This window comes from Acipenser ruthenus, chromosome 1, assembly GCF_902713425.1.
Source record: "Acipenser ruthenus chromosome 1, fAciRut3.2 maternal haplotype, whole genome shotgun sequence".
Lineage (NCBI taxonomy): Eukaryota > Metazoa > Chordata > Actinopteri > Acipenseriformes > Acipenseridae > Acipenser > Acipenser ruthenus.
In genome coordinates this window covers 67,341,295-67,579,735 of record NC_081189.1, presented here as the reverse complement: position 1 = coordinate 67,579,735, position 238,441 = coordinate 67,341,295, and the positions used below count along the sequence as shown (strand labels likewise).

The 238,441-nt window shown below is 37.9% G+C and overlaps 11 protein-coding genes and 1 long non-coding RNA gene across 30 annotated transcripts; 2 read left to right on the top strand and 10 right to left on the bottom strand.

Annotated features, from left to right (window-relative positions):
* Positions 1-10,518: 10,518 nt before the first annotated feature.
* Positions 10,519-30,945, bottom strand: LOC117421052 (ras GTPase-activating protein-binding protein 2-like). Of its 3 annotated transcripts, none has more exons than XM_034034928.3 (12): positions 30,826-30,945; positions 28,845-28,961; positions 27,867-27,948; positions 25,291-25,464; positions 24,284-24,374; positions 22,302-22,404; positions 20,618-20,804; positions 18,997-19,098; positions 18,310-18,412; positions 17,935-18,063; positions 11,773-11,900; positions 10,519-10,858 (listed from the first exon to the last, which is right to left on the bottom strand). In XM_034034928.3, exons 2-12 carry the CDS (start codon positions 28,937-28,939, stop codon positions 10,583-10,585), a joined length of 1,470 nt encoding a protein of 489 aa, XP_033890819.2. In that variant the 5' UTR covers positions 28,940-28,961; positions 30,826-30,945; the 3' UTR covers positions 10,519-10,582. The 3 variants fall into 3 exon arrangements, with proteins under 3 accessions (XP_033890819.2, XP_033890822.2, XP_058884013.1); XM_034034931.3 differs by having other exon boundaries at positions 11,782-11,900; XM_059028030.1 differs by lacking the exon at positions 30,826-30,945 and adding an exon at positions 30,695-30,814.
* Positions 30,946-41,755: 10,810 nt separating this feature from the next.
* LOC117421049 (general vesicular transport factor p115-like) lies at positions 41,756-80,426 on the top strand. 5 transcript variants are annotated; one of them, XM_034034921.3, is made up of 26 exons: positions 41,756-42,028; positions 45,267-45,353; positions 47,577-47,641; positions 49,859-49,935; positions 51,141-51,188; positions 51,741-51,841; positions 52,717-52,819; positions 53,225-53,280; positions 53,446-53,566; positions 53,968-54,146; positions 54,494-54,634; positions 56,119-56,207; positions 56,641-56,795; positions 57,183-57,388; positions 58,804-58,824; positions 65,357-65,467; positions 65,670-65,788; positions 66,085-66,266; positions 66,489-66,610; positions 67,235-67,373; positions 67,661-67,824; positions 68,163-68,231; positions 69,108-69,206; positions 71,419-71,526; positions 72,014-72,229; positions 79,465-80,426. In XM_034034921.3, exons 1-26 carry the CDS (start codon positions 41,963-41,965, stop codon positions 79,531-79,533), a joined length of 2,913 nt encoding a protein of 970 aa, XP_033890812.3. In that variant the 5' UTR covers positions 41,756-41,962; the 3' UTR covers positions 79,534-80,426. The 5 variants fall into 5 exon arrangements, with proteins under 5 accessions (XP_033890812.3, XP_033890814.3, XP_033890815.3 ...); XM_034034923.3 differs by lacking the exon at positions 51,141-51,188 and adding an exon at positions 50,399-50,410; XM_034034924.3 differs by lacking the exon at positions 51,141-51,188.
* Positions 80,427-89,680: 9,254 nt separating this feature from the next.
* LOC131736863 (endoglucanase A-like) lies at positions 89,681-100,518 on the bottom strand. Its single transcript, XM_059022528.1, has 8 exons — positions 100,408-100,518; positions 99,819-99,894; positions 99,662-99,718; positions 99,287-99,343; positions 98,754-98,807; positions 97,616-97,654; positions 94,102-94,152; positions 89,681-89,913 (listed from the first exon to the last, which is right to left on the bottom strand). Exons 2-8 carry the CDS (start codon positions 99,870-99,872, stop codon positions 89,740-89,742), a joined length of 486 nt encoding a protein of 161 aa, XP_058878511.1. The 5' UTR covers positions 99,873-99,894; positions 100,408-100,518; the 3' UTR covers positions 89,681-89,739.
* Positions 100,519-102,807: 2,289 nt separating this feature from the next.
* Positions 102,808-108,934, bottom strand: LOC131732948 (uncharacterized). Its single transcript, XM_059021987.1, has 7 exons — positions 108,839-108,934; positions 108,182-108,246; positions 107,833-107,880; positions 106,326-106,376; positions 106,073-106,120; positions 105,571-105,600; positions 102,808-104,685 (listed from the first exon to the last, which is right to left on the bottom strand). Exons 2-7 carry the CDS (start codon positions 108,236-108,238, stop codon positions 104,344-104,346), a joined length of 576 nt encoding a protein of 191 aa, XP_058877970.1. The 5' UTR covers positions 108,239-108,246; positions 108,839-108,934; the 3' UTR covers positions 102,808-104,343.
* A 1,149-nt stretch (positions 108,935-110,083) lies between these two features.
* On the bottom strand, positions 110,084-116,326 carry LOC131737670 (uncharacterized). Its single transcript, XM_059027990.1, has 12 exons — positions 116,226-116,326; positions 115,658-115,721; positions 115,445-115,555; positions 115,101-115,151; positions 114,510-114,776; positions 114,332-114,385; positions 113,599-113,742; positions 113,174-113,242; positions 112,480-112,557; positions 112,327-112,371; positions 111,919-111,957; positions 110,084-111,671 (listed from the first exon to the last, which is right to left on the bottom strand). Exons 2-12 carry the CDS (start codon positions 115,709-115,711, stop codon positions 111,291-111,293), a joined length of 1,293 nt encoding a protein of 430 aa, XP_058883973.1. The 5' UTR covers positions 115,712-115,721; positions 116,226-116,326; the 3' UTR covers positions 110,084-111,290.
* Positions 116,327-117,129: 803 nt separating this feature from the next.
* LOC131725467 (uncharacterized) lies at positions 117,130-121,378 on the top strand. The gene is made up of 3 exons (XR_009323373.1): positions 117,130-117,245; positions 119,688-119,821; positions 120,675-121,378. It is a non-coding gene; the product is annotated as an uncharacterized LOC131725467 (long non-coding RNA).
* A 10,129-nt stretch (positions 121,379-131,507) lies between these two features.
* LOC131718615 (uncharacterized) lies at positions 131,508-134,708 on the bottom strand. The gene is made up of 3 exons (XM_059014539.1): positions 134,619-134,708; positions 133,616-133,666; positions 131,508-132,745 (listed from the first exon to the last, which is right to left on the bottom strand). Exons 1-3 carry the CDS (start codon positions 134,667-134,669, stop codon positions 132,212-132,214), a joined length of 636 nt encoding a protein of 211 aa, XP_058870522.1. The 5' UTR covers positions 134,670-134,708; the 3' UTR covers positions 131,508-132,211.
* A 19,157-nt stretch (positions 134,709-153,865) lies between these two features.
* On the bottom strand, positions 153,866-156,987 carry LOC117972333 (basic salivary proline-rich protein 1-like). Of its 3 annotated transcripts, none has more exons than XM_059003803.1 (9): positions 156,921-156,987; positions 156,581-156,649; positions 156,433-156,477; positions 156,184-156,237; positions 155,638-156,006; positions 155,425-155,550; positions 154,852-154,953; positions 154,442-154,518; positions 153,866-154,188 (listed from the first exon to the last, which is right to left on the bottom strand). In XM_059003803.1, the coding sequence occupies exons 2-8, from the start codon at positions 156,638-156,640 to the stop codon at positions 154,483-154,485; spliced, it is 792 nt and encodes a 263-aa protein (XP_058859786.1). In that variant the 5' UTR covers positions 156,641-156,649; positions 156,921-156,987; the 3' UTR covers positions 153,866-154,188; positions 154,442-154,482. The 3 variants fall into 3 exon arrangements, with proteins under 3 accessions (XP_058859786.1, XP_058868156.1, XP_058863774.1); XM_059012173.1 differs by having other exon boundaries at positions 155,716-156,006; XM_059007791.1 differs by having other exon boundaries at positions 156,859-156,976.
* A 5,114-nt stretch (positions 156,988-162,101) lies between these two features.
* LOC131737665 (uncharacterized) lies at positions 162,102-166,647 on the bottom strand. Of its 3 annotated transcripts, XM_059027979.1 has the most exons (9): positions 166,581-166,647; positions 165,957-166,020; positions 165,731-165,766; positions 165,559-165,609; positions 165,304-165,372; positions 164,995-165,123; positions 164,876-164,899; positions 164,536-164,661; positions 162,102-164,170 (listed from the first exon to the last, which is right to left on the bottom strand). In XM_059027979.1, the coding sequence occupies exons 2-9, from the start codon at positions 166,008-166,010 to the stop codon at positions 164,069-164,071; spliced, it is 591 nt and encodes a 196-aa protein (XP_058883962.1). In that variant the 5' UTR covers positions 166,011-166,020; positions 166,581-166,647; the 3' UTR covers positions 162,102-164,068. The 3 variants fall into 3 exon arrangements, with proteins under 3 accessions (XP_058883962.1, XP_058883953.1, XP_058883944.1); XM_059027961.1 differs by having other exon boundaries at positions 162,115-164,170; positions 164,995-165,372; XM_059027970.1 differs by lacking the exon at positions 164,876-164,899 and having other exon boundaries at positions 162,114-164,170; positions 164,995-165,372.
* Positions 166,648-170,798: 4,151 nt separating this feature from the next.
* Positions 170,799-176,545, bottom strand: LOC117420486 (uncharacterized). Of its 2 annotated transcripts, none has more exons than XM_034033940.3 (11): positions 176,227-176,545; positions 175,616-175,688; positions 175,446-175,478; positions 174,431-174,505; positions 173,908-174,075; positions 173,752-173,790; positions 173,251-173,340; positions 172,904-173,005; positions 172,507-172,542; positions 171,431-171,591; positions 170,799-171,109 (listed from the first exon to the last, which is right to left on the bottom strand). In XM_034033940.3, the coding sequence occupies exons 2-10, from the start codon at positions 175,667-175,669 to the stop codon at positions 171,475-171,477; spliced, it is 714 nt and encodes a 237-aa protein (XP_033889831.1). In that variant the 5' UTR covers positions 175,670-175,688; positions 176,227-176,545; the 3' UTR covers positions 170,799-171,109; positions 171,431-171,474. The 2 variants fall into 2 exon arrangements, with proteins under 2 accessions (XP_033889831.1, XP_058883935.1); XM_059027952.1 differs by having other exon boundaries at positions 176,213-176,542.
* A 1,747-nt stretch (positions 176,546-178,292) lies between these two features.
* On the bottom strand, positions 178,293-194,828 carry LOC131737661 (TBC1 domain family member 2A-like). Of its 5 annotated transcripts, none has more exons than XM_059027936.1 (6): positions 194,448-194,825; positions 192,577-193,072; positions 189,203-189,347; positions 187,243-187,376; positions 184,500-184,660; positions 178,293-182,127 (listed from the first exon to the last, which is right to left on the bottom strand). In XM_059027936.1, the coding sequence occupies exons 2-5, from the start codon at positions 193,021-193,023 to the stop codon at positions 184,544-184,546; spliced, it is 843 nt and encodes a 280-aa protein (XP_058883919.1). In that variant the 5' UTR covers positions 193,024-193,072; positions 194,448-194,825; the 3' UTR covers positions 178,293-182,127; positions 184,500-184,543. The 5 variants fall into 5 exon arrangements, with proteins under 5 accessions (XP_058883919.1, XP_058883924.1, XP_058883913.1 ...); XM_059027941.1 differs by having other exon boundaries at positions 178,293-182,080; XM_059027930.1 differs by lacking the exons at positions 178,293-182,127; positions 184,500-184,660 and having other exon boundaries at positions 184,925-187,376; positions 192,577-193,028; positions 194,448-194,828.
* A 37,073-nt stretch (positions 194,829-231,901) lies between these two features.
* On the bottom strand, positions 231,902-237,815 carry LOC117420482 (uncharacterized). 4 transcript variants are annotated; one of them, XM_059027872.1, is made up of 5 exons: positions 237,260-237,815; positions 236,450-236,546; positions 234,383-234,487; positions 233,936-234,111; positions 231,902-233,152 (listed from the first exon to the last, which is right to left on the bottom strand). In XM_059027872.1, exons 2-5 carry the CDS (start codon positions 236,537-236,539, stop codon positions 232,270-232,272), a joined length of 1,254 nt encoding a protein of 417 aa, XP_058883855.1. In that variant the 5' UTR covers positions 236,540-236,546; positions 237,260-237,815; the 3' UTR covers positions 231,902-232,269. The 4 variants fall into 4 exon arrangements, with proteins under 4 accessions (XP_058883855.1, XP_058883852.1, XP_058883848.1 ...); XM_059027869.1 differs by lacking the exon at positions 236,450-236,546 and having other exon boundaries at positions 234,383-234,504; positions 237,260-237,489; positions 237,581-237,813; XM_059027865.1 differs by lacking the exon at positions 236,450-236,546 and having other exon boundaries at positions 234,383-234,504; positions 237,260-237,813.
* Positions 237,816-238,441: the final 626 nt, after the last annotated feature.

The following is a 238,441-nucleotide window of genomic DNA, read 5'->3' as shown; positions in this document are numbered from 1 at the left end:
AAATGTATCTTGCCCACGTGCATATTTGAGTAATTTATGATAATGTTCATATTTGTGAAGCTTTCTTGGGACATTTCTAATATTTAGCTATACAGTTTTCTTATACTTAATAAACCTGCATTGTATTTCTTTATTTGTGACTATTAAGCATACCCGAATCCTTTTTGGTCGTCCTGTGAAATTGAAATCGCCCTCTCTGCACATTTTAGCAGATTTGCTCTTATATTTTTATTATACCAGTACTTTTACCATTTTAGAGTTTAGAGTACAATGTTGAACCCTACAGTAAATTTTGTCAAATGTGACCCCTAATCTAATTTGGCATTTAATCACTTCATCAGTTTATAGTGATCCCTTTTCAGGTGGAGAACTGAAATGATTGAATGGGTACATCCTCGGAGTTACTGTTTAAATAAACAAAGCTCTGAAATGATTTTGCCAGATATTTTATTTTATGGTTTATTTAATTTATACATTGCAGCTGATTTATATTTTGTAGCTGTTGTCCCCTTAGAGTACCCTTGGGAAAAAAACGGTACGACTCAATGACCAGATTCAGTGAACGTTTTCTCTAGTGTTGTGTTTGCACCGTTTTGTTTCTGTATTAAAAAACTAACTGGCAATGTTCAACACTTGAAATGAATAACTGATCGTGGTAATTCTGGGAGCCCTATGTGTAGGCCTAACTGTAGCGTTCGTTTTTTTTGTGTCAGTGTAACATTACCATTTGGATTTTCCCTGTTAGGAAACATTGTAATTGATAACATTGTAACATTGATAATAGGAACATATATTCAAAGCATATATGTTGCTGTGTGTGATTTTATTTTTATTTTTTAAATAATCGATGCTCAGTAGTCGGATTCCGATAAGCAGTTAATGGAAAAATAACGCAGAAGACAATTTTTATTTTCTTAAAAAAAAAACGTTTGCACAGTGAACTGGCTCAGTGAGAATGGAAATACCAAAAATGGCAATGAACCAGAATTTTGCTGTCTGGTCCGTGGTTCTGACCGTACACAGTACAAATTCCCTTAAAACCGGACAGTTGGCAACCCTAGGAGGATCCTTTGTTTTGCAGATGTGTCCAGTTTATTTAGCGGATTATTCAAAATTGGCTGTGCATTATTTCCACTGGGTGGGGCTGCTTGACAAAGTATTTGTGTTACAGTATTGTTCTGCTGAAAGGTTTGACCAGAGAACCATGTAATCATATTGTAATAGGGTGAGATAATCTTTCCATGTACAAAGTAGTGACATCATGAGGTAATGTTATGCAAAATAACTAAACTATGTAACCATGTAATTAGTTGATTGTGAAATGGGTAGAAGCAAAGATTTATCAGAGGAGGATAACAGCGGACACTCAAAGTCAGTGCCCCTTGTGACCCTCAGACCAAATCAGCAACTCTCCCCAAAAGGGATTTATACCAAGCTTGTATAACTCTCTTAAAGTAACAGTGGTTTTACTTGGTGCTCAAGTACTTCTAGGTGCTCAAAACAGGCAAAACGGTAGTACTAAGTGAGCGAATCTTGAGCCAGTAGACATATTCACAAAGCCGAAACCAGAATTATAAAATGTAACACATTTGGAACATGGGATTCTGGGGAATGGCCTGCCCAACTCACAGGATAATTTGGTTTGTATCTTCAAGATACGTGACTGAACTCGCTACCGAAGGGGGCGTGACTGAGGGTATATCAGGGGAGGTGGCAAAGCAATCTGTTCCTTTGTTATGGTTAGGAAAGGACCTGTAAAGGAGTGCAGTGAAAATATAACCGTGAGTGTTTTGTGTTGTTTTATATGTCTGCTAAACTGTTACGTTTGTCATTTGCAGACGGCTAACTAATGCGGGAGCTGTCGCTAAAAGCCAGCACCCTCCCATGACCACTCTACACCATTGTTGTCACCACTTACACTAAGCACTCACTGTTGGACGTGATCGTGTGTGTGTAACAAGTGTGTGTGATCGTTATTATTATTTCTGGACTGAACCTCGTAGTTTACCTGCGTGATACACATTGTTGTGTAGAGCCAGGTATTATTATTTCTGGCTGCAAAACAAGCAACCCAGCTGAATAAAGAGCTGTTTTGACCGTGAACTGTATTTGTGTCTCATTCCTGAGCACGGCCTCACCACGACACCTGCAAACCACTTTGCTACAGTCCCCCATACTACTGATGAGTTGTTCGTTTTTGACACTAGTTCCATTGTTACCCAAATGTTTTTCAAAACTTGATTAATTGAAATGTTCTTTGCTAAGTACTGGTACATCAATTTACAGTACATCCATTTAGTTATCACTAACAAATAAAAAAAAAAAAAAGTATATATATATATATATATATATATATATATATATATATATATTTAGCTTAATAAATAATTAATTTCCATCTTACAAAATAATAACAGCTGTGTTTTGTGTACGATTGTGACACTAACAGAGAGAGAAAAAAAAGGTTTTCACATACACCAATCCTGTTTCCTGTTGTATGCCTTGTGACTTTTGAAGATTTTTTACTTTGGTTTTTGTTTGTTTTGGGTTCACACTAGGATTCTGTGTTTCTTTGTGTCACAGATGGGTGAGTGGTGACCTCACCACACCAGGAAATACACAAAGGCACAGTACTGCAGGGTGTCCTCAATGCGCTTGTTCAATATTAAGTAAGCAAACTGAACATAAACAAAACTTGCCAAAATAAACAAACACAATAATCCAACAAACACCGTGCTGGTCTAAATCCAGCACGAGTAGCAGTTGTTATTGTAATGTTTTTATTTACGTGTCCATCTGCAAATTGGTAATCACTTAATCAATTTGCTGATGGCCACATTACGCACAAGTATAGATGAACGGGGAATTTAACCCCATCCACACTGAAAAACAAAAATAAAAACATTGTTTTTAACAAACACAAAACAATACATTTAAATAATAATAATAATAATAATAATAATAATAAACATAAGGTGTACCCCGTCACATAACCCCTTGCCCTCATGTGCATAGCATAAATGGCCTTAATGGCCACCTCCCCCTTAAAGTTCCAAAAGTCCTTGTCTTTGTCCTGGCACAAGAACGGAGACAATAATGAGGCCACGGATGGCGGCAACAACAAATCCCTTGGGGTCAGCAGCAAAGTATCCCCAGGTGATGGGAACAGGCTTCTTGGCTGCGGAGGCATGCTGGTGACAAATAGACAACCCTGGGTGGTACAGGCTTGGCATTCCTGGGCAGTGCAGGCTGGCATACTCAGGTGTTGCCTGCTTGGCATCCCCAGGCGGTGGAGGCAGAGGCAGCTCCTGCTCCTCTCTGGTGGTGGAGGCAGAGGCAGCTCCTGCTCCTCTCCCTCTGGTGCTGGAGGCAGGCAGCTCCTGCTCCTCTCTCTCTGGCACTGGAAATGGCAGCAACTGCTCCTCCCTCTCTGACTGGAGAAGGAAGTGGCTCCTCCTGGACCTGTGCTGGTCGCCAGATGCCTGGCTTTTGCCACGTTCCCCTCAGCAGCATGTGTAATGGCTGCGGAGGTTTGCAAGGCAGGTTGCACTCTGGTGATGAAGGCAGGAGCAGCAGGTAGTCTCCCTCTGGCAGTGGAGGCGGGAACAGTGGGTAGTCTCCCTCACTGGAGACTGGTGTGGCTCTCCCTCGGTCGCTGGAGACTGGTGCGGCGCTCCCTCAGGAGTCTGTGGATGCTCGGCCTCCCCCCTCTTGGGCTCTGGAGATGCGGGCTCCCCCCTCTTGGGCACTGGAGGCGCGGGCTCCCCCTTCTTGGTCAATGGAGGCTTGGGCTCCCCCCTCTGGGGTGCTGGAGACATGGTCTCCCTCCTCTTGGCCGCTGGAGATGGCAGGGCTTCTCCCAGCGGCGCTGGAGACAGCAGGGCTTCTCTCAGTGGTGCTGAAGACAGTGGGGCTTCTCTCAGTGGTGCTGAAGACAGTGGGGCTTCTCCTAGTGGGGCTGGATACAAAGGGGCTTATCCATCTCGCCGCCGGGGAGGACCGCTCCTCCCCTTATTCCTCTTTTGGGCAGCTGGCTGAAGGGGTGCATGAAAGGAGCAGGACATGGTGGTGCCTGGGCCTGGCACAGGCGAGGCACCATGGAAGAACTTGGAGACAGCGTTTGGAGAGCCTTCAGGCGGAGCCCAAGCGTTCAACGTGTGTGTGCACATACTGTTCAAACTGATGTGCGATGAGACGTCCAAGTCAGAGATTAATATAGAAACTATGGCCTCGCGGAACGGACGAAAATACCAAACATAAGAGGCAACTCTTAAATGAATGCTTTTAACGGTGCATTTGAAGATATGTATGGAGCCTTTGGAAAAGAAAGTACAATGAAATTAGTCATTTAAACATAGGTCATTGTTTACAAGTCATGCACAAAAACACGCCTGCTCTGGCCACAACATCGCATTTAATTTTGAATTTACCGACTTTCCTTGATACCAACTCTGAAGACATGTGGTTTTTAGTACCGTCTGAATCATGCTTTAAACAGAGGTTGTAAAACCAAGATCTAAGTACTAGACAGGTTTTCAATGAAAAACAAGAGGATGGACTTTGATTTTATTGATAGCCCTAACTATTATCCATCTGCAAAAACCTCCCCCTCGAAACAAAATCCCAGCTAAGCCACTGCTAAACAACACATTTCAATATTGAAAAAAAGATGTCATTAAATCTTATATAATATATCCTATTTGCAATTTACACACTGTAGTGTTTAATCCATTAACGACCAAGATAGCTGGCATTTAAAATATTTGACTTTGGTAGACAGAAGTGTCAGATGTCTTATTATACAGTGCCCATAGTAAGTATTCACCCACCTTGGACGTTTTCAGTTTGTTGTGTTACAACCTGAAATCTTGATGCATTTAAATTTGATTTTTTTTCCTTTGATTTACACAACCTACTCAACACTTTCAATATGTGAAAAAATGGGGGGCTGAAAAAACAAATCAAATAAAAATAAAAACCTGAAAAATCTTCATTAGATAAGTATTCACCCCCTTTGCTATGACACTCCTAAATAAGCTCAGGTGCAACCAATTGCCTTCAGAATTCACACAATAAGTTAAATGGAGTCCATCTGTGTGCAATAAAAGTGGTTCACATGATTTCAGATTAAATACATCTGTCTCTGTAAGGTCCCACAGTTGGGTAGTGCATTCAAAGTAAAGATACTACCATGAAGACCAAGGAGCTTTCAAAACAACTCCGAGATAAAGTTGTGGAAAGGCACCGATCAGGGGGGGGGAATAAAAAGATTTCAAAGGCATTGAATATCCCTTGGAGCACAGTCAAGTCGATCATTAAGAAGTGGAAGGTATACGGCACCACCCAGAATCTGCTTAGATCCTAACTGAGCAGCCGGGTAAGAAGGGCATTGGTCAGAGAAGCCACCACGAGGCCAATAACAACACTGAAAGACCTACAGCGTTCCATGGCTGAGATGGAAGAAACTGTCCATGTGTCAACAATATGGAAGAGTATGTATGGAAGAGTGACAAGAAGAAAGCTTATTTCTGAAAAAAGCCCATCTAAAATCCTGCTTGGAATTTGCAAAAAGGCATGTGGGAGATTGAAAAGATGTGGCAAAAGATTCTGTGGTCCGATGAAACAAAAATTGAACTACTTGGCCTAAATGCAAAGTATTATGTCTGGTGCAAACCCCACACAGCACATCACCCAGGTAACACCATCCCTACTGTGAAGCATGGTGGTGGCAGTACCATGCTATGGGGATGCTTTTTATGGGCAGGGACTGGGAAGCTTGTCAGGGTAGAGGGCAAAATGGATGGAGCTAAATACAGGCAAATCCTTGAGGAAAACCTGCTTCAGTCTGCAAAAGACCTAAGACTGGGGCGGAGATTCACCTTTCAGCAGGACAATGACCCCAAGCACACAGCCAAAGCGACGCTGGAGTGGTTTGTGGCCCAGTCAAAGCCTAGACTTGAATCCGATTGAGAATCTGTGGCAAGACTTAAGATTGCTATCCACCAATGATCCCCATCCAACTTGACAGAGCTTGAATAATTAATTGTGCCAAGAAGAATGGGCGAATATTGCACAATCCAGATGTGCAAACCTGGTAGAGACTACCCCAAAAGACTCACAGCTGTAATTGCGGTCAAAGGTGGTTCTACCAAATATTGACTCAGGGGGGTGAAGACTTCTCTAAGCAAGACATTTCAGTTTTATTTTTCATTAACTGTTTCACAATAAAAATGCTCTTGCCTCTGAATAGGTTGGGTTAAATCAAAGGAAAAAAATATTATTTAAATGCATCAAGATTTCAGGTTGTAACACAACAAACTGTGAAAACATCCAAGGGGAGTGAATACTTACTATAGACACTATATGTATTTTATAATATAGCCTATATATTGCCGTTTGAAAACATGCAACTAGTTAAAATAGTCCTTAAAAAAAAAAAAAAAAAAAAAAAAAAAAAAAAGCAAGCTTGAAAATTGCAGCAACTCATGATGACCAGTTGGAAATTGGAAGAAATACTCCCTCGTCTCTTACTGGGCTCCGAGCAGGTATGTAAAATCCCAGACATGGGTACGCAGTAAAATATAACCCAGAACAAGTGGAATGAAAAGTATACAATTGTAAATTGTTCCATACTTGAATATCTTGAGTTGAGCCCCCCTCATGTTGGCAGAGGGATTACATTCTTGTAAACTTGTCTGTCTTCAGCATTTCATTGGATTTGACTAAAATGCACATTTTATCTTTGGTTTAGGGACAGCAGGGTAAGCCATTTAGTCACATTTTATTAGAGTGAAATAATTCTCCACAATAATTGCAGATTTTTTTTGTTGCTCAGAAATGTACAATTCAGAAATCTGCAGATATGCAGAATCCCCCTTCTGCCTAAAAAACAAATTTGCTTGAAGGAATGGAATGTTTAATGTAAACTGTAACTCTCAAACTTCAGACTTTGGTGGGGCAGGGGAGGAGGTCACCATCATTCAGGGTGGAGAGAAAACCAATACTGTATTTTTCATAGTTAACAAAAGCTAAAAAGGAAATTAATACTACAGTAAGCAATCTTCGGACATTAAAAATTGGGCTGAACATACCCAACATATATATGTTGGTGGTGTTTGTAAACCCAAACAGGTTTACTACTTCCTTACCACTGCACTCAAGCATTTATACAATTGTTTAAAAAGGGTTACACCAATAAATCTGAAATGGAAGGGGAATCAGTTGGATAAGTGGTTCTTGTAATACTGTAGGGGGAATTAACTTGTTCTACAAGTTTCAGCTTTGCAGCACCCCATTGTATTCAAAATTAACATTCCCCTAAAGATTTTACATGAGAACACATAACCAGCACATATTTATATTTGTAAACAGCCAAGAGTGGTGTCTAACATGAGAGACTGCAACTTTGGAAGAGAACAGGACAGTGAATTTTGCAGACATCAGTAGTTTATTGTATGTTAAGTCCAACACATTCAAAATGGAAAAAAACAAAATAAAAAATACTCTCCACCTGCAACACGTTAAACTAGTTTCCTACTAGATGCTTTAACACAGAAAAAATAAGATGGCAAACCACGGTTTACCATACCTGCTAAAGCCAAGAAGGTAAGTCCAATTCCCTTAAACAAAATAAAGACTGGAATGATACACATATTGCTCTCTTATAACTTTCGTACAAACCACCTACTGCACTCGCCATAGTGGGAAAGTTTACTGGCTTTGCTTTAGGAGGTACCTTAAAACACAAAGGGGGGAAAAACAGTAGTGCACAGTAAATAAAGAGAATAAACAGAACACCAGGGTAATGTCTTTGATGCAGAGCTTTGTTCATAGCATTCATTTTGGAAGCAAGCCAGAGCTTGAACACTTTAGGTTTTTTTTTTTTTTTTTTTAAAAATGGGTCTCCCCCTCTATTTCAGTTCTTTGTTAGGTCTTTAGTCCCAGGATGATTTGCCATAAATGAGTTTACAAAAAAAAAAAAAAAAAAAAAACACTGGTGAGCTGAGCCAAAGCATGGGAAGAGTTTGATAAACCAGAGGAAAAAAAATCTGGTCAAACTGACTAGCTATCTGAAAAATAAAATAAGTGATGCCCAGTATAACCTTCAAATATTGTGGGGAGGAAACGCCCACTTTACTCCCTTCGTTCCTTCCTTGCCTGATGGAAACTTCAAGTATGTTTACCTCCAGGCCACAACAGTACCGAAAACTTAGGGAGGGAAAAGTTTCTGTGATGAAAAAGCATGTATGCGTGTCCCAGAAACACTGGAAATAGTGCAAGTCTACCAAACAAGGAAGACCTCAAAAGTTGTTTACAAAGGCGCTATAGAAAATCTGAGTAGACTTCCCTGTAAAGTTTACGACCGGTTGGTATGCAACGGCTGCAGTTCAGGGTGTAAACAAATTACTACTTGTGCATTTTTCATCCCATATGGAGCTGCAGGTTACTGGAAGTCTTCCGTTATCAAGACCATATCCTTCCATGCCAATTGGCAGACCACTAGAATAATCTTTTCAATTGACAGTTGCCTCAAAACTAGAAGGAGATAATGCAGTTAAGCACACTGAATATCAGCATGACAACATATGGATGGGGAAAGGAAAAATAAAACGGGTGGGGGTCACAAAGGCCATAACCTTCTGCAAAACTGTACATATAACTACAAAAGGACTGCCAAAAGGCATTTGAACATTTAAAACTTGATGGCAAAAAGTCAAAAGTACTTTAACGGTTCTGAAGTGTTCAGAGAAAAAACCCACAGCACCTTTCATTCTTGGAATCAGAAATAAAAGTACTCCAGTTCGTAACATGAAGTGCTGGGATGATATTCAGTCTCTGTGACTTAAGGGATTGACAAAGTCTGGTTTCTTTAGCCGTTTGACTTGTTCATCATAGAACTGTTCAGCTTACATTCTACTGGGTCACTCCATGACTGGAGACAATGATTGGATTTCCTGTATCCATGCCGTCAGAAACAAAGTCTTTACATACAGTGCAATTTTTTCCTCTGCCCAACCATTTTGTCTTAAGTGCCGATTTATAACACTGTTATATTTAGGACTAGATAACCACATATGCGGCAATTAGGCATTTCAGTAAAATCATCTAATTTAAACCGCTATTCCTTGCATTAAAAAAAGGTGCAGTATCCATGCCAGGTTGTGATGCCACAAACAAAATTAAGAACCACCCCCCCCCCCCAAAAAAAAAAAAAAAATTGTACTTTAACATATTAAAACATCAAAACAAATTTAATATAAAACTTTTAGGCACCTTTTATTGAGCTAGATGCTTGCCTTTCAAAGCAAAAACCCAATTCATGGATGCTGGATCCAACTACACTTATTTATGCAACTCTCCCTGAATGGATCAAAAAGGTGGAAATGAATCTTAAAATAGAAATTTAAAAGAAATGTAAACCCTTCCTCCTAAGGACACTGCAACTTACATTTACAAAACTACAGAGCAATCACTTTGCAGCCTTTTTGGCGTTCACAACGCAATAGTGCATCACACTGCAGAGACACTGGAGACTGGAATGATGTAATAGAAGGCACCGTCATGCTTTTTGAAAAAAGAAAAAAAAAAAAACACCCACACACCTGAACAAGAACATACAGCAAGCTATGGTTTTGCGTTGACCAGTACTTTCACTAGAAGGGCTGAGAGGAGGACCAATCCCGATATTGCAGTTGGGCAAAAAATGTAATAAAAAAGTACAAAAGATGAGCCACCAAACTCCTAGTGTTGAGGTTGGTATTTGCTTTTCCTTTTTCTTTGAAGTCCAGGATTGCACTTTATTCGTTTACAAGAAAATAGAAACTCTTCTTGTTATCAAACAGTAATTAAAACAGTTAATTTAGGTTTAAAGATATGGGGAGGGAACAAAAAAAAAAAAAAAAAAAAAGTATATTGGTCACAGCAAGCAGGATTTAAGACCTGCCATTGTGTAATTTGACTAGCTACAGAATAGACAACTGTGGGGTTTTCTCCAGCCTCATCCCACAAATATCTATGTAAAACTATAAGAGTACCCATTAGTGCATATTGATGAGTGCATAAATACAAGTTTTTGTTTTAGCAAAGTGTTATTTAAAAAAAAAAAAAAAAAAAAACACATTTCGAACAGTAATGGGCAGATCACTTTGACAAAATGTGCAGTAGAGGGTTTAGAAGACAAGCCCCTCCCTTTAACTTGAGGCAATTTTGTTTTTTAATTTCTTCTCCAAATGATGATGGGCTGTACTATTGAAGTGATGTCTTTCAGTCCCTTTCACGTTGCAGATTTTTTTTTTTTTGTAACTATAAATTATGTTTTTTAACCCTGTTGAGAACACAGGCAAGGATGTTCAGCTCGTAAAGTTCGTAAACGAATGCAGTTTTTCACATCAAAGAAATAGCCGACAGGCTGTGTCACATTCCAAAGCCAAACAAAAAGAAAAAAAAAGTATATTTATTTATTATATATATATATATATATATATATATATATATATATATATATATATATATAGTGTGTAGATTTCGTTGACGAGAACGCAAAGATGAACATGGTACTACTTCCAAACTGCAGGCTGCGCTCTCAACGGCGCGGTGCTGTAAAGCGGCTCTCTCCCTGGCCAGCTCCTCTTCCTGAGCCAAGCCCTGGTTTCTGAACCAAGCCTCCCCTGGGTGGAGGTCCTCTTCCATCCCGATCCCGCATCATGCTGCCTCCCACGATGCCGCGGGGTCCCCCAGGGCCTCTGTCATTGCGCCGCATGTCTCTGCGGTCATCTCCACCTCGTGTCTCCCTCTCCCTGAACGCACGTGTTTTCTTTTCTTCCACATTCAGCCGTACCTCTCCACGGAACATTATGGGCTAAAGAAAGTGAAAGGAATTATATTTATTAATTCCATTTCTATTTTTTAAAGTTAAACAATTTCTTTCTGCAGTTTCATTGGTGTCCAAATACACAGAAACACTGTCAATGGTTCCTACTAAGCAATAGACCCCAGAGGGCTTTACCTCATGCTGTTAACATAACGAGAAGAGCCTTACCAGATTTTAAAGCCCTCTAGGGTGTTATTGTCATCACAAAACTGCTGCATTGTGAGTTATGTGATTTTGTCAATTGTATGTGTGGTCTGGTAGCCTTCAGGCTTCATTCTCAGTTGAAATGTTCAATTCTGAGGCTTGTACAATATTAAAATTGAGTTCCTCTTTTTTCTATATCACTTTCGAGATGCGTGTGTGCTGTATCTTTAAAAATTGCAGCGGTGGATGGGTCGATGTCACAGAGTACTTCCAAGAGCCTAAATAACAACTAATAATAAATGATAAATAAATACACTTCAGGCACCCTGTACAAAGGTGAACATGTTTTGTGATCTGTCCTTTTTTTTTTTTTAACCTTTATTTGCTATACTTAATTTAAACAGATAGATTGAACGTACAGGACAGCGAGGAAGCATTGCCTGCATTGAGACAACATTAAGAGGACATGTACTACAACAGATTTTCTTTCATCAAGCAAAAAAAAAAAGGTAAAATTGCATAAACGATTATAATATGTATGCATTTTCCAGCAGATTGATTTGGAACAGTGATTAAACAGTTTGAAAGATAACATTTGGCAAAGATTAGGGACATCATATGGACCAATCAGGCTAAAAGGAAATCTAATCCCATTTTCTAGTTGTGCATTATTTAAGTCATCAACATATTACCAGTGAATGAGGGAGAAAAAAAAAAAAAAAAAAAAAAAAAAAAAAACACACACATTAAATACTTGCCCCCCCTACCTTTGCACCCAAGATTCTCTGTACAGGATCAGAGTCATCAAAAACCACAAACCCAAAGTTGGGTAGTTTGCCTCCAACTCCCTTGGTGTTGATGCGCAGTTCAACCACATTGCCAAACGCTAAAATGGAGAAAATATATAGTATTTAATTCCTACAAGCTAGTATTCTTTAAAAATTATTTGAACTTAGATATATATTATTTATCGATCAACCGATCAAGGTATAAACCACTTTGGACCGTGCGGTCTGAATTGGTTTATACCGCTTATAACACGGCTACCTGTCATTTCACAGAATTCAAATAACCAAAACATTTTAAATTACGACAAAAGCAGAAACTTAGATTGTGTATACATCTGCAGTGTAATACAGTCCCACATTTAAATTTAATTTATTGTTCACTTTTTTAAAATAAATTGCACGTTTATTGTGAATTTATGCATCTAAAGTGGCATCTAAACCTAGAGGACTGAGCACAAGCTAATGATGTCGATGATCCGAGAAGAGTTTCAAATAACACCGAGGAAGGCAGGACAGCAACTGCGATGGATGCTGAAGCCAGGTCTTGATGAGTTTATGTCCTGGTTATATGCGAGGCACACATATTCAAGTCCGTTTTCATTCTTTCAGATCTCAAAAGATGTTTTTGTTAGTTGTCCAAACAACCCCGTCCACGTCGTGCCAGATTAAGTTTAAGATCGAACCAGACTTTACACACCAATCAAACCGCAGTGTCAGGGTACAGTGACTTGGTTTCCCCCAGACACTTCGAATCCAGGCCGGTAATTCACGGGGGTAGTGGTGGTGGTGGTGGTGTTTGGCCTTGTCTTCCTTTTCTATAAGTTTTCATGACTGACATGAGTACATTATTGCTGGTTTTAAACACTTCTACTTAAAATATCTATTTAGTCCCGCTCTCAGCATTATAAAACTGGAGACTGAATAATGGTCGCCAGTTGAACTTCTTGCACTGGCATAAAATACCCTTTAATATTGTTGAGAATTTTTTGGACTTATTTCCTTAAAATGAATATCCATATTTTTTTTCTTTAAGCCCCGCTTAATCTTAGTTTTCTTCTGTTTCATTTAGCTGTTCCTCATCTACGGTTACATGTGTACCCTTGACAGTTGCTGGTGCACATTTATTTATTTATTTTTTTCAGGTGGACTGCGGTCTTCACTCAGCAAGTTGGTGCTGTACCAGTTATCCGTTTTCATCGCCAAATACATTAAAGGAAATAGGTGGAATGTGACTCATTTTTGGCAGTGGTTTTGTAACTAATAAATAAAATGGCAGTTTGTCATGGAATTTAGAAAATAGTGGTGTGTGTAGTGATTTATTCAGTGTGAAGCGGCTCATTAGTATGCAAGCCATGGTATACACTATATACACACGCACGGTCATGTGATGCTGTTTAATTAGAGGTTGTTATTTTTTCAAGCTTTTTTATTTATTATATATATCTCTCTCACATATACAGTGCCTTGCAAAAGTATTCAGACCCCTGACCAATTATCTCATATTACTGAATTACAAATGGTACATTGAAATTTTGTTGTGTTTGATATTTTATTTTAAAACAGTGAAACTCAAAATCAATTATTGTAAGGTGACATTGGTTTTATGTTGGGAAATATTTAAGAAAAATAAAACTGAAATATCTTGCTTGCATAAGTATTCAACCCCCACACATTAATATTTGGTAGAGCCACCTTTCGCTGCAATAACAGCTTTAAGTCTTTTGGGGTAAGTATGTACCAGCTTTGCACACAGTGTCGGAGTGATTTTGGCCCATTCTTCTTGGCAGATTTGCTTCAGGTTGTTCAGGTTGGTTGGACAACGCTTGTGGACTGCAATTTTCAAATAGTGCCACAGATCCTCAATGGGATTGAGATCAGGACTTTGACTGGGCCACTGTAGGACATTCACCTTTTTGTTCTTGAGCCACTCCAATGTTGCTTTGGCCTTGTGCTTGGGATCATTGTCCTGCTGAAAGGTGAATTTCCTCCCAAGCTTCAGTTTTTTAGCGGACTGAAGCAGGTTCTCTTGCAGTATTTCCCTGTATTTTGCTCCATCCATTCTTCCTTCAATTTTAACAAGATGCCCAGTCCCTGCTGATGAGAAGCATCCCCACAGCATGATGCTGCCACCACCATACTTCACTGTAGGGATGGTGTGTCTTGAGGCATGGGCAGTGTTAGGTTTGCGCCACACATAGCGCTTTGAGTTTTGACCAAAAAGCTCTATCTATCTTGGTCTCATCTGACCACAAAACCTTTTCCCACATTGCAGCTGGGTCACTCTCATGCTTTCTGGCAAACTTCAGACGTGCTTTCAGATGGTACTTCTTGAGTAACGGCTTCTTTCTTGCCACCCTCCCATACAGGCCAGTGTTATGCAGAGCTCTTGATATGGTTGACTGGTGCACCATTACTCCACTCCCAGCCACTGAACTCTGTAGCTCCTTCAAAGTGATTGTTGGCCTCTCTGTGGCTTCTCTCACAAGTCTCCTTCTTGTTAGAGCGCTGAGTTTTGAGGGACAGCCTTTTCTTGGCAGTGCCTGGGTGGTGTGATGTAGCTTCCACTTCTTGATTATTGATCCAACTGTGCTCACTGGGATATCCAAACACTTGGATATTATTTTGTACCCTTTCCCTAATCTATGCATTTGTATTACTTTATCTCTAACTTCTGTAAAATGCTCTTTGGTCTTCATTTTCCTTCAGATTCACAGCCTGACCAATGATCCTTCAACAGTGGGGTTTTTATCCAGAAAATGTGACGGCAACTTTAATGGTTCACAGGTGGAGGCCAATGGAAAGGTAACTGTGTCCTCGTTACGGCAATTTCTTTCATCAGTGTAAACTGGGAGCTTCCACAGCATAGGGGTTGAATACTTATGCAAGCAAGATATTTCAGTTTTTTACTTTTCTTAAATATTTCCCAACATAAAACCAATGTCACCTTACAATAATTGATTTTGAGTTTCAGTGTTTTAAAATAAAATATCAAAACAGAACAAAATTTCAATGTACCATTTGAAATTCAGTAATATGAGAGAATTGGTCAGGGGTCTGAATATTTTTGCAAGGCACTGTGTGTGTATGTATATATATTATATATTATACACACACAGTGGTCGAAATGGGCCGGTATACAACGGTATACCATACCGGCACTTCTCAAAAAATACCAAACGCACGTTGACAAATTATATAATAATAATAAAAATAAAAAATAAAAATTTGTTGTAAAACAAATGAGAAAGGTTCTAGTAGTTATGGTGTGGCACTTCCTATTGCAGTGCTATGTTTCCATGGCAACGCCACCCCATCCATAACCCGCCCTTTCTTCCTGCGCATACACGTACATGCATTGAAAAAAAACGGTACAGATTGAGATTGCAAGTGTCAGTAAAAGAAATAAAGTAATGGATCGATTTCTGATTAAACGTCCAAAATTAATGATAGATACATGGAAGGTTCCTGCTTCTGTGGAGGACGAAGATTGTGTAAAAACAGGGACAGAATTAAAAACAAATGAACTTGGTCAATGTGAACCATCTTCGAGGGAGGGAACAACAAGCGATGACATTGCGACACTCATTCATGTAAGAGATTCTTGCTGTGGCTATTTTCCTAGTTACTGGAAGAAGGAACAGTGGTTGGAGAAAATCAAAGCACATGAGTGGTTAGTAGTGGGAAAAGGTGACATTGGCTGCCGAGCATGCAAATCTGCGGGTACATTGGGCCCTTTAAAAGCACAAGGCCTAAAACTGTCTAGAGAGTGGACAGAGTGCAGAGTGTCTTGCTTCGGTGACACAGACGAAAAGAAACGTCAGTTTATAAGGAAAACGATATTTGACCACAAAACCAGCATAGCGCACAAAAGAAGCTTAGAGATATGTGAAGCAGCTGAATAGGAACAAATTGAAAAAGCAACTGCCCGTCAAGAGTCTGCATATCAGGAAAATACATGCCGTGTATTTCGCACAGTATACACACTAGCGAAACTAAACAGACCATTTACTGATTTGCCAGTGCTTCTAAATTTACAATCAGAAAACGGGTTAGATGTTGGACAAGTACTGCAGTCTGATCATTCTTGCGCCGACATCACATCGCAAAATCTATGAGAAGAAAGTTAGTTTAATCAATTATCAGCGAGGATCTGAAAATTGGTTTCATGATTGACGAATCAACTACAGTAAGCAAAAAAGCATCCTTAGGTCATTTGCATGAAAGTTGTTTTTCCAAAATCCGACGAGGCTAGTAGCATGTTTTTTGTCTTTGTCCAATTGGCTGATACTACTACCAGTACAATCCTAGATACATTTCTACAAGCTTTGTATGACAATGGATTTACTCGAGAGTTTCTTTCAAGGAATTTTGTTTCTTTTGCAACGGATGGAGCCTCTAATATGTTGGGACGAAAATGGGGTGTAGCCACCTTATTGCAAGAAATGTTTCCTGATATCATAGTGTGGCACTGCAGTAACCACGGCTCGAATTAGCAGTTGCAGATGTCGTGGAAGTAGTAAGTGCAGCAGATGAGATGACATCATTCTTTGACAAACTGTACAGTTTGTACTCATCTTCACCAAAAAACCAAGCAGAACTTCAAGAATGTGCCAGAGCACTGAGTATACGATTAAATGCTGTTGGACGCATACTAGGAACACGCTGGGTATCCGCTAGCGCTAGATCAGTATGTGCTGTATGGCAAAATTATGCAGCTTTAGTACAGCATTTTGAAAATGCGTCGAAAGACACTAGCCGTGATTCCAAACAACGGGCGACATACAAGGGGCTCAAAGACAGTCTCAATGACACGTCATTTGTCTTGAACATGGGTTTACTTTTTGATGCATTAGTGGAATTAGAGGAGCTTTCTTTGGAGCTACAGAAGTGATCTATTACACTGATGCGTGCTCACAATTTAATTGAAGAAAAGTGTCTGATTTTTGAATCAACATCCTGGAGAACACTTTTCAATTTCTCAGCAAGCAGTTCGGAGTGGAGAGTTCAAAGGAGTAGCTTTGCACAAAGGGAGAATGACAGCCATTGACCACACTCGATTTTTCAACGGTCTTTCAATCAAAATGGAACAGTGAATGCTCACAACTCGCTCCTCACATCGCGCATTGGGTCAGTCCAAACAAGATGAAGATAAAACAAAGTATCAAGACCTCTTAAAACACATGTAAGTGTTTGATAAATCTAAGTGGCCATGCGATCCAGATATTTGTTTCGGAGACGAGTCAATCAAGCACCTTTGTGCTTTCTTTAGGATTTCTCAAGCCCAGGGAGCAGTAAGTGGATTTCAAGAATATGTCCGTGACATGTCAGATGAGGAAGACAAAGTACCTGAGAGACTCAAACAGTTACTGGATGTGTTAAAGACGCTAATAATATCCACTGCAGAATGTGAGCGGTCGTTCAGCGCAATGAACGACATTCTAACCAATGTCAGAAACTCGTTGTCACTGGAAAATACATCCAAGCTGATTTTTTAAAAAACTGTTAGTCCCCCACTTGAACGTTTCAAACCGGAAAGCTATGTTCGATCTTGGTTGGGAAAGGGCCGGCGTCATGCAGGCTTCACCGCTTGTCGCTCAAAGCAGACTGAGAAACAAATCAACTGTCACGGCAGGCAAGAAATCTGTCTGGGACCTGCTGGGATGATTTAAGGCAAGCGCAATTTAACATATTTTTTTACACTTAAACCAAGTTAAAATATAAAATGAAAAACGTTATTCTTTCTCAGAGGTGAAACGGTTAACATGGGCTGCAGGACTACAGCAACAGGGTTTCATACCGGGACTTTTAAATTTCCATTTCGACCACGGTATATGTATAATTTTATATATATATATATATATATATATATATATATATATATTCTGAATACAGCAAAAACTGTACTCTTGTGTACTGCACCGCTAATTGAGACGTTGCTCCTCACTGCTTGAGTGAGGTAGTGTCTTCAGATGATCTTCAGGAGCGGCTTAAGTGAATTTTCTGCATCGTGATGGGGTCATTCGCAAGACCACCCCATCCTGAACAAAGACTTTGGGGTTCTACATTTTTATTAATCCTAACCCGATGGTATTACCAAATAAAAAAATAAAAAAAAGAAATGAAACAACTTACTCATGAAAAAGTCTTTGAGCTCATTCTCATCAATATCATGAGGCAGATTGCCAACAAAGAGCTGGTGGCTATCCGGATAGCGCACGGTTCTACGATTATCCATGTCGCTCGACTCAGACTCTCCTCGTCCTACAAATTAAAAGTGTAAGAGAGTCAAGAGAATCACTAGTTTAATTATGACCTTACTAGAGAGCTTGTTATGCCAAAGGGTCCTAATAACAACTTAAAACAAGAGAAAAAACAAACAAACCAAAACATATTTAGTGTTTCCACTGTCCAATAAAGCCTGAAAACTACGAGTTACACAGCCAGACCAAAATAAATAAATAAAATGACCTGGTGGGTTTGAGATCTCGTTATGTGGAGGTAACTTACCAGGCCTGGGTCCTCTGGGAACAAATCCTGGTCTCTCCCTGGTGCGCTGATCACGGACTCTGGGGGGTGGAGCCTGTACCTCCAATTTGTTCTCCATTCTGGTCTGAAATAGCATAGTGGAAGAATGTTAACACAAAGAGCACAGGAAAATCTGATAATGCAGACCTGAACCAAGTATTTCTTACAGCTTTTCAACTAAACATATAAATATAAAAATAAGGTTACATTTAAAAAGTTTGAGAATGTGAAAAAAAACAAAACACAAAAAAAGGAAAAAGAAAAAAACACACGATAGCAAACTAGGCTATCTTTGGCATCCTTAGCAGTAGGCATATGCACCTTAACCAGTAGATGGTGCAGTAGTCAGTTAAGACTAAAAGGGGAGGCTAATTGATGACAGATTATGGCCATTTAGAAAATCAACTACCTTAAGACAGTAGACCTCTTTTTTTTTGTTTATACAGCATTTTGATTAATAAATCATCACTACTGTGCCCTTAACTAAGAAACACTATAAAGAATAAAGTGAGCCATCCAGAGGCAGTCCACAAGTTCCAACTAAAAGGCTGTCCTGGATGAGAATGTATACTGCTAAAGACCAAGATTCTACAAAACAAACTAACAATTACTGTTTACTCAACTATTTGTGGTGATAGAGAAAGGCCAATCCGTTCACAGATTGATTACCTGTGAGGCTGGTGCTTTAACAACATGGGGTGGAATTCCAGAGGAAGGGACAGTACCACTAGGAGGCAAGTTTTTACTGGTCACCGAGGCCCAGGAGAAAGCCTGCAGGAAATGCAACAAACTCTGCTACAGATCAAGACATTTCACTTCCCGCCTCAATATAGATCATGCCGTTCACATATAAAATTTAAAATAGTTCCGATTTTGTTGTTTTATGGGTAGAACTGAAACACCATATCTAATAAAAGCAATACTGTATTAAGTGCAGTAGCACAATTATCCTTAAACATTTTTACTGCAGTAATGAGTAGGCCGTAACCTTTTTGAAAATTAAGGCAAAAGTTGGCACAACACAGGTCTTCCTTAATGCATGCCTCAAATACCAAGGAACAAAGTCCTTTAACCCTTTGCAGTCCATTTATTAAGTGCGCGTCAGGTCCAATTTATGTTCACACGCATAGTTAATTTTAGACGCGCTGTTTAAAAGTATTTTTTTTTCCCCCACAGTCAAACAGGTTTAAAAGGCCCTACATATCAACAAAGCACTCACTAGGCATCTCCAGCCCTGCCCCACCCTTTCGATCGTACATACCGATCGATCATCTCCTGATCACTCGTTTTATCACCAAACTCCTCAATAATGCAATCCAAGTCATTATTTTATTACTATAACATCTCAAAAAAGCTCTGCAAATGTCTGCGATAGTCTCTGTGCGCTGATGCAGTATCAGACAGCTTGTTTCCTTATGACCACCCATATGGGATGCCAGGGGCAGGTATTCATGAGATACGCGCTTTTTTTTTTTTTTTTTAATCTGCTTGTCTCAGCTCCTGTCGCTCCCACTCTACCATTGAATGGTTCTTTCCAGAGAAAAAACGGCTTTTTTCCGGAGAAAAAACGACTAGAAACCCGTTTTTTGCGTTTTTTTGATGATGTCGGACAGGGTCCGACAATGGACCGGATAGGAATAATTGCAATGTCGGACCAGGTCCGACAATGGACCGCAAAGAGTTAAAACAGAATTTTATAATATATATACACACACACACACACATACACACACAGACACACACTTTCTTCTACAGTAGATCACTCAATACATGGCTGTTAATCCAAATAGCACACATACACTGTATGCATAATCTTGTACTGCATTCGAGACATACCGTATTCCTTCGAATTTAAGACGCCCTCAAATTTAAGACAGTCCAAATTTACCACCCTTGTTTTGAGAAAAGAATAAACTAAATAAATATGCATTTACAAAGACACAACCTCAATTATGCTGTTGTATCGTACAAAACTGACACAAAACAGTGTTGTTGTAGATTAACCACAGAGCTTGTTTATTGTGCTGCGCACTGTATAATACTTAAGATAGCGTCTCTGTCGTACACACACCACCACTCACTTACGACATCACACATCCTGGCAACAGCAAGCATGACACAACACTCCACGGCATCAGGCAACATGTAAATGGATCAAGAGAATGTCCATCTTTTATACACATCTAACTGCATTTAAAATAGTTTCACATAGAGTTGCCATGTACAGCACCATTACAAAATGAATGCCTATATGCCCCTGTATAATGATTTACAAAAGCAGATGGCAGACCTTTGGTGGTTCCTGGGTGTTGGATGCTGGCTCGACGGGAACTGGGGAGAGAGCCTGCTCCTCCAGCTCGTCAAGGACCTTCTCTTCGATCTCTGGCTTCAGCTCCTCGCTCTTCTGCTCTGGTTCTGGCTCAGGCTCAGGCTCAGGCTCTGGCTCTGGCTCCTCCAGGGGCTCTTCCAAACCATTGCTGCATTTTCAAACAGATTATTATCATTCATTTTGTGAGAAAGTAGCTTTAAAACACAGCACATGCTACAGCCAGTGGCAGAGGAATATCCATTGCACCCAGTGCAACTACAGGGGTCAACACACTCAAAAGGGTCCCGGAAGACCCCTTACTGTATGGGGGGGGGGGGGGGGGGGGGGGGGGGAATTATAATATATTCAGTTTCTCACTGTCTTCATGGAAAGTTCTCGGGTACTGCCGAGTAGTGTTTTGCAGTTATATTCAGGGTGCAGCCCAATTCATCCTGTAGTTTAGGTGGAAGCGGTTTTAACCCTTTGCAGTCCATTTAATAAGTGCGCGTCAGGTCCAATTTATTTTCACACGCGCAGTTAATTTTAGATGCGTTGTTTAAAATGTATTTTTTTCCAGTCAAACAGGTTTAAATGGCCCTGCATATCAACAAAGCACTCACTAGGCTTCTCCAGCCCCGCCACACCCTTTCTTTCGCCATCGCTTTCATCTATGTAAGAAATAAATAATAATAAAAATAATAGTCGTACATACCGATCAATCATCTCCGGATCACTCGTTTTATCACCAAACTCCTCAATATTGCGATCAAAGTCATTATTTTATTACTATAACATCTGAAAAAAGCTCTGCAAATGTCCATGATAGTCTCTGTGCGCTGACGCACTCAGCCAGCTTGTTTACTATGACCGCTCCGTTATCTGATACCAGGGCCATATATGACTATTCATGTGATACGCCTTCCCCCCCCCCCCCCCCCCCCCCCCGACTTGTTTCGGCTCCTGTCGCTCCCACTCGGCAATTGAATGGTTTTCCCGGCTTTTTCCGGAGAAAAAACGACTAGAAACCCGTTTTTTGCGTTGCTATAATGATGTCGGACCCAGTCCGACAAAGGACCTGAGAGGAATAATTGCAATGTCGGACCCAGTCCGACAATGGACCGCAAAGGGTTAATGGATTCTGCTGGGTACCAAAATAAAACTAAAGCAAATGAACATGCCTGTATTTGTTTTTAAAAAATAATTTAATTATGAGAATTTCTGCAGAATTTTTCACCCTTATGAAAAATCCTGGAAGAACGGGCGATTAAACTTGTTAGCTTGTGATTAAAAGTAAGTGTAGTGTTGGATTTAAAGATGCATGGAAAATGCAATTCAAGTAGGCGAGTAGAAAACATTCACATTACGAGAAGTCGTATACAGTTTCAGACTTGCTAACATTCTCAGAATTAAATATTGAAGACTTTGCAGGTTTTAGGTTTATAAAAACATGTCTCGCATCAAAGTCTGGGGGGACCCACAATAACATCCTGCACTGGCACCCATCTTTTTCTTCTGCCACTGGCTACAGCTATGTGCTACTTCCCCAGCTAAATTGTTTCTTGCTTGAAAGAGTACTTTCTTCATTGACCAAGGAGTACATGGCCTCTTAAGCTAGGTTAGATGGAGCTGGAAGCAATCCAAGGATGGATTACTTCAAGGTACTCACGTTACAGGATGTGGCTCGTAGTAAGTGCTACTGGGACTCTCTTGTGCAGGTTCAGGGGAGGGCTGCCTTTCTTCCTGTTCCTCCTCCACTTCCTCTTCAGATTCTTAAAGAAATTAAAAAATGTAAACACTACTTCATGCTTAAAACAGAATCTAGATTGGGAGTTTATGAACAAGAAAACACCTCTGAACAAATAATTTGTTAAAGTGTATCTTGCAGGTCAAAACACACCAATACATTTCTGTATAGATTTCATCAATAGAAATAAAATTGTTTTTATAAGGTTAAATATCAATAAAACAAAGATATGATGGATTTTGTGTGGTGTACAGCCACACCGACTCAAATCATGGAATAAAACCGGAAGCTACATACGAAAAGGTAAACACGCATGGCGACTGCTGCTGAAAACAGACGAAGTCGAAGATCCAATTTTAGGGAACAGGAGGCTGTGTGGTCCAGTGGTTAAAAAAAATGGCTTGTAACCAGGAGGTCCCTGGTTCAAATCCCACCTCAGCCACTGACTCATTGTGTGACCCTGAGCAAGTCACTTAACCTCTGTGCTCCGTCTTTCGGGTGAGAAGTAATTGTAAGTGACTCTGCAGCTGGTGCATAGTTCACACACCCTAGTCTCTGTAAGTTGCCTTGGAAAAAGGAGTCTGCTAAATAAACAAATAATAATAAAAATAAACAGGGGCCACAACCCTAGATTATTGAACTGCCAAAATCTGTGGCGGATCAGCAACACTGCATGGTGTAATGTGTTTGATTACCAATAATATACATTCAGCATCTATACTCTAATTAGTTTATATTAGTTTAGCGATTGTCTGTTATGTCCTATAATACCCATTTTTGTCATTTTGTCTGTGATCACAGGCCACAGACTGTCACAGAACAACAGACCACTGACAGTGACACAAATCTTTTCAAAGACGATAAATTACAAACAATACAATGTACAGTAGACATGAGGATTGATAAGATGGCATTATATAAAGCAGAAAAGACAACTTCATCGCCATTACGTAAGTAGTACATTTTCTGATGTAGTAAAGTTCGGATAGTTGTCTAATCCAGAAAAACAGGTTTATATTCCAATATGGTAATGCCATAACTATTTACATGTTTTGTATCCCGATGATGCACACACAAGAATTAAAGTCTTTATATAATTTTATAAAGCGAGTACCGATATTAAGACCGTAGGTTTGTCAAAAATAGTAATGCAACTGAAATACTGTAACTTACTTGTTAGGTAAGCAAGGACATTAAGAAATGGACAACCCAGTCCACAAAACTATTTCCTCCGAGTGGGCGTTCAATAGCAGTCGTTTTGTCCCCACCTGTGTTTTTTGGTGACAAATTTTTCAGCAGCACGATAATTGCTGGATGAAATCAGCTTTTCTGATAACCACGATCTTAACTGCATCATAACTTAGAAATCCCTTTGATACTGGACCCCTTTTCAATTCACACTGTTCCACACGATTTAATAAACACTGCTGCATCCATTTCAGTGCTAAAAAAAACCTGCAAGATACTTTAAGCAATATAAAATATCAATAAAAAAAACTCTGCATCTTTCATATAGAGTTTAAAACAAAACAGTGAAAAGGTACATGGTTTTACTGGGAACGGAACTTGAGTCATAGAAAACAGCTGTGCACCAACTGTAAAGACACAAAGAGTGTGATCTTTCACCGATGAAGGCTAAAATATATAAATGCTCAACTTAAATTTTACTGGACAAGTTAAATCATAGCAAACCAGCGGTGTACCAAATATAATGACAATAATTCAGTACCAGTCTCTAAAAAGAAGCATCTGACCTTGATATGGCAGACAAGTCAAGGTCAAAAGATTAGATAGTTTTACAGCTGGTTTCTCAGACTAGCATTCAGTCTTTGATGATCTTGCCTAATGTAACAGCTACTCGAAGATAAAAACTAAATCAGGGCCTGTGAAACCAGCCGTCTTACCTTCATCAAGCTCAGCTTCAGAATCTCCAAAAACTTCATCTTCATAACGGAAGATATCATTGTGGACATAGAATTTGTTTGCCACCGAGCCCTACAAGTAAAGAAAAGTGTTAGGCATTTTTTGTGCACCCCAAAATAAAATTTCAGGGTTCTCTATGGGAATTTTCTGTAGCTGGGCAGTAGGACTGTTTTTTCATACGACCACCATCAGAAATGTTTTGGTTTGTATGGGGAAAAAAATATTCTTTTTATTATTTTACAAAGCACCAGCCCAGTAATCTTATCTTAAAATTGTGAACTACTAATAAATGACACACATACTACAGTATAGAACCGTTACTAAAATTAAAAGGATAGTTTTGATATTAAATCTGAGAAAATTTATCGGATTCAAAATAACCACCACATACCCACACCCGATGATTTTATTTTAAGTTTCAAACATGACTCTCTCATTTCAAATTGTGCTTGCTCGTGTAAACTCCCCTCCAGGGCTGAAAGGCGTTTGTGCTGTGGTTACTAGGAAATCTTGGGATTTATAGTTTCTCAAGTTGTGGGATGTCCTGCTGCTATGGGACGGTGAATGTAATGCATAATCAATGCATAATCATTTAAATGAACGCTGCTCTCTATACCAGCTACATGAATGCCTGTGTTTTTCGTTTTTTTTGTCTTGACACTAATTTAATGTTCCTGAATTTTTTTCCACCAAATGAATCCTTTTCAGTTGCCATTTAAGGTACTAACCAGTGCACTGCTTAACACAAACCCCACCTGCGGCGCTAACTAATTAGTAGCAGAAATAAACCTCCTGTAAACGATTGGCATATACCACATAACTGTCACTCAATGTGATTTCTGTGATTTTTTTTTTTTTTTTGCACAAGCCTGCTTTACAGTAGCAAATTGCAAATAGCCAATGGCCTACTCTGCTGAAAATACCTTTGCTGCTACAATGGCCACAATTTGGGATGCCCATTTATATCCATGAACCAGAAGGGACTTACTTCAGGAGCGAGTACAAAGGTCTGCATAAACTTCCTCATTGGCTGGCCATTGTTGGAAAGCTCACCCATCACCTGCACCACAACCCCATCAGTCAAGGTGGCATGAGCATCCACATGGCGGATCTTGGTATGGCATTCGCTGAACTGCAAGGACATTACTTTCTTGTGGATTTCCTACAAAATAAAAGGAAGTTGAACGTTAAATATATATGTATGAGATATAGATTACATAATATATCTAGCTATCTATATACACACACACACACATTAGCTCAAAGAGCCAGGTGCCCAACATTGATATGTTGTACATATCTCACTCAAGGGAGCATGTGTTTGAATCAGAACATTGGAGGTATTTATAGGTTTTTGACAGCTACTTATTATTGTTTATATTCCAATCCAAGGATCAGTCTTACATAATGTAATGGTGTTCTATATATTGACATCATTTTTACTTGGATCTTTTAAATTTAGTCGTTGTCAATTATTTTTTTTATTATTTTCTCCCAATTTGGAATGGCCAATTATTTTATTACGGTCGGCTCACCGCTACCACCCCTGCGCTGACTCGGGAGGGCGAAGATGAACACACGCTGTCCTCCGAAGCGTTTGCCTATAAGCCGACCGCTTTTTTTCACACTGCAGACTCACCATGCAGCCACCCAAGAGCTACAGCGTCGGAGGACAACGCAGCTCTCGGGCAGCTTACAGGAAAGCCCGCAGGCGCCCGGACAGACTACAGGGGTCGCTGGTGCGCGGTGAGCCGAGGACACCCTGACCGACCTAACCCTCCCTCCCCCCGGGCGACGCTCGGCCAATTGTGCGCCGCCCCTTGGAAGCTCCCGTCCTCGATCGGCAAAGGAATAGCCTGGATTCGAACTCGCGACTTGCAGGCTATAGAGTGCATCCTGCACTCACATGGAGCGCCTTTCCTGGATGCGCCACTCGGGAGCCCCCGAAATCTGTATTAATTCTAATTAACATTAGTTTATAAACTTATATTTATATTATCATGCAATGCTGGCTTTGAGGATCAGCCTTGATTTGGCCTCCCCAGTGCATCAACACACACAACTTCTGAATGAATTTTGTTAATTAAATGTTATATAATTTATTGGAGTTAATTAGTTAATTCTTTTCTGTTGAGTCCCGCTGGCATAATTGTGTTCAGTCTATCCATGTACTTTTTTATTCTTCTAGATGTCGCACTGTTTAATTTTAGCTGTTCTAATACTACAAACTTAACATCATTTATGTCATGTCCTTGACTGGTGAAGTGCTGTACTATTGGTTCATTCATTTTATTTTCTTATTTCTAATTAATGAAAGGTGGTTCTGAATGATTTTATATAAAGTTGTTCCAGTCTCTCCAACACACTTTATTTCATCAAGTTCTTCACAGGCTATTCCATAAACATTTCTATTTTTACAGTAGGTTTTAGTTTTCAGTGGATGTGTTGATCTTATGTTTAATTATTTTTACTTTTGTCCATGTATTTACACATTTCACATGTACTAGTGCAAGTATTTGTAGAACCTATTCTGTCAATTATTTTATATTTACTGTGATCTAAAATATTACCTAAACTAGCTTCTCTTTTGAATGCTACAACTGGGGCCTTAAATACATTTCAATTTTTTTCTGAATTGTTTCCAAACTATCTTGGAAATATTAGGCAAAAGTTTAGAGCAAGTCATTATTAATAGGATGCTTTTGACCTTTTATCTATCTTTATAATCTAGTAGATCTCTTTAGTTTATCCACTTCTCTTAACTGTCTCAAATTCTTTCTTTGTATCCTTTTTTTTCCTAAGATTTGTTTTTAATACATCTTTGTTTGACATAATCACTTTCTTTTGAGTATATTCTTCATATTCTTATTCCTAGACCCTTTGGGATTGCCCTGTGTGTAGAGGACGTGCAAATACTGATGCATGTCAGTAGGTCAGTCTCAATTCAAGTTTTACTATGGTATCTAAAGTCTATTTATTTTCTTGTCCATCGAAGGTCCACCTTAATAATTGCTGTGTATTTCATTTGCCATTGTATGAAACTGGAAGAGAGATTATTCTCCATGTGTCCAAACCCCCAAAACATAAGCTACAATCCAAATGTACGATCATTTGGTTTGTAATTCTTATCAACAAATGTAAAATAACTTCTCTAAAACTACGTTGATCACGTCCAGCACTTATGCTGTTGGTATTGATTTATCTAATCTATCATCTAGTGCAGGGGTGTCAAACTCAGCCCCTAGAGGGCTGCAGTGTCTTCTGGCTTTTGTTCCACCCGAGCTCTCAATTACTTAATTGGTCTAATGATTTGATTAACTGGACACATTTAACACTTCTCTTCAGGCCTCAAAATGTTTCATAGGTAGTGTACCTTGAATCAAGTGCATTTTTAAAACTGTAAAAGACCTTAAAAATAATAAATGTCAAATTCAACAAATAATTAGATCAAGCATCCTAATTTCAGTAAACCTATATCTTATCTAGTTAAGCCATGGACATTATACTGCCACTGCAGATATTCAATCTTGTGTGAGAACAAGTATGTAAAGTTCTGATACTTACAGCTTGACCATACACAGCCTCCACTGGTTTTCCACTTGCGTCTAATCCTCCATGAACATAAGAGGAGTTTCTGCCATAAAACCTGAGGGACAACCACATGTAGAAGTTATAAGGGAACATCAGAGGTTCGTTACTTATAAAATAGGCAAATACATGGACAAAAAACCAATCTGAACTGCCCAGACAACTTGGAATGTTTGTTATCCAAATCAGAATGCTGGATTCCCTTGCTCCACAACATACAAGCTTAGCCAGCCAAAATATAATCTCATGCAGATTTATGTCTAGTACCCACTGAGGTTTTAATAATGCCTTACATTTATCAGGTTTCCAGTACTGAAAAAAAGCTTATAGTGGCTTTCTCTAAAGTAAAAAGTGTAAAGAGTTAAAAAAAAAAAATAAAGAAATGGAGCACTGGTTTAAAAGAAAAGCACCTTTCTTTTGCAACATGCAAAAACTTAACGTTATGCAATGGAGAGTGCTCTGTCTCACAGTGATGAACAGCTGTTAGGTCTCCTGAAAGCAGCTTATTTTAAAGCAACACCAGTGTGAATGATGATGCAGTAAAATATATACAGTATATAGTTTTTTATATGTAAAAGTGCCTTTTCTTTTGCCATTCCCCACCCTAAAATTTTGGAATCCCCCCCATTGACTGCAGCATAGGGAGGAAATCCCCCCAGCACACAAAAATGAAATTCAAGCCCTGTGTGTATAGAGGTTCCAAAGAGACAAATTTGAAAATGAATTCACATTATTTTTGCTTCCTGGCTGCATTTGTCCCATAGCAGTGATTTATCCCACACATTGTGATATCTTCCATGTCTGGTGTTAAACTCTCAGGGGCCACAGCGCCCCAATAGTAAACTGATGAAGTGGAGCACACTACTGGAGACCAGTCTACACTTCAAGATCTGAACATATAAACGCCAACCTTGGTTCAGGATTTTATTATTAGAATGGAGGTTTGGTCATTACCTGTGCAAGTAGTCTGGTGCCTTGTTTAACAGGGTGTAATACTGCCTCACAAACTCCCGCCCTACAAGCAGGGAACTTGGCTTCTCCATCACCATTTCTTTGGTAAACAATTAAGTGCTGAAACACATACAAAAAACTTAGCAAACATGCTTTACCAAGAAAACAAATGAACAAGCTACTTATTGCTGGGACAATGATAATTTATGGTGAACTGAATTTAACAGTTCTATAAATTACCAACCAACCCCAACACATTACGGATTTCATAATTGGTAGGAGTTTTTATGGTCTGCCATCAAAACAGACGGTTAATTCTGCAGAATGCTTTCTTGGGTGAAATTTTCAAATACTATTACAGAAAATGATTAGGTTCCCCACACATGGAATAGGGTGCACTTAACATCACTGTGTACAGTAATTAGGTTTCACTTTTAAAATTATGTATCTTACATATTCAAATGTTTGCTGCAAGTGCGCACAATTGCATCAGTTTTTCTAGTTAACCGATTGTAAAATCTCCCAATACGTATCATTTGCGGAGATCAACTCCTCCTACAAAAAAAAGGAACTTGTGTCAACATATTGTGTCAGTATGACAACGCAAACGCCTTTGTCTTTTTGTATACAAATTTCGCTCAAATTAACGCTTGTCTGCTAAATACTGCAATTCAGTCAATCGAAATAAATCGACTACGTTTAAAGCATTTTTGAATAAGCCAAACAATTTTCTGCACGTCTGGGGAGAACAAAAAAAAACAAAACAAAAAAACACGCGTACTGCACAGCACGTACGACTACTTGCAACTGCGCAATGTGAATGCATGCATAGAAGCGAAACAAACTAAATGCAGCGCATATACGTTCTGAACAGTTAATATTTGGTACATTTAAGACATTTTGAAGTTTTTTTTAACCATTGTTAGTTTGGTAATAAAGAAATAACCCACACTACATAACTGCACATAACTCCAAGCAAGGCTTTGTGACAACGGAAGGCCTTTCCACAGTACCAACGCACTCCATTTCGTTTATCAATTACATCATTAACTTGCACATAAAGCACGACCTTTAAGAGACAGCTGTGTATGTAAAGTTTTTTTTTTTTGTTTTTTGTTTTAAAGATAAGATGCAACAACGGGGTACTTTACTTAATGCGAGGCCCAAAGACAAATACGACAAGTACGCAATGGGATTTTCTTCCCCCCGAAAAACATGACAATAACCACGTATTTCAAATAAACTAGTCCGGGTTTATTTAACCAGTTTCTAATTTACTACACGCTTTTCAATAAAAAAAAGAACCGGATTTTTATAACGCACACACACACACATATATAATTTAGATAAACTCAAACCATAGTGAAACTAACAAGGTGCTGAGGGCGACGAGTTCCTGTGGCGTCGTTACTTTTTAATGCATTTATTTTTATTAACAAGATAAACGTCGTAACTATAATTTTTAAAACTGGAATTGAACCAGATTACACCGTATAATAACAAATATAACAGAAATTGTTCGATTTTCTTTTTATCACAACACCAGTCAATGTCAGAGGCCTTTTCAAACCCAGCACCACCAAAAAAAATCCAGTAGGAAACGTGCTTTTAAACAACACAACATAGCCGTGACAATTAACAAAGTTCCACATTTTCTGTAATCTTTTAACTTGAAAACTTCATAAAACAATAATGTCAACATGCTAAACAATACAATGCAATGCTTATCGAAACCACGCGCAGGCCTACCGTATACCTTGCAGCCAAATAAATACAAAACAGTATCTGACAGCAACAACAAATGATCAGAACTGAAAACAATGCATGCAACTCACACCGTTTAACATACCGACCTTGATTCAAACACAGTTCTAAAGGGAGACATCAATGTATTTATAAATTACAATGGTTTAATTATTTTACGTTTATGATAATCTTCACAAAGACGTAACTTCTGGGGTTTTTTTTTTTTTTTTTTTCCTACCTTGCACTGTGACTCTATGATCGCTGCTTTATCAGAAATTAGAATTTAAAGCGATAGTCTATTTTATTGTTTCACCCCTGCTCTCCGGGGCAGGGAACCCCCATCACACCACAAAAACCAATCACAACCCGAGATTGGACAATACCTATTGTGACGTCAAGGCTACGCCTTTCCCGCCCGCCTCCCGCGCCGATTCTCCCGTTTCCACAGCGATTTATGACATCACAAAGAAACGTATCAAAAATATAAATTTAGAATCATTGCACGTATTCTTGGAAGTTGTTTTCCTGAGATCCTCTCACTACCAATTCAAATCACACTGCACGGCCGCAACAGGGCAAAGGTGTACTCTAATTTATAAAATTATCCAATATATTTATTATGTGGCGAAGGTGGACTTATGTACACATTGCAGATAATTCTAACCAAAATGTCTGGACTTTGCAAAGTATAATTATATTTAAATATATATATTAATAATGTTAACACAACTACTGCTACTAATTTTTTTTTGTGTGTGGTTGTGCTGGATGACAGGATGACTATAATGGCCAATATGCCACCAGCTAATAGTTTTTATTAATTGCACTTTGCAGTATTCTGTTTCATAAGTCCCAGAGCAGCGGGGTCAGACATCTAACACAAGTGTGTGTCACCCATCAATTTGTTCAATACTGCAATGGCTTACCAGTGTGTGGATTCACACGGCAGATCTGTCAATGTGATTCCACAGTGAAACTAGAATTAAATGAGATTTGTATGGGTTTTATTATAGCATATATGATGTCGTAATAGACGTCATCATATATGCTATAGCCCGATCACATGATAAGGGTGATGAATTTAGGTTATTGTTATTTCATAACAATAACCTAACCCTAAACCTAAAGCTTGTGGGGTATTGGCCGTGGATCACCAATTAATTTTCACAGGGTAATCATCACACCCTGTTTATGGTCACATGGTAGGGGTGTTGAGGGTGAATGAAGCACGACATAAATTACGAGTTGCGCACGCAGCACTACCCTGTATGAGCTCCCTGCTAGAGCTACGCTGTGCAAGCCTTCGTTCTGCAGCTGTACTCTGTTTGCCTGTTCACATATGGTGTCAGAACCGGGACAATAGCACCTCCAAAACTCAGGCCTGGGAAAGTACCTTGAACATGTGCCCTGTCTGCGGGGAGTGGGGCCACTTCGTCGTCAACTGCCCCCTCCTCCAGGAAGAAGAGAAGGAGCACCAGTTCCTGGCGCAAGAGGGAGAAGCTCCGCTGTCTTCAGTGACTGAGGGACAGTTGCACCAGTCTCCAGTGACTGAGGGAGAGTCACACTAGTCTCCTACTGGAGACTACCTGCTGCTCCCGCCTCCAACACAAGAGGGAGACTATCTGCAGCACCCACCTCCAACACAAGAGGGAGACCACTTGATGCTCTCACCTGCACCACCTAGGGCTGCCGAGCCTGCTCCGCCTAGGGCTGTCGAGTCTGCAATGACCAGGGATGCCTGCTCGCCGTCGCCTGGGGAGGCCAGTTCGCCGTTGCAGTTGCCCGGAAGGGCCAGTTCACTGCCTCCTGTGGATGCCTGAACATCACCGCCCAGGGATGCCTGCTCATCATCACCCGGGGCTTTGTTGTATCCAGCAGCAGCGTTTGCGCTGCTGGAAATTCTGGGGCCGGAGCCCAAGAAAAGGGAACCACCGGCTACAAAGAAGGGGGAGAGGTGAGGAGACCACCTCCACCCATAGCAGTTTCACTGTCGGAGTGTCCCGCGCTGAGAGCAGCATGGCCACTGCCACCGCCATCACCCGGGGAAGCCTGTTCGTCACTGCCTGGGGGTTGTTTGCTGCTGACACCTGGGGATTTCCTGGTGCCGCTGGTGGAGTATGCCACTCCGCTGTCTGCCTTTCTGCTGCCGGCACTGCCACTGGCAGCATGTCCATTGCCCCACCTGCCTTTGCTGAAAGAGCCAGCCTTGGGCTGTAGGCAAGACTGGGGATTTTAAGGGGGGAGGTGGTGTGCTACGCTCAAGGGGGGAGAAGTGTGACAGGGTACCCCCCCCGCCCCTGTGTGTATTATGTATCATTTTGTATTTGTGTTATTATTATTTAAAACGTACTGTTTAATTTTTATAAAAGACGATGTTTTGTTATTGTTGTTTTTGCAGCATGGATGGGGTTAAAATTCCCCATCCATGCTAAACTCGTGCAGAATGTGACTGTCTCCAGATTGATTAATGTATTACTAATTTGGAGACGGTTACATGTATATAAACCCGCAGCTTTGGCTGATCGGGGTCGGTTGTCCAGAGGATGAAAGAGACAAGTAAGAACAGATACTGAAAGGAAACAATTGCAACTCATGCTGACTTTAAACCAGTATGATACTTGTTTGATTTAGTGTTCACTTTGTTTTGTGTTTTGTCTGTTTGGTTTGGCCAACAAGCCATGTTGTTTTGTAAAGTGTTTTGTTTTTGTTTAAATATTTCATTTAATAAAGAAACTAGAGCATTTGCGTCTTGCCCTGTATTACTTGCCTATTGTGTATTCCATTAATTTCTGGCCTGACGTCACCACCAGCCAGTCTGTTCACACAGCTATATTGTACTTTTTCTTCAGGTAACTAAAATAAAATAGTACTCAATAAATTACATTTCTCTTTAGCTAGCCTAAATAAAATAGCACACTGCAAGTTCCCTTTGTTAGTCTGAAACTTGAAAGCTTACGGTATACCAAAACAAAAATTAAAAACTAAGTTAATATTTTAAATGACTCCCTTTGGCTAACTTCCAATTACATGTTAGCAAATATTTTCAAACTGTCAGATTGCATGGATGTAGCTCACCTGGTTAAAGCATAGTCGTGTGGTGTGCAGGGTGAGTCATACAGCACATTTTCATGTCCAGGCTGTGCGAAGTAGTTGGTCTTCACTGGGGATTCTGAAGGAAGCGTTGCATTGGCTCTGCCGCTCCCGTGGGTTAGGGATGAAAAACCAACAGGGACTGCTTCCCTTCACTGCGTTACAGCAAACCCTGCTGGTCAGGCGCCCAGTGAGCTCAAAGTGGACACCTGCAGAGGTGGCCTTTGTCCACCAGGCCGGTATCTCGCTGACATTTGTTCTTGAGCTCCTGGGTGTAAAAGAGGAAGCTGGCAATAGTTTAAAACCCCTAATATCTATATCTAATATATATATATATATATATATATATATATATATATATATATATATATATATATATATATATATCAGTGATTGGAAATCCTTCCCTGTGGTTGGTTAAAACCTCATCATAGGAGAAAAAATAGATTTAACTATTGCCCTCACATCCTTACAACACTGGGCAATAGTCTCCATCTGCATTGTGATTGGTTCACATCACTGTCAGTCCGGCCCCTTCACCTCCACTCCAAACAACAAGATAAAATGGCTGAATGAAAAAACTACTGAACGGTGATTCTGTGATTTAACAGAAAATGAATTACAAAACGTGCTACAAAAGAAAGAAAAAACTTGCGGTATGAACTTCAAAAACATTTTCTGTTACTTATGTTATTTAGTTATTTACTTACACTGTATCAGCTATATTTAAACAAGATACTGTAAAGCCATAAATATTTGCGACCAAAATATTTGGCGAATCACACCCATAAAACCTATTTTGCTCCAGAAATGTTGGTGACCTGTTGCACTGGTAGTAGTATATTACTTCATTATATGTACAGGACTAAGATATTCGTGCCAAAAATGTTTACGTTATTTTTCATACACGAAAAATGCATAATAAAAGGCTTGCACATATTTTTGGCTTTACAGTACAGTATATAAAGTCATATTTACTATCCAACCTTGCCTCTCATTATTTTGAGTAAGTCATATATCAAATATGTACTGGAGACATAGCTCATAGTGGAAACTAAAATGCCCCTCTGGAAGACTATTGCTACCTCCAGGAAGCCTGTCGCTTCAGGCACTATAGCCCCGTCGGTGACAATAGTCTACCCTCGGGTCAATAATCTTCCACTATAGCCCTCCTCTCCAGTCCATATTTACTATATACAGTGCCTTGCAAAAGTATTCAGACCCCTGACCAATTCTCTCATATTACTGAATTACAAATGGTACATTGAAATTTCGTTCTGTTTGATATTTTATTTTAAAACACTGAAACTCAAAATCAGTTATTGTAAGGTGACATTGGTTTTATGTTGGGAAATATTTTTAAGAAAAATAAAAAACTGAAATATCTTGCTTGCATAAGTATTCAACCCCTGTGCTGTGGAAGCTCCCAGTTTACACCGATGAAAGAAATTGCCGTAACGAGGACACAATTACCTTTCCATTGGCCTCCACCTGTGAACCATTAAAGTTGCCGTCACATTTTCTGAATAAAAACCCCACTATTGAAGGATCATTGGTCAGGCTGTGAATCTGAAGGAAAATGAAGACCAAAGAGCATTCTACAGAAGTTAGAGATAAAGTAATACAAATGCATAGATTAGGGAAAGGGTACAAAATAATATCCAAGTGTTTGGATATCCCAGTGAGCACAGTTGGATCAATAATCAGGAAGTGGAAGCTGCATCACACCACCCAGGCACTGCCAAGAAAAGGCCGTCCCTCAAAACTCAGCGCTCAAACAAGAAGGAGACTTGTGAGAGAAGCCACAGAGAGGCCAACAATCACTTTGAAGGAGCTACAGAGTTCAGTGGCTGGGAGTGGAGTAATGGTGCACCAGTCAACCATATCAAGAGCTCTGCATAACACTGGCCTGTATGGGAGGGTGGCAAGAAAGAAGCCGTTACTCAAAAAGTACCATCTGAAAGCACGTCTGGAGTTTGCCAGAAAGCATGAGAGTGACCCAGCTGCAATGTGGGAAAAGGTTTTGTGGTCAGATGAGACCAAGATAGGTAGAGCTTTTTGGTCAAAACTCAAAGCGCTATGTGTGGTGCAAACCTAACACTGCCCATGCCTCAAGACACACCATCCCTACAGTGAAGTATGGTGGTGGCAGCATCATGCTGTGGGGATGCTTCTCATCAGCAGGGACTGGGCATCTTGTTAAAATTGAAGGAAGAATGGATGGAGCAAAATACAGGGAAATACTGCAAGAGAACCTGCTTCAGTCCGTTAAAAAACTGAAGCTTGGGAGGAAATTCACCTTTCAGCAGGACAATGATCCCAAGCACAAGGCCAAAGCAACATTGGAGTGGCTCAAGAACAAAAAGGTGAATGTCCTACAGTGGCCCAGTCAAAGTCCTGATCTCAATCCCATTGAGAATCTGTGGCACTATTTGAAAATTGCAGTCCACAAGCGTCGCCCAACCAACCTGAACAACCTGGAGCAAATCTGCCAAGAAGAATGGGCCAAAATCACTCCGACACTGTGTGCAAAGCTGGTACATACTTACCCCAAAAGACTTAAAGCTGTTATTGCAGCGAAAGGTGGCTCTACCAAATATTAATGTGTGGGGGTTGAATACTTATGCAAGCAAGATATTTCAGTTTTTTATTTTTCTTAAAAATGTTTCCCAACATAAAACCAATGTCACCTTACAATAATTGATTTTGAGTTTCACTGTTTTAAAATAAAATATCAAACAGAACGAAATTTCAATGTACCATTTGTAATTCAGTAATATGAGAGAATTCGTCAGGGGTCTGAATACTTTTGCAAGGCACTGTATATATATATATATATATATATATATATATATATATATATATATATATATATATATACATATTTATTTTAGCTCAAAGAGCCAGCTGCCCAACGTTTTGATATGTTGTACATATCTTTCTCAAGGGAGCCTGTGTTTGAATCCAAACATTGGAGGTATTTATAGGTTTTTGACGGCATGACAACTACTTGTTATTGTTTACATTCAAATTCATGATTTATTCTTACATGATGTAATGGTGTTCTATATATTGTGACATTATTTTTACTTCTATCTTTGAATCTGTATTAATTCTAATTAACACTACTTTATATAAACTTATATTTTTATTATATCATGCAATGCTGGCTCTGAGGATCAGTCTAGATTTGGCCTCCCCAGCGCATCAGCATGCACAACTTTTGAATGAATTTTGTTTATTTATTTAAATGTTATATATTTATTGAAGTTAATTAGTTCATTCTTTTCTGTTGAGTCCCGCTGGCATAATCGTGTTCAGTCTATTTATCCATTTACTTTCTTTTATTCTTCTATATGTCGCATTGTCTAATTTGAACTGTTCTAATACTACAAACTTTACATAATTTATGTCATGTCCTTGACTGGTGAAGTGCTGTACTACTGGTTCATTCTTTTTTTTTTATTTCTAATTAATGAAAGGTGGTTCTGAATTATTTTATATAAAGTAGTTCCAGTCTCTCCAACATATTTGATTTCATCACATTTTTCACAGGCTATTCCATAAACAACATTGCTATTTTTACAGTAGGTGTTAGTTTTTAGTGGATATGTGGTGTTCTTATGTTTAATTATATTTTTACTTTTGTCTATGTATTTACACACTTTACATTTACTGGTGCACATGTTCGTAGAACCAATTTTGTCAATTATTCTTTTATGTTTACTGTGAACTAAAATATCACTTAAATTAGCTTCTCTTTTGAATGCTACAACTGGGGCCTTAAGAAATACTTTTTTTAATTTTTCTGAATTATGTAGAATCCGCAAGTGTTTCCAAACTATCTTAGAAATATTGGGCAAAAGTTTAGAGTAAGTCATTATTAATGGGACTCTTTTGACCTTTTTATCTCTATTTCTATAATCTAGTAGATCATCTCTTTTTAGTTTATCCACTTTTCTTAACTCCATCTCTATAATTCTTTCTTTATATCCTCTTTTTTTAAGATTTGTTTTTAATACATTTCTTTGTTTAACATAGTCACTTTCTTTAGAGCATATTCTTCGTATTCTTATTCCTAGACCCTTAGTGTGTATCGGATGTGCAGAGGACATGTGTAAATACTGGTGCATGTCAGTAGGTTTACAGAAGAGGTCAGTCTCAATTGAACCTTCTTCAAGTTTTACTATGGTATCTAAAAATTCTATTTCTTTCCTTGTCCATCGAAGGTCCACCTTAATATTACTGTGTGTGTGTGTGTGTGTATATATATATATATATATATATATATATATTATATATATATATATATATATATATATATATATATATATATATATATATATATATGTTATTTCTGGTAGAAACTAGACCAAGAATGTATAATTAACCCAAAGTTGCCTACCCCCAGCTAAAAATTCTAATTGAAATGGGCCCAAAGTGTATCATAGTATATTATAGCATTATTTCATCATACTTTAAGGATTTTGTCACATCAACTTTCTCTATAAGTCTCCCCAGGGCTGTAAAATGCTCGTATACATACCAGGCAGGGCATGTGTTGATCAACATTTAGAAGATGTTCTTGTCATACACAACCTGTATTAGGGCAGTACTGAAGTTATTGTTGTTTTTGAATGAGCAGTCTGGCTGGAGAGTTGGATTCCCCCTAGCATCAGCAGGTTATCCTGGATCACATATGATGTGCATCCTCCAGTTTTAACAGTGCTCTTGTGTAGAGTTGAATTATCAGAAAGAGATAGGAGGGAGAGGCAGATAATGAGTATTATGATGAGAAAGGGCAGAAAGGCTCATGAAAGAGCTCATAACATTACAATTAGGATACAATTAAATAAAAAAGAAGAAACAGATGCTGACACATGAATAGAGCACCACCATGTTATGCGTATGCAATAGGGAAATCTAATTTCTCATACAACGTGTCATCCAACATTGTCAGGGAAGCAGACAGGATTAATGGCTGATGTCTGGATCGGTTCAATGCGGTGATATAAAGAAAACATCACTTTCCCTTTAAAGTAAGACTCTTGAACTTGACAGACATTTTTAGTGTAGTAGCACATTCTACAATATCTATGCAGGATATTTACCAGAAACAAGGTGTATGGTTCCCCAAGGTTTAAGCATTTTTTTTTTCATTACATATGGTTGGTATTTAATAAGTTTATGTTGAAAATGTCAGCTATAGATTCCTGTGAAATGTGATAAGAACATAAGAAAGTTTACAAACGAGAGGAGGCCATTCAGCCCATCTTGCTCGTTTGGTTGTTAGTAGCTTATTGATCCCAGAATCTCATCAAGCAGCTTCTTGAAGGATCCCAGGGTGTCAGCTTCAACAACAACAGGGGAGTTGGTTCCAGACCATCACAATTCTCTGTGTAAAAAAAGTGCCTCCTATTTTCTGTTATGAATGCCCCTTTATCTAATCTCCATTTGTGACCCCTGGTACTTGTTTATTTTTTCAGGTTGAAAAAGTCCCGTGGGTCGACATTGTCAATACCTTTTAGAATTTTGAATGCTTGAATCAGATCGCTGCGTACCTTGTTTTATTTCTGTTTTTCTTTCTGAACAGAGCTTGAAGGTGCCACAGGAACGTGCCTATTTGGCGCATGACGCTGTACCATAGTGGAGGAGTCGGAGTGCTTTATTTAAGTAAGTGAGCAGCTCAGAGCGCTGCAGAGCAGGTTTCATCGGTGATCCGAATGAGCGGAAAAAGTATTGCTCTGAGTCAGTTACTTCACGCACCCTGTATTTACATATATGTCCCGCTGTTAGCTAAGAGAATGTTCTTCCAATTGTGATGAAATGTAAGGTGTCACATCATTCTAACTCAGTGATCCTCAAATTTGTGCCCACAAAGCCAGGTCATCGTGCCCGCGGCAGCTGTTCTTAAATTATGGGTCGTGAACACATTTCAGGCGGGTCGTGGCGTGGGAGTCCCAGCAGTCTGTTGACAGTGCTGCTCACTTACACGTATTTTTTGTTTCCGGAAGGACCTCTGCGATACAATCAACCAATTGAATATCTGTGTTTTCACTGCGGTAGCCCAAACATAAGTAAGCTGGGTGGGGCATAAATGTGTCTGTTTCAGTTGCAGGTACTGACAGTAAGTTTATAGGAGAGTCAAATATCTGCCAAGTTTACGCAACTGTCCAATCATAAGCAAGCAGAGGCCGTTTACGGTATTCTGCATGGAAATTGAAGGCGAGTGAGTAGCCAATGGGAAAGTGAAAGATCTGACAGCTGTCCAATCATTCGTGAGCAGAGGCGGGGTTAATATGCCGTGTAAGTGCTGAATTTTGCTGACTGTTATTGAGAAAAATAATGCATTTCAGTATTTAGAATTTAATTTTCTCTCTCTCTATTTTTTAATTTCACCAGGCAAGGGAAACACCGTAGATTTAGTTACGAATCCACTTTCTCTGAATAATTGTACTGGAGATGAGCGATCTTTAAAACAGTAGTGTTGACAAATTTGCCAAATTGAAACAAAGCGAGACGTTATCTATCCTCTTTTATTTTAGTTTATTCATGGTTATCTATGTAAACATGGTATTTAAAAATATTTGCATTGCGTATTTTATAGAAATTACTTAAAGAATAAGCGCAGCACGCAGAATTACTGCCTGAGACCACATGAATCTGAACCTAACCCCTACCCCTAAACCTAATGCCACTATTAAACTGTTACTATTATTTCAACGCCGTTTGTTTTGCGCCCTCTAGTGGCTACTAAATCCGACCTTCACCGCCTGAACTGAAAGATAATACGCATACGATAATATTTCATAAATAAATTCATAATTTCTGTATTTCCTTCACTTTATTTTTTGTTAAAATTACCTATTAAAGCTTAACGACAAAAACGTTTGCAGAATGTTCTATTTTTGAGTGTGAGTTACGTGTACCGTAAAAGCATATGGCAGTCATTGTTCTAAGCATTTTGTGCCAGTTCTTCTGTTTTGTTAATGGCCACCAAGTTCCTGTCGAAACTTATTGTCGCCACCTACTGTTCAGATTTGGCTATTAAAACTGCTGTGAACACCTAAACTTAAAATGCAAAATATTCTTGAATCTATTTTTTTTACCCATCTGTAAAAATCTTACAATAATTTTCCCAATCATTATTTAGCCATCTCAATGGCCGTTTACAAAATTAACTTCTGTCCTTCACCTTCTCTTTTTCTTTCAACAAAGGTAAATCAATCAGAGGAGTTTTAAAACACCACAGACTAATATTAGATTGTACTCTTTTTAATCTCACCCTTCCCAAACAATATCTCAGTGTTTCATGATCCTCAATATCTTTTTGAATTCTCACCTCAATAGTTTTATCACACACATTACTTTTTCTCTTCATTACCTCACATTGCCAACAAGGTTCAAAAATACTTTGCACAGGATTTCCATCTCCTCCATTCATTGCCTTAACCCAATACCGAATTCTCAGCATTTTCCTTCTTAAATAGAGTGGCATTTCCCCAGTAACTACTTGCAATGCTGCAACCGATGAACACAGTGCTCCACTACATTTCCTAAGAGCCATAGCTTGCACCACATCCAGTTTTCCCAAATCCTTACTGACCGCCTCCTCATACGTCATACATCCATAACCCAGTATAGGCCTAGTCAGTGCTCTATAAACCATTATCAACGTTTTCATACTTGCTCCCCATACATTCCCCGATATACTCCTCAACAAATTCACCCTTCCTTTACAACACTATTCTATCTATCTGCTGTGTCCGTTTCAATTTCTCAACCAACAAACCCCCCAGAAATTCAAACACTTTCACTATCGTTAACTGTTGTCCATCAAAAAAAAATACTAATATCTCCCTTTTTCTTCTTACGAGAAAAATAACTCCCGCTGTTTTTAAAGGTGAAAATCTCACCCCCCATTTCTTTGCACACACATTTATTTCCTTCAATCTACCATTCAATTTCGTGATCCCACTATTCACATTTCTATGTCTATTGCAGCACAATCATCTGCACACATATCCCACGTGCCACTTATTTGTTATGTACTGTCACTTTAAACAGTCCTCTCGCTCTTTGAGCAGCCACGTTGCGCCACGTTTCTGCGCATGTGCAGAATCATTGTAAGCGCTGTTCCGGGGTCGATGCAGGAGTATGCAGACAGCTCAATAACAAACTCGGACCGGGGGAAAGGCATAACACATTATAACAACAACGACATAACTAATTGCAAATAATAATCACAATTACATTCAATTCACTAAAAGAAACCTCAAAGCAAGATGAATTTCCTACGAGGAGTAATGGGAGGGCAGCCCACGGGGCCACAACCCTCTGGAGCAGAGACGGTGAGTTTTCATTTCACAGCAAGACTGAGCTGGCGAATCTGGTGGGATCTCGCTGAAAATAGATCTGACAGATTCAATATTTGCAAGCAGTCTAGTTACTTCGACATGTTTACAGTATTTAAAAGCACCCCCCAACTTATATATCTGGTGATTTATCAGTAGATTCGATGTCATTAATGTAGCTGGTGACCTGCGTATGAAAACGAGATGAAGCCTGTAGGGGAGGGTTTTTTTTTTTTTTATTAAATACAATCACTGAGTACCCTGACACAGAGCCGTGAAGGGGGTTTGTAAATTAATATTGGGATGGGAGTGCATCCCGACCAGCTAGCGCTTATATGTTACGACATACTGTGACAGGTTTATTTAACAATCAGCTGACCTTTGCTTTAAATTCATTCTTAAAATTACGTGTTCTTCTCTTTGCAGCTTGTTGGCTTGGCAACATGCAGATTATATATATACACACACACACACACACACACACACACACACACACACACACACAGTGCTCACTGGTTATAACGCGCCCCCTTATAGTGCGGAATCAGTTATAACACAGTAGAGTCGTGGCTCCCATTTGCTCCATAATGCCATTACAGTAGCCCTTTTATACTCGTTATAAGGCAGAACACAGATATCATGGCCTTGTAACTATGGCTCCCCACTACAACGTTATGAAGAGTGAGCACTATATGTATACATCCCTTTGCATTTATTAGATATAACATGTTGAGCTTGCACCTAACATTAAAAGAAAGGGGATGGTGTTACATTTTTTTCCTACAGCCTCTCTGTCATGACGTGACACTGACAGATGCACCAAACCAAGAAAACAAGACCTTAATCAAGTGCATGAAGGGATTGTAATTGTCTTTTCTTCTGCTGCCCCATATGATCTTCACATATCTGAACTACTGGCATTTGAATTATTCTGATCTGTATTGGGCAAATCTGTTTAGATTGGGTAGTGTGAGCCAAACTAAAGTAAGTGTAAGTAAATATATCAACAGGAATTCATGACCTGTTAAAAGACAGTAGCTGTGTTTGCAGCTGCTGGCCAATACATGCCATAAAAGAGCTGGCAGCAGGTAGAAAACAGACTGGATGATGAATATATTGCATTTGTTGCAGGATCAGTTTACGGGACAATCAATTGGTTGCTAGTCTTGTGCATTTAATTTTAGTCTTGTGTACATTATCTGAAAAAACATATTGGGTCTCCATAATTTAGACCTCTTTCTCCCTCTTTTGTATGGGCAGCAGTGTGGAATTGTGGTTAGGGCTCTGGACTGTTGACCGTCGTGGGTTCAATCCCAGGTGGGGAACACTGCTGCTGTACCCTTGAGCAAGGTACTTTACCTAGATTGCTCCAGTAAAAACCCAACTGTATAAATGGGTAATTGTATGTAAAAATAATGTGATATCTTGTAACAATTGTAAGTCGCCCTCGATAAGGGCGTCTGCTAATAAATAAATAATAATAATAATATTTACAGCTTCAAATCGTCGGAAATTCTGGTATAAACTTTCTCATTTCTGATGCACAACTCCAGATCTTGCTGAACAGTTCTATGTGCCCACAGAGAAGCTAGAGCCTGCACTTCCTCAGCATCCCAAGGCTGTACTTTTCTGTCCTCACACTCGCTGCCTGCCATGTTTGTTGTTTTTCTTTCTGGAGTGTACTGACTGATGCAACATACCGACGAAAATCCTTAACCCCAACCCTGGCTCGGCTCGCAGCCAGATTCAGATGTCTTGTGAGGCCAGAGTTGCACGGTTTGGTTCTTGTGAGGTTTGACAAAAATAGCCAGTGGAGAACCACTCGTACCCGTATTGTACCAAGCGCTCATGGGTCGGTTGTGCCGGTGGAGAAGGGGTAATATATGTTATTTAGAAGTCTTGCTCTGTCAGGAATAAACAACGAGTTTTTTTTATTTATTTGTGTTAAAAGTTTTATTAGTTATTGGAAAGGAACACAAAATATTTTTAATTTCTGGCAAAGGTCAGGACCTGCATACAGTATTGCTTTACTTCATGGTTTGCGTTATCCTTGATTAACTTCAGCCAAAAAATAAATCCTACAATTATAATTTATTGCAGCCCTGCAAACTAGCCGTTGGGTTGCTAACATAGCTATCAAAAGTTTAAATGAACAATAAATAAGATTATTTTTCATGATAGCTCCATGCTGTTCATATCAAGGCGGTAAATCTAGGTAATAAATTAGATTCATTTTTTTCTGTTATCTTTTAAAATCTCTTATCATATTTTTAACAAAACTAGACTTGACTTTGAGAACTTACTTTTGTATATATTCAATTTTTTTGTTGTTGCACATTACAGTATTTAGTTACAGGACATTTTTAATTAAATAATAACTGAAATACTATGCTGGAAGTTTTTACTTTCATTTACTGTGTGTTTACACGTCTACATTATATTTGGGGCTTCTGTTTTTTGGTTTTTATTAATTTGATTTTTCGGTGCTTATTTTTTTAGCTATGTTTGAGTTATGTAAATTGTGTTTTTTCAGGGCTTTTGCTTTTATATACTGTATGAAATTATTGTTTTTGGTTACTTTTCAAAATTTTGAGCATTTTTTTCTGTCACAATATGTACTTGCACACTTCATGTACCTTCTTTGCTTTATTTCACAACTAAATCCTTATGATCACGGGCATATTCTTCTGGGGTTGTTTTCTGTGTGTTTAGGCATTTTTTTTTACATTTCGCCACAATTTGCAATTCTGTTAAGTTCCACGAGCATGTAAATACTACCACTGGAACTGTACTAGCTTTAAATCTCGCATGAAAGAACAATCCTCCACTCTAGTAACTCTTGCATGCGTGTTACAGTCCTCCAATAGAAATGTAGGAATTTGCTGTCACTCAGTAGTTGGGGTGGGTTTAAAGTGTTCAGAACGAATCAGTGCGAGGTGCAAGTCAGGAAGGTGGGACTGCCATTTTTTTTGTAGGCTACTGTATTTTATTTATTATTTTCACAGGAAAAGGGGTCAAGTTAACAAATTAGTAACCATTTCCAGTATTTTCCCGGTGTTTGTTGGATGTGCACCAATATAAATTTTATTTTGTATTGGGGGAGGGTTTATCGGTTTTTATCGGTTAAAATTAAAAACTGCTGCTGTTTTTAAATAAAGGTTTCAAGGGGAGGGGTAAGATACCTAAAAGGGGCATTTTCAATCCACTTCTTTTTTTTTCTACCTTGAATTGACAGATTCAGAAGCTATGTGACAGAGTAGCTTCCTCGACCTTACTGGAAGACCGGAGGGATGCAGTCCGGGCCCTTAAGGCTTTATCCAAGGTATGTTGTTTTTAATTAGTACTGTAGCGCAGCCCTGAATTTACTTGTGTGTTTTTAGGAAACGCCCCAAAAACAATTAGTTTGTTAGAGTTTTCTCCCTAATTAATTGTAGCACTTCACAGGGTAATATTGCATTTCCTTTGCAGTTTTAGTAAAGGTAATGCAATATTTAATGTAATTACTAAAACTGGAAGAACAGGAACAACATCTTGCAGTACTATAGGAACATTCCCAGTGTATTTTAACATTTTTCATTTATGACAACGTGGCAAGAAAAGATTTTGAGAAGAACAGTATGCCTTTTTTTTGTAATTAACCTTCATGACTCTGCTAACTACTAGACATTAATTCCTTACAATCAGAATTCAATTCCTTAAGATTACCGAATGAATGAGAAAACCATGTGTATCTGAAGGAATCCATTTGCTACTGGCATTGCACTAGTAAAGTGGGATCCAAGCTGATAAGGTGCCAGTGCTGGCTGACAACAGACGCTGCTTTGTTAATTGAATGAACCCTTTATTTATTTATTTATTTTTTAAAAACCTGAAACTCCAAGGATTGCGAATGTGTCAGTCAGTATGGGGAAGTTAAGAATGTAGTTTTCTCAGTAGTTGCATGTCAGGTATGTAAGCAATCTTAATAACCTCTTAGTAACCCTTTGCAGACCTATATTTGTTCTTCTAAATACCTGGAGCCTTTCGTATCTACATTTCAGTGGTTCAGCAGTACTGTTGTGGAAGCAGCTGTAATAACTTTCTAATAAGGCAGCTCACTAGACCTCATTTGCACATTCATATTTAGAAGTTACTTTTAGAGCAGCAATTCAGAATAAGATTGCTGTCTAAGTGACAGCAGTGTCTTCATGTCTGACCATTTCTCAATTTTTCCAATGTTTTGTCTTTTTTTTGTTGCATGTTTAAGTTTTCTTGCATTTGTGAATGTATGAATTTTATATGATGCTATAATAGAATGCCTGGAATTTTAGTTAGCTGCTTCTAAACAGCTGAGAAGCACCACTCCTCCATTGCTATGGAAGTTTTAGAAATACTTTTTTGAGCCTGTTGGATTTAATCTCTTATATACTTAGGTTGTCCAGAATAAACACAACTACTTTATTGCTGTGTTACTTATCTATCAAAAAGATATTTGCTGATTATTAATAATACCAATAATAATACTAATAATTTCTTTGGAGGGCAATAAATGCCACATTAGCCAATTTAGGATACTCTCAAATGTACAGATCGCAAATATACAGATCTTCATGGTTTAAAAATGCAAAGACTGCTTACCAATTTTACAGAATGAATTGTGCGCAACTTCAAATGCCTTTAACCCTTTGCAGTCCATTTATTAAGTGCGTGTCAGGCGCATCAGGTCCAATTTATTTTCACACGCGCAGTTAATTTTAGACGCACTGTTTAAAAGTATTTTTTTTCCCACAGTCAAACGGGTTTAAAAGGCCCTGCATATCAACAAAGCACTCACTAGGCATCTCCAGCCCCGCCCCACCCTTTAGTTCGCTATAGCTTTCATATATGCTAAGAAAGAAATAATAATAATAGTCGTACATACCGATCAATCATCTCCTGATCACTCGTTTTATCACCAAACGCCTCAATAATGCGATCCAAGTCATTATTTTATTACTGTAACATCTGAAAAAAGCTCTGCAAATGTCCATGATATTCTCTGAGCACTGATGCAGTAACAGCCAGCTTGTTTCCTTATGGCCGCCGTTATCTGATGCCAGGGGCAAGTATGACTATTCATGAGATACGCCTTTTTTTATTTATTTGTTTTTTCGGCTTGTCTCGGCTCCTGTCGCTCCCACTCGGCCATTGAATGGTTTTCTCGGCTTTTTCCGGAGAGAAAAGGACTAGAAACCCGTTTTTTGCGTTTTTTTGATGATGTTGGACAGGGTCCGGCATTGGACCGGATAGGAATAATTGCAGTGTCGGACCAGGTCCGACATAGGACCGCAAAGGGTTAAGCAAGCAAAGTTCATTTCGTTTTCATGAAGGCAATCTTTATATCCTGGCAGTCCACAGATCCACGTTTTTTTCATGATGAACCCATCTCCTTTCTACCATGTCAAATTGGAATACCTTTCTCCCAAACTAGCATGAAATGCTCAGTCTCTTAGACTTCCTAAAGTTGATAAAACTTGTTTTACAAAATGTTATTATTATTTAATTAATACAATTATATTTTCTGCAGAAATATCGTTCGGAAGTTGCCAGTCAGGCCATGAGTCATCTAATTCATATACTGCAGACAGACAGGTAAGGAAAAAAGTCAGCTATTGCAACAGTTTTTGCATAGAGCGGGGTTTCACAACCCTGGTCCTGGGGATCCCGTGTGCCTTCTGGTTTTCATTCCAACTGAGCTCTCAATTACTTAACTAGACCCTTAATTGAACTAGTAATTTGCTTAATTAGACCTTTTTAATTGTTCTCAGCTCCTAAAAAATTGCAGAGTTCAAGTTACTTGAAATCTGCAATTGTTTAAGAGCTGAAAACAAGTAAAAAGCTGTAATTAATTAAATTATTAGTTCAATTAATGGTTAAGTTAAGTAATTGAGAGCTCAGTTAGAATGAAAACCAAAAGACACATGGGTTGGGAAGCCCTGTCATAGAGGATGGATTCTAGCCAAACACAATCCAAAATATCTGTAATAATAATAATAATAAAATCAAATCTTGTATTTGAGGTTTATACATGAAAATGAAAGGCACAGAACTTGAGAGTGTGCAATCATTTCTATTTTAAGTTTATTTTATTTTTTTATTATAATTAGGGCCCTCTGATTCTATTATGAAAAAAAACGCACCTGAATACAGTGCAATACAGTATTCACTTTGATTTAAGTCCATTCTAAACCAAGACCTTGCTCCAACCAGGTTACTTATTTGAACACCTTGGTTTAATTAAACTAATTAAAGACCAGGTTGGAACAAGGCACTGGGCTGCTCAATTTAGTAATTAAGTACCTAATTGAAACAAGGTCCTGGTCTGGAATGGATTTCAAAAAAACATAAGTAAAGCCCAGCATACATGAAGTAACATGCTTCCAGGGTTCTACTTAGAAAAACATTTTTGCATTTAGCCAATCAGGAAAGACTCTGTGAGCATGAGTCATTGATCATGTGACTGTGCAAGATCGTGACTTCTGCAGAAGATGACATGGTTTAGAATCCTGCTACAATCGATCGTTTTATTGATATGTACGCTGACGCATTGTAGTGTCATTTTGGGTTATTGGTGGTCCTACAAGCCTCAGCAGCTCCTCAAAAGTGTCTGGATCCATACAAACAAAATTGCGTTAAATTAAGTGCAGCTCATTTAAAAGATTGTGGTCCGCTCCTCTCTCCTCACGATTTAGGATCCACTTCCTTGTCCACACGACTGTGTTCCTGTGCTTCCCCTTCTTTTACAAAGTGTTAGTGCAATTATAAGTGCAGCACTACTTCGTAGGGGTCTACCTAATTCGCGATTTTGTGGAAATCGGGAAATTGAGGAGTCAACGCGAAATTCACCTCTTTTAGGGGCCAATACTGGAATAGTACGGAGAGAAAACAAAAGAAACCTAATTTAAATGAATTACTGCACACTGCAAGTGACTCAAACTACGTATCTTAATTCTGTAGATAGGCTTTTTTTTATTTCTTCGCAATCCTGTGTGCGTTGCACTTGGGCAACAAACAAAAAAAAAACCATTTAAAAAAATACTCACTTACTGTTCACATGACTACAATGTTTTAATCCGCCTATCAGTGCGTCTGTACTGGCATTTCTGTGACCTGTACTGTACAGTAGTAGGTGGGACAAAGTCAATGTTGCGTTGTTATTTTGATTTAGATTGCTAAAATCTAGTTTTCAGCATTGGAGGTAAAATACCTAAAATGGACGACAAAGCAAAAAAAAAAAAAAAAGCAAACTATATTTTGGCTGAGGATTGTGTCAACAAATTTCCCCAAATATCTTGTAGCGTGACTTTGGAGAAAATACGATTGATCACTATTTGGCTTCAGAATCTTCTTCGGTTTATTTAATGTTTAAACAGGTCAGCGAAATCCTAATTTTATTCCATAATCTACCCACGAAAAATATGTAAATTCTCTGTGATTTAAGTAGACCCCTACTTATAAGACATTCCTCCATTTTGGAGCGTGCAGCTGGAATGATCACTTGCTGCTTGAAAAAGTGTCCCGATTTTTGACGGAACATGTTTCCTCATGTATGCTGGGCTTTAGGACCACTGGGTTAGATCCTTAAAATACACAAAGCTTTACTTCAAATAACTCATTCAGGACTGATGCACATTGTTCTATGTAATTAAAAAAAAAAAAAAGCGTTTGATACTTGTAATGTGAAGTCCGTCATTTTCTGCAGGTCAGTCAACCACTTTTGTGTTTTTTCAGCAGTGTAGATTTACTGCAGTTGGTTTATAATAATGTCGAAAGAAGACAATGAATATTTTTTCTGTCCCTCAACTGTAGCTCAGACTCTGAAATAATTGGCTATGCCTTGGACACTCTGTATAACATCTTCTCTAATGATGAAGAAGAGGAACAAGGTATTTGCATTTCTCTGTTTTGTACATTAAATCACTTAAATTGTTGCAACAATAGTATTGATTATTGGTTGACTGAAATGTAATTTGTAAAAGTATACATTTTCAATAGTGATCAGAAACAGGAAAATATTAATTGTTTAAAAAAGGATATATTTATTTTATGATGCTAACGAATCCATCTTGTATCCGGTATGGTACATCTAACGCATGTCATTAAAATTACCTAAGAATCGCAAGAAAACTTTTACAAATGACTTTTTCCAAATGAAAAAAACATTTTGATCTTTTGAGGGATTTAAAATCTTGAAGTTACAATATATAATAATTTGCTCCTAATTTTTAAAAATGATGTGCTGCAAGCTAAGCTACTAAATCTGTTAACCCATTTAATTTGGTTTATTTAGTTGATCTTTATGACCAATTAAGCTCTGCTCTTTCTTCTCTTCCATGTATAATTTTGCAGATGAATCTGAAGGTAAAACATTTACTTGTGCATGATTCTTTATAACCACAGTTTCTTGCCTAGTTGTAATTTTTAAAATACAAATACTTGTCATATATTGTACACAATGGGGAGAGTACTTATGACAAGACTTTATTTTAATGCTTTTCAATTTTTTAATTTTTTTGGCCAAGCATGTTTTCCTTTTATCTGTTGTTAGTCTATGTTATGGGCACTCTTACATATTACTATTTCTTAGAATTGTAAGTGTCCTCTTTTGTTGTGAATAGAATTACTTGTTTTTACCGAAAGCATTTACTTATTCAATAAGTCATAGCAAGCCTATAACGATAATTCAGATATTAGGCTCTTTAAAATGCTTTTAAGGAAGATTTGCCGGTTATCTGATTGGGAGTGCAGTAGCGTGGTAATGTATGCTTGAAAAAGCATAAAATAACACGTATGCATGCAAGTACACACTTTACCTATTCCAGTAGATTAAGGTAGCACAAGTTTAGCTTTCTAAAGTAATATTATTTCAAATTAGATTTAAAATGTCCTTTATTTGGACTGACGTTGAGGGGTATTTGGAAGACTGAACTCTCTTCTTTAGTGTTTAAAGTCCCAGTTTCATTGTGACTGGGTTTAGCAGTTTCAGCTTGATTTAGGTGTCACCCACACAGAGTCCAGTTGTTTTTATGCAAAGTCAGTCTTGGATCAGAAGAGATCCATCCTGGACTGAACTTTCCTCTCATCTTGACAGATGGTGGACCTTCCAGCTCTGGAAAGCAAAGCAGTAAACCTGCACATGGTCAGTAGATTGAAAGAGGGTTTCAGTCTCTAGTCCTCTCCGTCCTTTAACTCTTCAAAAAAAACAAATTTAACACTACTTTTTAAATTTGATATTGGCTGGCAGATTAAAAATTAAGGACATTTGCACTGAATGATTTGGTTGTTATTTTGCCTCAGCTGGTTTGAAAACATTAAACAAACTTTGAAAATATTAACAATCTGGGTTTAAAATAAAATAAAATAAAAAAAAAGAAATCTAACAGATTTGTTGGTTGCTTTAAAACAAATTTATACAAATGGTGAAGAGTTACTGTCAGTTATGTCAGGCACACTCTAAATTGTTTATTTTAACCACTCCACATTAAATCATGCGTGTGTACAATTCAAAAGTAACCACCCTTTATGATACAGTGCAGAATATTTTCAGCTGTTGTTCCTTCTTACAAACTAACTCTTTCTGTGTTTGATTTCTGTTCTGTGGTCTTCCTTTAAGTGTTTCAAACACGTTTTTTGGGTATAATTATTTACTTCAGGTTTGTAATGACTTTTTGCTGTTTTTTTTTTTCCCCAGACGAGAACGGACAGAAGCAAGCTGATGACCTGGGTTGTCAGTTTACAGAGATTTTTATTAAAGAACAAGAAAATGTGACCCTCCTGTTGAGTCTATTAGAGGTGAGTCTTAATACCATTCATTTTTATGCACATATGTCAGAACCCACAGATGATTTGAATCTTCATATACATTTTACAAATCACACCACTAGCAGGCACTTCAATTTTCGGGGTCACACTAAACATTTAAAACTGGGAGTTGGAATTTTTTTTGTTGTGGCATACCAATGACACAGAAAGTATAAATCTAAATTTTAACATGATTCTTTACGTTTTTTTTTCCTGATGGGCATACTGATTAATTTCTTCTTTTATAGCTGTTGAATAATTTTTCATCAAAGGAATAGAACTTCCATGCGCTAATTAACTGAGATTTCCTTAAAACAAAACATAATTTTAGACATTTTAGACAGCAGTGTGGAGTAGTGGTTAGGGCTCTGGACTCTTGACCGGAGGGTTGTGGGTTCAATCCCAGGTGGGGGACACCGCTGCTGTACCCTTGAGCAAGGTATTTTACCTAGATTGCTCCAGTAAAGAACTGTATAAATGGGTAACTGTATGTAAAAATAATGTGAAATAATGTGATATCTTCTAACAATTGTAAGTCACCCTGGATAAGGGTGTCTGCTAAGAAATAAATAATAAAATAATAGAGAAACAAACACTACAGGCGGGTGCTGCTGTTTTTTTTTATTATTTTATTTTTTAGTAGTAGTCGCACAAATGCTTTTGGTGGTGCCATTTAAGGTGAAGTTCAGCACACACTTGATTCATTAAAAGGGAACTGATTCTGTAGCAAAGAAACTAATGTGAGGGGCCATGGCATTGCATCCATTATTTTAAAACAGGCTATCACCTCATCCTAAATAATTTAGAGATTTACTTCCACCCTGAAGTAAGAATAAACATTCACAAAGTTAATATTTTTATTTCAGGAGTTTGATTTCCATGTGCGTTGGCCAGGAGTGAAACTTCTCACAGCCCTCTTAAAGAACCAATGTTCTCAGGTCCAGGCAGTCATTCTTGTAAGCCCAATGGGTAAGTAATATACCTAATTTTAAAACGGTGCATTTGATATGCAATCATTTGTTTTACCTCAATTCTGTTATTGTTTTTACGCATTGAAATTGTTTATTTTGTTTTTCACTGTTCGTGTTAATCATTGAGGCACTACGAAAGTGCAAAGATTACAAAATGCTATTTTTTACGTCTGTTATATAACCAACCAAGTATGATATGCTTTGGGGGAAAAAAAAACAACAAAACATTGGAATCCTCTGAATTTTAAGATACCTTCTCTTTAACTTGGAGTTTTTTTTAGTATGTAAATAACAAGATATTCTTGCATTCCATAGTCACTTAAACATAGCAACAAATGCCTTTATTAGATACCATTGTTGCAGCTGGAACTTTACCCATTAATGGATATACTTTCTCCTACAGGTGTGTCGAGGTTGATGGATTTGTTAGCAGACTCCCGAGAAGTTATCCGTAATGATGTGAGTGTTTATAAAACAGTGGTGGGACACATTGTGCCAACAGTTAAAAGTGCTGAAAAAATATGAATGAAGTTTAGTAAATACCGAATTCAAGTTCTAGTAGCATTCTTTGACATTAAAGAAACAATAAATAATTGCATTACTACTGTTTTCTTCTCCCCCTAGGGACTGCTGTTGTTGCAGCATCTGACTAAATGCAATGCAGCCATTCAGAAAATAGTAGCTTTTGAAAATGCATTTGAGCGACTGCTGGATGTCATTACGGAAGAGGGGAATAGTGATGGAGGTAAGCAGTCCCTGATGGTGCGAGAGAGGGACAGGTGTTTACCTAGAGTGGGGCCATTTTCACAAATTATTTTTTTCCCCAGTGATAAGAAAATAAAACTGTGAAGCTCCAAACTGAATTCATGAGGTTATTAAAATCTCCTTCACGTACACATGTTGTTTCTTGCTACTCTGGCTTTCACTTTTACAAAAGGGAAAAGGCTCTCCCTCTCTGTTGCAGGACTTAGATCCAACCATTTCCTTAAATGTTTAAATGGCCATGCTGAATATAAATTCAAACTAATGGCCTAGCTTGATCAAAACGAGCCAAGGTTGCCTACTCCTGCCATAGGAGTAAACAGTAGACCAATGTCGAGTTAATATTGTATGTTAAGTTCTAAGCTTTTTGTCTTTTATCTATAGGCATTGTCGTTGAGGACTGTCTTCTTCTGTTATTGAATCTACTGAAGAACAACAATTCTAATCAGAACTTCTTCAAGGAGGGCTCCTACATACAGCGTATGAAGCCCTGGTTTGAAGTAGGAGATGAAAACTTGGGTTGGTCGGCACAGAAAGTGACCAATCTCCATCTGATGTTGCAGGTAAATGATTGATTGATTATTGTAACATAATCTGGTTCAAATTGTAATATAGAACAGAATTGGTTTACTTTGTAAATTTAACCTAGATTTTATTTATTTATTTATTTATTTATTTATTTATTTATTTATTTATTTTAAAGGCTGCATTGCCAACTAGTGGATGATACATAACACTGCATATTTTTGCCTCTGTGCATTGTGAAGAAAAAAAGTAAAACAAAGGAAAGTATGAATTGAACAATGTAAACAAATAAAAAAAAAACATTAATAATACAAATATATAGGCAGGAAACATTGTGTGTGAGGATAAAGATACACAACAACTTGCATCGCTGTGCCTTTTTTAGCTTGTTCGAGTGATGGTTTCTCCGGTTAACCCGCCTGGTGCTACAAGCAGCTGTCAAAAGTCGATGTATCATTGCGGCCTTTTGCAGCAGCTCTGTACCATTCTGATGGCCACCGGTGTACCAGCTGACATTCTTACTGAGGTAGGAGAGGTTTTTATTATTATCTGCAGATAGATGTTTACATTAATTTCAGGTCCCAAACCTAATGCAGTCAACATGTCCTTGCTTTGGTTTTGGAATGTGAACTAAAAACTTCACTGCGCCAGTCCTTCATTGCTTCGGTCACGGAACGCTGACAGATTGATTGGTGAATAATGATATCTGGAGTAGAAACATGGAAAATACGAACGCTGATTAAATGAGTAATTTGTGATTGAGTGTATTGGCTGGACTAATCATGCACGTATTCTTTTAGGTACTATTTAATTATTTTATTAGTAGTATTTTATTTTTAACTCATTCAGTCCTGGCAACATGGATTTAAAATGTTATGGTTGCTGACGATCCCATTTCAGTGGGCTTCCTGGTAAATAATTGTAATAGTGTAGTGAGATGCAGAATACATCCTATTTACCTCAGTATATGCAAAGAAACATTTATATAAACCATGAACAGAAAAGTTGCTGAGCACAGATGGTGCTTTCCAGGGCTGCCTGAAGTGGATATATTCACGACTAACTTTTAAGGTAAACCTGAAAATATTATTTTTAAAATAATATTAAAAATAGCTGTGCACACATGATCATCCCTCATTTATCATTGAAACCTTTAGAAATACAAGAGACACCAGTGGGGAAGTGGCTCAGCTTAAAAATATATCCTCAGTTTTTTTTAAACAACTGTGTAGTTTTCTTTCAATTTGAAACCAAAGTTAACAGAGAATGAAGCAGAATCATTGACCCTGGGAACACTTGTTGTGCAGATCCACTCGTGAACATCTAAATATATCAAATTATACAATCTAGGTAAAAAGCAACCAGATTCTTTGTACATTGGTTTTGTTTTATTAAGGGCATAACAAATAAAATAGTCCATGGATAAAAGATGTTGAAAAAGCAAATCCACAGCATAATAATAATACATTGAGACTGCACGTTCTGCATCCACTGAATTGGTTGGAAGTGTAAGACAAAGCTTTGCCAAGTTATACAGATGTGAAAATTGCTTAAGCAGTCCAAAAACTACCCAAGGGCATTGTTATCATGTTGTTTGTCCCATCCAGGAAAAGGAGGTGAATTTCGCAGTGACCCTACTATTTCCAGATTTTCGTGAAATCGCGAGTTTGGTAGATTCCCATTTATTAGCTCCTGTTTGGACGGCTTTACCCGTCGTGGGCCGGATCGGAAAGAATACTGTATTTATGTATTTCTCAGGTTAAATACAGCTATACGTCTTACATGCCTTAAGAGACTCAAGGTTGGGGAGGCAAAAACTGCCCCTGTGGTTCTGCCTCCAGTAATTATGTTTGTGCTACACTTACTAGCAAATATTATCTGTAGTTAAAGGGAATCTTTAACAAACAACATTTTTCCACTAGATCATTAAAAACTGTGCTCGCAAATTTTTTTTAAGAAAGTATTTCTTTAATGTGGTTTGTATATTTATTTTTGTTTTTTCCCTTGCAGACAATTAACACTGTGTCTGAGGTCATCCGAGGCTCCCAGGTGAACCAGGACTACTTTGCTTCAGTAAACGCCCCTTCCAACCCCCCACGGTGAGGCTTTGCTTTCTGTATTTGGAAATAAAACCCTGCTGTGTGTGATTCATTTACAAACAAATGCATATTCGCAACCTCATGTGCACCAGATAGAAGCTACAATTTGAAACACTATATTAATCCAGTGTTTCATATCCATAATGTCAGGTATGACTAGAGTGATTTGCTTATTCTTTTTTAAAAAAATCATTGTATCCTGTAATGCTTTAGCGCCTTTCTTTTTTAAAGTCCTTATTTTAATGAGGCCTCAGTCTCAATGGGTCGATTCCCAGTTAGAGAATGAATACAAAATGTTCTGACCCATTTTAACTATTGTTTCTGTAAAACAACCAATTGCTATCCCAGTAATTGACAACATTTACCAATACATTTTCTGAACTCTTGTATAACTTGCTGTTTTTTTTTGGGGGGGGGGTGTGTGCGGAAACAGACCTGCTATAGTAGTTCTGTTAATGTCCATGGTGAATGAAAGACAACCGTTTGTTCTGCGCTGTGCTGTTCTCTACTGCTTCCAGTGCTTCCTGTACAAGAATCAAAAGGGACAGGGAGAGATTGTTGCAACTCTACTGCCATCAACTATAGATGGTAGGTAACTGCTTTGAAAAATGTTAAACAGTTATTTATTTGAAAAGTCTTGTCCATCTCCTACTATCAGTTTATATAAAGTAGTTTCTTAAGCAATATTTATTTTTTTTGTAGCATAAGGTATTACTACTAATTATTAATTTGAATTAATAATTAGTTTAGACTCATGTGGGTCCAGTGCCCTTCACCTTAACTCCATAGTAAGATAACCTACCTAATATCACAGAAAGCATCTGTACCAGACTCTTGCCACATGTTTAAAGCCCATTATTGGATTTTAATCTTTCAACTTTAAACTGAGGCAGTTAAATAAACTTATTTTAAAATCTTAAAGTATTCTATCAAATTAAAACTGAGCTTTTACCTTTTTGAATTCTTGTTTTAAAGCCAACTCCATATCTGCGGGGCAGCTGCTGTGTGGTGGTCTCTTTTCCACCGATTCAGTATCTAACTGGTGTGCGGCTGTGGCTCTGGCCCATGCTCTGCAGGACAACCTGACACAGAAAGAACAACTGCTGAGAGTACAGCTAGCAACAAGCCTGGGCAACCCTCCAGTCTCCCTGCTGCAGCAGTGCACCAACATTCTCTCGCAGGTATGTGGCTGAGAAAGCATAATAGTTACCTGAATATACATAAATACAGACATACAAACAGTACTCTTTCAATGAAATTAAATTAATTATATTTGCAGATAGTTAACATGCAGTTAAGTTGCATTTCTGCCATTACACGGCTTGCTGGGTTAAAACCTGTATTTCATACTTTTTTTTTTTGTCCAACCGCTATATACTGAAAGAAAAACTTGCATGTTTGGATGGATGGGGATGGACATTTTATCCACACAACATGTGTAACCCCATCAAAAGCTGAATGATCTAAAAAGTGTGTCAAATAAAGACTGGAGAAAGTTGGTTAACAAAAATAATTCTCTATAGTGAGTTAATTATTGGCATACTGCAAACTGAAGAGCCAGCAGCATTTTGTTAAATTAACATTGTTAAAACTTGCATTCAGATCCTGATGTCTGCCCTTCTGCCTCAAGACTGAATACTGCTTTTAATTCAAACCACCCTAGGGCTCCCGAGTGGCACATCCGGTAAAGGCACTCCATGTGGAGTGCAAGATGTGCCCTATAGCCTGGATGTTGTCGGTTCGAGTCTAGGCTGTTCCACTGCCGACTGTGGACTGGAGCTCCCAAGGGGCGGTGCACAATTGGCCGAGCGCCGCACGGGGTGGGGAGGGATTAGGTCAGCCAGGGTGTCTTTGGCTCACCACGCACCAGCGACCCCTGTAGTCTGGCCAGGCGTCTGCGGGCTTGCCTGTAAGCTGCCTGAGAGCTGCATTGTCCTCCGACGCTGTAGCTCTGAGGTGGCTGCATGGTGAGTCTGCAGTGTGAAAAAAAGCGGTCGGCTGACGGCACACGCTTCGAAGGACAGCGTGTGTTCGTCTTCGCCCTCCCGAGTCAGCACGGGGTGGTAGCGGCAATAAGAACCATATTAAAGCTTTACAGATGCAATAAGAAAAAAGGTGTTTACAAGACTTTTACCCTCAAACATGTATATTGTGTATAAAGGAGGGTTCAGAGCAGACTGCAGTATTCCCTAGATCCAGAATATGACTACAGCACAGTTGAGTTGTATATTGTTCAACATGTTTCATGGAAACTTCACATCTGCCATTTTCAAACTAAGTCATGGCTGTACATCAGTATTGAAGCATCAGTAGTAGATTGTCCCATGCAGTACACCAAACTGGATATGAATACAAATGAAACAAAATTTTTATTACAAATGAAACAAATATTTATATATATATATATATATATATATATATATATATATATATATATATATATATATATATATATATATACTTGCCGTCTTTGCATTAGCTTAAATTAGTTGACAGATAGCAATGAATAAATCCATTTAAATTAAAATAAATACATACAATGCAATGGTTTTGTACACCATGGTGAATTTCAAACTTTTTGCTATATAATTTACAGGGAGATAAGATCGACCGGAGGGTAAGTAATTGTATGAACAGCACAGTGAGCGATTGCTTTCCATCAGCAGACTGCTCTCTTTGTTTTGGTTCTGGCTTCTTTGTGGTTTTGTGTCCACTGATTGCATTCATGTTTATATATTTTTTTAATTTTTACTCACCGGTCAGTTTCAACTCTAACCTGCTCTGTGGGCTTATCTTCAAGGGGATAACAAGGCAAACTGGGTTCATTCCTTACACACTGGGCAGTGGGAGAGGAATCTGAATACTCCTGCTTGCCATCGGGTGGCACTGTGTTATTGTAAAATGTTTTGACAGGGCATAAAGTTAAGGTCATGAAGGGCAAGGCAGTGTTGCCTTCGTTGGGCGTGAAGATTCAGGGGCACCAAGTCAGTTCTAGGGAGCAAAAAAGCAAAACATAAATCCAACCCAAGGGCACCAAGGCGATTTCATACTCATTAAAACAACAACAAAGAAATACAGAAAGCCTAGTATGTTGATGAAATTAATTAAAACAAACACAAATCAATGTTTTCTGAGTGATTCACACACTAATTGTTACAAAAATAAAATATAGGATACTTTTCCATTGTAGAAATAAAATGGTATAAAAAAAATCCAATTTAAAAACAACAAACTTTCATAATGAAAAAATACAAAGGGTAATTTGGCAAAAAAAAAGAGTATTTAGGGTATTTTTTTTTACTAAACTCGGTCACGCACCACTGACTAATACATAGATTAGACTGGAGGCTTAGATACAGCATTAGTGATACAACAGCACAAATAAACAATGTCAGTGAAGGGAAAGTTAAAGATAGATTTTCAGGCAAACCGGCTGAAGATTTACTGATGGCTGGAGTTTAATAACAATAGTGGTCAAATGAGTTATTCGGTCTGCAGTGTCTGTGCAACTGTAGCTTGTTAAACGCTGTTACAAAACCTGTACAAACAACAATTCAAAATAAAAACTCTGTAAGGCAATGGAGAGTGCTCTGCATCACAATGGTATACAGATGGATGTACATAATGTTAGATGTTTACAGTTGAGAGACTATATAGTTTCACAGTTTTTGAAATTTACAGTTGCGAAGGACTTACAGTTTTGTTATGGTGCATATTTTACTAGTTAAGAAGCAGAACCATGTAAGGTAGTGAGAATGTATTATACACAAATAAATGAAAACAGAAATTGATGCACTTCTCAAGATTGTGTTTTGTTCACTATTTCGTTTCATAACGCAGAGCGCTGCTACCTGAACCATGTCATATTAGCAACTTCCTCAGTTTTTCTTTTTTGGTGTAAGAATTTGAGCAAAACTATTAATTATCTACCTGTTGTGTGTTCATTTTTAGTTTTGTTCTTTTAGGGGGAATAGCACCGAATTACAAAACAGCAACGGCCATTGAAACGTCTAATATAAATTAGCAATTTATATACACTGAAGACATGAAAGGAGTTAGAATATGTATTTCATTCTAATTGCATTTTAAATAAGACTGAGGTGATGCATCGTATCGTTTGACTATCGATAGTCAAGCTTGTGCATTGTTTTTGTGTAAACGGTTTAAGCAAAGGAAATCTTTTATTTTTTTATTGAATTTGGAATCAGCAATTATTGTTTGCATTAAGCGCAGAGCTTCTCTGCTCCCCTCAGTTCCGACTCGCTGCATCTGCATGCGATTGAGCTCACCTTCTCTCCCCTGCCCCGCCCCCTGTGAGTGTTTACTGATGGGATTGGGTCTGTGCAGGAGTCTTCAAAGTAACAGAGCAAGTTAAGAGCATTGTGCTAGAATTACAAATACTGTATCGACCGAGCTACAATGCCTTCCGATGTTTGACAATTATTTTCTAAAGTAAGATGGCAAGAAAGAAAAGTAAAGAAAGTAATATTTGGGATACTCGGTAACACAACTAATTTGTGTGACCATTTAATGAGATGCAGAGGTCGCGCTAGCTTTTAAAAATGTGCATTTGTAAAAATGCGTTTCAACCATAACATCTGTGTTTTTACATGTTGCATCAACAGTTATATTATTTATATATTAGTGCAACTATTTCAGATTAATGTAGTTAACATGCAAAACAGTATACAGTATAAATAATGGTAGTAGAAATAGACATAAAGACAAGCTTACCATGAAAGGTTTTCTTATGAAAATCCCCCAATCCAGAAGTAAAAATCAGTGTTGTAGAACATGTACCAATGTCTCTGCGGGTAGCTGTCAACATCAGAACTATTTACAGTTTTGCAGTTTTAAAAGTTCTATACATTTTCCTTTTAGCACCCAAGTCAAAAATTACTGATGCTCTTTCCAAATCAGTCTTAATAATTCTCAGGAGCGTCAATTGAAATTGTCATAGGTTTTAGATGATCCTCACTAAATGAGAGCATTTGCTGGTCTTCACTCTGTTTTGACAGCTAAAACCCTGCTCTGCTGAAATGTGAGTTAGAAGTAGGATCGGGGATGAACAATTCACGTAATTTGTCAGCTCTGTTTGAAATAAAATTAAAGTGACCGGAATTAGGCTCAGGCAAGAAATGAAGGTAAAAGCAAAGATTGTTTTGTAATTAACAGATTTGTAATTAACAGAGTTTACTTATGAAACAGAATCAGCTAAATTTCACCTGATTAAAAATAAAAACCCCAAAACTCGCATTTACTTTTTCCAAAATACTTGTTTTATTTCTTAGCAATATGGACCTATGGGGCATAACACATTATTTTAAAATAAAATACAGTGCATGGTCGGATACTATCATATTAATTTCCACTGTTCATTGCGCTGCTAGGATCTGTGACCAAGCTATTTTAATAGTATTAATAATAGTGTGTGGATGCATTACGCCCTATTAAACATGAAACGGTACATCAGGGTGGACGCTTTGAGCTGGATTAATTAAACTGTTTCTGAATACGGTTCTTGATATCGGATATGTAGTGTGGACAGGGCCTACAAGTAAATATACTTAATATTGCTGATAATAAGCCAAATATGAGGCTCATTGCTGCCACCTACAGGACTGGAGTGTACCTTAATCAATGTTATATTGTAGAACAGTTTTTTTTTAAGCAAGTATTTTACTGTAATTTTGCTGCAGTGTAATAGATTACCGCGAATGTGCATGTCTGCATCCCATGAACGCAAGACAAAATATTTTTCCGTCCAATGGATTTATTTTGCGCCTAGGACGCAGAATGTTGTGTTAACGCGACCTCTGATATATGTTAGGGGTGGGCACCAATATTGAATTCACGTACTCTCTCAGAGACATACTTTGTAATGCTAATACTGCGACAAACGCAGTATACGATACAACAAACCCTGCGCATAGCAATCATTGTCAGTCTCGTAGGCAAACACCTAAAGTATTATTTAACCATTTGTTTCCATTGATTGGCGTTTAGGTACCAAACGCTATCTGCAAGCTGCATTAAGCACCATTGGCTGTCTGTTTTGCATTATTTTGAGATATGCGCATGCGTCAGCGGTTCATTACTTGCGCTATTATTTTCAAATATGTAAACTTTCAGTATTATAAATGAGGTACTTTTTAAACATCAAAACACACCTCAAAATAATGCAAAATTTGGCATGACACTGTACTTAATACAGCTGCTGAAGATTAAATTACATCCGGATTGGATAGAAAGTCTGTGCGCAGTGAAGTATAGAAGTATTTTGGTTTTGAGGTGGCTGATGATGGAATAATAAAACAATATAGCAAGACCTTGTTTTTCTCCATGGATATTGTGAAGCAAAGCACCACTAAGTTAAAGTAAGTTATTGCTTTTCATGTGTAAATATCTGTTAACATCTGTATATGTATATACTGCAATTGTGTTATTATATTTTTCTGTGTTTTGCAAGACTTCAATATTATCTATCGAAGTACGTGCACGATATTGATATACAATTTTCATATCGTTGCCCGCCACTAATATATAGATATGTACACACAGTAGTTCTCGTGTATAGGAACACCTCCTAAGAGAACAGATTTTTCCCATTGTAAATGCTTTGCCTAAAGAAACAGGAACTTTGCTTAAAAGAATACCTTTTTGTCACCGATAACGATTCATTCACAACTGATAAAGTACTGTTTTGTAACCTGATAACTCATCGTCATCAAACATAAATTCAAGTGGTTTATTCAGTCATGAGGCACACTGAATGGTTTATTCAGTCTTTCCAGAAATTATTCTGATTTCCACGAGTGCACCTCATCGCTATTTCTACAAAATGGCATGTAAAAAAACGCCAAAACGCGCCGCTGTTTCTTTACTAAGTTGGAAATTATTTGTGCTCTTGAAAAATGTCTGATTCAGGTTTAAGTCGCCGAGCAAATTGCTTCACCATGCTTTTAAATAATTGTGGGCATGTCTTAAATATTGCTCCATGTATTCATAATTAATCTAGAGCTGCTGCTGTGTTTAACATGTGTATGGGTGCTGTGTTTAATGTAGTTTGACAGTTTAATAACATTAGTTTTTCTGTTACTTTGTTATTATAGGTTATTAAATTACACATTCCTACTTCGTTTCATGACATGAAACACATATTTATTGATTTATTTATTGCTTCATATTGTGTAGTGCTGGAACAAATATCAGAATATTTGAACACATTTTTTTTTTACATGTATTTGGATACAAAAATCAAAAGTTCGTATTAGCTACAAATGTCAAAAATACCTTGCGCTTCTTTACCGTCTCCATAATTTGCACAACAGTTTCAAAAAATGGCAAATGAAAAAAGATCTCTGTGTGATATGTGAGATTAATATATAAAAAAACACAGGATCAACACAGCAGCTCTTGAGCCTCTATTTAAAAGTTTTACACAGCAAAAAGTAAACAAACCTGATTATGCGCATGCACACATAGTGATCTCTATGGAAAGCCATCTGGGACAAAAATGCGTTGTGCTGCTTTAGAGCGAGCCAGAATCTCATGGGACAGAAAAAAGGCAAGCATGTCATTCTGAAGTGCCTTGCTTAAACAGTACCCAACTTCCAGAAAATGTTGTGTAGTGATTTTTATATAGAATATATATTTTGTTGCGACTTTCTATTATGTGAAATGTAATAAATGAGAACCAAAACGGTGAGTTTTTTTCCCCTTCACTTTTTACAACGCCATTTCCATGTTTTTTTGTTTTATTTAAAGTGTTTAATTTAGTTAAATTTCAGTTTTCGTTTGCTTGTTCAAAAACCCAGTTAATTCACTGGGGTAAAGCAAGTCCTACACAACTTATTCTTTACTCCTGGGATATTTTTCTATTTTAACGTGCTACACATTGTAAGGGCTTGCTGTAAAATAAAGGCACACACACACAGGGGCCACGGCCACGCCCCCTGCAACTGCTGCTCTGCTGTCTCTGCCTGCGTTCAGAAAAAAAAACAACAAATATTTAAATTATGAGCGAATATCCGAACATGAAAATCCCGTGTTCGTCCCAGCACTAATATTGTGTCTGATGGTCAACTCTGTCTAAGAGAACACTTCGGCAAAGAGAACGCTTTGCTTGCTTCCTGAGCTGTGTTCTCTTAGCTGTAGACGACTGTATGTGTATATATAAATTAATATAATATCAATTAGAATGTTACTGAAGTTTGACCTTAATCTAACTTTCTGATTTCAACCTGGGCTGTTGAAGGAGCATTAATAAGGGATTTATATGCTTCTTCCCTTACTAATTGAATGTTATTGTTTGAATGCTTGTGCTTTTAGGTATTTGGACATTTTTTTGTACTGGGACACGCATCCGAATATTCTAACAAACTTTTCTTGACATGTTATTTGAAGTCAAAAATGTCTACTAGAAATTACATAATTGATAGAAATTAAAAACATGTGTAACATGCGTAACGGCAATGGCAGGGAATCAAAAAAATAAATAAAAAATAAAACGCACAAGAAAAACATATTTAACTTCAAGTACTATGTCATCCCTTGTTTTGTTGTTAATTCGGTGGGGTAAAGTAAGACCTTCATAACCTATTCTTACTTCTGAGATGCTTTAATAAAGTTTTACGGATAGCCGAACATGAACACCATGTTTGTCACACTAATGAATTTACAGTGTTAACTACTAAGTTTTGTTCTAAAATAACTGTCATCATGATAGGGTGTTCATGAGCTGCTTTCACTATGAGAACCAGATTTCTCTTTTAAATTATATACTATTTCAGCAAAAATATAATTCATGCACAACACACTGTATAGATGATTATTGAATGTGCATGTGATTTATGTTTATTTAAGTGAAAGGCAAACTAAAAGTACTGCAGTATGCTAAATCAGTGCTCTTGTGTATTTGTTTAATGCATACTTCATTAGCTATTGATTTAATAAAAACAAAAAAAATAGTCATTTCGAAGCAAAATCGAGGAACTATTCTGGTGCAGTGGATTGGGTTGCATGCAATTCAGAAATGGAATAGAAGATGAATACACAATACCTTTTCAAATACTGTATCTCCAGAAATTCAGAATGTTGGTCACACAACAAAAAGATTGATATTGTATTTTTTCTTTTTTTTTTTGTAGGGCAGCAAGGTTCAGACAAGAGTCGGTTTGCTTATGCTGCTTTGCACCTGGATAAATAACTGTCCAATTGCCGTCACTCACTTCTTGCACAACCAAGCCAATATTCCTTTTGTATCCTTTATTGACACACACTGTAATTGTTGTACAGTAAGCCTTTTCAAATTAAGTAAGCATTTTTATATCGATTTATACCAAGTATAAAAATCATACTCTACCATGGTGACATTACAAAGTGATTGATGTAGAAAAATGTTGCTTCTCATTTGAAGTAATCTTTGACTATTTTAAGTGTCTCCTTAACAGCATTTCTCAGCTAACAGGTCAGATTTCAGAGAACCTTGAGGAAGATGAACAGCTAGTCCAGGGCTTGTGTGCTCTCTTGCTGGGCATCTGCATCTACTACAATGACAACTCATTGGAAAACTATACCAAGTATGTGCTTCCTTATTCTATAACCAATGTTAGGAAACTGATATGATGTGAAAACCTAAAATATGAGCCCTGGAATTATGCCTGCCATTGTATTATTATAATCTTTTTTGTGAAACTTGACAAAATATGGAAATGCTCTGCAATATAAGTACTGTGAAAATTGGCTAATGTAACCCAGTGTGACAGTTGTAAAGCTGAAAAGGTTTTTAAATTTGAGTAACTTCAGAGTTTAACACCTAATACCAATATGTTTGGGTGATAATTGATTGGCATGTGCCTTTTATGAACCCCAACAGAGAAAAACTGAAACAGCTGATTGAGAAAAGGATCGGGAAGGAGAACTTTGTTGAGAAGTTGGGATCTATCTGCAAGCATGAACTGTATTCACGAGCAGCTCAGAAACCACAGCCAGTCTTTTCCAGTCCAGAGCAAATGCTGTTTGACCATGAATTTACCAAACTAGTAAAAGAACTAGAAGGTGAGCTTTTCAAAAATAAGGACAAAGATAACATTGTTGTAATCGCTTTTATATTTGTCCGCCCTCAATGTACATCTTGTTGTAGATGCTTTCCTTTATACATCGGCATATAAACCCTTATTTTAGCATACATCCATTAGATCTTGTACTACACATCAGAGTGTGTATTTTCTTGTGGGTTATCTGGTTATATTAACATCTTTGTGAGTAATTTGCTTGCAGCTGTTCTAACAAAAACTGTACATAAGTCCAGCGAGGAGGAGAAGAAAGAGGAAGAAGTAAAGAAGACATTGGAACAGCATGACAGTATAGTGACACAATACAAGGAACTCATTAGAGAACAGGTACTGTAACATAAATTGTTGTATTGTGATTACCATGTGCTTTATGGTCTATTTTGAAGTACAATGCACATCTATAAATTTATTTTTGTCTACCAATATGAATAGAATATAAAATGTAATGTGAAATCCCAAGTGTCTCTCACCAAATGAAATACATGTACAGATCTAGCCAAACATTTTGTATCACCCTATAGAATGAACTAATTTTGCTTCATAAAGTCAAATGAAACCTGCTGAATAATGTTATGTTAACATATATTCATTTACATACCGCTTTGTAGTTTTCCATATACTTAGCGAAAAACTGACCAACAAAGTGTGACATTTTGAAATCTAACATGAAATAATGTACTACTGTTATGGCTTCCGGTAGACTTTTGTGATATCATTTTTATAGTTTCTTTGATTTACGTAAATAAAATATCTAAATTTTGTTCATAGTTTTTTTTTTATGATGTCTCAGTCCCAAGATTCTAGATGATATGATATACTGTATTACATGGCACAGAAAATAAATAATGTGCAAAAAGTGTGTCTCTAATTCCAACATTCTTTTACAATGATTAGGATACCAACATTTATTTTACAATGAATAGTAATTGAGCACCTCTCTTTCTCCCGCAGGATACACAAATAAATGAACTGAAGACACAGGTCTCTTCTATGAAAACCCAGAACGAACAGCTGCAAGCTTCACTGACACAGCAGTTATCACAGCTACAACAGCATAAGGATCAATACAATGTTCTAAAACTAAAGCTAGGTACAGTACATACACTTTTTTCTTCTAAAAACTGGTCTCAAGTCTTAAATAAAAATGATTTACTAATTTTACTTTTAACCTAAACCCTACCATCTCCTTAGAAAATTACACAAAACAGGCCAAAATGAATGTCATTGATTAATAATTTAAATAATTCTTGTTCATCATATTTATGGCTTAATGGTTTTTAAATAGAAGTATGGATTTAAGGTTGTGCTTATATGAATTAAAGACTAGTATTCAGGTTTATAATTTTTTTTTTTTTTTTTTTTTTGCGTGATCTCCAGGCAAGGATAGCCAACAACACAATGCCCATGGCAAGGGAGCTCAGGTGAATGGAGTTCAGTCAGAGGAGTTGAGCAGGTTGTGGGAAGAGTTAGAAGAGCTGAAGAAGCAACATGGAGTGTTACAAAGCCAGCTGGCAGAGAAGGACTCTCTGATTGAGAAAATGGTAAGTGTTAAAACAGTATGTTACTGGATAAGCCACCACTGCATTTTACAGCAACTTGGAACCCTATTTCATAGGGGTAATCCCAGGATAACCACAGATGGGTTAGTCAAGTAGACCTCTTAAGTCTATATTTTAGTCCAAACACTGGAAATAAGTTTCTTAGCATGCATTCATCTTGAGGAAACTCCTAGTAATAAATTTAACAAGTAAAGAAAGAGACCTTCTATAATATATACCAATTAAAGTATCAAGCATTGACAGTAAAGTATCAAACATTCTTTCATACCTGTTTTAACAGTTTTGGATTTTAATCATCAAAATCCATTGTTTTATTGTAGAAGTCAGAAGGAGCACACGCTGTGGAGGGAACAGCTGGGAGTTCTGAGAACAATTCAGAGCTACAGAAGGTACTGAACTCCTTAGATTGTGAACTATGTTGTGTTTCCTGAGGTTGGACGAATGTTTAAACCAAAGCTGAAAGTTTCATTAGTTAATAGTCAGTTTCTTCTAAGATACAAAGTATTATTTGAGAACACCGTATACTGGAGGAACAAAGTAATTGTCAACTTTTACCGGAAGTACTAAAATTAGTAAAAATGTTTTGACGGGAAGTCTTTGTTTCATGCTTATGGTGCTTAGAACACACAGACTTTAGGTGTCATTTTTTGTCAGCAGACTGACAATAAATCCGCTTTCATACTTAATTTGTAGAGCTGTTTGTATATGTTTTAAGGTTTTTCTTTATTATTTTAAAGTGATTGTAGCTAACAGTTCCTTAAATCGTACACGATACCCTTCATTAGTTACATATCTCTCTTATGGGTAGTCTTGAAACACAAACTTTAATATCTGGTACTACACAGTTAAAGTTAAAGAAAGTTCTCAGTTTTTATGCCTGACTCGTAGGGAATCTGTTACACTTGCACTTCCTGGGCCATTGCAGTGTCTTCTGGGTCAAAGCATGTTAATGGCTGAAAGCACGGTTGGTTAATTACAGGAAAGAAACTGTTGAAGGGGTCTGGGGTGCTGACCAAGGACATGCTTTTTTCAGTCTCTGTACACTTTGCAGTTTAACTTGAAATACCTTTCCAAGTGTGTTTATAAACATTTTCTTAGGTTAAACATTGCTTTTAAACTCCAAACCCATTCCAACACAGTTACAGTGGTTTCATAAACTGTAAACTAATTTAAGTAATCAAAAAGTGGGAGCATATTTAAATAAATTCCAGTTTTAACTTGTTTTTAAATTGATGTATATACTGAAATCTCCCCCCCCTCCCCAGGAACTGGAAACGTTGAGGGCCCAAGTGCAGTCCCAGTCTGCAGAGATTAGTCAGCTGCAAGCTGAGAGACAGGAGCTTTTGAACAAAGCAGAAACATTGGTAAGCCACTTTTTAGTAGCAGTTTGAAAGGCTGGGGCGATGCCTAATCTTTCACTATCGATATATCGTTCTCCAAAAAAGCCGACGCATCGATTCATCAACGTTATGAAAGGTTAAAAAAAATTCACATACATGTGAAGCTGTGGATTACTGTGTAACATTGCTAGTAACGCTTTAAAAACTGTTATGCATATTACATTGATTACATCAGTTTATGCACTTCCTATATATATATATATATATATATATATATATATATATATATATATATATAATTTTTATTTTGGGGGTCAAAGCAAAATCCCCCCAAAAAACATTGTTTAAATCCATAACAAGTCAAAGTAACAACCAATCAAGAGAAAAAAAAAAACTAATTAAAAAAAAGTTATCACTGTCCACAGCAGTTTAGTAACAAGAGTGTTGTCCATGGCTTATATTTTAATTGTGTTAAGGAACATGATAGTGTCCACATTTTGTTTTAATTTAAGCGATGACTGGCACTTGCTTACAGTCTGCCCAGCATTACTGAATACCTGGGGACTGATGTTGCCTGGATGCTTAATACTTCTGACCAAAAACACAATTTTTGGAACGATCTTGGTTGTTTTTCTTAATTTTTACTCAGGGGTAGTTCAAATGAATAAATGCAGATTTTGTTTTAAGTTTTATAGGGTGTCATCTCCAGAGGTCGCGTTTATGCAGAATTCTGCGTTATATATGCAGGACATTTTAATAAAATGCAAAACAATAACAGCAGTGTGTTTCTAAAACGCAGATGTAAAAGACAACATTTCCCCTTTTCAACCCCATCCAATAATTTTGTTTATATTATGAAGTAGTTTTATGCACTGCAACGTGTAAAAATGGTTCCACTGCTACCTGCATCTGTAAAGTAAAACACATGCTCAAAAATCATGGTTTTAAGATCATGGATGAGGCCTTCAGGGTTTTTATTGAGAACTATTCCAACATCTTTCCTGCTTTCGCAAAACTTGCAGCAATTGCAATTACAATACCTGTATCTTGTGTACCATCAGAACGGGGTTTTAGCTGTCAGAACAGTGTGCAGACCAGCAAACACTCTTGTTTACGTGAGGATCATCTAAAACATGACAATTTCAATGGAAGCTCCTGGGAATTAAGACTTTGATTGGAAAGAGCACCAGTCATTTTGGACTTGGGTGCTAAAAGGAATATTTAAAGAACCTTTAAACAGTAAAACTGTAAAGAGTTATAATGTTGACAGCTACCCGCAGAGACATTGGTACATGGTCTACAGCACTGATTTTTACATTGTGAATGGGGCCTTTTCAAAAGAAAATGTTTCATGTTAAGCTTGTCTTTGTCTATTTCTACTACTATTATTTATACTGTGTACTGTTTTGCATGTTAACTTCGTTAATCTGAAATAGTTACACTGGAAAATAATATAACTATGTTGATGCAATATGTAAAAAAGCAGATTTTGAGATGGTATGCTTTTTACAAATGCATGTTTTTAAAGGCTAGCGCGACCTCTACATCTCATTAAATGGTCATGTAAACTTAGTTCTGTTACCAGAGTATCCCAAAGATTACTTTCTTTACTTTTCTTTCTGTCTTTAGAAAATAATTGTCAAACATCGGAAGGCATTGTAGCACGGTCGATACAGTATTTGTAATTCTAGCACAACGCTCTTAACTTGCTCTGTTACTTTGAAGACTCCGGCACAGACCCAATCCCATCAGTAAACACTCACAGGGGGCGGGGCAGGGGGGAGAAGGTGAGCTCAATCGCATGCAGATGCAGCGAGTCGGAACTGATGGGAGCAGAGAAGCTCCGCGCTTAATGCAAAAAATAATTGCCGATTCCAAATGTAATAAATAAAAGATTTCCTTTGCTTAAACCCTTTACACAAAAACGATGCACAGGCTTGACTATCGATAGTTGTCAAGTGATACGATGCATCGATAAATTGATGCATCGCCTCAGCCTTAGCAGTTTGTGTGGGCAGTGGTTAATAACTGGTACACTTTCCCTTCAGAGGCATACAATTCAAGCAATATGTGACCTGACTAAAACAATCTTATTTGTATGCAATGTAAAATACTGGAAGCAAGATTGCTCTCTGTTGCTTCATCCGCTATTATGTATTGTTATCTAATGACTAATTAGACTAATTATTTCTGCACCAAAGGTTTAATTGTTTTGTTGCTACAATATTTTCTTCAGGCTATGGTATCAGCACCAGGAAACACAGACAGTTCTGCAGCAGCAGCCAAAATTACAGAACTGGAGAAAAGACTCTCGGAAGTCACAGGAGAGACAGAAAAAATAAAGGTGAGTTCACAATAATTCACAGAAAACGGTCTGAGTAAACTTTCTTGCAGAGAGGTCCTAGTGAAATCACATGTGCTTTGTTTTAGAACTAATTAAAGGATTGATAAAGAACACATTTAAATAGGGGACCTTTTCACAAAGCGCTAATGCAGGTTTTGCGGGTAAATATATTATGATAAGAATCCAACTTTTTTGTTCATCATAATGAAAAACGTTTTGTCTCGATCATCTGAGAAAGTGTTTATTTAAAAAAATATTTTTAGGATATTTTCCCAGATTTAAAATCATTAAATATATTTTTAGCTTATGAAAGCAGAGTTTGTTGCTTTGGAGGTTCATCATTTAATTTCATTGGGAATTCTTACTTTTTTGTTGCTAACTAAATTTGGTTGTGAATAATGGTCAACATTTCCTCTACATCTATTATGTTTCGAGTTTAAGCTTTTTATTTCATAGCTCATTTATACTGTCATGCCTTTTCATTTAGGAGGAAGGAAAGATCTGGTCCGACTCAAAAGCAGCTTTGGAGCAGCAAGTAGCCACAGCAAACAGTTCAGTAGCTATTCTACAGAATGAGAAGAGCAAACTTCAACAAGAAGTAGCAGAATCTAAAAAGGAACAAGATGACCTTCTTATGCTGCTCGCAGACCAAGACCAGAAAATTAAATCACTGAAGGACAAGTTAAAAGAATTGGGAGAGCCGGTATGATGCTATATTATTGTTCTTTTTTTTTTTTTTTTTAACCCTTAGCGGTCCATTTATTCAGCACGTCTCAGGCGCGTCAGGTCCAATTTATTTTCATCGATAAATCATCTCTTGATCACTCGTTTTATCACCAAACTCCTCAATAATGCGATCCAAGTAGTTATTTTATTACTATAACATCTAAGAAAAGCTCTGCAAATGTCTGTGATATTCTTTGAGCGTTGGATGCGGAAGCAGCTATCTTGTTTGTTTATGTCCGTGTTATCTATGTGGTGTCGGGTCTATCAGTATTCATGAGATATGCCCTTTTTTTTCGGCTTCTCTCGGCTCCTATCAGTCTCACTTGGCCATATTCCTTTTGTTATGAGATATTTGGGGAAGTTATGTCATGTATAGAGGCTGTCACCTTTAAGAAGAAAGGCATGCTGGGATTTAGGCTGATCCCTTGTCAGCTGACGGCAGAAGACGAAAGGGAGGGGGAGATCTGAGGAAGAGAGTTTGGAGAGACAGTGCTCCAAACTTTAAAAATAAATTTGGGTTAGGCTACAATACTTGGTACCAATAGACACTGTAACATTTGTTCAAGTTGATCTTTGTTATGAAAAGTTATTTTATTGAGGTATTTTAAAACAAATATATGGTACGTTATATACACACAAACATAAATGCTTTATTTTTACTTTAAGTATATTTAGAAATCTTGACAAAAACCATGCACATGTTATGGTATTTGTGACATGTACCTTCAATTAAGATGTGTAAAGGTGTATTGCTGTGCTCTCATTAAGTAGAATGTATTTATTTCCAAAATAACATTTTAATTAACTACTCACTGCTCGCGTGAATGTCAGAATATGATACGTCCGTACCACAGCTTGGGTTAAACATGTCCATACTTTTCATTAATACCGTAATCCAGTTTTTTACGACAATCACCAGTTTTTTATTTTTATTTTTTTTATTTGTAATACTGTCTTGATGCGGGAATCTGTTTAACTCTGCATATACCACATTGGTGTCCAACAGTAGGTTTGTTACGCCGAGTCCACAAAAAAGATGGAGAAATTGATAATAGTATTTTCAAAGTCTATTGTCTTCATTAAATTCACAAATTGTTATAAATATTGCTTTTGATTTATTATTACGAAAGACAAGATACCTTTGACACCAACCGATACTGGAGTCTTTTCTAAGGTCGGGACAGGGTTCTCAATTTTTATTTGATGCAAGTCAAACATTTGCATTATTAAACCACAATTTGTTTTGCTGTTAACAGTAGTGCTGGGACAAATATCCGAATATTCAAATGAATATTTTTGGACATATTCAGATGTTCATATTCGCTAGAAATGACAAAAATGTACCATCTCACCAGAATTTGCGCGACCAGTTTAAAAAATGGCAAATGAAAAAGAGCTCTGTGTGATATGTGCTATTTTAATATATTTAAAAAAACAAAACCACAGGATCAACACAGCAGCTCTTGAGCCTCTATTTAAAAGTTTTTACACAGCAATAGTGTAAAGAAACCAGATTATGCGCACGCACGCATGCATAATGATCTCTATGGAAGGCCACCTGGGGCCAAAAAACGTTCTGCTGCGAGCGAGTCAGAATCTCATGGGACATAAAAAATGCAAACAGTCATTCTGAAATGCCTCGCTTAAACCGTGCCCAACTTGCTGGAAATGTGTAGTGATTTTTGTATAGATTGTATATATTTTATTTTTTTGTTGCGACTTTGTTATGTGAAATGAAATAAACGAGAACCACAACGGTTTGTTTTTTTCCCTTCATTTTACATTTCCACATTTGTTTTATTTGAAGATAAATTTCAGTCTTTGGGCCAGACCAAATCAAACCCTGATCGCTCTTATGAAATATAGTGTTTATACGATAATATCGCTAATTTCCATATCGCGTTTTCTTTATCCCGAAACCAAAACTAGCCATTTCCAATCCGCGAAAGGGGTGGAGAGAAGTTTTGCAGGAGTAGGAGGGACCACCGAAAGCAACATGAAAACAGCTGTTAACCATTCCCCAGCCGGTATTTGTGACATTTTGAAGGGGCGGAAACAAGGCGGTAATATGCGAAAAGGCAGGCGAAGACAGCCAGGGCAGAAAAAAAATAAAATACAAATCTGTGTTGTACTACTGTTTCGTTTGAATATCAGTGAATGCTATTACATACAACAACTACTACTAGTTGTAGTAATAATAATTAATAACACTATGTAACACAATTTTTGTTCCTGGGTAGTAAGTGTTATTTCCCAATTGCTTATGCCTCAAAAGTATAGAAAATGGCTATTATTCCCCACAAACTTTGCTTTTGTGACCAGGACAGTTGTGCCGTATTGAATTCAGCACTGGCCTCTTTGGCTGTCAATCATTTTAAAATTGTATAAAGACGTCGGGTGGAGGAAGAGAGAGTGTGATTGTAGGAAGTGATGTAATAGTTGTCGCAGAGAGAGAGAGAATGAGAGAATGCAGTATGGCAATAAGTTGTAATAGTTTTTTTTTGTTTGTTTGTTTTTTTTTGGTGTCTAAGCTTACCGTTAATTAATATATGAAATATAGCTTTGACACCACGGATGTTTTTTGTGTATGGGGAAACTCGTTGGGACAGGAATGATGTCAAGTCAACGATTGAGGAATAAAGTGGCGAGTGATTTGAAACGTGCAGGACCAGTGAAGACGCCGACACGGTTTGCAATTTTGAATACACCAATGGTTATTTAATGCGTGGAGAACAATCCATATTGATTTAAACTAGCGAGACTGAAACCTGGAGTTTTTATACTGCTGTATTACTAGCAGGACGAACCTGGAGTTTTCTGCATATTGCTGTATTATTAACGAGATTGAAACCTGGAGTTTTTATACTGCTGTATTACTAGCCGGATAAACCTGGAGTTTTCTGCATATTGCTGTATTATTAGCGAGACTGAAACCTGGAGTTTTTATACTGCTGTATTACTAGCCGGATAAACCTGGAGTTTTCTGCATATTGCTGTATTATTAACGAGACTGAAACCTGGAGTTTTTATACTGCTGTATTACTAGCCGGATAAACCTGGAGTTTTCTGCATATTGCTCTATTACTGGCGAGACTGAAACCTGGAGTTTTTTTTGTTTTGTTTTTTTTTGTTTTTGTTTTTGTTGCCTACTGGATTGTTATGGAGTGGTCCTGCACGTGTATTTGAGGAGGACGGCTGACAACTGTAGCGGGACTTAACCAATATTATGGAAGTTCCCGTCGTTTCTCTTTTGGGAAAATGACTGTTTAGATCTATGTCACGTCCTTTCTTACTTTGCTTGACTTTATTATAGCCTCCCGGTCATTATTACTGTTACTTACCTTGATGCAAACTGCTTGTTTATTATCTGTATGTTGGTGTAATGACTTGGAAAATATTGTCTGTTTGAAACCAGATATATTTATGATCAGATTTAAAGAAAGTGTTTGATTATTTTCTTACTAATGGTTTTTTTCCCTTCTTTCTTTCTCTCTCTCCATTTTAAAACTGTATTAACTGAGTTTCTTTGCATATGAATCAGCTAAACTGAATTGCTATTTGTATAACCTGTGATATGAATAGTTTATGAATGTTTGTTGTATTAAGGGTATAAAATTGATTCTTTGTATAAATCAGTTAAACTGAATTGATACTTGTACAACCTGTGATATTGATAGTTTCTTTGCATATGAATCAGTTAAACTGAATTGCCATTTTCTCAATATGTGATATAGATGGTTTGTGAATGTTTGCTGTGTGTAAAGAACTGCATCCGAGGAATAACCATAGTTAATCCGTTAGGAGGGCTCAATATGAGTAATGGAATTACCATTTAACTATAAAAAAATCTTATTGGCTATTCAGTTTAATTGCTTGTGCTATGCTTAGGATAATGCGGAGACCATGTAAATTGAGAAATATACTATTGTATGTTTCTTAATAGATATGGTTTCAGTGATTGGGAACTAATTGAGTACTAAAGGTGTCAAGGAAGAATGCTCTTAAATGTGTGTTGTGTGGTGTAAAACGAAAATGAGTGACAGTACTGGTTATGGAATAAATGTTAATGGTTGTTTATTTAAAACCCTATTCTTAAGTTATCAAGAGTCATTTGCAATTTTTACATTGTAGGGTCGCGTAGGTAGAAACTTGGTTTTGCTACAAGGTCCGAGTAACGAGTTGTGTTTTTATTGGGAAGTTTATATATACTTTCCTGGCGCCCGAACTTTATTAGGCCAATTTCGTTACACAGTGATATTTTGAAATTTACCTATTTCCAATGAGAAAACGGGCGAATTTGTGTCTTTTCGTTGACATAAAGTCAGAAAAAAACAACATATGAATCCAAATTAACATGTATTTATACTAAAGTAATACAAAAATGACTACAAAAGATTTAGAAGTGAGTAGTTTTTCGAGATTTACGATTATACTGTAAATCACTTTCACGAATCAGCCCCCAAATGTAGTCTCCCATCATGTTCTCGTTATACTGTCCTTGGTAGCGGCGTTCAAAGTCCAGTATATCCTGGTGGAAGCGCTCGCCTTGCTCCTCCGAGTACGCTCCCATGTTCTCCTTGAATTTATCAAGATGAGCATCAAGGATATGGACTTTGAGGGACATCCTACAGCCCATTGTGCTGTAGTTCTTCACCAGAGTCTCAACCAGCTCCACATAGTTTTCGGCCTTGTGATTGCCCAGGAAGCCCCGAACCACTGCGACAAAGCTGTTCCAGGCCGCTTTCTCCTTACTAGTGAGCTTCTTGGGGAATTCATTGCACTCCAGGATCTTCTTTATCTGTGGTCCAACGAAGACACCGGCTTTGACCTTTGCCTCAGACAGCTTAGGGAAGAAGTCTTGAAGGTACTTGAAGGCTGCCGACTCCTTATCTAGAGCTCTGACAAATTGTTTCATAAGGCCCAATTTGATGTGCAGTGGTGGCATCAGCACCTTCCGGGGGTCCACCAGTGGCTCCCACTTGACGTTGTTCCTCCCCACAGAGAACTCGGTCCGCTGTGGCCAGTCCCGCCTGTGGTAGTGCGCCTTGGTGTCCCTGCTGTCCCAAAGGCCATATCCTTGATGCTCATCTTGTTAAATTCAAGGAGAACATGGGAGCGTACTCGGAGGAGCAAGGCGAGCGCTTCCACCAGGATATACTGGACTTTGAACGCCGCTACCAAGGACAGTATAACGAGAACATGATGGGAAACTACATTTGGGGGCTGATTCGTGAAAGTGATTTTTACAGTATAATCGTAAATCTCGAAAAACTACTCACTTCTAAATCTTTTGTAGTCATTTTTGTATTACTTTAGTATAAATACATGTTAATTTGGATTCATATGTTGTTTTTTTCTGACTTTATGTGAACGAAAAGACACAAATTCGCCCGTTTTCTCATTGGAAATAGGTAAATTTCAAAATATCACTGTCCTGGTCACAAAAGCAAAGTTTGTGGGGAATAATAGCCATTTTCTATACTTTTGAGGCATAAGCAATTAGGAAATAACACTTACTACCCAGGAACCAAAAAAAAAAAAAAAAATTTGTTACACGGTGTAATAATAATAATAATAAATAATAATAATAATAATCTGCTTTTATTTTTATTGTGTAAAATATTGGAAAATACGGACGTGAGTTTGAAAGAAAAACACACACGTCTGCAGCATCGTGCTGCATTGTTCTGTCACTTAAGAAAGCGTGCCACATTGTTTTCATGATTTTTGTAAAAATCCATTCCGTGCCCTGGCTTGTGTCAGCACCATGCAATACCAGCATCCTCATACCCGACTGGCACGGTGCTGCCCAGAGCCCTGTTGTGCACAAGGCTGTATAGTAACTGTATAGTAGTGAGTAGAACGTCCAAAAACCAACGTAACACTGTCACCAGAATCAGTACCGGTACATATTCTACAATAAGAAGTCAAATGAAATGAAATGCTATCCAATGCAGTGAAAAAAAAAAAAAAAAGTTTATTGCAGATTTAATTTTCTTAAACGGACAGAGTCGGGTAGTTGTATTGTATTATTATTATTATTATTATTATTATTATTATTATTACTGACTGAATGAACAGCTGATCAGTTTTTTTTTCAAAATAAATAATAATCAGTAATCAAATAAATGGATAAAGGCAGCAGCTAAATAAATGTCAAGTTACCCATTACAGTATGCGACAAGAGAGTATCACAAGATAATAAATTAACTAGAAAGGATAATCTCTGAAAGATAATATTTAAACTGTTGTTGATTTATATATGGATGTTTACTGCATTCTTATATTTCAGCTATCTGTGCACGCAACTTCTTTAGAATGCAGACTTTGCTTACAATACAGTTTGTTTGTAGCTTCCAAAGGTAATTTTTAGTGGGGTGGTCCCATCATTTTGCTCACTACTTTTGTATAAAGTGTGTGATTTAAAGCAGTAGGGGTATATTTAAGTTGAGTGAAAGAATATTTTGATTCAGAGCTCCTTCGTTAAACTAATGGAGTACTTTGTCAGAGACTACAAGTAGACCATTACTAGTCTAGCACCTGCAGAAACTAGGCAGAAATGTGCCAGAATGCACCATTTTTATCCCTTTTTCAAGTCCCCCCCCCTCGCCGCAATGCGCATTTATGACATTGGTGCCCCCTACTACCTTGTAAGGGCCACATACTTCAAAACTAATTAAAACCCTGGCATTATAAAGGTGACATTAATTTACTTTTAGCTGGAGCTTTGACATAAAACTCGTTTCCATTATTACAAAATTCTGGTCCCGGGATCAATTCCAATACAGGGTAAAATGCAAACAAATTACAAATAATTCACAGCATTTATAATGCAGATGATTAACATGTTACATTCAAAATTTACCTCAGTAAATGTGGACAGATATTTTGGAGTTTATCATACTTAACATGATTTTTACAGTGCTTTACCATACCTTTCTGTGATTGGGCATATCATTCTTGTCTGTGCTTTTGTTACACACTTCTATGCATTTATCACGTTTTATAAGGGTGCTTACCTGTGACAGTTTGATAAACTTGTTTCTGTCCAGAGATGTTTTGCAAATAATTTGTTATGCTTTGTCAGTATTAAGAGGCAAATTTCAGATTGACCTTCTGGAATGGTCCAAAAAAAAAAAAAAAAAGTGTCCTATATTGAAGAGTATTTATTTGGCGTGATTTGTACCTGAATGTTGTTTTTATTGTACACAGATTGAGGAGGATGACGACCTAGACACTAGAGACCAATATGATGATGAAGATGACGAAGATGACGATTAATTTTTCATACTAAGAAAAGGGCATCTGTGAGAAGAAGAAATGCATTCTTAAAAAATGTACAACTGCATCACAGTGAAGAGGAGGAAAATCAGGGGGTGGTTCTTGAGCTGAAGTTGTTGAATGGTTGCAAAAATACACAAGTTATCCACTTCATTAATACATTATTTTAATTGTAGATGTTATTTTAAGTTAGACAACTTTGCAAAATAGAAATAAATGATCTAACCATTTATAGAATGCACACAATATTTATTTTTTCCATTGCCCTCCATGTAAAACATTCATTTTAGCAGATTGTTTACAGATCTCATTTGATGTTTCAATTTCATGTTTATCTGGAAAAAAATAGGTCTCTTTTTTTGGCATATATCACAGGTATTAAAGTGCATTTTTATATGCAGCAATAAAGAATGACTTTGATTACCTGAAGGCAAATCTGGATGCAAATAATGAAAAGAGTATTTAAAGCTTGTAAGCGGCTGTTCTTTATTTGTAACTGTGGCTATACCAGATCCTTGAATTGACAGTCTCATTGAAAATAAAGAGTGCTGCCTGTTCTTGGGAGAATATGTTCAATGAAGTGTGCCTTCTTTTAAAAAGCTGCATTATACAGTTGGCTGTACAACGCGTAACTCACAATGTCAGAACATACACACTGTATACACACACACACACACACGTCTCTGTAACTACCTGCTGAACTTTGATATACCTCCATTTGAAATTCTATAAACAAGCTATTGTAGCAGCTCAGATGTATCCCTAAGTATGAAATATGTATCGTTTATGTAATTTATCGGCTTGTATGCCAAGGGGAATTAAACATGAGAGAATATACTTGTACTAAAACAGTTGTGAATATTAAGACATTGATTAAAGGTTTTAGAAATAAATACTGACATGTTTTATTCGGTTGAATATTCAGGTTTTTCTTTATTGATGGTTGTTTAACATCTGGCTTCACATACCCTGATTTAGCACTAATCTTGGACTACCAGTTGCTGGTTAGGTTAAAGGATTTAGGAAGTTCAATAAAAACACAGTTCTTCATTAGTTCGTTCAGGAGGAATATGGCATATGGAGCTGTCCTACAAGTTTTGGTTCACTGCTAAAAGAGTAAACAACATTTTTTGAAAACCATTAAATACAGGATTTTTATTATTTCATTTGTTTATTTGAATATTCTTATGGTGGTTCATTATGTGTAACAGATTCTTGTGTGCTATATATGGATTATAACAAAATGTTCAGTCCCTGTAGCAGTATAAGAAGTACTTTTTATTGGCCATTGGAGCCAACACCATGTAACACCAAAATAATGTAGCAGGTGGAAGTTTTGACTGCTGTAAGCAAGACTTCTATGCTTTTATTCAGTGACAAATATTCTGGATAACCAGCTGATATTCTTAATCGTCTCCACTTTGGTATAATGCTGCAAAAGTTCTTATTTTGAGGCAAGCCATTTCAACTTGATGTGCCTCAGTCCTATCTAACTGTAAACCTCACAATGTGTAGGACATGGAAACAAGGTATATCATTTGCAGCATGCAAGGTACAGTAGATTTATAATGATACACATTACTGTTATTGGCTGGTGTACTACATTAGAACATACAAATCATACTACCCCCTTTCCCTCTTTGCTTTAAAAGCTAAATTTAATACCTAAACAACTTATACGTTAAAGTACAAAATCAAAGCCGTTCGTTTACAAAATGATAACGGTACTGTAAATGTACTCAAAAGAATCCCATTTTGAAAATATGCCTGATTTTGATATAGTTTAAATAGAACCTAGCAACAGTATGAAAAGTTGCAGTGGGAATTATTTACACTTCAAGAATGTTGCTATAGATATAACAAACTTTCCTCATCCTTTAAAATAGACATTTGACAAACAATCTTCGCCAGCTGATACACCGGACTGGCGGAAGGTGCTTCCTCCTGACTACATTAGTTAACAAACCTTTGTCTAGACGCAAGCACGTTGCTTTTGTTTTCAAACCACAAGTAGGTTCTACTGTCTGGTCTGTGTTGAAGCTGTGTGATAAAGGTATTATTTGTTATAAATGTTGAAATATGCCCTTGATTATGTAATTCTCTCCACAGTCATAACAAATGCTTAATTAAACCCCTCAAGTCCAGGAAGCAAATCACAGGTCTTTAATTAAAGTCTAGGTACAGCTTTAAGAGGGTGTTTCTAATATGTGTCATCCTAGTGTCTGCCATTTAAAATGATGAGCTGTTATTTTCTATAAACAGATGATGAGAGTCTGAAATGAAACCAGAAATGAGCCAATAACAAAACATACAATTATTTTACATGTGGCACTCCATTTGACTAGACCAGGTATGTGTAAAGATATTAACAGCTAATAATTTATAAACTAGTAATTGTACCTGTCAGACTAAAGTATACAGACACTAGCCTATTTTCCAACTTTTTTGCAATATTGTTGCCAAAATAAACAATTATATATTAGAGCTGATAAATATCCAAAACACAAGCTAGTGAATTTTAGGAGACACAGCCCTCTGAATCTTGAGTTGATATTAATAGAAGATAAGGAAGGAATGCACACATTATTACTGCTAACGTGTTTACATCTTTGTCTGCCAGGCAATACCCATTGTATATTTGTCTTGGTGTAGAATCAGGGCTGTATAGAAATTGGTCCAATATAAAGTAATCTAAAAATTTAAATAGCATACAAGGCTGGTGTTTTACCTATGGGTATGCTGAATAAACTCCCTTGCACAGTCAGATACTGGCTTTTCATAACATACAAGGAAGAGCCCATTTTAATTATTTATGGTGGCAGTGTTTACATCCACCATCCATTTAGATACTGATGTGTGCTAATTTAATATGACTGGTCTGTAAAGTTTTGTTTATTGTTTCAGATGGTTTGGTGACCAATCCTTAATCATTTCTCAAAGTTGTGGCTGAAACTGACAACTGACTCACAACACTGAGGTGCAGCTTGATTACATTTTATGCAAATAATATGCCTTACATTATTCAGTCATGTGAGTGACCAAGCATTTACACATTAATAAAGTTAATAAACAGTTCACAAACGACTCGATAGAAAGGAAAGATTTGTAGGTATTTATGAACATTTCAAACCAGATATTGTACAGCATAATACAATACTACAGATTATTTTGTTAAATAATTTGTAAATTAAAGGCATCTGTTTTTTAGAACGTGAAATAAAATACAAAACATCAACACTACATGACAGGTTTTTAATGAAAAAAAACCAGTATGAAGTGCAGTTCCATGTTTGATACAGCATAGCAGTACGCTATATTGCAGCTGGCTGAATTGGGCAGTCCATGTGCTTTAAAATATGAAAAGCAAGTTGCATAAAATGCAAAACAGTTAAACAAGACACTTTTAAATCCAAAATATGCAATGCTCCCCAGACTCACCTGGTAAAGATAGTACTGCAGTGAGTGCAGGGTGCGTCATGCGACAGGGAGCTCTCTAGTTAAAATCCTGATGTTAAAATTGCCGATGTTGGCTGGCAGTCCACATGCAGTGTTGTATTAGGTTGGACGCTCTAGTGGGTTAGGAAAGACCATCGCTAAACTTAGCACCCTTCGGTCACCCCTAATTGAAGGTTCCCAATAAGGCCATCCCAGATATTTTTTTTTAATAGGTAGCAAAAACTGAATAACTGCAATTCAGTTATAAAAAAAACCCAAAAAAAACATCTATTTGTCTTCTGGGTTAGTATCTATTTATTTTCCATTAATGTTGAGTTACTGGTACACACATTGATTTTTCTTTCTCAATTTAGGGCAAAAAACCTGAGTAAATATTTGCTGATGGTTGCTTTTGTGGATTAAAAATGCCCGTGAGCAGAATGGGATATGCAGGTTTCAAGTTGCAATGTATACATTTTAAAAGTTCACTTACAACTGTATTTTCAATAAAATGCACAGTACTTTTAAATGTATAATACTTTTCATTGTTCTGTAGTTGAAATTGTATTTCAGTGTTACCGTAACATCAATAAAAATTGACAGTATGCATTTGGCTTTAGACTTTTTTTTGCCGGTCCCTTGAAATTCGTATTAATGAGAGTTGACTGTATGTAAAATAAAGAGATTTGATACATGTATTTCAATAATATTCTCTGTTGGTTTAAGTTTAATCTTTAGGTGGGTTGTTGAACAATAGGTTACGGATGTAACCACGGTTCTCTGTAAGAGAAGATGACCACCAAAACAATACTTTTGGTATATGCCTGCTTGTCAGGTATTTACTGAGCATTATATATCAAAGCTGCCGATAGGCACCTCCGTGGAGAGACGTCCTCGGTCCCGCCTCCCAAGGTGATAAATAGTCACTGCACGGAGACCAGTTTCTTTTGCATTGAACCTGTGAATGCGAGTGATGCGACCTCACAAGGTTGGTGGTCATCCATAACCTATCGTTCCCTTTCTATTCGAAGATGACCACCAAAACAATACTTTTGGGAAAGCCGTCGCGAGGGAGAATGAGCGGAGAGCACATGAGGGACGTCTCGCTACCACCAAACTAATCTTTATGGTGTGAGCGTGTGAGCGTGCAACTTCAAGGACTCTTGTGCCTAATGAAGGCATGGAGGGATCTACCACAGTAAGTCGGTAGAATCTGGTGAATGTATGCGGAGTAGCCCAGCTAGCCGCAGTACAAATATCAGTCAACGAGGCACCTCTAAAGAGGACCCATGACATAGCCACACCTCTGGTAGTGTGTGCAGCCACCCTCCCAAGTGGGGGTAGGCCGGCATTAGTATACACAGACGAAACCATGTCCACAATCCAATGGGACAGTCGCTGCTTAGAGAGGGCTTGACCTCGGGTCTTTTCACCATGACATATGAAGAGCTGGTCAGATACTCGCAGCGCTCTTGTTCTATCCACATAACCTCTCAATGCCCGAACCAGGCAGAGGTAATTCATCTCCGATCTGTCTCCTCCACAAAGGGAGGGGGATGGAAAGCCTCTAGTTCCACTGATTGATTCAAGTGAAAAGTTATAATCACCTTAGGGAGGAAAGCAGGATTCTTATGCAATGATACCCTTTATTCCATTGTCCCAAATACGCATACAGGAACTGTGCACTGACAGTGCATGTAGCTCATTGATCCGCTTAGTGGAGGTGATAGCTAATAGAAAGGCTGTCTTCATGGTGAGATATGTCATCTCTATGGAATATATAGGCTCAAACGGGGCCTTAGTGAGAGCCCCCAATACCACATCTAGACTCCATTCGGGGAGGGCATCCTTCCTAGAAGGACATAATCACCGAGCACCCTGGCACTTTAACTCAGCAATGACCCTCGCCTGATCCGCTTTCCTCGCTCGTTTCCTACCCCTCGAGGGTGATCTTGAGCGGTTGCGGGCCTGACGGGCTGGAACCTGCGTGCAGGGTATACTGCGCACTAGGCTCGAAGGCAGGAGGAGGGGGGAGACCAGGCTGATCGAAGAGGTCTCACGCGCAAAAAGCTTAACCCTTTGCTGTCCTACGTCTGACATTACAGTTTTTCCTTTCCGGTCCGATGTCAGACCCTGTCAAAAAGATGTCAAGCATAGGTCCCTAGTTGTTTTTTCTCCGGAAAAAGCAGAAAAAAGCTTTCAATGACCGAGTGAGGTCGAAAAAAAAAATGGACAAAAACAAACAAGATAGCTGCTTCCGCATCCAGTGCTCAAAGAATATCGCGGACATTTGCCAAGCTTTTTGAGATGTTATAGTAATATAATAATGACTTGGATAGCGTTATTGAGGAGTTTGGTGATAAAACGAGTGATCATGAGATGAATTATCAGTATGCACTACTATGAAGAGATATGTGATAAATACAGTGAACGAGGAGTGGGGCAGGGCTGGAGATGCAATACTGAGTGTCCTGTTGATATGCAGTGCCTTTTAAACCTGTTTTACTGTGAATAAAATTACTTTTAAACAGCGTGTGTAAAATAAACAGCTTGTGTGAAAATAAATTGGACCTGACGCACCTGACAGGCGCTGAATAAATGGACCGCAAGGGGTTAAAAGCCTCGAAAGCAACAAAGCGCAGAGGTGTCAAGTCCTCGAGGCACAGAGGATGTCGAAGCACCAAGGTACCGCAGCTATGGAGCAGCATGGCCCCGAAGGCCAGACACTGGGGCGTCGGAGCACCGAGGGCTGAAGCACCAATTATTATTATTATTATTATTATTATTATTATTATTATTATTATTATTATTATTATTATTATTATTATTGGACCTACACATCTCTTTATGGGTGAGTGGTTTGAATGTGCGTAGGGTCTGCTCAACAGTAGGCCAAGCCTAATGGAGGAAGCACACGGTTGTTTTTTTTGGTTCTCGAGAGAGAGAGAGCTCTTAAAAGAGTCAATCACACAGCATTATACTTACAATTATTTTCTCAAGAAAACATCTTAAAGCCAGTTTAGAATATGAAGGGAAAACTGAGACAACTCATTATCTAGACATGGTGCAATGTCTACATGAAACAAAAAGATCCATTTAAAATGTATGCTTGAACCCTTTATTGGGTTTAACAGATGATTATAAAGATTATCAATTTATTAATATGTATTTAATGTAGCCAATAACACTTTTCTGTTAAACTATTTGGAAAATGACTCACTTTAATAAATAATTGTCCTCATTTTTATTAAAACCCTTAAAGATGTAGTAGCATCAAATAGAATTTTAATGGATTTTCAAAACGTTTTTCTGATGTTTTCAATTATTTCAAGTTGATGAAATATTGAGGCATTAGCATTTTTCTTATGCACTGTTTTTGTTTTGCTTTGAGCTTGCCTGAGAATCTTAACTGCCTGCACTGACCAGACTTTTTCACTCCATTCAAATCACAGCAACAGTAGGTGGAGTTAGAACCAGATACACCACTAAAAGATCATGTTGTCAAATTATTTCAATAGAATGATAAAGGCTGTTCAGGATTAATATGTACTTAAGATTCAGACAAGCTCAAAGGAAGCCAGGTAAAGACAGATATAGAGAGAAAAATACAACAACCACTGAACAGGGGTGGCATAGCGGGGGTGGGGGCAACACCCTCACTACCACACCTTGGCCACCCCACTTTTAGAAAGGCTCCAGCACCATTGACTGTGAATGATTACAAATATCATACAAAATAAGGGAAATGTAAAAATGTATTAAAATTACATCTGAAACCACTAACAAGTTAAATGTATTATGTAAATATATCAACCATACACAAAATGCAAGACCTACATTTGCAGACTCCAATATATTCCAGATGCAGGCTCTGTCCCAGAGAAGCGCCTTCAGAAGTACACATGTGGTGGGATCCTGGCAAACACACCTTGGCTTATTTTCTGTATTGACATTGCACACCTTTCCACGTGGACACTGGTAGTTTTCACAGGGGTCTAGAATAATGAATTTAAGATATTTAGGAAATTAACATCCTTCCTTAAAATAACTGATTTCATCAATTTATATCCTACCTAGATAAGCTGCTGCAGAGTTTTACTGGAGCATTTTACAGGACTGGGGAATCACTCAAGATTGTGTCAAACACCTAATATTTGTTCCCTTTCAAGTACGAAATGTAACCATTACCTAATGGGTGTTTACCTCCTAAACACCCTGAAACCTGAATATTATATACCAAATGCTCGGCCAAGTGAAACAGTTATGCCCGTCCCCGGTATAAAAGGACTGTGCGCACAGATCACAATTTTTCCTTTCTAGAACTAACCTAACAGAGGAGCTTGTTATCAGAGAAGTACTTGTTGCTTATGACTATATAATTTTTGCTAATTACTGTGCTTTACATAATTTAGGCTATATTTTATTACGCTGTAATATTTTTTTTTAATTAATTACGCTTATATTGTGCACTACAGCCTGTTGTTTGTTACATCTCGCAGCGGCCTTGTGCCCTGGGTGAAGCCAGCAGCTTGAGTGGCTCCTTCCCAGGATCAAGCAACATAAGTCGGCTGACTTGTGCTCTCCTCACAGGTTGCTTAGCTCCAGCTGGAGCTAAATTAAAATTCTTGTTTTAAGTTACGAGACGTTTATTTTCTGAACTGTAATTGTGTTATTATTGTTTTCTCTGGAGAAATATTTTTCTCTTGTTGTATTTTCTGTGTTTTTTTAACAGAAATACGCACACAGCTGCTGGGCAGCAGCGCTGCGCTGGACTGAGATACACGATTCAGTTGAGATTGCTTGCAGTCTCATCCACAGTATCTTGCTGCCGTTTTGGTGACTAGTTTTGCATCACCATTACGAGGGCTGTTAGTACCTCTAACAAGCAGGTTTCCCTCAGTCTCATATGAGTACTGACTGTGTGGTTTTGCCAGTAGCTTGTTCAGGTGGGCATCACGGTACAGTGCTACCCATGGTAACTGCAAACCAGTGGACACGTAATGTACTGGTACCGAGGTCACCGACCTGCTCCGTTCCCAACCTGGGACCGAGGTTACCGCACTGTACCGATCCGGTGCTAAAGTCACCGAACCGACCCGGTGCTAAAGTCACCGAACCGGTACCGAACCGACCTAGTACCGTCCCGGTTCCAACCCGCTAAAGACCGGTGCTTACATCTGCGGTCCGGTACCAAGCAGGTCTTGTTTGGGTCTTGACCCACCCCGTTGCTGTCTATAAGCAGACTGAGGCAGCACCTGTACATTGTTTAATGTACACTGCATTGCTACTTGCATCATGCCTAGGGTTTATCCCTGCGACACATGCAAGGCCAATCTGCCGTTGAAGACAAGCACGGCAGATGCTTTTCCTGCCTGGGGCCAGAGCACGCCAAGGAGGCACTGACTAACCGCATTTTCTGTGAGTTTAGTGTCTCTTTCTCCAAGTGCACACTGGATAAACGTCTCTCCCGCGGCTCTGCATGGCGCTCTTCCCCATCCCTCTCTGCCTTGTCTGTCCCCTTGGGGCCCCAGGTGGGTACGAGCGCAGATTGGCAACAGGATGGTGTGCTGTCCATCGCTGCCTCTGAGAAGGTGGGCGAACAGGAGCACGACTGGGCAACTATAATAGTATTCTGGTAGTCTACCAGTCCTATTTGCTGAGGTTCCTCTCTGACAGCCACAGACCCTCACCACTACAACTGGATGAGCTGCGCCTGGTTAATAAGAACCTGCTCCGTCTATCAAACTGATAGGCAGACTGTAGGCAGGACTCTGTCTTCGTTGATAGCTGTACGTAGGCAGCTTTGGCTTTCCCAGGCACACGTGCCTGATGTGGTCAAAGACCCACTGTTGGATGCCCCTATTACACCGGGGCATACGTTTGGTCCTGCAGTGGATGAGATGCTGCAGTTCTCTCACCACGTGCCGGGATCTGCCTAGGAGCTGGTTCCCCTGCTTCCCAAGTGACCACCTCCAATTGTTTTAAATATTATAAATTAGCCTACATTTATTAATAAAGTCTTTAAGGGTTGTCAATTTTTACTGTAACTTATCTGTAAATATTACAAAACAATACATTCATAAAGCAAGCTGGACGGAAGTAGAGTTCAGAATCTTAATAATATCTGTGGTGTGAGTGTGCTGCGCGTGCCTCAGACTCATCCATTCTGTTGCTGTACCGATCCAACTGTCTACACTAAACTGAGATAACTTTGAATTCAGGTAGAATCCCTGATTCCTGCTGTTTCATTTGAAAATAGTCTTTCATACCCTAACCATGAATACAAAAACTACTTACACTTTCCTGTTCCAATCACATACTGCACAATTCCCACCTAAATCGAACAAAAGTATAACAATGGAACGGCCGCGCGGCGCCTGCCTCTGGTGAAATGGGAGGCAACTGAAGCTCTCGTCCGTGAGATTGCCACTGCTGGGGTCACTGAGCCATTGACTAGAACATATAATATAATACTATATATAGAAAGTTAAAGAGCTATTTATCTGAGGTTAATATCCCATTCTAGAATTATAATATTACACCTGAACTGAGTACTTGAAAAGATTTTTACCAAAAAACAACAAAAATGCAGTTTTAGTGTAGATAAGTGTTAATTTAAAGTCTTCTGGCAGTAGATTTGAGTACAGGAGTTATTTTCCAAAAAATGCAACTTATATTTTTAATAAAAAACACATCACTTAACAATATTGAGATTGATACAGTTTTCAAGCATGATAATAGACGAATGTAAAAAAAAAAATAAGTGTGTATTTAGATATCCCCCCTTCCGTTAACAGTAATGCTAGGTTGTGTTGGGGTTGGTGGCGGAAGTAGTCTTGGGGTGGTTGTTGAGGTGGTTGTTGGTCTTGGGGGAGCTGCCGGGGTAAGACGGGGTCTTGCAGTTGTTGTTGGTGTTGGGGGGTCAACTGGGGGTAGAGGAATGATCTGTATAATATAATACATAACATCAGATACAAGTATTGGAAAATGAACAGTTAAAGCACAGATAAATCAATCATTTTAAGTATCTTAGTATTATTGACATCTTACCTAAGTAAAGCACTATATTTTTCCCATAAAACAAAGTACACTTTTAAAAGTCACAATGAATTTATAAAGGTAGTTATCATTTAACAATATGAGTTATTTGTGCATTGTCTGTGGAATTATATCAGAGCAGGCTGCGTTCATAACATTTTATGCAGTATCTTCAGTATTAATATCTTTCAATAAAAAGTTTCAGACTTACATGACAAAAGTTAATGAATGTAGAATGTGTGCATAGCTCTGGATCTGCTTAATCACCAGCACCAACCAGCGAACCCAGGACATATTTTTATTTGTCAACTGTAATAAGCGCCCACCTGTCTTAAGGAGCTTTACTTGGCTATTATGTATGTTGTTGTGCCTTTTTCAATTTGCACTTTATTTGCACTTCAATTTGCACTTAATTTGCATGCAACAACAAATAAATGCCATAGTCATTGTTTTTAGTGCTGCTTTCTGTATTTTAATGATACTGATGTGAACATCTTGTAAAAGATATAAGCATATGACTACAGTTTTGAACATTTTAACTATTTTATGATAAGTACGAAAATAATAATTTAAGATGTTAATTATTATTCATAATAGTAAGAACAGAAATATGTGGTAACACTTTACAAAAAGGTCCTCTTTATGTGAGCTGATGTTTTTGGTTTTATCTTAGGGTTAGGGTTAGGGTTAGGCTTAGATGTAGACTTAGGGTTAGGGTTAGGGTAGGGTGCTTGTTAGGGATAACTTATAGTGGGATTTCTTTTAGTGTGGAACTCATCATGTATGTCCTGGAACACTAAAGGTTATTATTTACTTATACATATTCAAATATTCAACAGCACCAGAGGACTTTATTGAAAAGGGTCACCAAATAATTGTACAGGTCTGTGGCGGAGTGTCCCGCCCCTATGTATTTATTTATTATTATTTGTATTTTTGTTTCCAGCGCGGATAAAAGCGCCGCGTCTTTTGTTATTGTTTTTTATATTTAAAAACCCCGTGAGGATGCATGGCTGATCAGCTACTGATTATTTAACTAGCTGACAGTCACGCATCCTTACTAAACTTGTGCAGACTGTGGCCGAGGGGTAATAAGATAATTAACAGCTAGTTAACCCCTCGGCCAGAGTATAAGAACCTGCAGCTGTCAGTGCTGCGGGGTGGAGTGTACAGAGGAGAACACGGGAGAACACGGGAGAACACGGGAGAGCGAGCAAGTGAAAAAACAATTGCTATATTTAAAAATATACTTGTTTCTGTTTGTTTGGCCATCGCACCTTTTTGTTTTGTTTTGTTGTTTGTTTAAATCTTTTGTTTTGTTTATTTAGTAAATCCAGCTGACCGCCGTTGCGTTCAGTTTCACCCGCCCATCCATTGTTTTGGTTCAGTTACTTCCTGGTCCGTGACGTCACCACACCTCACCACTGCAAGCCATCCTGCCACAAGGTCTTACTTATATTTAATTACAACAGTATGAACTTACATATAGTCGATATAACACATAGTCCTGCAAAACATGATTTTTATTTTAAATTAGTTAACACACAGTTAACAAGTTATTTAAATAATAATGTTGCAGTATTCAGTGGTTCCACTGTCTAACTTTGCAGCATATTAAATGTTTTCTGGAAGCTTCTGCTTTATATTCTAGACTCAATTATTTTTTAAAATCCTTTTTGCACAACAGGTTTTTGTTTTTCATCCAAATCCTGACTCTACCCTGTCAGTCTACATTGTTGTGAAAAAGTATTCTGCGTGCCATTTGGGTTTCATAAAAAAAAAAAAAGTTATGATTTAAAATCACACTAGAATCACACTGCGATCTGCTGAAAAGAAATGGAAGAGAACCAAACTCCCTGCTGCCCTAGACCTCTACCGCACTCTCCTCTCCTCCTTCTCCTCTGCTAAATGTACTTATTTCCAATCTGTAATCCAAGCCTCCACTAACAACCCACGTAAACTATCCTCTACATTCTCTTGCCTCCTAAACCCTACCCCCCTCCTCCATCCTCTATCTCCTCTGATGACTATGCCTCCTTCTTCTCTTCTAAAATCTCAGATATTCGCAAACTCTTTAACACCTCTCCCTCCCCCGCACCCCCTCCTGCTCCAACCCCTACACCCACTGCATCCCCTACTAACTCACCCTCCTTCTCCACCTTCTCTCCCCTCTCAGACTCTGACCTCTCCTCCCTGCTCCAGGGTCACAAACCCACCACGTGTGCCCTGGACCCCCTCCCCACTCACCTCTTTCAAGCTGCTGCTCCTGCTCTACTTCCCTTCATCTCCTCCCTTCTCAACACCTCTCTCCTTTCTGGTCTCTTTCCCTCTGCCTCCAAACAACCCTCTATCACTCCCCTCCTCAAAAAACCCCTCCTCCCTCCAGAGCTACCGTCCTGTCTCCCTCCTACCCTTCCTCTCCAAAACCCTCAAGCGGGCTGTACACCGCCAGCTCTCTGCTTTCCTGTCCAACTACTCTCTGCTTGACCCTCTCCAATCTGGCTTCCGTTCTGCTCACTCCACTGAAACCGCCCTCCTGTCTGTCACCAACTCACTAAACTCTGCCCGAGCTGCCTCTCTCTCCTCTGTCCTAATTCTCCTCGACCTCTCTGCTGCCTTTGACACTCTATTCTACCATCCTCTCTCGCTGACCTGAGAATCTCTGGCACTGCTCTGGCCTGGTTCTCCTCCTACCTCTCCAACCGCACTTACCAGGTAACCTGGCGTGGAGCAACCTCCACACCTCACCCTCTCTTAACTGGAGTCCCCCAAGGGTCAGTCTTGGGTCCTCTCCTATTCTCTCTCTACACCCGCTCCCTGGGCCCCCTCATCGCATCCTATGGTTTCTCATACCATTTCTATGCTGATGATGCTCAGATTTTCCTCTCCTTCCCCACCTCTGATTCCACCAACCCCTCCCATATCTCTACCTGTCTGTCTGCTATCTCCTCCTGGATGCACTCGAATCACCTCAAACTCAACCTCTCTAAATCTGACCTCCTTTTCTTTCCCTCCTCCTCCTCCCCCTCCTCTGATCTCTCTATCTCTGTTCCTCTGGAATCTACCACACTCTCTCCCTCCTCCTCCGCTAAGAACCTCGGAGTCACCCTGGACTCCTGCCTCTCTTATTCCTAGCACATCTCCACTCTGGCACGCACTTGCCGATTCTTCCTGAGCAACATCTGAAGAATCCGACCTTTCCTCACCAACTACGCCACCCAGCTCCTGGTCCAGGCCTTGGTACTCTCCCGCCTAGACTACTGCAACTCCCTCCTGGCTGGCCTCCCTGCGTCCGCCACCCGTCCGCTCCAGCTCATCCAGAACTCCGCTGCTCGCCTGGTGTTCTCTCTGCCTCGCTTCTCCCATGCAACTCCACTGCTCCGTTCACTCCACTGGCTCCCGATCACCGCTCGCATCCAGTTCAAGACTCTTGTACTAGCCTACAGATGCCTTGACCAGACTGCACCCAGCTACCTCCAGACCCTCATCTCTCCCTACACCCCCACTCGACCTCTCCACTCTGCCTGCACTAGAAGACTTGCTCTAACTCCTTTACGCTCCCCTGCCTCCAGAGCCCGCTCCTTCTCCACCCTCGCTCCGCAGTGGTGGAATGACCTTCCTACAGATGTCAGGACTGCCCAGTATCTGACCACATTCCAGTGCCTCCTCAAGACTCACCTCTTCAGAAAGCACCTGTAGAACTCCTCTGTTTTTCCCCCGGGACACTTATCACCCTTCCTTAAATGCGCTTTACTTGCTCTTATCTGCTCCCTATTTTACTGCATTTAATCCTGTACTTTAGAGTACTGTAATCTGTCAAGTGTTATTTAATCTATAGTATTTTGTATTTAATTATATCCTGGTGTAACTATCACTGACACTGTTATCTGCTGTATTATTGAATCGTATTTTGTTATACTTGTACTTGCGAGAACCAAAGTCATTGTATTTATCTTGCTCTTTATTGTATTATTACTTGTACTGTGATTCTTGAAATGTATTTGTTTACTACTGTAATTCGCCCTGGATAAGGGCGTCTGCTAAGAAATAAATAATAACAATAACAATAATAATAATAATAATAATAAAAATTACCACTTGTGGATGTAGCTGCACATATCCATTAGGATAATACATTTTCAATACCTATAAAAACAAGGGTAGACATATTATTTATAATCTTTTTTTTTTAAATGCAAGATTGTCTTAATCTATTCAGTCTCGAACAAAGAAGACTACGTGGTGATCTGATTCAAGCATTCAAAATTCTAAAAGGTATTGACAATGTCGACCCACGGGACTTTTTCAACCTGAAAAAAAAGGACCAGGGGTCACAAATGGAGATTAGATAAAGGGGCATTCAGAACAGAAAATAAGAGGCACTTTTTTACACAGAGAATTGTGAGGATCTGGAACCAACTCCCCAGTAATGTTGTTGAAGCTGACACCCTGGGATCCTTCAAGAAACTGCTTGACGAGATTCTGGGATCAATAAGCTACTAACAACCAAACGAGCAAGATGGGCTGAATGGCCTCCTCTCGTTTGTAAACTTTCTTATGTTCTTATGTTCTTATATACAATGTAGTGCAGAGTATCAGCTATACTATTCATGCTTTTTTTAACAGCTGACTCTTTATGTACTGAAAGATCTGGTATTAACAGCAAAGTCTGTCAGACTGTGCTTGAACAATTTTACCTTGTGTTGTAGCCAATCTGATTTGTTATCTGCACCATCAATGGAACATCATCAAGGATTCAATTGGTATGAACCAGTAGGTATCTACAAGTCTATGAGTAGGTTGTAATGAACAATTCAAATTGACGGATTATAATCTATCCACAGCCATATCAAAGGTTTTTACTCCAAAATTATAGTAGCCCAACATGAGGCTAAAAACAGTTATTTATTTCTGTTTGTTTTTCTTCCCGAACAAAACCATGCTAACGATGATTTGGAGAAAAAATCTTTGATAATCTAGCCTCTATTGAATCAATCCACTTTTTATCATACATGTGCATTTTCCACTAAGAGTTTAAAATAGAAGTGGATGAGGTAGACAGTTTTGGTATTTTACTGTAACTAAAATTATGTGCATTAACTCGGTCACAGTACTGATCATCCATACTAATTGTGGATAACAACCTACTCTACATGACAGTAGGCTAGTAAGGACATACTGACTGATACAAACTGGATAATAATCCTTGATAATTGAATGGGCTGATAAAAATCAGGCTACATGTATGTAGCCTATTGTCCATCTATGTCATCCAGATCTCTTTGTGTTCAGATAAAATAGAATCAGAGCCTTTCCACCAAGCACCAATTGAGGTTTTTCAAATGCTGTGTCAGTATATTTAATTATTACTGTTCGTTCAGGGATGTCATACATTTCTTCTGGGTCCCACTTCTGAATTTCTTCGCTCTCAGGCAAAAAGCTATTCTCAGGCCTGATACTTTCAAGGAATATGGGTTAGAAAGTATGTGCGACTTCTCTTTCCGTTTTGGAAAGCAAACCCAGATGAAACCGATAGAGTGAATAAAAAGATAAATAAGAATTAAAAGGAAAATTGCACCAAATATGGTCACATAAAAGAAGCATTATGTTATTTTATACTTATTAAAAAAGAGAGCTAGAGAACACCAGAAACACTGTTTATTAAAGAACAATGGCTTCAGGTACTTCATCTTAACTGTTTGTCCAAAAGAGTAAGACTGAATCTGATGACAATAAGAAACATAAAATATGAAATTAATAGCTCAAATATTTTAGCCAACTTATTAAAGTTGAAAGATAAACTGAACGTTTTCATTGTAAAATGCAAAAAAAGGTAACACATACAGTGCCTTGCATAACTATTCACCCCCCTTGGACTTTTCCACATTTTGTAGTGTTACAACCTGGAATTAAAATGGATTTAATTGGAATTTTTACCATTTGATTTACACAACATACTTAACACTTTGAAGGTGCAAAATATTTTTTATTGTGACACAAAAGTTAATTAAACAAAAAAAAGACATTTGTTGGTTGCATAAGTATTCACCCCCGAGTCAATACTTGGTAAAAGCACCTTTGGCAGCAATTACAGCTGTGAGTCTTTTTGGGTAAGTCTCTACCAGCTTTGCAAATCTGGATTCTGCAATTTTTGTCCATTCTTCTTGGCAAAATTGCTCAAGCTCTGTCAAGTTGGATGGGGACCGTTGGTGAACAGCAATTTTCAAGTCTTGCCACAGATTCTCAATCGGATTGAGGTCTGGGCTTTGACTGGGCCATTCTAAGACATTCAGGTTCTTGTTTTTAAACCACTCCAGTGTAGCTTTGGCTGTGTGTTTAGGGTCATTGTCCTGCTGGAAGGTGAACCTCCGCCCCAGTCCCAGGTCTCTTGCAGACTGAAACAGGTTTTCCTCTAGAATTTCCCTGTATTTGGCTCCATCCATCTTGCCCTCAATCCTGACCAGTTTCCCAGTCCCTGCCGATGAAAAGCATCCCCATAACATGATGCTGCCACTACCATGCTTCACCGTGGGGATGGTGTTTTCAGGGTGATGAGCAGTGTTGGCTTTGCGCCACACATAGCGTTTTGCGCTAAGGCCAAAAAGTTCAGTTTTGGTCTCATCAGACCAGAGAACCTTTTTCCACATGTTTGCTGTGTCTCCCACATGCCTTTTGGCAAAATCCAAATGGGATATGATATGGGTTTTTTTCAGCAATGGCTTTCTTCTCGACACTCTTCCATAAAGCCCAGCTTTGTGGAGCGTCCGGGTTATAGTTGCCCCATGGACGGTTTCACCCATCTCAGCTGTGGATCTCTCCAGCTCCTTCAGAGTTACCATTGGCCTCTTGGTTGCTTCTCTGACTAATGCCCTCCTTACCTGGTCACTGAGTGGACTCCATTCAACTAATTATGTGACTTCTGAAGGCAATTGGTTGCACCAGAGCTTATTTAGGGGTGTCACAGCAAAGGGGGTGAATACTTATGCAATCAAGACTTTTCAGTTTTTTATTTGTAAATAATTTTGAAAAATATGTAGATTTTTTTCCCCACTTCGACATTATGGACTATTTTGTGTAGATCAGTGACAAAAAATCCTAATTAAATCAATTTTAATTCCAGGTTGTAACACTACAAAATGTGGAAAAGTCCAAGGGGGGTGAATACTTATGCAAGGCACTGTACAAAAGTGTATAAACAAAGGAGTAAACTTTTGCTGTTATGCAACATCCTTGACATAAATATATACATCAATCTAATGAAAAAAAATATATACTTCAAGCCGATGTAATGCAAACAAGTGCACCCTAGAATTACTGTCTAAAGGCACAATAAGATTATTATACCTAATAACATATAAGCAGATGTTTGCTTAATTACAAGTCGTGTAGATACAGAGTTTTGACAAAGTGTTTCTTCTCGTTTTGTTGTGTGATTTTGTGTAGTTATCCATGCATTAATACATTTGCTCGATAACTATAAACTACTGAAGGGCAGTGTATATAGTAAGATGATTCTGTCACAAACCCTTTGACTAGAGACTGTAGACATCTTTAGTATTACTATACTGTATGTTAATGAATTTCCGCTAACTGAATGTAATGCATTTACCTGATTTTGTTGAGGAATGAAGGGGTTAACAGCTGGTACCTATTTAAAAAAAAAAAAAACAGTTAAAATCAGAAGCGTTTTAAGGGAAAACCACCCTTGTTGATTTAATCGGCAAAATGTATAAAAAGTATGGATACCTTTCTGTGACTTAATCATTTACTTTTCTAAAGAAGCACTAAGTAACACTACTGGTTTTGATCATGTCTTTGATATACTGCTGGCACCAGTACACTTTTGAGATAATGTATAAACTAGTTCTCTAAATGACTCACTGTTAAAAGTATTCTTAGAAATACGATATGAATATTATTATTAATACATTTAGCATTTCACATTTCATATAGCTTGCATTTCTTTCGTTTAACCATTGTTCAAACAAGCTAAAGCCCCTTTCACACTGGCATGCTGTACCCGGTTTGGAAGCTACCCAGGTCAGGACCCGGTGTCATGCGGGTCGGGTATGCGAGTTCACACTGCTTTTGATAAAGCAGGGTTGACCTGGTTGACAGACGCAAGTACACAATGCGCGTATCAATGCCCCATCCAATCTTCTCTGGATTGAACCATCAGCCCAAATGTTGATTAGAGCAAATGTTTCTTCATCCCTGCTTCAATCTGGCTCGTGCTGTGTCTCAAGCAACAAAAATTTGACTGTTTGTTATTTCGTTGGCCGTCAAGCATTTTGTCTCGCTCAACCCGGGTCAAAGCGTGTTAAAGGCTTACTATGTGTCCCTTTTCAACTACAGATCATAAAGCTACATTTCTTGGGTGTGGTGGTTTAATACATTTCCACAAGGGATTTTCAAAAGTAAGATTGCCACCTCTGCAATTGTGGCACCTGTGAGTTAGTAAATAGGAAATCTCTATACAAAATCACAGATACAGAGGCGACAAAAATTACAACTGCACATCCCTACTGTCTTCAGAAATTTAGCTTTTTAAGGACTTTCATAAGCAGACCTGGTGGAGGAAAATAGATATTTGTGGTAGAATACTTTGCAAAAGTATTAAGAAATTGAATGATATAAAAAGCTGTTTCACATGTTGTAATCAACTATGAATGTAAATTAATGGAGTCTGATTTCTTTGACTTTTAACATGGTTCTCTACATAAGTAATAAAATATATACATTTTTACCTTTCTGAGCTGTTGTGGTATATAAGTGTACACATGTTGAGATAGTACCCCCTGCTGAAAGAAAGGACAAATATATTTGAATTTGAAAATAGAAAAAAGTGCTTAAGATTTGCTGAATGATTTCTAAATCTCAGTAGTACTGCATGTGGCTCCAAAGTATGTTTATAATAACTTAATGGAAATGTAAACACATTTGTTTGTAGCTGCCATGATGTGCTTATGACTTGTATTTAATCTGCAACAAATCTATGAAATCTGGGTCACGGCACCAGGTTCAATATTAAACTGAAGAACGTCTGAAGTATTTTACACCCCTCCCCTGCACACCTACCCACCCGACCCCCCCCCGACCCCCCCCCCCCCCACCCCTGCAGCCTTAGTGGAACAGTATTTTGGTTTAAGCCAAAAAGGAATCTAAAATGAATGTTTGCTGGATTGTTACAGTTACCTTAACAGAACCTGCAGTAGTCTTTTTAACTCTGATGACAACTAAGAATTCAGTACAAATGGTAACCTATATCTCTTTCACCTACCATTACAGGTACTCGATTTTGAATCCCAGCATAATGTGATTGATAGAAGTATGCCATCTAGAGGGGAAATAGAAAGTGATTTAATTAAATACATTTACAATTAAATTGAAACTCCAGAGCTTTTCTATAGCAGACAAAAACAGTGCTAACATTTCACAGATGTATAGTGGGTGATGGGGAACACAATGTACAGTTGGTGCAATAACGGGTTATGCCACAAGGACCTGTGTACTCAAATTACACTACAATTTTCTACCGAAGCAATATGAACACAAGTTTTCTTAAAAATCATGCAGTTTTCACACTACAATGTGCTTTCCATCACTGAAAATATTGTATTATGTTATATTGGGATAAACAGAAAAAAAGTCTTACTTCGTGGCTTACAGAATTATCCCTCCTGACTAGTCTGTGGTGTCGTTGGTTAAAAATCTGGATGAGAAACAAAAAAAATGACTTTTGATAAAAACTTTAGTTGCAGTTGTGTACTGTCTGAAATTTGTTTAGAACAATTATAACTTTGGGGACTTACTGGGTATGAGAAAGTCACAGTCAAAAGACAGACAAAGAGAAATACATTATCCATCTTTTTATTTTATAGAACACAGCTAAAAAGAGAAAAAAAACATGCTTGTTAAAAAACACAAACTTATATTGATTAATTAATACACAAAGATTCTCAAAGCTATTTATTGCAAATCTTCATTACTGGTAGAGCATTTTTCATTTTAGAACTCAAATTCTGAAACAAACAAGAGACAACTTCAGACTACTTACACAACCCCAAATGAAATGTCTAGATTGTTTATTTCTGGTTTGGTAATTTTAATTAGTGCAATTTCTATGTGCTTATGACTAGTAATTATCTTTGAGAATCTAGCCTATATTGTATCATCCATAACTATTAATCATCCAATAGAGTGCTGAATTTAGAAATACTAAAACTTAATAAAATCAATGAAAATATTTCAACTATCTTTTTCAATGTCTTCCAATATATATATATATATATATATTCAAAATTACAACTCATTACAAATAGACTCAAGCCAGTTAAAACATAGTTATAAACATAATAAGCATGATAGAAAATAAAATAAAAAAACAACAATAGTAATTACCTTTTACCAGATGTCGAAGGCTTAGATTCTGTATAGAAAGTCCCAGTTCTAATTAGAATATCTAAAATAACTATGCCTTGGACGAAGTGCTCTTTGTACCCTTATCCTCACAGTACAGAAGCAGATCTTTTACTGCATGTTTTCCAAATATGAAACCAGTAAAGAAGCCTTGTTAAAATTAGAAATGATTTCATTAGTGATTCATTTTCCATCACCCAGAAAACCCTCTTTCACTTGTGCTTCCTATCACATGAAAGGGAAACGCCACTCATTTTTACCTTCTCATTGTGGTCAATGTTACCATACAGTGCCTTTTAACACCGCAGATGTTTTAACAATTTCATTTGTCACAGTTACACCATGTGACCCTGTCAAGATGAGTATGAAAATGAGTGGAATCAGATATGATCCAGCACATGTACAGTACCGCCACAGAGTGCTCGTGTTGACTGTGTTTCCCAAATACCTTTCAATGTTGGAACAACTCTTTAGTTGATTGGTGTTTTCACATTGCTTGTATGTTATTATATAAGTCAAACTGAGAGTGAAGCAGCTAAATCACTTGTCAGCCATAGAGGGCACTTTTACTGTACATGGAGGCAACCGTTGCTACTATAAAGTCTTTGATTCTGTCTCAGGCTCTCTGCATATTGTTATTATTATTATTATTATTATTATTATTTATTTCTTAGCAGACGCCCTTATCCAGGGCGACTTACAATCGCAAGCAAATACAAATACATTCAAGTGTTACAATACATGTCATACAATAAGAGCAAGAAATACAATATTTTTTTTTTTTTCAAGTGTGACAGTAGTTGTAGTTATTGCTTTAAAAAACTTGACACTCTCCTTTCATACACTTTACATCCCAATGTAGGACTGAAAAAGTTGTTTTGATAGTTGCACTTGTGTAGCATCCAAAGTGACTCAGTATTCTGAAGCTGGTGTTTGTGTGAAGATTTTGTTGACATTAAGGCATATGATGACATGGTTATTCTGTTAAGCCTACCCGGCATTGTAGGAAAATATGGAACTTTGAAAAACAGCAACCAAACTATAAGTAATTAAATAGTTTCAGTGCCGTATATGGAAATACGTCATACAGAATGATTGGAGTTATTGTTCTAAAGCCCTTTACAGGTATGCAGTGTTGAAAGTTCATCAGATGTTGAGAATTATGTAGATTTTGTACATCGTTAATGAAAAAATAAATTGTATAATGGCTGTTACGAATAAAACTTATTTATGAGTAAGGATTCATTGATTAGAATGACTGTCAAAAACAAAAGTACCATTTTAGTTCAGAAAAAGGAAAAACAAACAGGTTGAACTAGAAAAAAAACATACTTTATTTCCATTACAGAAAAAAAATATAAAAATATAGTTCTATAAAATCATCAAGAATATACATTATTTGGTTTGTTTTATATGTCAGATTTGGTAAACAACAATCCCAAACATATTTTCAATTAACAAAAATGTAATCTTATTCTACATTTATGTTTTTTTTTAATCACTATTTTCTTACTTTTTGAATGTGATATTTTGTCAACAGATTATTATTATTATTTATTTATTTCTTAGCAGATGCCCTTATCCAGGGTGACTTAAAATTGTTACAAGATATCACATTATTTTTTACATACAATTACATTATTTTTTATACATTATTTTTACATAAAATTACACATGTATACAGTTGGGTTTTTACTGGAGCAATCTAGGTAAAGTACCTTGCTCAAGGGTACAGCAACAGTGTTCCCCACCTGGGATTGAACCCACGACCCTCTGGTCAAGAGTCCAGAGCCCTAACCACTACTCCACACTGCTGCCCCATCAAAGTCTGCCAGAATGGCTTATGTAGAGATTTCAATTTGTGATAACGCAAAGGAATTTTTATGATTGCTTCAAAGCTGCATCTAAGCTCCCTTTGACCAAGAGAAAGGGGTAAGAGAAAAAAACATTAACTTGCAACTTTCAGAAACAAGTTTAAACTGTGCATATTACTATCCAGCAAATAACCTGATTTGAATGTCTCGTACACTACACCGTCGATGATGGATCTAACGTGTGATAGTGTGACAGGAGTTATGTGTTCCGAGCCAAAGGCGAGGGCGCTAACGAAAGTCAAGGTCAACTATCACATGGAAGAGCCATCATCGAGAGGGCACTATCCCTATTAGAAAATGATTTTTGCCATTGTTTTTCTTTAAAAAATAAAATCGTAAACCTAGATTTACCTTGAACTTGTACTGATTCGTTGGGTACCTTTCCGCTGAGTAAAGACGTTAGAACATTTTTTAAAATAAAAAAAAACAAGGATGACACACATATAAAGAGAAAAACAATTTGTTTTTATTTAGTAAATCAATTTTTATGTTGTATTAACTTGTTAGGGTTTATTTATAATCTGGACATTGCCTGAGGAATGAAAGGAGCAATTACTGAACAGTCCGTGTACGATGGAGTCTGAACTACAAATACAATATCTCATTAAATACCACTCTAAAATGCCTCCTAACTCACCATGTTTCTACTTTCAGCCAAAGCCTTTCTCTCCTGAATCTATATATGAATGGAGCAATATTACTGAATTGTCTGGTCTCGTTATGGTGTTGTTGAAAGATGTGCTCCAGTCGAGCTGACAGTCTGTGATTGATCTTGGCAGTTGCAGGTACAGGATTGGTTGCTTTCGTCGATGCAAAGTACTGATTGGCTGGTTTTGGTGGATAATAAAATTCATTTGGACCAATTATGTCTTTGTTTAGTATTTACTGTCCAATAGATAAAAATACAAGAAGTCAAAAAGAAAAAGCCAGCTCTTGCGTGGATTGATTTTAAATTTGATTCACAGCTGGTGCTGAGACGTTCCCAGCGGGCATCTATCGTCTATTAGAGTCTGCTAGAACTGGACGCTGATTTGGTGACAGTACTGAATCATTTTCTAATTATGCAATAGTGACCGACAGGCAGGCCAGGAAATTCCCTGCCTGGAGGTCATTATTGCTATTATAAACCGTTTAGACTTTTAACAGCAATAACATCAAGATTTTTAACCTTTTTTTTTCTTTTTCTGTGTGCTGCAGTGCTCCTTTCCCGTGCTACTGCATCGGTTCTTTGACGGTATAATTCCTCTTGTGAACAGTGAAGCAAACTATTTTTTCTCAACAAACACACCAAACATTCAAAAATCTAAATACAGTTTAGTTTTTAATTTACTTAAGACAGGGAAAACATTTATACAAAAGACAGTTGTGTTTCGTCTGCTATTAGTAAAGAACAGTTTTAAATATAACAAACTGATTCTATAACTAACAGTATTATTAAACACATTAATTTATTACCAAAAGAAAATAATTAAATGAGTAATTTAAATATTGTAGTTATTTCTTTTGTAAAGTTAATTGTTTTTATTTGTTTTAAAATGTATTCATTTCAAGCGGGTATGTTCGGGGCTAAGGTTTCTGGGGGTGGAGCAAAGCATTGAGGCTTTGGGTTTTGAATGTGCTGCTGCTGATTGTCAACTATTGACGGCTGGTGGACGTTAATAATTTCAGAAATTAGGACTTTGGAAAGATGTGAAGACCATTCTTGTTTGTTGGATAGAGATGGAGCCCAGTCATTTTTTTTTATAGAGGATTCGTTTTTGTGTCCTGTTATAGCCATTATTTCACAGCTTTGGAGTCCATCAGCTTCTGAAAGAATCTTATACTGTGTTTTTTTTCTTTCATTTTTATGTTGTGCTTCTATCAGTTGACAGTTATACTAGATGTTCTTTTTGGCGGATTGATACCTTACTGTACTTTATCGGTGATGGTTGTGTGGACATTCTGAGGGCATTTCCTGACAGTTAATGCCCTCTACAGCAACCAATCAGAAGACAGCATTCGGGTTGTACTCATCTTGATAGGTTTATAATTTTAATTAATACATTCATTTTCTGTTATCCCCCCTTCCATTAGTTGTACTTGTAGTGACTGTTGTAGGAGGTGTGGTTGTAGTAGACACCATTGTAGGTGTGGTTGTAGTAGACACTGTTGTAGGAGGTGTGGTTGTAGTAGGGCCTGTAGTGGTGGCAGCCACAGGTGTTGATGATGTAATGGATGCGGTTGTTGTAACTGCTATGTTGCCTGTAGTTAAGGGAATAGCAGAAAGTGTTGGTAAGACCGATGTCATACTAGTGCGCAACGTAGTCATCTTGGTTGAAATCCATGGTCTGGCTCTGGTCCTTTTGGTGCACGGTCTTGATGTTGAAGTATGAACACGTTTTACGGGCTGTAAAATATTAAACCAAACATCAAACCTGAGTAATTCTATTTTTATTCTAATGCAGCCTTACAATACATTACAGGATATATTTTTAAACTTATCCCAGATTATTATATAAATAAATATATTTTAAATAACAAAAATGGGGTGACTTTTTTTTGGATCAGTTTGTCTAGATCCCGCAAGTCTCAGGTCCAATAGCAGAACCACCTATGCTTTATGTCTTGGTTTGTCTCAGCGTGTATATGGTTACCAAATTAGATAACATTTGAATATAAGTTTAATATATGATTGAGCAATCTGAGATCTTAAAACACATGCATTAGCAGTTTACTAGAGTTAAAGAGCAACTTGTTTTGGGTATGACATATTCTCATTTTTAGATTCACTTGGTATATCGTTTTTTGTTTAGGTTAACAGATACTGTAAGTTCGGTGCATCCCTGCGGCCTCCATAGAACTCTGATTTCTAAATACACCTCGTACACCAGAGTGTAATCATTTCTACTACTGGACCTAAAAAATACCCCATGGAGGAAATTTGGTATGTTTCAGGGGGGTTTATTGTTGGTTACTTTGAGATTAGACATGTTTCTGAGACTTCTATTGAGGCCATATCGGGCTTTTAACTTCTGAGTTTTCAGAAGTCACCAGGATATGAGAACTGAAATAGCAAATGGCTTACAAAGTAATTCTAAACTACAATAGTAATACATTTGGTAAAACAACTGATATTTCAGATCTGTACCAAGTTGATCTTTGAGAGTGCAATACCATTTTCAGTGTTACTGCTATCTTTGATAATCTTTGATTTAAACACTAAAATCATCACATAAATGTACATTTGTTTTACAGGTAATTTTTTTATTTCTACGGCAGAATATATACTTACACATAGAGGACGCTGATAGAGAACAATACCCTGAAATTTTCAAACAAAAAACATTTAAACAAACTGTTTTTGACTTGAATGTCAAAGTAATTTCTGTTAAATACTGTAATAATGTTTTTTGTTTGTTATACAATGTTATCTATTATTTAAAAATATATATTACTGCAGTGTAATTTAAAGGGTACATAAGGACCTTTTTATTTTATTGTGTTACATGTTTCCATGTGTTGCTACAACTTCTTTTTTACATTTTGACCACTTTTTTAAACTTTTAAAATGCATTCCCTGCCTCAAGATGGCTTCCCATGTACCCGCATGGACCTCTCAAAACTACATTTCCTAAATCCACCTCAGTTACACATGTGAGCAGGAGGATGATGGGAAATGTAACACAATAAAATAAAAAGGTGCTTATGTACCCTTTAATGAGAAAATGTGAATCTGCCTTTTCTACTTATAATCTGTAAAATACAGATTTTCTGAAAGTAATTGTCTGTTTTACCTGTCCAGGTTGGTATGTAAATCTGTATGAAGAGTGGAACGGGAAACCCTATTAAAAAAAAACAATATTAAATGATATTATAGAAGCCAGTACAACTCAACAAAAAGCAAACAAACATAAAATTAAAACAGAGACATTTCAAATGTTACTTTCCTAGCTACAGTGAATGTTGAATTACTATGTGGTCTCTTGAATATTCACAGCCATTCACAGATAAAAGTAATGATCATCTGTTACGTAACGTTAAATTTACCCAGTTTTGTTGCTGTGATGCGCCTTTGTGAACAGGACGACATGGCCAAAACTGCAAGGAAATTAAAAAAAAAAAAAAAAGAAAATCAAAGCATGTCTCTTCCTCATTGCTCATCACACTAATTTACTTAAATAAAATGAATGTATTGTGCAGCTGGCAGAGGAACCTAAGAAGACCAGAAGACTAAATAATTTACAGGAAAAGTTGTGAAGCTAATAAGGAGAAAGAAAATATTATTAAAGACTGTGGGCATTGCAGGACATGCTGTGTCAGTTAACTTAAAGATAAGTCATCTGCTTATCTTACTAATTAAAAACGCTTCACAATCAAATTCTCTCTTGACTCCTGATTCTCTAGCTGAACTGTAGTTGTAGGTGGCTGATTTGGCAGCAGCCAATACTCTGTTAACAGGTCCACTGTACTACACAGTTGGCGTTGTTACTTTCATCACACAACAAACCTACAGGCTGAGTTTGGTACTGCACATTGACCTCGTCATCAAAGGACGAACTATGGCACCTACTTTATAACAAGAAAAAAAAAAAAGAAAAAAACACCTCTAAATTCAGTAAGTCCATCATAAAAGTTGTAAAACCCCAAAATACACAACGTGGTATTGCAACGCTATTCATTACACTGCACATATGTGGCAAATCAATAATACCACTGTCAGTAACATTTCATTGTTAACTATCTTCTATTTTAAAACAATACACTACTGCTGTATATAAACACGTTATCAAAATCTGGATTTCTAAAGCAATGTTGATGCTGAAATTGTAATAGAACCGCCTTTCACTACTTGTGTGACTATTGCCTGGTCACACGGGCGACAGATTTGTTGACGGCAACAAGGGCCTTCTTTCCTGCAGAAAACTTTGCAATTTGTGAGACTTGGAACACGTCTACTAGATTTGCTGAACTAGTCACAACATGTTAAGGTCTCTGCATATGTGAGCTAGCCTCGTGCACTGAATGCATGCCTGCCACAGGGTTCCCCTGGGTCCTAAACCCTGCTAAGTACAGTAAACACAGACCATACATGACTTCTGTAGAAATTAACGGTTTGCTGACATTAAATGTGTTTAACAGAGTTTTTAGCAAAATCCGGGAGAAAAGCTGTCCCCGGAGTTGTCCGGGAGAAGTGTCCAAAAAACGGTAGAGTTACAGCAAATAAGGGAGAGTTGACAGGTCTGGTAATATAATTTTTACATTGCACTATTTCAGTGTAATAGTATATGCTGGTACAACTGGTTCCTTTTTCTAACTGTCCATTTCACATAAAATTAATAAAAAGCATAACATAATTGTTTACAAAAACATCTATTTAAAAAACTTCTGACATAAATCCGCCACATATATTTTAACGTTCTTGGGTTTGTTAAAAAACAAAAAACAAAAAAATCTCAATGATAAATAAATACAGTAATTTACATGAAACACAAATGTAATGTAAATAATAAATCATAAATAAAACATAGATTATTTTTTTCTTTGTATTTTTTACCTTTTTGCTGCTTGACTTATCTGCAAGGCGGTGCTGGGATTTGAAAACCTATATCACACGAATAAAACACAATAATGTGACCTAATACCAGCACTTACAGGATTTATCCACAACACTTTATTGACTATTTATTAAGAACTGTTTTTCGAGTCTCTATAAACAGTTCTTTGAGAATGAACTTCTAACATTCGGCAAAACAGCCGCAAACTTAATTAATCAAAAGAGACGTTAGAAAAACAGTCCTTTACAAAACATAATACAACTATATTATTTATGTTATGAGTGAAACCTTCTGGACAAACCAGGCAAAAAAAACAAGTATTGATATTAACGTAAACAGTATACTTACAGGTGAACAACTCATTGTGCACAGAAGAAAGGTCAATGGAATCAACAACTTTAACATCTTTATATCTGTGAGTAAATGCATTTAGGTTACTATACATTAAAGGTACATTTTAATACCCCAACAATCAATAGTATAAATTGTTATTCTTGAGGATACAGTTCTTTATACTTAAATTTAAACATGCACGTTTTGTAGGATTTCACTCATTTAAGTTTGTAAATAATTTATTAGAGCAACAATGTTATATATATATATTTTTAAAACATTAAAAGACAGATCTATCTAGATAGATAGTTACACATTGATTACTACTTGGCATTCTCTGATGCAACTGCAATTGAAAATCTAAACTGTTAAAACACTCATGATCAGTAGGGTAGTAATCACTGAAATAAAATAAGGGTCAGCACTACGAACATCAAATGTTAAGTACAGTAAAGGGTACAGAAAAGAGTAATTTTCTAAATTAAAGTGTTTTGTATGCAAAACACAAATGGAGACAGTAAAATATCATGACAACTAAATCACTGGATACCCCCAATGATTCTGCTTTAAAAGCAAACAAACAAACAAATAAATAAATAAATACGTAAATAAATAAATAAGCAGTGATGCATCTGGTATTTCAGATAAAATAATTGTTTTTATAATGCTTACCTTCTTTGAGACACAGGGAAAAATAATGAAGTGTGCTAATTTCCAGTGACCTGGAGGCAGTGTCTGTGGACTGCTGTTTGCTTCACTGACTCCTTTGCTCTATATGTAGACTGTATCAGGAGCAATGCCTATAAAAGGTAAGATAAAATCATCATCAGATGAGACATCTACTATTTACCAAGTTAATAAACTCTATGCCTCATTTACAATTTGTCTAACCTCTTGTCACGAAATGATACTGAAATGTAATTACATGTTCCAATGTTTTTTTCTGGACAACCAGACATTATATAAAGTGGTTTTGAATGAGGAAGAAATTCCAGGTACCTACTCTTTCATGTTTCCTATTGAGATATCCACTGGTCACCATGGTAACACGATCGTCTTGATTAAAAATATATACAAAGCCTTAATTGACCTATTAGACTTTAGTCAAAGGGTTTACATTGTTTTCTGAATAATCCTACTATTTGTAGATTATCCACTTCCTGTTATTAGGGTGTTGAAAATGCCCTTCTGTTTAGGTTTATTAACTCAGTTTAAGGTACATGTATTATGAAAATAAAATGCAATTTAGAAGTAAAAGGAAAATAAATAACAGATGTAATTAAATAAAAGTGTGATTATACCATCATTGTTGGAGCTTACAAAATGAAATAATGAATTAATTACAGCACAGTGGAAAACAGGATCCTAATTCCCAGGGAGTCCCTGGCAGAATACCCAGTAAAGGCACCACTGGGTTGCGTGCAGGGTGAATGGAATAGTTAGTTTGAAGTGTATGACAACTTTCCCTTAAACAGCTGACTGAATTTTACAGTGGGTCTGACTGAATTTTCTCATGAAGTTTCTCATGAATCTCATTTTTTTACACTAATGGGGAAGTTTCATGAGCTGCTCGTTTTATCTTCTAGTAATTCCCTCCCAAAAGCTAAATCACAAACAGTATCTTGTATAAACTGACACATCATACTGTATTCCTGTCTGTGTTGTTCAAGTTTTCTTTCCACTGTGCTGTGGGTATAGATATCTATATCTATATATATATATATTTATATTTGCAATGATTCAAGGTTTTGTAAAAGCTATGTGATTATGGATGATACTCAGTTTAATGGTATGTTCCTATCGTGTCTCACCATTAGTGTGTGACTCATGGCTATTCCAACACAGCACTGCCCGTTACACTTAAAAACAGATTTATTTCACCGAATGTAATATGCATGTTTACTATAACAATATAATCTGCACATGTGAAACCAATATAGTGAATGGAACTGCAACTGGTATGATTTATGAAATCGTTTTGTTAGCTACAACAGCTTTAATGGCAGTTACTTGGTCTTTCAAGCTGTTTTTAGAAATATAGTACAAATACATTGTATTCATTCAGGTTTCACTACATCAATGAACAAATTACTGTATGGAACACAACCTGTCCATTTCTTATGAAGTTGTATGCATATTTTTTTAAGTAGGACTAAAATGCATTTTGCAATAGAACATACAATGTTACAGCTTTTAACACAATATTTGTAACTAACAGCAGCGTTGTATTCATGAGTATAAAGTAGAACAGAGAAAACATGATCATGTTATTTTGATCCTCTCCTTGCAGTACAAAATGTAGAAAAGAAAGTTCACCTAGTTTTTTTTTTTTTAATTATTATTAAATTACATTTACTAAAATATTGGTCAACTAAATAAATATTTTAATGACCATAGCTTAAACCCACTGAATATGTAAATCCCAGTACCAGTATGGTGGTTTGTGCATACTGTGGTTTATTAACGCATAAAGTGGATTCAGTTCATGACTAATGGAATATCAATTACATACTTACTGATTGAATATCAATTGATGCTATTACATTGATGACATTATCTGGCCTAGTGTAAAATGATGTAATCTCTGAATTTCAAAGACATTACACAACCATGTTTTATGCTTCCATGCATTCTTCCATTTTCTAAAGTTTATTATAAAGTGAAATGTCATTTTTTTTGATTAAGAAAATTTGAAGAAAAACAAAACAAAACAAGTTGTGCTTTCAGGAAATTCTATTTAAATACATTTTAAATAGCATAAGGTAAATTGTGTTACATGCATACAAAAAGAGAATAACCTTGATATTCAAACAGCTTTCATTACACATGCTGTAAAGGTTAACATTTAAAAACATCAGCTTCACCATGTTACAAAAAATATGAAAATAATGCAAAGGGATGAGATGTCTAGTAATTTAATATCTGAATACTTACAATGAGTTACACGACCTGTTTAAAGCCCTACACTTTGAAGACTGCAGCTGTGTTAGTGTGCAGATTAAAAGAGTTTCTTTCGTAGGGGTGCATGCTGTTGGTAGTATAGTAGTTGACATCTGGCATTTTGTTTTCTGATGGCTCTGCAGCTGCTATGGTTGGCTCTTGGGGCAATGGATTGCACTGTGTCCTATGCTGCAGCTGGTGAGTTGCCTGGTGTTAGCATCCTAACCCAAGCTGGTGTGGTCAATCCTGCAGTAGGCAGTTTGGATTGAGGGGCTGGCTGGTTGCCTGTCTCTGACATGACTGACAGGCTTCCTTGACCTGTAGGAATAACTTCAGGGATAGTGGGGCCTCCTCCCTGGCCTGCTGGGCGAATTTCAACAGTTGGCAGCCCAGCTTCAGGTGCGACTGGGTTGGTTCCCTGACCTGTTGGGACACCTCCAGCAAATGGTACGCTGCCCTCTGCTCCTGGTACACTTCCGCCAAAGCTTGGAATGCCGCCTCCAAAAGCTTGTCCAGCAAAGCCAGGGATGAATCCCGCAAAACCAGGTGAGATGCCACCAGCAGCCTGTCGATAACACAGAACAAGAATACAGCCTTCAACACTGCAGTGTATGTTTAGAAAACACTAACTTACACAGATTCTTTCACACCACATGATACAAGGCAGGAATTGATTTGCTTGGCATGACGTAGTGTGTTGTTAAGAATTGATATGAGATATACTCTAACCTGTTCTTGCTTCCCAAGAATCATGCTTTCATAAAGATATTCCTTGTTTAAATTGAAAAACAATAGATTTAGTATTTTAATACCTGTAACTCTTCAGAGCTTACACTTCCAGAAGCATCACCCTAGGAATTTAGGAAAAAATACAGCTTAATTATTACTACTAGTTGCTTGTTTTATCTGTTAATAATGCACTCATGTTATTTGTAAAAAATGATCCAACATAAAAAGTTTAATTGATTAATGTCCTTTAAAGCAGATAGATAAAAAAAAATACTGATAAACCAGGACTAGTGTCAGTAGTTTCATATATGGTTGTCTTTAAAATGTGGCTTTATCAGCCACACTGTCATGAATAATGATATTATTGCTATCATAATTATAATAATTAAAAGTACGGTAAAAGCTCATCCCCAAACATGTAAATGTATAGAATTCATGCAGTTTGGTTACTTTATATATTACACTATGAAAATACAAAATGCAACATTTACCGCCATTCCTGGCTGAAGCTGTATGTAAACAAGTTGTGGGTACATCTGCATGACAAAGTAGACAGTTTCAGATTAAAGTCATTATAGTAATATTGTGCATTTAAATTCATATAGGTGCATTTACCATGAATTAGCTGCTTTATTAAAACATACCTGCTGTTGCTGTTCCTGCCCTGGCTGTGCCTGTTGTTGTGGGAATGCAGCAGGTATTAGAAAATTGTAACCAGGGAACTAAAACAAACAAAAAAAAGTGTTTTTAGATACCGGTATTTTAAACAAATATGTAATATGATGCGTTTTTCACATACTAAAAGAAAAAATAATCTGCAAAATGTTGCATGTAAAAAATATACTGTGTTTTTCAGTAATGCTGTGAAGTTTTGTTTTTCAGCTGTCTGCGCTGCAGATTGAATAACAGTACATGGGCACCACCTGCTGGTAAACTGAAGCATTGAATGTGCTGTGGGTAAGCTCGAAGCAAAAACACACAAGACAGTCTGCATCTTTACAGAGACAATCAGCAGCTCATTTGCACACCTTGAAGTGTTTTATTGCACTTATACTGTAAGCGGCCTATAATATAATATAATATAATATAATATAAGGAGCATGCAGTTGTACTGAGAAAATTGCATGGGTTGAAATCATTTTCAGCCAATCAGAGCACTTCGTTTGTCCGGGCCATTTTATAGCATGTACTGCCATCTCCTGGTTAGATATGGTGCATATCTTGAAAAGAATAAACTGAAATCCTTAAATCATCATTCTACGCTGGATTGCTGTATACTGTATATTAAACTATTGAATAAACAGTGCACAGAATATCTTCTAGCACATTGCCGAGTACCTGTGGTGTCTGGCCCTGTTGAACAGGCTGGTAGTGCATCATTGGTAAAAATCCAAAAGTAGGAAATATCTGTGAAAAAATGGAGGGGGAAAAAACAAACTTTTCTTTTTTGTTTGTTTGTGCGCTTAAAACCCAACAACTCACAGGGTTATTATATAAATAACATTCAAAGTTAGAATTTCACTAGAATGAACCCAACCAACTATACATGTTGTTATTTAAGCACCGTCAAGCCATAATATTCTATATTTTAACATTACTACTGTGCTGTTTTTATTTTGAGTTTGGTAATCTTTCTGTTCAATTTCAAGATAAGAAAAAAACAAAACAGACCACTCTATCAAGCTGGTAAAATTCCAATCAGTGTCAATGAAAAAGTAAATAAGAAAGTGCCCCTAATCCCCTTAAGAACCACAAAGACTTACCTGGGGTTGCTGGCCCTGATGTCTTGGTTGCTGCCCTGGGGCATTTGGGATCTGGATCTGGTGCTCTGGTTGATCTCCACGTTGTCCTGGCTGTTGGTCCTGTTGTGCAGGCTGCACTGATGCCTGAGGTATAGCAGGAACAGCCTGGAACACAGCAGGGTTTGTCATTGTAAATGTATGCATGTATACAGCTTGTATTAGGTTGTGTTTTTTTCAATAAGGTCTTACAGTCCTACACAGTGGAATGGGTTTGGGACACATCCAGAGATTTCACTGAATTACTTTTCGTAGGCTACAACAGTGCTAAAGAATGTGTAAAGTTTAAAGAACAAACTTTGAACTTTCCCCCCTTCTGCTGGATGTATTGTATAATACTACTGTACATTCCCACTATAGGGATGGATATATGACTCCAATTGCATAGCAGTTTGATCCATTCCTGGTTTTACTATGAGTTTAATAAGACACACTTGAGCTTGTTCCCTATACACCGGGGCTAATCAAGCACCAATTAAAACCTGGAATATGTGACATTGCTATGCAGTGGGAGTCTTATTTTAATCCCTGCCTCTATTTGCACTGATAAGCAGTCTACTGTCCATTATTGTTTGAGGATTGGTGAGATGTAGGCTGTTCAAAATGACACTTTTGGTAAATACTTCAAAATATGACCAATGCGTCTAAATAGTTAGCAAGCTTAAATATGTCTTTAATACTAAAGATTTAAACTTACTGTTGACTGCTGTGGTGGAACCTGATGGAACAAGACTGGTGATTCATATTCATACTGTGAAAAGGGAATAGATAAGGTAAGGGGGCGTAATGTTTCATATTTAACATAATGTAATCACATTTACAATATGTGTAAACTGAAAACTTCATATGGTCATATTGTTAAAAGGCACAGCTACCTGTTGATTCCTGTTTATCAGCCTCTCCTGTTGCAGTCCAGGCAGGTACTCTACTAGTTGAAAATTAGGAGGTAGTTGAGGGGACGATTGAGGGAACTGTGGGGGTTGTTGAGGGTACTGCTGTGGGGGAAACTGAGGAGGAAATTGTGGGGGTTGCTGTGGAGGCCTCAGAGATGGGCTTTGACCCTGGGGCTGCCATGGTGGCTGCTGCCCTGTTATCTTTGGGGGTAAGGGCTGTGCTGAGGGGAGGTTCAATGAGGGGAACATCTGAAACAAAGTTGACATTTTTTATTATTAGAAATACAATTCATAAATATCATATCAATAAAATTCAACCATACACGACCACTGAACTACACACGTTGATATTTACTGTACCATAAACCCTTCTAAACTTGTGAATTAGTAGTATATCTGTACTGCCTTTAATTGTATTACTTTATTTGCCTATTGATAACTTTATTACAGAATGCAAATCAACTTTTTGAAAGCACGGCGGGAATTAATCAAATGTTACGATCATTTGTGAATGCAAAAACAAAGGCATTTCCAGATCAATAAATTGAAGGATTAGAAGGGTGTATATTTTACCTGAGGGTGCTGTTGCTTAAACCTTTTATAACGAGCAATATCTTGCATCATCTAAGAAGAAAAAGCATATTTTTTAAACAGTGTTATGATTTTGCAAAGACATGTTTGCTTGCTAAACCATCGCTTTATTTCACTTGAGTTTAATCATGGGGTTCTCAACATCAGCAAAAACTTAAAAGTGACCAAGCACTTAAAATGATTGGTAATAAATATTTGGAAGAATTATTATTATTATTACAAATGTTGAGCCATTAGCCACTAGCATCTTACTTCAACACACTGTAGGTGTGGAAATATTGGTTGAGTTCTTAATATACAACTTAATCTGAACAGTTTTTAATTACCTCAAGGCTGATACTGGGATATCTCAGCATGCCAGGCTGTGGCTGCTGTGCTTGCTCCTGTGCTTGTATCTGTTGCTGCATCTGTTGATGCCACTGGTGGTATACCTGAAGCTGAAAACACGTAAAGAGATATATTGGCAACTTTTCTGGGAGCAAAACTCATTGGAATTTACTGATACAATTAAAAAAAAGAAGACGACAAAAAGTACTTACTGGTACACTGCATGTTGTACCTAAAAGGCACATTAGGATAACTACAGCCTTCATTGTGGTTCAACTGAAATAAAATCAATGCATTAGGCCAACACTAAAAGAAGGTTTGAACTTCAGAGGGAGATGTATTTCATTTTGTAACTGATTATTGAAAAATAAAAGCTCTGTTGGCAAATGTAACCATACAGGTTTCTAAAATATTTAGCATTGCAGATCAAACAAAAAAACGTCCTTCTGACACTTTTATCTCCCACGAGGAGCTCAGAATTTAAACTACACTTCCAATTCCGTAACAGCAACTACACTACTGTGAAATAGAAATGCCTACAGTTAATTTCAGTACAGATAGCATCTTGGATTTATTCAACCTTCACAGGTAAAATTTCTGAAATGGAACAGGTTTATTTGAAAACAATACATCTGTAAAAACCTACATTACTTGGCAAAGTTAAGATAGATAAATGATTTTTTTTTTAAATAATGTGTTCTAATTTACAATATATCAACAGTTTAGGTATATCATATATCATATATCATAATCTAATCCGTACACATTTTCAATGTTTACCTTGTTTTGGAAGTTTGGAAAAAGACTCTCCCAGATAACTGGTTCACTCGATTGAAAAAGCTTCTTTGCTGTCTGTATGAGAATCCTTCAATCCAAGAGGAATTTAAACCCAGTCTCCTGGAGAGAAGAACCAATGAGATTTAGCAAAAGAGTATGACCTCATAGACACTTTCCCTTCCACATGCAGGGATTTTGATACAGACAACCTCTGATTATACTTAATTACATGTTGTATTATCTTGCAATACAACAGGTGTCTAAAAAATGCCTTAAACGTGACAACTGAAAAATTTCAGTCACTGGCTGGAAGGTGACACCTGAGTTGCTCTGGTGGCAATTTTTTTTTACAGTAGATTTTTATATTATGTAAAAACAACTTTAACTGCATGCACAACAGTCATTGTATTCTTATTACTGGTAATATATATATTTTGATAATTTGGGTTTCTTTTATCAAGGAGTAATATGGCCATTGCATAAATCAATAAAATACGACCCTGACAGTAACCTAACCCCAACCCCAACCCCCAAAATAAAAATATTTAATATATATATAACAACCGGCATATATATATATATATATATATATATATATATATATATATATATATATATATATATATATATATATATAGACACACAGACAGTAGATGCCGGTTGTTAGCAACCCTGATAAAGGCAACTTTCGATTACTAACCACATTTTCACGGGAACCAATCCCATCCCATAGACTTTAATGTTAATGGATTTCGGATATTAGCAGCTGTCTGCCGCTTAATGACAACTTAGACTTAGACGTTTCTATAGCCGATAAAGTTCGGATTCTGGAGGCACTACGTGAACCCGGTGCTAAACAAGTACGGGTAGCAGTAAAGTTTGGCATCTCAAAATCTTTTGTATTCCGCATTTTGAAATTGGCTACAAAGCTGCACGCAAAATTGAGCGTCATTTACAACTGGAGGTGGCGAACCGTAAAAAACAAACAACTACTTATTTTAAAATGATGCTTCTGTATTAAATGTAAATATGAATACCAAGTTTGTTTACTGTTTTTAAGGATACTGATAGTATGTCATTGTAGTACTATGCGTACAATACACTACTGTGATTACCTTTTTGGTTTACACATCCGTGTAGTATTAGTAAACAGTTCATTACATCGTGTTTATTTTTTAACACTGTAATGAACCAAGACGTGTATTTCAGTGCGCTGTTTCTACAACTATAGTATACGTAGTTTTTTCCATATACATACACTTGGAAATGTGGCTTTTCGCTTAATAACAACGTTCGGTTAATAACAACTTTTTGCTGGGAACCGAGAGGTTGCTAATAAGCGACATCTACTGTACGTGTGTGTGTGTGTGTGTGTGTGTGTGTGTGTGTATATATATATATATATATATATATATATATATATATATATATATATATATATATATATAGTGACAGTTTAGATCAATTGACCTCGCTATCTTTCATTTATAGCATGTGGTTCAGGTAAAAATTGATAATTGTTTCAATATTTTTTTTATTAACCTCGTATACTTAATCAATTATAAGCTTTATGGATGATACCAGACAGAATCAATATGAATAGTGCATATAGTCTGTAATAGTAAACATATTAAGATTCACAAGGTGATTAAGTAATTTCCTTCAAATTAGAGGTTGAGTAAGCTTAACAGTTATAATTATTTGTCTTGGGTAGAAGGAATGCTACTACAAACATTTTGAATTTCCTGTTGTAGGTGAAACTAAGGGCATAAGCAATGTATTTTGCACCACTTAGACTCTCAGTGAGAAATGCAACTTGTGGCGTTAGGGGGGCTCCCGAGTGGCGCATCTGGTAAAGTAGTCCTCCGACGCTGTAGCTCTGGGTTGGCTGCATGGCAGGCCTGCAGAGTGAAAAGAAGCGGTCAGCTGACGGCACACGCTTCGGAGGACAGTGTGTGTTTGTCTTTGCCGCTCCCCAGTCAGCGCAGGGGTGGTAGAAGTGAGCTGAGCCTAAATACAATTGGACATTCCAAATTGGGAGAAAACTGAGTAAAATAAATAAGAAAAAAAGTGTGTGGTTTTATAAAACAGTGTCAAGTGGCAATCAAATCTAAAATAGTTATGCATCCATGTTTAGAGGTTCAGGTATCAGCCTCACTGTTTGTCTACTTAACTTAATGTCTTATGTTTTACCTTACAGTATTTATTCGATTGAGTGTTTTGAAGTTTTGGCTGCATCAATGGGGGACTGATTGTAAACCCAATAAATAGAAAAGATATGTAAATAAGCTAAAGTTGTAGTAATAGTCAGTCACATCTGGATTTCACAAAGACATCTGGGATAGTTTTCTGCAATGGTGACTACCAAAATTAATTATATTTTAACAGAAAAACTATTGTTTTTAATGCTAAATGTTGGTGCTTTGACTAAGGTTGGTGGAATTGTAAGCAGTGCTTTTACACATATTGTTTATTTATTTTATTGCACATTTCGTTTTAGTTATTAATACACGTTTTTGTAGGACAACTATGTAGATTTCACTTTATTTATTTGTATTGTGTGAATTTGAATTTCACTGTGTGTTTGTTTATTTATTTACACTGATTATTAATTTGTTTGACACTGATTGTCACTGCGGAAACAATTCCGCTGCTGGACCTGATAATTGATCACAGGTGTTTGTAATAGTAATTAACTGAAAGCTTGTTAACAAATCTCGAACGGGTATAAAAGGTTTAGGATTACAGCTGGCGGACAGACTGCTGTTTGTGCGGATCTGGCGCTGCTCTTCTCTCATTTTAAGGGGAGGATTGGGCTGTGTACGTGAGCTGAAACAGATCAACTACCTGTATGGTCCAGTGTTCCAGTCCTTTTTGCTGGCATTGATCTTGCGGAGCCTTTTATTTGAAGAAAGGAGAAACCGTCTTGGCATTTAAAGTCTTATAATTGCCCTCCTTTGTGTTTTTATAAACGACCGTGGTGTTTTCTTGTCTATGTTTTAACTGTATGACTTGCTGGGCATTTTAATTATTTTAAGATTACTAGTATTTTAAGATACGCGAGTTTAGAATTATTGTTGTACCAGTGTCTCTCCTATTCCCCTGTTTTGCTACTAGTTTACTGAATACATCTTTGTTAATTTCAATATACTCTGTGGTTAATGACTCCGTATGTGTGTTGTCCCTCTACCCCTTCCAGTGCCAAATACAAAGAACCTGAGCGGAGGTAATCTATTTATCTGTGTTGTTTTTATTTTGGGTGTTAATTACACCCTGGCGTAGTCGGACTACAAATTAAAAATTTTAATCAAATATTATTATATGCTTTATTGTTATCCCTGGTTGGTTTCTATAGGGTGCTTGCCACAGAATTGTTGACTTAACCATTATAATCTGTATTTCACTTGCAAGTACTACCTACCATCCAATGGAAAGCATAGCAGAATTAATGTCTCTTTTGGTTAGTTCACCCTGGAAGAGCTGAACTGTAAAGAAGGGGTGACAGGAAGATCTAGACAGCAGAACTGAAGCCCTCTTCCAAATACAATAGCCTGTGGTTCTGATGTCACTTCGTAAGAAAGGCTAATGGCGAGACTGAGGTAAGAAGTTTTTCCAAATATGTTGACTGAACAAAACCTTCCTCTAAGCTCCTGACTTCCAAAACCTTAATGCCTAAATCAGGACTATGACCGTTCGGCCTGGTAATGTTGAGCTTTATTTTGAATCCTCAAAGTCAAGCAGATACTGTCCAAAACACAGACAAAACCAGGACAAATTTAGTTATTTTGTCCGGTGATTAACATTTTTTATCATTATTCACAACTTTGAACTTTTTTAGGCTTTGAACTTCAACAAGGCACATAGGACAAGTCTGTTTTCTGAAGTATATATCTCAGGTTCCATGGGAATATAATTAAAAAATATATAATTTATGGTAATGTTGTGCCGCTGAATCAGGTTAACATATTTAACAGATTTTTGTGTGATTGAATAATGTTTAGGCTCCTTGTCCTCCTGAATCTGAAACTTTTATTACATTTGTTCCAAGAAAATACAGATACCTAATAAGAATGCCTGGGACATCTACATATAGGCATCTGCAGGTACAATACATCTCAATAGGGTACTATTAGTCGTACACACAAAAGCCCAAACACTGTCAGATACACAAAATGTCTAACAAGCTTAACTTTAACAGTTCCTTTAACTACAGAATACGTAAATAAACTAAACACCTTGTAAATAATGAAGGTGAAATGTCTTCCATCTAATATTATCATATTGACAGAGAGCAATCAACCTTGAAGCCAGAAAATATTATCATAGTTGTTTTGCTATTTAAATAGTGTGTTGGCTGAAAAGCCCCATAAAGTCTGGTAACTGATAAGATTTTTTTGCAATACCTGTCAAATTTCTGTTTACCTGACTAAAAAAGATGTATGTTTTATTCAGGCAGACTTGTAACTGGGACAGACAAATATGTCACTGAAGACCGAAAATAACATACACAAAACCAGCCATAATTGAGCCTTGAGGTATTCCATCATTAACAGGCTTGACTTCGAACAGACATTACCTATACTTGGTCCTACTTTCTTCCTGACAGGTAGGATGCAAGCAACCACATAATAGCATATTATTTAAGTTAGGGGATTTCTCTCTAAGCATGAACAGGCTGTGATTCACAGTTATCCATCTTTTTGGTTTGATAACACCAATGGTGTCAAGATAATCCTGTTATTAAAAAAAAAAAAAAAAAAGTTTGATAGAAAGTTTATCCTTAAACCTGCTTTCATAAAATTGATTTTAAAAAAGACAATTGTTCAAAATGACTTTTTGTGGCAGTGAAATAATGAACCCTATTCACAAAGCTTTATCTTGTGAGTTATCTGAAGTATGTGTTGATGGTGTGGCTGACCTAAGGAACTGCACATGCAAGTAGTGTGTTGATTTGAGTTGTATAAATAGTTTGTTGAAATGTATAAGTTTGAGGTTTAGAATTACCACCCTAATAAGAAATGTGTGGAATGTGGCCAGGCATTATAATTGATTTATTGATTATCAATGAACCCTGGCCACATGCTATGCAAGAGGAAAATCGGTTCCTTTGTTCTCAACAAGCTGGAGATGGGTGAGAATGGTCCATAGCTGGTTTCTGACTAGTCTGGTAAGGTAAGAAACAAATGATTTGTGCATATTACTATAACATACATTAAAATAATAGTATGTTGTTAAAAAAATAAATCCTATACTGTGTTAAATTGTTTAGTTCCATGTAAGCAAATTAAACAATTGTTTTGATCCTTAAGTTTACTCCTAATTTCTTAGCAATGAGTGCTGTAAATTAAAATGTGGGTTGTTGTGGTTACTTAAAGAGACAACCAAAACTGTACATATAAGACTTGTAAAATAATTATCTGCAATTGCTCATTCTGCTGAAGTAACTTGCGTATAAATGTAACCTACAAATAGTTGCTTCAACAGTTGCAAGAAAAGGTGACTGAAAGTTTACTTGTGTTCCATGATCTACTTGATAAAATTACATTGTAGTTTTCATACAACTGAAATTCATTCACGAATAAACACCAAGGCGGTCTTGGGTCACGCAGAGGGGGACAAAGCTACTTGCCAGTAGCTGCTTCAGAGATCGAGAGAGGAGAACCACTTTGATCCGGACACCAGATCCAGGGACTGGTCTATACTGGGGAGGGGGTATGAGTCCTTCTCCATCACATCGTTCAGGTGCCGGTAGTCAACGCAGAAGCGCCACTTGCTGTCCTTCTTGGGGCTGTCCGATGGCTCAATGATGCCGGCTTCTCTCATCTCTTGGAGAACCTGTTCTGTAGCCTCATGACGTGCCAGTGGTTGTTGGTGGGGGTGCAGCTTGATGGGACGGCCGCCCCTGTCTCGATCTGGTGTTGGACCAGATGTGTCCGCCCCACGCTGACGGTGATAGTGAGACAAATTTTATGGCAAGTAAGAACCAGTATTGCAACCTTTTTTGTAACTTGTTCATGCATGTACTGTAACAATTACAGTTTAAACACAAACTCACATTAGTAGACAGCACTTGTCTATGATAAAGTACATAAATGGTCTACCATAAAAGAGCATGTAGCTATTAAAAAAAAAAAAACACCTCATGTCTAGGTAGTTCCTGTAAAGCATGGGACAAGCCATGACCATATCCTAAAATCAATTGCACTCATAATATTCACATTAGAAATGCAGAAGATTGTTAGGTATACTAATCACATGTGTTATTACTAGATGTGTTACCTTATTCAGTTTGCTTAAAATTGCAATTATTGATAGCTATGCATGTAAAAGCAAAAGAAATGCAATTCTATAAAGTTTAACCACACCCAAATTTACAACCATTATCCAGGTGTTTTGTGAAATTTGTGTTTATTACTTTAGTTTAATATATCTTGCTGGGGAATATAGTGGAGTTGGGTGTTGTGTTCCAACGCATACATATATCTCTTAACTGTTATTTTTAAAAACATGGGTTTACATGGTTGTTTTATTATTTGTTGATGTTGAGTACTTTTTCACAGAGAAATGAAACTGCTGTAGACCCAACAAGTTTAATAAAAAAAACACAAGAGCAACATGCTCCTGTGTCTCTCACCATTTGTCAGCAAATTACCCTTTTACACCTCTCTCTCTCTCTCTCTCTCTCTCTTTCTCTCTCTCTCTACACATATACACTTGAAGTATATAGGGCTTAAAGCAATTTTTTTGGTTTTTACGCTGTGTTATTTGGGAAAGAAATTACTGCACTATAAAAGTCATACCAGTATTTAAGTAGAAAACATAAAACAACGGTTTTTATACTGACTAGACATCAACTGCGGTTAAATATGCCATGATAAAAAGATATGCTGCAACTTGAAAGTTGCTTAACATGTTATTAGATGCACATACTTTTTCAGACAGGTATTAATTATTTAAAATAATGCAAAACAAATAAAGGAAACTAGGACTTGCCATAGCTGTAATGCATGTTTCTGGTACTTAGTAATTTTTTCGTTTTGAATAATTTTTAGATGTCTACAAGTCTAGTGTGTATGTGTGTGCCACTGCAGTATGTTCTAAATATGAATAACCATGACATTGTGCCTCATACACAAGTCACAGATTCAACTTAATACTGAAAAAGAGTCAAATTGCTATGACAGTAACACATGACACCTTTCATATCCACCTTATTCCCCTGATCAGTTCCCACCTATTTTCTAAATTAAAATCATGTTAAAAAGTTGCCAGTTGAAAGACTACCAGACCTTCTAAAGGTCACACTAGAAAACCTTTTGACCAGCCACCCAAATAGTTCTGTTAACATCCTGACAACTTTTTACACTTATAAAGTCTGTTTCAAAGCTCTTTTCAAATGCTCTTCCTGCAGTAATCCTGCAGATCTGAAACCCCAGGGCACTAGAGCTTTGAAACAGACTTTAAAGTTATGTGTAAAAAGTTGTCAGGATGTTAACAATGAAAAGAAAAATTACAGGCACGTTATTTAAACAGTTGTAGCAACATGTGGGGACGTGGAACACTATATTTTTCGGAACCCCGATACTCTTTAAATAATGTATGTTGATACAGCTTCATTCTTGTACAAAGGAATCTGTTGTGAAACGCTTGCATCTAGTTGTGTCAGTTTTAATACTTTTTATGGAAACTAACTGTATAACATAATACAAATTTTAGCTGGCAGGGAACATTTGGGGGAAAACAGACCTTAGTTCAGTTAATGCAGGTAAACAACCAACCAATGAATGTGATTATTTGTTGGAATTTGACCCTTACAGTATGCTAATTCATTTCACAAAGCGAGTTGTAATGTGTTACACGTCCAGCAGGTGGCATTGCATGACCAAGTTTCTGTACAGTACGAATGCAATAGTTAAATTGTTTTCTCCTGTAGTTTTTTTTTTTTTTTTTCAGTGTTCACAACATAAAATGTAAATCTTACAATTTAAGGGGTCTGGCAAGATAATGGCAACCCCCACGGTGTTGTGTTTGTAAAAATGTAACTAAAAATGCATCTGATTAATACACCCATCAATATTTTCCTTGGCATACATACAGTTGCGCTGTTCTGATGAGCCCCAAAAAGGGCGAAACATGTATGCAGCTACTGTATTTTGACTTTTAAAACGCTGTGAATGTAGAAGCCGTTAGGCAACTTTCACGCGATTTGATTGGCTCTTGTAATGCTTTATTTGCATATCTCCCTACAACCCATTTGTTTTTGAATGTATTGTTTTCACTCACCTTAACTCAAAAGCTACTTGTTTTTACTTACTCTCCTGAGCCTTTCTGAAGTCACAATACAGTTGCGCTGTACTGATGAGCCCCCAAAAGGGCGAAACATGTATGCAGCTACTGTATTTTGACTTTTAAAACGCTGTGAATGTAGAAATCCGTTAGGCAACGTTAGGCAACTTTCACGTGATTTGATTGGCTCTTGCATATCTCCTACAACCCATTTGTTTTTGAATTTATTGCTTTCACTCACCTTAACTCGAAAGCTACTTGTTATATATATATATATATATATATATATATATATATATATATATATATATATATATATATATATATATATATATATATATATAAGTATTGCCAGGGGAGTAGCTAACCTTAAGTGTGATAGCATGTTGTTGAATTGAAAAATACAACCATTGCTGTGGCATGTTTACACTTCCTAGTGTAACCTGACAATGGGTACATAATGGATAAACATATTGTGTATATATGCATTTTAATATTATGAATATCTGTGGGTTACAGTTATCTTCCTGGAGCTGTTCATTCCTCAACCAATATCATTGGCTAACAATATCAGTTTCTTCCCTGTCATCAGTCAGCAGTATGAAATAAAGCATGTTTCCTAAAACACACAGGTCCCCAGCAATCAGCCCACTCGATTGCAGGACGAAATTTATTCTAACACATTGAACAGCACTAATTATATTTTGTGGTGTACTACCAGAACAACATATGCCCTTATATTGGATTTGCACCCCAATATGAATCTTCAGAATAGTAGAAAAGACTGTTTTCTTCTTTGTTTTCATCTTCCACTTTGTCCTTCTGTAATTTTATTTTTATAGGGATGGGTATTACCATTGATTTTTGTATTATTGTGCTTAGTTTCTTTTTTCTTTTTTTTTTTTAAAAATAAATATTTAGTTTTGATACAAGTAGTGATCTACAGGACAGTCCCAAACAGATCTAGAACTTGTTCAAGTGTATACCAGCATCTCTGTTTCAGTGTACAGCAATAGGTTATTTGTTGAATAGGTCTTGGTTCAAATGTCTATTTCTTCCACATTTAGATTGGCTATTCATGTGTTATGTATAATGCACTCAATAATATCTCTGATAGACTGGAATCACTATATGTTGTTACTGACAAAAGTCACTGGAGGGAGGCAGAAACCAAATTTTGTTTGTTACAATTTTCCATATACGCAAACACACAAGAACTAGCAGGCTATTTATAGCAATATTACATTCTGCTATATATACAATAAACATAATATAATGATAGTATACTTAAAAAATGCAGTTCTTATAGCATTTTATTTTTGACTGATGCATTTTCTATAATGCAGTAATACACTTTTATGTGACTTTTTTTTAGAGTTTAATGTTAAAGCATCAATTGAAACATAGCTAAAACACAATCAAATATTTAAGTGTTTCCTTTCATTAAATACTTTAATCTGTATCAGGAATTGTAGTAACTATTATTCCATATGTTCCTTTAGAATAACATTACTTATTACATTTAATACTGGCCTACTGGTACAGATATTTTTAAGTAATTCATGTTTAATATATATTTATTCTGTGCTATTTAAATTGCAAGGATAAAGATTACATTATGATATTATGAAGCCTCCTACCAAAAAAAAAAAAAAACATAAACAAAGCACATATTTTATGGACAAGATGAAAAGCAGATACTATTTAAAGAGTAAGTAGCATAATTGTGAAGAATATAGCGTTAGACGTCCCCACATGTTGCTACAAATGTTTAAATAATGTACCTATAATTTTTCTTTTCATTGTTAACATCCTAACAACTTTTTACACTTAGACCTTTAAAGTCTGTGCCAAAGCTTTTCAAAATGGCCGCTCTAGTACACTGGGGATTGGTTTTCATTCCAACTGAGCTCTCAATCACTTAACTAGATCCTTAATTTAAATGGTAATTTGCTTAATTATAATGTTATAGCTAACTTGAAATCTGCAACTGTTTAAGAGCTGAAAACAACTTAAAAGGTATATTTATTATCAGTTCAATTAAGGGTCTAGTTAAGTAATTGAGAGCTCAGTTGGAATGAAAACCAGCAGACACAGTGGGTCCCCAGGACCGGAGTTGAAAACCACTGCACTAAATCACAGAGTGATTTACAAAAACAAACAAACAAAAAAAACATAACAAGTGCTCTGGCTTTTCTGTTCTGTACCACATCATGGATCGTTATTGCTTTGTTACCTGTTTGACAATAATCCTTACACTATCAGTGCACTAGAGCGGCAAATTTGAAAAGAGCTTTGAAACACACTTTAGTTATAAGTGTAAAAAGTTGTCAGGATGTTAACAATGAAAAGAAAAATTACAGGTATGTTATTTAAACAGTTGTAGCAACATCTAGGGACGTGTAACACTATATTTTTCGGAACCCCACTACTATTGTGAATCATTTTGAAAACTCAGGCATAATATACCTGTAATTAATTCAGGCAGAAGCATTCTGTTGAAGATTTAAAACTGAAGAGAAATAGCATCTTCCCTCAAGTGTTTTCCCGCAACAAGATAATATAGATATACAGTCACCACCGCTTAGAACGGGCGTGACTCCCCCACAGTAAGAGATGGACGGTATAAACTCCCACACAATAACTTGACATTCAAAATGTCTCCCAATCACCAGTACAGAAATCAAAACAAACAAGCGTGTATGCGATTAAAGACACTCATAACACTATTAAAAAAATGATTAAAAACTATTAATGTAATAAAAAGTAAGTGCAAAAAAGTAATGCAAGTGCAGAAATGTACAGAACAGGTAGGCTGCATTACTGCAAATTGTTTCCAGCGAAGAACTCTGTGATACGCATCTGGCGGTCAGTTTTATATCCAGATGCTGCTCCATAGCACGCCAAAGTGTTAAAAGTGCAGCACGCACGCTTACGTGTCTGTTTTAGGCAGAGCATCCTGGTCGCCAAGGTGACACAGTTGAGAATCTTACTTCTGATACCCCCTCTGGTGTTGTCAGTTTCAGTTTTGGTTGTATTTTTGTCAGCACTCTCCTTCTTAACTACAGAAAACCCAGGTTTTTTGAAGCAATGTTGCATTGTTTGCTGACTGACATTTATTTACAGTATACGCTGAATTTTCATGCTGATGCACATAGCTTTTCTTTTTCCAACCATGCTTGCTGTTGCAGTCAGTGCTGTTTTATCAAACTGTAAACCTGACACTGTGTACAGGGATTAAATAGCCAAGGTGGTAATTGCTCAGTAATGAGGTGCAAACAGCTGATTGATTGACCTGTTAAGCTTTTACTACAGTAAAGTGCTTCCTTTTGCATTGAAATCTATGTTGATGGCAATGTAACCAGGTGAAAACAGCTGATTGGTGGATTAGTAAGAGCGATTACTACAGTATAAGAAGTGCGTTTGTTATTTCAATCTATGTGAATGGTACATAATCAGTGATAGTTGTAACTATCACTGACACTGTTATCTGCTCCACTGTTATTGAATCGTATTTTGTCACACTTGTACTTGCTAGAACCAAAGTCATTGTATTTTATCTTGCTCTTAATTGTAATGTTAACCTATATGTGGGGTTCAGGGGGCGGAGCTAGGGACCAACAACCTATCATATGCTGTCATCAATTAAATCCACCTTATTTAAACATTAGTCACCTCTACCTAGCTGTCTTGTGTTTTTCGTTTTGGCATAAACCTAAGTGATTTCAAGACCCCTCAACTTTCGTATACCTCAATAATGGAGTACTTACAGCAGTTGTCATCGGATTCAGAGGATTCCCAGGATTTTCTGTCATTACCAGATCATTGCTTCAATCCAGGGTCCATCCAGTCTCTGTTTTTTCTCCCCTTCTGGTATTTCAGTTACTTCTGATCAGGCTCCCGATCAGGCTTTCGACCATGTTCCAGTTCAAATGTTGCCTACCGTTCCTGCCACCCAAACATAAAATCTGCGCTGATCCAAGCGACTTCGGCCTCAGGACGCCCCTCCGGATCGATTGTTTTGGAAGGATTGGCCCATGAATAAATTGATAAAAACCCTCCTTAAAAACGGTAATGCGATTCCGGCAGGGAGTGATAGAGAGTCTCTTTTTATTCTCTATTGCAATTCAGTCTCAGCAGAACCAGTCTTTCCTCCGAAAAAACATAATCAGCCGCGCCCAGCCATTCAGCGTCCTAAAATAGACAGCAGGCAGTCTATTCCGGATCAAAACTCCCCCTCAACTAGCACCGCTAACCAGCAGCCAGCCATTGAAATCCAACATTCTCAAATATTTAACGAGATAAAATCATTTATGCAGCCTTTTGCCGATACTCTATCTTCAGTCCGTTCTCAACTGTTGGATCTAGAAAAAAGGGTGTCTATTATGGATCAGGGAAAACAATCTACAGCGCTGTCATTAATTCCAGCATCAAATACTGCAGTGCCGCCTACAGCTTCTTCCTGTCCAGCCCCAATTTCAGCCAGCGAAGCAGATCCTCCAAAATACAACCTCGCTACTGCATCTACATACGGATCCTCCTCTCCAACTGCAGCTAGGCGTCACATTATATCTCCACAAATCAGACATAACATTCTCGAAGATTTCCAAATTCCACAGTTTGCTGCCCTCAGCTCTGCAATATCCAGCAGCAACGCCACAGTTCAATCAGCTGATTTTCAACTAAATCCAACTATTGATAAACTTCTTAATTCAGCTCAAGATTACATGGCATCAGCACTTGCCCCATCTACCAGATCCTCATACTCTACAGGTTGGGCATGTTATGTAACTTTCTGTTTACAAAGCAGGATTAATCCTACTCCATTCAACCAGGACTGGATCATGGAGTTCATAGTGCATGCAAAGGACTCTCTACATCTGGCACCAACTAACATCAGACTATATTTGTCAGGAATTCAGCATCAATTTCGCTTGATGTCCATCAATTCCCCAACTCTATTATCAATTCCAGCGGTTCGTCTCCTTTTACGAGGAATTTCCAAGTGCTCTCCGGCTCCTTCTTCTGCTCGCCTGCCTATTTCTACAGATATTCTCAGTAAATTGATTTCAGTTCTCCGCCATGGCTGTTTTTCTCCATTTAATGATTTAACTATGGAAGTCATATGTCTGTCTGCATTTTTTGGATTTTTGAGATGTTCTGAATATACAGTTCCTTCTATTGCCAGCTTTCCTACCCTCGGTATCCGCTGCAGTGACCTCAAGCTCATCCCAGATTCTCATTTCATCTTATTTCTTCGCATTTCAAAAGCAGATCAACTGCGGCAAGGACAATGTATTCAGCTTTCTAAGATCAACTCTCCTCTGTGTCCCTTCACTTCCATGTTGAAGTACATTGCAGAACGCAAAGCCATTTCATCCTCCGACCCTTTGTTTATCAATTCAAGCCGGTCCATTGTATCAAGGCATTGGTTTTCAACACACCTTTCCACCGTGGTATCCAGAGCAGGTCTTCCTTCGCAATTCTACACTCCTCATTCATTTAGAATAGGGGCAGCTACTTCAGCCGCAAAAGCCAACATGTCTCACCCGAAAGACGGAGCACAAGGAGGTTAAGTGACTTGCTCAGGGTCACACAATGAGTCAGTGGCTGAGGTGGGATTTGAACCGGGGACCTCCTGGTTACAAGCCCTTTTCTTTAACCACTGGACCACACAGCCTCCTTGGGAATGGCAAATGGCAAATTGCAAACGCTGTTTGCCCGAAATAAACGCCTGCCCGCAATAACCCTGGACGGTGTAAGTGGTGGATACTATATATATATATATATATATATATATATATATATATATATATATATATATAAACATGGGTTGGAAAAATAACAACCTCTGATTGGTTAAACAGCATCACATGACCGTGCAACTGTCAAGAGTAGACACACAACAGTAGACGAGGAACAGCTAAGTGAAACAGAAGAAAACAAAGATTGAAAAAAATACAAAAAAACTGCAGCATGGGCTTAAAGATTAGTTTAAAGACAAATATATGAACATTCATTTTAAGGAAATAAGTAAAAAAAATAAAAAAAAAAATCTCAACATCTGTATATATATACAGTATACATATATAATGTGTGTGTGTGTGTGTTAATTATCAAGACCTGAATTTCCAGTGCAAGGAAGAACAATTCCAGTGAAAGTACTCTTGCAGGTATAGTGTTTTAAACTAAAACATTTGTTTACTCACAGTATATTGTGCCTACACACTAGCAGACCTACCATCCTTGATTAACATCCTTTGTATACTGTACATTGTGACCAGCAACAGTTTAATTTCAAAATAATTAGAAGAATGTGTAACATCTAGTACTTTCAACCATTTTAGCATTTTAATATACTGGATTTAATAGTTATTTAATTGACTAACTCTTTCTTGTTGAGAACTGAACTTGCTCTATTTAATAGTTATTTAATTGACTAACTCTTTCTTGTTGAGAACTGAACTTGCTCTATACATGTAATGTCTGAGAGTTGTCAGGAAATCTGTTCTTTGTTAAGTGAGGAATTGCTGACTGCCTGCCAAGTCAAGATAGGCTGAGACATATTGGGTCTGTTTTTGGAGAAAAGAGAGATAAGGAGAGGGGGATTCCTCCTCTTGTCTGGGGAATGTGTGGGTTGTGCCAAGTAGAGGGTGGGGGTTAGGTTGGGTTGGCATATTGGAGCACTTGCTCACATTTGGAAAAAAGGGAAGAGAGGCGCTGACAGCACCAACTGTCCTGAGCTAACAGCAAATGGGAAGTATTGCCTATTACATGGGAAAGTATTACCCTATTATCTGTTACTATGCATTAGGGCTAGTTCATATACTCCAGTAGTAGTGAATGTCTCTGTATAATTTTGTATGTAATTAATAAAACCTGATTACTGTGACTTGAAATTGTTTGTCGTACCTGATGCTTCTACTGTCATGGTCTCAATAGATGTTAAGGAAACAGTAGGCCTTGTTTTCTTACAACTGACTTTAATAACATTTTGACTGGAAATCTTTCAAACAAACTTTAAAAATCGTCAAATAAATATTAAGTGACACACATTATTTATTTGGTTGCAATAATAATAAAAAATAAAATAATAATAATAATAAAATATTTCTCTGGTTTGTGACAAAGGGATTGCTCAATTTGAATTAACCTTGAGTTAATCCTCAACCAGTTTTTTTAAATTGTAATACCCCAAGTTATATATGTTGAAAGAGGTGTCTCAGTGTGCTTGAGTAGGTGTATTAGGGAGTGGTGGGAAAAGACTTAACAACATAACAGTAAACAAGCATAGTAGAATCTTACATCACTTGGATGATTTCTATTTCAATTTAGTTTTTGATCAAGCTAGTAGTTACTCGCCCAACAATTGCCACCATAATCAGACTTTGATTGGCCAACATAATCAGGTGATTGTGTGTTTGTGAAGGGACAGAAAACCACAGTTGAACATTATTTGATCCTGTGACTTCTAAACATCTGCTGTGTCCTAGGATACAGTGTAGGGCTGCTTATTACAATGTCAAAGTCAAAATAAATCAGCATTTTAATCAAATGGTTGTGTATTTCCTAGAGAATAGTACTGGGATAATTTTGAATAACAGACAAAAATCGGGTATAAATCAGTAAAAACCGACTTCCACTTAAAAAAAAAAAAAATTCAGAATAAACCAGAAACGCAGAACACTAGTAAGTATACAGCACTACTTTTCATCCCCTCTTGGTGGGCCTGGGGCAGGAGTAGGAGCAGGAGCAGGAGCAGGAGTGGGAGCAGGAGTTGGAGCAGGAGCAGGAGTAGGAGCAGGAGTGGGAGCAGGAGCAGGAGTGGGAGCAGGAGCAGGAGTGGGAGCAGGAGCAGGAGTGGGAGCAGGAGCAGGAGTAGGAGCAGGAGTGGGAGCAGGAGCAGGAGTGGGAGCAGGAGCAGGAGTGGGAGCAGGAGCAGGAGTAGGAGCAGGAGTGGGAGCAGGAGCAGGAGTAGGAGCAGGAGCAGGAGTAGGAGCAGGAGTAGGAGCAGGAGCAGGAGTGGGAGCAGGAGTAGGAGCAGGAGTAGGAGCAGGAGCAGGAGCAGGTGCTGGAGGCGGGGGTACCGGAGCTGGGGCTGGAGAAGGTGGTTGTGGAAAAAATGGTAGACGAGGAAAACTGGGTAGAAGTTTTAAAAATGGTATCATCAAATCAGGATATCGATAGCCAGGCCTTGGACATGGTCTTCGATGCGGCAGGTAATATGTATAATATGACTGTAAAAAAGAGATTAAAATAGGAATTCAGTATTGACTCTCGTAAACCTGAGACACTTTTAATTGAAAACGTTACTTTTCTGCATGTCACTATAAAACAGGTAAATAATGTGTTTCATAAACCAGTGCTGTATATATGTTTTTTTTTTTTTTTATCTACCCCCTAAGGGAATAATTTCCCATCAGCTCTTTTACACTGCAAACTTGCCCCAGTAATATAATAACAACACTGCCATGAGTCAAACAGAGCAGGCACCATCAAATGCTTTTTATTCATTGTCAGCCAGATTGTTTTACACTCAACACTACAAGATTGCACAGACATTTGAAGCTCAGATTGTTTCCAGTATTTTTTTTTTCTTTTTTACAATTTACCCCAAATACCAGTTTAAATATGAATGGATTAAGCTGTAATGACTTTGACAGAGAACACAAAACAGGTTAAGCCCTGCAAAACAAAATCATTTGTTTGTGAATAGCAAACTGAAAAGAAAAACGTTACATTCTGATTCTAGCTACTGATAAATTATTCTTAAGGTATTCCATTTTGGTAGGGTACAGATGAAATGTGGAATACGAAGCAGTGATTGCAGGACAGTTAATATGCAAGAAAGGCATGGGAAGAGGTTGTGGACTAAACAACCATAAAGCCCTGCTCTTTGGTGCTGAGAATCAAGTTTAATAATGAGTTTGGCAGTTTTTATCTGGCGTGTGTTTTGAAAAATTACTGCACAATGACATTGAGGCTCCTTTGCTTTCACTTGTCCCCTACTAAAATGGAATAACTTAATTATTTATCAGTATCTTTATTTGCTATAAAAAAAGGACATTAGGAGACTTTAAAAAAAAACAAAAAAAAACATTACTTACTTGTACTTCATCACTATAAGAACGACTTGCCCTTCTTTTGCCTTCAGCCATCTACAAATTATAGAGATGTACAGTTACAGTGACAGTCTGTACCAAAAAATGTTGTATCCTTATAAAATGTTACTGTAGTAAAGGTAAAGCAAAGGAAGTGTAGTAAAGAATAAAAAAACAATAGCAAATGCAAGCAATAGACATGTTCTGGTAACATAATTATACTTTAAAAAATGAATTTTACATACATGTTGATATGTCAAGTGTATGTTTTGTACTGTCTATTTTTAAATGTTCTGGGGCATATTTTGAAAATGTTTACTGTAGTCTTTAATCAACTAAACATCTAAGTAATAAAATTCAAGGGCTTATAAAGTTTTTCTCACTGTTCAGGGTTTTCAAAACACACACCAGATAAAAACTGCTGAGACCAAACTCATCATTAAACTTGATTCTCAGCACTGGCTTTATGATTGTGTAGTCCGCAGCCTCTTCCCATGCCTTTCTTGAATATTGTTTTATTTTCCTTTGGTCTTTGACTCTAACTGTCCTGCTCTCACTGCTTCATATTCCACCTTTCATCACACACAGTTTTCAAAGGATTCCATTTGATCTTAAAATGATTCCATTTAAATTGCAACAGGATCTCCTCAACAAAGTGATTCAAACAGTTTGTCAACTGAAAAGGGAAAAGCAGTAAACAAGTGTTTCCAATAAATTAGTAACACTTTGTTATCTTTAATTTGACATATAACTTGTGTATTTCATTATTTAAATAGGTAATAATCAGAAATAGACAAGTAAGTCACCTCACATGTAAAACAGAGAAAAAAAAGTGAGCAACTCCCATGTAACCTGCCTTATTTTACTATACATATTGGATAATACTTGGTAAACTTTCTGTACTGTTTTTTTCATTCTAAATAATTATATTAATTTAAATAATAAATACTACTGTGTAAAGGTAATTAAGCTTTAAAGGTATGTATAACATTGTATGGAAAATACTTACAGAGCCAGGTGAAACCACCAAAATTAACATTAAGAACACTGCACTCCTCATCTTCTATAGTCTGAAATGGGCAGTAATAAAATAAATGAGAAAAACTGTTATTGAAACAAAAATAAATAAAAAAAAAGGAATATAGAGATGAGAGATATGAACACTGAAGAGGAATGTATGGCACTACCACCTCTTTACTTTTCCGTCTTTATATTTGTAAAATACTATCCTGCATCAATTTAAAGTCTGTAGCCTTTAGCAAGGTTTGGTATTCAATTGGTAGGATTAACAAAATAAGCCCTCAATGCTATGGAAAACAACAATATAATTAATTATTAATGATAATAACAATACAGCATTTTCTGTTTGTGCAAGTGATATTGAGGATTACCCCACACTTTATTACTAGCTTATGCAAGAATGACTCAGATACTAGTCACCTTTAAAAAGAAACAGAAAATGAAAGATTGTATTTAGATGGTCTAGAAGAGGCTTGATTAACAAAGCTCCTGATTAGGCGAGCAGTAGACCATGCACCTTGACAATGCACTTCTTCAGGTGGGGGAGATACCCAGTATTTAAAAAACAGTGAAATAACTATATACACATGAGCACAAGCTGAATAATTAATGTGCAACAGCAAGGAAAACTTTTAAAGTCAGCTCAGGTATTTCCCTATAGGTTCTAGGGGGCAAGTCGATCAAACTAACTTCTCTGTAGGTTAGTACTGGAACTCCCCTTACTCTTGACTTCCCTCAAACTTCCCTGAAGTGGATCAACGTTAAGGATAGTGTTGAGCTGCAGGGAAGTACAAAATATGCAAACTGCTTGGGGTTATGAGAAGGGAGGAGAACAGACAATTGTTTGTTTTTCCCAACCCCCCTATCCCCATTGGATAAACTGAGACTGCAGTAGTAAAAACAGAGTGCTACAGTACATTTTACCATTCAAAATACTTTTGTTTTAAAAAAATACCATCTAACAATTCTTAGGGCATTTATCTGGAAAGGAAGCCATTAGATATCATTGACACATGCTTGCTTTACAGTATTTCAACACTCACCTGATCAGAAGCAGCAACTTATAATTTATGTAATAAATCAGATAAAGTGCTGTCAGCTGCATCTCCATACGAGAGTACCGGTAAAGTTAAAAGTAAAGTTTAAGCTGTACTTAAACAAATGTGTGTTTATATATATATATATATATATATATATATATATATATATATATATATATATATATATATATATATATATAATATACAGTATATACAGTATACACACACACACAAGGTCCATAATGCCTGGTAATGCCCAATGTCGATGGTCTTATTGCTTTTATACTTCAATGTTACAGCACAATTATATTTTTTATTTATTTTAACTGTATTTATTTAGTTTTTCCAGCAAATATATATTTTGTAACTATTATCAAGTCCTATTGTGAATTCTTGATTATGCGATTAGTCATATAACGTGAACCTTTCTAGATATTATAATGTCTCAGAAACCAATAAATATTATATATAAGGTAAATATGCAAAAGTAAAACAAAGTTGCTTTATTTTTGCTGAATAAATTCCAGTATCTGAATATGGGTTAGAGATGTTCACATATTTGATATGTTATGAGTTTTAAGGAGTTGCTTAGAACCCAAACTGTAATACAAGACTAAACATGCTTTTGAGTTAATAGCATATTGCATAAGGTTATTTACAATGAATGGTATGACGTATTGGACGCATATTTTAATATTGTAAATCAGTTTGAGGCATGTGAGGGATCGTTAAAAAACAAAAAAACACCACAGGATTATGATACGCATGTCGAGCATGTTTTGGAGCATCATACATCTTTAGAGATAATATAAAAATATCTCCCTGTGGTGTGCTTTGGTTGTTTTTGTGCTTACAATACATGGCCACGATAGGATGACTTTTAGCAAGCCCAAATGGTACATGGTATTCCCCTAATGCACCATTCTGTATCATGTGGTTGGGACCATTTGAAACTTCTTAACTAACAAAAGGAAATCTCATGCCAAAATTCCTGCCCTGAGTTAAAGACCCAGGCACCATTTTCCAAATGATTGGTGGTGCTTGAGAGGGTGATTTAATTTAAATGTATTTAAAATGTTCTCACAGTTTAAAATAGTTTATTTATAAAATCACTGATCCTTGGCATTACAAGGAACAGGCAGTTATCTAAAAAATACCAAGGGCCCGTTTCACCTACCAGTGGTAAAACTTGAGTTAAAACTGGAGGTGTGTTATTATCACACTTCCAAGCTTTACTGCTTGCTTCTGCTGTAATTCACAATGGTACAAATGGAGGTTTTCCCATGGTGTTTGATCAGCTCTCACAAATAATGAATTTGCATTAATACCACCCTTTTTACCATGATAGTGGGACTCTTCTCTTATCTGCTTCAAATAAATTGCTTTAACAAAAAATGGCTCAACAAGGGAGCACATTTTAATATTCATTTTGTAATCTAAGTTTGTTCCATGAGTTAATGTAGCAAAGTGGTTTGCAGTGCACAGTTGTAGTGTGATGCGGTGCTCAGGAATGATAGACACTAATACATATCAAGTCAATAGAGTTAATGGTGACAACAATGGTGTAGAGTGGTCCGGGGTGGGTGCTGGCTTTTAACGACAGCTCCCGGATTAGTTAGCCGTCTACAAATGACAAACGTAACAGTTATTAGACAATACAAAACACTCATGGTGCTATTCTTTCTGTACTCCTTTACAGGTCCTTTCATAACCATAACAAAGGAACAGATCGCTCAGCCACATTCCCTGATATACCTTCAGTCACGCCCCCTTTGGTAGCGAGTGCAATCACGTCTCCTCCAATCCATGACTGACACATCACCTACCGTAAGGCGCTGACTTCTAGTATTGTGGCTTCGCCCCCTTTTTGGATGGCCAACTTCCAACTGACCCTGGAATGAACTGCCAAACCATCCAGTCCGGGGCACACTGTTCCTGTTATACCTTGTCCTCACAGGTCGGGAGGGAGATTGTTGACTTGGATTCATTTTCTCTCTGTCACAGTTACTTATAAAATGTTTCTTCTTTCAAGTTGTATTTCAGTTACTTTCAAGCAACAGTAATATGAAACGTATTAATACATGCTGTGTATGATTTTCTGTGACTAATCATCTAATTAGTGAGATTTAAAATGTTAATTATTATAATTGACTTACATGCTAAGGAAAAGAGAAAATGTTTTCGGCGGTATCAGTATTTAAACAATCCCTGATTTAGTTAAAGTGCTTACAATGTCACACTACAATTATATTAAAACAGGGAGTGGTTGAAAGTCGGACCGATACCAAATTGCCTGCACAGGGCACAAATGTGACAATACCACACGATTACTACATCTCTATATAGTCTTCATATTAAGAGCAATTATCATTATATGATTTTTCAATTTTTTTTATAAATTAAAATCCTTCCAGACCAAGGTAAAACTGCCCGGATGGGGCACTAAAAAAGTCATAAAACAATAATTATTGTAAAAGGTGTTTTACATCTTAGTCGATTGCATGGATTACATAATTAACATAGCAATGCTAATTACAGCAGTGTGGAGTAGTGGTTAGGGCTCTGGACTCTTGACCGGACGGTTGTGGGTTAAATCCCAGGTGGGGGACACTGCTGCTGTACCCTTGAGCAAGGTACTTTACCTAGATTGCTCCAGTAAAAACCCAACTGTATAAATGGGTAATTGTATGTAAAAATAATGTATAAAAAATAATGTATTTGTATGTAAAAATAATGTGATATCTTGTAACAATTTTAAGTCGCCCTGGATAAGGGTGTCTGCTAAGAAATTAATAATAATGCTCCAATTGCATTCACAAAGCACTGTTAAGAAAATGTGTTCATAGCACTAATTCAAGCACACAGACTGACCTTTGTGAGTTAGCTCATTTGCTGAAGAAGGATATTAGCACTGATGTTAAGTCAGAAATGGTACTAACAACAACAAAAGGTTTGGGTATCAGGTGCTAAATTAACATAACAATGAAGATAATTTTGTGTTCTCAATTGTTTAATTAATATGACAATAAAACAATTGAGTATTTGTAGCCAAATAGCAAGTAATTACCATCTAAATGCATATATATATATATATATATATATATATATATATATATATATATATATATATATATATATATATATATATATGCCAGCTGTTTATTTGCTTTCTTCAGGAAACAGTCAGTCTTCAAGTGTACAGTAAGTGCCATAAAGTCCTAATTTATAAACTGAAAAATGTTGTTATGCCTTACCTTTATGTTCTGTGAGGAAAGTGTTACTGTGTGATTGTACAATATACAGCATAACTAAATGTACTGGAAAACGGAAGTTAAAACTGGGCTGTTTTATAGACATGTTTTGGGGTTGCAACAAGGAGTGGTAAAGATACATACATTACACATTTTATTTTTGTAATCTGCCTATGAGGTATCTGCATTAGATTTCATAAAAGCACATTAAGACCAATTATATTATATGGTCAATCTTTCTTTCCCACTGCTGTATGATATCACCTTTGACATCCACTTATTTTATAACAGGCTGGATTCTGCTCTCTGAAAACACGCTTGTTACAGTGGTAAAAATAACATGGTTCATGTTAATAATTTAATTATTATCCAAATCCTGGTTAAACATTTATTGATAACAAAACTTTTTGGATTTAACTGTACATATTTCATTTGGATAATGAAAGCACTATGACTCTGTAATTATAAGCACATCCTCACCTCAATAAAAACAATGACCTGGACAGTATTGTCAAGTTAGTTGTTAACCCTCCTAAAATAAATCATGAACTCATGGTATTATTATTATTATTATTATTATTTATTTCTTAGCAGACAAAGCTACGACAATAGGGTATTTCCTTTGTAAAAAGGCACATTGTTGGTTGCTACAAATGTATGTACAGTGCGATGAGGACCTTTCAAAGGGCCTGCACTGATTCTGTTTACATTTACTATGCCCCAAAATGACAAATGACCAAATCATCATAATTAGTTTCACCTCGTTCATGTTACCACTGCGATTAAAGTCTTGATTGTGATATATTTTGTTTTCAATACCGATAACCAATGTGCTCATTAATATCCAAAAGCATATTATGAATGATCACTGTCTGTTGCAATTGCATTTTGATACACACTTTTAAATGGTACGTGATTATTATCTGGTTTTGATTGAGAGGTATGATTCAGCAAATCACAGCAGTAAACATTAATGCAATCTCAACCACATATTATATTCAATATACAACATTATTATTGGCAGTCATGCTAACCTTTTCAAGTATCGTATTGTGAGAAGTAGTGTTCTTATGCTACATGCCTTTTTAAAATATATGTAAAATTTTTTAAATGTACTTAATGTTAAAGCCTTTGAGAAGCAGAACATTTATATTCTGAAATCCCAAACATTGAAATCATTCCCAAGTTGTTATTTCAGTTAAATACGTGGATTGTTTTTCTTCCACCATATCAGTGTATATGCGCCACTCGGGAACCCCCAAGTTATTTATGTTTTATAATTTTATATGTGCATACAGCTTTCTACACCTGTTTACACAGAAGTTTATTGCGTAAAGTTAATTTTATTACAGTTTTTCATGTTTATGTATATGTGCTCTTTTTGAAAAAAATAAGAAAAAAAGTAAAAACGGTGTTTATGCTCTGAAAATGTTATGTATGATGTTCATAAATAAAAATATTAAGTATTAAATATTGTATCCGATTGTTTGTTTTTCATTTTCATATCAAAGCTGTTTTAAAGTGGAGCTGCACATTTTGCGGGTGCGGCGGTTGTATGTAGTATGAAATCTTTGCGGTTCTAGTGGCACTGCCCAGTCCCTGACCACCTTCCGGCGCCTCCTCAAGACTCACCTCTTCAGACAGCACCTGTAGAACTTTTTTTTTTCCCCTATGGACACTCTTCCTTAAATGTGCTTTACTTGCTCTTATCTGCCCCCTATTTTACTGCATTTAATCCTGTACTTTAGAGTACTGTAATCTGTCAAGTGTTATTTAATCTGTAGTATTTTGTATTTAATTATATCCTGATGTAACTATCACTGTCACTGTTATCTGCTCCGTTATTGAATCATATTTTGTCATTTACTTGTACTTGCTAGAACCAAAGTCATTGTATTTTATCTTGCTCTTAATTGTATTATTACTTGTACTGTGATTCTTGAAATGTATTTTTGTTTACGACTGTAAGTCGCCCTGGACAAGGGTGTCTGCTAAGAAATAAATAATAATAATAATAATAATAATAATAATAATAATAATAATAATAATAATAATAATAATAATACCCAGAATAATCCTGGTCGCTCTTCTTTGCACTCTTTCCAGAGCAGCAATATACTTTTTGTAGCAAGGTGACCAGAACTGAACACAGTATTCTAGATGAGGTCTTACTAATGCATTGTAAAGTTTTAACATTACTTCCCTTGATTTAAATTCAACACTTTTCACTATACATCCAAGCATCTTGTTGGCCTTTTTATAGCTTCTTCACATTGTCTAGATGAAGACATTGCTGAGTCAACATAAACTCCTAGGTCTTTTTCATAGATTCCTTCTTCAATTTTAGTATCTCCCATATGGTATTTATAATGCACATTTTTATTGCCTGAGTGCAGTACCTTACACTTGTATCTATTAAATGTCATTTGCCATGTGTCTGCCCAGTTATGAATGCTGTCTAGATCATTTTGGATGATCTTTGCTGCTGCAACAGTGTTTGCAAATGTAACAAGTTTACTTACTATACCAGAATCTAAGTCATTAGTATATTAGGAATAGCAGAGGACCTATACTGATCCCTGTGGTACTCCACTGGTTACCTCGCTCCATTTTTTCCTCTAACCAGTACTTTCTGTTTTCGACATGTTAAACACTCCCTGATCCATGTGCATGCATTTCCTTGAATCCTACTGCGTTCAGTTTGAGATTTGTTTATTTTATGAGCTCCTAGTCCCTTTAACACTTCTGCCTCTGTTATGCTAAAGTTATTTAAAACTGGACAGGAACAGGTCGACATGTGGGGCATGTTGTCCATATCCTCCTTTGTACAAACTTGTGAAAAGTAATCATTTAATATATTTGCTATTTATTTCTCTTCATCTAATTTTGCCATTTGTATCTCTTAGACATTTAACCTCCTCTTGAATGTTCTCTTTCTGTTATAATATTGGAAAAACTTTTTGGAATTGGTTTTAGCCCCTAGCAATGCTCATTTCTATCTCTCTCTTGGCCTTTCTAACTTCCTTTTTGACTTGCGTTTGCTGTTCCAAGTACTCTTTCTGTGTACTTTGTTTTTGGTCCCTTTTAAATGCTCTGTAAAGTGCCTTTTTCGCTGAAGATGTTTTTAAATTGATCTATTAAACCATTTTGGCAATTTTGTTTTAGATTTAGATTTGTCTACATTTGGGATGCAATTGTTTTGTGTCTCTAGTACTACATTTTTAAAAATCATCCATCCTTTTTCTGTGGATGTTTTCTCTATTTTATTCCAATCTACTTCTGTTAGTCCCTGTTTCATACCTCCATAGTTTGCCTTTTTAAAATTGTAAACCTTAGCTTTCGTCATTACTTTTGGGGTTTTAAAAAGCACTTCAAATGAGACCATGTTGTGGTCTGAGTTTGCAAGTGGTTCTTTGACCTCTGTTTTAGTTATTCTGTCTTTGTTATTTGAAAAGACTAAATCAAGGCATGCCTCCCCTCTAGTTGTTACCTTGACAAATTGCGTTACGAAGCAGTCATTTGTCATTTCCACCATTTCAATTTCGTCTGTCATGCTCCCCACTGGGTTTTCCCATTTTATATGGGGGAAGTTGAAATCCCCCATTAGTATGGCTTCTCCTTTGCTACACGCATTTCTAATGTCATTGTATAACAGATTATTTTGCTTGGCATCTGAATTTGGCATCTATAGCATGTCCCTATTATTATGCCCTTTGAATCTGTGTCCATTATTCTGACCCATATTGATTCTGCGTTGTTTTCTTCTTCCAGATTTAACACCTGGGCTTCAAGACTATCTTTTATGTATAGCGCTACCCCTCCACCTCTTCTGTCCTGTCTGTCTTTCCTATACAGTGTATACCCACTAATATTATATTCGTCTCCATGTGGTCCAATGTTCAAGGAAGGTGAAGCTTTCTTTTTTTTGCTGCCTGGCCAGCACTGTTTATCCACAAAAAAAGGATGGATGATTTTTAAAAATGTAGTACTAGTGACACAAAACAATTGCATCCCAAAAGTAGACAAATCTAAATCTAAAACAAAATTGCCAAAATGATTATTTTCGTTCTCTTGCTGTTGGTTATGATCTTCTAAAATTTGAAGTGGCTCAAATTTGTTTGATGTACTGATTTCTGGCGGTTGTGTTTGATGACGTTTCTTTTTTTCCCTGTCTCTGCCTACCTGAACCCAGCTGTTTAGACTCTCTTCTATCTCCCTGGTGGCTTTCTTCCAGGAATTGTGGGTGTGCCAGCTCCTCACACTCCTGTTGCTCTGTCATTTCCTGCAGCTCCATTTCTAGCATACTTGCTCGTTTAAGCAAGTCCTTGATCTTGCAGCACTTGGTTTAGCTCTGCTGGGTTTTCTCAGATTTCCCACATCATGCAGGTGTCACAGATGGCTTGAAGACCATGTCAATTTCTTTTTTTTGTAAGTTTATTTTATTTTCTGCAGCTGTCAACCTGCTTTCAAACTGCTTCTAACTGCTCTTTACTTTTCCACGACTTTACTTCTGTTTGTATGTCTTGAGGAGGAGCCGGAAGGTGGTCAGGGACTGAGCAGTCCTGATATCCATGGGTAGGTCGTTCCACCACTGAGGGGCAAGCGTGGAGAACGAGCAGGATCTGCAAGCGGGGGAGAGGAAGGGGGGTACAGCTAATCTGGTGGTGGAGAAGCGGAGGGGGCGAGAGGGGCTGTAGGGAGAAATGATAGTCTGGCGGTAGGAGGGGGCAGAAAGATAAATGCAGCGATAGGTGAGTACAAGGGGTTTGAATTGGATGAGAATGACGATATGGAGCCAGTGGAGGGAGAGGAGCAGCGGTGTAGCGTGGGAGAAACAAGGAAAGGAAAAGACAAGGCGGGCAGCAGAGTTTTCGATGAGCTGGAACGGATGGATAGCAGAAGCAGAAAGGCCAGTCAGGACGGAGTTGCAGTAGTCAAGGCATGGAGTAGTTGGTGAGGAAGGGGCGAATTATGCATATGTTGCTGAGGAAGAAGCAACAGGAGCGTGCCAGAGTAGAGATGAGCTGAGAGCAGGAGAGGGAGGGGTCAAGGGTGACACTGAGGTTCTTGGTGGATGAGGGAGAGAGGGTGGTGGATTCAAAAGAAATATAGATAGAGAGATTAGCAGTGGGGGAGGAAGAGGGGAAGAAAAGAAGATCAAATTTGGAGAGGTTGAGTTTAAGACGATGTGAGTGCATCCAGGAGGAGATGGCCGAGAGGCAGGTAGAGATAAAGGAGGAGATGTCAGTCAGATGGGGGGAAAAGAGAGGAATACCTGGGCATCATCAGCATAGAAATGATACGAGAAGCCATAGGAAGAGATGAGAGGACCCAGGGAGCGGGTGTAAGAAAACAGGAGGGGTCCCAGGACTGAGCCTTGGGGGATACCTGTCAAAAGAGAGCAAGAGGCAGAGGGTGAGCCACACCAGGACACCCGGTAAGTGCGCTCGGAGATGGAGAACTAGGCAAGAGCAGTGCTGGAGAGTCCTAGGTCAGCGAGGGAGGACAGGAGAATAGAGTAGTGGACTGTGTCAAAGGTAGCAGGGAGGTAGAGGAGAATTAGGACAGAGGAGAGGGAGGTGGCACGGGCAGAGTGTAGAGAGTTGGTGACGGTGAGTAGAGCAGTTTCAGTGGAGTGTGCCGGACAAAAACAGATTAGAGGGAAAGCAGCTGGCGATGTACCACTCGCTCAAGGGTTATAGAGAGGAAAGGGAGAAGGGAGACAGGATGGTAGTTCTAGAGGGATGAGGGATCAAGGAATGTTTTTTTTTAAAGATGGGGGTGATGCAGGCCTGTTTGAAGGCAGAGGGGAAACATCAAGAGAGCAGAGAAGTGTTGAGAAGAGGAAATGAAAGGGAGAAGAGCAGGTCAGCAGCCTGGAAAAGGTGAGTGGGGAGGGGGTCCAGAGGACATGTGGTGGGTTTATGGCTCTGGAGCAGGGAGCAAAGATCAGAGTCCGAGAGGGGTGAGAAGGAGGTTAGATTAGTAGGGGTTGCAGAAGGTTGATGGGGCGTGAGTGAGCAGAGTATGGGGTGGATGGGGAAGGAGACGAGGTATTGAAGAGTTTGCGGATGTCTGTGATTTTGGAGGAGAAGAAGGAGGCAAAGTTGTCAGCTGAGATAGAGGAAGGTGGAAGAGTGGGGGAGGGCTAAGGAGGGATGAGAAAGTAGAGAAAAGTTTCCCGGGATTGTTAGTAGAAAATGGAATGATAGAATGGAAGTAGGAGTGTAGAGGAGACGGAAGAGAGGATCGAGCGATAGAGATCCAAGGGAGCAGGTTTTCTTCCATTTCTTTTCAGCAGAGTGCAGTTCGGTACAAGCTGAGCGGAGCACAGAGGAAATTGGGGCAACTAACTTGGCTTGTGTTTTTCATGCGTTTGATCCGTGTTTATTGTGCCTGAAAAACACAAGCCAAGTTTGTAGAAACAATTGGGGCAACCTTGGCCCCCACCGCTTTGACAGTTGTGCCTATTTGCTTGGTGCTGGCCAAGGTTGCCCCAATTGTTTCTTCTAACTTAGCTTGTGTTTTTGATATCTCTACTTTAAATGGCTGGGCACTTTTGATAACTTGGCGTTTTTTTCACATTTTCAGTGTGTTTTTGTTTCAGATGATACAGACGTCACAATAAGTGCGTTCCCTAGTATATTTCCATGTTGACATAACAAGTTAATTGTCATCAAAATTGAATGTGCTGTATCTATACATATGCATGGATAAAAGTGCCTGGGGTCTGCAAAAATCTGCAAAAAATACAGAAGAAGAAGAAGAAGAAGAAGAAGAAGAAGAAGAAGAAGAAGAAGAAGAAGAAGAAGAAGATTTTTATCTTCCTTTGGTGACTTATTTCTCTTACTGTATGACAGGTATTTACTTTTTTTTTCAACAAATTAAATGTGGAATGGTGCTTTTGGCTGATTTACTTTTGCTGCGCCAATACCCTGAAAACACTTAAACTATCCGGCACTGGCAGTTCTTGCACTTCCCTGTAACTTGGCGCGAGGAACTATCGTTCCCTTCAATCATGTCTTCTCGGAACTGGGGTGGGCGCTGGAGCTGGGGCAGGAGTCTAAAAAAGAATCCACTCAAGGAAAATCGATCGTTCCCTTGTGATGGATTGAAAGGAGGGGAATATGGTCTGAATCTGAATCCCTGTCGAAGACAAAGAAGAAATAATTAGCATATAAGCATAAAATATTAGTTCATATACACACTTTCTTCTTGTTTTTGATATTCTTCTTCTTCTTCTTCTTCTTCTAATTATTATTATTATCATTGTTTGACTTGCAGATTCTAAACTTGAACAGACTTGATTCATACTCAGTTATAGTTTATGGGAACTATACACAGATGGTCACAGTCCTTTAACTATTATATTCTGCTATACAAATGAATACATATGTGTTTCTAATCATAATAAACTATTATTTAGTCCATCTGCGCTTTTATTCCAGAGGGAAACGGTTGATTAAGGAAATTATGTTGAGTTGCTGAAGTAACTGGCCGATACAGCACATAACATGATAAATGAATTACTTTATTTAAAAGATATGGATTTGATTATTATTATTCATTTAAAAAGGCGGTTATAATTGAGATTAAAACATAATGGGTACATTTAGAAAGCTTTTGCTCTACTGCAAATAGAAAAAAGACAAAATATAAATGGTTTGTATAGCAAACTAGCACCAAGAAGCAATGTAACCACAGAAATCTGAGATTTGTTTATTATTACAGTAGGTTTTTTTGGACTGCATAGTAATGTTTTTATATATATAGCAAAACGTCTACACGTTCGTCATTTGTCTAACATTCTTCGATATAAGTTTGTGTGTGTGCAGCTCCTTATAAAGTGAAAGATTAATAGAATAATCTATCCATTTATATTGTTCAGTTCTAAAATACAATGATAAGGATTTCATTTGAAGAAAATCTTGTTTTTGATTACAATGATTACTTATTTTCTATGTAGAGCACAACCGCACTCCATTATCATTAGCTGTTGAATATTTGGTAAATGTACTCCGTTGAATACATTTGGATGAGTAGCCATAGATTACTCAAGCTTATACTTGGATGATTGCTTATCTGGAACACTGGTTGAGTGTAAAACAAATTGGCAAAAAGTAATACTGTACTCACTTCACGACTTGCTGCCCGCTCTTCGATGTGGTGGCTCTCATGAACAGCGATTCACAGGAGACTTCACCATGTCATTGCAATTTGCTGTGGCTGGACTAATCTAGATAACAAATCACAATGCCGATTGAAGGCTAATAGACATTTATTGCAAAAAAAATGTTGCACCCCAGTAGGATTCAAATTGTATTGATACAATACAATTAATGCATAATACCCTTTAGTTACTTTACATCACATTCACAGTTTCTGCTTTGCAGTTTTAAATCTGCCACAGAATGCTTCTGCCTCAATTAATTACAGGTAATTAATGATTTTTTTGGTAAGAGGCTTTATAATGTCATCATGTAGTCTTTATCCTTGCAATTTAAATATCACACAATAAATATCTATCAAACACTAATTACTTAAAAGTATCTGTACCAGTAGGCCAGTACATTACATTGCATAAGTAATATTATTCTAAAGGAACATATGGTATACTACATTTCCTGATACAGTAAATTAAAGTCAAATGAGTTTAAGTGAAAGGAAACACTTACTGTAAATACTTGCTTGTCGTTTACAAAAAGTCTCTCAATTGCTGCTTTACCATTAAACTGTCACATAAAAGTATTTCTGTATTATAGAAAATACATCAAAGTCAATAATAAAAAGCTGTATTTTAACCCTTTTATGCTCCTGTGTACTACATACCCATGTTCAATATAGAGATAAAAACAAGTTTTTTATTTTTATTTTTGGTTTGAACAATGAATTGTCCCCGCAAATCACGTATTAATTGCGTGTTTATGCCATTGTGTGTGTTTTATAAATTCCATCCAAGAATTCAGAACCCTCAGCTCCCGTTTTAAGGTCGTAAAACATGCGCAATCCTTTTATAAATCTGGGCCTTAGTGCCTTAGTGCCCTAGAGCCGCGGGGCTTTCACCCCTGCACGTCCTACAGGTCGAACTATCCCCCACATGACAAGCACGTATTGTGAGTCCGGTGCTTGGGCAGTCAGCACGTCTCTTCTACCTTAGAAGACAGGACGTTCTGCCTTATTTGCGCAAACTCTAAAGGAGAGCACAAGCTGTTAACCCTGTTCCTGCCCAAGCTCCACCCCTGGCACCTGCACCAGGACCAATCCTGCCTCCACTTTTCAAATAGAAAAAGAAAAACAACTTTTATTTTATTTTCTTTCAGCAAAACTTTAATATTGAGGGCAGCATATGTTCTTACACTATCACATCTAGGCCTATTCTTTACTAGGTTGTGCCACTTTACTAAGGCTTGAGATGTAGTCCTTTACAACTTTAAAATAAAAATAAAAACAGTTGGTGGGGGATTTCATTCTTTCATCACACACACACAAATACATACCGATGCTATTTTTAATTCTATACTGTAAATGCTATTGCCTGCTTTCTTTGTCTGGTGCTTTTTGCTTGCTATATGTTCATGTATTGCCTGGCTGTGTATATAGACCACGACATGTTGAAAGAATTTACAAAAAAAGCAAACTTCCATTGGAATAGAAATCTGAATTCAAAGGACTGCTTTTGTGAAATATAAAAACAAGTGAAAATGTGCTAACTGCTTCAGATTTGTTTTACTGAAAGTAAAACTTCAAGAACACTTGAAATTAAGGAAACAGTGGCATCTACTGGGAATACAAAAAGACAAAGTATTTCCTCTACCCATACTACAATTAAAGACATATGGCTGTATGTAAAAAGGTTTTTGATTTGTAAATACCTCTTTTATGGTACTTATATGCTTCATTTAGGTTACAGATATGTATAAATGAGGTTTACGTTTTTGTATGCTTAGTCAACAAAAATATACTGTCATGCTTGTCTGCTGTACATGTTTCATTTTTTTTTTCATTCACAACTCCGTGGCATCACGCGTTACAAATAAATTGCATTCATATTTGCCTCCAGAAGACCCTTATAAGAACAACCTATATACATTAGGAGGCAGTGTGGTCCAGTGGTTAAAATCCAGGACTTGTAACCAGAAGGTCATCGGTTCAAATTCCACCTCTGTCACTTAACTTCCTTGTGCTCCATCCTGCAGATAGATTGACCACCCGTCCCGAAAATTTAAATGCAAACACCAAGTCCCGGTCCCGGGCTGCATGACGGCATTTGTCCCGGATTCCCTCCACACAGTTCAAACTTACCGCTTAGCCAACGTTCAACCATAGGGGAGACGGGTTGGTTGTCACACTTTTTACTCTTTATTATTTTCCTCAATCTCGTGATATTCTGCAAGGTTCTATTCCTCGTTACATTAAAGAATAACTCTTCACGTACATTCATGACATTTAGATGGTTGAAAATGCGCCGGTCTCCTGTGACAACCTGCCCCACACCGAAATGAAATATGTGCTGACCTTTATGTTCGATGGAATTGACTTAAAAGTACAAGATGGTCGAGTTCCAGACAATATAACACACATTTCAGTGTTAGTATCGCCTGCCTACGCCATCTAGTTTCGTAGTTATGAGCACTGTGACAACCAACCCGTGTGACAACCAACTCCGGGGTCTCCCATAGCAACCACATCGGAGTGCAAAGTCCCGCCCCTATAGCGTCATTCACAATGCTTTACACAGCCCCAGAATGATTGACACATTTAAAATATATAACAAAAGGGACCAATTTCTATATATGAAAAATATAAGGATCATACTTTTCTACCATATATAAAAAGATATGTTTTTGTCCAGTGCAAGAGCTGAAATATACTGAATATATTGGTAACAAATAATCTCAAGAATGTTATTGGCAACAAAAACATTCTTTAAACAAAATTAGAAGTACAGACAGGACTACCAAACGCAATCATTTCGATGCATCCTGATTTATTTATTTTTTTACTCTTTGATATCATGTAATCTGTAACAGGTTTAACTATGATAAACTTTACTTGCTATTTACTACGCTTAATGGAAATTTGTAGACAAAGCAATTTGAAAAGTTGAAGAAAACCAGCCAGGCTGTAAATGTATGTAAATGTTATGCCATCTAGTGGATAAAGATGGGACTATTAAAAAATAAGGTTTTTGGTATATAAATGTTTTTCTATTTTGTAAGTTGCTGTGCTTTGTCTGTGTATTTTCTTTTTCTGCTATTCGAATTCTGTAAGTTCTCAGTGTAAAGTTGTTGATAAGGACACATTCATTATTTGGGTATGATATATGGAGGTTGTTGGTGTCTTGTACTCTTCCTGTGTCTTGTCTCTTGTAGTAATATATGTTATTAGCAGAGGTGTGTGTCAAATGCATGAATTGTGAGTATGTAATTAGAAGGACCAAGAAAAGGTATGAGAGGATACCAAGCTTTACTAGAAAACAAAAATAAATAATTAAGGGGCAGCGGGGATGGCAGACCCATGTCAGGCTCCTGTTGCTGGTACACAAAGGGAGGCTGAAGGATAGCCTATATATTTGGTAAAAGTAAAACATAAATAAATAAGTAAACTCATAAATATTGAAATAAATGAATCATAAATCAATACATAGACATTTAGTTCTTTATCTATCTTGATATGTATTTATTTCTTTTTCACTATCAGATATAAACACTGCCATTTAATACTGTATGAAACGAAAATAAATACTCAACAGTTCTTGTTCAATTGTATATTAGTGAAGATTTTTGTACATGAAGGTCGTCATGCTTTCTTATATTTTTACTTTCAAATAAAAAAATATATTGTAACAACCCAGACAATTGCTTTGTTGCAGGACTTGTTATCTGTTCAGTCTGTTTCGTCTGTCTTTTATGTTACATGTATTATAAGGGGAACGGGGAGTGAGTGAATGAGTGGGGAGAATGTGTGTTGCTGTTTTCGGGGGTTGCAGAGCATGGGTGTGACTTGTTGATAAACCGGACAGTGGCGGGAAACAACGGGAGATTATATAAGGGGTTGCATGAGCCTGGGGACTGGAGACAGTCCAACGCTGAACTTGAGAAACTGTGGGCGTGCCCAGAGAGAATATGCAGTGAAAGTGCCAAGACTAAACGTAGGGTTATTATTTTGGTGCCATGAATTCTCTGTAGTTTCAAATAAAACAAACATTTTGAGAATTCAACACCTTCTTCCGGTAGGGTTGCCACCCGTTCTGGTTTTGTCTGGATTGTTCTCTTTTTCAGGCAGCTGTGCTGGGAAATCTGTAAGACTTCCCGGGACATTAAATGTCAAAGTATATGATTTATTTATTTTTATACGAAATGACTCTGGTGTCCCGGTTTTTGGAAGTTTTTTGTAAGTTTTTTGGGAAACCTATCTCCCGGGGTACTACTTCCGGAACATGAAAACGTTACAATATATTAAATGAACGGATATATATATATATATATATATATATATATATATATACAAAGTGGAGATATCAAAAACACAAGCCAAGTTTCAAGAAACCATTGGGGCAACCTTGGCCAGCACCAAGCAAATAGGGACAACTGTAATAGTGGTGGGGGTCAAGGCTGCCCCAATTGTTTCTATTAACTTGACTTGTGTTTTATATATAGAAAGGCAGGATTTGAGCCCTAACTAGTCATACTTTCACTCTAACTACATAACCGCTACGCTACACAGATTCACATCTTAACCCTTTCAACAGACTAGACTAGGCTACTATTTACATTTACCCAATCCAAATGGCAATATTGCCTCAATATAGGTTGAACAATTTTGCTATTCCCATAATGTGTGTGTGTTATTATCCATTAAGTGAAAAAATAAATGATATCTGAAACAAAAACACATTGGAAATGTGAAAAGATGCCAAGTTAGCAAAAGTGCCCAGCCATTAAAGTGGAGATATCAAAAACGCAAGCCAAGTTTCAAGAAACCATTGGGGCAACCTTGGCCAGCACCAAGCAAATAGGGACAACTGTAATAGCGGTGGGGGTCAAGGCTGCCCCAATTGTTTCATTTAACTTGGCTTGTGTTTTTCAGGCACAATAAAAGCGGATCAAACTTCATCAGATTGTGACAGATTTATTTTTCATTATGGAACTCTATTATTAATAGACAATATTTGTTTTTATTTATTAAACAAAAGTGCCATTGAGTTTATATAATTAATTTACTTATAAATATTGAAACAGCTAGTATTGTCTTTAAGTATTTGGTTTACTTAAGTATAGTTGCAAATCTGCTCTACAGAGGATTAGAACTCTTTTGGACTGTGAAGAGAGTTACACAAAAGAAAGTCTGATTTGAGTTTGCACATCTTTGTTTTATTTGCCTTTTTCAGTAATAAAGCTGCTATACTTTATTAAAGTGGCCTGCTTGCATTTATATAACCCACGTCTGGTCCGCTACCCTTTTCAAACCCTTACATATATGTGCAGACAACAGGTATGTCTACAATGACTTTTCTCATCGTATTATGCTTTTTCTACTATACTTTTCTAGGTTTTGGAGATGTGCGTTCCATGGATCAAAATGTATCAAATTCCAGGGACAAAGAGAAGAATCATCATCTTACTGAAACATAAATACACTTCCTGGTCTTCTGTAATAACATGGGCAAATATTGTGTTAACAAATGCTTATCGCACATCATCAAAACTCAAGGGCCCGTAAAAAGAACCCTCCAGGGAAAGGGCACAGAGTTATAGGAGGGCATTGCCATGATTGTCAAAAGTGCATCCTCTAGCATTTCACAGACAGCCTCCCTGAGTAATCACAAAACCTTTAAATCTAATTCTAAATGTATTTATAAATTCAATCAATAAAGCCTTTTCCTGCAGTTTGTGAGATCATAGCATTGATTCCCACTGTTGATTATTTTTTTTTATTTTTTTTTTTAATAGAAAAGTACTTATAATTGTTATAGTAGCTATATTTTATCTTTAAAAATGAAGTGGGTTTGGAGTTAAACATTGTAAGACCAAACATACAGTATTTTGTTTTAACTTTAGGCTATTGATACTCTCTGCCTCGCTTCTCCCACGCAACTTCACTGCTCCGCTCACTCCACTGGCTCCCGATCACCACTCGCATCCAGTTCAAGACTCTTGTACTAGCCTACAGATGCCTTGACCAGACTGCACCCAGCTACCTCCAGACACTCATCTCTCCCTACACCCCCACTCGACCTCTCCGCTCCGCCTGCACTAGAAGACTGGCTCTACCTCCTCTATGCTCCACTGCCTCCAGAGCCCGCTCCTTCTCCACCCTTGCTCCGCAGTGGTGGAATGACCTTCCTACAGATGTCAGGACTGCCCAGTCCCTGACCACATTCCGGCGCCTCCTTAAGACTTACCTCTTCAGACAGCACCTGTAGAACTCTGTTTTTGCCCTGGGGCACTTATCACCCTTCTTTAAATGTGCTTTACTTGCTCTTATCTGCCCCCTATTTTACTGCATTTAATCCTGTACTTCAGAGTACTGTAATCTGCCAAGTGTTTAATCTGTAGTATTTTGTATTTAATCATATCCTGATGTAACTATCACTGACACTGTTATCTGCTGTATTATTGAATTGTATTTTGTCACACTTGTACTTGCTTGAACCAAAGTCATTGTATTTATCTTGCTCTTAATTGTATTATTACTTGTACTATGATACTTGAAATGTATTTGCTTACGATTGTAAGTCGCCCTGGATAAGGGCGTCTGCTAAGAAATAAATAATAATAATAAAATAGCTAAAAAATAAGCACTGAAAGATACAATTAGTAAAACCCGAAAAACAGAAGACCTCCTTATACATTCCTTATCGTAATCCACTTCCCAGAAAGGAGACAGAAATAGTACATACAGTATCTGAAATCAATATAATAAAATAGGAAATAGAATCCAAGTGTGTTCATAATATGTTTATTTTCATAGTAAAAAGTAAATTATATCACGTGTTCTCACGTTTCAAGCAACTTCTAAACAAATCATAAGTGTAAAACAGTTACATCATACATCATTTTGTTTCTGTTTAAAGAATTCTGAAAACATTATTTGAAATTAAAGAAAGACTCGTAGTCCTTTTACATACCCTAATAATACAAAATGTAGTTATATAAAAAGTATTGTTATATTAAAGCTGATAGTAAAAAATTGCAGCAAACAAATGTATGGTCAGGTAAGAAAAACATTGGCTTGCTTTGAAGAAAGTAATGTGCAGCATTTCGTTCTGGGAAATGGAAAAGAAAATGCATATTACATTAAAGGGAATTTGTTCAAACTATACATGTATAGATATTAATTAATAACTTCATAGATATTTAAAGCCGGTTTTTATTTTATGTACATTTATCTCTGGTACTCAAAAAAGTACCAGAGTAAATGATATCATTTATTAATAATAATAATAATAATAATAATAATAATAATAATAATAATAATAATAATAATAATAATAATAATAATAATGCACCAATTCATACCTGGAGGTTACTTGCGCATATTGCATTTTTGATTTCATTACCTATGGCTCAAAAGGGAGTGCAGAACCAGGTTGAGTCTAAGAACAAAACAAAGAAACACAAATGTATAACAGTATTTAGGTCAGATTTAAACACAAATATTTTAATTCCTAGACATTTGCGTTGTTTTGTAAATCAACAGGCAGCAAAGTTTGCCAGGATATGGAAATGAATAGATTTGAAACAGATGACCCCATAAACCTGCTGGTTGAGAGATCTTTTCTGTTTACAAAGATAACATTTTCTTTCTGATTTGCTGTAAGCAGTTAGTATCAGTGAACTCAATATCCGGTCATTGTATAAATATCTCCATATTATATTGTATATGCCGCTTAACACCTGAAATAAGCAATACCAATGCAAATTCGTACCGTCTCTGTCACAGTATTGACATTTCCTTCAAGTTGTCCTGGAGCAGTTGTAGGAAGCATAGTTTCTGTTCCAAGTACAGGAGGCCGTTTGGCTGTGTTTTCCTAATTTAAAAAAAAACCAAAAAAACAAAAAAAAAACTTCTTTAAAATAAATGTGGGCTACTGACACGCTTAAAAGGTGAATCATTCTATTGTAAAATAAAGACAAAGAGAAAATATCATTATGTATTCATGCATGTATACTTGTATCAATATATATATATATATATATATATATATATATATACACAATATATATATATACACAATATATATATATATATATATATATATATATATATATATATATATATATATATATATATATATACACATATATATAAAACATAGGTTGTTCTTGAAGTTGCATTCTACGCAAAAAACAATTAATTAATAAATAAATTGGCAAAACGAGTACTTCTAAATATTAATTAATACATTAAAATACAATATGACTCAAACAACAAAAACATAAATGTATTACATTGAGATGACACCGTTTTTGATGTCTAGCACATTTCTACTATACTCTACCTGTATTGGCTGTTGGGATGTCTGTGTTGGCTGCTCCAGATGCTGCTGGGCTTGTTCCTGTGTTGGCTGCCAGACAGCCGGTTGATTTGGTTGTGGGTAACCATAGCCTATGTAGTAAGGCATTCCCTGTAAGTGACAAAGATTACATCAACAATGATGCAGATATTACTTTTTCTGCAATTCAAATTTTATAAAATGGATCTGCGATATCACCTGTCCTCCTGTCTGTTGAGGGAATACTACAGAAGGGTAGTATGAAGGCAGCATTTTAGGATTTAAGAAATAGGGTACCTGGTTGGGCTGTTGTGGCTGCTGAGGAACATTAGAGTCCCATGGGTTGAGTGGTTGCTGTGGTGCATTAGGTGACTGGTCCTTCTGGGAGGGTGGAAAGAGAACCTGGGGAGGCATGTTTCCCTGAGGAGGCAGTGGAGACTGTGGCAAGACCTGAGGAGGCAGCGGCCCTTGTGGTTGCATGGGTCCTTGTCCGACTCCTCCAGCTACCTGAGGGTTAAGGGGCAGCTGGGACGGCAGACCCATGTCAGGCTGCTGTTGCTGGTATACATAGGGAGGCATGTAGGGGACCTGTCAACAAATATATTATACAATAAGAAATTTAAAAAGGTCCCGTCTACTGTAATTTATGCACATTTAAGATTCTATATATGGTGCCTTTTCAAGAAAAAAAAGCAGTGTTGCACAGCAAAAAACAAACAAACAAATGAATGAATGAATAAATAAATAAATAAATAAATAATCTACCTGTGGTTGCCCATATCCAACTCCGTTGTATGCATTTCCATTGTAAGGCATAAACTAAAAAAGATAACAAAACATAGTCCAGTGAATGTTTAATACCTAAACATAACAACTTAGCTAAGGTTTCACTGTAATTTTAATAATATAATATGAATAACTAGCATAATTAATGGCAATGGTTAATTGCTATTGTGACTTATTTTAAAAAACAAACATTTGACATGATGATTAAATCCACTAAAATAATCTTACCTCATTGCTGTTACTTGCAGATAATCCATATTGTTGATGATATACCTGAAACAATAGGAAATATAAAGTACTATTTCTGCTTCTCTGACAATTCTATTGAGTTTACTGTAGTAGTTTGCAAATTTCTAAATACGCTATATTGACTTACTGGTACTGCAAACGACGCACCCAAAAGGCAGGTAAATATAATTGATGTCTTCATCTTCATCAACACTCCCTAAATTGAAAAAAAAGTAGCCTAATAACATGCTTTTGTGTCAAAAAGAACTACGTCCTTAGATAATATGTTATCAATATATATATATATATATATATATATATATATATATATATATATATATATATATATATATATTCGACAGATTTTTATGTCAGTTTATTAGGAGTTTTTAACATAATTTATATAGTTTCTGCTATTTTCCCTACCTTTTCTTCCACAGAATTACATTTTCAGTATACTGTCTTGTCATTTTTATATAATAAAATACCTCTGTTGGTGTGCTGCAAGCTTAGCTCTTGGTACAATGTTTCCTGTCTCCGAGGCTGTGACATCTGAAGTTCCTCCTTGTCTGTCGCTCTTTAAAGTTTCGCTCTGTCCTTATTCAGCCAATCCGCTCCAAGAAGCACAATGTGATTCATAAGGTACGTCATAAACCCCAAATTACACCACCTGCCGGGTCTTGTGGATTCAGACACTTCATTAAAACATAATTACATCCTGGTCCTTTTGGGCAGTGTAACTGAATAAACACAACAATACAATCACAAGTAAAAATAAGAATCCTCAAGATATTCAGTTTTGTTCCAAATATTTTCAAAACTTGAAAATATAATTCAGTTGCTTTTTTTTGAAAAACTATAACATGATAGTCTTCTGACTGACATGATAATAAATCTGCTTACTCACAGATAGGGACATGTCTGGAAAACAAATTGTGTTAGCATACACTTTTAAAATAATTTAAAAAATGATCCAACTGCTAAGAAAGTGTTACAGAACTGGCAGGACACAACTAAGACGCATGCTGAAGCTCTGAAATGTACCATCTAGGTAAAGCTTTGTATAACACAGAAACCAGAATACAATCATTTATACAGCAACAACATTAGGGAACAGTCAGCATGGGTTCAGAAGAAGGAGGTCCTGCTTAACTAACCTACTTCACTTTTTTTGAGGATGTTACAGCTGATGTAGATGATGGCAATGCTTATGATATAATTTATCTTGATTTTCAAAAAGCCTTTGACAAAGTCCCAAGTGAAAAACGTATATGTAAATTAAAATCAGCAGGAATACAGGGGAGGACATATAACTGGATACAGAACTACAGAACTGGTTAAAAAACAGAAAGCAGGGTACTGTTCCTCATTTATACATTATACTCATTGCAAGATAGTCAGATTTGCAGATGAGACCAAACTTGGGGCAGTGGTGGACTCTAAATCTGCAGCACAGTTAATACAAAAAGGATTTGGGCCTTCTCTGTAACTGGGCAAACGTGTGGCAAATTGCAGTATTGTATAAGGCACATGCAATATACTGTACACAATACAATGCTCCCTAGAAATTTCACAATTTAATAATTCACATTTTTGGTTAGTTCACTGCTAGACCATGCTGACAGTAAATTGTGAAAGTACTACATTTTACTGTATAAGGGCCCTTCATTTACGGTTCTCAATATTTCATTGTTTTTTGATGTGTGAGATAGCAAAATAAAGAGGTAGCACATTGGTGACCTGTGTCTTGGCCTATACTGTCCATAGTTACTTCCTGTTGATGGCAACAATCTTAAATATTTCTTCTTGTTGCTATTTGTATAGTTTACGTTATAAATTGTAGCATATGGCTAGTACCATGCACTATTAGATGGTAAAAGATAGTTCTGGGTTTTTGAATGACTTTGTAGTAAATCATGGGCACAGGCTAAACACCCACAGACATTACCTAACCAAAATTAATCTAATATTAAAATTAAATATATTTGATAGAGTACAATGTATCATTCTTTTAGTAAACAGTAAAGTAGTCCTAATGTAATTTTCTTAAGAATTAAGAAAATCAAGTTCTCTCTTGCTGGAATAACTTGATTCATATTGCTAAATGTTTCAATTTGTAATTATCACAGAACAAGAAAAGACCAGGCCAAGCTGTTTATTTTTAACATTATACAGTAAACCATAGATTGTTTAGAAAGAAACTTGACATTGAAGGAAACTTAGCACTGAGTAAGCAGTTGCTGTATGTAGGCAGGTATGTAGTCAATGGATATAAATTACTATAATTACAGAAACATTCCAAATAACCGAGCAGTCCATATCATCGCAAAACTGTGGATATTGCTTAAAATTTATCATATAATTACAGCGTGCAGTGTGAAAAAAGTGGGTGTATGGGGTTGGGTTGGGTTAGGGGGGGAGGAATTGCCTGTTTGTAAATTAGATATACAGTAATAAATTATGGCTACCTCTAAACAATCGTGAAGTTTTTTTGTGAGAGATACTGGCTGTCTGCACAAGTTTGTAGTGGTTCAGTGTTTTGGTAATATCCCTACCCTCCAATCGAGCAACAGTAAAATCAACCAAACATCTGCAAGGCTGAAAACAATCTGTGAAAAACATGACATCCTTCAGGTGTCAAATATTTTGGAACAAAAAAAAGATTTTACAAAGCGTTTTGCAAAACAATTTGATATTTCTTCAGCTGTTTTTGAGGTAAGCTATGTATACTAAGCTGTGGAGTGGACACTGAAAATATAGTAGCGCTAACTTAAAATAAATAAATGAACCAGCATTTACTGCTGATAAGGACGTGACTTTGTTGGTACCCCTGTTGTTAATGGCAATTATATTTAATATAAATTAAAGCTGCACATGGGGCTGTCTGGAATTTGTTGTGGTTAGACTGGTTCGGGGTGGTTTGAGGTGGATCATCTGTGCCTGATCCTCTATAATACTCACCTGGAGGAATAATCCCTAAAAGAATAATTACTGCTGATGTCACTGCGGTGTCGGGCCGTTTCACTAAGCCAACATCATCAAGTCGTAGGCCATGTGTGATACCTCTGACCCTCTCAAAAATTATATAAATATGGCTTCCCTTATCTTCCTTGTAGTTAACTTGTCAGACTGACAGCTGCGTGTGGTAAATACTGGTTTGCAAGCACAAATTTACTAGCATTACAGATGAAGTACTGGCATTAAATGTAATGACTTAATGGACAAGGGGTAAGCCTGTCTGGTTGATACTTAATTTAACACTGTGAGGAGGAGATGGTATAACATTGACAGCAATCAGAATCTCAGTGGCATAGTAACATTATTTCACAGAAAATGTTTTATATAATAGAAGCAGCGTTGTTTGTGCTGATGGGTAACAAAAACACCTTTTAAAACAACCTTGAAATTACTGACATAGTATATTAGCATAACAGGAGTGCTGTGTCATAGGTGTTGCAATATACTGTAGGGCTCTATTCTCAAATAAGGACTGTTTTCTTAAAGCTTATTTTAATTAATTAAATCAGTCTTGTAGGTCAGGAGTCATTTTGTTAACTGTTTCAGAGAGAGTTAAAAGTGTATCCTCCATTTCTCACATCATGGATTGTGTGTCTGTGTCTCACTGTTCTATTCATTTCGGATATAAAGACTGGTATAATTAGGTGTACAGTTTGTTCCCATTGCGGTGCTGTTCCCAGAATGTAAAGGTAATCTGGTAAGGCCCACCTTGTTTGGCTCGGGCATTAATGAGAAGGGCCTTACCAGATGGTGAAGCCCTCTTATGAAGGTCCATTTGCTGTTACAAAATGGCTGCATTAAGAAAAAAAAAAAAAAAAAAGAAAAAAAAAACATTTAAGGTTTTTGTAACATGGTGTTACTTTTATGTATTTTTATTTGCACGTTCACAATATTGTTTGTGATTTAGTATCACTTAGATTATTATTATGACTGATTTTGTTTATTCACTATTGAATAATTTTTTGATAACAGAATAAAGTATGTGTGAGTATTTAATTTGTTTTGTGTTCCATACCCCACCTTGATACGTGAGCAAAAATATATTGTATGCAACTCTTAGAAGGTTTTTGGGTTAAAGAAAATGGGTTGAAATTGTAATGCTGTACGAACGATATGTTTTAAAGCGAGTTTGATTGTTCTGCTTTGTACGATGAAACTGAGGTTCGCATGTTATCTAATGAATAATGTACACACATTTAGAATGTGTTAAATCAAAACTGGGGATATATGAATTAATTGTACAATCAAATTAAAAACAAGAATGAGAATGAAATTCAACTAAATCCCGTAAAACTTCAAATAATTGCCGGGTCTCAAATAATCGCCTAACTCCAATATGCACCGTTCTTCTGGCAAATATTGTTAATAAACGCCAGGTCTCTACTAAACGCCGGGTCTCTGTCATTACCATTGAAGCTTAGGAAGATGAGGAGGAGCTTGAGTGTAATGAACTGCTAATAAGTGACAGCGATGACAGTGACTCACAGGATTAATAAATAATAATAATAGAAAACATAATTGAAGGTAGGCCTACATGTAATGCATAGTTGCGTAATGCAATTACTACATTATTAAAAGTTTTGATAATTTTAAGCGTGCTGAAAGTAGGCCATTTAATTGAAGTTTTACGCTATACTAGTTTTGAGAGTGCAATATGTTTTGTTGGTAGTCTTTTTTGTGTTTTATTTTACCAGTCTTAAGTTTGTGATTTTTAAATGAATATTGTATGTAAATGGTAAGATTATCACAGTCCCAGCCTGGTTGTGCACCGTTTAATTAATTCAGGAGGGAGGTTATTTGGGCTACATTGTATTCCTGGTGTCCTGAGGTGTGTACTGAGTGCTGCTACCTATAGGGGAGCAGGAGCTTTTCAATGTACCATCCTCTGTACAATAGAGAGTTTGGTGGTGATTGGCTGGTCATGTAGGCAAAAAGCTTAGTCAATGAAATGGCGCCATTCAGGTAAGGGGGAACTGATGGTGCTGTGTTTGGCTGCCTAGGGCCATTCAGGCTATAAGTGCTTGTGTGTCCCCACAGGATATCCACAGGAGCCTAGCCATTATGGTGGGTAGTGATTGGCACTTTTTAAATGTACTAATAGTGACCTGTTCATATATCAGCCTTTCTGTGTATAATTGTTATACTGTTAGAACAGCCAATGTTACTTGCCAATGAATGGCTGTTACTTTATGATGGTACTGTGACAACAATAAATACTGTTTCATTTTAAACAAACCTTTGGGTGTGGTAAACTCCCTTCTGGTTTTCTCAGAATTCCATTTGTTTTAGAAATTTGAAAATGTGTATCAGAAATAATTACTGGGAGGCTTATCCTGTGGGAAGTGGAGCCATGGAGAACAATTTGGGTTAATAATCTCTGACTCAGAGCAACCTTATTTTTCCTTTTGTAGCAGTTGTTATCTCTGAAGTAATTATCATGACTGAGATATAATATAAATACATCCATTGATAATGTAGCTGATCCTGTATTTCTGAGTGTTTTATATCAACACATGCTAAGTTATGCCACACATGGTACACATGAGAATAATTAATTATATTCCTTTATTGAACCAAAATTAAATGAAGAACAAAACACATAAATGTTGTGTTAGTTTGTACTGCTATTGCTGTCACTCACTTAAAGTGCTACTCGAATAGCTTTGCATGATTTGCCTACATAGTTAAAAACAGCTATCCACAGCTATTACATGACATAAAATAAAGTGTTTCACTTAAGTACAATGCATTACACACATTAGTTACAAATTTGATTAGCTACTTAGTGGAAGGGTGGTGGGCAATTCACTGACACACACGGGAGACAGAAGTTTTATTTGCAACACCGCACTGGTGCCCAGTTTTATTATTTTCTTTTGGTTTTACTTTCTTTAGCCCACAGAGGGCACTGTTGTCTGTGGCCTGAATACCGAGAACAGTACAAGACTCCACCTCCTGCACCTCTGTGCTCTTGATGTTGGGCCAGGAACTTCCCAGCCCTGCCGAGATGGTGTTCGGCAGGCTGCTGGACCCCTCCGCTGAACCACCCAGACCGAAGCATGCCAGGCTGCTACAGGAACGCCCGGAGTTGGCCCGCAACTTCACCAGGAACTAGTTATATTGCAGGCTGCTGGCAGAAAAGAAGCTACGACACCAGGGCAAGAGGGAGGCACTTCACAGTGGGGGAGCTGGTCTGGGTATACAGCCCCCAATGGAAGCGGGGCCACTGCTGCCCCAAGCTAGACTTCCACCCAGAGGACGGTGGATGGTACTCCACCGGCATCAGCTCGCACCCTACCGAGGATGGGAACCTGTGCAGCCTGACACAGCAGCACCTACCTCCCCCTTACCTGACAGTCCTGCTCCGCCACACTTCAGCCCTGGCCCTGCCCTGCCTGACAGTCCCCCTCCACCTGTACTCGGCAGTTTGCCACCTGCAGATGCATGGAGCCCTGGGTCACCTGGGAAGCCAAGACCTCAACGCCAACGCAGACCCCCATGTCATTTTGGGACTTTGTTGGTCCCCTCCAGGACGAGGGACTTTAAGAAGGGAGCTGTGTAACGACCCTGGGTTTGCTGTAACCACATTCTGGAAGGTTCTGTGACAGTGATATACAGTTAATCTTTTTACTGACATGTGTTAGTTTTTTAATGTTTTTCTGTAGTTCTTAGAGTGAGAGATAAAAAAAAAGGCAATCACAGGGCAATGTTTGGTGCTGATAGGTTGAAACAATAAGCACCTGCCCTCACACGGCAATAAGTACACATGCTTTGATATGAAAGCTGAAAATTAATATCAGCAAAGAACAAGTTACAAGTTTTTAATGTAAAAATAATTGTAGCCAACTTTTTCACTAAAGTAAAATCAGGCTTATGTGATTTTGAAATGCCAGGTTTTTTTAAATATATTTACTAATCCTTAATCTAAGTTAAATAATAAATGATTTTGGTGGGAATTGAACTTGAATTTGTTCATGGCCCCACGGCAACATTACCCTATTTTTAATTCTAAAACCCAACATTATTTAATTTTTAATAATGGTCTGATACTCTCTCTTCCTTCAGATATTTTTGCGAGTCATAAATAAAAAACATATGCCTATGTATATATTTATAGTAAGTATTAACATTTCGTGCAGTCGTCTCTCCTGATCGCCTGCCGAGTTCACATTTACTTAGCGTTTTTTCTTACTGTTAGCTAACGTTAGTCACGGTGCAAACCTTGGCTCAAACCAAGATGTTCGTGCAGGGAGAATTTAGTGTGATTGTTTATAAATCTGGCCCATCCTCTGAATACGTGCCCAAGTTTATATTTTCAACCTTGTAAAGATAAGTCAATGCCAAACACAACAAGGTATAATACATATTTAATAAACAAAAAAAAGTGGAGTGGCAAAATATATAGTTTGCCCCCCTCCCTATCCATATTCAAAGTGGGTGGCACATGCCCCTTCTGCCCCATGGGTTAGGCGCCTATGCTACTGTATGTACGTTTGCATTTAAAAATGCTAAAATAAACTTAGTAAGGACTTTTTGTCAAATTGTTTGTCATTGAATTTAATAAGTTTATTTCATATATATAAAAAAAAACACCAATACCAAGTGTTTTAAAAAGGAATTACATTTCAATCTGTACCTTATCAGTAACAGTATTGGTATCAGTAGTTGGTGCAACAGATGCTTCTGACAGGATGCCCTGTCCTTCTAGAGGTGATATTTTCTGCAAAAAAAAGAATCATTCAAAATGTTTGATAATACTTTCATTAACTTGTTTATATAATTTTAGTATGTATACCAGTGTCTTTACCGACAGATTTACTGTAATTACCTACTGTAAGCTGACAATTGTATTGTTTTCCATTACTGTCACCCTTTCTTTAAAATGATATACAGTAGGCCCCCTTTTTTGCTCAGAATGTAGTGCAAAATAAGACGTCCAAATAAGTTACTGTATAACTGATGTGACAGAACATAAAAAAGGTAAACATAAAACATAACTTGCTGCTTCTGTTTTTTATGGGGGTTTAGTAGTTTAGAGTTTAATTGGGGAAAATACCTGTAGCAATTATTATTTATATTATCTACCTGTAATGACCCAGAGGCTGGCTGATTGGTTGGTTGTTCTGTCTGCTGCTCCCCTGGTAGTTGGGTTGGTTTTGGTAGATGGCTTTGCTGTTGAGGGAATTGATATGCAAAATAGTACGGAAAGCCCTGTAAGAAAAAAAAATAAAAACAGTAAGAAAAGTTAATTTGTATGAGTAATACTTTTCATATATAATATCACCTGTCCTGTCTCTGTTGTGGGGACACTAATGAAGGGTTGTATTTGAAATGAAAAGCATACACAAGGTAATTGGAATGGAAAATGTAAATATATTTCTCATTGACTGACAGCAATTCCTGACTTAGTTGATTAAAGGTGTACCTGGTTAGGCTGTTGAGGAAACACCTGAAATAAAAAGAACACGTTCATGAATGAAAAGTCCCTGACTGGAAAAAGATTCCGGTCCTGTTTCATTAAAAGTTGCCAGCACTGTACTGTACCTGGTTAGGCAGCCGCGGTTCTTGTGGCTGCATTTGAGGATCTTGAGGAGGTTTATTTGGTGACTGAGGTGTTTGATCCTGCTGAGATGGTCCATTAGGAACTTGATTGATCTGTGGAGTCAGGACTACCTGAGAGGGAAGCATTACTTGAGGGGGTAGGTTTCCTAGATTGTGGAAAAACACTTGAGGATTCATTGGATCTTGTGCTGGCATTAGCATAGGAGGTTCCATTGGCCATTGCACTGGCATTATTATTTGAGGTTTCATTGGTCCGTGTGCTGGCATGAATATTGAAGGTTGCCTAGCAACCTGATGTGTCCTCCTAAGGCCTGGTTGTTGTTGGTATACAGGTACATAAGAGGGGACATATGGCAATGCCTGTCAAGAAAAAAAAAATACACATTATTACACATTTAAACAATGAGGCACTTTTAAAAACATTTAAGTAAGTAAACTGGTATTTTATTTAAAGCTAAACAAAGTGATTTTGGGGGACTGTAGATAGTTATAGATGGAATATAAGGAATGATTAATATTTATGACTAAAAGAAAAGAGAATGTTACCTGTTGTCTGTAACTAACACCATTGTGGTCAAGTCCAGAGTACCCCAAAAACTGAAAAAAATGTAATTGTAATAATTGTTATTTACACGCAGATATAAACAAATAAATATATCATCAGTTTTCATGGGACATGTTATAATATCTAAATGATGAAATAAGCATAACAAATTACCTCCACACTGTTGCTTGCATAGTTGTTCAGGTATAGCTATAATTTTGACAAAAAATAACAATAGTTACAAAAGGGAATTTTCTGACACATTTAAACTGCATTTCATGGTGTCGTATATGGATTTTCTTAATGAAATGTCTCCTGATTTTACTAGGCTGATATGAATTTACTGTAAATTAAAGAATCAGTAACATGGAAAATATGCAAAGGCGAATCATATACTTACTGGTAAAGCAACGTGTGTGCCTAGAAAACAGGATAGTACTGCCACAATCTTCATCCTTCACTTTCTAAAAAATGAAAAAACAAAACTGAATTTAGTAAGCGCACATGTTTAAGATAACGTTTTCCTTCTCCGAAACAAAGGGAACACAAGTTTATCTTCAAATTAGGAACTTTGGAACCTCTTGGAATTAACATTCTATTCTGACATAAGCATGACATCATCCACAGAATTCATGAAAAAAAAAACAAGTTTACTGCACTTTACTTAAAAAGTTAAGTTTACTCACTTAACTTTTCTACACAGCTGAAGAAGGGCTTTTATCCAAAATGTCTAAAATTAATGATTTCTTTAAATAATTGAAACCTTTTGTAAACATCCAAAAAAAACAAAGTTTACATTTTGTAATTTTTTTAAATGTTTGTACACTGCAGTTATACCTCCTTTCAAGCCTACATAATACATACAGTATGTTTAATATAATTAAGATTTGATAAGTCAAAATGATGTTAGTCCAGAACAGTACCCTTAAACCAGAACCTATAAATAGATTTTTTTCATACAAATACTAAACATAAGACATCTGTAGATAACAAATTAAAAACATTAGTACAGTATTTGACTTACAGGTGTGCAGCGAGAGCTGTTGTGCCTGGACGGTAGGCTGACTTCAGAATATCTTCTTCTGTTGTCTGTACCTCCTTTGTTCTTTAGCATTTTAAACTTTCTCTTGAATCTAATTCAGCCAATCAGTACTAAGAAGTGTCTGGGTATTCATTAGGTGTGACAGAAATCCCACATTACTACATAGTCTGCTGGATGGGTACTATATTATTATAAGTACATCCATTACCTGAGTTAATATGCATGTTACTGTCTGGAAAACAAAACACCCATTCATGTTAAGTTTCACAGCCCAGTTACAGTACACCCTTACACAAGCAAATATAGGGGTCAATTTTAATTATCTAAACAACTCATTTCAATGTATTTTATAGTACTACACATAATAATTAAATAAATCACCCCTGAATGAAAAATTCCCCTAATGACTTCCCAGCCTTATCTGAAAAACCTGCAGCTGATCATGTTTTGTTATTTAATAAAGTGTATAGGAGTTGATCATTTATTGTATTATAATTAGTCCAAGTATTTGAATTGCTGTTTACCATTGAGAAGTATTGAATAGTGAAAGCAACATGGCTTGCTATAGTTAATTGCCCCAATGCAAATGTAAGTAACCATTCAGAAAATTAAAATGGTATGAAGTATCCCTTATAAACTGCTGAAAGATCAGCAAGCATAAGCTACAGGCTTAAGCTGTCTGGAAAACGTGTCTACAGAGCCTTACTCTTTACACATAATGTATATTTAAAAATGTGGGAACATTAGCCATTGAGTAGCAACCATTCCATGCACCAAAAAACAGAGAGAGAGAGAGAGAGAGAGAGAGAGAGAGAGAGAGAGAGAGAGAGAGAGAGAGAGAGAGAGAGAGAGAGAGAGAGAGAGAGAGAGAGAGAGAGAGAGAGAGAGAGAGAGAGAGAGAGAGAGAGAGAGAGAGAGAGAGAGAGAGTTTTGCTTTTGTGGATGAGGAAAAAAGTTACAAGAAATAGATGTCTGCAAATATTTATTTCAGCAATTTTCTTGCAAATCGCCACATCTGGACAACCCTGTGCTATATGATGCAGAATATTGATAAATGCATATCACGTACGATGGTATCATCTTTTCTGCTGGACCCTGCATTGTTTTAAATCGTTTCTTAGCATGGGCCTAGTCGTTCTCCACATTGTTGGAGTGGACTCCTGTGTCCGGGTTTGTGAAGTGCTCATGGTTCCCTTTCAATTCAAAGGCAACCACCAACCAATACCTTTGGGATACGCCTGACTTAGGCAGGTGTTCGCTGAGCATTTTATGTCAGAGCTGCTGATAGACCCCTCCGTGGAGTGACAGAGTCCTCGGTCCTGCCTGCCGAGGGAATAAGTAGACACTCTGTGGAGTTCACTTCCTCTTTTGCCTCTCACTACGGTACGGTAAGGTAAGCTATCTGTGTCACTAACCTGAGTGTGTTTTGAAAGAGCTCCTCTGAGTCGACTGGCTGGCTTGCCGCTCTCGTGGAATCAGTGGCTCCATTTGAGTGTCTTTTTGTTTTCTTGCGGCCTGCTTTGCTTGTGTCGCAGGACGTTTTTTCTCGGCTGTCCGTCGTATGAGTGTGACTGCCTGTGCAGTCCTCAGCTGCCCCACAGCGCTTCGGTGCCTCGGTGCACATAGTGCCTCGTTGCTCGGTGCATGCGACACAGGGCTCGGTGCCCTCGGTGCCTCGATGCCCTCTGCCTGTAAGCGGTGCTTCACTCCGCTGTAGGCTACATGCTGCCCCCAGTTGTGTGACTGCACACAGTCCAGGCTAGACACCCTTGTCCAGTTGCTGTGATTGAGCCTGTGTGAAGCAGCTATCTCTCTCTCTTGTTTTCTGGAGTTCCCCTGCAATTTATTGCTGGAAGCCGGATTGCCACTTGCCATTCAGAACTGTCTGGCCCTGTTTCAACAAGGGTTCACAGTACAATTGGTGTAGTGTCAAAAACTATTGGGTCTGACGGCCGCAGCTTCATCATCCATCCAACTGGGTTACTCCACATGCACCGATCCAAGCATAGCTCAGTGCCTTTCAGCTACACCCCAAGCGCGACAGACACCGTCGGCTGACTGTGTCTTGCCTATGCTGGGAAGCCCTACACTGGTGGAGGCAAGCCTCTCACCTGAGCCGAAAGCGTAAGGACGGAGTGATACACAACCGTCAAGTGGTGACGACAGACACATCCAACCTGGGTTGGGGTGTGGTCTGGGCAGGCAGAGGAGTCAGCGGGTCCTGGACAGGTCGCTGGTCATCCCTGCACATAAATATGCTGGCGCTCCGAGCAGTGAACTAGCCAATGAATGGCCCAAAGCGCTTTTGTACGCTTTCCCACCGATACCGCTGCTCCCTGCCTTCCTCGAGAAGGTCAGGAGAGAAAAAGTGACTTTTCCTGGTGGCCCCCAGATGGCCCAGGAGAATCTGGTTTTCAAACCTTTGCCAGCTGCTGCAGAGCCAGCCCTGGGAGATCCCGCTGTGCAAGGATCGCCTCAGTCAGGCGCAAGGCACCCTCTGGCACCTAGAACCGGGCAGACTCCAGCTGTGGGTCTGGCTTCTGAACGGGACCGTCTTTCTGCCTTAGGACTCTCAAATGTGGTTGCTAGTACACTGCAGAATGACAGGGCTTCCTCCACAACAGCACTATATGCTTACGTGGAGGTATTTTCAAAAGTGGTGTATGGCCAGAGGTCATGACCCCATCTACTGCCCCATAGCAATTATTTTACAATTTTTGCTAGAGGCAGGCAGGTCCCCCTCTACATTGAAAGTGTACCTGGCAGCTATATCTTCATGCCACGTCCCCAGAGACTCAGTATCCCCGGGGCGCCCATATTCTGGCGGCCCGTTTTCTAAGGGTGTTTGGTGGCTGCGTCCCCTGCTGTAGTTCAAGGTGTGTTTTCTATCTTTCTTAAACATAGTAAATCTGATAAATGAAGGGAAGGAGTAACTGTTCACATTGCTCACACTCATTCTGTTTTCTGTCCCCACGCTTCCATGCCGAGATATCTGGCCTCAGGACTCACTGTTTCTAACTACGCAGAACCTGCCAGTCTCCAGATCCTGGTTTTCTGCAAGACTTTAAGATCTTCTCCAAAAAGGCGGTCTTTCTTCATTGAACTATTCATGCCATTCCTTCAGGATTGGAGCGGCAACCATAGCTGCTCTGCGAAACATTCCTGTGCATGTCATCAAAAAGCTGGTTCAGTGGTCTTTAGATGCTTATGAGATTTACATAAGGAGTAATTTTAAAGACATTCTCCTTGCCTAACAACACCTGGAACTTGCATCCTAATGAAAGACTTTACTCCAGGATCCAACCCTACCATATCCTTTGTAATACATAAAAACTGCATTCTGCCATACGATGCCACCTATATACGATGCCACCTTATAATACCACTTAGAATAATTTAACGCAAGCAATAATACACTTTCTAACTTATTACCTAAAACACTTAATAATGCTTGAAAATATACATACTTTTTATGTGCTGTGTAAAAAAAACCCCAAAAAAACAGGTATTTCATAATCCCATGTGAGGTTACCTTGATAAATGAGGTAAGCCGAAAAAGCCACAGAAACACCAGACACTCCTCAGTCCCTTCATTAATGGATATCCTTGAGATTTCATTTTGGTCAGCCATTTTCTAGACCTTGTCGGTCTTAATATAATTATTACTGAGTCACTGGGACTAACATCATCTTTTTTCCAAAGGTTACGGGCGCCTTCATTTTAGGCTGGTGAGAAATGTATTGAGGCAGCATAATCAGTGGCGGTGTGATCATATAATGTCTGTTAGTAGGAATACGCTACTTAATCCTTGGGTGAGACTCTTTCTGAAACCTCCACTTTAGAATTTGATTTGAAAACTGCACTGTCACCTTACACTTGAGTCACCATCCAGAAAAGGATGTGTCGCTTTGACACCTTTAAAGAAAATGAATACAATAGTAGGACCTAACTGTATGATCTTCTTTTAAATATTGTATATTTTTTATATTATAGGGGGTATTTATGGGGCGCTTTAGAGGTATGAGCATGCTGTTGTAGAGAGCAATGCAATAGCTGTATAGTTAATGTGTGCTGGTTATCAGCTAACTGTGCCAAATCTGTAATTTAGAATTAAACCTTTACTGTATTCAGCCTTCATCAAGCCTTCCCGACTGCAATTGTAACCTCTGAACCATTCAGAAATCAAACAATATCTATTCTAAAAGCATGTTTATTATAATGTAAGCAATTAGAAACATGAAAGAAAAAAAGGTACAATATGTAATACATGGATAATTAGATGGTTACACAAATGAAAGCATATTTCACATATATTGTAATTCTGTGTAGAAACCATAAAATGTGAACTGCATTCTTGTACAATCACTTCATATCTTCTACACAGTCTACATTTTGGTTTAATTACTCGTCTGGCAACATGCAATTAGAATAGCAGATAATAATATTTTGTTTCATAAAACATCCAAGCCCCAAAATGTCAGTATGTTTAAGATGGCCTGTCATATTTTCACCTATAGGAGAAAAAAAAAGAAAGAGAACATATTTATTCCTTTTAATATATCCGATTCAAAGAATATATAATTCACAGCCTATTTAACAGGGCAGCAGCAGACTGCAGAACCAGTGCATACTGTAGTTCCACACATGCAGAGCCAAGAATATAGTTAATAGTTATTTAGGCCTTATTTTAGAGCACACACACACAGAGAAGGAGAATATTGGGTGAATGTGTGTTCTGTTTTACCATGCTGCTGTACCCTCACTGATACACAGGTGACAGTACCTCATTACATTTTAAACAAAATCGAAAATGAAAAGAAACCAATTGTTACCTTGGTTTAAGCAGGCTTCCCAATACACACAGTGTGAACTGGGCCTAGACTGAAAATGGGTTTAATGCTTCACCAGTTAAAGCAGGCCCAGTAGCTATTGAACCTGAGGAGACCTGTGTTTCTTCCCCAGTGACAGCTGGCATTCCAGTTCCAGGAACTGGCTGTAATTAAAAGAGAAATGATATATAGCTATCATTACATTCTATTACAATATAATTAACATATCAATCACTTAAATAGACCCTGTGATTTACTCCAGTTGCCTGTCCCTGGAGGTGCGTTGGCTCCCCAGTTCTTTTTTAGTTCCAGCCATGTGAGAATGTGGCTGGAATGGAGGAGAACTGGGGCCCTGATTAGATAGTCAATATAGGTGATGATTTTAAAAGGCTGAAAAGGCTAATAGCAAGCACAGTAGTTCAGTGGGAATGCTGCTGACTTTTGTTTTGTATTTTTTTATAAATTATTTAATTTGGTTTAGCTTTAAACATATGCACCCTGCGCTTAAATTGCAATTAATTTGTGTGTGTGTTGCCTGTCTGACTGTTACCACTCGGTCCACCTTTCCACACGTGGTGTCAAAGCATGATAGTGACACCTAGCTACCACAGGGGGATCTACAGCGGGGAGCCCACATACCTCGGACAGCACATACAGTAAGTGTGATGAAGTGTTTTAATAGCATACCTCTAGGCTTCTATCACTGATAGAGTTTGGATAGTTCTTTCAGGTGCTACGTTCTGAAACAAAACTTTTTTTTTTATTTAAAAATAAAGGGTGTTAAACTTACTATAACATTTTTGGTATTGTAGGCACTGTTTGTATGTTTCAAAATGGGGAAGCAGAATTAGGTGCCATGCAGTATGAACATTTTTGGGTTCTATTTTTTTTTTTTTTTAAGTGTTTTGAGCTTTTTAGTAAGAGATATATTTTGTACAATGTAATGCCATGTTAATCAGGCTATATAATGCTTTTTGAATTAAGGAATGCAGGTCTCCCTACTCACTGTACATTTCTAAAATACTGCATGAAGTGTGGAAAGAGGTTTTATGCTATATATATATGTAAACATGTCATACCTCTCTAACTGGATGAGCCATTCCAGATGCTGAGTGCTAAAAAAAAAAAAATTCAGTGTTAACCAAATAGCATTGCAGGTTGTTGTGGGGATTGCTACGATGGCCGAGAAGTGTAAAGTTTCTCTGATGTTTACCGCCCCTTTCTCTGATGTCACCGCCCCTTTCTCTGATGTCACCGCCCCTTTCTCTGATGTCACCGCCCCTTTCTCTGATGTCACCGCCCCTTTCTCTGATGTTTACCGCCCCATTTCAGTCCCCTGTTTGCAGCTACATGTCTGTGTAGATTTGCTACCTCCTTGGCTAATATTTTAGAAAGATTAAATACTGTATGAGAAAGAAAACATGTATGATGCTACAAATTATTTTGGAACATCTCAGTCTTTGTACAGTACTGTACCTTGACTCGTTTCACTGCTGCCTGTGCCTGTGCCTGTGCTACTGCAGCTGCCTGAGCGATTGCTTGTTGTTGGATACAGTTTCCAACATTGACTGGCAGACCCTGGTAAAAGAACAAACAAACTGATTAAATAATCAAAATCAGCATTGTTGAAATAATAATAATAATAATAATAATAATAAAAAATTCATTATGACCATAGTGAATTCATAACCTAAGGCATGGCTTTTCCTTAATTCTTCAACATTTAAATATGCTATTAATACATTAGTACCAAAAAAGCAATATATTAAAGCAATGAACCTGGTGTTATTCTTACTGAAAGCCGTAAATCAAAACGATCGTACCTGTAACTGCACCTGCTGTTGGACCGGGTTCATTGGTTGCTGCACTCCTGCTGGATTTGATTGAGGTAATACAACATAGTATTGCAGACCCTGTCGGTCAAAATAATACATTAAGGTACCGTACCTGTGCGCTGTTTAAAGGAATGTACTAAAGACTGCCAGTGGCAAAATAACATGCTGCTCCAGCAGAATTGTTACAGTTACAGATTATAGTGGTATAGATGGAGTATGGAGTGATGTTAAATTTAGAAAACTCAGTCGAAAAATGTACTGCTATTGGGTCAAATAACTAGCATTCAGTATTTTAATGGACAGTGAAATACATTTACAATGTATTTGCAAATAAATACATTAATTAATAGATTGAACCAATTTAAACTCAAAACAGGACCTAAAGCACAAATTATTTCATTATTCCTTTTAAAACTGTACAGCACTTCAGGACTGGAGTTGCTTACCCCTGGTGTAACACATAAAAACAATACAAAAATATGGAATTACCACTCCAGGTTGTTGAGGAAAGCCTAACTGAGTCAGCATCTTGAAAACAAAGCAATACAGTAACAGATAAATAAGATAAATCACTTTAACAAAAGCGAATGATTAATTAATGTATTTAATTTATTTTAAATAAACCTTAGGCAAGAAAAAAATTACCCCATTAGGTAGCTGAAGTAGCTGCCCCTGAAGCTGTGGCATATCAAGTGCCTGCTGAGGCAACTGATTAGGATTCAGTTGAGGTGTGAGGGGTAGACCTGTTTGACCTTGTTGACCATTAGGAACACCAGGCTGTTGGAAAACTAATAATGGTACACCGGATACTACCTACAATGAGGAAACAAGTACCCAACTATAAATTAGAAATGCAAAGAAATTGTAATACAGCTTCAGGCTTCATCGCTATCATTTATAAGGTAATAGTACCAGTAACTGTGATAAAAAAAAAAATATTGGAGCAAATGAATTCAAAACAACTCCAGTTGTAAACATCATAATAGGTAAGAGAAAAAAGCTGCTTACTGCTATTTAACTATATTAATAATTGTGATGTTCTTGATGTATTTCGGTATTTATTTATTTATTCTTCATTTGTATGATGGCTAACCACAGTAGTGTCCAAACTATTAGGAAATTCAGAGGCAGAGGATAATAACCAAAAGCATGAATATTAAAGGCATACCTGTGGCATCTGAGGCAGCCCATTTGCCATGCCTCCGTTTAATCCATTTGCCATGCCTCTGTTTAGTCCTAATTTCTGAAAGAACAAAATTATTTATAACCCATAAATGCTACACTTTAAAAAATAAATGTTATACATGACTAAGACTCCTAAAATTCTGAACATGTTTGACCTAACAAGGTTTATTTTAAAATAAATATTGTAACTGGATAGGGCAGCGAGGCTGTAGCTACAGTAGTTCCCAAAGGGGGATGAGGTTGTCAGGCTCGGTTGGTGTAGAAATATATCAACCATCCTGAGAGCGCACTGTCCTGAGAGCGCACTGTCCTGAGAGCACACTGACATGTTAATAATTGGGAGGGTTCCCCTGATAAATTAGTCCCAGTTTCCTTTCTGTTATTGAGCTGTGTTAGAATTCTCCGTCAGTGACGTTAGTTGTTGTGGGTGGGTGGTGGAGTGAGTAGTGGAGGGGCCTGCCCCAAGTTACCAGTTTGGGGAGGCACCTCAAAGCTACAACATGGTGCCCAGTACGAGCATAAAAGCGCAATTCAGGCCATTTCTGCTTTTGTCAGAGCCATTTAAAAAACATAAAAATACGTTAACCCCACCACAGTTAATTTAGGGCATAAACATTGACTCCATTGAACACTGACTGTGTGTCTTTTCTTCCATACCACAAGCTGACAGGCCCGAGCAACCACTTCAATATCAACACGCTAACATAGATCACATTCTTACACAGCCAGCTTTTAAACACAACATTTAAACACATATTTAGCCTTTAAATAGCCTGTAGGTAAAACACAATATAGCAGGTGGTCTAAAAACCACATTATCTGCACCAGTAAAACTGTAGGAAAATTATGTTTTGAGAAGTTTAGAATCTAAACATGTTTTGTTTTTTTACAATGCAGTATTTTATAAATATGCATAACCAATTTTAAAATGATTCAGTAACACCAGCTTATATGATACAGTAGTCTGATAGAGTTAGATATAAAACAATCACACAAACCTCTTTGCTTGCAGATATATCCCGCCCATAAACCTAACATTGAAAGAGGAGACACAAGAAAACTGCTTTTAAAATAATAAAAACTGAAATTTAGATTTTCAATAGATCATCATTAAAAAAAGATTTGGTTTCATAATAATAATAATAATAATAATAATAATAATACTTACTTGGCAGACAATATTTGCACTGCAGAAACAAACTAGAAAAACCATAAACTTCATTTTTCAAATTGAGTTCTTGCTAAACAGGAAAATAAGGCAGAAAGTTTGATATTGCTGTGTGTTTTCTTAAAACATAAATTAGGCCTACCCTGGTAAAAACAACACTTATCAACGGCAAAAACATAAACAACGTCATTTATGCTAATATGATTATAATACATAACACAAAAACAAATTATGAAGTTGTTAGATATTTTTTTAAATAAAATAATTAGAACCTCATCCTTTCAATTTGTTAAAAAGCACAACTACCATTCAGTCTTGGTATGCAGGAAGCACATATATTCTCTATTTTTATTTATGACAACATGTAGAACGCTATTGCCCTAATAATATGTTTGCTTGCTACACTACCAATGTACTGTAGTACATATAATGTATATACGTTTTTTTTAAAACTGTTATTGCTATTGTGGAATTCATTATGAATCTGTGACCATTTTTCTTGTTATCTATATTCAGTAACTAGAAAATGTGCTGTATTACAACATAACTAGATACCATACACTATTCTAATGGAAGCCATCTTGCAAATCATATTACCAAATTGCAAGTACCAGTTGTTTTATGGATTGATGGTCTGTTCGAAACAAATACCCTTTCACTCGCTGTCTTGAAAACTGACTCTAATACTCACCTTTTTAAGCAATTCTTTGTTAGTAACTAGCCAATCATTGCCGTGGACTGCAAGGTGATTCATCAGATAGGTCACATCATTCCCACTGACATGTCCTCTCAGATTTTCAAAGATTTAAACCACAATGTACAAAAATAATTACATCTGTAATGTTGTAATACGCATGACCAAAGGATTATGAAAATCAATTTTGAATGAGATCATACCTGTTTTTTAATGTATTTATTAGCAACATATTTACAACGTTTTATATGTTCACTGCAGTTTCACTGACACTCGCCACTTCAAACATCATTTCTCTGGTTCTACAAGTCCTAGAGCGATTGTCAACAGCTCATTTGAAAGGTAAGAACTTGGACTAATTACCCGTCATTTATGGATTTATTAAATTTTTGATCCTTTAAAAAAAAAAAAAAAAACTTTGACATTTTTACAGAAGTGCCCCTTTAGTCACAGTCACACCCTCCTTGCTGACTCTCCCCAAACTTTGCGCACCCCTGCTATAGAGACAAGACAATGTTAGCAGGGTTCTGAGCATGAGAGCTGGAGTCACTGAATGAGAGCTGGAGTCACTTAATTCAATTGTTGGTAAAAAAAAAACTAATATCACCAAATTGCCATAGGGTTGCCCATATTACCCATTACACTAGTGCCAGTGCTTCACTAAATCCAGAACATATTGCCATAAAATGCTGTATACTGTACTGTATACAAAATATTATATGAGTTGAAATAATATTAGGAATACAGAATAAAGAGTACACACCATTAGCATATATTAAGTGTTTCTTTTTCCCCATCAATTCTAAGAAATAAAAATGTTCTCCCAGAAAAAAAACAAAAAAAATAAATGCAGGCAGACATGCACAGATGATTTGGCAAAATTGTCTGAAATGGGGATGAAGTAATAAGCACTGTAATTAAGGGTTACATTGTGGTTTGTTTGGTGCTGTGAGTGACTCGGTAATAAAGTAATAATATACATCCGATAATTAGTTAAATACTGCATATTGTTTCAAAGATCTTGCACTGTTTTCCAGTTATTCTATTGAAGATTTACTGATATATAAGTAGCTGTAGCATTTTTGCACTTTCTAACACATTGTATTTGTTAATCCCGTCAAAAGATACATTTATTGCAAATAACATTACTAGCCTACAGACAGTAAGATCATGTACATTAAAAATAACATAAAGGTACATTTAATTCCTGCTTTTTGTTAAGAAATTATAGTTTCTGGACCACTATTTTAGTGATATATTCTATTCTACTCAATATCACTCATGACAGTTCCCATGATTCTCTGCACACTTTGACATTTTCATGCATACTAGGAAAACTGACAGAACCGTGATATAAAGCATAGGCAAAGGATTTCTGTCATAGATCCCAAATACTCAATTAGATTGACAGTAGACAATTCAAAACACAGGTTCATAGAATTATAGACAGGATAGCTAAGAAAAGATGTACCTACTATGTGAAAAGTTGAGCAGGCCCATATGGGTGAGGGATAGTTTGGATTGTCTGCTTAATTTTCCTCCGCTTCATGCTTATTCTATAGTGATGTCGCCAGCCTCCTCATATAGCATGTCTATACAACAAGTGATGAGAGTTCGAGGGTTGAGGGTTACCCCAAGTTTCTAAGCAGATGCCCACTCACTCCCTTCAAGGGCCAGTTGGTTATTTGCCCATCCTCATTCTTGGAAGAACTACAGAACTTGTGAAAGTTCATAGAGCACGCTGTGTTTCCCCAACCTTTCAAATGTTATTTTTCTGATGTTGCATTAAAAAATAACAAGGTTTATCTAATAACTTACATGCATTGTAAATATATATATATATATATATATATATATATATATATATATATATATATATATATATATATATAAATACTCACTTTACTTATTTACTTATTGTTTGATCAAGATTTTTTTTCTGTTTTAAAATTCTTGTCAATGCTTGCGTGTTTGTAATTTGACTGAAATGATCAGACAGAGGTGTCCCTGATCTCATTGTGGTATTGTGGTTATAATCCTGTCTAACATGAGCCTGTATAATTGGAGGCTCCAGGTGACCAGAGTGATTTATGGGAAAAGGGCTTTTTCAGGGCTATTCAGATATACTGAACCACTGGCATAATAAATTATAACACTGACATAGTAAATATGGTCTATTTACTACTCTTTATGAACAAATGAAATGACTGTTGCTAACAGGACACAATGCACAGTAGTACATTTTGTTTGAGCTGACCAAAAACTTTAATTATTTGTACTTTTTTAAAGTAAAGGTGCTCTAATCATTGAATCAAGGACATGTCGCCATATTGACAGCTGTGCATTCTGAACTAACTGGCTATTGTTTTTTTAAACTCTGAATTTAACATACAACCCAGTCAATTAGACAAGACATGATACTTTTCCAGTTCTATTTAATGGTTTATCTATAGCCCCAACATACTGTACCTTCATCAATACAGAAATATAGTCTTTCAGTGCTTTTAGTCCATAAAAATAAACTTTAAAGAAGCTTTGGGCAGTGAAAACTGAATTTTATCAGATGGTGGTTACAGATTAAACCTCATTGTATGTTATAACATACATATATAGATAGATAGATAGATAGATAGATAGATAGATAGATAGATAGATAGATCAGATTTTGATAAGCCAGTCGCTGGGTCATTCTATCATTAGAGTGCCTTTTGCGTCCCGAGGCTGTATTTATGATAAAACAACTGATTTTTACTCAAACTAATTGATGCATAACAAATTATTATGTAATTAATATTCACATGCTTTGGATACACTATAAATCACTTAAAGTGAAAATCAAGCTTATATTTTAAGCAAAATTCCACATTTAGCAATATCCCTATTCATCTTTTTACTCAATCCATTAAGAAAAATACATTTTTTTTTACCATTATAACAGAAAACAAGTCAGTATATTGTTTCTCAACTATACTATACACAATCAATATACATTAACATAAATTCAGATAGTTAATACTGTCCCTAAATCCACTGTCAACCTTGTTACTGAGGAGATCTTCCCCTTCAGCATGTGACCTTATCAAGGAAGAAGATACATGTGTAACAAACTTCATTGTTTTGTATTCCAATAGCATGCACGCGTTCTTTGTTAAGTGACACCAGTCCACACGAAAAGTAGATGAAAATGCAAGTTTTATTTTCACAGACGGGGGCTTCACAGTAATATTTTATAATCCAAAATGAGGAATCAGAAAGGTACACTTTCAGTTGAGTTAGGCTTCAATTTACAAACTAACCGTTCTCGTTAGCCAGGGTATCGATTGTGAGAGGCACAGAAAAAAGTCCCAGTAACTCCGGTCCAAGTCACTACTATAAACTTTGAATTCACAAAGCCAGTTATGGACACCGCAGCGTGTTGTAAAGATCCCGCGTCTCTGTCAATTCTCTATAAGTAAAAGATACGGCTCTTTTAAACATGATCCAGCAATCTTTTATGCCTCTCCAGAACTGGCTTACCGTGCTTGTTACCCAGGCTTAACAACATAAATTGTATTATTTTTATGCAAAATAACTCCCCCAAAGTCTTCCTTCAGGCTCGCGCTTTCTAGTGTTAACGACTGTGTTTCTTTCGCTTAGAACTAACACACAAAATAACACTTTACAACATAAAACCAAATGTATTTTAATGTACCTGAAAACCCTCAATTGTCTGTAATAAAAGGAAAACAGAACTGTATGTTATTTGAAAAAAATATAAGCAATTTTATGCAACAATTGTCAACTTTTCCATACTTGCGCCCTCTAGTGTAATTTTGTAACCACAGCATTAGCTGTAATTGTTGTTAAACTGTTTAAAGTCTCATAAGCTGTCTGTAAGTCCTGTCTTAAGCACACTGGAAAAACAATGCATGATTGAAACAGGTATTTAATTACAGGTTGAAACAAAAACCTAGACTGCTGGGGGTACTTGAGGGTAATTGAAAAGTCTGACGTTGGAAAAAAGTGATATAATATTTGTGTCTGGACTGGAGAATGATGTCCTGCTGTTTTCAGTAGTGCACCGGTGCCACCTATTGGAGAAGTTTTTAAAAACTGTATTATGCATACTTAACTGTAACTCACTTTAAATTTCGAAAATAGTAACCAATGCACATGTATCTTGGTATATTTTATGTTAAGAATTTTAGGATAATAATAATAATAATAATAATAATAATAATAATAATAATAATAATAATAATAATAATTATATATAATAATAATAATAATAATAAATAGATAAGATTTTACAATGTTTATATATTAACAGAAATGTAGGTTAAATATGCATTACTATATTTTCCTAGGCTTTTATACTTTTTATATAATTTTGCCTCAAATGTTTACTGCATTTTTATAGAATATATTTTTAGGAGAATATTTGTTGAAGATTTAAATTACAGCACCAGGATAAGAACAGCCTGCTTGTAAGGATGATCCAAGAATAGCAAGCATGAAATAAACTGTGTGAAAGTAAATGTCCCTTGACTTTATGGTAAAATAGTAAACTGTTAATGGCAAGTTGTCATTACTTAATGTTAACTTTAGTGGGGTCCGGCCCGTGTCTGCAGCAGGGTAAGTGCTCCTACGCATGGGAAGCACGGTCGCAGACCATGCAACTTTGCTCTGCAAAGCACTTCAAGCACAGACGAATGCACAAAGTCCCAGTGACAGCCTTTTGTTACAATATATATTATTAGTGATTGTATTAGAGGCTCATATATCATCATTTGATCCTCGACTACCTTTTTTCTATACGGTCTCCTTTTCCAAACATAGATTATTATTATTTATTATTATTTATTTCTTAGCAGACGCCCTTATCCAGGGCGACTTACAATCGTAGGCAAAAACATTTCAAGCGTTACAATACAAGTAATACAATAAGAGCAAGAAATACAATAACTTTTGTTCAAGTAAAGTACAAGTTTGACAAACCACAATTCAATAATACAGCAGGTAATAGTGATAGTTACATCAGGATATGATTAAATAGTGATAGTTACATCAGGATGTGTTTAAATACAAAGTACTACTGGTTAAAAACTTGGCAGATTACAGTATTCAGAAGTACAGGATTAAATGCAGTAAAATAGGGGCTGATAAGAGCAAAATAAAGCACATTTACATGAAGGGTGATAGTGTCCCAGGATACAAACAGAGGAGTTCTACAGGTGCTCTTTGAAGAGGTGAGTCTTAAGGAGGCGCCGGAATGTGGTCAGGGACTGGGCAGTCCTGACATCTGTAGGAAGGTCATTCCACCACTGCGGAGCAAGGGTGGAGAAGGAGCGGGCTTTGGAGGCAGGGGAGCGTAGTGGTGGTAGAGCTAGTCTTCTAGTGCAGGCGGAGCGGAGAGGTCGAGTGGGGGTGTAGGGAGAGATGAGGGTCTGGAGGTAGCTGGGTGCAGACTGGTCAAGGCATCTGTAGGCTAGTACAAGAGTCTTGAACTGGATGCGAGCGGTGATCGGGAGCCAGTGGAGCGAGCGGAGTAGTGGAGTAGCGTGGGCGAAGCGAGGCAGAGAGAACACTAGGCGGGCAGCAGAGTTCTGGATGAGCTGGAGCGGACGGGTGGCGGACGCAGGGAGGCCAGCCAGGAGGGAGTTGCAGTAGTCTAGGCGGGAGAGTACCAGGGCCTGGACCAGGAGCTGGGTAGCATAGTTGGTGAGGAAGGGTCGGATTCTTCGGATGTTGCTCAGGAAGAATCGGCAAGTGCGTGCCAGAGTGGAGATGTGCTGGGAATAAGAGAGGCAGGGGTCCAGGGTGACTCCAAGGTTCTTAGCTGAGGAAGAGGGAGAGAGTGTGGTAGATTCCAGAGGAACAAAGATGGAGAGATCAGAGGAGGGGGAGGAGGAGGGAAAGAAAAGGAGGTCAGATTTAGAGAGGTTGAGTTTGAGGTGATGCGAGTGCATCCAGGAGGAAATAGCAGACAGACAGGTAGAGATACGGGAGGAGATGGTGGAGTCAGAGGTGGGGAAAGAGAGGAAAATCTGAGCATCATCAGCATAGAAATGGTATGAGAAACCATAGGATGCGATGAGGGGGCCCAGGGAGCGGGTGTAGAGAGAGAACAGGAGAGGACCCAAGACTGACCCTTGGGGGACTCCAGTTAAGAGAGGGTGAGGTGTGGAGGTTGCTCCACGCCAGGTTACCTGGTAAGTGCGGTTGGAGAGGTAGGAGGAGAACCAGACCAGAGCAGTGCCAGAGATCCCCAGGTCAGCAAGAGATGATAGTAGAATAGAGTGATCAACAGTGTCAAAGGCAGCAGAGAGGTCGAGGAGAATTAGGACAGAGGAGAGAGAGGCAGCTCGGGCACATTTAAGTGAGTTGGTGACAGACAGGAGGGCGGTTTCAGTAGAGTGAGCAGAGCGGAAGCCAGATTGAAGAGGGTCAAGCAGAGAGTGGTTGGACAGGAAAGCAGAGAGCTGGCGGTGTACAGTCCGCTCGAGGGTTTTGGAGAGGAAGGGTAGGAGGGAGACAGGACGGTAGCTCTGGAGGGAGGTGGGGTCGAGGGTAGGTTTTTTGAGGAGGGGAGTGATAGAGGCTTTTTTGAAGGCAGAGGGGAAGATACCAGAAAGTAGAGAGGTGTTGAGGAGGGAGGAGATGAAGGGGAGTAGAGCAGGAGCAGCAGCTTGAAAGAGGTGAGTGGGGAGGGGGTCCAAGGCACACGTGGTGGGTTTGTGACCCTGGAGCAGGGAGGAGAGGTCAGAGTCTGAGAGGGGCAAGAAGGTGGAGAAGGAGGGTGAGTTAGTAGGGGTTGCAGTGGGTGTAGGAGTTGGAGCGGGAGGGGGTGCGGGGGAGGGAGAGGTGTTAAAGAGTTTGCGGATATCTGAGATTTTAGAAGAGAAGAAGGAGGCAAAGTCATCAGGGGAGATAGAGGAGGGAGGAGGAGGGGGGGGAGGGTTAAGGAGGGAGGAGAAGGTAGAGAATAGTTTACGTGGGTTGTTAGTGGAGGCTTGGATTACAGATTGGAAATAAGCACATTTAGCAGAGGAGAGAGTAGAGGAGAAGGAGGAGAGGAGAGTGCGGTAAAGGTCTAGGGCAGCAGGGAGTTTGGTTCTCTTCCATTTCTTTTCAGCAGATCGCAGTGTGATTCTTGCCGAGCGGAGCGCAGAGGAGAGCCAGGGATGGGGAGGGGAGGGGCGAGCAGGACGGGAGGTGAGGGGACAGAGGGAGTCGAGGGAGGAGGTGAGTGAGGAGAAGAGGGTGGAGGTAGCAGAGTCTACGGAGAGTTGTGAGAAGGAGTCGATAGGAGGGAGGTGAGAGAGAGCAGTTGAGGCAAGGACAGAGGGGGAGAGAGAGCGGAGGTTACGGCGAGAGGTGACAGTGGGGGTAGGAGGAGCAGGGAGAGGGGGGAGAGACAGAGAAAAAGAGATGAAATAGTGATCAGAGAGGTCCAGGGGGGTGACAGAGAGGGTGGAGGGGCAGCAGGCCCTGGAGAAGGTGAGGTCCAGTTGACGGCCAGCTTTGTGGGTAGGAGGGGACGGAGAGAGACAGAAGTCGAAGGAGTGCAGGAGAGGGAGGAATCCAGCAGAGTGGCTGGGGTTGGAGAGATGGATGTTGAAGTCACCCAACAGGACAGTCGGGGTAGACAGGGAGGGGAGGGAGGAGAGTAGATAGTCGAGTTCATCCAGAAAGTGAGTGAGAGGCCCAGGGGGGCGGTACAGAACAATGAGCAGGAGTTGACAGGGAAAGGTTAGTTGGACTGCATGAAATTCAAAGGTACTGACAGAGAGTGAGATGAGATCGGAGGGGACAGAAAAGAGTAAGGAGGGAGAGAGGAGGAGACCCGTCCCACCTCCCCGTCCAGTGAGACGCGGGTATGGGACAGGACGTAGAGAGAGGACAGGGCAGCAGGAGTAACAGTGTTATCAGGGGACAGCCAGGTTTCAGTGAGAGCAAGGAAATCGAGCGAGAGGTGGGAGGCAAAGGCAGAGATGAAATCAGCTTTGTTAGCAGAAGAGTGACAGTTCCAGAGTGCACCAGAGAGTGTGCGGGAGGGGGGGAGAGGCAGAGAAATGAGGTTAGAGGGGTTGGAGGAGCAGCAGCGGAGGGAGGGCAGAGGACAAGGACAGGAGGACAGAACAGGGATGTGAGAGACAGTCATAGCAGGACAAAAGGCACAGTAGGAGCAGTAGGGTGGAGGGTACAGACCTGACTAGTAGAGAGCTTCTTCTGGAGCTCCGTTAGGTTAGGATCTATTGGAGCAGCGTCTCAGTGCAGGCCTCCCCTCGCTGGACTCCCACAGCTAGACTCCCGGCTCTTTTGTTGAGGCTCTTCTGTTGGCTGGCGCGTCTGGCTGGCGCTAAAATAGGCTGGTACTAATCACACACCAACTCAGCTAATTCAAACACCACCTTACAGAGTTACCAAATGTAGTTAATTAAAGATTACTTGAAGCAGGAGCTAGCCTATCTGCCTCAGTCCCTGAAAAAAATTAAATTGAAAAAATTATGATTTTAAAATGTTGACTGCATCAGGATATACAACATAAAAGCTTGGCTGTTGAATAATTAACTGGAATGTCATTGAGTAAAACAGAAATATATTGGGGAAAAGAAATACAGACGTTTCAGCAGTTTAATATTAGTTAATGTTTTTTATTAACATTTATTATCAGTAAACTAAAGGGAGATATTAACACTGTTGTAGAACAATCTTTTCTGAATTTGCTGTGGGACAAATTAATAAATGAAGTGTTTCTCCACTGCAGTGTCAGCAATTGTTATTACTGTATTTATATAAACCTTTATAGAAACAAAAGAAAAATATTTTCAGTAGAATAAGATTTTGTTTAACAAATCTAAAACAACACAATGATAATACCAGTATTTGATGTTTATTCAGTTCAAATACCTTACACAAAGGATGCAAAAAATGCACACCATTTCATCAAAAAACAAGTTTTGTTATATTATACAGCAGAGAAAATGCCTTGAAAAGGGCTCATCTCAGCCAGTTAAAGTATGTTCTGGGTTTCACAGTTTAACCTTGTGAGGAGAGTGACACTGGTAATATATAAGTGCTTGTGCCGTAATACTTTCCTAAAATAATAATTCACTTTGAGAGACTTTGACTATAGTTCAGATTGCCATCACATTATAAAACAGCAATACAAAAATGAACGCCTAAATATTAGAAATGTTCTCGTTAATTCTCCCTATTGTGCAATGATACGTACATAAAAAATCCAATAAAATATCATAATATACAAATACAGAATACAAATATGTTCTAAATGTTTTACATGTATGTGTTTAGTCTTTGAAAAGGTAATCAACCTGGCAACACCTGAGAAAATAAAGGCAGCTTGTATTGGTTGCCAACAGGCCCATATACATTGATTCGAGTGAAAAAGACAACCCATTCTTCACAAAAATAATTTATTTTAACACATTTTTCCATTATTCTTATTTTTTATTATAGCTTTTCTCTTCACATTTTTTAGTAAACAAAAAAAGCACAAACAAAATCTCAACGTGTTTCGACAGAGTCTTAATCATGAGTAAACTTGATACAGAGGAACACCCCTTTTTTTTTTACACTCAATTCTCCACAGGCGATTAATCACCTTTACGTCACAAACCTTCAATTGACAATCAGAACAATCAAAAACAACTGAAATTAATAAGTAATTAGGTACAGAAATGACAACAGAAGGCAGAAGACCATACTTTTTTATATTATTTTAAACACTCAATCTGTACGTCAACACAAAACTTTTCATACCACTAAATATTCTTTTACTAAGTTACTTTTTTCTTTTTACTCTGCAACTTGAATAATGAACAGAGGTATATACTGTATACATACAAACATACATTCTACAAAAAATACCCATATTTAAAGTCTTCATTAAGGCCATGTGGTGGAACAGAATTAAAAAAAATATCACAAAAGTTTCCCTTCTCAAGAGTTGTTTGTCAACTGAGCCATCTCTTAAAAGGTGATTAATCACCTGTGGAAAATAAAAAAGGGGTGTTCCTCTGTATCAAATTAAGTCTACTCATGAATAAGACGAAGACGATATATAGCACTGTATTCATCCTATTTTTTTCTTTTCAAGCTTCAGTAAAAAACGTTTGTGTTTTTGCTTTCGTCACTTAGTTTAGGTTTATCAGAGGTACATGAATTAAAACTGTACCTCTAAACCTAAGTAAATTCATAGAAATCATGAAGGATTGCCATACAATTTAACATAATTAAACAAAGCAACGTCTTTCTCTTAACTTAGCAATAACTGAACTATGCAATTTACAGGAATATAAACAAACAACCAATGCATAAAAAATAAGTTTATTTCAGAGATAGTCTCGTTTAGAAAATCTGGAATCTGGTTGCCGGTCTGAAAAGTAACTGGAATCTCTGTACTTGTTCAGATTAGCCTGGCCTAAATTAATCACATTTCAGACAATTTTCAAGATCTCTAATGAGTTTTTGTTTTCTTGGGAAACTACAAAATAATTAATTTACTAAATTGATCTGAGTGGAATGGAACTGCTGATTGAAGAAATTCAGAGACTGACAGAAACGTAAAGTGTTTGTTCTCACCGTGTTTGTTTGTCTCCGTGCACCGTTTGTTAAGTGTTAGTTCGTTTTGTTTGACTGTTTATTTTGGCCTCAAGCGCCGTGTCCTGTTTTTGTGTTTAAAACCTTTTATTTTCTGTTCTGTTTATTAAATGCTGAGCGAAAGCATTCGCTCAGCTTCACCAAACCCCAAATCTCTGTCTGTTTATTTCCTGCTTCTGGTCTGACGCCACCCACTCCGGCTGTCTTTGTGACACCTAGCCATTGCCGTGATTTTGGTACTTAAACTGTACGTAAGAGAGCCATTTAATTCAGTGTGCTTTCCCATTAAGAGGCACATAAAAAACAAGGTATGCAGGTAGTGTCTTACTGTATCTCTGTGATGGGGTGCTTGAGGGAGAGCTTTTGCAGTGCATTTTGTTGCCAGGGGTCTGGCAGAGGCTGCGGCTTCTCCGACTAGGCCCTTGGGGGTCTTTACTGCTGGGAGGAAGTCCTCTGTCCTTCCTGAAAAAGAGCACAAGCATCTCAACTGCCCATCCCTTCAAACAAAGTACACATTTCATACATATTCATTTATCATGTGGAAATTATTATTATTATTATTATTTATTTCTTAGCAGACGCCCTTATCCAGGGCGACTTACAATTGTTACAAGATATCACATTATTTTCACATACAATTACCCATTTATACAGTTGGGTTTTTACTGGAGCAATATAGATAAAGTACCTTGCTCAAGGGTACAACAGCAGTGTCCCCCATCTGGGATTGAACCTACACCCCTCCAGTCAAGAGCCCAGAGCCCTAACCACTACTCCAAATGCCATTCTAATGTACTGTAATACATTTGTACTTACTTGCTGGACTTCATGGAGTAAATATAATTAAATGATTAGATATACAAATGTATTATTTGGTTCCGTTCTCCGTATTTCCAAAAACTGTAGATATATGTATGTTTTAGTGAAATGAAAATGTCCTTCCCTGCACCTTTTGCTTGGGAAAGTTTCTGGCAACATTAGAGAGTCTCACTCACAACAGCTGTCAGAAACGGTGTTTGCGGGCTGTGTTGTTTAAGCTGCTGTCTTAAGAAAGTACAGGTTAAAAGTATACGTCATTCTTATACCAGAAGACAAGAGTCAGCTGTAAATACTGGGTCTATTTTATTATACATACGGAGGTGCATATACATCTTGCCAGCTTTAAACCTGTATACAGTACCTAGTCTAAAACAGCACCAGATCTAAAATACTGTAAGTCTACTGGGTGTTCTTAATAAAGAGTTCAGTGGTATTTAAATCTGGTGTTGTTAAGACATTTTTACAGCTTGTCTTGTGAGTAGTTTGGACAGACAAAAGGACTGTAAAATATAAAAATTGACAATTTTATTATCACGGCAGTAAATTGAGAAAAAATAAATAAAACAGCATTGGGAGGGAGCAATATTAACCCAATTTGGTTAACCTGAATCCAAGTATGAACCAAGTATTTCATTAACATACATTCCCCACCATGACTGTAAATTCATGACCATGACATAAGCATTATGAAATGGCAATGCAGTTTCCTGAAAAGTCCCAAGACATGAATGGATGCACAATAAATATTGCCACAGAATGTGTACACCTAGTTTAACCAAAATTAGATAGGTGTGACATACAGATGGACTGATGAACAGCCAGAGTCACCTCCACACAACGCTGTTGTTATAAAAATGGAAACAAGGCAGAAGATAACATCACAAAGTGAATCCCTGTCTAGTTACCATGTTTGTGTTCTCAGCAACTAAGCCTGCTTCAAGGCTTCAAGCACAACAGAGCCGGTGAGTCATCGGCAGAAATGAGACTGTCTCACTGTGAACATTCTCAGCATGGGTATGGGGTAGAATTGAAATCACCCTTTTGTCATTTTGAGTTCTTTCCACCACACAGCACCAACATTCTCCTGTATGATCATCATTTTTGATTGTTTGAATTCATTAAGAGATCTGACACCAGACACAATAAACAAAGTCCTGGTACTTTTGTTACCTCACCTAATTAAAGCATTGCATTTCTTGATTCACATTACACCTCATGAAAATATCTTAGATATAATTACAATAAAGGGCAAAACATGAAAAAATATGTGGTGGTTACAAGAGTATAACACTTTGTAAGCGTTTAGAATAAATAATTTAAATTGGGTTATTCCGGTTCAGCTGTTTTGTTTTGCATGCACACAACACCTACCCTGGAACCCTTTTCCCCATCAGATCACAAATTGAAGAACCCCACCCCACACACAATTTGGTTGACTTGAATTAAAACTGGGCTGTCAGTGAGCTTACCTTCCCAAGGTGCAGAAGGCAGCTGGCAGAGCTGTGTGGAGGTAGTGGAGGGCTCTGCAGGTATTTTCACCAGGCTGGTATTGTGCTGCCACCGTTTTATTTGCAGCTGCTGCAACCAATACAGCATGGCTTGGCTGTTTAATGCCTGTAAAACAAAAACAAAACAAACTAGATGGTAACTTTACAAGTAAAGTTGTGGGGCTTGCTTTATTGGGAAAGTGCTCAAAGTAGCTGATTTGTGTCAAAAGTCACATTGTTTATTAATTGTCTCATGTTTAGAATGTGCTAGAATTTGAAATTTCTCAAAGTTCTATGACAGTTAATTCAACAGTGGGAAGTAGCCTACTGAAAGAAGTTGATGCGGTTACTAAAACAGCTGTACCTCTTGATTGGTAGACGCCATTCCTGTTTTGATTTCATATTTGAATAGCTGAGAAGTAGAGGAAGATTTCATTTGCTCTAAGTAGTTGTCTAACTTGTTGGGAAAGTGGTCAAAATGGCAGTTTATAAAAAGTTAGAGAAAATTGTAGTTGGTGCGGTTACTAAAACAGGTGTACCTCTTGATTGGTAAAAGTTATTTATGTTTTGATTTCAAATTTGAATAGCAGAGAAGTAGAGGAAGATGTCATACCCTCTAACTTTTTGTCTAGCTTGTTGGGAAAGTGGTCAAAATTTCAGTTGTTTATAAAAAGTTAGAGAAAATTTTAGTTGATGCGGTTACTAAAACAGCTGTATCTCTTGATTGGTAAAAGTTATTTCTGTTTTGATTTCAGATTTGAATAGCAGAGAAGTAGAGGAAGTCTTACTTGTTGGGAATTTGGTCAAAGTAGCTGATTTGTGTCAAAAGTTACATCGTTTACAGTAAATAGAATGTTGGAAGTCTGGGAGTTTTTAAACAATGGGGAGCTTTAGAATGTTGAAAAAGTCCCATTAAAGTGAAGGAAGATGGACAAAAAAAGGATAAAAAGCTTAATAGTTTAAAAAGTATAAAAGATATGAAAAAGTTGTATACAAGCACACTATTCCAGACCAGTCTACACGTTTTAAAGTTTGAACGGCGTTTCTAGCTTAAACGGTGTAAGAGGAGTAGCGTGCCAAAGAATAAGAAGAAGAAGAAGTATGTCGAAGATTTAAAGTGGGGACTCTTGCTTCGCAAGCCCCACTAATAAAAATGGTTGGTAATTGTGACAGAGAGTGAATGAATCCTCGTCAACAATCTCCCTCCCAATCTCTGAGGGCGCTGTATAACCAGAACAGAGTCCCCCAGAATGGATGTTTTGGCAGTTCATTCCAGGGTCAGTCGGAAGCCGGACATTCAGGAAGGGGGTGGGGCCACGATACCTGAAGTCAGCGCCTTAATGCGGTAGGTGATGTGTCAGTCACAGATTGGAGGAGACGTGATTAGCCGCGCCACCGAAAGAGGGCATGACGGAGGGTTTTAAGGGGAAGTTGCCCCAGTGATCTGTTCCTTAGTTTTGATGGTTAAACTATAAGGACCGTATGCACAGGAGAATTAAAAGTACTGTGAGTGTTTTGTGTTTTGTTTGTTTGTCAGCTAACTGTCATTGTTTGTTTGGCTAGACGGCTAACACGAACCGGGAGCTGTCGCTGCACGCCAGCACCAAACCCCGGACTACACTGACCTACTGTTACCTCTGCGTTTGTCTTTCACCATTCACTTGCACTAGAGCACCCACTGTCAGGAGACATGTCTGTGTCTGTGTATTGTGTGTTTAAAAAGTGTTTTATTATTTCGGGACTGTAACCCTCCTTTTGCATGGCGCAATACACATTGATGTGTAGAGCCCATGCTTATTATTTAAAGTGTTGTTGACACGCAACCCAGCTGAAAATAAAGAGCTGTTAATTGTGAACTGTCTTGTGTGTGTTTGTTCTGGAGCACTGCATCATCACTACACCTGCACACTGCAAACCATTCCTTCACAGTAATCCATTTTTTTCATTGCCAAAATTTTAGATGTAGGGAAACCTGCTTGGGGGATGCTATTGTGTATTATCAAAGCAGCATCTGAAAAGGATTCCCTTTGTTATACTGACAACCTTTTTACAGCAAACACTTACAGAGCTGCTATTTTATAGCTTCATAAGAAAAAAAAAGATTAAAATGATAGCCTTGCTCTGTTCGCTTAACTCAAACTATAAAGGAAGGCTGTGGATTTTAAAGTGGTCACAATGCAGTCAAATACCAAATTCAATATACTTTGAAGTTTAATCTTTTACCTTCAACTTACTAAACCCTCAATACACCATACACTAAGTTTTTGTCTTTTCTTTGGATACATTCCTCCCCCACATTATCATACAACAATCAGAGCCTTTTCTTGCACAACTGGCTGGATGATGCTCATGTAAGATTACAAGTGAAAAGTTAGTAAGAATCCCTTCTTTCATAGCCAATGAACAATTTATAACTTGTTAGCTGGACAGTTTATTCTGAGTTCAGGCCATGGGAAGAATGGTGTGGAGTACTGCAACGTAACTTATAAGCGACTATATACTAAGATATTAGAACGGAACATACATTATATATAAAATTGCTACTGCTTCAAATTAATTCAACAATCTCTTTCATAATTGATCAAGCTTATCCGTAGATCATTATTACGCACAGTGTTAAGCATGTTAGCTGCAAGCTGTTAGATTGTTAATATACATTTTAAAGACTGAGAACAACAAAGCTAGAACAGTAATGCTTATTTTTGTGTTCACAAGCAAGAGCATTTGACAAGAGCATTTGATGAAATGTATGCCAGTAGATACAGGGAATACATTTCTATACCAGTTTAGGATGAATGTATTTATTTTAGGTAAAGCATAACATGAGACCATACAATGGCTAATTTAATGGAATTGTATGCGTGTATAAATTACATTTATATACAGTATATATATATAAAACTTTCAGGTTCCCAGTGCTCAAAAGCTAATTTTACACCCTGCACCAAATGACAGACATTCAAACCCCTATTGCATTGCAGTTCCCTCCATTGCAGGTTTTAAAATTAGGCACTTTCTTAAAATGATACATCGTTTTTTAAGGTTATTTGAAAAAAAATGACAGTAAGTGGAAGTCCAAACTGATTAGTGTATCCTCAACCAAAGCGGTTGTATCTAACAAAATAACTTAATTAAGACATCAGTATAGGCACAAACAGTGTTTTTTTTTTGTTAATGAAAATACATGTTTGCTGTAACTTGTGTTTGTTTCAACTCAGAACTGCACTTGTGTGTTCTACTCAACGAATGGAAGTGCAAGATGTATATGATTAAGTTTTATTGGCTGGCTTGTTACTGCTTCACGTACCTTCGCAGATTAGGGGATTTCCTATTACTTTAATTTTAAAAAGACATACCTTCAGCACAACAACCCGTCCTGGGATTTGAATTTGAAAGGTCCCTTCCTGAGCTTGATCCGGGTAGCCAAAGGTAGCGTTAGCCAGGTCAATGCTTCCCAAGGGATTGACATCCTGTGATGTTCTGTAGTAGTACAGCTGGCACTTCTTCTCTTCGAAAACAAACCAGCGGGCTTTCCAGGCCTTCAAGGGCCCCCCAAGTTTGTTCAGGTATCCACACAGTTTTGTGGAGGAGGGTTCCATCTTAGTTTTCATGACTGGCTTCTCTTGGGCATTGCTCTGGTCCATGTGTGTGGAATCACCCTCGTTCTCCTTGGTGCTTCCCACTTCCTCTCTTGCACTGGCAGTGAGGTCATGATGATTGTCTGGGCTTGTCAGATTGGGATCAGCTGGAGGCATGGGTTTTCCGACTTGACAGTCCTGCTCCATCTTTACAGTCCTCACCATGTGTCCTCACCAGATTTCAAAGAAAAGATGTTAACTGGTTTGTCTTTGGCTATTGAAAAGAGGTGTAGTATGGTATAATCAATTTTCATTCCCTTTATTAGCTTTTCCCTGCCCCTTGTCAGTTAGTTACTTTCACAAACACCAGCTTCAGCGAGGGACAAATTTGTAAATAAAATGTTACATCCTTATTATTATTATTATTTATTTCTTAGCAGACGCCCTTATCCAGGGCGACTTACAATCGTAAGCAAAAACATCCTTACAGTCCCATGTGAGTAACAATTAGTACAAAAAAAGAAGCTATCAGCTATGAAGGTCTGCAGAAGAGGTACTAGTTTCCCTATGCTCTCTGTGGTGATTGCAGTGTCCCTTATTCAGGATTATGTTCTATGAAAAATAAAATCTAAACTTCACACAACTTTAAATTATTGCAACTTTTTTAAAACACATATTTTAATACAGGATTCTATTGTTAATGAGCACATTTGCTGTAAATGCTTTTTTTAAAATACTGTATAACATACAGGCACTGTAGTAAATACTACTGGCAATTACACCTCCTTGAAAGTATGCTATAGTAAATTCTGAAAATTTCTATAACCACTTTGAAGTATGCATTATTCAAGGAGGTTATAGTAGACTACAGTACTAAGTACGGCCACTATAGTTTACTGCTGTATAATAAAAATGCATTTACAGCAAATTACCACTTTAAAGTATAGTGTTTACAGCAAAATACTGGAGTAAAATGCTGCAGTAGCACAGTTCATTTTATTAAATAAATAAACCAAATCTTAAATCAGCAATAGACAATTGGAGTGTTCTGATGTAGTTAAGACTGAAGGTGGCCTCCATAAGGAAAAAACACCAGAGCCCAATGACAAGGAACAAAGCGTATTAATGTGTAGCAGGCTACTGTCGTGTTTTCAGAAAAAGGGTTTAAAGCTGCCTGACAATGTGAACTGTACGCATTGTATACTTCAGCATAAACGCCCTTGCCCTAATACTTTACTGGAGTAGGCTTTCATCCAGCTATTATTAGTCTCCTTCAGAAAATGAATTTGGGATCTAAAACTGAAATATTGTGAAAACAATTGGCATTTCCTAGACTTATTTGGTAAACTGACCGTGGTTAGACGTATCAGAGTGTTGGGAATAATGTTTTAGTTTCACTAATTACAAGACACAGTACAGTTCCACTTGTGCAATTACGGTACATACTCCTAACAAGAACACACACCCTTCATGTACAGTAATACAAAACAGCTCATGTCTTAACCACGATCATTCTTCATTGCAAGTACACATTTACTATCAACTGCAGCTTCAATATATTCCACTTTCGTTTTTTCTTGAGTAAACAACCTCTGAATCCCGGAACTTGAGAGAGCACTTAAATGAATAACACTTCTCTTGGTTCTTACCTCATTCACTTACAGAAACGACTTCTTCATTGTCGTAATACTAGAAGCTTTGTGTTGTCGTAATAGCAGAAACTTCGTATGAACTTTGTTCTCCTCAATGTTTCAAAACGACAGTTTAAACTTGTTCCCCGTGCTATGGTGACAGTTTAGGTCAATGGACTTGTTTTATCTCCTCTTTGACGATCGTTTTGTATATGCATTTCCTTTGGGTGGGTTATTTAAAAGGTCTTCCTGATTACAAACCTGTTTCTTCGTTCCTTGCTGATAGTGTTTTGGGAATTTTAGCAATGTCACGTCTTCCGTGCTTGCGTAATCCCACACACCACTGACCTCTGTGGCAAACAATTACAACACTGAGCAGTTACCTTGGGATTACACACCAGGTTCAGACGCATTGATTGGACTAATGTATCAGCAGGCGACCTAAGACTCACCGTTTCAACGGTGTGAGTAGTGCTCAACAGAAAAGAATGCATACAGAAAAATATTGTATGCTGGCCAGAGCCGTAACTAAGCACTTCGCTACCGGGGCATGCAAATATATGGATGGAAAGACTCCATATCGTAGGTACCGGGGCATGCAATTATATATATATATATATATATATATATATATATATATATATATATATATATATATATATATATATATATATATATATATATTATTGTTATTTTTTTTTCTTTTTTTTTTTTTTTTTGGATGTTAGGAGTTAGGGTGGTATTTACTCGCGCATAGTTTTGAATGTTATTTCCGAATCTCTCCTTTAACATGTCTGAAGGGGACACTGTATTACTTAAAACGTGAATTAACGTCTTAAAACGTGGTAACAGTGAGCAGTTACCTTGGGATTACACACCAGGTTCAGACGCATTGATTGGACTAATGTATCAGCAGGCGATGTAAGACTCACCGTTTCAACGGTGTCAGTAGTGCTCAACAGAAAAGAATGCATACAGAAAAATATTGTATACTGGCCATGGGTTTTGGTTTTGCCCGGAGCCGTAACGAAGCATTTATCTACCGGGGCATGCAAATATATATATATATATATATATATATATATATATATATATATATATATATATATATATATATATATATTTGCATGCCCCGGTAGCTAAATGCTTACCGGAGCTGGATGGAAAGACTCCATATCGTAGCTATCGGGGCATGCAATTATATATATATAAAACGTGTTAACAGTGAGCAGTTACCTTGGGATTACACACTAGGTTCAGACGCATTGATTGGACTAATGTATCAGCAGGCGACCGAAGACTCACCGTTTCAACGGTGTCAGTAGTGCTCAACAGAAAAGAATGCATACAGAAAAATATTGTATACTGGCCATGGGTTTTGGTTTTGCCCGGAGCCGTAACGAAGCATTTATCTACCGGGGCATGCAAATATATATATATATATATATATATATATATATATATATATATATATATATATATATATATATATATATATATATATATATATTTGCATGCCCCGGTAGCTAAATGCTTACCGGAGCTGGATGGAAAGACTCCATATCGTAGCTATCGGGGCATGCAATTATATATATATAAAACGTGTTAACAGTGAGCAGTTACCTTGGGATTACACACCAGGTTCAGACGCATTGATTGGACTAATGTATCAGCAGGCGACCGAAGACTCGCCGTTTCAACGGTGTCAGTAGTGCTCAACAGAAAAGAATGCATACAGAAAAATATTGTATACTGGCCATGGGTTTTGGTTTTGTCCGGAGCCGTAACGAAGCATTTATCTACCGGGGCATGCAAATATATATATATATATATATATATATATATATATATATATATATATATATGTGTATTTGCATGCCCCGGTAGCTAAATGCTTACCGGAGCTGGATGGAAAGACTCCATATCGTAGCTATCGGGGCATGCAATTATATATATATAAAACGTGTTAACAGTGAGCAGTTACCTTGGGATTACACACCAGGTTCAGACGCATTGATTGGACTAATGTATCAGCAGGCGACCGAAGACTCACCGTTTCAACGGTGTCAGTAGTGCTCAACAGAAAAGAATGCATACAGAAAAATATTGTATACTGGCCATGGGTTTTGGTTTTGTCCGGAGCCGTAACGAAGCATTTATCTACCGGGGCATGCAAATATATATATATATATATATATATATATATATATATATATATATATATATATATATATATATATATATATATTTGCATGCCCCGGTAGCTAAATGCTTACCGGAGCTGGATGGAAAGACTCCATATCGTAGCTATCGGGGCATGCAATTATATATATATATAAAACGTGTTAACAGTGAGCAGTTACCTTGGGATTACACACCAGGTTTAGACGCATTGATTGGACTAATGTATCAGCAGGCGACCGAAGACTCACCGTTTCAACGGTGTCAGTAGTGCTCAACAGAAAAGAATGCATACAGAAAAATATTGTATACTGGCCATGGGTTTTGGTTTTGCCCGGAGCCGTAACGAAGCATTTATCTACCGGGGCATGCAAATATATATATATATATATATATATATATATATATATATATATATATATATATATATATATATATATATATATATATATTTGCATGCCCCGGTAGCTAAATGCTTACCGGAGCTGGATGGAAAGACTCCATATCGTAGCTATCGGGGCATGCAATTATATATATATAAAACGTGTTAACAGTGAGCAGTTACCTTGGGATTACACACCAGGTTCAGACGCATTGATTGGACTAATGTATCAGCAGGCGACGTAAGACTCACCGTTTCAACGGTGTCAGTAGTGCTCAACAGAAAAGAATGCATACAGAAAAATATTGTATACTGGCCATGGGTTTTGGTTTTGCCCGGAGCCGTAACGAAGCATTTATCTACCGGGGCATGCAAATATATATATATATATATATATATATATATATATATATATATATATATATATATATATATATATATATATATATATATATATATATATATTTGCATGCCCCGGTAGCTAAATGCTTACCAGAGCTGGATGGAAAGACTCCATATCGTAGCTATCGGGGCATGCAATTATATATATATAAAACGTGTTAACAGTGAGCAGTTACCTTGGGATTACACACCAGGTTTAGACGCATTGATTGGACTAATGTATCAGCAGGCGACCGAAGACTCACCGTTTCAACGGTGTCAGTAGTGCTCAACAGAAAAGAATGCATACAGAAAAATATTGTATACTGGCCATGGGTTTTGGTTTTGCCCGGAGCCGTAACGAAGCATTTATCTACCGGGGCATGCAATATATATATATATATATATATATATATATATATATATATATATATATATATATATATATATATATATATATATGTGTATTTGCATGCCCCGGTAGCTAAATGCTTACCGGAGCTGGATGGAAAGACTCCATATCGTAGCTATCGGGGCATGCAATTATATATATATATATATATATAACGTGTTAACAGTGAGCAGTTACCTTGGGATTACACACCAGGTTCATACGCATTGATTGGACTAATGTATCAGCAGGCGACCGAAGACTCGCCGTTTCAACGGTGTCAGTAGTGCTGAACAGAAAAGAATGCATACAGAAAAATATTGTATACTGGCCATGGGTTTTGGTTTTGCCCGGAGCCGTAACGAAGCATTTAGCTACCGGGGCATGCAAATATATATATATATATATATATATATATATATATATATATATATATATATATATATATATATATATATATATATAAATTGCATGCACCTCCGGTTGAAGCAACCGGAGCTGGATGGAAAGACTCCCTATCGTAGCTATCGGGGCATGCAAGACTCCATATCGTAGCTACAAGGCAATGCAATTATATATATATATATATATATATATATATATATATATATATATATATATATATATATATATATATCTATATATATATTAGTCTTTTTTTTCTTTTTTCTTTTTTTTTTAGGATGTTAGGAGTTAGGGTGGTATTTACTCGCGCATAGTTTTGAATGTTATTTCCGAATCTCTCCTTTAATATGTCTGAAGGGGACACTGTATTACTTATACTGGCCATGGCCTTTAACGTCTTAAAACGTGTTAACAGTGAGCAGTTACCTTGGGATTACACACCAGGTTCAGACGCATTGATTGGACTAATGTATCAGCAGGCGACCGAAGACTCGCCGTTTCAACGGTGTCAGTAGTGCTCAACAGAAAAGAATTCATACAGAATAATATTGTATACTGGCCATGGGTTTTGGTTTTGTCCAGAGCCGTAACTAAGCATTTACTAAGCATTTACCTACCGGGGTAAATGCTTATATATATATAAATTGCATGCACCTCCGGTTGAAGCAACCGGAGGTGAAGCAACCGGAGCTGGATGGAAAGACTCCATATCGTAGCTATCGGGGCATGCAATTATATATATATAAAACGTGTTAACAGTGAGCAGTTACCTTGGGATTACACACCAGTATCAGACGCATTGATTGGACTAATGTATCAGCAGGCGACCTAAGACTCACCGTTTCAACTGTGTCAGTAGTGCTCAACAGAAAAGAATGCATACAGAAAAATATTGTATACTGGCCATGGGTTTTGGTTTTGCCCGGAGCCGTAACGAAGCATTTAGCTACCGGGGCATGCAAATATATGTATATATATATATATATATATATATATATATATATATATATATATATATATATATATATAAATTGCATGCACCTCCGGTTGAAGCAACCGGAGCTGGATGGAAAGACTCCCTATCGTAGCTATCGGGGCATGCAAGACTCCATATCGTAGCTACAAGGCAATGCAATTATATATATATATATATATATATATATATATATATATATATATATATATATATATATATATATCTATATATATCTATATATATATTAGTCTTTTTTTTCTTTTTTCTTTTTTTTTGGATGTTAGGAGTTAGGGTGGTATTTACTCGCGCATAGTTTTGAATTTTATTTCCGAATCTCTCCTTTAACATGCCTGAAGGGGACACTGTATTAATTATACTGGCCATGGCCTTTAACGTCTTAAAACGTGTTAAGAGTGAGCAGTTACCTGGGGATTACACACCAGGTTCAGACGCATTGATTGGACTAATGTATCAGCAGGCGACCGAAGACTCGCCGTTTCAACGGTGTCAGTAGTGCTCAACAGAAAATAATTCATACAGAAAAATATTGTATACTGGCCATGGGTTTTGGTTTTGCCCGGAGCCGTAACGAAGCATTTAGCTACCGGGGCATGCAAATATATATATATATATATATATATATATATATATATATATATATATATAAATTGCATGCACCTCCGGTTGAAGCAACCGGAGCTGGATGGAAAGACTCCCTATCGTAGCTATCGGGGCATGCAAGACTCCATATCGTAGCTACAAGGCAATGCAATTATATATATATATATATATATATATATATATATATATATATATATATAAATTGCATGCACCTCCGGTTGAAGCAACCGGAGCTGGATGGAAAGACTCCCTATCGTAGCTATCGGGGCATGCAAGACTCCATATCGTAGCTACAAGGCAATGCAATTATATATATATATATATATATATATATATATATATATATATATATATATATATATATATATATATATATATATATATATAGTCTTTTCTTTTCTTTTTTCTTTTTTTTTTGATGTTAGGAGTTAGGGTGGTATTTACTCGCGCATAGTTTTGAATTTTATTTCCGAATCTCTCCTTTAACATGCCTGAAGGGGACACTGTATTAATTATACTGGCCATGGCCTTTAACGTCTTAAAACGTGTTAAGAGTGAGCAGTTACCTGGGGATTACACACCAGGTTCAGACGCATTGATTGGACTAATGTATCAGCAGGCGACGTAAGACTCACCGTTTCAACGGTGTCAGTAGTGCTCAAAAGAAAAGAATGAATACAGAAAAATATTGTATACTGGCCATGGGTTTTGGTTTTGCCCGGAGCCGTAACGAAGCATTTATCTACCGGGGCATGCAAATATATATATATATATATATATATATATATATATATATATATATATATATATATATATATATATATATATATTTGCATGCCACGGTAGCTAAATGCTTACCGGAGCTGGAAGGAAAGACTCCATATCGTAGCTATCGGGGCATGCAATTATATATATATATAAAACGTTTTAACAGTGAGCAGTTACCTTGGGATTACACACCAGGTTCAGACGCATTGATTGGACTAATGTATCAGCAGGCGACCAAAGACTCGCCGTTTCAACGGTGTCAGTAGTGCTCAACAGAAAAGAATGCATACAGAAAAATATTGTATACTGGCCATGGGTTTTGGTTTTGCCCGGAGCCGCAACGAAGCATTTAGCTACCGGGGCATGCAACCGGAGCTGGATGGAAAGACTCCATATCGTAGCTATCGGGGCATGCAATTATATATATATATATAACGTGTTAACAGTGAGCAGTTACCTTGGGATTACACACCAGGTTCAGACGCATTGATTGGACTAATGTATCAGCAGGCGACCGAAGACTCGCCGTTTCAAAGGTGTCAGTAGTGCTCAACAGAAAATAATTCATACAGAAAATTATTGTATACTGGCCATGGGTTTTGGTTTTGTCCAGAGCCGTAACTAACCATTTAGCTACCGGGGCATGCAAATATATATATATATATATATATATATATATATATATATATATATATATATATATATATATATATATATATATATAAATTTCAGGCACCTCCGGTTGAAGCAACCGGAGGTGAAGCAACCGGAGCTGGATGGAAAGACTCCATATCGTAGCTATCGGGGCATGCAATTATATATATATAAAACGTGTTAACAGTGAGCAGTTACCTTGGGATTACACACCAGGTTTAGACGCATTGATTGGACTAATGTATCAGCAGGCGACGTAAGACTCACCGTTTCAACGGTGTCAGTAGTGCTCAAAAGAAAAGAATGAATACAGAAAAATATTGTATACTGGCCATGGGTTTTGGTTTTGCCCGGAGCCGTAACGAAGCATTTATCTACCGGGGCATGCAAATATATATATATATATATATATATATATATATATATATATATATATATATATATATATATATATATATATATATATATATATATATTTGCATGCCACGGTAGCTAAATGCTTACCGGAGCTGGAAGGAAAGACTCCATATCGTAGCTATCGGGGCATGCAATTATATATATATATAAAACGTTTTAACAGTGAGCAGTTACCTTGGGATTACACACCAGGTTCAGACGCATTGATTGGACTAATGTATCAGCAGGCGACCAAAGACTCGCCGTTTCAACGGTGTCAGTAGTGCTCAACAGAAAAGAATGCATACAGAAAAATATTGTATACTGGCCATGGGTTTTGGTTTTGCCCGGAGCCGCAACGAAGCATTTAGCTACCGGGGCATGCAACCGGAGCTGGATGGAAAGACTCCATATCGTAGCTATCGGGGCATGCAATTATATATATATATAACGTGTTAACAGTGAGCAGTTACCTTGGGATTACACACCAGGTTCAGACGCATTGATTGGACTAATGTATCAGCAGGCGACCGAAGACTCGCCGTTTCAAAGGTGTCAGTAGTGCTCAACAGAAAATAATTCATACAGAAAATTATTGTATACTGGCCATGGGTTTTGGTTTTGTCCAGAGCCGTAACTAACCATTTAGCTACCGGGGCATGCAAATATATATATATATATATATATATATATATATATATATATATATATATATATATATATATATATATATAAATTTCAGGCACCTCCGGTTGAAGCAACCGGAGGTGAAGCAACCGGAGCTGGATTGAAAGACTCCATATCGTAGCTATCGGGGCATGCAATTATATATATATAAAACGTGTTAACAGTGAGCAGTTACCTTGGGATTACACACCAGGTTTAGACGCATTGATTGGACTAATGTATCAGCAGGCGACCGAAGACTCACCGTTTCAACGGTGTCAGTAGTGCTCAACAGAAAAGAATGCATACAGAAAAATATTGTATACTGGCCATGGGTTTTGGTTTTGCCCGGAGCCGTAACGAAGCATTTATCTACCGGGGCATGCAAATATATATATATATATATATATATATATATATATATATATATATATATATATATATATATATATATATATATGTGTATTTGCATGCCCCGGTAGCTAAATGCTTACCGGAGCTGGATGGAAAGACTCCATATCGTAGCTATCGGGGCATGCAATTATATATATATATATATATAACGTGTTAACTGTGAGCAGTTACCTTGGGATTACACACCAGGTTCATACGCATTGATTGGACTAATGTATCAGCAGGCGACCGAAGACTCGCCGTTTCAACGGTGTCAGTAGTGCTGAACAGAAAAGAATGCATACAGAAAAATATTGTATACTGGCCATGGGTTTTGGTTTTGCCCGGAGCCGTAACGAAGCATTTAGCTACCGGGGCATGCAAATATATATATATATATATATATATATATATATATATATATATATATATATATATATATATATATAAATTGCATGCACCTCCGGTTGAAGCAACCGGAGCTGGATGGAAAGACTCCCTATCGTAGCTATCGGGGCATGCAAGACTCCATATCGTAGCTACAAGGCAATGCAATTATATATATATATATATATATATATATATATATATATATATATATATATATAAATTGCATGCACCTCCGGTTGAAGCAACCGGAGCTGGATGGAAAGACTCCCTATCGTAGCTATCGGGGCATGCAAGACTCCATATCGTAGCTACAAGGCAATGCAATTATATATATATATATATATATATATATATATATATATATATATATATATATATATATATATTAGTCTTTTCTTTTCTTTTTTCTTTTTTTTTTGATGTTAGGAGTTAGGGTGGTATTTACTCGCGCATAGTTTTGAATTTTATTTCCGAATCTCTCCTTTAACATGCCTGAAGGGGACACTGTATTAATTATACTGGCCATGGCCTTTAACGTCTTAAAACGTGTTAAGAGTGAGCAGTTACCTGGGGATTACACACCAGGTTCAGACGCATTGATTGGACTAATGTATCAGCAGGCGACGTAAGACTCACCGTTTCAACGGTGTCAGTAGTGCTCAAAAGAAAAGAATGAATACAGAAAAATATTGTATACTGGCCATGGGTTTTGGTTTTGCCCGGAGCCGTAACGAAGCATTTATCTACCGGGGCATGCAAATATATATATATATATATATATATAAATATATATATATATATATATATATATATATATATATATATATATATATATATATATATATATATATATATATATTTGCATGCCACGGTAGCTAAATGCTTACCGGAGCTGGAAGGAAAGACTCCATATCGTAGCTATCGGGGCATGCAATTATATATATATATAAAACGTTTTAACAGTGAGCAGTTACCTTGGGATTACACACCAGGTTCAGACGCATTGATTGGACTAATGTATCAGCAGGCGACCAAAGACTCGCCGTTTCAACGGTGTCAGTAGTGCTCAACAGAAAAGAATGCATACAGAAAAATATTGTATACTGGCCATGGGTTTTGGTTTTGCCCGGAGCCGCAACGAAGCATTTAGCTACCGGGGCATGCAACCGGAGCTGGATGGAAAGACTCCATATCGTAGCTATCGGGGCATGCAATTATATATATATATAACGTGTTAACAGTGAGCAGTTACCTTGGGATTACACACCAGGTTCAGACGCATTGATTGGACTAATGTATCAGCAGGCGACCGAAGACTCGCCGTTTCAAAGGTGTCAGTAGTGCTCAACAGAAAATAATTCATACAGAAAATTATTGTATACTGGCCATGGGTTTTGGTTTTGTCCAGAGCCGTAACTAACCATTTAGCTACCGGGGCATGCAAATATATATATATATATATATATATATATATATATATATATATATATATATATATATATGTGTATTTGCATGCCCCGGTAGCTAAATGCTTACCGGAGCTGGAAGGAAAGACTCCATATCGTAGCTATCGGGGCATGCAATTATATATATATAAAACGTGTTAACAGTGAGCAGTTACCTTGGGATTACACACCAGGTTCAGACGCATTGATTGGACTAATGTATCAGCAGGCGACGTAAGACTCACCGTTTCAACGGTGTCAGTAGTGCTCAACAGAAAAGAATGCATACAGAAAAATATTGTATACTGGCCATGGGTTTTGGTTTTGCCCGGAGCCGTAACGAAGCATTTATCTACCGGGGCATGCAAATATATATATATATATATATATATATATATATATATATATATATATATATATATATATATATATATATATATATATATATATTTGCATGCCCCGGTAGCTAAATGCTTACCGGAGCTGGATGGAAAGACTCCATATCGTAGCTATCGGGGCATGCAATTATATATATATAAAACGTGTTAACAGTGAGCAGTTACCTTGGGATTACACACCAGGTTCAGACGCATTGATTGGACTAATGTATCAGCAGGCGACCGAAGACTCACCGTTTCAACGGTGTCAGTAGTGCTCAAAAGAAAAGAATGAATACAGAAAAATATTGTATACTGGCCAAGGGTTTTGGTTTTGCCCGGAGCCGTAACGAAGCATTTATCTACCGGGGCATGCAAATATATATATATATATATATATATATATATATATATATATATATATATATATATATATATATATATATATATATATATTTGCATGCCACGGTAGCTAAATGCTTACCGGAGCTGGAAGGAAAGACTCCATATCGTAGCTATCGGGGCATGCAATTATATATATATATAAAACGTTTTAACAGTGAGCAGTTACCTTGGGATTACACACCAGGTTCAGACGCATTGATTGGACTAATGTATCAGCAGGCGACCAAAGACTCGCCGTTTCAACGGTGTCAGTAGTGCTCAACAGAAAAGAATGCATACAGAAAAATATTGTATACTGGCCATGGGTTTTGGTTTTGCCCGGAGCCGCAACGAAGCATTTAGCTACCGGGGCATGCAACCGGAGCTGGATGGAAAGACTCCATATCGTAGCTATCGGGGCATGCAATTATATATATATATAACGTGTTAACAGTGAGCAGTTACCTTGGGATTACACACCAGGTTCAGACGCATTGATTGGACTAATGTATCAGCAGGCGACCGAAGACTCGCCGTTTCAAAGGTGTCAGTAGTGCTCAACAGAAAATAATTCATACAGAAAATTATTGTATACTGGCCATGGGTTTTGGTTTTGTCCAGAGCCGTAACTAACCATTTAGCTACCGGGGCATGCAAATATATATATATATATATATAAATTTCAGGCACCTCCGGTTGAAGCAACCGGAGGTGAAGCAACCGGAGCTGGATGGAAAGACTCCATATCGTAGCTATCGGGGCATGCAATTATATATATATAAAACGTGTTAACAGTGAGCAGTTACCTTGGGATTACACACCAGGTTTAGACGCATTGATTGGACTAATGTATCAGCAGGCGACCGAAGACTCACCGTTTCAACGGTGTCAGTAGTGCTCAACAGAAAGGAATGCATACAGAAAAATATTGTATACTGGCCATGGGTTTTGGTTTTGCCCGGAGCCGTAACGAAGCATTTATCTACCGGGGCATGCAAATATATATATATATATATATATATATATATATATATATATATATATATATATATATATATATATATATATATATATATATATATATGTGTGTGTATTTGCATGCCCCGGTAGCTAAATGCTTACCGGAGCTGGATGGAAAGACTCCATATCGTAGCTATCGGGGCATGCAATTATATATATATATATATATAACGTGTTAACAGTGAGCAGTTACCTTGGGATTACACACCAGGTTCATACGCATTGATTGGACTAATGTATCAGCAGGCGACCGAAGACTCGCCGTTTCAACGGTGTCAGTAGTGCTGAACAGAAAAGAATGCATACAGAAAAATATTGTATACTGGCCATGGGTTTTGGTTTTGCCCGGAGCCGTAACGAAGCATTTAGCTACCGGGGCATGCAAATATATATATATATATATATATATATATATATATATATATATATATATATATATATATATATAAATTGCATGCACCTCCGGTTGAAGCAACCGGAGCTGGATGGAAAGACTCCCTATCGTAGCTATCGGGGCATGCAAGACTCCATATCGTAGCTACAAGGCAATGCAATTATATATATATATATATATATATATATATATATATATATATATATATATATATATATATATATATAAATTGCATGCACCTCCGGTTGAAGCAACCGGAGCTGGATGGAAAGACTCCCTATCGTAGCTATCGGGGCATGCAAGACTCCATATCGTAGCTACAAGGCAATGCAATTATATATATATATATATATATATATATATATATATATATATATATATATATATATATATATATATATATATATATATATTAGTCTTTTCTTTTCTTTTTTCTTTTTTTTTTGATGTTAGGAGTTAGGGTGGTATTTACTCGCGCATAGTTTTGAATTTTATTTCCGAATCTCTCCTTTAACATGCCTGAAGGGGACACTGTATTAATTATACTGGCCATGGCCTTTAACGTCTTAAAACGTGTTAAGAGTGAGCAGTTACCTGGGGATTACACACCAGGTTCAGACGCATTGATTGGACTGTATTGAAGCAACCGGAGGTGAAGCAACCGGAGCTGGATGGAAAGACTCCATATCATAGCTATCGGGGCATGCAATTATATATATATAAAACTTGTTAACAGTGAGCAGTTACCTTGGGATTACACACCAGGTTCAGACGCATTGATTGGACTAATGTATCAGCAGGCGACCGAAGACTCGCCGTTTCAACGGTGTCAGTAGTGCTCAACAGAAAATAATTCATACAGAAAAATATTGTATACTGGCCATGGGTTTTGGTTTTGCCCGGAGCCGTAACGAAGCATTTAGCTACCGGGGCATGCAAATATATATATATATATATATATATATATATATATATATATATATATATATATATATATATATATATATATATATATATAATTGCATGCACCTCCGGTTGAAGCAACCGGAGCTGGATGGAAAGACTCCCTATCGTAGCTATCGGGGCATGCAAGACTCCATATCGTAGCTACAAGGCAATGCAATTATATATATATATATATATATATATATATATATATATATATATATATATATATATATAAATTGCATGCACCTCCGGTTGAAGCAACCGGAGCTGGATGGAAAGACTCCCTATCGTAGCTATCGGGGCATGCAAGACTCCATATCGTAGCTACAAGGCAATGCAATTATATATATATATATATATATATATATATATATATATATATATATATATATATATATATATATATATATATATATATTAGTCTTTTCTTTTCTTTTTTCTTTTTTTTTGATGTTAGGAGTTAGGGTGGTATTTACTCGCGCATAGTTTTGAATTTTATTTCCGAATCTCTCCTTTAACATGCCTGAAGGGGACACTGTATTAATTATACTGGCCATGGCCTTTAACGTCTTAAAACGTGTTAAGAGTGAGCAGTTACCTGGGGATTACACACCAGGTTCAGACGCATTGATTGGACTAATGTATCAGCAGGCGACGTAAGACTCACCGTTTCAAAGGTGTCAGTAGTGCTCAAAAGAAAAGAATGAATACAGAAAAATATTGTATACTGGCCATGGGTTTTGGTTTTGCCCGGAGCCGTAACGAAGCATTTATCTAACGGGGCATGCAAATATATATATATATATATATATATATATATATATATATATATATATATATATATATATATATATATATATATTTGCATGCCACGGTAGCTAAATGCTTACCGGAGCTGGAAGGAAAGACTCCATATCGTAGCTATCGGGGCATGCAATTATATATATATATATAAAACGTTTTAACAGTGAGCAGTTACCTTGGGATTACACACCAGGTTCAGACGCATTGATTGGACTAATGTATCAGCAGGCGACCAAAGACTCGCCGTTTCAACGGTGTCAGTAGTGCTCAACAGAAAAGAATGCATACAGAAAAATATTGTATACTGGCCATGGGTTTTGGTTTTGCCCGGAGCCGCAACGAAGCATTTAGCTACCGGGGCATGCAACCGGAGCTGGATGGAAAGACTCCATATCGTAGCTATCGGGGCATGCAATTATATATATATATATAACGTGTTAACAGTGAGCAGTTACCTTGGGATTACACACCAGGTTCAGACGCATTGATTGGACTAATGTATCAGCAGGCGACGTAAGACTCACCGTTTCAACGGTGTCAGTAGTGCTCAACAGAAAAGAATGCATACAGAAAAATATTGTATACTGGCCATGGGTTTTGGTTTTGCCCGGAGCCGTAACGAAGCATTTATCTACCGGGGCATGCAAATATATATATATATATATATATATATATATATATATATATATATATATATATATATATATACATATATTTGCATGCCCCGGTAGCTAAATGCTTACCGGAGCTGGATGGAAAGACTCCATATCGTAGCTATCGGGGCATGCAATTATATATATATAAAACGTGTTAACAGTGAGCAGTTACCTTGGGATTACACACCAGGTTCAGACGCATTGATTGGACTAATGTATCAGCAGGCGACGTAAGACTCACCGTTTCAACGGTGTCAGTAGTGCTCAACAGAAAAGAATGCATACAGAAAAATATTGTATACTGGCCATGGGTTTTGGTTTTGCCCGGAGCCGTAACGAAGCATTTATCTACCGGGGCATGCAAATATATATATATATATATATATATATATATATATATATATATATATATATATATATATATATATATATATATATATGCCCCGGTAGATAAATGCTTACCGGAGCTGGATGGAAAGACTCCATATCGTAGCTATCGGGGCATGCAATTATATATATATAAAACGTGTTAACAGTGAGCAGTTACCTTGGGATTACACACCAGGTTCAGACGCATTGATTGGACTAATGTATCAGCAGGCGACGTAAGACTCGCCGTTTCAACGGTGTCAGTAGTGCTCAACAGAAAATAATTCATACAGAAAAATATTGTATACTGGCCATGGGTTTTGGTTTTGCCCGGAGCCGTAACGAAGCATTTAGCTACCGGGGCATGCAAATATATATATATATATATATATATATATATATATATATATATATATATATATATATATATATATATAAATTGCATGCACCTCCGGTTGAAGCAACCGGAGGTGAAGCAACCGGAGCTGGATGGAAAGACTCCATATCGTAGCTATCGGGGCATGCAATTATATATATATATAAAACGTGTTAACAGTGAGCAGTTACCTTGGGATTACACACCAGGTTCAGACGCATTGATTGGACTAATGTATCAGCAGGCGACGTAAGACTCACCGTTTCAACGGTGTCAGTAGTGCTCAACAGAAAAGAATGCATACAGAAAAATATTGTATACTGGCCATGGGTTTTGGTTTTGCCCGGAGCCGTAACGAAGCATTTATCTACCGGGGCATGCAAATATATATATTTGCATGCCCCGGTAGCTAAATGCTTACCGGAGCTGGAAGGAAAGACTCCATATCGTAGCTATCGGGGCATGCAATTATATATATATAAAACGTGTTAACAGTGAGCAGTTACCTTGGGATTACACACCAGGTTCAGACGCATTGATTGGACTAATGTATCAGCAGGCGACCGAAGACTCGCCGTTTCAACGGTGTCAGTAGTGCTCAACAGAAAAGAATTCATACAGAAAATTATTGTATACTGGCCATGGGTTTTGGTTTTGCCCGGAGCCGTAACGAAGCATTTATCTACCGGGGCATGCAAATATATATATATATATATATATATATATATATATATATATATATATATATATATATATATATATATATATATATATATATATATTTGCATGCCCCGGTAGCTAAATGCTTACCGGAGCTGGATGGAAAGACTCCATATCGTAGCTATCGGGGCATGCAATTATATATATATAAAACGTGTTAACAGTGAGCAGTTACCTTGGGATTACACACCAGGTTCAGACGCATTGATTGGACTAATGTATCAGCAGGCGACCGAAGACTCACCGTTTCAACGGTGTCAGTAGTGCTCAACAGAAAAGAATGCATACAGAAAAATATTGTATACTGGCCATGGGTTTTGGTTTTGTCCGGAGCCGTAACGAAGCATTTAGCTACCGGGGCATGCAAATATATATATATATATATATATATATATATATATATTTGCATGCCCCGGTAGCTAAATGCTTACCGGAGCTGGATGGAAAGACTCCATATCGTAGCTATCGGGGCATGCAATTATATATATATAAAACGTGTTAACAGTGAGCAGTTACCTTGGGATTACACACCAGGTTCAGACGCATTGATTGGACTAATGTATCAGCAGGCGACGTAAGACTCACCGTTTCAACGGTGTCAGTAGTGCTCAACAGAAAAGAATGCATACAGAAAAATATTGTATACTGGCCATGGGTTTTGGTTTTGCCCGGAGCCGTAACGAAGCATTTATCTACCGGGGCATGCAAATATATATATATATATATATATATATATATATATATATATATATATATATATATATATATATATTTGCATGCCCCGGTAGATAAATGCTTACCGGAGCTGGATGGAAAGACTCCATATCGTAGCTATCGGGGCATGCAATTATATATATATAAAACGTGTTAACAGTGAGCAGTTACCTTGGGATTACACACCAGGTTCAGACGCATTGATTGGACTAATGTATCGGCAGGCGACGTAAGACTCACCGTTTCAACGGTGTCAGTAGTGCTCAACAGAAAAGAATGCATACAGAAAAATATTGTATACTGGCCATGGGTTTTGGTTTTGCCCGGAGCCGTAACGAAGCATTTAGCTACCGGGGCATGCAAATATATATATATATATATAAATTGCATGCACCTCCGGTTGAAGCAACCGGAGCTGGATGGAAAGACTCCCTATCGTAGCTATCGGGGCATGCAAGACTCCATATCGTAGCTACAAGGCAATGCAATTATATATATATATATATATATATATATATATATATATATATATATATATACATTATATATATATATATATATTATATATATATATATATTAGTCTTTTTTTTCTTTTTTCTTTTTTTTTTGGATGTTAGGAGTTAGGGTGGTATTTACTCGCGCATAGTTTTGAATGTTATTTCCGAATCGCTCCTTTAACATGTCTGAAGGGGACACTGTATTACTTATACTGGCCTTGGCCTTTAACGTCTTAAAACGTGTTAACAGTGAGCAGTTAACTTGGGATTACACACCAGGTTCAGACGCATTGATTGGACTAATGTATCAGCAGGCGACCGAAGACTCGCCGTTTCAACGGTGTCAGTAGTGCTCAACAGAAAAGAGTTCATACAGAAAAATATTGTATACTGGCCAAGGGTTTTGGTTTTGTCCAGAGCCGTAACTAAGCATTTAGCTACCGGGGCATGCAAATATATATATATATATATAAATTGCATGCAGCAACCGGAGGTGCATGCAATTTATATATAAATATATATGAAGCAACCGGAGGTGGATGGAAAGTCTCTAGTTCCACAGACTGATTAATGTGAACGGCTGTGATCACCTTGGGGAAAATAGCAGAGTTGGTACCGAGGCCTGGAGAGGTTCTGTCCCAAAGTTTTCATGATACCTCGAAAGGGAGGAGGTCCCAAGCGGAACTGAAGCGCGTAACCGTTTTGCATGGTGGCGAGCACCCAGGCGCCTGGGGTGCAAGACCGCCAGTACTGTAGCTGTTTTGCCGAAAAGGAGGGTCTGAGGCCGCCAGCCTTTAGGGGCCCTGCTCGGGCTGCTGAGGCTGAGGCGGGGCAGTTTGGGTTGGCTGTTTAGGGCGCTGGCCCTGGAAACGCCTCCTGTGATGCTGGTATGTGGGCTGCCCATGACATGCGTTCCCTCTGCCTGCCAGGTGGGCCCAGTTGTTTGCGGCTGGTGTGCCTTTTAGGCGATGCCTCAGGTCACCCAGCGGAGCTGTGGGTACTGGAACTGTTCTGGTGACAGTCCGCATTTGAGGAGCTCGCCAGCGGTTCTACCTGCCCCACACGGAAGCGCGGGGAGGGAGCAACGCAGCCACCTGCCGGGACGACTCACGTTCCCAGTGGGATCTCTGTAAGATCTCCTCCATGGCTGGCCCAAAGGTATGTCGTGGGGATCTAGGTGCATCTAGCAGTGCAGTCTTATCTGCATCCACAGCTGTCTACGAGCCACAATCAAGCTAGCCAGGCTCCAGCCAAGAGCTTGCTGTTGGAGACCGGAGATCTGTAGCAGCTTGCTGGACAGGAGATGTAGCTCCGTGGCCACCGGCTCAGGGAGCAGGGTCTCGCGCAATACCCAGTCCAAATAAGCCGTGAGCACACTTGCGGTGTTTGACAGGCGAGTTGCCTGCACTTCTGCTGCATAAGCCCGCTTGAGATGCGTTTCCGTCACCCTGTATTGAGGGTTCGGGCACGTCGAGTCTCTAGCCAACCCACCCACTGACAGGGGCCTTAACCAGGGCTGCGATGGTGGAGTCTACCGGGGGGAACCTCGCTAGGCCAAGCTTTTCCGCGCCTTCTAGAGAGGCAAGCGGTGCAGCCTGCTTTAGCACGCTAGGACCTGAGGCCGGACGATCCCAGGAGGAGCGTACCTCCTCCATGAAATCTGGGAAGACCGGGAACTTTTAAGGGTGAGGAGCCATCACCTGCGTCTGGAACACGGACCGGCATGGTTCTGCTGCTGGCATCCAGGGGACCTGCAGGAAGGCTGCAGCGCGTCCCATAAGTGCCAAAACCGAGCTAGACAACGGGGGAGCACTGGCTTCCGAGGCTACCTTGAAGCCAGGTTCTTCCTCAGCAGGGGTTTCGCCTACCTGCATGTCAGAGGAGAAGGAGGCCCCCTCCCCAGAGGCCGCTATGGAAAGAGTGTCGTCTTGCACTAGCTGGGACGCCTCTTCCCATCCACCCTGAACTCCCCTGGGGGAGAGGGGGTATGGCAATTGTGGCCGCAGGCGCCTGTTTGGGCAAAAGCTCCAGGACCTGGGCCAACTGGGCTTTGAGGTCCATAATGTCCCTCGCCTGCCTGGAACGCTTCACCCTTGTCGCCTGCGGAGATGGGGAACGACTACGGGAGGCCTGTGCATCGGGGATCCTGGGACAGGTCATGGAGGAGGGGCTCTGGGGCTCCAAGAGCCACCAACGGTGTGGCCAAAGAGGACACAGAGTTCCCTTTCTTGGCTCTCTCCAACCTAGCTTCCTTCACCTGGGGATGATAAGCCTCACAGTTGCTGCAGGCCACGTCCCTCTCGAGGGCCAAGGTGGCATGTTGGACACCCAAACATTGCGCACAGAGGGTATGTTTATCCTCTTGCGGGATATTCGTATTGCAGGCCGTGCAGGGGTGGAACCCCGACTTGCCTGACATGGGCCTTGTGTTGTGCATGGGCTGTGCACTGAACACCACTTGCAATGTGGTCAAGCACTGATTAAAAGTGCGAACGCGGTGTGCTCGCCACTAGCGCTGTAGCAGGGGGTTCCGAACACTGTGCGCACCATGCACCTTGGGCACCTCATGCACTGCGTACCGTGCAGCACCGTATATGCCCGTGCATTAGTGTAGCAGTGGCACCAAGCACTGTGCACCGCGTGCAGTGTGCGTACTGAGCTCTGTGCGCACCGAGTATTGTGGCACTACATGCACTGAGTACAGTACAGCACCATGTGCTCTTGCGCTAGTTCTTTGGCAGTGGCCAAGCACCGTGTGCACCATGTGCACCGTGTGCACCATGTGCACCGTGCTTACTGAGCGCTGTGTGCACTGAGTACCATGCAGCACCTTGTGTTCGTGCACTAGCGCTGTAGAACTCTGTGTACTCTCAGAAAGAAATAGACAACCACTTGCAGGTGACTGCACAGGCAGCCACACACACATGACAGACAGATAACAAAGAGCAGCCTACCACAGAAGCGAGGAGGCCGCTGAAAAACAGAAAGGCAAAAGGCTTGGTCTTTTCAAAGTCGTTGATTCCAGGAAAGCGCACGAGCCAGCTTTCAGCAAGAATGCAAGAGAAATACAATCGACTCCATTCGACTCGAGGCGCTCTCGTCTATCAATACGCTCAGCTCAACACAGAGGTCTTACCGTACAGTACTGACAGTTTTATTCCCTCTGTCGGCGGGACCGAGTGCATTATCCCAGGAAGGAGCCTATCGGCAGCTCTGGTATAGAGAGCTCAGCGATACCTACCGAATGGGAAGGCATATCCCATACATAATGTCATTGGTGGTCGTCTTCGAATTGAAAGGGAATCAATTGTGATAAAAGAGTTTTGTCCTAATGTAACAGGAACGGAAAGGCGTTTGTGTATTTACACCAAAATTCTGATCCCTGGTTAGTTGTATAGCGTTTCGTATATCTATTGTGATGGGAGATTCAACAGCCTGCATTTTTTATTGGCGTTTTGGTTCTTCTTGGCGCCTTATGATCACGTCATCACTCGGCTTCCTTCAGTCTGCTTTTCTTTTAGCTGAGAGGAGGTAAGCACAGCTTCGTGCTGGTAATAAAATACTTAATTAAAATTATTAAGACTGTCTAATTATCAATAGAATATGGCGTGACATATATAGTACTACTCGGAAAACACTACAGCAGTTGTTTTATTCTTCTAAACCTTTGATAAAGTTGTTATTTAATTTATTTTGAACAACGTGGCGTTTGCTTGCCAGATAATGATACAGCCTTCCACGTGTGATACACATTGTTCACTGTATTCCTTTTTCTAATAGGGAATAGAGGACCAGAAACACGTGGAAGCTGATGTTTTTCTGTTCTGTTTTAATTATATTTTGCAGGTATGTTGAACTCCGTTGTTATGAATAGAAGCGAAAGCTAGTTTAAACTGCTAGTTATTGTATTTTAATTTTATTATCGCAGTAATACTCATTAGAATGGCTGATTCATGAGTCATATTACGCGTATGTTTTGTCCCACATTGTTATGGTAACTATTTTGTGTATTTTTGATTACTGACGATCTGAAAAATGTAGAAGAAACGGTAGATCGTATCTTGAAATATATACAGTATAGGTTTAAGCTGTAACATAGGAAAAACATGTGTTTTGTGTAAAGTTTCAGTCTGCTTTTCTTTTGGCTGAGAGGAGGGAATAGAGGACCAGAAACACGTGGAAGCTGATGTTTTTCTGTTCTGTTTTAATTATATTTTGCAGTTCTGAACAAGATTAAAGAACTTATTATCAGCATTGCACTGCCTTAGTGTCCTTCACTGAACAACACACCATAGCTGGCCTGACAGGCAGGGAAATCTTTTGCACACAACAACACAACGCAGAGAAATACACGAGTGGTAGCCAGCGCAGGACAGAATTGTGAAATGAGGAGCGCCCCGGCTACATTGGTGCCGTGACTCGGATTCATCAGCAGTGGATCGACACCAGTTCGGTCGCCGAAGGTTGCTGCATCCTTCTTCTGGTCAGAGTTAGAGATGGTCAGGTATTCCATGTGAAAATTTGAAGTTGTGTCAGTGAGGGACATTATTTTATTATAGTGTATTAAGTCTAAATATTTGTTTTATTATTGTAAATTGTGTTATTTTTTTCTATTATTATTATTATTATTTATTATTATTATTATTATTTATATTATTATTTTTGCAATTGTCCGATTGTAACAGATCTGTTTGAAATGGCCCATATTATAGACAGAGAGAAGAATGCTCAATTAAATGACGAAGAATCTGAATGTCATTTTGGTTTTGGGAGGGGGAGGTTTTTCAGGGATTTTGATCAAACTCCACAAAAAGGTTTAGGTAGGTTAGGTACACCTCCATTTTGTTCCACCCGTATGCAAGATTATCCCCCAACAGTGAGTCAAAATACTACTTGCCCAGATTTAGATGACCTTATCACGCAATTAGCTCAGCAAATTAGCCATTCCATCACTGCCCAGTTACAAAACGATATGAGAACCAGAGATGATGGTAGCACAGTTTCACAAGGCACAGGGAAAAATCAACAACCTGCTGAGTTAAATCTAGCTGGTGTTAAGTTGGTAATGCAGTCTGATGTCAAGGAACCCCCATTCTTTAGGGGGGATGGTTCTGATAAGTACTCTGTTCACGAATGGCAGGAGCTCATGGATCTGTACCTGAGGAAAAGGAGGTTTCCTGTACAGGAACAGTCACAAGAAGTACTAGCTAGGCTGATGGGAAAAGCTAGAGACATTGTAAAGATTAAATTGTGCAGCAATCCTTCTTTGAACCCCACCCAGAACCCCAAATTGCTCTTTGACATCTTAAAGCAACATTTTAGTGAACTGACTTACTCATGCATGCCCTTAGCAGACTTTTATAACACTTTGCCAACATCAGAAGAGAGTGTGATGGATTACTGGATTCGTCTGAACAAGGCAGTAGATGTTGCAGAAGAGTGCCTGCGGAGGCAGGGCCGCAACATTGAAGATCCCAGTCGTGAGGTTGCGATGATGTTTGTCAAGCACTGTCCAGATCCATCTCTTGCAGGGGTGTTCAAATTCAAATCAGCTGAGAAGTGGACTGCTGGTGAGGTTCAAGAGCGGCTGGACGAGAATCAGAGGGAAAAGAGGGCACAACCCACAGCCAAACCTCCAAAACCTGTAGCCGTAAAACACGCTGCTGTTCATGCGCAAACAGCCACATATAAAGATTTGGAAGCAGCTGGCTTTTCTACAGCAACTTCTCAATCTGTACAGGTGCCTGCTACTCCTTCTCAGACAGATGGTAACTGTATGCAGACTTTAATAAGTTTGCTAGATCGTGTACTTGAGCAAAAGACACAAGCGGCAGTGATTCCACAGCGCCAGTATAACCGTACACACTCTTTCCCTATGAAAACTTGTAAAGTCTGTGGAGCCTCGGATCATTCTACACTGTCTCATTGTAGGCAGGAGGACCTATGCTTAAAGTGTTTCATGCCAGGCCACTGGAAGAGAGACTGTCTTGGACGGAAACCTAGGTACCACGAGAGGCAGGCCGACGGTGCTCACCAGAGTGGGCAGCCATTAAACTAGGAAACCCACATTTGGAGAGGGGACATGTGGGTGAAGAGCAACAAACCCTCATCAATGAAGAACAAGATTTAGAGCTCTTGTATGCAAATTCATGCATAGTAGCGCCGGAGGGGTGCCAAGTTATAGTTCAGAGCTCGCAGAAAGTGCAGCCATTTAGTGAGTTATTTTATGCACCAGTCATTGTCAATGGTCAAATTGAACTTAAGGGCATGCTTGACTCAGGTTCTATGGCTTGCACCCTCAGTGAAGCATCAGAACAGAAACTGCTGGTAGCGGGTATTCTCCCAAAGAAGAAACAATCAACAGAACAGATAGTTTTAATTGGTTGTGGTGGGAAACAGGCACATCCTAAAGGCATGTATGAATTGCAGCTGCAACTGTATGGTGTTAACTGTGTTGTTCCTACCCTAGTAGTGCCAGGCCAGCGAGATGAGCTCATCTTGGGTTCGAACGTCATCAAATACATAATGCATCGAATGAAGGGAAGTGACGACTACTGGAGGCTAATATCCAGTGAAGGTTTGCAGTCCCCTGATCTCGAACAGTTTCTCGACGTGATGGCCAGTCTGACCCGGTGGAGAGGTAGTGAGATGCCAAGTAAAATTGGGACTGTTAAACTAACTCAAGCTGTTACTCTCCTTCCCAAACACGAACATTTAGTTTGGGGGAAATTGCCCAACAGTGTTTCCACTTCCCCGGGGAGTACAGTAGTAGTAGAACCCACTACATCCAAGTCCGTGCCACGTAACATCCTCGTAGGGAGAGTGATCACGCCTATGTGGGGGGATCGGTGGATTCCCGTGAAGGTCACCAATCCCTTAGATAAGCCCATCATCCTGAAAAGAAACTGCAAACTGGCAGACGTCTCACCCTGTCTCGCTGCAGAGGACTTGAATGTCTTCCAAGGCATGTGTCGGGGAGATGAAGACACCTCTGTGAGACATTCTCCAGGCAGTAGCGCCACTGATGCTGATCTCAAGCAAAGACTTTTAAGATTAGGCTTGGGCGGTATTGATATTGATGCTTGTAAAGTCACTAGCTCATCCAAGGAGAAGTTAGTACAGTTATTAGCAGAATACCAGGACATTTTTTCTAAACATCCTTTGGATTGTGGAGAAGCTAAGGGGTTTGTGCACCGCATCCGTCTTACTGATGACCGTCCATTCCGTCTCCCCTACAGAAGGGTTCCCCCAGCACACTACCAGAAGCTAAGACAAGTCCTCACAGAGATGGAAGAGAAGGGAATAATTAGAAAGTCTGTCAGTGAGTTTGCTTCGCCCCTGGTTATGGTGTGGAAGAAAGATGGAGGCCTTCGCATCTGTACAGATTTCAGGTGGTTGAATGCACGGACGTTAAAGGACGCCCACCCACTCCCACATCAGTCTGATTGTTTGGCAGCCTTAGGAGGCAACACTTTCTTTAGCACGATGGATCTCACATCAGGATTTTACAACATCCCCATGTGTGAGGAGGATAAAAAATACACCGCCTTCACCACTCCATTGGGCTTGCACGAGTATAACAGAATGCCCCAAGGCTTGTGTAACAGCCCAGCTTCATTCATGCGAATGATGCTAAGTATTTTTGGAGACCTGAACTTCACCAGCCTTCTGTGCTACTTAGATGACCTACTTGTATTCGGCCCCACAGAAGAGGAGTCATTGAGTAGGTTGAGAGTGGTCTTTCAGAGATTAAGGGAGAATAACCTCAAACTCGCTCCAAAGAAGTGCCACTTGATGCGTGACACAGTGAAGTTTTTGGGTCACATCATTGACTGTAGTGGAGTGTCAGTGGATCCGGCGAAGGTGGAAGTAATTTCTAGCATGACGAAGCAGGATTTGATGGAGGAAGATGGCTGTACTCCTTCTGTACGAAGATTAAAGTCTTTTCTTGGTATGGTATTTTATTACCAGCATTTTATCCCGGATTGCTCCTCAATTGCCAAGCCTCTGTTTGCCCTCACTGCAGGACAAAAGAGGAGTAGAAAAACTGCTGGTAACAAGAGGGGTCCAGGTGCATTTAGAAAACTCACAGCTTCCGACTGGATGCCAGATTGTGACAGTGCCTTTCTCTGTCTCAAAGAAAAGCTGTTAAATTGTGTGGTTCTGGCCCACCCAGATTTTGCGAAACCATTCATTCTTTCAGTAGATGCTTCCTTGGATGGACTTGGTGCTGTACTCTCCCAAATAGCAACTGGGGAAGACAGAGCACGACCTATAGCATTCGCAAGCAAGACACTGAGTGGAGCACAGCGAAGGTATCCTGCCCACAGGCTAGAGTTTTTGGCTTTAAAATGGAGTGTGTGTGAAAAGTTTAGCCACTGGTTGAATGGTCATAACTTTACTGTGTGGACGGACAACAACCCACTCACATATATCATGACAAAGCCAAGGCTCGATGCATGTGAGCAGCGCTGGGTGGCCAAGCTTGCTCCTTATAACTTTGATCTGAAGCACATCCCAGGAAGAAAGAACACTGTAGCTGATGCACTAAGCAGAGTTCCATTTACCAGACCAGTCAGTCAAAGACTACTCCAAGAACCGTATCGCAGTTTAATAGACGAAGCTGAAGGGGTGGAGGGAGAAGCTGTGCAAGATGCATTCCGATGGAAGTGTCAGTCTTATCAGGCGAGCATGCAGGCCCCTAACCAGAAAGAGGTCTCTCCAGTTCACTTCTCATGCTCATACAGCCAAACTGCAGTCAAAGCTATCTGCGAAGCCCATACTGAATGGGAGAAAGCTACACAATTCAGGGCAATAGATTTGGCCCAGCACGTTCAACAGCTGTTACCCTCAGGACAGGATGTCTTACCTGTCCTTTCACTGCAAGAATTTCAGAGCTGCCAGCAACTAGACCCTGTCATTTCAAAGGTGATGCCATTTGTGAATCGGCAGAGAAGACCCTCCAGACGAGAAAGGCATGGTGAAGACCCGAAGGTCTTGATGCTGTTTAAACAGTGGGACAAACTAAAAGTCCAAGATGGAGTTCTGTACAGAGTGACGAAGGATCCCTTGAGTAGGCGGAAGAAGTTCCAATACGTACTACCTGTGAGTTTGAGGGAGAAGGCAATGTCTGGGATTCATGATTTGGCAGGACACCAAGGACAGGCCAGGACCCTACACCTTGCAAGACAGAGGTTCTTCTGGCCAGGCATGGAGAGTGATGTAAAGAACTATGTTAGATGTTGTCAAAGATGTGTTCTGGGAAAAACACCGGAACCTGCAGCACGAGCTCCACTAGAGAGCATCAAGACCTATGTTCCCATGGAGTTAGTGTGCATCGACTTTTGGTCGGCTGAGGACGGAAAGCAGCGATCTGTGGATGTTCTGGTTGTGACTGATTATTTTACAAAGTTAGCCCACGCATTCCCTTGCAGAAATCAAACTGCAAAGCAAGTTGCTAGAAAGTTGTGGGATAATGTGTTCTGTGTGTATGGGTTCCCTCAGAGAATACACTCTGATCAGGGAGCAAACTTTGAAAGTGAGCTGATAGCAGAGCTGCTCAGACTGTCAGGGGTTGCCAAGTCACATACTACTGCCTACCATCCAATGGGGAATGGAGGAACGGAGGGGTTCAACCGGACCTTGGGAAATATGCTCCGAACACTGCCATTGAGAGCCAAACACCAGTGGCCACAACAGATACAAACTCTGACATTCGCTTACAACTCAACTGTACATGAGACGACAGGTTATGCTCCATTTTATCTCATGTTTGGTCGTGTTCCAAGACTGCCAGTTGATGTTATGTTCAGACAATTCCTGAATGACCCAATTGTAACTGATTACAGTAGTTATGTGGAGTCACTGATCACAGACCTCCAAAATGCAGTGAGCATTGCTCAGCAGCATGCCTCCAAAGAACAACAGCGACAGGCGCGAGAGTATAATAAGAGAACCAGAGGAACCTTTCTCAGTAAGGGGGATAGGGTACTTCTAGCAAACAAGGGAGAAAGAGGTAGAAGGAAGCTAGCAGACAAGTGGGAACCTGTACTGTATACTGTGACTGATAGAAATCTGCAGACTCATATTTACAAAATTACAGATGACTCTGGGAACACTAAGGTAGTACACAGAAATCTGCTCCTAGAGGTCAACTTTCTGCCACTTGTATTACCCAGAGAAGATCCATCTTCTGGAACAGACACTGAAACAGGCATCGATTCAGTATGTGAACCTCAGTCTGTGGATCTCATCAGCACCCTGGAAAGCGAAGCTCCAGAACATCGCACAAGCTCTTGGATACTACATGGATCAGGAGGTGCAAAGGACCAAAGATGACAGGAATTGGAAAGTGACTTAACCTCTTCATCTGCTCAAAGTACTGCTGGTTCAAGTGTGCTAGATAGACCCGACAGTCCCCGACAGTTTATCCTTGACACAGGAACCTCAATTGCCCATGACAGTTTATCAGTTGTCTCTGAAACAGTTCCCTCAGATGAACCTGCCAGTCCCAGAACAAATGTACCTAGACAGGAACCAGAAATGGTCACTGGTCCAGTTAGAACACGAGCAGGTAGAGTAGTGAAATCTGTGAACATGGTTCAAAGGCCCCTTACGAAGGGTATTGCCAGTTCAGTCAGCAAATCATCACAGTCATTACTCAGGTTATTTGAAGGGTAAATGAAAAGGTTAATGGCTATTTCAGGTCCTGCGCCGTGAAAAATTCAGTTGGGTTTTGTTAAACCATTTCTTTTTCTGAATTTCCTTTTTTTACTGTGAGTTTTGGGGACAAAGCAAGGGGAGGCCAAGTGTTATGTGGTGTATCTGGCACCACATTATTCTAGAAGGACTTGAGGCCTGATCAACCTCCAGCTCCTTTGAACCTGTTAAGCAGGTAGCTTTAAGCTGAAGTAAAGACAAGGTCTTTTTGTAAACTTGTGCCTAGTCTGTGTCCAGGGTAAATACTTGTACTTTTGTTTTTCATTGTTGAGCTCGGGAACAGGATTTTGGTGTAATTCAGGAGGGGTGAATGTAACAGGAACGGAAAGGCGTTTGTGTATTTACACCAAAATTCTGATCCCTGGTTAGTTGTATAGCGTTTCGTATATCTATTGTGATGGGAGATTCAACAGCCTGCATTTTTTATTGGCGTTTTGGTTTTTCTTGGCGCCTTATGATCACGTCATCACTCGGCTTCCTTCAGTCTGCTTTTCTTTTGGCTGAGAGGAGGTAAGCACAGCTTCGTGCTGGTAATAAAATACTTAATTAAAATTATTAAGACTGTCTAATTATCAATAGAATATGGCGTGACATATATAGTACTACTCGGAAAACACTACAGCAGTTGTTTTATTCTTCTAAACCTTTGATAAAGTTGTTATTTAATTTATTTTGAACAACGTGGCTTTTGCTTGCCAGATAATGATACAGCCTTCCACGTGTGATACACATTGTTCACTGTATTCCTTTTTCTAATAGGGAATAGAGGACCAGAAACACGTGGAAGCTGATGTTTTTCTGTTCTGTTTTAATTATATTTTGCAGGTATGTTGAACTCCGTTGTTATGAATAGAAGCGAAAGCTAGTTTAAACTGCTAGTTATTGTATTTTAATTTTATTATCGCAGTAATACTCGTTAGAATGGCTGATTCATGAGTCATATTACGCGTATGTTTTGTCCCACATTGTTACGGTAACTATTTTGTGTATTTTTGATTACTGACGATCTGAAAAATGTAGAAGAAACGGTAGATCGTATCTTGAAATATATACAGTATAGGTTTAAGCTGTAACATAGGAAAAAAATGTGTTTTGTGTAAAGTTTCAGTCTGCTTTTCTTTTGGCTGAGAGGAGGGAATAGAGGACCAGAAACACGTGGAAGCTGATGTTTTTCTGTTCTGTTTTAATTATATTTTGCAGTTCTGAACAAGATTAAAGAACTTATTATCAGCATTGCACTGCCTTAGTGTCCTTCACTGAACAACACACCATAGCTGGCCTGACAGGCAGGGAAATCTTTTGCACACAACAACACAACGCAGAGAAATACACGAGTGGTAGCCAGCGCAGGACAGAATTGTGAAATGAGGAGCGCCCCGGCTACACTAACATCAGTGTGAACAATAAAAACAAGCAGAAAAAAATAACTGAAAGTATCCCGTTGTACATTACCTGACTGACTAAGAACCTTAAGAACCTCACATTCAAAATCATAACACGTTTATTTGCAAGAGTATTGTACGTACTAGTGTTTACATTTAAGTATTCTACATCATATACAAAGTAGTATATTTTGTTATGGTTTTGCATTTAAATGGTTTAAAAACAAACAAATTAAAAGTCATTCAGAGGACTCCAGAAGGACGACATTGATTAAAAAAAAATAATAATAAAATACGCACCCCAACATATCAGCAATGTGTATGCAACAGAAGTCGCTGGTAGATTACAAAAACGATTAATTAAACTTAGGCTACGTAGTTGTTGTCTTAGTATGTTTTTTTCTCTATTAATTACATTATATTAATTGAAAAAGGCAAGAGAGAACCAGATAGTTATTATTTTTTGTTGTTTTGGTTTAATATAATATAGCAGGCTAATGTTCCTATTGAATTAGGCTACAAAATATTTATTTTCATTAAAAAGTTGTCGTTGTTGTTTGTTGAAATTAATGTTCAGCTTTCATATTTTTTGTGTACTACTCATTTAATCAAACCAAGTAGTGTAAGACTTTGCTTGTATCGTTCATGACGTTTTTCAAATCAATTAAGCTTATTTGTGTATAAAAAACGACAATGGAGTTGCAGCCAGTGTCCTCTTACTTAAAAGCACTCAAGCTGAAATCGTAAAGTAATAGCCTAGGCTACAAACGTAGCAGTAGATTGTCTCTCTTGGTCGCGCATGCAAGAACTTGCAGACTTGATACAACTGTGCTGAGAATTTAAAAAGAAAACATTTTGTGAGATTTTGTATCTACAGGTACCGGGAATATGACTGCACGGGCGGAGGTTCTGGGGCTGTGCCCAGGCAAGCCCGGCATAAATTAAGCACTGATAATAGGTAAAGTTACTGTGACTTGTAGTGTATGCAATCTGTTACTTTTACGCTACTGTAAACAGTGATTGCCCGTTCTCATCTAGCAAGATTGCATAACTGAAAAGCTTATGCTAAGTTTACAATATGATGTTCTGTATTATTAGCTTCCTATTTCTATGTGTTTCTGGATGTATTGCTGCCCTAATATCTGGTGTATTTTCTGGACCTCTGCAACTTGGCAGGTAACCTGAGCCCCTCCAGCCCCACCCCCGCCTCTTAGGAAAATGCTGATTGCGTCCCTATGTGTAAATAAATATGAACTGCACTGCTCATTTTGTTTAATCTGATTTTCTTTTGTGTCATAGGTTTCTATTTGCATAACATTTGTGATGAAAGGAGCTCTATAAGTTTTTTTTTTTTTAAAAATGCATTTGCTAAGCTTACAAGAGACTCCGTTCACTTTCTTATTGAATTTTAAAAATGCAATTGCAATAATCAAGCAAATGGCGAGTTAATTTATAAGCAATAATACACCAAACTATTCTGTTTATATACTTTAATCTGGGGAATATAACAGTTCAAACCCTTACTCTTACCAAAATATTGTTTTTTATTTATTTTCTTTGTTCGATCTTTATTTTATAAGGATTCACTGTTGTAAATTGTTAGCCTTATTTTTCATAGAACATAACCAAACTATTTTCAATTGAATTATTAACTAAATGTTTATAGTAGTATTAGATTTAATTTTTGTCTCATGTATGCCTTTTGGTGAGATTTTATTTACTTAATGCTTACTGTGTTTTTCTCATTGTGTTGTAAAACACCTTTACAATATTATAAATCACTATGAACCATTGCCACTACAGATCATATGAGACCACGACAGACCATTAGAGAACACTGCAGACCATTAGAAATGTTCTAATGGTTTTTCCAGCAGGAGTCTCTACACTGGCATGCAACATTTTACTTGACTAAATGAAACCTGACGACATGGACATGTCGCAGCGGTATTAATAGTATGATGGGTAATATGCACCAGAAAAAGTGTATTTTTTATTTAGAATTCAAATAGAAATACAGAAAAAAACAGAACATACCACATAGCATATTGTGTACCATGTATAGGGCAGTAGTGTGGAGGAGTGGTTAGGGCTCTGGACTGTTGACCGGTGGGGGACACATGCTACTGTACCCTTGAGCAAGGTACTTTACATAGATTGCTCCAGTAGAAACCCACCTGTATAAATGGGTAATTGTATGTAAAAATAATGTGATATCTTGTAACAATTGTAAGTCGCCCTGGATAAGGGTGTCTGCTAAGAAATAAATAAATAATAATAGTGTATATTATGTCACAATATCACTTCCTCTTCAATATTTTATTTTAATTGTTTTGATGGATTTTCAACAAAATTATATTTCACGAATATTAAAAGGTACCAATTTCAATTTAAAAAGCATGCTTTATGAACAATGCCAATTATTGCAAAGCAAGATTTTTCACTCAAGGTCATTTTGTTAGCTTACAAAACGTAGGTGCAATGAAGCACCTTACAAAGCACGTGATAGACACACAGTAGATGCCATTGTATACTCTGCAATAGTCCTAATACACATACAGCCATATGCGTTATAATGTGAATCAATGTCCAGGCAGAGCAGAGTTTACAACACCTGTCCTGAAGTTAACATATTGGTCCTGTGCAGGATGATGGCTGCTTAGTTCACATAGTGATAAAGTGACCAGAAAAAATTTAATGAGGGAGGAACCTTGAATGCCTCCTAAGATAATGTTAAAAAATGGTAATCCAACAGTGTTTGATGAACTAGAGTGCACAGCAGGATAAACAATTGAATGATATAGTAGGAATCATATTTTTGTGCAACACTGAACATGATTGTGGGACACATTTTATTGCACATCATGCACACACTTTGCAATGTTTCAGATGCTTATCAGCTAATACGAAACTGAAACTTACACAATGTATGCTGTAGTTATTTCAGAATACGTTCGGGCTCCCCCCACTCAGGCGTAGGACGTTCAGGCTCCTCCCACTCAGGCGTAGGACGTTCGGGCTCCTCCCACTCAGGCGTAGGACGTTCGGGCTTCTCCCACTTGGGCTGTGGAGGCAAAACCAGCAGGCCTTCTTCCTCTGCTGGTGGAGACGGGGACAGCAGGTACTCCACTGCTGGTGGACCTGCTACCTGGGCTGTTGTTGTGGTTATGACCGCCTCCAGGTAGCTGAGGACCAACTCCACACCTTCCTCCCAGGTGCTTAGGGTCTGTTCCCTCTCGTAAGCCTCCCATCGCTCCCTGTCCATCAACCGCAGGAACCGGATGGCTACTGGCATAGACTGGGCCTCCAGCCCAGCATTTTCCAGGATCCAGTCCCGCAGTTTGATGGCGTCTTCTGCCATTTTTTTTTTTTTTACTTTTTTTTTTTTTTTTTTTATCCAAAAATGCGGTTCCTGCTCTGGCCTGAGTCCTGGAGGCGCTGTAGATCCCACGCAGGACACCACGGGGCACAGGGGAGAAGTTTGCCCCGAACTTCGACTGGCAGGCAGGTCTGCCTATTAGGCAGATAATAAAACACCTCTCTGCGAAAACCCGCCTCCTCAGTTACATCACAAAGGAAACACGCCTTCTAAGGGCAAAAGCTGCCTGTTTCCACGCCCTCACATTCAAACTGAAAACTGCGCGCCAAGGTTTTGCAGCAGAACAGATTTGGAATGAAAAAGGTAGGATGTTTTATTCAGCTTCTCAAAATACACCGTTTTTAGCAGAACGTATGCACACAAAGGCATTAAAAAATGTTGAGTTACGCCTTAAATATGAGTATGAATATCTTCTTCTGTTAAGTTGTATTATATAACTTTTTTTTTAAGTGTAGCTATCATTTCAAATTTTAGTGATGTTTAATCTCTACCTTTGTCTTGTTTTGTTGTTCAAACGTATATTTTAATTATTCACGTTATGTGCAGCATAGTATTTATGCTGTACTGTGTGTGCAAGTTGTTCACAGTGATCCACAACATTCAGTTACACATAATTTATAATTGATTTGCTGTTAAAAATGATAATACAAAATATAATAAACTTACCAGGCATGTCAGCTGAAGTTATGCTAATGTCCTATGTCTTAAGCAAATATTGGTAACAGAATAACAAGGATGGTTACTCTAAACTAAATTATTAATTTACCAGCTGGTAAGACTACTGTAGTTATTATTATTTCTTAGCAGACGCCCTTATCCAGGGCGATTTACAATTGTCACAAGATATCACATTATTTTTACATACAATTACCCATTTATATAGTTGTTTTTTTTTTTGTTTACTGGAGCGATCTAGGTAAAGTACCTTGCTCAACGGTACAACACCAGTGTCCCCCACTGGGGATTGAACCCACAACCCTCCGGTCAAGAGTCCAGAGCCCTAACCACTACTCCACACTGCTGCCCCTAGTTAAAACACAGAGGCCTGGAAGGCAGGTTTACATTTGGTGTTTATAATGGGCACATGTCTGGCAGGCTGGTTTATAATAGGCACATGCCTGGCAGGCTGGTTTATAATGGGCACATGCCTGGCAGGCTGGTTTATATTGGGCACATGCCTGGCAGGCTGGTTTATAATGGGCACATTCCTGGCAGGCTGGTTTATAATGGGCACATGCCTGGCAGGCTGGTTTATAATGGGCACATTCCTGGCAGGCTGGTTTATAATGGGCACATGCCTGGCAGGCTGGTTTATAATGGGCACATGCCTGGCAGGCTGGTTTATATTGGGCACATGCCGGGAAGGATGGTTTATAATGGGCACATACCTGGAAGGCTGGTTTATATTGGGCACGTGTCTGGCAGGCTGGTTTATAATGGGTACGTGCCTGGCAGGCTGGTTTATAATGTGCACGTGCCTGGCAGGCTGGTTTATAATGTGCACGTGCCTGGCAGGCTGGTTTATAATGTGCACGTGCCTGACAGGCTGGTTTATAATGTGGACATGCCTGGCAGGCTGGTTTATAAGGGGCACATGCCTGGCAGGCTGGTTTATAAGGGGCACATGGCTGGCAGGCTGATTAAAAAAAATTGTGATTGAAAAAAAAAAAAAGCTGTAGCTTGCCATTATCATAATTTCATTCTGATATTTTTTTCTCAGAGAAATGCCTCCCAGAAAGCATAGGAAGTGTACTTCGGTCACTGGTAAGTATGAATTATTGTTTGTGTATAAATAATTATATTTTATCAAATTACTCAATAGTTTATGTATAGAGCCACTATCGTAGTTTGTAGAAAATGTTATATGGCCTAAGTATGACTATCAGTAAAGTATCTGATTTTTTTTTTTTTCTAACAACTTATAACACTTTAAAATGTACACTCCACAATAATGTCTTCAGTATTGCTGCTCATGGACAGCACTTTGGTGCATACATTTTAAAGTGTTATAAGTTGTTAGAAAGGATGTTAACAATGAAAGTGAAAATATCAGATACTTTATTGAGAGTCATACCAACACATTAGGATCTGTGTCAGGATGTTAACAGTGAAAGAGAAAAAATCAGATACTTTACTGATGCAGTAGGACTAACACATTAGGCCATATACCAACACATTAGACCATATAACAACACATTAGACCATATACCAACATTTTCTACAACCTACGATAGTTGCTCTTAAAACAAGAAACGTAGTGTTATTTACAAGTAAGGTGTTGTATTTTTTTCCTTCAGTGAAAAATCATGCAGAAAAAGCTCATGCTACATCAGCAACCCCTGCTGCTTGTTCAGAAAGCGACACTGCTTCCCCACTGCCACAGGCATGCCCTCCTTCCTCCAGCACAGTCGCTGTGTCACTTCAGCATCCACCTGTATCACTGGCTGTGCCTCGCCCAGCTGTAATACCCGACAGCATGGCTACACCACAAGTATTTGCTGAAGTCGAGAGCCTTCTCCCTCTTTCTTTCAACAAGAGAAAGAAAAGGTAATATAACATAAATAAACAGATTAATGTGATATTGGAACATTCCATAATTTAAGTATTCTCAAGTTCATTCCAAAGGCTTAATGCAGAATTAAATTAATTCTGAATTAAGTAAATACCTTTTTATGGTTTCATTAAATTTACATTTGTGTATCAATTTTGCAATGTTGGCCATATTTTGTATCTTGTTATTCTTATACCTTTCCCCCAAAGATACAGTGTGACAGCAGAGGAGATCAGGAAAAGGATAGGTCCACCTGAGAATGTGTCAGCCAATTCCCTGGTTGCATATCTAAGGGTAGATAAAAATAAAAAGAGTGAGCTTAAAAAGAAGATTGAAGAGACAGTTGGCATTAGTCCTGGCCCAACAACCACTGTAACTTCCCTGTGTTCCAAACTGACTGAGGGTACATTAGTAAATGTCCAGTGCAATGTCAACACACTAAAACATATCAATTAGTAGTATAACACATGGTACAATATACAGACCACTGCATTCAACAGCTTCAAAATACCTTATCTTAACAGTGTAGTGTGGGTAGCCTTGTTTTTAAAACCTAACAATCTAATTATATGTTTCCATTCTAAGTTGTCTTGCATTCAGGCATCAGCTTAAGTCAAATGTAACATGCAAACAGTAAACATTATATTTATCATTAAATAAATCCATTATTTGTGAATATAGAAAATGTGATGTCAGTCTTATTGTAAGTTAAAAGTTGATTGTTACAATAATAGTAACACTTTTCTGTCTTCAGGAGAAGCCTGCGATTTAGGTGTGGGCATCGGCAAGTTGGCAGTAAGGATGATTCCTTTTGACAGGATCGCAGTTTTGGAGGGCTCGATCACAACCAAAGATGTTGCCATTGGAAAGCTTCATGAATGTAAGTATGTTTCTTTACTGTTTTACACTAGTGATGAAAAACGCAGGTGTACTGTAACCAAAACGTTAAATTACATCAAATCTGTAACAAAAAATACACTATGAATATGAAATATAGAAAAAGTAAAATCAGACCAAAATATCTCCTATGTACAAAACAATAAAGTAGAAAGAGGGGTCAACCAGAGAAAGATATGATTGCAATCACATGTGCGAAATTGTAAAAATAAAGTCAACAGAAGACTTAATTAAACTATATATTTTACCTCTCCAGTTTTTTATGCATGGCACTCATTTTGTGGAAGCACAATTATATCATATTAAATATAGAAGGCAGGATTTGCACTCTGCCTTTACCCGCTATGCCACTTGTGAGCCACAAATTATTATTTTTAAAGTGTAAAGGTACACATTAAAACTTCTAAATAGACTTGCAGATTTTCTCAGGGTGATTTTTTCCGCTGGGCATCTCAATATTTTTTTGTTTTTATTTACATACCATTACAAGATAAAATGTTAGGAGCTAAAAACAATCCTCATTAAATATTGGGTAAAATCAGTGTCTGAGGCTAAAAGCAGCTTACATAAAACCACATGCCTGGTTTATTGAGTATTGCAGTACTAATTGTATTATTCATTATTTTATTTATTTCTCGATGACATCAAGAATACAACAGACCAAATTAAAGAAAGTGCTACGGACTTTGACATGGCTACTCATGGACTGGGCTTTCAAATGCTTGATGTTTACAGTTCTGTACTTCAAAAATGTGCCGATTCCCAGATAGAAAAACTGCAGAATGTGTAGTTTTAGATGACACTGAAAATAAGGCATCCTTTGCATATATGTTCATTATTTTAAAAAAGGGCTTGTTCAAAACATTAAGAACATTTCTAAGCAAAGAAAACCTAAAATAGCATTTTATGTAAGGCATTTTCTTTTCTATACAACCTCTTAAATATATATTTAAAAATGTACCATAAACATACATAAATAAAGGTACTGTACAACATCTCATATTTATAGTTTCTTGTTTTATTTGTTTATGATTTAAATATTAGCAGTATTAAAATGTAAAACTGCACATGCATGCTTCAACAGACTGATACAGAGCAATACAAAGTACTGGACCCAATTGTGGAAAAAAGTGCTGTACAGAAGAACCCTCCTCCCCACTTCTCAGCTCTAATGACCCCCTGACATGTTCCCCCTTTGAAAGAAATTCAGTTCAGGCTTAGATTTTTCTGTTAACAATTTGCTTTTACACTACTCGCTACTTAAAGATTGCACTTTCTATTTACTACAAATCATATTTTTACAACTTCTTTACAAAGTGTTACAATAATGCACATTTAAGTGTTATTTAAGTAATCTGATTAAGAGAGAAAAGGGAGACATACCATATCAAATATCGACCAACTTGGCCAGAATACAATCATCAGCAATTAGAACTATGCAACATATATTTTATTTTTGATAACATGCTGCCACTATACATATAAATAGCTATTTCACTCTTACTTGAAGAGACCTTTGATGTCCTTAACAGTTGTACTTTGTCCAGTTTTGTGTGCATTCTGTAATTCAAAAATAAAGGCGTGGGCTCATAACAGCACACGTTCAGCTCGATTTTAGTATCTGATTCTTTGCTCTGCTACCAATTATTCTTTTTCTAAAGGAACAGACTTTGAATTTGGAATCAGGTCTATGGGTATATAAAGCTCGATTAAGGGGTTCTTTGAGCTGATATGAATGCATGTCTATAGCATGGCTTCTTGCTCTTTCAATGCGTTTTCTGTAAGCATGCAGCCTTATAATTTTTATTTTATTGCTGGCCATGCTATACTGTCCAAATGCTAGTTGGTGTGCACGTTTTACTACAGCATTCAACTCTGGAGATTCCTTATAATCACTGCTGTCACACCACTCCTTTAAGTCTGAAATCATCTTCTTTAAACACAACTGTTTATTGTGTGATTGACAATTTGCTGTGGTATTCACAAAGCAGTCCGTTACCTCTTGGTTAGGGTTCTGTGTACCAATTAACTCAGAAAGTCTTAGACAGACACATATTTCTCCAAGACTATTGGCAAGACAGGTACACTGTTGGTTTTGCACATGTACTACTCCAAAACTACCAGCACAATGTACAATTAAATGTTTTCCATCCCACTCATAGCAATGCTGTTCAGTTAGTGAACTGGCTAATTCTTTTCGAATTCCATCAATATCAATCCCCTGTTCTTTGCACATCATTTTTGCAAACTCAATATGCTTGCACAAATTACCCCTTTCAGAAACGGCGCATTCACATTTCATGCTAATTAAATCCACAGCATAACATTTTGCTTTATCTGCTTCTGAAGGCACTGTGCAATGGCCACCTGATTTGTAAACAAAATTATTTTGAAGGCCTTTGTTCTTCATACGTAATGCAGATTCTGCAGTATCCTGTGTTTTGGAATCAGAAATCCTCTGAGCACCATGAAGACCTTCCAGATACCTGCACCAATACAAGACAGAATACAATTAGTAGAGCAGTATTCAATTATTCACATGCTAAAAAAAGTTATGGGTTGTGTAAATTATATACATGACAAAAATGCATTTACCTGTGGTACACTATCTCCTTATTTGTACAGATACTGAAATAAATGTACACAACAACTTTATGCTCTAGAAAATTACAAATATAAAGTATAATGTATTTATTTTTTGAAATCCAACACTCATTTGCAACACTAGACCACATAAAAATTCTAGTATTGGAAATGTTACACAAACCTCTAGTAAGTGACCACCTTGGTATTAAGTAGTAGAAGTAGTTCATCAACTCGTCTGTTTGCATAGCCATGAAGAAACTGATACTTCATGCTGAAAAAAAATCTATGGGAAAAAAAGAAAAGCAAAAGCAATTTTTTATTTTTTTTATTTAGTATCACCAATTTTTTTCCCTTTATCAGCAATTCAACTTGGCTGACCGCAACAACTCCCCGCCTCCTCAGGAGGGATGAGACAAAGCATGCGCCCTCCGATACGAGCACTGTCAAAGCCATATGCTATTTTTCGCACTACAAGCCCAGAGCTCCCACCCCCTAGCGAACACATCGTTTGGAGGAGTCGATGCAGCTAGAAATGCCAACGCCCTGAACCTGCAGGCGCCAGGTCAATTGTGCGCCATCCTCTTAGAACTCCTGGCCAAAGCTGGCAATGGCATAGGCAGGATTCGAGACAAGTCTGTCTCTTGCCTATAGTGCTGCAACTTATGTTTTTACATAATGCATACCTCTCAACAAGGTTGTTCGTTTCACTGTCTTGGTGGTAAACTCTCCATCCAAAATTGGCCCACATGTCTGCATTTCGAAACCAATGGTCCTGTAGATACTGTGAAATTACTGAACTGCCAGTTTCTCTGTCTGTTTTGACAATCACTTCCTTTGACATCTTTTCAAACTCGGCAGCCTAAAATGGATGAAAATAAATATAAAAAATGTTAACAGAAAGACATGCATACCAAATAATTTTTTTTCAAAAAATACACGTTTGTCAATATACAAATTCTATTAAAAAGATGGGTAGTATAATTATGGTAAATGGATTATCCATGAATGAGCAACAGTATGTCATTATTGTGGTGAGAAGGAAATTAAAAAGCAAACTTTGAACTCATCAATAAAGATCAGCACCTTATGACATTTGCTAACGTGGAAGAAAGAAAGAAAAAGAAACTTACTGTACTGCATTGTTTTAAGGCAATCATAGACCTAATCACTTCATTTTTTGCAGACAGATTCTGACTGCATCCTCCATCACGTCGGACAATCCATCTGTGTACCGCCTTTAAAAAACAAAAAACTAAACGTTGATAATTATCACTGTCTAAGTCTGTGTTAGAAAGTACTATAGCACATGGTCTGTTTTTTGTTTGCTTTCAAAATTGTAACTATTGTACACTGATTTTTTAAAACTTATTGTATATTAGTTTTTTAATTAGTTTTGAATTTGCTATGTATCATGGATTGTGTAAATTACATAATAAAAATGATCATTATAATAAATCAAGTATAATCAAATCTAAGTATGAAGACACATGTAAAATGCAATTGGAATGAACAGTTTTCTGACTCTGCTACTTTGTTTCACTTTTGTTAGATCACATTAAGGAACCATGTTTTTATTTTTTATCAATCAGATTGTCATTCAATTCCCTACCTGTAACCTTCAGACTTTGGAGATACCAAATTTCTACCATAAAATCTTTTTTTATTTTATAATGCACACAAGTTTGCATTCTGTCATTTTGCCAAAAGCTGGTCTGGGAGGAGGCAGATATTTTTCTGAATATATAAGGCAGGGGTAGACACCCCTGGTCCTGGAGTGCCACAGACCAGTGATTCCCAACCCTGGTCCTGGAGGACCCCCTAACCTGCTGGTTTTTGTTCCAACCGAGCTTGCAATTACTTAATCGAACTAATAATTTGCCTAATCAGAGCCTTTTAATTCTTTTAAACAGTTGGGGTTCCAAGTTAGGTGTAAAATTGTATAAGGAACTTGAATTCTCCAACTTTTTATAAGTTACATGATTTAAAAAGTCCAGTTTAAACTATTACTTAAATTAAGGGTTCAATTAAGTAATTGAGAGCTCGTTGGAACAAAAACCAGCAGGGTAGGTGGTCCTCCAGGACCAGGGTTGGGAACCACTGCCACAAACACTTCAGTTTTTTGTTTACCCCAAGACCCTTAATAAATTCATTGACTCATTGATTAGCTTAATTTATCAGAATTACCATTTGTTCCAGGGATTTAATAATTGATGATTAAGAGATACCTACAAACTCTGCAGGATTGTGGCACTCCAGGACCAGGGTCGCCTACCCCTGATATAAGGCTTTAAGACCTTGTATGTGAATTCTACATTATGGATATAAATACCCACTCTCAAGTACTTTTATACTAAGTGCAATTGAAATCAGTAGGTTATCTGTAGATATATTTAAGTAATTAGTCATTGAGGGTCGATTGCACTGTACCAGTTAGTCCACTTGATTCATCTAACTAGTGCAGGACTGGCTAACCCTGGTCCTTGAGAGCCACAGGGTCTTCTGGTTTTTGTTTTAACTGAGCCCTTGATAACTTAATTGACATTATTAATTGGTCTTAATTGGTCAAAATTCCCATGGGTGCCAGTTGATTAGTGTTTGATGATTTAGAGAGACCTATAAAACCTGCAGGATTGTGGCTCTCCAGTACCAGGGTTGGCCACCCCTGAACTAGTGGAATGAGGAGGTTTAGTCCATGTGCTTGGACTACAGTTAGTACTGTACACCTCTATCCTGAAAAATTTGCGGCCGCCCCAAAAGGTTAGCATTGAAATTCTGTTCAATATTTTTCCATGCCATTTTACGTAATACAACATTCTCGTCTTCTTTGCTGGTGCTGTAAGCTTTGTTAATGTAGTTTTTAATTAGGTGTACTAAATTTCCTCTATGGAAAATATTGGAACTCTTTTAGATGACATTTATTCTACTGAAGGGTTTTTAAACTGTTAAAAGTTTGATGTGACTTATCTTCTGCATTGCTTCTGATATTGGTCCACATGGGCGGTCTAACGTGTTCTGCATGTTCACATCAGCTGAACCAATTCACATGATTAACTATTTGGTTTTGGTACGGTGCAATCAGGTCTAATTTGCAGCATTTGCTAGACTGCATTTTAGTCCACTTGGTATGGACCAAAGTCATTGCTACACTGCAATCAACCCGGAATGACCCCTAACCGAAAGTGGTTTTGGTTTTTTACCTGAAGTACATGGAACCAGCACAGCAACACCTTTGCATAAGGAAACACTGTGTGTACTGCATTGATTTCTTTCATGTCCCTATCTACCATGACACATCTGCAAAGGGAAATATAAAAAGGAAGTAATACTTAATCTGTCTATCACTTCATAAATGAAGAGAGCTGCATACAAAGCTGATTGTACCGCTACAAGGCTGCCAAATCGGGTAGCGTGAGATGGGGGGAGTGGTTGATTGCTGCCGTACTTGTAGTTTTACTGGATGGGCTGCTAATTTTTTTTTTTTTTTTTTTTAAACAAAATTCTACATAAGATAACTATATAAACCAGATTAAACTCGGTTTTAAATTAAACCCTATATTGGCATTATGTTGTTTCAAATATCACATTTTATGTTCATAATAATTTTTATATCAAACGACACATTACCACCCCAAACATTCTACAGTATAAGCTGTAAATTATGCAATCATGAAATACCATTGCCATGTAAGTTACTCATCTTAATCTGTTTATCCTTTGCATTTCATACATAAACTTCAACTATGAATTTTAAAACATATCTTGACTGAAACTCTCTAATAGCTTCCTGAACTTTTTTCAGACAGTGACAAGATGTCACTGGATTCCTCACTCACAATAAAAAATACTACAGGTATTCCTCGGCCTTGGTTGCTCTTCACTAGCACAGCATAAATTGCAAAACCATACTGAGTTGCGCCCATGTGTAGAATTGTTGCTCACAAATGTAAAAGAAACGTACGCTCCACATCTATTGGCACGAGTTATTGAAGGTGCTCCTGAGGATTTACCTTTTGGTTTATTGGACCTTTCACATTGCCACTGAAAGTGATTTTCCCCTCTTTTTTTGATAGCTACAAATGTGCCAGTTCCATTCTCCTTAAGACATGTCAAGTGATTTTGCATAAAATCCTCTCTTGAAACTCGTTTTACAATATGTATCGTTCTCTGCACACGTGCGTCAGACTCCTTGCGCAGAGAGTCTTCAAGTGATGAGATCCAGAAACATTCCATTATCTCACTAAAAGGAAGAAAAAAAAACGTTAAACAATTTCTCAGTGATGTGTGTCATTCCGTAACAAATCACTCAGAAAAGTTGGATTTCGACCCACATTTAAAGGAACCTTCTGACGTACATCATCAATTCACCTCCTAAGAATAAAACATAGAGAACAGCCTTATGCAAACATTAACACAGTGCCCATCAAATGCCACCAGACATATGTGCCCATTATAAACCAGCCTGCCAGGCATGTGCCCAATTTAAACACCCAATATAAACCAGCCTACCAGGCATGTGCCCATTATAAACCAGCCTGCCAGGCATGTGCCCATTATAAACCAGCCTGCCAGGCAAGTGCCCATTATAAACCAGCCTGCCAGGCATGTGCCCAATATAAACCAGCCTGCCAGGCATGTGCCCAATATAAACCAGCCTGCCAGGCATGTGCCCAATATAAACCAGCCTGCCAGGCATGTGCCCAATATAAACCAGCCTGCCAGGCATGTGCCCAATATAAACCAGCCAATATAAACCTGCCTTCCAGGCCTCTGTGTTTTAACTACAGTAGTCTTACCAGCTGGTAAATTAATAATTTAGTTTAGAGTAACCAACCTTGTTATTCTGTTACCAATATTTGCTTAAGACATAGGACATTAGCATAACTTCAGCTGGCATGCCTGGTAAGTTTATTATATTTTGTATTATCATTTTTAACAGCAAATCAATTATAAATTATTATTATTATTATTATTATTATTATTTATTTCTTAGCAGACGCCCTTATCCAGGGCGACTTACAATCGTAAGCAAAAACATTTCAAGCGTTACACTGAAGCATAGCGCCGATACCGCTGTACAAATTATGTGTAACTGAATGTTGTGGATCACTGTGAACAACTTGCACACACAGTACAGCATAAATACTATGCTGCACATAACGTGAATAATTAAAATATACTGTAGCGTTCTC

What these genes read in the sequence shown, in the direction of transcription:
- LOC131736863 (XM_059022528.1), bottom strand. Translation starts at nt 99,872, where the DNA reads ATGGATAATGTATTTCTCTTTGTCTGTCTTTTGACTGTGACTTTCTCA. An exon ending in CTGTGACTTTCTCATACCCA is followed by an intron (nt 99,719 to 99,818) that starts GTAAGTCCCCAA and finishes TTTCTCATCCAG; the next exon opens with ATTTTTAACCAACGACACCA. An exon ending in AAAATCGAGTACCTGTAATG is followed by an intron (nt 98,808 to 99,286) that starts GTAGGTGAAAGA and finishes CCTTTCTTTCAG; the next exon opens with CAGGGGGTACTATCTCAACA.
- LOC131737661 (XM_059027930.1), bottom strand. Translation starts at nt 193,023, where the DNA reads ATGGTGAGGACTGTAAAGATGGAGCAGGACTGTCAAGTCGGAAAACCC. An exon ending in GACGGGTTGTTGTGCTGAAG is followed by an intron (nt 189,348 to 192,576) that starts GTATGTCTTTTT and finishes TTTGTTTTACAG; the next exon opens with GCATTAAACAGCCAAGCCAT. An exon ending in GCCTTCTGCACCTTGGGAAG is followed by an intron (nt 187,377 to 189,202) that starts GTAAGCTCACTG and finishes GCTCTTTTTCAG; the next exon opens with GAAGGACAGAGGACTTCCTC.
- LOC117421049 (XM_034034921.3), top strand. Translation starts at nt 41,963, where the DNA reads ATGAATTTCCTACGAGGAGTAATGGGAGGGCAGCCCACGGGGCCACAA. An exon ending in ACCAAGCCAATATTCCTTTT is followed by an intron (nt 65,468 to 65,669) that starts GTATCCTTTATT and finishes AGCATTTCTCAG; the next exon opens with CTAACAGGTCAGATTTCAGA. An exon ending in ACTCTCTGATTGAGAAAATG is followed by an intron (nt 67,825 to 68,162) that starts GTAAGTGTTAAA and finishes GTTTTATTGTAG; the next exon opens with AAGTCAGAAGGAGCACACGC.
- LOC131732948 (XM_059021987.1), bottom strand. Translation starts at nt 108,238, where the DNA reads ATGTTAAAGTTGTTGATTCCATTGACCTTTCTTCTGTGCACAATGAGT. An exon ending in ATAAGTCAAGCAGCAAAAAG is followed by an intron (nt 106,377 to 107,832) that starts GTAAAAAATACA and finishes ATTTCCTTGCAG; the next exon opens with TTTTGGCCATGTCGTCCTGT. An exon ending in TCTATCAGCGTCCTCTATGT is followed by an intron (nt 104,686 to 105,570) that starts GTAAGTATATAT and finishes AATATTTTACAG; the next exon opens with CCCGTAAAACGTGTTCATAC.
- LOC117420482 (XM_059027865.1), bottom strand. Translation starts at nt 237,482, where the DNA reads ATGGAATGTTTCTGGATCTCATCACTTGAAGACTCTCTGCGCAAGGAG. An exon ending in CCTTAAAACAATGCAGTACA is followed by an intron (nt 234,112 to 234,382) that starts GTAAGTTTCTTT and finishes CATCCATTTTAG; the next exon opens with GCTGCCGAGTTTGAAAAGAT. An exon ending in ACGAACAACCTTGTTGAGAG is followed by an intron (nt 233,153 to 233,935) that starts GTATGCATTATG and finishes GTATTGGTGCAG; the next exon opens with GTATCTGGAAGGTCTTCATG.
- LOC131737670 (XM_059027990.1), bottom strand. Translation starts at nt 115,711, where the DNA reads ATGAAGGCTGTAGTTATCCTAATGTGCCTTTTAGGTACAACATGCAGT. An exon ending in TTAAGCAACAGCACCCTCAG is followed by an intron (nt 114,777 to 115,100) that starts GTAAAATATACA and finishes ACTTTGTTTCAG; the next exon opens with ATGTTCCCCTCATTGAACCT. An exon ending in ATCAGGGCCAGCAACCCCAG is followed by an intron (nt 113,243 to 113,598) that starts GTAAGTCTTTGT and finishes ATTTTTTCACAG; the next exon opens with ATATTTCCTACTTTTGGATT.
- LOC131737665 (XM_059027961.1), bottom strand. Translation starts at nt 166,010, where the DNA reads ATGAAGATTGTGGCAGTACTATCCTGTTTTCTAGGCACACACGTTGCT. An exon ending in TTCCTCAACAGCCTAACCAG is followed by an intron (nt 164,662 to 164,875) that starts GTACACCTTTAA and finishes TTTTTCTTACAG; the next exon opens with GGCTTTCCGTACTATTTTGC. An exon ending in CAGCCTCTGGGTCATTACAG is followed by an intron (nt 164,171 to 164,535) that starts GTAGATAATATA and finishes TTTTTTTTGCAG; the next exon opens with AAAATATCACCTCTAGAAGG.
- LOC117420486 (XM_034033940.3), bottom strand. Translation starts at nt 175,669, where the DNA reads ATGAAGTTTATGGTTTTTCTAGTTTGTTTCTGCAGTGCAAATATTGTC. An exon ending in TACTTCAGCTACCTAATGGG is followed by an intron (nt 173,791 to 173,907) that starts GTAATTTTTTTC and finishes TTTGTTTTCAAG; the next exon opens with ATGCTGACTCAGTTAGGCTT. An exon ending in AACAGCAGGTGCAGTTACAG is followed by an intron (nt 173,006 to 173,250) that starts GTACGATCGTTT and finishes TTCTTTTACCAG; the next exon opens with GGTCTGCCAGTCAATGTTGG.
- LOC117421052 (XM_034034928.3), bottom strand. Translation starts at nt 28,939, where the DNA reads ATGGTGATGGAGAAGCCAAGTTCCCTGCTTGTAGGGCGGGAGTTTGTG. An exon ending in TCCCAGAGGACCCAGGCCTG is followed by an intron (nt 18,064 to 18,309) that starts GTAAGTTACCTC and finishes TTTAATTTGTAG; the next exon opens with GACGAGGAGAGTCTGAGTCG. An exon ending in GCTCAAAGACTTTTTCATGA is followed by an intron (nt 11,901 to 17,934) that starts GTAAGTTGTTTC and finishes TCTCCATTTTAG; the next exon opens with CGTTTGGCAATGTGGTTGAA.
- LOC131718615 (XM_059014539.1), bottom strand. Translation starts at nt 134,669, where the DNA reads ATGAGGAGTGCAGTGTTCTTAATGTTAATTTTGGTGGTTTCACCTGGC. An exon ending in TGGTGGTTTCACCTGGCTCT is followed by an intron (nt 133,667 to 134,618) that starts GTAAGTATTTTC and finishes TATAATTTGTAG; the next exon opens with ATGGCTGAAGGCAAAAGAAG. An exon ending in CTTATAGTGATGAAGTACAA is followed by an intron (nt 132,746 to 133,615) that starts GTAAGTAATGTT and finishes TCTTTTTTACAG; the next exon opens with TCATATTATACATATTACCT.
- LOC117972333 (XM_059003803.1), bottom strand. Translation starts at nt 156,640, where the DNA reads ATGAAGATGAAGACATCAATTATATTTACCTGCCTTTTGGGTGCGTCG. An exon ending in CTGCAAGTAACAGCAATGAG is followed by an intron (nt 156,238 to 156,432) that starts GTAAGATTATTT and finishes TATCTTTTTTAG; the next exon opens with TTTATGCCTTACAATGGAAA. An exon ending in TTGGATATGGGCAACCACAG is followed by an intron (nt 156,007 to 156,183) that starts GTAGATTATTTA and finishes ATTTGTTGACAG; the next exon opens with GTCCCCTACATGCCTCCCTA.